Consider the following 288358-nt stretch of genomic DNA (forward strand, 5'->3'; position numbering starts at 1 on the left):
CTGAAAGGCAACATGTAGGCATCTTTACATATTCCTATCATCACACGAGGAACAAAAAAGATCAAAGAAACAGTCTGCTCTTGAAGTGCTACCGCAGACATCCAAAAAGCTTACGAAATTCACCTCACTGTCTACAAATTCTGAAGGTTTTCTATTAGTGAGATATAAGCTATTATTCCTTTACCCCCATGCTTCTGAGTTTCCATTGTAGGCAAGCCAAAAAAACCCCTTTAACAATACTGTCAAATTACTGTCTCCACTGTAACAAACCTTAAATGTTTTGAATGTTCTGGCTGTAATAGTTATTCTTGAAATTTTAATATTTAGACAATGACAACAGAGCACATGTAATTAAAAAGTAATAATGGATTAATACATCTATCCAACATTTATCATAATAGGAAGCATTCTGGGAGAACAATAAACTCAAATAATATTTCAGAAAAGCTACCCTTCAAGGAATGAAGATACTATAGTACAAAGTTATGGCCAAAAATATTGTATTTTTAACCAGCAACATTTTTGAGGGACAGTAACTGTACAATATTAGTTTTTTTCAAAAAACCCCTATTTCTGTCCCTCAAACAACACAGAATACATGCATTTAAATGACACTTTAAGAACAGCAAATATGATCTTTATTTTTAAATACTGCAAGTTTTAAAATGTATCAGATGATCCCCCTCAAAAAGACAAAAAAAAAAAAAAAAAAAGGTCAAATAAGGATTTCCTGCAGCACGGTAAATAAGGAATCCAGCAAGAGACTTCAGCTTAGACTGTATTTCAAGAGAAAAAACCCCAAACCAACAGATTTACAGTAAATTCAATCTGGCTCACTTTGTATTTTTCACACTTATCTTCAAAATCTCCCTCTATTCCTTCCTTCCCTATAGCATGGCTACTGTGAAAAAGCTCAAGTGAAACTTACAGTAAAATCCCCTTAACTAGTGAAATAGTGACCCTCAATGTACTGTTGACTACACAGAAGTGTTCCTGGTTTGACTGACAAAACTTAAAATATTATGGATAGCCAAAAAAAAGACAGTATCAGTAGCTCCTCTTCTCAAACTAAACGTATGGTTTTCCAAAATGTCTACTAAACTAACACACTGGACAGGGACAGATGGCTTTAGTTGTTTAATACATATTAGGTTTCAGAATTTGTGGTTTATGTCGAAAGAGGGACCATATTTACAAAAGTGTGAAATTTCTAAAATACCGTAGTTAATTACCTACACCAGAACATTTTAATTTCCTAACTTATGACAGTCTATCCAAAACATATTTACTTTACTGGTCTCTTAGCTAGAGGTAGGCCTTGTTAATATGCTGTACACACTTCATTAGTTCACTAATGTAATAGCCTGCAGGATAACCATGCACAGAGCTCCAACAACAGCAGCACATATAATAAATTAATTGGCTAAATTTTATTTTTTTCATGTGGGCTAACATGTCTGTTTTCTGCTAATATTTCATTCTTTTGTGAAGAATGTGACAAGGAAAGGATCATGAGGTTGAGTTATCTGAAAGACATCTGCACCTTACAACCAAAGGCTGGGAGTCTAGCAATGTCTTTATATGCAGCCCTTTTCCCCCCATTTAGAGTTTTTGCAAATCATGCAGTCTATTCTGACTGACATCCAGCACAAAAAGTCTCTTCTCCACTTTCAAACTTAAAAAAGTGATTCACAATCATGTGGCAGTATGATTAGAAATTTCAGTCCATACACCTTGACAATCAAAAGAGTCTGAATTATAAAAAGTAAACTGCCCTTATAGCTGCATCATCCTATATATGTAAGGACAGTGCCAGTTAATTTGTGAAAAAGGCAAGTTTAAGGTTTCTGTAAAACATGTATTACAGCTTTCTTGTGCTAGTGAACATCTACATTACACAGGCTCCCAAGACATTTTCCTTCCCTCCTCTCCCATTTACGACATTCAAAGAAATCACATAATTTTGGCAAAGTTAAAAGGGTTTCTGTCTTGATGGTTTTGCCTTCAGCTTCATGTTAGAGGCACAAACTTCTGGACTCAAGCACTATAAGGCATAGTAGAAACCACCAATTAAAACAACAGCAACAACAACAATACCACCATCACCACAACGGAATATACTGCAAGTGGGAACAGCTGTGTCATTTAAAAAGGAAACGTTTTTGTAAACTGTCACACGGCAATGCTGTGTTAGGTGATTCGTGTAAGGCTTGCCTTGGCATGCCAAATATTACTGTTGCTTGGTTTTGTTTTGTTTTTGTTTTTTGGTTTGTTTTTTTTTTTTTTTTTTTTTTTCCAGAACATGGTCACATAATCTGAACATTGCCACAGGTTCAACTTACCAAAAATATACCAGAACTAGCCCAGTGGCACATACTCTTGAAAACTTTTGCAATCACAATGTAACTGTAAATCATGAGTAAACTTTTGCTTCATTTTCATACAAAACTCAGAACCACATTTTCTACTCCCCCACCCAATATCCCATAAGAAAACAAAACAAATTAAAGAAAAAAACAAAGAAACCCCAAACTTCGTTAGACACCACTGTCTGGTTTTTGTTTTTCCTTTTTTTTTTTTTTTTTTTTTTTTTTTTGGCTATGGTTCTACTTACAGCACTGAATCCAGCATGGGCAATGTATTCTCAGGTTAAAAGAAGGAATATTATCAGCAGTTGAGCTGTGAAAACAGAAGCTCTGTTGCATTTATAGATAGTTCAGGACCAATTCTGTTATGCTGTAAGAGTCACTGCTCTGATCCCCTATTCAGAATGTCAGTGTCACTTTTTATAACCTAGATCTACCTGCTTTAGCTTTATTAAATAAAATGCTTTAGCTCCTTAAAATCATTGATAATAGTGACTTTTTGGTTGTTGTTGTTATATCTAAGGTTTCTGCAGTTTCTGAAAGACTGTTTGATTGATCCGATGTTCCACATTTTTTCACGGTATTTTTAGGGCAACAATATATACTCATTAGTACTTATGTACAATGGTTTGAAATATCTCTAAATTTACTTTTCTAATAATGCCTATTAGAAAAGTAAAAGTAATCTAACATGAATTTGCCAAACATAAATTAAATTTATATTAAGTTTCTGTTCCAATCCTAGATATAACAGCGTAAGTTCTTCTTATAAGACTGGTTTCTATACCTGTCTACAGCCCTGACAAGATTTAAGCATTGTTTTGAATGTGAATGGCCTCCATCTGGGTGTTTCCAATTTACTTCTACTTAGGAATGTGCAAATGATTTTATACAGCACAATGCTAGTACCACTCTGTACTATAGTAGGATTTTTGTTTTGTAAATAAAAAACAACAACAAATCCCTAGTCAGAAATAAACTGACAAAATTTACATTCTTCTCTCTTAAAAAAGTAAATAAAATAACATTATTTAAAATGTGAATTAGCTATAAGACATACAATACAATTACATAGATACATATCAATACAGCACATTCAATTTGCCAAAAATTAATGATTACAAAGCCCATATGGATGCTGCCATATATATATATATATAGATGTATGTACAATGATTATAGCATTCATAATTGCACTATACCTACAACCAGTTTTAAATTACAAGGTGTTTTAAGAGGGAGCAAAAAATAGCAACTGTTCTTATTACTGTTGTTTTGGAGTTGGGAGGGTTAAGGATGAAAAACGTCTCATTAGTATTTATTGTTAACTTTGGTAATCGACTAATAAGCCATTCTTTTTTCCACCTCCCATTCGCTGCTATGAGGCAGCAATTTCCGTGTTAAGTGCACTGTAGTGCTACTTGGCATTGCAGATAATCAATCCAATTACATGTTTGAACTCTGAGTTTTCTATAGCTTGCCAGCAATCATGCACCTGGTCAAAAAACACCTTTCATCCTAAGCTGCAGAATAAAGGCTCAACGTGTGCTGTATTTTTGTTGTTAAAAAATTGCACATTTAAATTTCAAGAATTATTTTCTCACTGTTTCATTTACATGAATAAATCTTTCCTAAAGAACATTGAGAGAGGCTATTTTGCACGAAAGCCTGTCAAATGTCCATGAATCAGTTAGTTAGCAAGCAACCTTATCAAGAAAGGCTCCTGAATGTGATCTCTCATCAATAATTTGTTATACAACTGAAGGTGCCTTGCTATTATTACAGAAAACAAACTTATGCCATATTTGACATAAGGAGAGATTTAAACTGTCTTTAAATTAGTAGACCACATGCATGTGCATGGTGCACCTTGTAGTATATTCACTTGTACTGTTGGTTTTGGCATTAGAAAATGGAACACTTTCTAAAAAAAGGAAACATATGAGCTGAAACTGTGTTTATCATTTGGCAGTTGACTCAGTCAGGCCAGTTACCAACCCATCAGTTTGGCATTTCAATCAGTATGTTTCAAGAGCATTGGTTTTATAAAAAGCCAGATTTGGCAACATTAATTTTATACAATAAAAATAATTTTTCTACTGTGGAAAAAGAACACCTAAAAAAAAGCTCTAACTTAGGAAAGAAACCCCACACAACTGAAAACAACCCCACTGTTTCAGGCTGTAGCCACTGGGGAAAATGTAGTGTCTATGACATCTCTATTTGGCATTTGTGAATAAAGGAGAGAAAAAAATGGCACATGGCAATTAAAAAGGGATTCTAACATATTCCATGTACATCCCAGGTTGTGTCTTAATTATTTCGTTACTGTCTTCTGTGCACCTTTCCAAACTGTGAAAATATGGTTAAATTTAATATCCTTAGACAACTGTAATCCTATTTTGCAATCCCAATTTTCTAGTCTCAAAAGTGAAGGCAGAATGAAGACACCCATGTCAAGAATTTAAAAATCACAGTATCAATACTTTTGATCCTTCAGAGAAAGTACATACTGTAAAATTAGAATGACTGATGATTTAAACTCTGATGATAGTATTTTCCTGACTAAATCACTGAACAGAAAATACTCCACCCAAGAATGCAACTGGGAAAGAAAAGGCCATTGTACCTTGTAAAAGATAAGGGGGGGAAGGGAAGGAGGGAGAGAGAAAGGGTCAGGGAAAGAGGAAACTAGCTTGATTTTGCTTCAATAGCAAAAAACTGCTATTCTTTGTAAATGTACGACTGAGAATTTAAAACACATTGAGTCACAAGGTTTTGCCTAAAAAATGAGGAAATGTGCTGTGAATGTACTTCAGCATCTTTTGTTTTTCCTCCATATAGTTTAAATAAAATCATAATATTAACTACAAACTCTGTGGACATTCACAGAGTCCAGGCCAGCAATAAATTAGTATTATGCAAATTGTTTTCACAGATAATACAGTCCCTCTTGTATATCTTCAATCACTCAAAATTGGTTTTGGAGAGCCTCCTAGGCACAGTTAGACCAGGTTGTACTCCTTTAGGTTTAACTGTAGGATTGTGTCCTTGACAGCAGCAAAGACGAAGCGGATATTCTCTGTGTCTGTAGCGCATGTGAAGTGGGAGTAGATAATTTTGTCACTGTCTGGATTCAGGTCTACGAACATCTTCAGGATGAACTCTCGTGCTGCTTGTGCATCCCGCTGTGGTCCTGATAATTAATAAGAGAAAGTCAGTTTTCTTAAAGTCAATTCAATATTTAAACTTCTTTAACAGAAAACGAGAAAGGCTCAATCTATGGTCCTCATGTAAGAGAAGACAGGGAACTTTTTACTAATCAATAGCATCATATACTGGCTACTTTATTCCTGGTAGGAACTATGAAAAATAAAGATGGAAGGCAATTTCAGAAGTTCATCAAGTCAGAGCTATCATGTCACAGCTGCTCTTTTCCTGCTGACTATCCTCTTTCTCTGGTAAGACAATGTTTAAAACACGTTATTTATAACTGCACAGAATGAAAAATGAAAAATTAGTTATACTAATAAATCTTTTAAAATGTTAAAAGAATTGCTGAATGTTCAGTCTACGCCTACTATATTTAAATTATACTTAAGTTCTTTTAACACTGCAACACTTGCTCGTTTTATAAGAACTTTAATAGCATAATGAAATAGTATCTTGAACTGGTCTGACACTGTCACCAACAGAACTTAATTTACTTTAGTGATAGTAAAATACAAATTCCCTCCAGCTGAAGCTGCTTGATTGCAAAAGGCTCATGTTCTAACAAATCACTTGTTATCTAAATTATATATGATAATGATTCTATCAGATCTAAATTAAGGTTTTAACCCTCAGAAGAATAGAGAGTCTATGTAACCAAACCACGTGTTCAGCTTTACAGAAGACAGAAGGTAAAATAATGACTTCCAGCCTGGAACAGTGAGGATTCATTCATGTTCACAGCTAAAAGAGCAGTGCAGAAGCAAGAACATTAGCCACAAGCTGTTGAATCATGTTCCATTACTCCAGTGCTGTTTCTGACAGCTATTATTCCCTTGCTCTTCTCTTTCTGGAACATGGATTTCCACAGAACACGTCTTCTGTGCTGCCTCCTCCTCCTCCTCTTCATTAGTCCTGTTGTTACATGGCAGTATAAATACCAGCACTCAGCTGTTAGATGTACCTGTGTCTTTCAGTAGTTACAAAATCTGTACTTTTGGGGTTAGCACATGCCCACATATTTTTCAAGAATTGGATAATAAACCTTATTTTTAATAACTTCAAGCTTACAAATGCTAACATTCCCAATTTAGGTAACTCTATAAAATTTAGGTAGGGAATACATAGAAGAATAAACATATATTTTTGGTGTGCTGCAAATCCATGTAGAGGAGGAATAAGATTCTGCAACGTATGGGTGTATGCATACGGACATATATGTACGTGCATACACATATACAGATGACATTTTGTGAGATTTAGGGACATGAACAGATCATACGTTCTCTGAAGCAGGACAGAAGACTGTTCAATGTTTCTACAGCTTCTAAAACATAGCAGGCTCTAGCCTTTGGCTTGGTCACCCAGATTACAGAAACAGCAGCAATAGTAAGTCTCACACTACCATGAACAAATTTGCAATATTTGTGAAGAAAACTTGCAAATATAATGATTTCTTCAAAATAAGACACTTATTGTTTTAAACAACTTCCTAGAATTTTACTGAACAGTTTCACAGTAGCTAGACACAGCGCTCTCTCAAAATCTACGGCATTATTCAAAGCCTGTATACAAATTTGCTTACCTAATCACACCTCTACTGACTATCATGTAATTTAAATTTTAGTTTGACTGAAATTCAAGCATGGAAAATTCAGGTTAGAAAAAACATTTATGACCTCAGGAGTTTGGAAAAAAATTGAATGAGTCAACATTAAATTCTGAGTGCAAAGTTGTTATGATCAAAATAATACAAAGACTTGGAAAAAAGCTGTCATATAAATCTTAGGTTTCTTGTCCGCTGCTCCCTAATAAGTAGTTTTCAAAAAATGTCTCTACATGATACATTCAAGATCTATATAAGAAGTACTACATCAATATTTTCACCTTCTTTTCCTCCCAACTATGGCTCCTTTTTGTCTTTTTTTCCTCTCTCCCTATCCCAGCTCTTCATTCCAGTCTGTGAGAGAGTCTTCTAGTACTAGCCATGCAAGGATGTGTTCATGCCATTCAGTGACTCCTGTGCATGCCTCATAAAACACTGATACAATACGCAGTGCAGAGCTTCTTAGCTTAATTTAACCAGTCTAATTTGCCATCCTGGCTAGCAGTTCTCATTCCTATGCTACCTCCTCCCTTGTGCAAATTGATGGGAAAAGTGATCTAGCTGAAAAATACCCATTTCCAATCCCCTTTCTCAGATCTTCCCACCCCCCACATCCCCCGTGCGCTGGGACAGAAGAAGGGACCACACCGTGACCTCTGCAAGCTACAGACCCCACCCTGCCACCAGAAGAAATAAAATAAAGCAAAACCATAACCTTGTCTATGGAGATAAATCCAGCAAGATCTGCAGAATTAAGAGACAAAGACTCTTGAAGACTTTCAGGTCTTGACTCCAACAGCCCTACCAGTCCATAATAATTTTTTTCCCCTCACAAATGGCAAAGGACAGAAGAAACTCTGAGCTGAGTGGTTGGGTTTTGTCTGTTTTTTTCTGGACAAGCATTTAACACAGGCTTTATTGTAACCTGGCTGTTCAAAACAGAGCAGACCATCAAGTCTTCTCACCTTCAGGATGCCATCTAGGAACTTGTCATACAAAATAAACTCAAAAAAATTAGCATATTTCTATTCAACTGCCAGTTCTCTTCTGCATAACGCTATGAAGCTAAACTTACACTGACTCATAAACAGCACAGTCTGATCCTGCAGGCTGTTCACTGTTTCCTTCCCCTTAAACCAGGAAACAAAACGTACATTTTTCCTAGCATTACTTTCTGTGTTTGAACATGAGAGATTTAATCTTTTATTCAGCTTTCAAATCTGCTATTCACTCATCGATGGGACAGAACAGATTTTCTTAAAAAAAAAAAAAAAAAAAAAAAAAAGGGCATTTAGTTCTTGAGACCTCTTATTATACAAGTTTGATTTTTCTCTGTTACCAAGGCCTCCACTCAGTTACCTCAAGATATTTTCTTTCTGAAAAATATTTTATTTTCTGAAAATACAGTTTTAGTAGAAACAAGTGTACAATCCACATTTTTTTTTTTTGTGGACAAGTATATTAAACTGCAGATAACAGAAAATTAAAATAAAGTTAAAAAAAGAGGTACAATAACAGGGTGGGAGAAATGGTACTGTTTTTTCTGAGTTGCACAGAGAGCTTATTACACTTCCCCTCAGATATTCTGCCTTACACAAAATCAAACCTCAAAAAAAATAACATGGGAGACAATGTATAAAAATGAGGCATGTATTTTTATTTAATTTTCAGCTTCTATACTTTAGGTTAAACCCTCACCCCAATATATGAAAAAGGACAGAATGTGGTTCACTGCAAATATGACAATACTCATCTATTGTGTCAACAATTTCCCATGAGAGGTCCTGCCATCCTACCCGCAATTAATTACAGCATAAAATGAAATACTATCAGTCTAAAAAATGCCACAAGAGTTCAATCATATTTTAAAAATTCAGAAGATTGAAAATTGCAAAGCACTTTTTTTTTTTTGTTTTTAAGGACCAAAATGTATCAGAGGGTCTATCTGCCTAGCATTTGGACAAGGCTATTACAATTTGTCATTACTGCAGTGTAGTATATAGAGCATGAGCTCTGATGTAATTATACTTACCGTCGTACTCTGGAAAATAATCAACTAGATGGGAATACATAATTTTCTCCTCTAAGAGATCTTTTTTATTTAAGAACAGAATGACTGAAGAGTTCTGGAACCATGGATATGTGATAATTGTCCTAAAGAGTGCTTTGCTTTCTTCCATTCGATTCTGGAATAAAAAAATGACAGTGAAATTTTGGTGGTGATGAAAATAATGTTTAGATTTTTCTAAAAATATATTAATGTAATTTCAATTTATTTGGCAAATGGATCCATTTCATGTTTTGCACCTTCCTACCAATATGTAAGGCTCCAGTAATAACTTACTATTAATAAGTTAGCAGATAATTAAATATGCAGGCATCTTCCTTTTGCAAATTCAACTGCTCAAGCATAAGTATTCTTTAAAACACAGGTCATGAACATGAAAGCTGTAAAAGGTATATTTGTAAAGTCTGGGCATGCACAGTTATGACCAGCTAACGAACTGTTGGGTATTGAAATGCATGCGATTCATGGCAGGGACAAGTATATCACAAGAAGACATAATAACCAATTCAAGAACATTATTTATTTTATAGGCCTTCCTCGAACTTTAAATGCAGTTAGATAATTCTTAGAAAGAGATCAAATTTAAAATACCTGCAAGTAATTTTGGAGCCTGAGAACATTTTGTCAACACCAAAGGCCTAGGACATAAAATCTTAAAAATCTGTAAACTGCTAAATTTGTTTCTGTTAGCATTGGATTAGCATTTACTTTTTGTTAAGTTAATTGCTTAACAGCTCCTGAAAACCACTCTGCATTATAGCTGAAATGTAAGTGAAGCCTACAGTTCTATTTGTAACACTACTGTAATTGTAAAACTATGTTGTGGTTTGATACAGTTCTGAAGAAGTGTTAGCCTGACATGATGTGGTCAACACAGAGTCAGAACAAATTAAGTTCTAAACAAAGGAACGAACTTACTCTTTTGATTATTATTATTGTTATTTGAAGCTGCAGCCCTCTGAAAAAACCCGTCTAGTCACTAAACAGGGCTCCAGGGAACAACAGCAAAGAGATGAATCCTGCAGATTCTACTGTTGCTGAGCCATACAACAATCTGTCAGATAACTCAGTTTTGCAATAAGTGTAACTTTACTTGCATTAATTTGCATTTTAAAGAGATCGAGGTAAACATGAAGAACAGGAACTTTAAAAACAAACCAAATCAACCAACCAACCAAAAAAATATCAAACAAAAAGAAAAAAAACCCAACCAAACAAACCCTACAAAAAGTCCATTTTGTAGAAGTTGATAGTTTGGTCTTTTATGTCACTACAGAATCTTCAAGCAATTTATAAAACTTTACCGCATGCTGGAGTGATGGGTGAAAATAAATAGCCAAATTTATAGACTGAGATACTAACACAGAGGAGTAAAACCTTTGTTTTCTTGCAGTCAGTTCTTATGACTCACAGTGGTGCCAGGATTACATTCAGAAAGGAGAAAAACGGAAATGTCAACAGAGCTGAGAATAAAACCTAAGTCCTTAGACTGGAATAAGACCATGTTTTATTCTCAACATCTATATAGACTTCCCTAAACAAGGCCTTACAGAAAGACAATGGGAACTACACAGGATACTTTTCACTATTACAGCTTGATGAAAGAGAGAAGTCAGTGTAAACTTACAAACTACTGTTTAAATGATAAATATTTACCTAAACTCAGTAACACTGGGTATCTTCTAGTGTGACACTCAGAAGGTGAAACAGCATCACGACTCAATTAGCAGTGTTCTTTCACAGGAAATTTATAAGCTATTGAAAACTTCTCAGTAAGAAAAGTACACAGAAAACACAAAGAAATTACTTATCTAGAGTGAGCGTTCCTGCTTTTCACAAAAACCTTTCAAGAAGGTCACAGTATTTTAATCTATAATGCTGATTTTTCTTCCATGTACACAACACAGAATTGCAAAGACAAAATAAATAAATCAGCTTGGATAAATTTATGACCCTTTCTCCAGGGAAGCTCAAGAAAACTGTGCTTTGCAAACACTGTTATTAGACCCAGAGTGCATTTTCATTTTCTGTTTGAAAGGGATGCCAAACAAGATGAAGCAGAAAAGGCATGCAGAATAAAGCAACACTGACATCATGCCTAAAACAATTTCTGGCATCCTATCAACTAAAACATTAACTCTGTAAGTGCTGTGTATCATAAAAGTACCAGGACACATACACAATAAAACATAAAGTATTGTGTCTTCAATGTAAGAAGAGTATGCCTTCTATTACATATTAATTATGAATTCTGTATAATATGAACAGCATTTCACAGTCATTTTTTTCCTATTATAAATGTCTCAAGTGTTGATTGAGGCATCTGACTTAAGCCTCTCCTTGATGAGATATTTAGTAAGGATTCCACTCAACAGACAGATCACAAATGAAGCAGGTTTCCATGATTTCAAAGATAGTTCAATTAATTCAAAACCCCTGTAGGATGCCAAAAAAGCACACTACTAAGAAGGAAGTACAAAAAAGCTGCTTCAGAAAAAATAACGTTATATCAAAAGAAATAATTACAGCCTTGAAAAATTTACAGAAGTGTTCAATACGTACAGTCTAACAATTGAAAGAAATGCTCAACTGCTTTACAAAAAATACATAGTTCAGGAAGTCAGTAACTGAAGTCAATAAAATACTACCCAATTATCTCACCCTCATTCACTGTATTCTTTAGTGTAGTCAAAGTTTCATTTCATACAGAAGCCACTTGCCTCAAAAAGTCATCCAGTTAACTCTATTTCCAAGAAGAGCCAGGCTAAATCTGAATCTATGCTTGATTCTGGGAGAATAGGCTTTAAAGAGGCAATAGCAGAAGGCTGCTGCCTCTGCTGATTTTGTATTAAACTATCCAGTCCTAAACAAAATTAACTGGAAGTCAGAGAATTGTGGGAAATCATAAAAAATCCACCTTACATTGCCAGAGTCCATTGAAGTAGAATTATTTCACAGTACAGGATCTTGATCTGTACAGTTGTACCAGATGAGGACATTGGGAAGGTAAGACACTAAAGTGTTGCACACCAAATGGTAGCTCTGAGCAACAGTAACTATCTTGGTATAGGGATTATTTCAGAGTGTACATCACTAGAGAATGGCCCTTACCGCACATCCATCTGCAGAATGAAGCAAATAGCAGGGATTAAGATCCCAGGAAGGCTGCAGACATATTTTCCAAGGAGGTGGCAAAGGATGACAAGCTGTCCAAATCAGTTAATAAGAAGGTCACTCTCCTTAGGATCTATAACTGACAGGTCTATGATTTTCTGTGATCCTTTCTGCCCTCACAACAGAAGCTTGGAAAAAAGACTTGGGGTATCACTGGTTATCTTCTCTGAATGTATGTCATATTGCAGTGCTCCACAGACAAATACTATACACGTCTTTCATGAAGGTGTAAGATGGTACTGCTAGAACTTTAAAAGGTTGGATCAGATAATTCCAGGGATTCAATGCAAATTTCATATCATTTGTATATTTAACAAGTGTCTTGCAAAGCCTCGTAAAGATATTAACTAAGAAAACTCCTTTTCAGTTCATTGCATGGCATATGTAACATTATGCATATATTACTAAATGATGGCTATGGTCAATGATAGTCACTGGAAGAAAACAATCTTAGATGCAATGATGTCATGAAGGAATTGTACATGGGCTTGTCTGTTTTCTCTGATTTTATCAGCTGGTCTAATAAAATTATAGCCTCTTCCTACAGATCTGGCTTACTTTATCATTTGTATTATCCACGGGGATCCTCTGAATGAAACACGTCAGTTCTATCCAACAGCATCATATAGGACAGTTATTGCAGTCATATGTCACACTAACATCATAGTTTTGACATCTAAATATCAAACCAAGGAAATCCAAAATCCATAACTGAATGCTAATTCTGTTTTGGTTGGGTTGGTTTTTCCACATCCCCCCCACCCCCCCTGTTCTTTTATAATTTTATTATGCATAGACCTAATAATAATATCATATATGAAAACTCAAGGGGATTCAGAGGAGGGGAAAAACCCTAGTAAATAGATGTCCTAACTTCATAGTGAGGTTGGGGATTTTTAGTATTTTTTTTCTGCCTTTTCTTAGTGCCATGAATGGCACTTATTGTATGGACAATACAAACAAAGTTTAAGAAAACAAAGTACTTAACACGCCCTAAAAATTGGACAGATACTCACTGTACACTGACCATATCTGCATCTTCTGTTGGTGTGTAGTCATAACATAATAAAACTTAAAGGTTGTCTCTCTTCTGTTTCCCCCCTATAACTCACACCTCCAGATGACTGAGAGCTTCCTTAGCAAGTAAATAGAAATGCTTACCAGTTGCCTGAAGTACAGTAAATCTCACTGGCTTCTTTCCCTTCCCTATCCTTTTCTTTAAATACATACTAAATTCTCAGCACTTTTTAAAAACGGTCGGGAAAGCCAGCAGTGTAAACTTGAAATTAATATGTATTATTGAAAAAAAAAAAAATCAGCCTCTGGTTTCTCCTTCTGAAACTATCCCACATAGTGAATCAAATCATTTGCTTTTCACAGTATCTGTTTTAACAGAGAAGAGTCAGAAAGTTTAAAAGAAAGCAAATATACAAAAAAAGCAGCACAGAGATGAAATGTTATAGCTTCAATACTAATGGAAAGTGATAGACTTTCTAGGAAAACATTGCAATCTCTACTTCAAATTTAAGGACTGTTTTTGTTAAACTTGTCACTGAAGAAATCAGCATAGTTATAATGAAGAACAAGTGCAGTCAACTTATGTGGAGGATGCTGATAAATATCCAGCACAAACTCTGAAGATGAATATTAAGAGAATTATTATGTTATTAACATGCAAAGAAGCTAGATTCAGAAAAGGAAAGTTTAGCACAATTCTAACTATAAATACGCATGCACTTCTGCGAAGCTAGTCCTTTGCTTCTCATTAGGCTTAAGTCAAGATCTTGCTGTTAGATGCTGTGTTAGGAAACCACTAGGAAAATACCATCATATGCTCTTCCAATTCTAAGCAGCTCTTCCCAAGAGGCAACCTTCCATGTTCTCTGCAGTAAGTCAATGGATGCTTATATGTGGAGAAGAATTTTGCCTTTATTTCACCAGAAACTACTCATTATAAAATTAGAAACAGTAATTTACAGTTTAGTTCCAAAATCAGATTCTTCACATAACAATAATACTGCTGCTACCCAATACACTTACAGGGTCTGGCTACCTGGACAGCTTCTGAGTAAGGGCTAAGTCTACCACTGCTAAAAACACTACAATTAGATGACAGCAGTTACTATCATAACCTAAGAGAACATAGGGAACAAGATCATGTACACACCCATCAGCAGGGATGCTGCTGCACTGCTAGTAACATTAAGCACTTTACGATACGAGTTAGTAACCACCCCATCTTTAATGTTTAAATGTAAACAGCTGTCAGTGCTCACAGTGTCTCACACATCTTCCACTGAAACACCACTGAAATGGCAGCAGAATACTGACCCTGAAATGTTGGCTGGAAGGCATCTCTGGTGTTCATGTAGTTTAGTCTTTCATTCTAGTAGGACTGCTGACAACGTGGGAGCATGTCAGTCATGGCTTTGTCTTGACAAGTCTTGAAAGCCTGTACAGATGGAGATTTCGATACCTCTGTTCTTCCTGTACCACTGCTAAACTATCACCCAAGGGAAAAATGTTTCTTAATATACACTCTGAACTTGTGAAGAGACAGTTTGTTGTATTGGCTACCTAAAAAAGTTTGGCTCCGTGGCACACTTGCAACTCATCAAATACTTGTTGGCAAGTATTACTGTCCCCTTCACCAGACTAAACAAGCTCAGGTCCCTCATTCTGTCTTCATAGGATGCAGGCTCTGGGCCCTTCATGCCTTTCCCAACAGTTTATGTGAACATGAAATCGTATTTCATAAACTCTTTGCAATTATTTCAGAGGGAACTGTATTAAAGATGGTGAACAGACATCTTGGTATTTTGTAACTCAGATGTGTACTCTGTAGATGTTTTGCAAGGATCGAAAAATAGCCTCGAGATTTTTAAGTATATTTTATCTGCTTGATCAGATAAAACACTATAGGTCCTGAGTTTACCATAACAGATTAAACATTCTAATATGGCTTCACTATTTCATTTTTAGAATGACTCAAGGATTAATCAAGACATATGAAGCAGTTCAGTTTTTCACTGATCAGCCTTTGATTAACCTGCAGTCTTTCATCTCTCTGTTTATCCAATTTCTAAAAGCAAACCAGCTTTTATGGATGTCATGGCAGACTATTTTTGTTCCAGAAGTAATTTCTCCAACAATACTGCTTATTATTCTCCAAAATTTCTCTTAAACAGGTTTTTTGTTGCTAATGATAGCTCGTTCCATTGTATGCTCACCATTTTCCTTTGCTAAACATATATGCAACATTACTGCCATAATATTTGTAATCAGTTTAGTTAAAGAATGTTTGCCATGATGAAATAGATGAATGACCGTTCTGAAAAACACTGGTCATTAACAGGATGCACTTCTCATGTAAGGAAAAATTTTATGTTACAGTAATTTTACTGGAAATAGAGATAGGATTAGAAGGAGTATAGAAAAAGGTCAGCACTAGCGATCTGACCTTCTGTCAGATGCAATGCAAAGGAAGCCTTGCTGAACCAAGCGAGACAGCGTGGCTCTTCAAAAAGAGGACAGGAACAGTGAGGAACAGGCAGTATTCAGTAGTTTGTTCAAGCACTTGATCTGATTTTATAATTCAGCTCTACCTCACCAAATTGTTTCCAGAAAAATCTTATTTCAGTTTCAATAGAAAAGGCTGCAGAAAGAAACTTGTGAATAGCTACAGTACAGAAATGTGCAGCTGGAGCTGGCTCAAGGCTTTCTCAGTAGCTGACAGACGCTCTCAGCAGTGATGCCAACCTTCACAGCAACCCCCCTGTGACAGCACCAACAGCTCATCGTGGCCTCCCTTGCTCTGCAGGCAGCTGGCACAAGGAAAATGAGCATTGGGATCACTGTTTTCACCATCCCCCAAGATCTGCTGGCCCAGGTAACTTCCCTGCTCTGCCTATATCTGCAGTCAGTCCTGAACTACATAAAGACATCTTGATATCACCAGCCATTACACTCCATTTTTCCTGATATGAGACGGAGATACCAACAGAAAACTCTCTCATCCTTCACACAATCCGACACTGTCACCAGACCAATATAAATATACCATCATGAAACACAGAATAAATAAAACAACAGATAAATTCCACAAGTGAATAGAAATTTGTTAACTATAAGCAGATCATATAATCTTGGGACAAGATTTTTCCAATTTCTTATTAAACACCAAGAAAAAACACTTATTCATGAATCATGGGACTGTCCAGTTTTATGACTAGAAACATGTTTTTATGAAACAAAATTAAAAAAATTTTTCTACCACACACCTCTAAATATATAAAAGATTTTACGCTGATAAGTTTTTGTTATGACAGATAAACATTAGCTCAACTATAACTAGACATACAAACCATGTTTTTTCATTTTTATCCAAATGCAAACTCTTACTCTTCCTCATTTTTAATAATCTAAAAAAGAATACACTTCCTTCTACTTTTTTTTTTTTTTTAAATCCTATACTTTCAGTTTTCATGTTAAAATTATGTATTTCTAGTTTGGATTTATGTATTGAAATTCTCTTTGCTCTTTGTTGCTCTGGAAAAACATGCAATTACAGAAATAATAGAATTGGCATAACTTATAAGCATTTGACTCTAAGAAGTCAAATCCTGAAAAATACCTGAAGAGCACTAAAAGAGCATTTAAAAACTGTATCAGCGGGTACCCACTTAAGGAAAAGTGGCATTTCTCAGCTAACAAACGCAGTGCTTTGACAGAAAAGACCAAGTACAACATTAATCTGAAACAATACAGAAGCAGTAGTGAAGTTTCACCCATTACTGTCTTTAAGATTGTCTAGAGTGGCATCTAGTGGGCATACTGTAATTTAGATATCAAATGAAAAATGTAGCAAATAATTTTTGTCTTAAAAAATGTTATCAATTTAAATAGTGTCTCTTAACAAAACTAGGATTTCACAAATTTTGAGGGACCAAGTTTTGTTGAAATGAGGCAAGAGAAGGTGGTAAAGAGGTAAACAAGATTAATTTTTCAGTCAACAACTTCCACTTATGTAACTATGTTTATACTGGTAACAAAGGTTTAATTGAGTGTGAGGGCATCCAGAGAAAATAATTAAACAGGAGATGCAAGAGAGCTTCAGAAAAAAAAAAAAAACGAAAAACCAGGGGTTAGTATTTCAGAAGTTCTTTAGTATCACAGTAACGGACTCTCTTCTTTCATCTGACAAAATCTTGTGCACGTGAATGATTTTTGTGTGAAAGCCTGTATTAATTAGGAATGTTCTCCATTTTTTGTCCATTGATTTCCAGCAATTATTTAAGTAGAAGCACTGTCTGGCTGCACAGAAAGACCTATGGTGTATTCCTTGGCTAGAAATTTAATAGCACTGCTACATGAAAGTTGGGAAATAACAGAGGAAGTCAGGAAGTGGGAGGTAAGTGCAGAGTCCTCCACTATGTAAAACAGTAAATGCTGTATCAAAACTGGAAGCACTTTGGATTTTTGCCACCAGTATGAAGTATATCTTGCAGCTATAATGCTGTAACTTGCCATTTAAGAAAAAACTGCAATGCTAGTACAGATGTTTTGATGAATAACTCAAATGCAGTTAAGAGACAACTTCAAACACAAAGAAGTAATTCCTTTATTTTCATCACTGGTCTTGAGCCTTTCTGCAAACTAGCCCGAGAAAAAAAAGCTGCTAGTAGACGACTGGGATGACATATGTGTAGATGAGAAATGTATTTTTAAATCACCTGGGAGAAGAACTCTCACCTCTCCAATGACTTAAATTTGCAATAGTGCACTCGCAAATATATGGCAATTTTATGTACCCAGCAGAGGGACAGATGAACCAAATGACAGCTGAAATCCATCAAATCAACATGTTCAACAACCATCAAAGCACAAAAATACTGTTAAAAAAGAAAAATGTTCAAAAACGTGGTCAAGAAACATGGTCCAAACATTGCTGTCAAATATTTTTTAAATTAAAAAAATGGCTGTTGAATTATTTTTGATGAAGTAACACGAATGCCAGAATAATCAGTTTTTCATGAATAAGCCATATTTTTGAGAAAAATGGGTGAAAATATTTTAAAATTAAGTTGTCATTGAAAAAGGCCCTCTTCTGGACAGTGTTGACACTGGTTATTGAAAAAAAATAAGTGGCAGTCCTCTTTGCCAGCAATTGCTGCCAATAGCAACATTTACCAGCAGCATTTCTGGCAGCCTCTGCAATGGGGTTCACAATCATTCAACCTCCCATTTCAATTATGAATCACCCACTTTAACAAGAGAGGCAGGCTCTGGCTCTTCCTTATGCAAATGCTTCCCAGCACTGACGCTTTACATTTGAAAGGTTCTTAATCCATAAACAAAAAGAAAATACATATGCATATGCATGAACAGGTATGAACAGATACAATACATACAACAACAAAGTTTGGCACAGGTGGCCAATGCGTTATTTTCTCTAGCTTCCAAATGAACAATGAGCTCTGGAGATTTTATTTCCCATGGAAATAACATTCTTAAATAACTATGAAGACCATTTGAGGATTTTAGTCCTATCTAGGAGTGCATATTATCCCTCTGTCCTATGCTCAATTGTTCTGGATTGCTGAATGTAGATGAAAAAAACAGACAACTAAAGTACTATGCTTATTCACGATGCAGAAAAAGAGAAGTATTCTCATCTCAACATTGTTTTCTCTCAGCCTTCATGCTAAGCCATGTAGGACTAGCCTGTGAATAAGGAACACAAAGTGCCGAGAGAAGTGGAAGCATGCCCAGATGTGAACAGCAAGATAGTTCTGATGAAAAAATTAAATACGTGCTTTGGATAATTGCCTCCATAAAGAGCGAAAGTATTTTGAACTCTGTGACCTCCTGCCATTTCTTATTTTTGTCCCACATCAAAAGAAAGTGTGATGGGAACATTGTACCAATTTGTCACCCCTTAACAGATCACACTAATGAACAATATAGAAGTTCTATTTAGTCTTTGGATACTTACCTATTTTGCAGATGTATTTTGTCTAGATTCAAAACATGAGCATGTACACCTGCATCTATATACCCGCATATACACACAAATGAGTTCACATTAAAAATACCTCCTATGGATTTCATGTAATTAGTTTAATTTAATTTCAATACATTAGACTTCAACTGGAATATTTTTTAACAAACCAAGAAATATTGACCCCTTCTACTTCAGACAACCTAAAAATAATAAAATTTTCCATCAATCAAAATAACTGACATCCTTGCACAGTGCCTTTATTCAGTACTTGAAGCACAAAACATTGCAGAAAACTACACTACAAAATTCCTTCAGTTTCAATTTGCAGTTGTGGCTGAGGTACTGAAGCCCTAATTTTCTAAATATCCGGGTTTGCCTTCATACAAGTACTATTTCTGATAAAATCACAGGACAGTTCTTCAGTATAAATGAAGTACTGTGATGGCAACTACATTAATTCAGAAATCCATCATCAAATAAAGTAGGGTTCTTCGGGGTTTTAAAGAAGTTATGGCAAAACCTTACTTCAAGACCACAAAGATTCTCCCCAAAGAAACAAACAAACGAATCTTTCACTTGTCAAACTATGATTTTTCTACTTAGAATCACACAAGAATTTATGCTGGAAAGGACCTGTGGAATTCATCTGTCCAGGCTGCTTCCAGCAAGACTAACTTTGTCATTTGATCAGGTTGCTCGTGGCTGTGTCCAGTCAAGCTTTGAACATCTCTCTCCCGGATGGAGATCTTACCCCTCTAAGCAACCAATTCTACTACGTTCACTTACATGTAGGTATCATCTTTCAGCCCTTGTGATGTATGAGCACCAAGCTAAACACAGTTTTACTGAAGGCCACTGTATTTAAAGACTATTAAGTCACTAGACAGTTTTAATGATCCCCTGGTGGCAATGTTTTGGACAAAATGTTCTTAAGAACAACCTTTCTTCCCAGATTATTTAGCTCCACACTGCTTCCAAAAGGGACTCCACCAGTCACACGTCCCTTCTTTCCATCTCTCCTGTTCCACTTCTCTGAGTACCCCCCTGAATACCTGCAACGTTTGTGCAATGGATTTTGGAAACTTGGCTCAAGTCACTTCCAGATCTACTGGGGGACCACAGTTGCACTTTCATCATAAGTAACAGCCACTGCTTTAGAAGTTTATAAACTCATGATAAGACAATGAGATGCTGAACACAGAATGAGATGGCATCACGTTACAGCAGCAGAATTCTCAACAGTGCAAGCAGCAGCCTTCACACAACTCTGTCTGCTACACCACGGCACATCACACAGCGGCGACGGAGTAGGTTTAGGCAGGTCCCTGGGGAACTCCTCCTGTTCAGAATGAGGAGAATGGTAACACGTGCAAACGTAGTTGTTGGAATTTTTTAAAAAAGAATGATCAAGACCGGCAGAAGAAAGAATCAGTCAGGTTATTGTATCAGGTTGGATGATGCAGGTCCTTAAAGGAGACAAACCATTTGGTTCCATGTGGTAAGGAAATGAAAGCCAGTGGACAGATGAACACAAGGCAAAAGCAAGAAGCTAGGAAAATTATCTTTATGGCATCATTTTCGTGGATGTCCACTAAGCAAAATCGCATGTCAAGATCACAGAAAAGATAGATCCTAGGTAACAGTTTAGCATGCATGAAAGGAGGACACACAGGAAGTAATGGCAATATCAGACATAAATTGAAGGCATGGATCTAGTATTTCTTAAGCTGATGAATCAATTTTGGTATTATTTTAAAGACTCAGGATTCTTACGCCATTTCAGCCTGCTTCACTCATTACAACCATTTTCAGCAAGAACTGTGATATAGGATCAAACCTGTAAATATGTGAATTATAAGGAGATGGTACTTTCTGTAAAATTTAAATGCAAAATGGGTAACTCTGATGATGAAAGGGAGGGAAGGAAATACTGATTTGAGAGAAATTCAGTTACACATTATTATGTTTAACAATTTTGGCTGCAGCTGAATCAAGTAATTTAGTAAGACATAGTACAAGCTTTAAAGAAACAAACAAAAGCTTAAAAAAACCCTTTAAAACAAAAGCTTTTTAAAACCAGAGCAATACTCTACTTGACAAGATTCTCCTCCTCTTCTGATTAAAAAGAGCCAATAATGGTTCTTAATAAACCTCTTCAAAGGGTTGCAAATTACCTGTCTGGTTATCGGTTATACAAATGAAATAGACCTTAACAGTAAAAATGGCTGAATTTGCTTTGTTATTTAAGGTCAGTGAAAACCCAGCAAAACCCCCACCTATAAAACACAAGTTTTAAAAGTGATATTACTGTTACTATTTTAACAAAGCAAGAGACACTTCAATGATTCTTTTATACATGGTTTCATTCATCAATAACAAGAAATTGCTTAACCAGTAAAACAATGAAAAAACCCACTGTTTTCCTAAGGTATAGAGATGCATATAAGATATTTGTAAGTATACAGGATACATAGTACATATTTATAATGCTGAGCATTAGTGAAATTCCTTACTCAAAAGTCGAAGTGGAAGGAATACTGGTTGTACGTATTACCAACATTTATGTCCAATCCTGCTGAAAGTTCACATTTTACAACTGTATTTCTTTTTTAAAAACTAAAATATATGAGCTCTGACCAAAATAATCTAAACTGACATTCTCCCCCCAATTTATTTTGTGCAATGGATGTTCAGAATACTCATACTGATTTACTTTTCTCTTTTATCAATGAATATTTTATGCTGTTCAATGCCTTTGTAGCTCTGCAGCCTCTGACGATGCCTCAGGAAAGACAGTATTTGCTTTCTGACAGTTGAGAAAATTTCAAAATTTTGCTTAGCTTACTAATGCATTAATTTAGCTGACCTGAGGAAACTGTATCCTGTCTTTCCTGTTTTTCCTCTGCGAACACAGAAAAAGAAAAATCTCTACCTATAAAAAGCCCACATTTTCATAACCGCCGTAGACCTATACAAGCTATATGAAATCATATACTCCTTAAGACTTTTAGTGCACGAATGCAGAAGAAAAATATGTACAAGCATCATAAACACCATCCTTTATTTTGCCATTTCCAAGTACTTAATGAGCTCTGCAAAGATAATGAAAACCTATTTTTTAGGAAACCAGATTTTACAGGTGATGTCTCTGGTCCTTTCATAATTGCAAGAGGTTACTGGTTCTCTTGTAAAGCTGCAACTTGTTTTTGCATTTACTGCACTAAGACATTGAAATTTTATATGTTTAGAACAGCTACTTGTGGTATCTATTTAAATGCAGCATATCCTGGAATATGGATTAATATATTTTATCTAGAAAAAATCCTTTATTTAATAAAATAAGTTGATTTTAAGAATGGAAAAGTTCTAAACTGTGCTTTTTGTTAAAACTGCGAATTTCTCCAGATCCGCTGGTATAAATCAGATCAAAGGCCCAACCTACAGGACATAATACATCATAAATTAATTTATGGAAGAGATGATTCCTTCATTGTTTATCCTGCCTCTAATTCTGTCAGAATTTTCTGAGGAAGTGAAAAGGTCAAACGTGATAATTTAATGTATAACATGTTCTCCTTCATCATATCAAATCAGATCAAGAGACTATTTATTTAATTTACAGTACTATTAATGTAAATAGTATATTATGTCCTCCAGATCAAATTTTGTCCTCATTTTCACCAACGAATGTAGACAGACTTACTGTTTTAAGTGCAGAATTTGCAACAGTTAGGCATCTCTCCTATTATATGTATTTAAGAACAGAAAAGCATTTCAAAAGTGTACATCATCTGAAATTTTTGAAAGATATGTTTAAATACACTCTCCTGACCAGTTTGTCTCAGTTTGTATTTATGCACCAAAACCAGATGCTTATTTACATACAATCTAGACACATACTTAAGAAAGTAAAGATCACATTGTTTCTGAGTACTGCCCGTTTGAGGAATTATAGTTAAAGCCACAGGTGCTTTGCTGCAGCACTGAAGCCCCCAACTCTTTAGCTGCAGATCTTTGTCAGGGAAGTGCAACTGCATGGATGTCTTGTTTAAAAGTCATCCTACCCAGAACACTGACTGACAGGCCGTCTGAACGCTTGTCTTCTTTAATATGTCGGACGTCCCCTTACAGAGTATTTATAATATATGCCTCAAAACTTTTAATACTTAACTACTCCTAGGGCATGAAGACAGAAACAGTTCCCAGCTCAATCCCACATCTACCCATTGAGTAAAAGCCACTGAGGGACACCAGCAAAGCCTCTCTCTCAACTCAGTATAGCTTCATCTCATTTATAATCCCCATGCATTTCTCCTGAATAAACTAAACAAGGCAAGAAATGGATCTACAACTGGGAGTCTATCAGACACTAAATTGTGAAATACAAATCACGAATCTTAAGGTCTCTAAACCAGTTTCATAATGATGAAGTCACATAAACACACATGCACTGAATGGCAAATGACAGCTCTTAAAGATTTATGTTTACTCATGAAAATGAGATTAATGAAAAAAAAATGTATTAACTAAACAGAATGCCACAGATTATTAAATAGTATAGTTTTCTTTGTAAAAACATACTAAGAGGAAAAAGACCTCAGGCAATAACATGCAGTGGACTAATTAAAAAAAGAAAGTAGGCCATGTTACAAAAATCATACTGTTTAATCAGGCCATGAAAGCAATGCAAAGGGAGCAGCAGAATACTGCAAGTTGTTGAGTCAGAGCTTTTAATTTCAGTAAGGGGCACACAGATCAAAGAAGGATTAGATTCTATCATAGTATGACACTGATGGCATGAATATGAAGAAAGTAGGGCATTTACACACACTCTCTCACTTTGGTGCTAAAATTCTAATACCATTTCACAATTTAAAGGAACTGTGAAAAGCATCTCTTGGCTGATTACCAAGTCTCCAAGTTAAATTACTGTCTTCACTGCTGAGCTTGTCATACTCCATCGAAGAAGAGAAATACTTTTTTTAATAGGTAAATGTCTTAATTCAAGGTGTCAGCTAACACATTTAAAACCTTCTCCCACATTTCTGCCACACTCACATTCAGACAAACTATGCTTTGCTTTATGTGGAATAAATAAATCCATGCTTCTCTCATGACTTCTGGGACCGCAATGTTTAGAGATACTGGGGAGGGAAAAGGAAGGCAAGAAAGCAGTGCTCTGGTATACCAACAAAATCTAGACAGACTGGCCACAGCTTGATGAAAGCCAAAACCCAGCTGCCCAGATGGGTGCTTAGCTCTAAGACAGTTTGGATCCATCCCACAGCTAGAGTAACACAGGCCTAAGGCTGCTGGAAAGCGCTACTAGGGTATGTATGTATGAATTGAAAACAAAAAATGGTTTCAATTAAAGTTATGAACATATTTTAAACTGAAAGACAAAAAGGTTCAGAAGTTTTCCACTGTTGTTATTAAGAAACATAAATAGTTCAGCAGCGAGGTGGAAGAACCATCTGCAAGACAATGAGGAGTTTTACAGCTTTTGTCTCCATGAAGTGTTTCGAAAGTGAAAACTTGAAAAAAATCAAAACAGCTTTATGCATAAAGTGCTCTTTTACATAATAGTTGAAAAGTAGTTATAGAAAAGCTATCACAACTTTAGGCATCACATCAGTTACCGGAGAGCCCAAAACATAAAAGAAATCTTCAGTCAGACGTTCAGTTTGCAACATGTGAATCCTTCTAGCTTATGAGAACAGAGAGCAAGATTGTGTACTCTAAACAATTCAGCCTAGAAAGGTACTGCTCCATCTTCTACAGCAGGGATGGTCTAAGTCATGATCTGAAGTTATCTGACAAACCTGAGCAAAGGTCTGAGCAAGCCACCTAACTAGAATAGGCTACACTTAATAGGGAACCTGAACCTGGTAAACCTCTCCCTGTGAGACAGTTCCTATAAGAACTTTGCTCTGTGAGAAAGACAGTATGAAAACACAGTGATAAATAGCTAACATCAGGAACTATTTTGGATAGTTAGAATTGCATATGAAAATTATCGTAACTGATTTTTCTGTATATGATTTCCAATATATCTTGTTTTGACCTGTATAATTAAAATGTTTAATACTTCTGTGTGGACTTTGTGGCTAAAAACAATAATGCAAACAGAAGACGGAACCAGACATTTCTGGCTTGGCTCGAAATGAGCCAAGTCTGACTGAGTTCTCTTTTTATCTACACATGCCTAGCTTCCACAATTACAAGAGGTTAAGCTGGTGCAGATTACATCATTATTTTTATACATTCAGCATTGAATGATATAGTTGATTATATATATGTGTGTGTGTACACACACACTAATGTAATGATACTTTTCATTTATGGAAAGACTATAAATGTAAAAGATTTCAGAGCTCCCAGACTTTATTAAAAAATGAATCCTGAAGAAAGTTCAGCATACAAACACGAATCTCCAGGGACACCTATTTTACCTTGTTATGCCAACCATTCTCTTAAACAGTGAAATCAACATGTGTGCAGCCATGAATAACATTCAAATGTTTTCTTTTTTTTTTTCACCTAACTTTAAAAATTATGTGTTAGTAACTCACAGAAGTTTGATGAATAATTTAAATCAGTCTTCAGGAAAGAAAAAAATCTAAACATCAATATCTCCCTACTCTGTAAAACTGCATTCAGAATACTGGATACTAGTGTACTTTGTCCCCTCAGCTCATCCACTTTCTTATTTCTGTTATTTTTTTAAATAAAATTGCAATATACACCCTAATCTTTAAGTCAAAGGAATTAAGTTCACTACATTAGGGTCTGTTCTAGCAACGAATCTACACATTTTGTCCTCCTTTCCACCACCTTTTTTGTCGCTTTGCTATGTAACAGTAACTGCACAAATAGCTACACTAAGAACATTTCTTATATTTAGCTGTATTCTCATTCAACACAAAATAGATAGGTTTCTTTGAATCTTCCATGGAGCAGACCAGCTTTGCCATATTTGAAGACTGATCCCTTCCTCCACCCTTGATCCCTAGAGTGCTTCTCGCTCTGCTGGGAGCAGTTGTGGATGACTGCTGGTACACACATTTGGAAAACACCTGTGACCAGGTAAGTGAACTTACCTTTTCTTTAAAACTGGTGGTTTTTTTGCTGATGTTTGCTTACCTCATTGTCCGACTCCACAAGTACTTGATCATATTCACTAAGAGCTACTAGGAACATGATAGATGTGACGTTTTCAAAGCAATGTATCCATTTTCTTCTTTCTGAACGTTGACCTCCTACATCCACCATTCTGCAAAATTAACATCCACATCAACTCCATGAATACCTTAACAGACAAACACATAAGCATACACAAATGACAAAACTCAAGAATTTAGCTGAAAACATAGTTTGGTTTGTTTTTCTAAATGATTTTTTTCATTGATATTTACTGGAATCTGTTTTAAGTAGACAGTTAATTATACTTGCTTTTAAGTCTGATGTGTTTTCTGTATTTTAATTATTGTCAGTCTCAAAATCCTCAGATTTCTGAGATACAGGGGGCTAATATGCCATGATTTGGCAACAGATGCCCTGTGTATTCCACAGGAACAGATGTGAACACAATAGACTTGGTGGTCTGCCTTTCTCCCCCCTAACATTAATCAAGTAAAAATTCCCAACTTGTTAAAGCTGCCCCATTTTAAGAGGACAAATAGAATACAGTATTTATCTACCAAAATTTTTAATAGCCAAAATTAAAACTCCCATTTACTCAGTGTATTCCCACTTCATCCTGTGTCTCAGTGTAACTAAACACAGCTGTCTAACTTGCAATTGCAATTCGATAGTATTTTTTACACAACCGTACTTGCACTCAAGTGGGATAATTTCTCTCTGAAGGAGAGTAACTTCTTTCTAAAAACTGACTACACAAGCGGTAAATTTGTATTGCATAATTTATGTGAATTATGAGGACAAGACTGTATTTTCAGATTATTATTCATTCTGAAAATTTGGTATATGTTACTGAAAAGATGAATTGCAGGTTTTCTATCAGTAATAATTATCTTCAGAAAAAGACAAACCTATTTGTCTTTCATCCTTCTGGCATTTTTAACATCAGCTCCTTATTATTGTGGAAAATTACATGAAAATATAATGACCAAGCTCAAATTTTAAAAACAGAGTACTTGCTTTTTGTTCACTTTCAACCAATATGCTGTACATTGTATTACTAATGTAAAAAGAAACAAAAGGAACAAAAGCAAGTGGGTGTTAGAACTTTTCTTCTACCTGAAAATGACGCTTTGTAAATCAAATGGGTATTCAATAATCCCTGTTGTTGGGACTCGAACTCTGAGCACATCCTGCTGAGTTGGCAGATAGGTGGAATCTGCTATGCGGTCCAAGTCGTTAAGATAGCTACAGACAGGGAAAAACAAAAAGAATGCAACACAGTGACACCATCATCCCACTGAGGAAAACAGAAAGGATGACTTGGGAATGCAAATGGGCTGTGGGGTAGGGAGATATACAACAGAAAGAAGACCATTATCAGTGCCACATCCTCCCTTCCTGTACACTTTCATACCTTCAAGTAAGTTCTACAGAAGGGTAGTATAATTATTCTGGGTTTTTTTCACACAAGTTTACTTGGCTCTCACATGTAAATTCACTGAACATTCAAAGTTTACAATTACTTAATTCTAGGCAATTTAGAGACAAATAATACTATGAAATGTGTGAGAAAGAAAACTGCACAGTTCTGTTTGAATATGTAACATATTTCTTGATATTAATTCTGCAGTGTCTACACAGATACATGGATAGCCAAACATCAATCTCCCAAGGCACAATGAACTGTGATAGACTAGATCACTATCAGTTATAAAATTATAGGAGGGATAATGCTACTGTTTGGAGATTAAATGTAACAAAAAAAATAAAAAAAGAAAACTGCACCCACTGACAAATTAGAAAACTCTCTGGATCTTGTTATTAGAAGGCGCACTGATTATTTGGTAGGATCTCTGGCACCTGCAAGTCCTGCATTCACACTGAAACTTCTGATTAAGTCAATAAGCTTACAGTACATGAAATACACCTCAGTCGGTTAGCAAATAACCTGAAATTGCTAAAAAATTGCTCATTAAAGTTCACTAACAACAACACAAAATTCTTCTGCTATTGCTTAATGGTGGGTTTCAACCATAAATCACCAGTGTACTGGAGGTTTTACTTAATTCTTGCAAAAAGCGATGCTTAAAAAAAAAAAAAAAAGTGTACCAATATGTGTATAACAGCTTGTTTGGGTCCAGGAGCTGGACAACTCACGAAAGCAGTGCACCAGGTATTTTGGGCTCTCCCTCTGACAGATATCTGGGAGAAAGACTGCTGCAGGAAATTAAGTTCTAGGGCATTTGGTTAGTTCCCAGCACAAGAATGACCTAGAGTTAGCCACTGAGAAGTTAAATTAACCTACGGATGCCCTCATTCATTTTAGGGGAGGAGAGCAATGGTCTTGTAATTTATCGAATGATGATGAAGTATGTCCTGGGTTGAGTGAGTGGTGGAGTTTTTTGGTGGCAGGGGAGGGGGCTATCGGGGCGGCCCCCTGTGAGAAGCTTCTCGAAGCTCCTGCAGCTCCAAGCCAGCTCCACTTCTGTTTGGGAAATTGAGCCAATCGGCTGCGCCTCTGCGATAATGTATTTAAGAAGGGACGTGGTGATGGGCAGTCGGACTTGTGAGGAGGAGTTGATGCAGCTGCGTGAACACCAAGGTCAGTGGAGGAACGGAGGAAGAAAGGAGAGGGGAGGCGTTCCGGAGCAGAGACCCCCCCTGTATCCTGTGGTGAGATGGCAGGGCGGCCTCCCCTGCCACCCATGAAGATCTACGGTGGAGCAGACATTGATTTATGGCCTGTGGCTTCTGCTTGCCTGATCAAGGTTCTGTGCCTGAAGAAGGCCGGGGACTCATGGGAAAAGGTAGCCCCGCTGCTGTAATTCAGTGCTGGGAGGATTGCAGCATTGGGGGGTGTCCCACGCCGGAGCAGCTCGGGAAGGGCTGCAGCCGTGGGAGGGAATCCAGTCAGAGAAAGCTAGTGACCCATGACGGAGCAGTGTGGGGAACGCTGCAGCCCGTGGGAGGAATTCACGTCGGAGAAAGTTTGTGGAGGACTGTCTCCTGTGAGAGGGGGACCACGATGGAGCAGGAGGAACAAGTTCCGGACACTCCCCTCACCGAAGATGAAGGAAGTGGCAGCGCTGACTGCACCCCCCATTCCCTGCCCCTGCGCCACTGGGGGAGGAGGTAGAGATATCGGGAGCAGAGCTGAGCTCGGGAAGAAGGGAGGGGTGGGGGGAAGGTGTTCTCAAGATGTGGCAATGCTTCTCACTGTCCTACTCTGTTATGTGTTGTTAGTGTCTGTAATAAATGTATGTTCTATTTTTTCTTCCCCTAACGAGTCTGCCTCTTGCTCATGATCATAAAGGGGATTTTTTCCCCATCCCAGTCCTATCTCCAACCCCAAGCCTGGCTCTCTGTCCCTTCTCATTGCCGGAGGGGAAGGGAGAGAGAGCTGCTGCATTGTGGTTGGCTACCAACCAGGCCTAAACCACGACAAAGTATCACTAAGCTCTGAACATGTTATTTTCCTTGTAGTTATTAGTGAAGGTGCTCTTTTTAAATAATCCCACACAAGAAATTAGACTTACTCTATATGCTCTGAATGATTTCCTAGTGAAATAGTGACAGCAAGTTATCCTGAATAATGACAGAAACAAATCAGTTTGATTTCTACCTGACAGAAATAATATAGCAGGATTAATTTTTTAGGTCTGGGAGGGAGCCAAAAACATTAGGAAATCTCCATCTTTATGATTTTACTCATGAAAGATTAATCTGATAGTAAACATTGATTGTGAGAAAGTTACACAGTTAGAAAGATGTATTGAACCAAGTATCTCAGATAATTCAGAAGGTACTACCCTTGGAAATATTTTCTGAGAACACTGATTAGTTTCTGCCAATCACAAAAGGCTTGAGAGTCTGAGCACTTCATCTGCCCTCAGGTGTTTCACACAGAAAGCAGAATGGACAAGGACATCACAAATTTGTTGGTGGCAAAGTGTAAGTGAACAAAACCCATAACCACCACAATAAGAAACTGACAGATACTCTGAACTAGCTTCTTTTTCTCTCCCTGCCCCTCTTCCCCCCATCCCTTCCCCCTCCCCGAAAACCTCTGTTTTTATTTCATGGCTGTATTTTGGAAGGGTACAAAAAAAAGCACTGTGGGTCATTAAATGCCACAGTGGTATTCACAAGAGCAGGAGAATTTTATCTGAATAAATTAGTAGGTGTCCCATTTACACAACTGTCTCATTGCATTCCTTTGCCAAGCTTTAGCTGTGGTCTCCAGTGTCAGCTTGGTTACCACATCTCTGCACCATCAAAACAGTGGACACACAATCACAGAACCACAGAATGGTTTGGGTTGGAAGGGACCTTGAAAACCATCTACTTCCAACCCCCCTGCCATGGGCAGGGACACCTTCCACCAGCCCAGGTTGCTCAAAGCCCCGTCCAACCTGGCCTTGAACCCTTCCAGGGAGGGGATGTCACCAAGATATGCTGCCATGCTCAACTAGATGATTTTAGAAAGGGCTTAATGTCATTACATTCCAGAAGCAGTAATTTATCTTCAAAAAATACTTATTTTTTCCTTATCTTCATTCATTTCTGCTCCTTCAATTACTAAACAGCAACCTTCTCAGTCATTTCACCTGTAGTACCTCACAGGCACTATACAGTCCACAAAAGAGTCCTTATGCATTCCCATGGAGTCCTATTTCTCTCCCTACATTTCTTCACTTAACAGATCAAAGGATGTTGGGCTCCCTAAGAAGTGTCCTAAATTATACGTTCAAATACAGAATCAAGGAAGCAGTGTCAAAACCAGTAAGAGCACCTCATATGAAATAAAAAAAAATCAGATAGCATGCACAGAATCTTTTAAAAAAGAAAATACTTGTCATACTGACAAATCATAACCAGAATCTATAGTACAAAAGCCATTTAGAATACATCCTGCAATTTTTGTTTTCAAATTACATGTAGCCCCTACCACTTTTCCTTCTTAAAACTTAATAAACAAACATATTACTGTATCCATCTATTTAAATTAAAATGTCTCAGTTCTTTGTTGTACAACTTTACTTCTAAATCTTTTATTACTGCTATTTTCATGCTGCGAGCATACAGCAAATAGTGAATGAAATTCTTTTTAAGTAGAAAATATTTTTAAGTTTTGATTTGCCTTTTTTTTGTTTTTTGTTTTTTGTTTTTTTTTTTTTTTTAAACTGAGACATTTTTGCTGAAGGTTTAGTTGTGCTGGGATTCAGAAGTTTGTGCACTGTTGCTCTGAAGCAAAGGAGAGTATTTTCCACTACTGACTTTAACAGTTCTGCAGATCAGTTTCACTTCCTGTTGCCATATAAGGATACATAACTTCACATTCTGCTATCAATGTCAAGGGGATTAAATACGTTTCTGAAAACCAGACTGAAAGCTTTTCCCAAAGCAGCAACACGACGTTCCCTTCAAGATACTCTACAATCACTAAAAACTCTGTAAACATCTCTTAAAATTCTTGTAATCTCTACAACAAAGTAACACAGTTAAATAAAAAAAAAAAAAAAAAAATCTTTGGGTAAGAACATGGATCACTGTGACTGACATCAGGGTCTTCCTTTTCCACTGTACCCACTACCTTATATCACATCTCAAGACTTCTGATATATTGCAGAAATGAATTGTCTATCTTCAGTCAGGTGTAATCTTCCTAAAATGCCAGTGGGAGCAAATCAACACACTTATACTCAATTACTTTTGTACTAATTTCATAACACTATTGTAGAGTTCATAACTCTATGTTGATAGTACTACAAAAACCAAGACATCTTCTCTTCTGGAAGCACAAGAATAGATTTTTGTATTGCATTAGGAGAGGTGGGGTAACTGTTTTTTCTGAACAACCAATTTGTTGGTTTGACTCACTATTTCAAAATGCTGAGAGGGAATGTGTAAATGAATACAGCTCACTATTTACATAAAAAGAAAAGACAACTGGAATACCATTAACATTTAAAGACATCCTACCAGCACACACAATTTTCACATATTACTATTATATCTGTTCATGTAACACTGAAAACTTAGAATTTAATTTATTTGGTTTATCACAGTTTAATTCACTGCCACAACAAAGACTTATATTTTCAAATCTTCCTCATACCAAAAGGGCTGGGAGATTAACTTTTTTTTTTTCCCACATGAAAGCTGGGGTTTAAAGACATTCTCTGATCACTAGGGGAATGCAGCACTGCATGCACAGGCTTTAAGCATCCTACAGCTTATTAAACTATCAATTTATTTACTTATAAATTAATTTAGCAAGCAGCAACTTTAAATAAAAACATTACAACATGCTAGCTAATGCCAATTCTTTTCTACCTTCAACTGTGCTGGCTCAAGCCCCACTCCAGCTGCACCTCTGCCTATCCCCAGCTGCCAGCTCTTTCGCTTGTGCAATGGCTTGATAACACATTTCTGTAAAAATTATTTGGAATAATGAAGAAACACTATTGAAATTGTTCAAATTAAGCTACTTTATTTGATGGATACTGCCTGGGGTGAGGGAAGTCTGTAAGTTCCAGCAGGAAAGCAGGGTGGAGTTACTTCCTCCACTGGCTTATCTGCAACCAGAAGAGGATTTACGAAGCCAGGGCTATGTGAAATGTCTTGAGTCTCTGAATTCGTATGGGTGAGGAGTGAAAGAAAATGAAGATTATTACTGACTTTTTTGTTTATCTGCTTATTAAAAAAACCAATTCACCATGACTTTAAAGCACTTATCTAATGCAGCCCTAAACAAAGTACTGACAAACATCACTCACGTGAACAAACAAATGCTGTACGTACACAAAAAATTTAAGGATGCAGGAGATATGCACAGAGTATTTTAGGACAAATGCCTAACTCAAAATGTATGCACAAATACTGCATTCATCCTTTGCAATGCAACTAATTCTTCAGCGTATACTAGAAACAGCTACACGTGCGCTCTTGCAAACAAACCACAAGTCTTGTCATAAACATGAACTTCCACAAAAACAGTGTTGCCAACAATTACCCAAACCATACGTCTCCTCAGTTTATTAACTTCAAAATTTAAAATAACAACAATGATAAGGATTTTGGAAATACCCTGGCAGCTGTTCTGAGTGCTAGTCCAAAAGCAGGTAACCACCAGCAACTGTGCAAGCTATGTAGGTCTCAACTATACGGCACTCTTGAATTATTTTAACCACCTCTGAAGAAACGTCTTACTCTGATGAGACACTGTAGCTACATGGCCCCTCACCTGAACAGCACCTACTCAGGTAGGCAGTATACAAAGGAATAAACAAGGAAAATTGCATAAAATTACTTAAAAAAAAAGCCAAACCACATAGGTCTGAGTAAATTTATAGTACAGACCAAGTTTTAAGAGTTAATTACACCTGTAATTAGCTTTGTAAAAGGGAATTTTAGTGGCTGCTGAGGTAATTTTCCAGGGGATTGCCATAGCGACAGGCAGAAGGTGCATTACCAAGGCAATGTGGGTGTCAGGAGCTGCTGGCAGCGGCCCTCCCCTGACGTCGGGACAAACTGCCACGGTCTCGCAGCACGCTTGAGATCTGCATGCTGACCAGAACCGGAGGAAGCCTTTTGTTTCCCAGTCAGCGCCAAGAGAGAAGCACTTATTTTTAATGCACTTTACATCACCCGTGACAAGGGGCCAGCCTGTGGCCCGCTTCGGGGAAGCTGCCAGGCTACGGAGGTGCTAATCATGCCCTCGAAAGAGAACACATTTCAAAGGTACTGTTTGTCCACACCTCAAACTAAACAGCAGGGGTGGGATGATGAGAGTAAACTGACTGGCTCTGTACATTCCTACACACCTTTCCCATACAGAAATCAAGCAAAGAAGTGAAGGCTTCTAAGCTTAAAAAACAGACCAGAGTTGTTTTAACCAACAACCTTCTTCAAGAATTTAAATATAACCCCCATCACCATGGTAGCTCAACATTCAGCCTTAATTAATTTCCCAAAGCTGTATGCCCTAATGAAGATAGACCATCAAAACTTATTTGAATTTACTTTCAGTGAATGAAGCCTTGACGCACTTTGAACACGAAGAAACACAGGTCAGGCACTTCATACAAACACCCTCCTCCAACCATGACCTACTATTTTATAGCGTCTTTGAAGTCAGATTTTTGTTCCAAGTAATCAGGTCATAAAGTAGAATTTTCTCAGAAATATTTCCATAAGATGAATTTCTGTAACTTTAAACTGATTTTAGCATATTGCCTAATTAATCAAGAGAAGACATTAAGGTATGGGTAGAAAAGCTACAGTCTTCATCCATCTGTAACACCTGTTTCACTTTCTGAGGTTAAAAATTAGATGGCTCGATTCAACAGTACTGCCTAGTAACTCTTCCCAAACTCAGCTGGCAAAGCTGATGAAGTCAGATGCTGAATAATATTCACTAGCACAATAATAAACCCCGTGCTTCAAAGGAGTCAGCCTGCAAGACCTTGTGATCACAGGAGAAGTCCCTGGGGAGCAGAGTGCCTCTGAAACACACTGCTGAGAAGGGGCTGTCTGGTGCCACACCAGAAACACTCCAAGAGAAATCTCTAAAACAAAACCAAACATGTTGAGATAGAGGTAATTATTGGCACTGATAAAAGAGTCAGTCTAAAACCAGGATAATTGACTCGTTACCACCCACTCAGCAAACAATGTGACTGTTTCTTAATCTATCTGGGGAGAATGAGAGAACAGGAAGAGGGAAGGGACAAACCTCAAGAAACTTTAAGAAGTTTGTCGAGCCATTTCAGTGTAACCGCAGCTATAGAAGCAAGGCTTACCAGCAACCTTTCATACGCAAATGTTTTCACTGTGTTCAACCACATGCAAGACAGGTATCACATGGCTGACTTTTTCCAGAGATGAAAGTAACCATAAAAATTTACATCTTTTCAACCCTGAAGCTCTCAGGTTTAATGTGAAAAAAAAGAAGTATTTTCCTCAAAGTTAGGATAGTTCATACGTACGTCCCTTTCCAAAATGCTTGCTCTCACATACATCCAGTGGTGGTGCAAGTGAAAATGAAACCCTAACCAAAATGACTAAGGCTAACTAGGCAAACTATTGAATAAGGTTTGCCATATCTCTGTCCTTTGGAGCCTGGCTACTCTGGAATTCGGTGGGGCTGCCCTCAATACCGTTTTTGGGGTTTGGTGTGAGTTTCAGGGGTTGGTGGTTATTTTATTTGTTTGTTTGTTTTGCAGAACCCTGAACTGGCTGATAGGACTACCCTAAAGTAGAACTAATTTTGACCATATGCTGGAAAACAAGCTTTGAGAGGGAAAAGCCTTTTTCTGCATTTCTGAAAATGCATGCCACTTGTCTTTCAACTCCACATATGAAAAATGTTAAAGTCGCCATGGCAGAATTTTTCCTACCTCACAGAGCTGCCAGAGTAACTGACCCAAGTGTCCTCTTTGTTAACATGCAGCAGCACAGTAAATGGAATCAATTTTCAGTGTACAAACATGAACTGTGAACAAAGTTAAGTGTAAACAAGTATTGGCTGCATTTTCAGAATTTCTGCAGAGGTTGCATTTCTGAGCCTCTACACCACTGGTGAAAAGTTAAGGCACATTTAATAGTTTCCAGAACTATCTAATCTTAATCTAAAGTAAACACCGTAAACCTAAAATCTTTGCAGTGAGGTAGGAAGAAGTCTGCACTGTGATCTTTTTCTCCTTATCCTAACCAAATCTTACCTAGCTGTCTCCCCCAATTTCCTACATGGCTAAAAGACAACCTTAGCAAAGCCTAAAAAAAAGGAAGACATCAAATGAAAAAATGCTTTCACAAACTTTTCTTAATAGGAAATGGCATTTAAAAGTTATACCGATATTAAAAACAAGTTCAGTACTGCATGAAAAAAAGGATCCTGAGAGAAATACATACTGTATACTGCTTTATATAACCCTGCTTCCCTTTCTGAATTTCCCTAGTTCTGTTGCATAATCTGCAGATTTTCTATAGGATGCAGTGCTTTGGTATGCAGCATATCTAATGTCCCATCTTTCTTTGAACCTTTATTTTCTATGTAGGGACTATATTTAAGGCATAAGACAGGGTTAGCATGGTTATGCTGCTAGTACTTGATCTTAATCTTCAGGCTTTCATTTCATTTCCTGTTTTTATCTTACTGCAAAGACTGTATAAACTGTGAATACATGCAAGCACAATCTACTATTCTGCAACACAAATTGCCCCTAAGTATAGCTCTAGAACCTTCAAGTCCCTTTTTACAAACTAAAGGAATGAAGAATCAATGAAGAGTATTAAAATGTTTCTTCAATTAGGATGTGCTTTTGTATTTTACAAATTATATGTTTTCTCACCCTCAACAAGTAACTGTTACATGGATATCTCAGACAGTTGTTCATAATTGCTATACTAGTGTCAGCCACATAGCTGGTCTCTATTTAGGACAGTATTAATCCTTCTGAAAAGCTCACACAGATCCATGATTCCCTAAGTATTCCCTACAGCTTTATGAAATAAAAGAATGAATGTTCTGATCGCTACAGGCAATACAAGCAAATGGGTTAAACTGATGTAGTAAAACCAGATTTATACACTGTTCTTTCCCCCTGTGTGCCCCTAAGCACATCCTATTTAGCACACAATAACTCCACTGAAATGCATCAGTTTCAGAAGTGGAACATGGAAACAAAATGTTATTTTTAACAAAGTTGTGAAGGAATTAATTGTTCATCTGAAGTTACAAAAAACTTTGAACTCAGATGGAATACGGTCATACAAAAGTTATTAGGTGACCAAAGCATAACAATTCATGCAATGGTTTCACAAAAGATGAAACATTAACTTTAATGATCAGGCATTATTAGGATTCATCTCTTTCTTTCCTGTTAACCATCAGTGATATTCTCAGGATGTCCTCAGAGTCCCCCCCTAGAGCTCTTATTACACGGCAAAATACTAGAATCTGCATTTCTGTACTAACTGTCCAGCTAGCTCAACTTGCATGCTTACAGGTATATGTGCGGCTGTATAACTGTAGGAACTAAGTTGTTAAAGGTGTTAGCAAATGCAGAAACAAAACCTGAAGGATGCTCATATATGTATGTGAATGTCATGGCATGTATGACTAAGAAAGCATTGCAATAAACAATAACAAAGCGGGGTATTAAATACCGACTAGCATAGCTAACTGAGTGGGATAGGAACTTAAGGGTAAATTATATTTAATTATCTGAAGTGTTAGAAAACACAGCCACAGAAGGGAAACTAAAGAGATATTCTCAGTGCTTGTGTAACAATTAGGAAGTGCTTGGTCGGAGGTACACAATGGCGTAATACTTCCATTTCGTGGGGCCAGAGAAAGACCAAGTTTTTCAGCAAGGCTCCAGGACACTTTCCAGATCCAAATACTTCTTATTTTTTCTTCATGAAGAGAAACCCCTTAGTGTCATACTGGGGGAAAATGGTGAAGATTCGCCACAAATTCTAGTTGCAACCCAAATTCTGTAAGTTGTCACATGAATGTGAAATGTTACTTACGACAACTGTCTCTCTTACTGACAACAGTAAGACTGTTGCCTCTCCGTTCTTTAGGCTTTGAAAAGCCATGATATTATCAGACTGCTGACTGGTAACCTGTTTACATTTGGGTTAAGGTCTTGACACCCTCTACAGTACATATTGAATGACCTTACCTCACACAGCTATTACTTAAGGCAATCCACAGTGTTGTGTTGGTTTACATGTCTCACACTGTAAACAGTACCTTAAAGGGAAGTGGTTTAGTGGTAAAGGGCTAAGAATGATCTCTATTTATCTGGTGTGCTCTTGACTTTACCACAGAGAGTACAGAAATTGCTTCTAAAAACAAGACGAACACTCAACCATTGGAGCATCCAGCGGCAGGGAAAAAGAACGGAATGTATTTGCTGTGCCTCCAATGGATTCAAATCAACTTCCATGATGCAGATAATTTTCCTTCTTAGACCTTACCCCCACCTCTTCTGGTAAACACACGTCTAATGTATTCTTCCAGGGTACTAGCAGTGGGTATAAAAACATCAAAAGTGTAGCTAACAATGACAAAGCAGGTTAAAAGATGGCAGAAAGTATAGAAACATACAAGATAGATTAGAAACCAGAAACAAAATTTAGAAACAATGAAAGAAACAGAAAGGAAGACAATGTGTAATAATGTTGACAAGCAAAAAACAGCAATACAGGGAACAGAACGAAAATACTATTACTGTGAAAACACAGGGGAAAACTACTGAGAAGACGAGAAGCTCATGCAAGAGATGAATGAAGAACATGTGTAAGATGTTGACACAGAGGCTTACAAGGCTTACTGGCACAGATGATTACAAGAGATCTGGTGGACAACAAACCATTTTTATTTACACATAAAGTCAGAAGAAATTACTAAGACTCATCAAGTCAATGGGCATTGGGTGCTTATTTCTGTCTTGCTGCCTTGTGAATCCCAGTAGTAAACTCTAAGAATTTTGTTTTCTTGCATTGTGACATGGATTTAAAGCTAGCAAATTCTCTTTGTGTGTTTTATTGATAAACACATACACTGTATTTTTGAAACAATGTTTCTTTGGCTTTTGCTAATTGCTTTTACTGGTTTTACATGCCTGAAAAAAACACTACTTTCAAGCATAAATATACGAGATGGTCTCCTAAAGACTCATATACAGTGATTCACAATTCTAATTTAAAACAGATTTTGCAGAAATCCATAGTATGGACTATAATAAAGTCACACAATTTGCAAAAACTCATGTTAAATTGCTAAACACCTTGAGCTTGAAAAATAACCAATCAACTAGTACATTTACCTTTTGCAAGGCAATGTACCAGCAATTTGCTTCTATAGATACTTAATGACTTCTTCCCTACTATTTTTAATACTGCTCAAAAGATCCACTATGGTGACAATTTCATTAGAACTAGACCAAAACTATGGTACTTAGCACAATCTGATCTGAATGTAATCCCAGACCTCTCCTGTCTATAGCCCTGTTCCAACGAGCTTAATGGGAGCTTCATGCTGCCTTTCTGTTCTTCTGTGCTTTCCTCAACAAGAGGCTTCCATTCATTTACACCTGACAAATGGAGACTGGAATGATAGCATCAGAATAATTGTCATAACTAATACAAAAATTCATGTGGAGACCATGGAAGCTTTTTCCACAGCTTTAATAACTAACTATGATGTATATTTTAACACTGGTCAACATCAAAAGGTCATCACCCCTTACCATCATCCATTTATTTGACAACAGATGAGAAATTTTATCTGAGCTATATGCTACATTACTCAAGAATAACTGAATTTCATAGAGTCAATCTTCAGGCAGTCCTCAGATTCCAATGTTAAATTTCACATAGCTATTTTATCAGATTCCTTCCCCAATGTCTTGGCTGAAATAGAGTTAATATTCATTTTCAGGGACTAGATGAGTGCTGTGTTTTGGATTTAGCTTTGGGTTTGGTGTGAGAAGAACACTGATAGCACACTGATGTTTGCAGCTGCTACCGAGACTTCAAGGACTCTCCGACTCCCCATGTCCTGCCCGTGCGCAAGGGCACAGGGAGCAGGGAGGGAGCACGGCCAGAGCACCAAACCCAAACTGGCCAGTGAAATATTCCATATCATGGGACATCGTGCTCACTATAGAGAGGAGGGGTGGTCGGGAAGGGGCTCTCTCTGTCTCTCTCTCTCTCTCTCTCTCTCTCTCGATTCCAGGGTTGCGACTGTGGGATCTTGGTATTTCAGGGTCGCTGGCCGGGAATGGGCTGGGGATTGGTCAGCGGGTGGTGAGCAATTACGCTGTACATTGCCTGTTTATATATTTCTTTTTGTTTTCCCCCATCATCGTTATTGTTCTCATTTTATTGCCATTATTAAACTGTTCTTATCTCAGCCTGCAAGTCTCCCTTCACCCCTCTAATCCCCTCCCCCATTCCCAGGTAGGGAGGGGGAAGGTGGGTGACCAGCTGCGGGGGTTGGTTGCCGACCAGGCCCAAACCACGACACCCAAGAAACTAAAGGCCTAACATTTCAGACATAGTTTAGTCATACACATTTTCATTATTGTTGATCTGTAACAAACAGGGTTTAATTTAAAGTCATGCTCTTTAAAGTTTAAGCTTTGTTTCCATAAAAGAAAGGCAGTTAAAAAAAACACAGTCACCCTTGCTTACTACTATTTACCTCACCGCCAGGACTGCAAAAGCAATCTGTGCGGGAAAATTGGAAAACATGAGAAAACAGGAGTTCTGGAGCATTACAATTTTTATGAATTGTATGGAAGCCTACCTTGATTGTTCTTCTCAGTATTCACTACTGTCATAGTACATGAAAGTATTTTTGTTCAGCTTGCATTTGTGAGTATATGTCAGAGGAGAGTAAGGGCTTGAACAGGTATAATAAAATAAACTAAAAATATCAGTGATTAATTGTCCATAGTTGGAATCTTAATTTAAGACTTCAAATGATCACATACTGTCATTCTGTGAAACAAACACAGATATAATCCTAAACTAGAAGTACTCCACTCCTTAAAGTATTCTCTGAATTCAATTTAGTAAGTCTATATTCAGGTGTTTTTGCTGCATATGCATACAAGCATGTACAGACATGAAGTATAAGAAGCTAAAAATTAAAAAGTTACTTTGTTCAAACCAGAAAATTATATTTAGTTGTTTGTAGTCACCATGTACTTACTATTTAGTTGAATCTGATAACTGATACTCCCGTCGTCTATCATAACACTCCTGAATTCCAGGATCATTCCATAGGCTTCTTATTGCATCTACATAGGGGTTCTCAAAAGTTGACACCTTCTCTACATCGACTTCTCGAACTAACTGTGCATGAGCCTAATTAAAAACAAACAAAACAGTAAAATTTACTTTATTTTCTATGCTTATAGATAGTACACATACAGTGAACATGTAAAACAGGAATAATTTTCCATATTGGCCATATCATCAACATGTATACGCCATCTGAAAAATAAAGTACCACCAAGAAGGTTGTGAAGACGGAAAAAGGAGACATCTGTTACAGGGAGTTCCAGAAATGAGGAATAGCAGAAAACAACTTCACTTTTTTTATGGAAAGTATATACATCTCAACATGGATCAGCATATTACCTCCTTTTCATGCTAAGAGACTCTGTTAAACAGAATACCTATCATCCATTCTACCAACTGAACCATTCATTAGCAACTGAACCCGGGACACTTGGATAACAAAGATAGAAAATACAGTAAAACCCCAAAATATTCAGAGATGGTTATTTTACCAAAATCTATATTCATGTGAAGGAACTTAGTGATAGTTTAGGAAGGAGACAGTAATGCTGATTTATTGGTGAAGACCTTAAAATAAACAGCGAATGAATGACAATAAGTAAGGGTACTAAGAAAATTCTGAATGAGTGATGATATGGTGTGTTCAAAGGAAGACAAACAGTGCTAAATATGGTGTTATGACAAAGTGAATTAATAAACATACACATGGGCCCTTTTTTTCAGACTATGCTTACATCAATCCAGTATTATTTAAATGAAATGGAAAGAGCATTCACATTAAAATTTGTATTTAATCAAACTCATTTTAAAGAAAGTTGTCATCTGTAATTTTTCAAGTACAATCTTAGAGTATATAGAACATGCTTTTGAAATGACGGCTAGTTAACCAACTTGACAGATTTAGACTCTGGTATTAGCTGAGAGAAAGGAAAGGAGGGAAGGAATTTGCCTTCCAAAGAGATTGATTTTAAAATTTCTTAATGTTACCACAAACGTAATGGAAGTTACTACTAAAAACAAAAAGCAAGATCATTAGAAATTGTCTCTAATTTCAATTTGTACTACAAATTATGGAGATTCTTAAAAAGTAATGTCTAAAATTTGGAGTTGCTAGTAGGAACTAATCTCTAATAAATCCATCACCATCCTAAATACTTAAAATTTAGTTAAAGTCCATGGAGACAGAACTACCACAGAAATACAGCAGAATGATTTCCCATTTGTCCTGGAAGTATTGTGTGCACATTTCAGTAACAAATACATGAATGTATGTACCTGTGCAGAGATATATACATGTGCAGAGATATATACATATACACACACACACACACACACACAGAAGACAACAGGTGAAAACCTGTTCCAGCAAAAAAACCTGAGGGATTCAGCTCTCATATTTAGTCTGCATCTGAGGTGAGGACACAAATCTCTTTCCATTTTAAATTAGGTGAAGGTATACTGAAAGGCGTGTTCTTGTTATTTAATAAATTCATCCTCTGTTTACACACACACAATCCCCATCCCCCTTTTTAAATAGTCCAGGAGAATGATGCAACTGCTTATTACTTTATGAAATATTATGCCTTCAACTGTTGTTTACTCAAGAGGAAAGAAAAAACATCAAGTTCAATGTGAAAAATGTGCGTCTTGAAGATAAGGAGAACATATGTTCTCCAAATGTCCAAAGTTCTAACAAATTTTCTTCCAGATCATGTCCATGCATCCTCAAAATGTTGGGATAAATCATGAAAGGTCCCTACCTTCTCACAGCAAATAACAAGAAATGGTACTCCACTAAACACAAGCCAACGTTCTTGTGAAACAGCAATTTTTTTTTTTTTTTCAGATTATATTTTACCAATCTCAGTTCTGTATTCTATTGCCCTTGTGTACTTCCAAAAGAATGATGCCCTGAAAGTTTTCCCACAACTTGTGACAAACTGATAAAATAATATATTCAGATATTGATTTATTATTTTTGTACTTATTCCGAACTTAAGTTCTGAAATTATGGCCAATTGATAGCAAACTGCTAACAGAGTTAAAAGGCTAACTTGCTATTCAAAAGCTTTCATTTGAACTCCATCATAACTTAAGTATTTCTCCAACAGATCTCTAAACATTCTCTGACAAGTGCTCAAGTATTCTACATTGGTAGAAAAGAAAATCTTAAAGAGGTAATTGCTTTATTCAGTAACCTATCTAGACATTACTACAAAGTTGTTGAAGATCTTGCACTGTTTTATTTATCAGTTCTGTATGCTCTGCCATACAATTAATATGACTCTGCACTATGTGACAAAACTTACGAGATCAACTATGATATATGCCAAGAAGTTGCATCCATTGAAAAACTGATTCAACTTTTTAAAAAGAAACAGCATTTCCTCAGTGAATACCGCTTCTGCTTCCCTGGGGTCTGCTTGGGCAGACTCACAACAGTTTGCACCTCACTGATACACAATTCTTTGTATCAGTGCTCCTTTTCTTTAAAAAGTAATGCCCCTTCACATAGACTTAAAATCTTTACTAATCTCCAGCTATGCCCCTTGTTCCCAGAGGTACTATACTTTCCTGTAGAAAACAGTTTTTCTTTCATTGTGAGTCTTTGTCAGGCAACATCTTTTGTTGGTGGCAGAGACAGAGATGAAAATACACAATCTCATCTATTGGCTTATTTTCTCTCTCATTTGCACTGGTACAAGTCAAAAGTAATTCTAGTGAAACCTTGTGAGATGGAGAGGCATAAATTTAATGAAGAAGAATAATCAAATCATGCATTATATGTGGTGTAACTGCTGTTAATTACCAGCTTTAGTTTCCTTCCACTAATATAAATAGCAAATTTGGAACAAAACTTCTGATGCTAGCACTCGGGTCTCATCATTAATCCACCTTATGTAACTGTGAACATTACTGAGTACTTCATAGTCTTTATTAATCTTTTCACTTTACCCAGAAATCAATATTATTTGGGGGGACAGAAAGAAAAAAAGTCACGTTTGTTGCCCCTGAGAAAATTGTACCTTCTTAGAGTTCTCTCTTTTGGGACACCAGTAATTGTTATCAGCATTAAACCAAAAACCAACCAGTCAACCAAAAAAACCCCAACCAGAACAGAACCAAAGAAACTCCACCTCAAGATGACAGACAAAACTGAAGGATTCTCTAAGTACCACCAAATTCAAACTGATCATTAAGACTGAACTACTAGTTCAGCTGTCATGTTCCACAAACAAAAATTAGACGATGTAGATGATTTTTCGTCCAATACTTTTGAAATCAGCAGTCAACTTCTTTCATGGACTTCTGGAAATAGAGGAATACTTGTAACAATTTCCACATTATTTGGCAGAAATCTTATAAAGACTCATTCAATTACTTTCAGCAAATCACATCTCCTAAATTTAAGGGCTTCTTTACTGGTTTCGACAAGTATTTAAAAAATGATCCCAGAATAAGGAAACTGGAACTTCTGGGAATATTATTGGATTCTGTAATTAAGAAATCTGAGCCAGAGGACATATCAAAATAGTCATAATTTCTGCTTCTTCCGTCCCCTCAGAAAACTACTGGCAGTGTTAAAAACTAATTCCGAATTTGAATAGGATTATAGTTTTATGCTGGTCTTTCTGGCAATACTCTTTTGACCACAATCCATTAACAACAAGTGTGGTTTTTTTAGTCTATGGGCTTCATCATGTCAGTTATCTACTTATCTTCATGATTTTTTGAAAGCTCTCAGGCTTCTTGGGAACTAATTACGCCAGCCAAGAGATCTGATCTTATATTCTCTCTGTATTTGCATCATTTGGAACCTTACAACAGTGGCTACAATCAATGTAGCAAGGTTCATGTATTTATATAAAGTTTCTTATATAAAAAGGTTCATGTTTTTACATTCCTTTTGATATAGTCTCTGTAATTTTCTCAAATTAGCACTCCAACCCACCAAAATAATTTATATGAGGGAGATAAGGCAGAAATTTCAAAATAAATTCCTCTGGGATCTTAAATCCACAGAAGAAAGCAATATGCTTGAGACGTAGCAGGCAAGGTGTTTTGTATCAATAGTCTCTGTGAACTAGCTGATTTTCAGGTGCCCATTTAAAGAATTCTCTTAATGAGAGGGAACATCTTCTGTTTTGTAAAAGGATTTCCCAAACCAATCAGAAAAAGCCTGTGACTGTAGTGCTACCTAAAGGGTCAGCTGCAGTGATCCTAGTTAGGCCTGGATAGCATAATTTACATTGATTGCAAAGTCAAGAGCAATGGCATGTGATCATGTTCAAGCAGTCCAGGAGCTGAATGGAAGTCATTACAAAGACCATCACCATGACCATGGACTTGTCTCTTTTGTGGGGGTAAAAAAAATTCTTTATAATGCAGCTTAAAAGCAGAAATTATTACTTATGCCACCTCAACATGAGTCATTTACAGATTCAGACTCTAGTGACTTGTAATCTGCAAGTGTGTTTTACACAAATTCCTTGTCTTATAGGCCTGTATAGCAAGATATGATGCTCTGGAGACTTCTTCAAACCTGCAGATATTTGAAACAGGTATAACATTCAAGGAGAGTAATACTAGTCTATTTCATTGTCTTGAAAACTACACAGTTGGGGGATGTGTTCTTTAACATGTCAGAAAGCAGCAACTTCTGACTGGTAATCAGTCTGAGGTAGGAAAGTGTTTTTATACAGCAGCCCACAAAAAAATAGTTTGTAAGAGGACTGCAAAGAGAATGTTGCTTCCCTTGATCAACTTTAAAGCACAGAATAGACTAGGATGAACAGGAAGGAGGTTTCATGGTGTGCTACACCAAAGAACTGTTTTTAAATTAATAAAGTGTGCTGTGAATTGCTGAAACAAGGCTTGGTGCAACACTAATCATCCTTCAGTTGCTGACAAAGGTTAAGAGGATATCAAACTACTTAAATCAGAATTTATCACCCTTTCCTGTTGTGCATTCTAAACTTTGGAAAGACAAAAAAAAAAGTAAGCTCTTTGAAAAATAATTACACAGGCACATAACCGAATCTTAAAAAAAAAAAAAAAAAAAGTTTTCATAAAGAAATTTTTTTTTGTTACTGATTATTGTCTGCAAAAAAACGAGGATAATGGACCCTAACCCATGGCTTACAGGCAATACAATGAAGTGATAAAGATTTAAACAAGTTATCCTGTGACTTAAGTTGGAAATTTAATCCATTTAAAATGTATCGTTAAACACTAGTAGTAATACATTTATATATCTGAACACTAGAATAATGAATGTATACACATATGAGGTTTCTTTTTTTTTTTAGTTTTTCTTTTAGTAGGGCTCAGAGAAAACCTAGGAAGTATCTGAGTAAGAAGTTTATTTGTACATTGCAATCAGAACCCTGAATTTTCTTGTGGTCTTTACTTTTAATCTGTAACAGACATGGAACACAAACACTAAGTCACCATTACAGGGCTGCAACCAGAACATTCAAGCAAGCTTTTATGGAGGATTATACCAAAATTTCTATAAAGCTAACAGAAAAGGCTTCTGAAACTTACATTTGAAAGGTCGTATTATTGCTACAGTCCATGAAAAAAAGCTGTTTTAAAAACACAGCAAGAGAAACATAATGAAACAACTTCTTGCCACCCTAGCAGATTCTCTTGCAAGTGTTAGAGACACATGCCAAAGGAAAAGACAGGGGAAGTTAGGTGTACAATTTAAATACAGAATCCAGATCTTCATAAATGTACTTTGTTACAGTTATCCTACTATTCTATCCTTAAGTTTCCAATCCTCTTTTTATAAACAAAAGGTATTGACTAGCAACAAAGTAAGATTTTTCTGATGTCAGGCAGAAGAGTACAAAGTTATCTTCCTCTCTGATAACTAATTCTTCACTCAGTATGAATAATTGTTAGAAAGTTAGCTGAGTTAGAAAACTAAGTATGTAGAAATACAGTTTCCCTTCATGAAACATGAGATGCCCTCCTATGAAATGGAACATATGTATTGTTTGTTTAGGGAAAGGAGAGCTATAGGACAGGGTAATTACAGCAGCACAGTGTAGATACTGTTCAGTAGTAAATACATTACCTAAGAGCCCAAAGCTAACACAGACTTGTTCTGCTATGGCAAATCACAGAGTGGGGAAACAAAAGGGTGTCATCATTTTTCTACTTACTGTCCAGCTTTCCTATTTTCCATATTTAAACTTTAGGTGGCTTGGCTATCACTGTTAAGCTGTTGTCTAACAAATAAAAGCAACAAAAATATATAAATATCAACACCACTGTTGATGATATGATAGAATCATCTAATTCCACGTAATGGCCTGAATTACCACATTCGTTACTATTCACCCCACTCCTCTTAAAACCCTGTATCGTAATACTTCCATCACCTGAAACAACTTCTCCAGCAAACACTTCTGGCAATCAACCGCTACAGGACAAAGCAGGTTTTCAAAACAAAGGAGAAAACAGAAAAACATGGCGGAAAAGAGATATGAAGCATCCATAAGCCATTCCCTTTCTACCAAAAAGACAAGGAGGCAGATGAAGTAAAATGAATCAGTCTTGCAGTGATCTTACGTAACTTCAGCTGTTAAAGTCTTCACCATATCTTCTTCTATGATGAAAGCTAGGTTTTGGACATTCATCCTAATTTTGTTCATAGTAATTCTAAGCAGAATAATTTACAATAAAATCCTGGTAAAGGGATTGGTAACTCCAGATTTAATACAATAAAAATCTTCCTGACCTCCTATCTCTCAAAAACAAATACTGTCTTTTAGATTTTTGTATTATGTAACATAGTATTTTAACCTAAAGATCTCAAAACACTTCACAAAGGTCATAACATAAATACCACTAAGCACAGTTACATAAAATTGTCACAACACACAGGTCAACAATTTCCAGCAGTAAAAGTGTAATCATCCTAATGTTCAGCTAACAGCAATTACTGCTAAATTATTATTACGTTCAAGACTAACATACACTCCTGTAGGAGAAAGAAATTGTTACCTTCAAATGGTAACAACTCTTCTATAAGTATTTCTAATGAAGTTACTGACAGAATACAAAACCTGATGTGTCTACATCACAAGTCACAGGAGTGTTAAATGGCACACCATACCATGTTACCCAGACACCCATACACAAACACACACTCATGTCTTTACACATCCCCAAGAAAAAAACCCAACACTTCATCTAAACTGTCACTTCCATTTAGTGAAATGTCTCTCTGAATATTTGAAGAAAATACTCCTTCAAGTAACAGGTGTCAGACATTTATCGTAGCTTTCTACAGCCAAATAATTCAGGCCCAGTTCCCTAATGTACAAATTATCCTTAAAAGGGTTTGAAGGAAAGATAAATATTTATTTTATTTCAAGCCTCAGGAAGCTTCCCCTATCGAACCAAAGATGTTGCTTTTCATCCTGCTAACAGTATTTATCTTTTCTTTTTGTTTGTTTTTTACTTTTGGTTCCTCTCTGCTGCACAAAAATTTTAAGTTTTGCTATAATGTGCCATTTAAGTGTACTATTTAAGTGAATTGTTTTAGAACAATGTGCCTCCAGAATGGGAAAGATGGTGATTCTAAGGCAGAATTATATATTCTTATCACTCTCTTTAACCAAAACACAGTAGAATTATACACCTTCCAACAGACAAAGTGAAGGTATGACATAAATTCCATCTAAATGCACCATATATGAAAATTGTGTACTGCCATGTGTTTCTCAAACCTACACTGCTGACATGAGATTACCCAATGAAGCTGCATGACTTTCTCACCCTGATATTGTAAGGGTGAGGAAGGAATGGTTTTAAGACTTAGGGAGAAGTATTTCTTCAATTTATTTTTGCAGTAATAGGAAAATGATGGAATTCACAAAGGTACTTGGAGATACCTGATCCTACACATTCTACTTGAAAAAGTTTTTGTACTTCAGCACTATTATTAAGGGAAGGGCTTATAGTTCCAAGACACTGCTCTCTAGCACATTGATAGCAGTTAAGATTTGCACAAGACTACCCTTCCATCAATGAGTTGACATTACACTACTACAAAGTACTTGGTCTCTTTAGCTATTTTTGTACACTTAAATTAAGCTGGGTTTTACTGAATTACCACAGTGGTTAACTATGGGAACAAAAGCAGTCAGTGATACAAATTCAGGAAAAAAAATCACCTGATGCCAAATATTCATTCCATCTTTATATTTATAGGAGGAACTACATCAGTCATCTTTTTTTCTGTAAAGCAGCATCAGTCTTCAGAATGAAACATTAGCCAGAACTCTGAGCAAAAGCTTCAACAACCAAAAAGGCATGAAGCAGTAATGCTACTTCCTCTCTTCTGTAGCCTTTGTACCAAGCAAGAATGCCCAGAGAGTATCCTAAAATCCTGGAAGTTGGAAGAGTGGCCTGTCATCTTTTCCTGAGCAATTCAGGACTCCATAGAAAATGGAAGGATAAAACAACCAAAAAGCACAGCATGCTTTTCAGTTGCCTGATTCATGACAATCATGCAAAATCAGGGAAGCCACTCCAAACTGTGGATACATTAGGATGTTACAGGAGAAGACACAAACCTTCTTTTCTCTTTATTTTGTTAGCGTATTTATTTACATGTCCCTCTCCTGAGAAGAGCAGGTAGCACCTAGGGAATGGAACAAAGGGAACAAATACCCCAAAAGTCTGATATTGACACAGGCTACTGTTGTCCCATTACTGCACTGAATTATGAGTCAGAAACTTCTATCAAGTCTGAAATTTCTCTCAGAAAAACTCTGCCACAGGATTTCAGACCTAACCGACAGTCAGATAATGAAGAAAGTGGATTAAACAGCAGAATTCCAAGTAGTAAGTCATCTGCTTGCTGTCACATGCCTGCCAACTGTGGCTCTTTTGCGAAGCCCCCAAAAAACTGAACAATTTTAATGGACTGATGGTCAATGAAGGCAAAGTACAGTGAGGAACTACCTTATTGTACTGTCATACTGATATTTAGTTTTATTGCTAAAACCCACTTACTGCCTACCTTTGAGATTAGGTGACAACACCAAGTGGGGAAAAAGAGAACCTTATCAACACACTTAGAATGGAAAAGTACTAAAATAAAACTAGTGATATCACTCTCCTTAAGCAATGCCTTTAACTTCTGGATCATATGATATAACATAAAAAATATGAATGAAAGCTAAATTTTCAACTTCACACATAAAACAAGTTCAATTTTTCTATGGCAGTTATTTTTAAAAAGCTGGGACCTACCTGGACAGCTTATTTAGTAAGTCCATTTCCAAGAACTGTATGTGCAAATGTCGAAAATTGTAACATCCAAAAAATTATGGAAAATCTCAGAATAGAGAATTGAAATGAATCCTGATTCAAAATGCTTATAAATTAACTGGTAGCTGAATGGCTCCCTGCCCATGCAATTTTCTCGTGTTTATATTATTATATTAAAATGCAGATGCAGCTGTGTTTATAAACACAAGCTTTATATGTTCCTGCCTAAAAAAATCACACCACAATTTACATTAAGCATCTCTAATTTAGAATGTTTTGCATTTTGTTAAAACGTACTAAGACATATTTACTTCACCTACATATTCCAAAATCTCAACTACAGAAAGACAGTGTCACAGCAACTTTCAATAATCCCGGCGGCTCCTGGTAGGTTGAACTTAAATGCGTAATTGTAACACTTAAAAAGTGAGAATGCTGCAGCTGTAAGTCAGTATGTGCTATAGTCATTTACACATATGGCAGCCAGAGCCTCACAAAACCTGTTACAGCAGTGCCTTCTTCACCATGGCTCCACTTGCAGCATCAAGATATACATAACTATGCAAGCACAAAGGGAGAAATAAGGGTATACAATAGCATCTCCCATTCTTTCACAGTGAAAGGGTGAAACCTCAGTTGGGTGAACTGAAATCCATTAGAATTTCAGACTAATTCACACAGAGTCATTTCATTGCAAATAAGCATGCACACAGAGAGTTCTAGTCCAGAATATGACAGGCAGTATCATCAATATAACACCAACACACTATAATGTATACTATCAGTAAGTTTTACTGCATTCCTGACATAATATATTCCAACAGTCTTGGCATCTCTCTGCCCAAATGGGGTAACTTGTGAAGTGAACTCTATAATCACCTCAGTAATGTTCTCACTGGGCCGATCAAACATTTGCAATACAACGCAAACCTTCAAATTAAAATGCTGTGTACATGATACACACTATGATTATAATATTACACAACCCTCACTGGCTTCTTGTAACTAAACTGACCTTCAATGATTTGCAACGAATTTGTTAAGAAGCAATACGTTACCAAGAAGTAAGATACAGTAAAAGCAATGGGTATCTCTGCAGGCAAAATTTTCCATGAAGATGGGAAATTGTGTGCAATTTCTGAGGAACCGCTCAAAAACCTTAAAGTTCTAGGTCGCCTAGAAGGGGATGCATAATTGTAGTAAGCTGGAGCATTCTTCTCAGTCATGGAAGTCTTAATTACTGAAGTATCTCCAACGCTTTGCATGAGGCTGGTATACCAGACCATTTACCAGGCATACAGTGCCATTTCAGATATTGTGGCATGTCAGAGACTTCAAACTTGATGAAAATTATAGATATGAACTTGTTTTTCAAAAGCAAAATGAAACTGAAATATATTCTAATATTTTAAATTCTTCAACTACATTTAATTACTAATAGCATAGTGATTTCTAAGTATCTTTTATTCTTTAGGCTCCTGGCCCAAGAAGGAAGAACAGCTAACACCAAAAATATCTTGCCACTGGAAGGGACAATGGGAGCATTTCACTCCCTCTCCTGGTTACACAAGATATAAGCTCCATAGAGATAATTCACTATCTCCACAATTGCCCTATGTTCTCTCTGATAACAGAGGTAAAAGAGAGAAACAGAAATTTCAACTTCAGATTTTAGTTTTTTCATTCTCCCCTTATCTTTTTCTCGAGATCTAGTTGCTTCATTTTTAGATATAAAATAGTATATGCTCTATATAGCATTAGATCTGTTAAGCAAAAATGATAGGCTCTTTTATCCTCTTTTCATACTCCTTTCTCTCAAGGAAGATCCTCAAGATTTGCAGGGTACTTTTGGTTACTTTCTTTCTTAGGTAACATTTTTATGACATCAGATTATTTTAGGCATTACAGCTTTGCTTGTTAATGACTGCGTAGGCTGTTACACTCTTCAAATATTACCATGGGTAGGAAAGCTGGGCTGGAATGTCCAAAAACTGAACAGCAGGTTGCGAAGACCTATTCTGAACCTCATGGTACTTAATATTTACTCTTCAATGTGTCGCATGTTACATTTGCAATGGATTATAAATTAGGTACTTTCACATCTCTTGCGGGTAACAAATGTAGCACCCTAGTTGAAATTTTTTCACAGTGGTCCTGAAATTGTGTAGCTAGTGAATACTTTCCAGAGGGTGCTGTAAAAATGTCATTGTGCTACTGAGGATCCTGGAAACAGAAATCACTTTACTCCCTAGACAACCCTTTTATTTTGCAGAGTTGGGCAAATTTTACTGCTGAGTTTCAGAAACCTCTTTATGGATCAGTCAACTTGCCATGTCCTTTCTAACTGCTTTAGCAATTCACCTCCAAGTAATTGTATCTTTTTCGTAGGCTACATATTCTTCCCCAAGTATCATCAAGATAATCTGCTTAAACATCCTACCTGGTTACATTCACTTCTGCTAAAATCCCTCTTAAAAAAAAAAAAAAAAAAAAAAAAAAAAACAAAAAAACCCAAAACAACAAACCAAAAAAACCCATATATATATGCAATTATATTCTAATTGTGAACAATTGCTTCCACTTCTTTAATTACAGTATACATTTATATATATTTAACCGCTTGATTAGGACTATACTACATTAATTCAGCAAGTTCAGCCTGTTTTCAAGGCTTTGCCTAATTTTACTTTGAAGAAAACAGAGCAACAAGTACAATACAGGCCAAGTCAAGTAAAGAGAGATCCAGAGCATCAGACTGCAAAGTTCCCTTACTACTAGGTTGAAAAATAGAATAGTCCCAGAACATTATGTTTTGACTTGTTTACTAAATGTTACTTTTACTGCCAAATTTTCAAAGGTTTTCAGCAGGTGTCAATTCTGGGATTCACACCTCGGTTCAGATAAATCCTTTAGATTCCCAAGGAAGTAGTGTAAGATACCTACTGAACTGCATAGTGGCTAAAATGCCAAACATGCCAAGTGACTAAAATCTTTTTCTAGTGACAAAACCTATTTTCAAACTTAACTCAAATCTGCAATGACAGAAACTAAGAAAAACATTTCAGATTTGAACCAACATGAGCAAGAACTGGCAACAAGATCTCCCCTCACAACAGCTTTTGTACCTAACATGAATTATTCAAATTATTGCTCTCTCTAAATAAAGCCATTATTATCAATAAATGTTTCCAGAAAAAACATTCAATCATGTATATACAATCATGTTTTCAGAAAAATATCCACGTCCTAGGCTTTTCTTTTTTTTTTTTCCCCTGAAGACCACTTGTAATCTGAGATCTTCAAACAAATATTGTGCAGTAATCCCAGAAATAATTATTGAACACACACATAAGAAAATATACCATTGTTTCTTGAGCTAGCTAAACTTGTTCATATACACACAGCAAATATGTGAACTAATGGACTGCTTCTCAGTGATACTCCATTTGAAAGTCCAGGTAAGTGTCATTAAAACTACTGCATCAATCTTACATGCAGTAAATACAGTGGCAGGAGGAGCTGTACTTGCATCTGATAAACTTTAAGACATCTCTCTATATATTTGGCTGGTATAAACTGGGGCAGACTTAGAGCTGGTTTTAACAGCAGTGAGCAGAGAACAATGCCAAGCCCAGAGTCAGGGACATATTTTCAGTTTCACCACAGTTCCTCACTGTGCACATGGTTCAACAGCATGCACTTGACAAGCTCATCATCAGGAAATGGTATTCAAAGAATTGGACCGCTTAGTAACAAGCCAAAAGTACCCCCTCACAATCTTTCCTTAAAAGCATCTTCCACCATCTTTGCCTACAGAAAACCAATTTTTTAAAAAAGGATCTGGAAACTAGAAGGGGTCAAAAAAAAAAAAAAAATTCAACTGCCAGTCTCTCTACAGTGACTTCCCAAGAAGCTAGAATAAACCACTGAAGTTTTTAACCAGTCCTTCTCCTACTTATCTGCATCACAGGTTTTAAGAGCTTTATAGTAGGCTTCATGTCCTAGTGTCTTTTTCTGAAGAATGGTCCTCAGTAACAGTATTGCAAACAACTGCAATTTCTTCTGCAATAATACTTTTGTACAGTAGTGGTATGGTTGAATTTATGGAAGAGAGTGTTATGCAAACATAGACATGTTGAAAATTCTATTTTCAACCAAAATAACTGGCTGAACTTCACAATCCCGCAGGAATCCACTACCTCAGTCAACCACTGCAAACAACAGTAAGTGCATTAAAAAAAAAAAAAAAAAAAGAGAGAGAAGACAATGTTTCAGTATACAAATTCTCACTTAAGAAGCGAGTGTACAGATATACAGAACTCCTGCCAAGGCTCACTCCTGTACAAAACCTGAAAGAGTCTTGCACTAAAGATGTTTTTAAGGATCAAAGGAGTAACAGCTTTGCTTGGCTTCACAGAGTCAAATAGCTAGAACTGAAAAGACTGTACGACTCTTCACAGAGTAGAGAGGTTGTGGCAGTTCAGAAATTCAGCCACCCCGTCCACTTGCCTATACACAAAAGAACTGCAGAAGTTTCACTGCATTTATGATCTAGAGAAGAACCTATGGTGAACACAGGACAGGTACAAGGAAACAAACGCGAGACTCTTCAAGGGAATCATGTCATCGTATCTCCATTTCCATTCAGAAGAGAAAGTATTACATGAAAAACAATGCTGTACAGAATTCTATCATATCAGATTTCACAATCATAATTAGTAAGTAAAAAAAGGCACTGCAACAAAAAGCATTTTGCCTCCGTATTTTTAAGCCACACTTTCTCTTATTTTTACAGGAGAAGAGTGCCCTCTGCTGACTAACACATAACAGCAAAGGCAATTATTTCAAACTGGTATTTCTAGAAGTACTAGAGGACTGGGAGTGTCCCTTTCAAAATAATGAATTATTCCAGCAGAATTTTCCTTTGCAAAAATCGCAACTAACTTAAATTTGTTGTATTTGAGGGTTGTCCAACCAAGAAGATTATCCTTCTAAACAATTACCTCATTTCTGGGAAGTAAACTCTGAAAATGAGCTTCACACTAGCCCTAGGTATGCAAAGCTACAGGATACCCCATCACCTCCTGCTTTCTGGTGCTTTTGATAACCCCTTTATGCCTAGAGTAATGAACTGGCAGGAGTGAAGTAAAGGGGCAAAATGTTATCTCAGATGAAAAGCTGTTGTTTAGAACAGGGTCACACAAGAATGAATTTAGCCCCAAGATGTTAAAGATAGCAACCCAACATTATTTTCTCTAGAGAAACCACAGACATATTATACCACGATGATTAGCAACTATTTGAAACATGCCTTGAGGGAGAATTAAAAAAAGTTTTATGCCATGTGTGACCTAAAAAAGTGATAGCTTCTTTACAAATTTGGTACAATCTTCTCATTCCTAGAAATACACTACATTTCTGCTGGCTCAAATCAGATGCCAAGAAGAGCTTATTTAAAGGAGGATAGCAGAGCACTGCTGACTCCTCTTTCAAGGCTTCAGGCAAAATACCAGCCTCCTGAAGCATGCTGCCAACTTCTATCATTAGGAAGGAGGAAGAAAAACCAATGAAACATCTTTCCTATACAGAAATCACAGAATCAATTTTTGTACAAATAAGATCTTGAAAAGCTGCTTCCTTTGCTGTCTGGTATGTGTAAAATTGATTCATAGTCTGATAACCGAATTAATATGTATTTTTTAATGATTAATTTTGCTTACTAACCATTCAGTATTTACAGGGAGAGGTCATGGTAGGCTTTTTAACAACCATTTGGGAAGGTTTATTTATCTGCCAAAGCACAAGTGGACTATCCTCCCAAGACATTAGCCAAAATAAGACATGGTCTATACAAATGTTAACATTAGTCACCAAATGAGGCAAAACAGATTTTTGGAAGGTTTTGTTTGTTTCCTTGTAGTATGTTTTTAGTAATCTAAATGGTTTACAAAACCCCTTGTTTTCAGTAAGAGTTAAAGGTGTGTGAAGGAAAGCAAAACTGAGGGCTTTTTTGAATTAATTTTTATTAAATTATATCTGGAAGAAGCTTCTGAGAACTGAGTAAGACAGGCAGAAAAGTTACAACACAGCCTATTGAGACAAATTGTGTATCCTTATTAGTAGTATGGCAAAGTTTCCATACAGTCACCTATTCCTGCTGTGCAATATACTCTGCAGATTCTCCAGGACACAGCAAGAAGATGAAGATATAGGGACAAAGTCAACAGCTGCATACTGATGTATCACATCAAGTGGAGTCAACAGGTTCTAATTAGCCACAAATTTCCAAATCTATCTCAACATTATTTTTTTTTTTTCCCCAGAAATGCTCAAGGCAGTTTCTCAGAAAACCTTCAAGACAAATTTAGCATGTCAATCTAGGGAAGCTGTTCGTGTAGGAAAGGCAGGCTGTTTGTGTTACATCCTGCTATCCAGAAAAAAACACTTATTAACAGGTCTTATCTACCCTGTTCACAAGTACTATCAGAGACAGGCAACTACTTAGAAAATCAGCATGCAGCTAACACATACACAAACATACATTTTGAATTGGAATTACACTATTAACACAAATGCCGGTACTAAGACAGACCTAGATGGTTAACAAAACCAGTCTGTAATAGTCTTTAAATCAGAAGATAACAGTAATTCACCTTAAGAAACAAGAAAGGATTTTGTTGAGAAAGCCAGCAAAGCACTATTTCCCTGATGAAGTATCAACTGATGCTATAATCAAGATTTCTGTTTTCTTCAGTGGGCTTTAAATGTCCTTCAGTAGGAAAATTACCCTAATTCTTTTTTGGACAGGGTAGGTAATTATTTTAATTCAGACTTCTGGCCTAAAACAAGCCACAAATTAGATTAAATGTGAATAATATTTAGGTTCACTGGATAATTATAGTACTTAGATTTCATGTAATCACCCCACCTACTGAACATGTGTTAGACAAGGAACACCTCTGCATGTTTGTAGGTGGGCCAGGACATTATTAATCAAATTAAAGAGAGCACAGCTGGAAGAGAGGATTTAGAAGAAGCTTATGCTGGTTTTGCAGCCGCCCAACAGCTTCTCTGGAAATGCTGATTACTAAATCTTCTGCAAAAGCACTGCAGTCCCAGTCACTCTAATGTGGAATGATGGTTAATGACCTGAAAGCCCTTGCCAGTCAGGGCCGGCCAGTCTGTGCATTCAGGTACATGACCACTGCTGTCCTTCAACAACCCCTGCAGTCTAACATACAAAGCAGTAGCAGACTTGTGTGGGATGACACAGTCTTCCGTAATCAGCATGATCATAAATCCTACTTGGAAGTGTATCAGAAGAGGCTAAAATTTTAAAAGGCTGGGAAGTTGGAGAATATGTGTTAAGGACACAGCTCTGTCACCTCCTTTGTATGTTGGTGCACTTTCCTTCACACTATTATTTTGATGCTATAGCTAGTATATATTTTTCAAATGACTGATTTAAATGACAGATTTAGTTGAAAAGGTCAACGTTGAACAGATAGAGGGGACTCTTAATGATGCATGCTAACTGTGTCGTTAATGGGACGTAGCATGGAATATCCCTTACAATGAATTCTGAATTTTATAATGAAAATACAATCATATATTTGTTCAGACATCAACAAAACTATGTTGGAACACCTCCTGTTCTACTAAAATCCACTGGCTCTGGACTACAATGGCTTTACAGTAGCTGAGTAATTCACTGCACCGGTGTCACACTGGTGAATTATTTTAAACTACATAATAAAATAGTAAAATTCAACTAATGGAAAGCTAGGAAATTCACAGTACAGTTCAAAGAAAATATTAAACTTTCTCTTATTTGTAGCCTGGGACAAGGAACCCCAGAACCCATAATTTCCAGAATATTTCAGTGTCTTCCCCTACATCATCTTCTTTTCAGTAATTTCCTTTTAGAGCACACTAGTTGTTGTAACTATTAAACTGCTGCATATTGAACTGTTTTAAATTTTAGAATATGGCTTCAACAAAAAAAAAGAAAATAAATCTTAGAAAATAGGATATAAAATTCTACTATGAGGTTTTTCCATGCAGTAATCAACCCTGTTCTTCTTTGATCACAAATTGCAAATAGTCTTCCGCATTATTTTTCAAAATTCAGCTTTTACAATAGAGAAAAATGTTCCTTAGTTAGGGGCTCTATGATGGAGAAAGCTACCAGTACATCCAGAGTCCTCAGTAATTCACCACCGGGAGATAGATTTATTTAAAGGCAAATTTGGATCAGCAATCACATTTACCTTTCACAAACCGCTAATCAGAGAGCAGTAAAATCATTCCATTCTGTAAGGCAAAAAAGTAAGATATCAGTTCGAGGTCAGCAAGTCTTTTGCTCTTTGTAGGTCACCCTCTTTTCAATTTAAGCAGCAAAAATCCAGAAATGTTTGCAGTGTTTCCTCCTGGGAGTCAGCATATGACTCAAGTATAATGGAGGAAAAAAACACATAAAGAACAAAACAGTTGGGATAAGAACAGGAGGCTGTGCCTGTGCATACTTCTGTGGCTGCTGCTCTGCGGAAGCCGCCTCAGCCCCCCACACCACAGTGTCACGGGTACCGAACAGTCCTGAGGGTCACAAACACTCCTTCAGCTCTGACAAGCAGGTTATGTGTGTGCCATTTGGAAAACAGGATAATGAGGAACAAAGTTAACTAAGACTGTTAAGATGCAGGCTCTTGAGAGGGAAACAGGAGTTTAATTACAAATCATATTCTGATCCCATAAAGACCAAAGGTTTGACAAGCAGTGTCATGAAATTAAGGCAAGCACACATTTGTGGTTAGTGTCTCAATGCTTTCAGAGATGTCGCTGTTTGTTCTTCTCCCATACAATTTATTATTTTAATGGGAATACACAAAATCTGTCTGTAAGTCTTGATACATCATACATACCATACCTCCCTGTAACTCCACTGCTGTAATTGTAAGCAAAGCCTCTGATCAAGAGATAACAAAAAAAAAAAAAAAAAGTGGTTGATTGTTATCAACCTCAAAATATAACCAATCTTCTTCACCTCTACAACTGACAGGATCAATGGTATTGTCTTTGGTCTGATGCTAATACTTCCATGTCAAGAAAGAAGTGAGGAGAGGAAAAAAAATACAAGAGAGGGAATAAATAAATAAAAAGAATTCTCTAACTTTTAAACTGTTTAGCAGTCGTGTCTCCTCTCTACTGAAATCTAAAGGAGAATAACTCTTGTAGTCTGTACCGAATGAGCACTGCAGAATGAATAAGCACTGCAGAAGTCTATCCCTACATGAACCAGACAAATTAGGTAAACTCCACCAGAGTCTTACAAAGATCTGGAGGTTGTGTTGTTCTCTCCTTGTCCTATCCTGGTGTCAGACCACACTGGAAATCTAACCACCACATATATTTGATGAATGACAGTAACTGGTTTGAAAGCCCATGTTTACAGGTTTCATATGTTAAAAATGACCTGCAGTCCTTCTGTGAGGATTACCATGAATTCAGTGGCCTTAATTTACAACATATCTACTTTTGTTAATATGAAGTACAGCTACTGAGTTGAGTGCATTTTCCTGTTGCATGTGCCACCAAAAAAAAAAAAAAAGAGAAAATGACATCTTTAAAGATGATATCCTGTGGGTAGGAGTGCCATCTCCTACTATCCTAGGATTACAATTATAAGAGGAAGGCTGTATACCCTGAAGTCATGGAAAGTATTAAAAACATTCCTGAAACAGCATTTTAGAAGCATAAACTGATGCTATTATACTGGTCTCCCCACTTCTATCCAGAAATTCAGTGGGTGAGGTAAAGAACTTCTTAATAAAAATAACTAAGAAACACAGCTCTAACCATATGGCTATGAATTTTTTATTATTATTTTCCATGGTAAAGGCACCACCATATTGACTGTTTTCATGTACAACCCTCTCAGCACCTCATTACACATAAGCTCAGTTTCAGTATTAAATGTTCAAGTGATGCACCAACAGTACCCACACCAACACAGAAACTTGACTGCTGAACCTTAAAGACTGACAGGGTGTTCATACCCCTGAAAAAACTGAAGACAGATGGCATAAGTAGCCCTTTTCTCTCCATCAGAGGCCTTGCCAAGATTAATGCTGGTCTTTCCTTCCAACATGAGTAAATAAAGATGTTGGAACAAGCAACAGGCAGAACAAGTACTCTGGGAGAAACCAAATTACTCATGCAAGTGTCATAGTGGCAGCTTGCCATGAGCTCCCAAGCCATACACAAACGGCATCAAACAAAGCAGGAGACAGCTGCCCCTCATAACCTGCGTAACAATGGAGGAGATGCTTAACGGTTTTTAAATAACAGAAGCAGCTAGGCATGCCTAGACATTCTACACTTTCATAATTAAACTGTAAATTGCTTTTGCAGAATACTGGGGATTGAATTTGACTGAGGACTATATTTGGTAATCCCTGAAGTATGTTGTCTGAGTCAGGTTGCAAAAGAAAAGCTGAAACTGAAGAAACTGGTGAGGTTCATAACCACAGAAAAGAAACCAGGAAGCCGGTAGACAGATGAAAAGATAATTTATGAATGAGAAGAAATCTTCCTTGTCCCATTCCTGCTTTCATTGCCTTTAGATCACCTTTCTAAGAAGGCCAAACCAACCCTAGAACAAAAGCAACATCACCATTACAGTTCTCACCTTAACACCTAGAACTTTGACAATGGTACTGCACACATTAAATCTTTATTTTTTTATACTAAACTAACTGGTTTACTTGGTTCTAAATAAAAACCACAAAGCTACTTGCCAAAGAGATGATAAATATTCCGTTCAGCTGATCATCAGGACATAAACATCAGCAATTTGGTTAGACAGTCACATGCTAATGGCACACACAGAAATACGACTAAGTGAGAAACAAGTAATGCAGTATGACCTAAAAGTAATTTCAGAAACATTTGAAATAAAATTACTATAGCAATATATTTTACCGAAAGTTAATTCAGATCTACACCAATTCTAACTAGTCACTGTGTTAGGTATACTACACGTAACAAAACAGTTTTTACCCTCTGTTCAAGCTATAGCATTGTGTACTATTTTCCAAATTTAAAATAGGTTAATCTTTCCGCATTTGTATAAATCTTATTTTTTTTATTTTCAGAAGTCACATGTCACAGAAATCACTTGCTCCAGACACCATTTACCCAAATGAGGCTTGCTAGGTTTTTTGGTACAATCTGTACCACCAGCAAAGTCAGTACTGCACCAGTGACTGGAAAAAAGAACAGGGCTTCGGGAAGTGCTGAACATAGAGGAAGAGAACGGACATAAGGAAAGGCAGAAGAGCAAGAGTTAGCACTGAAAATAAATGCCAGATACAGCGTATGTGTTTCACTACCTTTAAATGGTGTAGCTGGAAATACTTCAAAACTCTTACTTCAAATGAAAACATGGAGCTACATTAGAAAACAGCAAATAGAGGAAATGGTGTGGAAGAGGATCTAAGACACTTATGAAGTACATCATGTCTCAATGTGTCAGTTGAAGAGGATCTAAGACACTTATGAAGTACATCATGTCTCAATGTGTGCACTGGAGTATTTCCAAAAGGCCAAAATGAAGAGAGAAAGCAGCTCCAGTACTTTGAAGCAAGACCTTAAAGTGAACTGTATTTACTGATTTTTCATAAATATGCGTATTTATAGTCTAAAGAAGACTAATAGAGGAAAAAATAATGAAATGCAGAAAAAGAGCCAAGCAAAAACCTTTGAGATAAAAATTGCTTTCCTTGATATCCCATAAAATGGGTGAAAGGACATTCTCCATCTTGTAACTAAAATCTCTGATTTCACTCTTCTGATCTATATATAAAAAAAAAAATCATGTAATTAAAATCTGAAATTATTTATCACACATTCAGAATAGATCACTTTGCCTGCTTCACAGTTACTCTCGAGATTAATGTCTAAGCTATCATTACTACTACTCATCTGGCGAAACAAAGATTTAGCCATGAAAAATTACCAAGAAAACATATGTATTTGTGTTAATGTAATGGTAGGCTGCTGGAGGAAGACAGCCTTATGGCTACTTTGGAGCCAGGCAGAAATCTTCTGAACCAGAGCTATTAAAGAGACAAATAACCAAAACTGAAAACTGTGAAGAAAAATAAAAACATGAACTCATCATTTGTGTACCTTTCACCACTGAATCCTTATCAGTATTGTTCATATTTTTCACCCACACCAAGCTTCTGTTATTTTTCAGGACAACCTTCTATTACTTCTTTTTTTTTTAGTCTACATTAAGCAGTTAAAACCTATCCAGATATACAGAAATAATTGTACACCGATAGGTCTGATTAACACTGCAACTTTTAACTGTTTTGTTTGCTGAAGGCCTTGTGCGTAGGTTGATAAATCTGCCCTCCTTTCAGAGGAAAAAAACCAAACCAAACCAAAACAAAACCAAAAACCCAAACCCAAAACAAAACTAAGCAAAACCCAAAACCCAAACAAACAAAAAAACCAAGCCAGATAAAAACTTCACTGGATACTGCACTGCAAAATTAACAGTTTCACTTTTTGTTGGAAAACAGTTTAAGAGCCAGATATTTAAGCTTTTATTTCCATTCAAGATGTTAAACTGTTCTGGGTTCTCTCAGAAAGCTTGGAAGCCAGCTAGCTCTTACGGTCCTGAACATAGGTTTATCACATTAAAAAGAGGAGAGAAAAAAAAAAAAAAAAAAAAAAAAAAAAGAAAAGAAAAGAGAGAGAGAGAGACTTATATGGGAATAGCTACTTTCTTTTCTGGGCATAAGAAACAGAGATTTAAAATTGAGCTCATTCTTTGGCAGTATGAGAGCTTTTACTGACTCAAACTTTGTTGGATTCCAAAGCTGAATGCTTTTATCATGCAGTTCTTGGGGAACTGGGTTTGAAATAACTGCTCTGAATTTCTCTCTTATACACTATACAGACTGCTTTATATCACAGCTATAGCTCCAGTTAAGTGCTATGCTTGTTGCAGTTATACTCACTGATTAATTTTTATATGAATTTAGAATATTGCTTATGGAACATATTTTATTTTTCTATTAATTTTTTTATTTCTGTGCACACTTTTGCAAACAGTGAGAAATACAATACTGGACCATAATACTTAAAAAAAGATTTATTAAAAATTAACGAAGTCGTTCCTCTATTTTTCTTCCACTTCAAAAAAATGTCTTTCAGTATTGCAGCACATTTTATGTGTCACTCACTATCAAAACCAACCATATGTAAACACATAAACACTCAGGAAAATCAACTGAAGTGTAGACATACTCATTCAGTAAATAGTCCTTCATTCAGATCAGCCTAATTCACTTTGGGAACTGCTCTTAAAACTCACTTAGGTCTGCTCTTAAAAGTTACCAAAAAGGGGAAAAAAAAAAAAAAAAAGGCTGTATTAGAACAGAAACTTGGCCCGTGTCCGGACCTCTGGCCCCCAAGCTCATCTGTGAGCTCTGCCCTAGTTTGAACCCTGGCAGTGGGGCATTTGAGGTGTTCACAGATTACATGTGTTAATGGTGATTGTTGGTTATCATTTTCTCAATTACTTGGCCCAGGAATGAGGTTGGAAAAGCCTTCTGGGTGACTTCTGGCCTCCTGAGAATAAGGTGAACTACTGCAATTTTCAAGGCGCTTAGATTTATTTCTCTAGAGAATCACATTACAACAAATGTTCATGAATTTGCAGCTAAATTAGGTCATTTAGATTTATCACTCATGGGACTATATATACACTCCCGAGTTAGATTCTCCACAAGGACAGTCAACCAGACAGGAGGCCACAGATAGACAGTTTGCAAGTAGAGGGGGCCAACAGCACAAAGCACCCCAAATTGTGTTTCAGTGTGGAAAAAACATAGGAGGAGCAGGTAATCAGGAATATTAGGTGTACTGACAGCCCCCACAGCCATCTCCACTGCAGTAATCCTTGCTCACCCAATGACAGTAGAGTAAGAAAGATACAAAAATGACTGCACAGAACAGTGAAACACTACGAAACTTCTACGGCGTCCATATCCTTCATCTGCTTTTGCTCATGAGATACCTGTTAGAAATGCTGCCTTCAAATGGCAATATAAAAATCCCACAGATTTCTTCCAGAAATGTAGTTGGGCTGCTTATTTTGTAAAATATTTTACATTATTTAAGTACAGACTGAAATGTATTCAAAATGCACAATCTTTAGCTGAATTCCATAGGTGTTCCAATTTCCAACATCTAAACTACAGTAGTATCTGAAGAGATTTACCACACATCCCTTTTTGTGTGCATGATATAAATTATCTTTCTAAAGCTGATCGAGGCTAAAGACTTGCTGTATAAATCAATCCCACTTACTGTACTTGCAATTTTTCAAGTGAGATCCATTGTTATGCCAATATTGCTCTTACTTTACTAAATAAAGAACAGTTATATATTTATTCCACTTCTAAAATCTGAACAATTATTTCTGAAAAACTGGAATCTTTAAATGGAGATTAATTGTGTTTTTTGTATTAGAAGATTACAGCATAAATTATGGTTCAACAGAATGATTTTGGTTAGGAGCAGAATACATTTATTTAAGACAAACTTTTTCCTTCTTTAAATCAGTATAAATCTTAGGAATTCTAAATCTTTCTTACAGAGATTATTTATTAAAGGAAATTAAGTATAAGTATTCATAGCAGTTACTGGGATCTCTTAAAAAATTCTGCAGCTGAAACAGATCCTGCCCCTACATATGCCATAAACACCTTTAAGAATGACGGAGATTGGATATAGAAAGCCACAAATCACTTATTCAGCAGTATTTAGATCTGACCATATATGTGTATCTTACTAAAATACAGTTGAAAAACATCTCCTAAATGTAGACACTGTTTTTTTCTGACATCATTTCACTCCTTTTCTGATAGACCTATTTTGTGAGTTGCAAATATATTAAAAATTATTTTCAAGACAGGGCATACTAACCCCGTAATAAAACTGCAAAATTTAAGTAAAATTAACTCTGGAACTGCCTTCCTAGAAAGCAAGCCTTTGGTAGTAATAGTGATTTCTTTCATCACATTATCAATTACATGAGGCACTTAAGTCACTGTTTCCCAGTTTGGTTGGAATACTGCTATACTGTTTATATGCATTACAACATCTGTTATGTAGGAAACATCATTGGTGCAACATATATTCTGACAATTAAAGCAAAATGCTAAAGTAGAAAGATCCATTTTAAAGTGAACGAGTTTATTTCCATTGAGAAGTTGCAATGATATTTAAATTTCTTTGGGTAACTAAAGGAAAATATTCTCACTTGTGCTGAAGTATAATATTTTAGGAAATAAAAATACATTCCTTCAAAACTTGCTAAAGTAGTAGGTCAGCTTATGAATAGTAGCCTGTAATTGTTGAATGCAGAGTCCAGCTGATATGAATCAGTGTAGATTCACTGAAAGCACTGCGGCTTTGTCAGGAATTTACAACCTTCACCAGCCTCTTACTCCAAACCTTGCATTGCATCATTAAATAAGAACCACCTTTTGATTAATATTACTCCAGGCCAGTAAATAGAAGGCATATGAATGGTCTGAACTCAGAATCTCTTCTGTCAAATGGATTTTAAGTGTTCACAGCCATTCTGGAGGTATGAAAGATCTACTGTGTACCTGAAGCTAAAAGTTAAAGAGAAGTTAATATATACCAAGTAAATCTTTCTATTAAAGGGAATCTACTCTGCTACTGATTTAAATTCTGTTGTGTGTGAAATACATGCCAATAAAGAGACTGGTCTTCAACACAGTTAATATTTATGCTTGGTTTCCTATTAGGTCATCAAAAGGTATAGACAGCAATCCACAAAAATGGATTCTGGGTAACTTTGTAAAAGAATTAAATCAGGGTGTGAGGTAAAGTTATAGGGGAAAACCAGTTTTTAGCCTCTTCTTGGATGGAGTAATAAGAAAAACAAGCACTAAGAAAATACAAAAAGGGTATATTCTTTCAAAATGACTTCAGCAGAATATTGGATCAGAGAGACAAAGCCTTTTAAAAATGTAAAAATGATGGGGTTTTTCCCTAGGGAAAACATGAAATATGTAGAAAACAGTAAAATATATGAAACTAATTCCTTGTTAAGACAGTTGTATTAACTTCTTAAAGATGAAGGAAATTGTTAAGTATAATTTAAATAGTAAACAGATAAAAATATACCTGCTTTGTTATAAAACATGGTATTTCTTTTTAGAGCTAGAAGAGAATAAGCATAGCGTAGAGTGTGGGTTTTGCTTCTTGGCATATATCTAAAGCAAGAGAAAGTAAAACATGTTGACAATAGAAATCACTGCTACTGTTGGATCCATAAATTAAAAGGATAACAGTTACCGGGGTCAGAAATAGCAAATCAACAGACATCAAATGTTATATGAAAATAAGGAGAAAATCATATTGTTAGAAAAAAAATCTGGGAAATGAACGTGCTATGTCCATATATATGTTGACTATAATGTGCTTAGTACAGCTATGAGGACCAGATGTAAATTTAGCATCCAGCTTACTGAAACTGTAAATGCTGAACACTGTTTCAAAACAAAGAAAATTTATTCATATTACACATCAGTTATATTTTGCAGGGCTGCAATACATTAGTAAGAATTTAAAACCACTAAAAAAAATTACGGCTTCACAGATGGCATCATCTTAAGAGAATACTGAACTCAAAGTTTTTCACATATTTCAATGCCTCCCATATCAATTTTCTCTGAACATTATTTGTCTGCAGGTTTGTGGGGCAAGAGTTATTTCTACAACCTCCTATCTTTAGTCATACACAGTTTAAAATCATTAGCAGAGGAAATATATAGTGCTCTGAGATAAGTATATCTAAGCTTCAGTTTTCAGTATCATTAACAGTTGAATTTAAATTAATTGCTGTATTCATTTTACTATGTATTTCAAGTTATTTCACTAGGAGAATAAGAAATAGCATGCATAGGGAGTTCTCTTCATTCTGATCTGTTTCAATTATGTTTTTCCCCCCTCGAAAAAGGGCATACATCCAAAGGCTAACAACTCCCAGAAGTACACATAACTTTCTGTTTAAATGGAAACCAAAAATTAAATAACTTGGGATTACTGTAGTCACTAGTATATAGCAAGGTTTTACAATACCACCTATCCAATGGATTTGGAGAAGTATTAAATATAGGCAGAAAGAAAGAAATGGAAAGGTACCTCATTACTTCAGAAAAAAAAAAGCTGCAAGTGGATAAATAAAAATGTAAAGAACTGAGTTTTCAAACTGCCACTTCTTCATACATAGTATGCAAGGACACATATTCTCAGAGGGAAGCTAAAGGAAATAACATCAATTTGGACTTCCTTACGTAACTCCTTGCATACTTCTCAGTTTATTCTACCAAAATTTTTGTGGTTCTGCATAACTCATCTACTCACCTTGAAGAACTCTTACATAGGAGATGCAATTAAAAAGAGAAATGTAAACAAAACAAAGCAGGTTTGCTGTCCTAGACTATGAACAACATTATGGAGAAGCTCCATTAAAAAGTCCCATCCAAGGAGCTAAACTCTTCCCTATTTTCTCACAACCCAGTAAGAAAAGCTCTGAATTAACTATTTTCTGGTTCTAAGCTAGATAATCGGCAAAATGATCAGAAGGAAAAAAAATAATTTTCAGGTAAGTTGTATTTTATCTTCTGAGTTTGGATGTTCTTGCACACATGTCAAGCCTGGACTTTACACCAAGAACACTTTAAAGTGAGGATACAACAAGTTTGACAAAAGGTTTAAGGGAAGAGAATGCAAAGGGTAAGGAAAAAGCAGAAAAGAGATGGCTTGAAAAGAGCTGCTTGAGAATTTGAGCACAACAACATGCCAGTTCAGGCTAGCATTATATACAATTAGGTGCACTTCCATTTGAACTCCTTTTAGATTAACCTGTGATTGACACAGGTTTTCCCCCCCATCCTCCTTTCAAACTTCTTTGCAAATAACACAAAATAAATTTGCTACTGTGGACAAGGGGCAGAAAAAAACCTCAAACCACAAAACCCAACCAAAATGTCCAGGAAAGGTGTAGAATGGAATTAAATAAAGAACCTGTCAAAGACAGTAATCTCCTTATAATTGAGGCTGAAACAAACTTTCCACTAGCTTCATCAAAACCTATGGAAAGTCAAACAAAATTTCCTTTTAATTTTTTTTTAAAATTGTTATCTGACAGATGGTTCTTTGAGAGATACTCAAGGTTTCAGAAGAAATGATCTAATTACATCAACATTTATTTTCTTGTAAGCATTCCATATTCCACAAACAGTTGATACAATTCAAGAGTTAATGAGTTGTCTTTTGTTCTCCTTTGTCAAAAACATACTCGGCTAGTTTATGCAACTAGAATACAAACCTCATGTGAAAAACAGGAAAAGAAATAACTAAAATTTCCTAGGATTCCCATGGGTTGCCTACTTGCTTCTGCTCACTGAGAAAAACAAATCCATTTCAACTCCTCCAGTCCCTCCTGCCTAAAAGAGTTAAACCCATTCAGGATTGGACACCCCAAGAACTTTCAGGGATAAAACTTAAATGCATTAGGTAAGTAAGATTAGGAAGGGAAGATTTCTTTTCCTGGAATGAAGTTTCCACATAAATTATGATTCCCACAGAGTTCTCAGCAGGTAGGTGTCCTACAGCTGACATTATGTTGCCTAAACAGCCCCAAAGAGGACTTTCTGAATTCCACCCAGGCCCAGCGGGAAAGCTCTGATGGACAAATTGCAATCACATGTGAACCAAAAAAGAAGGGAAAGGGAAAACAAAGCAAAGTGTAACCGTGAAGCATTAGAGACCTGCAGGAAGAAAGGCATCCAGGAAAACATTTAGGACAGGAGCGTAAATGGGACTGATTTGAGAATTACCAGATGACAGTCTCAAATAGGTCTCATGATCCATAAGGGTTGTTAAAGGAAATTTCTTAATAAATTAGGGGAGAGGGGCTTTGAAGCATGCAAGGTCATGGAGCATTTAAAAAAATCTGATTTTCTCCAATATCTGCAAATTCTCTAAAGGAAGGAATGTCTAGGATAAGTGATTTTTCATGAACAACCAAGAACTTGGGAATACAAATGCATTCTATTTGCTAAAAACATACATTTTAAAAGAAGCATTAAAAATATGTTCTAGAAACAGAGTGATAATGAAATAGGATACAGTGCTACCACTGCCCCACATAAAGGCAGCAAACACAAAGCTATCTTCATCCCATCAGGATTCTGAAAGTAGACAAATGATCTGAGCAAAATTAAGTTTGTTAATGGTCTGTAACAGAGTAACATTGCATCAAAGTAATCTGATCCTACCACAAATCACTCCAAACAGACCATCCAACCAGGAAAAGGACAGGTATCTAAATGTTTTCAACCAGCAGTTACCAAAACAGCCAATAGATCCATTTCCCCAAAGCCATGAAGCTGCAGAAGTATTGTTCATGCACTGCAAATCTTTGAAAACAGAATTAACTAGAACTAATAGTACTCAAGAATGTGTACAGCACAATTACAAAAACATGTTCAGCACAGGGTCGCCACTGTATAATTGCATTTTATAACTGCTACAGATGCTGCTACAGAATTAGCTTAATTGCAGGAAAAATGGTGTAAATTTCAAACTTCGTTAGTGATGTTAACTTCTTCAAATGGAAGGGAAAAAAGGGTCTATCATGTAACAACCTGGCTAAAAATTCTGTTTAATGAGAAAGTAAAAAGAAAACTAGCATGCAGTTTCTCTATGGCTTCTCTTTTAAATACTTAAAACTTAACTGAAGCTCAGCAAAACCAGGTATGTGTGCATATGTACAAAAGTTGCAGGATTCACTGGCCCAACTACTGCTACTTTTGGTTTCCTGCATTACATTTCTTGGCTGAACATGCTCTGTTGTTGAAACTGTAAGTGCTTGCTGTTTCTTTACTATTGAATTTAGAGTCCCCAAAAGAGATTAAAGGCTTTTTTTCTATTCTAAACACTGACCATTTAAAGTAACATTTTGTTTCAAATCATCTTCACGCTATTTGATTCAAATACTTCCCTATTTTCAGATTAATGATGAAAATTGCAGGGTTTTGCACTTGGAAATGCATAGCCATTACGAAGCAGTAACTGAAATTAAGTTAAATTTAAGGTAAGCAAAAAAACATAGAAAGCATAACAGAGTATCACTCCTTTGGTGTTCATTGCACTGTATCACAATTTCAGAAATTGGAAAAACGTGCTAAGCATCTTAGTGCTTACCACAGTTACTAAATGTTAATAACAAATATATTAGTCTTTCCACGGAGTAAGCAATTAGACAAATTTCCAGATTGAACAAATAATCTATGAAGAAATCTTATTACAGTTTCAGTTATTTGTTACTTGTTAATCCTACTGAAAGCAGACATTAAACCTGTAGAGCTAAATGTAATAGCACAAAGATAAACTTATTTAGCGTATTAGGTATGATCTTAGCAACTTCCAAAAACAATGTTAAAAAACTGCAACAGTTCTATAGTCCTAATTTAATTTGCCTGAAATGCTGTGGGTTTTTCCCTGAAATTTAATTTTCTGACACACCAGTGGAAGAATAAAACCTGGTAGAAATTACTCATTAGAATAAAATCCTTTGCAGAAGGCCCACAGTGAATCCATGGTTTTGATGAGAAAGAGGTGGGAGAACTAAAAAAAAAAAAAAAAAAAAAAAAAACACAAACAAACAAAAAAAACCCCAAAAAACAACACCAAAAAAAAACCAAACCAAAAAAAAAAAAAAAAAACAAAAAACAACAACAACAAAAAAAAAAAAAACAAACAAAAAACCCACAAACAAAAGAATTCGTTCATGACTTTCACTAATTCAGCAGATGAAAAGAGACAGAGGAACCAGTTAAAAAAAAACCAGTTTGGAATTGACTAATAGTGGAGGCAGGTGCAGAATTATTTTTTTAACAGAATCCCTCTTATAGGGGAAGGGTATCTTCTGGTGGCATGAAAAAAAATGAGAGAAATGTCCTGATTCCTAAACTCCATACAGGCTAACTGTTCTTGCTTTAAAGTATGTGGAGACACAAAGAAATGATATCAACAATAAAGAAACAAAAATGGCAACACCTTGACAGGTGGAAACCAGATCATTAAAGGCCTTGCAGAAGAACTAGGAGACCCTGAATGCTGAAACAACAGCAGTAGCAAAAAAATATTTGAAGGAAAGCTGAGAATTATATTCCATATCTAGTATTTCCTTTATTTTTTTATTATCCTTTTGAGAATACTACTAGGAATAGATGGCTGTTGAACTCTACAACTAACATAAGTGAACTCTACAACTGACATAAATGAACTGTACACAAATATTGATGAAGTTACTGTGATTATCTTTTAGATCTACTTACAAAAAGAAACATTCATAATACAAAAGCCTTTTCAACATAACTGAAGAAAACCCCTAAGTTTTATACAGTAGTTATATATAAAACCTAAGTGTTAATATACTGGATCACATGCTGCTGTAACAAATTGCAGTTATCATATTTTTGCAACATCTACTTTTCCCCTCTATTATTATTCCTTTCTGTTCTTTCACATATTTTCCATTGCTCCAAATACTTCCTCTTGCATTCTTACACTCTGCCCCTGCAGCCTTCCAAGGTCTTTCAAGGTGCTGCCCACACTTCTTGAACAGTTTGTGTTAGTCCTCATACTACCTATAAACATGCCTAGCTTTGAAAGGTGTATGCAGATTAGGCATCGGGGAAACCGAAATCTGCATCATAAATGCATGTGCAACTGACATGAACCTGCTGTGATGTACTGTTACAGCACAAAAACTCTATTTATCACCAAACTTTAAGGAGAAAATTAGAAAGGATAAGAAATTTACCTACATCTGTGGTAAAGATTGTTGTTTATAGTACGTTTTCCAGCCCTTCATCTATTTGAACTTTAGAAATGAGGAGCTTTTAGCACTTCTCTGGGAGATTACAATCCCCTCAGACACAACCCAAGAGAACAACAAAAAAAAATCCTATACTACTAAATTAGCTTTCAAAGACATTAAAAAACTAAATAATTATGATCTTCACATATATTCTAACCCATTCATAGTCAAATTTTATCTAAAATTTGAGTGTACACTTTATGAGAAAGAGCCTTCATACTTGGAACTATGGTTTTCTGTTTCGGGAGGTTTATTAAGGTAGTTTATATATTCAGTAAGACCCTGTTTAGGCAGGCTGACTGTAAATGTGAGGTTTTATAGATATATTAAATATCCTTTATATAATTACTAAATCTAAGTTATCTGAGGGTAATTCTGAATATATTGGAAATTAATGAAACAGTTCAATACATCTATGTTTTAAGTCTACTAAGTGCTGATTTGCGTTTTGTACCATGGTAAAGCCACAGTACAGGAACAAGAAACTTCCTTTCCTTTTAGAGCAGCAGATCATCCACAGAAGCTGCAAATACTGGCAGACTAAGAGATCCCAAATAGAGACCACAGGTCAGGAGGCGACAACTGAGTGGGACAGAGCACTGGATGTGTTTGCTGTTTCTGGTTTTGAAAAAGATTTAATGAAACAGTGCAAGGACAACACCTGCTGCATTTTTCCAAGCGTTCTGCCCCAGACTATTTCCTGTGCATACCAACTAGGAAACACACTTCCACGTAATCAAACAGCACAAGATCAACGACAAGTCAAATGGAAACACTGTTAGGTGTTGTCAAGCTGTATGTTTTCTTTCACCTGTATACATAGTTTGGATCAGTTTGAAATTTGTTATTTGAATAAAAACTGAAGGCTATTTGTAAAAAAAGAAGAACCTTCTTCCCCCTCCCCTTGCTTTCTCACTCCTCCTTTTATTTTTGGCATTATGGAGAATCACAGACAAACTTCATTTTTGCTTTTGTTAGGTATATAGACTCTGGTATTCGGCTGCAAATCACCGTAAGGATAAGATTAGCCCTACTACCCATGCGCATACTGAACAACAATCAAACAATCAGCAAGAGGACAAGATGAATAGATTAGTGTGTATTTCTACTCCACTGTGGGTCGGGGCGGGCAGACAGGGAGACACATAACATGGGGACAGGACATGGGGGCCAACTTCTAGTGATACAACTGTACAAAGTTACAGTGATGTACAGTACAAGCCCACAAGCTCCTATGAGACTTTTAATTATACCCTTCACCCTCTTTTTTTCTCTTCAGTCAGCATTTGAAAACATACAGTAACACACACTACACTTATTTTCACAAGGCTCTGAACATAAGGAGTGAATTTAGTGCATGTGGTTGTTGATTTGTGTAGAAGTTAACAATTTTTGAAATTTTCTCCTGAATTTTATGTCCTAATTTATATGAAATAATGGTATTTTCTCCCCTTACTTCCTTATTTACTCATTAATTTCCTAGGCACTAGTACAAATCATGCATGCTCTAATATATTAAGATTTTGGTATGTAATTTTCCTGCGTAGCTCTACATACACTTTTACATCAACAGGAATTTAGTCCTAACTTTACTTTCACTATTGTCTTTCTCATACAGCATACACTGCTGAAAGCTTCCTCTATGCTTTTAACTGATATCATCCAAGATGTTGGGGTTTTTTATTACAATAGTGACACATCTAGAAACAAGTTAACATAAAATTATTTTAGCACAGATGATTTGGGATTGGCATGGTTTTATCTAGTCTCTTCCAAAATGACTTTAACCACAAATATTTAAAGCAGCGTGGAAAAAAAAACATTCCCACAAAAACGTTTATCAGAAGATACAAAATCATTGATATGTATTTTCAAAATAGCTTCTGAAAATAGCTTGTAACTTTTTATGAAATAACCGCAAACACTGCAGTATCACATTCTCCTTCAAAAACGCACATGAATGTCTATACTAAAGCCAAATATTATAGAACTTCAAGACCACTATTAATCAGTGCTACCAAAACACGATAATCAAGGAACAGTATAGTCCTCCAGACCCACTGAGACAGACCTTACCCTAACGGGTGACCATTATAATCCACCTCAGTCATGGAAACAGCTATGTTATTATAGCCCAATGACCGCTTGGGCACCTGTCTGCAGAGTTTTCTGACGTCTAACTGTTTGCAATGATTGACTATATTGCTGTCGTCAAGCTAAGAAGTAAAAAACTATGGGCTGCTGCAGTGAATCCCTTCGCTGCTGTGTCACACCGAATGCTCACACAGCTCCCTGCCTTCTCCTCCACACTACTGCCTCTCACATCAGCATCGCCAAACCAAAGCGCAGATTCAAAACACTCTGCTTCTGATTTCATAAGGCTCCTAGCTTTCCACTAAAATAAGGAGAGCCTGGCGTCTAAAGGCTTATTTGAACCCAAAATACAGAGCAAGCAGAGCTTATAGAAAGACAAATGAAGTCTGTGGATTAAGGAGGTAACTGATGAAGCACCCTTCTTGATGAAGAATCTTCTGCCTACTGCATTTACAGTGAGTGAAAAGTGGTCAGGTAGCGAAGTTTCATCAACACTAGTTACACATTTGGCAGAGACAGTTGCACTGCCTTGTTCTGTTGTAAAAGCAGTTGAATAAGAGGAACAATGAAAAGGCCCCCTGCCCTTAACTCCTGCATGACTGTATCTAACAGTTTACGTAACAGCACCCATGTATTATGATCAAAACCTGCTTGGTTTATAACAAGGATCAGCCACTTCCATAACTCCCTTGAGCTGATTGTGTTGGTTCAGTTTTCAAGGCTATTCCATGAATAACCTGAGCTTTAAGTGAAGTGCTATTACTCTGACTGACTCCTCCTTTTGTACTTACAGAGATAACAAGCATGACTCATATGCATATTAAAACAGTGCTGTATTCCTGAGTTAATGGCCAGAAAGCTGAGCTGCTTATGCTGCTCTTCATAGCTCTGTCAAACGCCAACAGAAAGAATTAACAAGTTTACAATCAGACTCACCATTTTTTTTTCAGCAGTAATCATACAATTAAAATACTATGCTAATTGTATGCTGCTGCTAATGCTTAAGGGAAGTTATGGAATGCAGAACTATTGTTCTTCTAGACTCGAGTTCTTAAGCAGGAGTAAAACCTAAAATACAACTTGACACAGCCATCAAGAGACACATACACATAGAAGCTTTCAGAAATAAAGGCCCTTCCTCTTCCTACATTAAGCAGGACTGAAAAGACCATCACCTTATAGCTTAATATAAAGGGAAGTCCTAGAAATTCCAGTCTAGCTACCTTTAGGATATATAACAAATAGCTAAAACAATACCACCTTTCCTTCTCAACTAGTTATTCATTGGGTGTTGCCAAGACTTAAAAAAGTACTGCCCATTGTAGTTGTACAGATTAGTTTGGGTTTGTTTTTCTCTTATAATAATTATTTTGTTTAATTCTGACTCATTAAGTTTAGTCTCCCTGTTAAGTGGAATAGGTGTGAAGAGTTTACAAAGACAAGAGTCAAAATGAACTGGCAGTTGAATGTGAGATGGAAGTTACACAGAAAGTGACTGTGCCAGGTAACCAGCAAATCCTTCCCACTTAAACTACTAGCTGCACAGATTCACCGTTTATTTTGAGCCCCACAAGCAACACCAGAAACAACAATTCAATCAAGGTCTACAATAAGTTTTCATTTCACAGTTAGGAGATGAAAAAGTAAGGAATGAAACAGATAAAGAAAGAACACAATTAACTAGACAGTAACTCATCAACAACACAACTATGCATTAAGTGACATTAGTTATTCCTAGTTTCCCTGCATCAAGTATCTGTACCTAAACCCAAGGATGGAAGCATTGCTCCTAAAGCAATGTGTTTCTGGGGAATGGTCCCCATAAAGAGTTGCTGTCTATAGAGACCTTAAAAAAAAAAAGAAAAATAATATCTCATTAATAGCTACTTTAAAAAAAAAAATAAAGGGAAACGGTATTTCAGCAATTACATCCTTGGAAGAAGACTAAAATCAATCAGGTCAGGCAATATTATTTGAGACTCTAGTTTTTCTTCCCCCTCACAGGTAGTAGAAACAAGGAAAAAGAGGGAGTAAGTAGGTAGCACTAGCATAAGGACCATGTCATATGTTTACACGATTAAAGGAAAAAAAAAAAAGCATTAAATATACTAAGTCAAATAAAAGCCACAGAATGTCCCACTGTCAAAAACAACACTAACTGAATTTCAGTTACTTTCTATTGGCAATCTTTCTCTTGATATTTGTTTCCCCCTTGTTTTCCATTTCAGTAAGATACTGAGTAGCATTAACAGTTCTCGGTCCTCACAGGCTTAAAAAAGAAAAGCCTCAGAAATAAGGCAAACAGTGTCTTACAAAAACTGCATTCATGCAGCTCACCAAATGACGTACAGAAGTAGTCTGAAGCCTAATTTATATGGCACCCATATAATCAATGAAGATGATACAATAAACAAATCCACAAGTTTCTAGAACAGAGATTGTGTTACTGACAGCACTCTGCGTATTGCGGATTGAGGCTCAATCTTAACACCAAGCACAGGAAAGATACATTAGTCCCCAAAAGAGAGCTTTAATGAGTCCCATGCTTTCTGAGAGGAAGACAGTCAGCTATAGACCCACCTTTTAAACATTTCAAATATACTGAGCCAAATTATGCAACCTTCATTCATGCTCATGTATTCTTACATGAATCTGGTATTAGTTTGAGCAAGTGCTCATCAATGTGATTAAGAGGACAACCACTGGAATCATCATAATTAATACTGAATCATAAATGCCTTTGGGGAAGAAATATAAAAATAATTATGGGTCAGATGTAGTTCAATTTATACCATAAAGTTTACAGATTTCGTCGAATACCTGTTTAACACAGCTTTTTCAAAAAGTTTTTTACATGAGAACTTCCAATAAACTTGTAAAGCGTGCTTGGAAAGATGCTTGATGTCAAGAGGGAGTTGCCTGTGGAGTGAATAAATGGAAAGAGCACTTATATTTTTGGTCACAAACTCAACTATATCTTTCAGCTTTGTTGAGGAAAATGAGTAAGAAAGCCTTTTACCATCTCTGTCTAATCTGAAAGGCAGGTACTGCGGCTCCTGGATGAATGGCTAAATACTACTTAACTGCCAAGAATAACTCCTACAGTATTCGGTATAAAATCAGAGGCAAAGGAGTTTCCACAAGAGAAAGAGCTCTGAAATAAAATACCCATTCCTGTTAACTGCACACAAACCACGTGGCAGCTGAACCACAGGATGCTGGTCTGGGGCAGCAGCAGGGTGTTGGTTAAAAAGACCCATAAATGGTGAGTAGGTAGCTGCAGATTAAAGACACAGAAAAATGTGTGTTTTGTAAGCCAAGATTTTTTCCTACCAGAAGCAGTTTAGTCTGCTTGCCTTGCGCGCCCCACTCTGTCAGTACATCCAACTTAGCTGACCTACGGGCTACAGGTGGCTCTGTGGAAGCCACGTGCCAGATCGGTACATACTGCGTCCCAACACCGACAAGACAGGAGGGGTGAAGGAAAACACTGGTTAGCTGAGTCAGACTCTTTCTGGAGTGAGGCTGGCAGGGCAATTAGGCGTATCTTCTCAGAAGTCTCACTGCGCTTTCACTGTCCACCTACCAGGAACAAATCCACTTCTGCTAACAGCACTCAATTAGAAGAGCTGGAAGACGAGGCAAATAAGCTCTGCCTTCCCAATTCTTATGTCTGACTTCTCTCCAGTTGCAAAAACCTATCCTTCTGTTTTCATATAATTGAAACAGTCATACTGGAAGGTTAAAAAGCAAGTAAGGGCATTAAAAACAGAGGTAGTAATGCAGGGAAAAAACCAGGATGATGATGGAAAGCATTAGCAACTATTTATCACAAATTGACTATGCCCAATCCCATAATTTCCAAAATTAGGACTCATTTGGTACAACTCACAGAAGACAGATTTGCTAAACCTAAAAAAAAAAAAAAAAAAAAAAACCACAAAAAACAAAAACCAACTCACTGAAAGTGGAATTAGGAGCTCCTTTGTGTGTCCTCTTGTTGAATCCAGGTTTAGGAATAAAAACACTTGACATCAAAAGCCCTTCCCTTCACCTAGAAACTACTAGTACAATTAGCAACCTATTAAAAAAAGCTTTAAAATGCCATCAGACATATTTTAGCAAAGAGTGGAGATTTGCTTTTTACATATTTAAAAGAACTGATGCCAGAAGAGGCAGCATTAATTTCATCACATAAAAGGAAGTTTCCTGCAACTTGTCTTTTGATTTTCCAGAGAAAAACTGCATTTGTTGAAGCTAACATCTCATTATCTGCTTTCTATATAGGCAATATTAAAATACAAGTAATGCTGAAGCAAAATTCTTTATAAATTGCCTTACTTTCAAGTTGAACTGTAGTTAAATGACCACTGTTTCATATCCACAATATGGAATTTCACTTCTTCAAATTACCTTTGCCACCATAAAGCAAAAAAAGCCAACAAAAAACCCCCCAACAATGTGTGAAATTCCTGTTCAGAGACTAGGGAACAGAGAAAACTTCTAGATAGGCAACAGTTTATATCCTCAATCTCAAAATAAAGATGAAAATGTAAATATTTTTTTTATCAGGAAAAAAAAAATTTTCTGCGCTCATTTTGGTGACCACTAGTCTCAACCTCTATAAAGAAAAGAAGTCTTCAACAACCAAATCAGGTCTGAAAGAAATGAGACCTGGTCGCGAAACTTCAGTTGCTTACTTTAGCTTCAGGTAGACCAGTTTTTGATTTAGCTTAGGGAAATAGTTTGTTCCTTGTTTTAAGCAGTGAAAGGCGTATTTAATTACCTGCAATATCTGAGAAGCCAGTGAGTAAGTGTAAATTAAAAATTATCCCCCAAGAGAGACTGATATTGACTTACTGACATTTTCTAGGATGTTTTATTGTTGCATGTGAGGTCTTAATAAAGCATGGGGAGGAGGTAGGGGGGGCTGAGGAGGAAGGCTGGGGCGTGCAGGACAGAGGAAAACCAAAACAAAACAAAAAGAAAGGGAGGAGTTAACCGTAATGTAGTGATATATCATCTTCATACCCTTCTGACTGTTGAAGCTTCTAGCTTCAGGCACTACTCCAAGTTAAGCTAGAACATCCTCCCAGCTGACCTAACCTTCATCAGCTGCTAATGAATCTGGTGGAGGCTGTTCTGTTTTCCCTACTTCATCAAAGCCCATGGTGGTCTAATCACATCTCTGTACACTCACAACATGAATACTGCACGGGACTGGAAGTAAGCTTGGAGATCCCAAGGGTGGGCAAGGGTAGCATATATCCAAAAACCCTGCAGCTGATTATCTGAACCAGCTCCCATGTATGCAGAGCATATTTCTGTATGCCTACGCAGTGGCGCAACGCACTAAGCCACAAACACATGATTCCAGTATTCACTTCTGCAATCATACAGGTTTTAAAGCAACCCCAAACTAGTATGATTAACACTTTGGTACAATGATGTTATAAAGGGAGGAAACAGTTTTGTTTCCTACAGAGGTCAAAAGGAGGGAACAAAAAAGAAAGACAGACAATCACCATACGCCATTTGCTTAAAGTTTTCTATCTTTAACACAAATAACATTAACGTTAATTTAAACACTGTGGGATCCCATCCAAGATCCATATTTAAGTTCTTAGATATGCTGCTCCAATTTACTTATTGGCAGCTGTGCTAGCAATTAAAATTAAGTAAATTAAGCAAGTAAAACAAATTAAGGCATCACTATAGGATATTTAGATCAAATTACCCAGATTTAGCAAGGATATTCAACACTTCTGGCATAACAGACCTCCTCGGGACCGCACGAGCCAGTGAAAGCAAGAGGAATTGAGGACAGGATCCCTACAGCCCACCGCAGCTCAGTCACACGGGGGAGAGCACCTGGCTCAAAGGGACTGCATAGCTCACAGTGACAGACGGCAGCACGGGCTGGGCATGCCAACCCTGTCCCCATCCATGGCTCTGTGCTGTGAATCGGATGCGGGGTCATCCTGGGGCGGCTCATGATGAGCGTGTGTCGTGGTTTGAGCCTGGTTGGCAACCAACCCCCGCAGCTGGTCACCCACCTTCCCCCTCCCCACCTGAGGACGGGGGAGGGGATTAGAGGGGTGAAGGGAGACTTGCAGGCTGAGATAGGAACAGTTTAATAATGGCAATGAAACGAGAACAATGATAGAAAAAAAAAGAAATATATAAACAGGCAATGCACAATGCAGCTGCTCACCACCCGCTGACCAATCCCCAGCCCGTTCCCGGCCAGCGACCCCGAGATACCAAGATCCCACAATCTCAATCCCGGAAGCGAGAGAGAGAGAGCTCCTTCCCAACCACCCCTCCTCTATGTAGTGAGAATGACGTCCCATGATATGGAATATTTCACTGGCCAGTTTGGGTTTGGTGCTCTGGCCGTGCTCCCTCCCTGCTCCCTGTGCCCTGGCACACGGGCAGGACATGGGGAGTCGGGGAGGCCTTCAAGTCTCGGCAGCAGCTGCAAACATCAGTGTGCTATCAGCATTCTTCTCACACCAAACCCAAAGCTAAATCCAAAACACAGCACTCATCTAGTCCCTGAAAAGGAATATTAACTCTGTTTCAGCCAAACCAAGACAGCGTGCTACTGCAAGCGGGGAAGGGGCACAGGGCCTGGGGCACTGGGTAGAGTCACAGTCCAGCAGACTGAAAAGCAGGGTGGAAGAGCTCTGCCTTTGAACAGTCTCCCAACAACAGCTTTGAGTACTCTTCCAGCACTGTTCTTCATTTTAAGGTCTAGTTATTAGTATTTCAAACCTCCCCACTGGGCTCTAACAACACAGGTCTCTGCACAGCAAGATGTAACAAGATGAAAGACAGCACAGACTAACACTCCTAATGGCAAGATTCCCTCAAACCAGATTTTAAAGGGTGCGAACCTTTCTCTCATTCCATAATTGGTTGTGTTGAGGAAGAAAAATTTCTATGAAGTGCAGAGGAAAATGCTTTGCTCAGTTACTGATTTTTATTTTTAAACTGTAACAGTGCTGGAACCAATAATATACCATAACAATGAAGTTTTATCATTGTTACCTTCATTACATTCATCGGCTGATGCAGTGAGGCATAATTAGGAGACAGAGGAATACAGATGTCTGAATTTTGGGTGTGGTAGGGTTCTGGTTAAGCACATTTTTATTCAGCCTTTCAAAGTATCTATGAACTCCAGTTCCTAAGACAAAACTACTTCATAATAAAAGCATGCATTACATTTTTGCTCACTGTAAGAAAGAGATAGTTACTGTCCCTTCTTTCCATGTAGCTTATAGAAGGGATGTTTTGTATTTTGTGCAGTGCTGCCAACTGCAGACACAAAATTATGACATTGTTTTCTGTTTGGTTCCTCAGCCACTTGGAAATACTTATTTTTAACAAGCACTGTAGTAAAATTCCCTCGAACTCTGCAGCTGGTATAATCCTGTCTCTGCAAAGTGGGTGCTGGAAAAAGACAACTGAATCAGGAATTCTGTACTTCACAGCCATTTTAACCACTTTTTCTTCAGCCGTATGAAGTGGTGTCAAATAATGATCTCTCCTGATTAATTCCGTGATCCATACTGCTGGAGAAAACTAAGATTCTCCTGAGAAACTCACTACATTTCAAAAAGTCCAGAAGTTCCGAAGGAATATGGGAATCAGGTAAAAACCCCAGCAGTATAACAGTTCTTGTTTATTATCCTCCTCTTACACTCTTCAGCAGAATACAATTGCACAAGATCTAATAGAGAGAATACCCAAGGTGAAAGAAAAAAAGAGAAACATAAACCTTAACACAAAGAAAGAAATCTAATCTCCAAATCTAGAATGGAAAAAAAAAAAAAACAACCAACACAACAGTGTTTAAGGAAAAAGCTTATTTGGTAGCCTATTGAGAAATAACTGTGTCATGTTGAAAGAATAGTGACTTAATGAGACTATCTGAACACTGGAGAAGCATTACTAGACAAAACTATCTTCAGGGATTAACCCTTACTTTAAAAGTAGGCTACCAACAACTCAGCCTACATTTCAACTGCATCAATCCCTTCACACACATTTCTGCCAAACCCCCTCTCCAAGGCATATTTATTTAAATTTCCTCTCATTGTGGTAGCTTATATGAGAAATCTAATTTTCATTGCTTTCCCAAGAGGAAAGAATTCGTAAAATCTAATTCCTATGTAGTGTGGACCAATAATGCAGGACACGATGAAAAATTACATTAAAATGTTGAACAGCCAGAATTTGATTGCATTTTATGTTGGCAAGGTTTCTGTAGATGGTGTCTGTTTCAGTACACCCAGATGGTTATAACATCTGCTTGGGATGCATTCATAAAAGGTTGTTTTCTACTGCATATCATAGTCAGTAGATGATAAATCAAAAAAGACCTACTAGATCACAGAAATTAATCCCAACGTGAATTAATAAAGTAACTCTGAATAGTACTGACTTCAATGAAGAAAAATACTGTTGTTGCAGGTTTCTTATTTGTTAGACGGACAAAACATCACCCACATTGCTGATTCATATGGTATCATCAGACAGCAGTGCACAGGAAGCTCTACAGGAAGACCACAAAAGATGACGAGTGTCCAAAAAGGGAAAGATAGGCAGAAACATACCAGTAAGAGCATACACACCCCACTGGAATCAGGAAATGACGGAGCTAGAGAGCAAGAGAACTACAGCTTCTCTCAATCATTAATATTAGATCCTCAAAAATCTACTTCTTTAAAATGTACATGTGTTTTTCTGAAAGCGAGATGAGGAAAAATTATGTAATTTTTCACAGGAGGGAGCTGCTGTTTAAAACATTTTGCAATACAGTGAATGAATACTCCTCTACAGCAAGGGCAGCCAGTGCAAGTCATTGCTTATCACACAAGAAGGACATGAGCTACAAGGCTGTACTGCCATGCCCCTCTCTGATTAGGTTGGTTTTATTTATAAATATTGCCCTGCAGAATGACTTTTTGTCTGAAATGAGACTTTTCACAATAAGTCTAATAATGAGGCCACACAACTTGTTTTCGGGGTCAGCAGCACCAGAAGTACACACAGGTGAAATTTTTAAAATTCCAAGACTCAGTTTGGGAAAATGCCAACAGGTGTTTAGAATCCTCCCTAAGAGCAGGAGAACTTGGGCTGCAAGCAGTAAATAAACTATATACAACACAGTATCATTACACAAATTCCAACAGAACGTGATTCTAAAAACTAACAAACCTACACAAATAGACATACCCCCTCTAAATCGCAACGGGTCCTTAGAAACTTCCCGACCATACTTCAGAAGCCACCTGCATGTTCTGTGCTCTCCCTTGAAGAAACACCTTACTTATTCTCAGTGTGCAGGTTCCTTTGCGAACTCTGAGATCTGTCCATTCACGCATTTCTCAATTTCCTCATATATATCCTTAAACACCTTCCTTATGAGTAAGCTTGAATCACACAAGTAATTCCAACTTTCTTTAATAAAAATCCATTCTATACTGCACACACAACAGTACATACATGCACTAGTCGAACAGTCTTCATGTCTTTTAGTGATGTCTCAAATCCAACCCTGATGGCTCCTCCATCACCATCATCAAAGAACTACTTTTTCTGCAGAACAGTTTTCAAAAGCTGCTTACAAAGTGGCAAGTGGGTAAAAAAACTCCAGCTTTTTCAAAAAAGAGAGTGAGTATTGAAGTTAATTTATTTTCCAAATTGTTACATCTAATTAAAAAAATCTATAAAATACTCTTGAAAAATGTCAACACATTTCATTCCATCCCATGCCCCTCTTTTTATTTGCAGACTACTAGCTGCAAGAGAATTTATAATATCCGGTTATGTTTTTCATGGCTTTATTTTCAATCCTTCATTTTCACTCTTTCAACTTTTCAAAGGTCAAGGCACTATTTAAAAGTTCGAGTGACAGAGAAAGCAAAAGAAAGAAAAGGAGAAGATAACTGAAGGAAATCCACACAGCTCTAGTTTATGAGAAGAAGTAATTAAAGCTTTACGGCAAAAGATTTCTGCTTTCAAGAAATTCTCTTTTTAACCCAGAGTTTGAATGGAAGCAGCTTTAAAAAATGCATAGGGGGTCAAAGGACTCATAAATATGTACATTAAAAGTTTATCAAAAATGTTCTGTCCCAGAAATCACAGTTTTATCTGATTATATGGGTTTATGAGTGAGGGTGTAAAAAAACCCAACCAACCGACCGAAAAACACAAACCAAACATTACCCTCTAAGAGCTTAAAATTGCACAAGATTCTTCTTATTTGGTTGTGACGAGTGCCTTTAAGAAGTGACTTCAGCTTTCAGAGGCTGGTACAATGAACTAATCTGGCCTTAGTTTTATTCTCAAATGATTTTTGTACATATGCTGTTATGGCTTAAGACACAGAAATATACTTTTTCATGGGATATCATCTTGATTGGTACCCTTAACTAAAAATAAACAAACAGTTAAAAACAAAAACAAAAACCCCCCAACCTTCTTCCAATTTAAGCTACGTATTATTTTCTGCTACTGAAAAGATGGACTGGTAACTGATACTACCTTTGCATCTACAATCAGTTCAAAAACAGTTTTTTAGTAAGTTGCAGAAAAGTGCCATATCAGATCTCTTAAAGTTCTTCCATGGGCCACAAACCCTGTTTCTGTACAGCTACAAGTTGCCAGTGTAGTCTGAGAGAATACTTAGTGAATACTGTGGGTTTAAAAACTACTGAGTGCGGGTTTCGTATTCAACAGAAATCTGCTTTAAATGATCCTTGATGGAGCCTTGAGTAATGGATGCTGCCATGTATCTCCAATTCCAAGCACCGAGTTGAGCAGAACCAGCAGTAAAAAGAAACCACTGGTCTATCTCAAAAATAATCATAATTGACTAAACAGGCACTAATACAAGGATATACATAAAAATCTAATTTTCACTTTATTCTAGAACTCTTCACAAATGCAGTATGACATAGGATGGCCCTACAAATGGTACTCAGAAAAACAAGTCTGCAGTCAAACTTTCCAAAGTCAAGATGATGATCTTCTCCTACAACATACAGAGTAAAATCTTTGTAGATTACCAATAAATACAGTCTAGATGATGATTCAACATTAAACCCCATCCCTGTGTTTTTTTATTCCCTGGATAAACAGAAGCAAACATCAAAATAGGCATGAAGTGGTGTAATTAACCCAGAATGCCAGGACAGGATTTACGAGGCTTACACAACAACGATGTCAGTAGCTCCTTCTCCATGGCACATCCCCACTGTTCCTCCATACAGCCCATGGCTGTGCTGGAGTCCAGCATGGAAGCAGGTGTGCCCAAAGGCTTTTTTATGCTCCAGTGATAGGCAGTTACCTTTTCATCCAACCTGTATAACTGGCAGCATTTTGTTTACAGTTGCAAAAAGCAGCTGGATGAAGACCAGAGACCAGATGCAAAGAGTGTCTTCACACATCATGAGCACTCACCTACCTGCATGTACAGCCAACAAAACGTACAAACAGCTTAAGTCTTCAAGCCAGCAGTCACAGTTTACCAAACAAAAACCACCTAAAAATAGAGAGCATCTCCAAACACAAACAACTTGGGACACAATTTGCATTTTGGAAATTCTCAAGTCACACTCCAGACTAGCAAAACATGTACATGCAACCTATTACTATGCTGTATCTACAAACTGGCTTAGACTGTTAACAACTAAACAGTAAACCAAGTTTTAACTCTGGCTGATAAGTCAGATTAAGAAAAATAGAAAGTCATCATCATGAAAAAACCTTAACTAACAAGAAAAAACCTTAACCATAACAGCTTTTCCACAGTGTCACTTGCCTCAGTCATGTGCCCACAAACTCATATATGATGGGGACAAAGGAAATGGAGAGACACGTGAGAGAGAAATGTTAGGAAGGGTGAAAAGCAACACTTGGAGTTACTACCCCTTCAACCCAGTATTAAGCTCTCTCTTGTCACGCTTGAGACTGTTCTCAGACGTGACTTGCTCACAAGTGATCTGCCTTCCTACTCAGCATCTTATGTCCACCATAACATTAAACAATCTCCAGTCAAGATCTGTACACTTCTTTTACCAGAGCTGAAGCACACAACCACAGCCTTGTGTTTGATTCTTATAAAAGCTATTAGAAAAAAATTAGAACGTGATTAATGCCATGCTTAGATTTCCCTTTGCCAACCTCCTCCTTCCAGAATCAAAACACCGGACTCCTTTCATGCCTCACCTCTACACAATCATCCGAAAGGAATACAAAGTCTAAGTGTGGAGCTACGTGGGCTCACAGACTGAAAACAGGTAGGAATGTGACTGCACTGATGAAGTGTGAATATGTAAACAACTTTTCATGTGCAGACTTTATACCTACTTCAACAAGGGGGAAAAAAATGAGCAAAACAATGTCTCAGAAAGTAGAGAATCAAAGGAATGATGTGAATACCTCTATTGGACAATATATCTCACAACACAAAATAAATTATACTTAAGAAAAAAAGGGGGAGGGTTGTGTTTTGCTTTGTTGGCTTGTTTGTTTGTTTGATTTTTTTTAAAACACAACTCTTTTCTTAACATTAGCCTATTTTTAAAGTAGAAGCTGCATTTTATTATTAGTCAAACCCTTCTCCCATCTCAGATGTAACTTTTACCACTCAGGAAGTGCAAATTGAACAACAGAGTGACAAAACCTGCAGAAGAATACAGACCATTTTAGTTCAAGATTTCTTAATGCATTCCAGTAAACCCTGTTTCAAGCAACTTGTTTGTGCTACTAGACATGAACAATGCGGTACTGAGATGAGACAAGACATAAGATTTCAAGAATATTTCATCATTCTACATAATATAAGTAGAACATAACTGGATCTGAGTTCCCCAGAGAAGTTTACTGTAGGAAGGAAATATTTTCATAGTTTGAGAAAACGTGACAAAAATATTTCAGTCTGAATTACTTCAGAAATAAATGTTGGATAACCTTAGCATGTCTTCTGTAGAAATGAATGAAATAATTAGGAAGCTATTACTGTTAAATATTTTCCTCTAGGAAATACTTATATATGGTTATATTAATATATTTTCTGTATAAAATTATATTGTATAAGTACCTCTATTTGCATAATTGTTCTTAATTATGGAGAAAGTCAGAACCATTCCAAGAGTATGAAGCCTTGTTACCTTAAAATAAACACCAAAATCCTACTACATACAAAAGTTGCCCTGAGTATATGTCACATTTTCATTGTCAGAGAGCACACTCCCATGAGTATTTCCTTTCAGACACACAATATGCTCTGCAAGCAAAATACCTAAGTGACAAATATATCTGAAGTAAAATAGTCATAAAGAAAGGAAACACAAAGAAGCAGAAGACTTTCTTCCTGTTTTTTTGGTCCTTTACACAGTGTATGAGCAATCCCAAAATCTACAAGAATCTGCCAGCACTATTACCAGCCATTTGTTCTCCGTGCTGGCAGAAACAGTAAAATGGTGGCACTGGAAAGATAAAACACGGACATCATGCCCCACAAAAGTATTTTTGTATATGACTTACCACTTCCCAATAGAAAAAGACAGTTAATCACTTAAAATGTATTTTAAAAAATAGTGGGCTTCACTTAAAGAGAAATATGAAAGGAAGAAGGAAGAAATATTGCTCTGCAAAAAGAGTAACTAAAATATAGTTCAAATTTATGTTGAACTGGAGACTAAGACAGCTTCCTCATTTCACACTGGTGAAATTACCTATTATTTTACTGGAGAAAGGAAGGGTGTTCATTTATCAGTACATTTATTTTAAATAGGGATATTCTTAGCTCTTCATGGGAGCATTCAACCCTGCTTGTCTAGCTTACTTCTGATACACAAGCATTTTTTCCCCACACTTGGAAAAATATCTAAAAATCACAATTCTGCTGGGGTAAAGTATGAAAAGTTAAGCAGAATATAACAGAGGAAACACGCAGCTTACAAATCCATTGCAGCAATACAGACAAATGCAAGAGACCTCTGCTCTAAACAGAGAGCAAGCAAATGACTGAAATGGTAGAAAGAGGACAAGATGTGAATTACTACATGTATGGCAGTTTGGGGTTTTTAAAAACATTTTATTCAAATAAAAAGGAGGAGAAAGAAAACAGCAGAGAGTAGGGCAAAATCGTAAGGCCACAGTTATGTAGATAAAGAGCTGCTGAGGTCAAAAGTACATCAGACTGGAGAGGTGCCAGAGAGAAAGGCAGGGCATGAGAGGAGTAAATGAGTGACAAAAAGAGACTGATAAAAATACGAGAAAGGTAGCTGGGGAGAGGCTGGGATCTAGTTAGGATTGTCAAAGTCCTCATGAAGGATCCTCTGTGAGGTGCTCAGGAAGAAATTGTTCATGGCTATACTGGAGCCCCTAAGCTCACTGATCAAGGAGGATCCTCACAGGAGGAAACACAGCTATCAGAGACAGGTTTTACCTCACATTATGGCTCCTGAATAAAAAGCTACCTTCAGTTCCTGTATCTGAACACATGTTGCTAAAAGACCAAGTAAATCTAACTATACTCTCCTCCATTTTGGCTGGCTCTGCAGCAATCTATTTCTTGCCAAAATAATGTATCTGGAGCTTTCTGGTATTAGAAGCATTTAACTCTCCTGCAAACTTCCTATTTATTAGGCAATTTTTCTTTGGTTTTGAGAGCCAGGAGAAAAACTTCTGAGTACTCAAATACTAACTGAGCACTCTGATACATTAAATAGTAACTAACACTGTTAGTATAAATCTCTTTTTCTTGTAACCTGCTTTAAGCCCTGTGTTCCAGGTTTGAGATGCTGCAGAATAGTGTTTGTGCAGATGTCACCATTTGGGTTTCTCCATCTGCTTGAAGAACCCCTTGACTATCCCTGTTCCAAACCAATAAACATTTAATTTCACCATCCCAAGAACATCATTCTTTCTTTAAAAAACAAAACAAAAAAAAAAAAAAAACAAAAAAAAAAAACAAACCAAACCAAACCCAAGCAAACCAAACAACAAAACCCAAAACCACAGCCCCCAAAAGGCCAGAAATCCCTCGCATTCTGTATCATCAGTCAAGAACCCTCACAGTGTTTGCAGACTGGCTGTGGGTTCAGTCCTTCATACTCTTGTATATCAGATGAGGTGTCTGCAGGAGGCCCTTTCCTCCAACCTAGGTTTGTTCAATATCAAATTTCACTAGAGAGATCTAGAACACTTAACATCCCAAACTGCTTACCCAAGATAAAAATTTTTGCAATCTGACTCCATACCCACTCCTGTTGTCATACTTCTGTATTTTTATTTGTTTGCTCCCATGGATTTGTCTCACTCGGAAGAAATGGGCTAACAAGGTAAACATGGACTTGAAGATAATGCCAGTAAGAGTCTGGACTTTGAAAGCATTTCCTATATCTGCTTATTTTTACTGCAAAACATTCCCCAAGGGAAAAAGGCATAAATACAGCAAAAATTTCAGCAGAAAGCACTCTTAGAAACATAACAGCAAATGTCTAGGTTTACAGTAAAACTTGCTTTTATGTTTTCAGCCTCTTTAAAAACTTTCTTGTAGCCTGTCCTGTTAGCATTACTCATATTAGTTATCTTGCTATGAATATTTAAGTCTCACAGGAAATTATGGGCATGGGATTCAAGTAAGATTTCCTGCCTGTTAATCACCACAGAGTGACACCTTCCTGATACTGCCTGCTAGAGCAGAGAGGCAAATAGTCTTCTGGAAGTTACACTGAAAGGGAATAGTACTGAGTAACAGTGGTAGTTGGTGTTTAGTATGGCAATAGATATGGTAGAACTTCTTAATAACAAGAGCGAAAAAAAGTAAAATGACACTCATGTATACTCCCCACCTTCAGACATACTAGCATGTTTTAAAAAAAAAAAAAAAAGGACAGAAAAGGAGAAATGGACACTACATTATCTGAAGAAAAGCCTTCTAAGCCATCAGAAGAACACGGGGAATGTGAGAATTTAGAAAATTAAAATGAATGGTGGTCTTATTTCAGTATTTGAAAGGAATGACAGAAGCATGGATACACAGGTCAGCTCTCTAAAATAACAAATTATGAAAAACATAAACAACTATTTTAGTTTTTAAAAGATTTGCATTTGAACATCTGTGGTTGCACCTAAATTAGCACTGTATACTTACAAAATTTTGCAAACACAGGCAATTTGGAGATTTATGAACATTTCTATAAAAGACTAAGGCTCTACCATATTTCATAAAACAATTCTTACTCTAAAATTCAGGAGCCATATGCAAACTTCACAACTTCTAGTTAAAAAATGAATAACGGAAGCACAGTAACATTTACCGAAAAGGAAACTAAAAACCAGTCCATAAGCCACCATTTCCTATGATAGACAAATTCCTAAGAGAAGAGATCACCCTCACTCATTATCTTAAACCTCAGTAGAGCTTATGTTCTGAAGTTTAACATGAAAAAGAAACATCTTTCATTTTATAATACTCTACCACCAGTTCTAAGACACTACATCCAAAACACTAATAGCTCCATTTCTCCACTGACTTTCATTACTCTGATAATAAATCTTTCAAAAAGGCCTAGATTATAACACAAGACAATACATTTCAGTCTCTGACTCTTTATTTTAGTGACTATGAATCCAACACAACTCCACAAGAACCAACTTGCTAAATGTAAAACTTTCCTCTTGCTACACTGATTATATTAAAATAATCCAACCTAAATGTTGTTGTGATATTGCACACCACAAAAAGATTGCAACTGCCTACCTAACTAGCTTTCTGATACAAGAGCCCTTCAAATTCCAGCAGCATCCACAGATCTGAAACACTCCAATTTTAATAATTCCCAGTTAAAGGTAAGAATATTGGTCAGGTAAGACTATGGTAGCCCCAGTCTACCGCAGAACATGAAGAATTTGACCAGAAAAGGGTCACTTTTCTTTAGGCTCAACCACATCAATACCAGCTTGAGCTGCAGTTTTTAAAAGTATTGTGCAAAACAACTACTGTGCTAAAAATATGTTGTTACTCAAACTTAAGATCTTCTCTCCAGAGATAGGACTTCCTGATAGGAGATTCAAATTAATAGGAAGTGCCCTTCCTGTGTTTTCTAGAATGCTAGGCTAATGAGTTTGTTTTCAATCACCTTTAAAGAAAATTAGAAGATTAACCAACTGATTGGTGTCTACTGATTTAAAGTGAAGTGACCTTGTATACAAATTGTAAGTGTAATAGAATGCAATCTTCTCTATTCTGGCACAATGCTGTAGTAAGTTTAGTTTCCGCTGTGCTTCTGAAGGAATTTGTACAAGAATTGTCTTGAGACACTGTTCGTGACTTCTACTCTGTATGTAGCCCTATTAGAAACTGATGGGAATGCCTGTGAAGGAGCTGAGCACAGAGACAGACTCCCACTTTCAGCAAAGTTGTTTTTATACAGAGAAAGTGAACAGCTCTGGCCATGTGTATACAGCTATGATAAACCTAACCAACTCACTCCAGCTATATAAAAGCGCTATATAAATTCACCACTCTTAACTTTAACTACAGAAGACATACTCTGTAGTATAATACAAGGAAAAAAAATCCCTATTTACAATTAGGACTTCCAGAAACTAAGGCAAAGGGACAATCAATACCAATTTTGTAGAAAAAAAACTACTGCACTTTAAAATCAACTAAATTGTCAGGTCAGTACACTCTATGCTTTACTCACAGCAAAAACATGGAGTCAAAAGGCAGTTTTCTTTTTAATACTTACACATTTGATTTTGATTCATAGGGATGAGGCGAAACTAGACAGATTCAGCATGCAGTCAGACTAGGAGGTTCAACAGTCTCTTTTACCAATTAGGATAAGTTTTCCAATCTTTTTAATGTGCACAAAACCCCACCACCACCATTAAAGAAGGTTAACAATATGGATTTTCACAGACAGGATTCTCTTGACTTCCCACTGCATAAACCCAGGCTCCTGCAAGACTCTGGTTATTGCAATATTACATCAAAGTGATGACCATCTGCAATGTCTCTGGCAGATACAAATGGAGAAACAAAGCTTCTTTAACCTGGTAATAAGCTTTATCTTTCCTACTGCTAATTTAGATGCCTTAAAAAACATACAGCAGCTCAATTATAATAATTAAACTTCATATATGTAGACACAGAAGATTTTAATCTTAACACAAGTTTATTTCATCCTGTCTTCCCCAGTTAACAGAAGCTTACTACTTTACCATAAACGTCCCTGCTCTTTGATAGTTTCTGATATTTTAAAAAATATTAGAATAAAAGAACTTTTGAGTAATTAATTAGACAAAGTAATATTTTCACCCAGGATTGCCAAATAATCATTACTCTTCCACAAGACTGAGAGAAAGGTGATTCCTCCACTTGTGAGAGATCTTAAACTCTTCGCCTGACAAAGTTGCTAATAATGGCTCAACAGTAAAAATCAGAACAAGTTCTCAGGAACTGTCATCAAATAAAGTTGTACCACTCCTGTGACAAGGAAGGGGAGATACAGCCATATAATCCTGTGCCTTACCATGTATTCAAGTAAATATTAAGCATTTCATTCTCCTTCATGGAATGCATAAATTACTTATTTTTCTTTTAAAATGTAAATATATTTTAAAATAATGGAAAGAAGTCAGGCTAGTGGGAGATGAACGTTCCAAACATTTAAAACGTATTTTGCCCTTTTAAATTTCAAAACCAGTATCAATCTCAAAAGAATCTTACTATTTTAAGGTCTTTGACCGAAAATTTTATTTCACAGTATGTTCACACACAAACAGGTATCCCCACCTATTTTTCTAATACTTCCCCCCCCACCCATGTAATGGCAAAGGCAAACCTTAAGCAGTAAGTTTCTGCTACAGATAAGAAGAATGGCTTAACTGTGCTCTGGCCAGAATATAGCCTGGGAGGAAAAGAGAAAGGGTAACTGAAGTCACAATCAGACAGCAGCTTGCCATCAAACCTTTTCCCTGAGACAAACTGCCCAAGCATCTTAAGAGCAGTTCTCCTGTTGAAAGCAGCACCTTTGTGTTGAAAGCAGCAAAAAGGGCATAGAGCTAAAGGCAAGACTGGAAAAAGCCCTAAAGCCCTCTTCTTCTGAGCTTTGAGTATAATTTGTGTGATGTAATTTTTTTTTTTTTTTGAGAATTCCAGTGTATTTCCTAAAATAAAAAGAGGAAAAGCTTCAACTACAGAAATAAAACAAAAATCTCACCTTGTTATGTTCATACTTGTATGGGATTTTGAGGGTATCCATGGCTCTGATCATGGCCTGCATTGCTGTAAATATATTCTGGTACACCAGTTTTGTAAAGCCCCTTTTGTCTTCATCAGAGTAACCTGATCCATGAATGATTCTCATCTGCTTGATAAACGTACTTTTGCCACTCTCTCCTGTGCCTGCAAGACAAATAAAAAGGATATGCTTTAGCCACTGGATGCAAACACAGCTTTTTTTGCACAATGCTGATAGTAGGCGTTTAGTGCAGGGCTGAACAGTGTCAAGTGGTGCTTGCAAAGTAACTACAAGGACCAGTTCAGTGTCAAACAGTAGCATCAGTAGCAACTGAAGTACTACTGAATTAAAACTTGTATTTTGATTAAACTAATGAGTAAAACGAGACTCCAAAATGTACATGTAATATATGACTGCATATTTAAAAATCTTCTATTCTTTAAGATATAACTGTCCAAAACAGCTAACTTCAGGTAACTGCTACGAGACGTTTTATTGCAAAAATTCAGAAAGTAAAGAAAAAGTTTAACCTTCCTTGGCCAACCTTCAGGACGTTATGGTAGGCAGTATACAACCAATAGATATGTTTGTGTTTTGGTTTTGGTTTAGGTTTTTTGTTTTGGTTTGTTTTTTTGTTTGTTTTTGTTGTTGTTGTTGTTTTTTGTTGTGTTTGTTTTTTGTTTTGTTTTGGGTTTTTTGTTTGTTTTTGTTTGTGCTTTTTTTGTTTTGTTTTGTTTTTCCAAATGCACACAGTGTAACAATGACAGTCCCACAAACTTTAACCTCAAAAACATGCCTTATCAGTTAATTAAAATTTAGCTCATATTTGTTAATGGGCAGTCATTCTTTCCCTCCTTTAAATTTCTTCGCATCTTTGTACAAAGAATAGTTTCTTAATGAACATTTCTGACTATTTGTCAATTTAAAGTTAAGACCTGCCTACTGGAAATTTCACACAGGATGCATCACACAGCATTTTTCCTTTGCTCCAATTCAGTGAGCTCATCCTCTGTGACTATAAGAGCTTATCTACATCATTCCTGTGTTTGCTTAAGAGGAGGAGTTGAAATTTAAAATGAGCAGTTGCACAGCCACATAAACTGTGTTCACCCAGCTACTCAGCCCTGCAGGAAACAAAATGCATGCACCAGGGTGCATTGCTTAGTGCTGTGCTTTTCAGCCTGGGTTTTATTTTAGTAATTCCTGCAAAGTTTTCATGCCTCATACCATAATACTTGTGTCCCAGGACAGAGGCAGCCTTATGCCCCTTAGATAGTATTTTAGGTGCCTTGTCTGAGAAGCATGTTTCATAGCAGTGCGGTGCAACTTTAAAGGAGCAACCCTTAAGCATTTCTGAGACAGCACACACTGCAGAAATCTAAGCTGGAAGCCTCTAAAAGCTTTTGACTTTACCATGAGCATCATTCTGAAACCTTCAGTCCCATTTCCTGCACACATAAACCCAACTTCTAACACAAGTCTTCCTTACACACACATTCTCAGAAAACCAAGCACGCTGTTACACACTGACCAATTTTACTTCCTCCCGGGAGAAAGGGGTTATTATTGCGACGCAGAAGAGTGTGTTCTGAAGCTGGACAGGCAGCCCAAGCCTGCTCCCACCCTCTGCCTTCAAGAGGATGCTCAGCCCGCGCTGCGGCCAGGAGCGCGGCCCTGCATGCCGGCCACCCGGCAGGACTCGCCCCGCACAGCCCGAGCGAGGGCTGCGTGCTGACCAGGCACGGGTCCCTGTGGAAAGCGCGAGGGTCGGTGACACCTGCCCGTCCCCCAGTTCGTCAGGACCAGGGGCGAGGTCCTTACACTCCTGCAATCTACCAGCGGGGAGAAAACGCTGCTTTCCTCAAGACTGAACAGACGTACAAGCCTAGCCAATACAGAACTATTACACGGCAAAAAATATTTTAGGCTACCCTTAAGACCCCCGCAGTTTTTCTCTCTTTCTGAAACCTATGAAACAGTCATGTCCTGACACACAAGGTCAAATAAAGTGCCATACCACCCATTTTTAGTAATTCTGTAATACTGTCCAGCTTTCCTGCAAGATATGTCACACAATTAGTACAAAAATCTGTTCAATGTGACCCTGCAAATCACAAAATAGTATGAGAGATACCTTTTTGACATGACTAAAGTTTCTGCTTTAACTAACACATAAGAAAATAATTTCCACCAAACACCTCTGATTCAGTGGAATACAAAGTGACTTCCAGGTTTGGTCCTGACACTTCCCTACATGGGAATCCAGACCCCTTCAAAATCCTGAAATATAAATTTGGCATAGAGATAGGAAGAACATCCTTGTGTTATCTACTCTGACTTAAAACCTGAGGCTTCTAATTATTTTAATTCTTTATTGGGAGCATAGGTAGCAATCGATATCACATATGATAATCACACATACAAAAACACGGTGGTAAAGCAATCTGCACCATGTTAAAGAAGACAGTGTTTCAGATTATTTACATCTTGAAAGTGAGTCTACAAAAACCACAATATGTAGGAAAACAAAATTAAAGTCCAAAAAAGAATCTAAAACCTAAGTCTGCAGCTTATTCATCTTAGTAGTTCTGTAATTGGGTGTCTCTGGACTAAGACTGTGTCAGACAAAGACCAGTAACAAATTATACTCGGAGATCTAAAGACACAGATACACACACACATGCTATATGTATTTTTTGTTTTTTTTCATATACATATGTATATGAAATATATGTAGTGTATACTCTTTTTGATATACACATGTATATGAAAAATATATATTGTGTATACACATAAAATATGTGCAACTACCCATACATACATGAAAATGGTATCTCTCTCTCTGCTTTTGAAGACCATCTCAAAGTTTCCTCAAGTCTGTCCCTCCACAGATTAATGCTTAAAACTACCTTCCTGTGCCTGCCCACGAACAAATTTTCTGGTTAAGCCAGCAGCAAGGATGAGAACATTTATAGTCCTCCTTAGCTGCTTGGAGTGTCACATGTGTAAGGGCAAAGTGTGAGAAGTATCCTGGTAAGAAAGGAATAATGGAAAATTTCCACCATGGAATGCATGAAAATGGGATAAAGGAATATGAATCATAGGCAATAATAAAATCTACAGGATTGCCTAAAAATTACTAAGAAGTAAAAAATGTTCATTTTCAGCACAATATACAGGAACTCAAAAAACTTCACATTGGTAGTTCCTCTTGGATTGTTACAACCAAAGGCAGAAAGTAAGTATTTTTATATTGTTCCTGACAAGAAAAGAAACCAAAGAAAATTTAAAGTATGGCTTTTTTCTTTTAAACAGTGGCATCAAATCCTTCTGTAAAAAAAAGTCCTGTTTATGGGAAAACTACTTAATAGTGATAGGATAGGACACCATTTACAAGAATGTCACTAGAGATTTTCTCAGGTACTTCTCCCTCAACAAAAATAATTGGAAAGAAAATAAGCAATGTTATTTACTGTCAGAGAAACGTGAAAAAATTGGCATAATGAATTAGCAGGGTTAGCTAAACAAAGCTGCAATCATCACAGCATTATTCCTGGTGGGGAGTGGGACTCTAAACTACCACTGTTACAGTACTGAGTCAAACTTAGATTTGATTATTTTTACGTATTTTTAGCTTTCAAAATCACATGACTGGCATTATAAGGAGATTAAGACAATGACTGATACAACACCAGCTGTACTTTCTACAGCCTCATCCACTACAGAGCAAGTTAAGAAATACAACTTGGCAATACCTGCCTGAAATCTTACCCATCACCATAATAAACAAAACCAACACTGGATAACAGGCTAAACAGGACTCTTGAGTGGGCCTGTTTCACCTGGTGCAAAGACGAAAACTTGAAAATGGATAAAATAAAACCTACATGTCCTGAGAGGATCTGAATGCCTTACAGCTTCTGCTAACCACTGCTTTTACCACCATCATCTCAGGGATATCTCTAGTTGACACCAGGAGAAAGCAAAGGTGAAATAACAATGGAGCGGATCAGCAAAAAGGACCAAGACAGGATAAAACTATACCGAGATCAATTTTCTGCTGGTTGCTGTTGCACATTTAAATTAGTCAAAACTTGCATCAGTTCTCTGAAGCCAGATGAGTAGTGTATTCTCATCTGTCAGAAGACAGTTGAAGGCCACACAACGTAACTGAATCTTAATAATAATACCACCCTCCCTCTGTATCTTTCAAAAACAGTGACTATTTTTTTTTTTTTTAAATCATGATCCTAATATAACCCATGGGTGGTAATTCAGAGAGAAGTCAATGGTGTGACTGAAAAAAAACAAAAACAAAAAACACTTCCTGATTCAAAAACACAGTATAGTTCGTCATTTGACGACTTAAAAATTTCTTTCCAGATAAAAAAAAAAAAAAATCCAACTTATGAGTGAGAAGAATTTGCGAGACCTTACAGTGGCCTTCTAGCACCTAAAGAGGGTCTACAGGAAAGACAGGGAGGGACTCTTTATCAAGAAGTGTAGTGATAAGACGGGGGGTAACAGTTTTAAACCGAAAGAGTGTAGATTTAAATTAGGTATTAGGAAGAAATTCTTTCCTGTGAGGGTGGTGAGACACTGGACCAGGTTACCCAGAGCAGCTGTGGCTGCCCCCTCCCTGGAAGGGTTCAAGGCCAAGTTGGACAGGGCTTTGAGCAACCTGGGCTGGTAGAAGGTGTCCCTGCCCGTGGCAGGGGGGTTGGAACTAGGTGATCTTTAAGGTCCATTCCAACACAAACCATTCTGTGGCTCTATGAATTAACTAACTGTCTTCTAAAAGCAGTAAAGAAATGTCTCAAAGAATGATGCATTTTCATTCAAGTGTGGTATAGAGGATTATTAGAACCTGTATGTAAGACCTTAGCATCTTAGAACCTGACAAATTGCTGAAGACTTCGCCAAAATTTTCTTCTTCAAATGGCAATAGCAACAAATACTACCGCACCATCAAGAATTTTACAACCAGAGATCTGAAATTTCCGGCAGCAGTATTACCTCCAAAAGCAGAAGCAGAAAGGAAGTCAGGTTGCTTAAGTGCAGCAGTAATCCCTTCCGTGCATGCTTGCACATGTTGTACATATATATCATGCACAATTTATTACATTACTACTATTACTCCTGCGGCACGTCCTGCAAAAATGAAACTACAAAATGTTGAAACACAACATTCTTTGCCCTGTGAAACTTACGGAAAAACTTAAAACATAATTAATTTTAAAGAGGTATCAATGCAGCTACTGGCAGAGTGACTTCAAAACTCATGTTGTGGCTGACAAGGAAGGCAGAAGAGACTAATTTAAAAATAATACAACACTAGAAGTCTAGGCTGACAAACTTTTCCTTCACATTGGTGTGCAATGCATACCTGTAGTTGTTTTCACACTTCTGTGCATTGTAACTTAAATAAATCTGAAGTATAATAGCTTCAGTGATAAAATACAAGGCTGTTTTTAAACAACAAAGAAGCCATTCTCTAAACAAAATCCACAGTGGCATCTATTAAGAAAAGAAATGCTGCTAAACTATACCTTTCTCTATTCCTAAGTTTGACCTATGAAAAGGCAATGAAAAAAAGGCTATATTTTATTGTTTGAAATGATGTCTTAGATAGGAAAGGACATTCTTAGTATGTAAGGAAAAAAAAAAAAAAGTCATCGAAATCCACTATCCTGTTAGTCATGATCCACATACATTTACTAAAAACTGTTAAATCAACGGTGTGTGTATTTGCAGAAGACAGGCTTTTAACTTGGAGCTCAGTGGCAGAATGAAGCCCAGAGGTACCTGGAAAGTGAAGACTCGCGGGTCAGAGTGGAGTCAACACTCTGCGCAGATTGGGCACAGCCTGACACTTCTATCTGTTGACCATTCTTCTACTTGCACTGTTACTGTATCTACACTGTTCCACCAAACATTTACCCAGAAAAAGCAATCTGATGTGCACGGCCTCACAGATTTAAAGAAAAGCGCAGAAATCAACCTCATCAAATATTAAGTACTAGAGTAACTCCTATGAAGAGTAAGAGCTAAAACAGTATTAGAGAGGTGACACACAAGATGAAAAATATTTGATTTCAACTATAAAGTTGTATTTCACTTGGAAGAGAGTTTTAGATCCTCTCTGCTACTACTGATTCAGCTACAGAGAAAACAAAAAATATGGTTTCTTTTTCTTTTGTTTCTGTTCCAGTGATGGAATGCAGCAGGATCACATTTCTGCTGAAACTGAGTATGGCCCTATATGAAAACATAAAAACTGTGCAGAATTCAGGCCATGGACTGGTCTGCCTTTGTAGGTGCCAAAATATCCATAACATACTGCAGAATGCATGAGGTCATCCTGGGAGCTGAAGCAAAGGAGTCAGTCTGTCCTACCACTTGGAGCAGCAGATTTCAAGACTTGCTGTTGAAGACCACTGCAGGGAGGGACATAGGGCTGGTACAGTCTACAGCAAAACTCTCTGAGGTGGATACAAAGCTCCCAAGCTCACCCCATAACACCTCCGTGCAAGTTCTGGAGCAGAACTAAGAGTACCTCCTTGCCATCAACAGAAGGCATCGAGGCTAGTGAAACAAGCAGGCTCCTAAACAGCTTTGTCCATCTGATGTGGCTGAGCAGACAGGTTCCTCACCTTGAGGCCCTAACAAATGGATCCTTACCTCTACAGCCTTGACCACTGTTTCTGTCAACAGTGGCCACAACTTGACAGTTGTCCATCAGCTTCAAACTGGTACAGGGACCACCTAGTGCTCCTTTCTGAGGACTCCTAGTATTCTATGCAACTTTTTCTCCATTGCTTGAAAATCATTGTCTCCATGACATATTGTATCTCTGTATCATACCTCTTGAAAGATTCTTAAGTTCCAACCTATAGCTCCAAACATTTTATACAATTATAAATTAATTTTTTGAATTGACTGTCTTCGTCTTGGGGTCATAAAAGCTGAGGTATAACACAGAAGACTTTAAATGACAACTCATGCAGAAACATGAGTCAAATTTCTATGAGGAAATACTATAAGCCCTGATGATGAATATAGTAGGCATATTTATATTTTCCATACGATGAACAGTAGTACTGTAGTATCTTCCTCCTGTGATTACCAAACTCCTTAATTAACATTAACAGATTACACCTCACAATAGCCATTTCATGTTAGGAACCATTTTTCACAGTGTTTCAGTTAGACTAATGGAAAAGATTATGGAACAGGAAAATATTTGAAGTTCCAAGCAAGGCAACAAAACAAGCCACAAAGGTAGTTAAGGTCTCCTGATATCTGTTCCTACACCAATAGCACACACACCACTTTGTATTTACGTTAAAAACCAAATGGAAAAACTACAAAAAGTGAAGTTAAGAGAGAACTCAAGTGATGACCTTTAAGATTTAACAAACCACAGGTTTAACTTAAGAGCCATTAATAAAAACGGTGGGAGAGGGGTACACACTGTCCAATTGCCAAGTGTTTGCTCCACTGACAGAATTTAAAATCATTACATAATCACCTCCTTAATTATTTTGTCCACAGTCCACATCTGCATATTTCACTTGCTTTCAAAAAAAGCATATAATCATTTTGCCATTCACTAAATTACATCCTCTTTATCATTTTAGTAATTTATAAACATTTCGTTAAAATGACTATCAATATTCTATGAAAGTAAACAAAATATCATCTCATGAATGACCCATGTAACAACAAAGAAGAGCCTGGCAAGTAAAGATTCCTTCCAAAGAAAGGATGGTAGAATTTTATGAATATAGCTCAGGAAGTGGAGAATTACATCGAATAAATAATGTGAATCATCTACATCAATCTACAGTGAATTGTTTCAAGAATAGTCTCGAATGTCTATGAATGTTTATGAAAAACTAAACAAATGTTATCCATTACAAAATATTACTAAAGCTGTTGCATCTTTTCCTTACCTAGGCTACACAAACTGTAAGAATTTTTTTTCCTCTCAATTATTATATACATATATATATATCATATTGTATTACGAACTTCTCCACAGCAGAAGTATGGAGCTGAATACTCTCACTTACTTAAAAAAGGGAAGGAAAAACTCCCATTATGTAAACAGTCTGAATGCTTTCTAAAGCAGATAAATCCTCTTATGAATTTAATCTGGTCATGTTTGAGCAGACAATAAACTTTGCTTGTCACTCCAGTGCAGTCACTAAACTCAAAGAAATAAAACTAATACTCATGATCATTGTACCAGTGTAACAATTAAAACAGTCCAAGTGACTACTACAGTAAAGCCTAAGTAAGACACTGAATTGCAATTGGGAAGATAGAATTAAAATTTAAAGTTCAGCTGACATTCTGCAGCTTTTAAAATTAATTCAAGATTTTTACTGAAACAGAATATCTCAAACTCCTTTATAAGAAATCCAGTTAATTAAATATAGTTTTATGCCATATAATCAAAACAATGCTGTACTACTATGTAGCCAGGCACAGCCCATTACTGGAAGTCAGCGTCTTCCTCTCGCCACATTCAATTCTGAAAAAAAAAAAAAACAAAAAACAAAAACCAAAAAACAAAACCCCACAAAAATCAAAACCAAAACCAAACCAAAAACATCCCCTTCCCCCACCCCAAACAAAAACAAAAACCATTAACCCACCCAACAAGGCAGAACCACCTCCTTATCTTTTCAAACTATAATCTGATAATTTTCAAAATTCTAAATCTAACTTCTTATGATCTGGATATAATTCAGAGGCAAGAAAGTGAGAGAAGATACAAACTGCCTTCACAGAGGAAAAGTAACTCCTTGAGATTTCACAGAGCTTTGTAAATGGGCTCAGAGGAGGACAGGACCCCACCCTGTGTGACCTTCTCCTCCCTCCTCTTGAAAGGATCCCTCGGAAAACTAGGGACTCCCTGAAGAGAAACAACTCTTCACAGTCTGTGCTTAGCTTTCCATTTTACATGGTCTGGAACAGCTTCAACAAATTCTGCCTAAAGAGCTCATCCGTGCAGAAAAAGTGCCACAAATGAAGTTTCACTCTCAAAAATATTTTTTTTTAATGCTACTCACAACTCTACCTGATAGTAAACTGTTGAAAATCAGTCTGTAGCATGCTGTTCTTCCATGGAAGAAGTGTGAACAAAACCAGAAGCGAGCACCAGCATTAATGAAAGACAGTACAATGTAAATTCTTACCTTCCTTGCACAGAGGAGAGGTCAAATCTGTCTTTAGAAGCTTGTGCATAATTAATTTCAAACGGGTTTTTATACCCACATCTGAGGGCAGAATATAGCATTGGAAAACAAACTCAGTTAAGTAGGCTCCAAAAGTGTCAGAGTTTACCACTGTTCCCAAAGGTGCTTGGTTTTCACTCAAGTGACAAGCCTGATATAAAAATTCAAGTAGACAAGCCAATATCCTCTTCACCCAACCTTTTATTTTCTCTTATTTTAGTATATATCTTCTTTGAGGAGATCAGCATCATGTATAACTACCTGTAAGCCAACACGTATGGTTTTGGCAAGCTATTTATTAATATAAAATGGTAGTAATATGCTGACCACCACCTGATTTCCTGTGAAAACAAACTATTATTTGGATAAAGACTGGGATTGAGGCTAAACCTCTTAACTTTCTTTTATATTCCACCTATAGTCCTTCAACTGTGCACTAAGTTGAACTGAAAATGCTGGGGTCTGCAATGAACCATATAACCTTACATGTCATGCAAGTCTTCAGGAGCTGAATTTCAGTATGAGACCTTAGCTTCCTACGTAGCAGTGTAAGGCTTGAGTTAGCTCTAAACTTGATTAAGGAAGATAGTTACATAAAATGTAGGAGAAAAGGAAGTGCTCTTGGCATTGAGTGAGTTTATGTAACAACAGGTTTTAAAATAAAGTTGGGAAAAACATGCAACTATGTTTAAAAAAGAAGTTTACCAGTTGGCTGATACTCAATATCTCAAATAAGATTTTCGTAAAGGTGGAAGGGAAAAAGAGTTTACCATATGATTGTCTTAAGGCTTATTACAAAACAGTGTTATCAAATCATCAAGATGGTTTGATGGTAAATAATTTATATATTATTGGTATATTTTAAAAATCTGTAGTTACATATTTTAATAGTATTGCATTTTCTATTGTTACATACATTTGTAAAATGAAGTAATAGCATCTACTCTTCAAGTTGATGTTTCAGAAAGCTTTGAGTACTTCATATGAGGAAGTTCATTGTTTAAATTCCTTTCAAGTCTCTTTCATTTTCTGTTACTCAGGGATTATGGACAGACAGGCATAATTCCTATTTACCAAGTCAGAGACACCATTTCAGGGACAGTATAAACCACTTTTCTTCAATTAATCAAAAGCAAGGACAAGTATTGTTAGCATGCAAAGTCATAATAATTTTTCCTTTATTTTTATCATGGGAGGGAATAAAATACCTTTACCACTTTAAAAAATACCCTAAATCTTTAGAAAAAGTGATCTTCTAAGATACAGCAACAGAGTTTTTTAATGGTTCCACCCCACCATGGGCTAACATGCTTCTACTTGAATGAAACTGTCATCATTGTAACAGGAAAAGGAGAATCTGGATCTCTTAACATTTTCTACTATCAAACATAATTATAATCTACAAGAACATATCTACAAAAGAATAGCTGTATTTACCATGTACACAAAGACTTATACTTTGTACGTTCTGCTTTCATGAGGTGTAGTTGGAATTCTTGTGATCTATTTTCTAATTTATGAAGTACTGTAATACCCGTAGAGCATACCTGACGTGCATTTGTGTCCATCAGAGATGCTGATAAAAAAATGTATGTTATGTAATTTGTTAGTTTTTAACAATATGTTAACAACAACCAAGTGCAAAAGCATGAAAACACACTTATCAAAGTGCATATGTGTGCGCACGCACGTGTATGTGTGTGTGTGTGTGTATTAAATATTTAGCTTATTTTATGTTTGTGGGCTCTATTTTGAAAGCCTGACAAGCTTTTGACTTACCACTCATTACAGAAGGGCTCCACCCAGGACCTAGGAGGATACAGTAGAGCATTTTGTCTCTTGAGTTATTTTCACATTCTAAAACTAATTGTTTTGCTATACCAAAACTAGTATAAATGTATCTTTACTGAAAACAAAAGTCATAGAAATAGTAGCATTCTTTTACAATGCAATATTTATGTCAGGCGGCAGCATTTCTGATATTACTAAATATAATTGTCTTACATTAGAAACTAAGAACAGCAAGTGCTTCGTAGTGTTCTGGTAGACTTTTTCCTCAAAAATGGTTGGTCCCTCCTTCCAGAAAAGATAATTCACTCAAAATCTGGGCTTAAACTAGACAGCATGGAGCACTCCTTCCAGGAGTAAAAAAAAAAAAAAAAAAAAAAAAAAGGAACAGAACACCCTTTGTTTTCAGCCTCCTTTTATGTCCTTCATTCATGCCAAAGAAATAACATTTTCATATGGATTTAGATGATTAAAAAATAAAATCATATTGTGCTGGTTCATTCTAACAGGTTTAGGAGTTAAGAGTATTTCTTCCATGAAGCTATCCGAGGTCTCACTGTGTTAGGTTATGTACTCCTGATGAAGACACTCAAGCTGCCCCCTCGGTCTCTCCTGCTTGTGCTTTTTGTTCACACTTCAGAGTGCTTTACGTCCTCTGTACTAATAAGATAACATGACAGCTGTTGCTGAACACATAATTAGACAAGATTCAACTTACTAGTATCACTGTCAAACTTGCATTAGAAACATAAAGGAACTGTGTATCAAATGTCGGCATGCAGATACTTGTTGGACAGTTTCCTTCGTCCATTCACTCAGCCAGCACTAGACCCAGGACAGAAGGATGCTTTCAAGCCTCAAACATACCCATAGCACTAAGATGATAAAACTGATTTTTGTTTCAGTCCAACTACAAGCAAACAAGCACAAACAGTCTAGGGTCATGCAAGTAGAGCTCGGTGATAAATGCAGTGGAGGAATCTGCCTGGGTAATGCATGATTTTAAAATAAGATACCTTACAACGTGTATTACACTATTACACATTGTGTACCTTCCCTGGTTTAAAAAAAAAAAAAAAAAAAAAAAACAAAACACAAACCCCCTATCTTGAGAGCACCATAAAGGCAATACTGTTTGAATGGTGTAAGCTAAACATGAAGTCTTACAGTAAAGATTTTTGTCTCACGCCAGAGTGAAGGGGATACCTCCACACTCCTCACCCCTTCCCGGGGAGACTGAAGAGGTGGTGGTGATCCAAACTCACACCCACCCGGCTCCAGGCCCGCTCATACCCGCTCCTTGGAAGAGCACCCATCTCACTCCCACGTACCACCCCCCAGCTCTCCCGCCTGGGGCTGGCCCCAATGTCATTACAGCTGATCACAGCATTAAACTTGATGGGGGGGCGGGGATGGCGGTGGTTCAGGCATTTTATAAGCAACAAAGAAGAAACATCCTACCAGAAAACAGAGCAGGGACTTCAGCAGACGTAATCACCTCTGGGGGAGCCAAAAAGGAGGCGAGCTGGGTAGGCTGGAGGGCAAGGCCAACAAATCAGCGGCCATGAGAAGGCTTGGGTAGTGCTTTCCCCTTCCCCTACAGAGGCAGCCCCTGCCCGGCCTTCCCCCCACGGCCACGGGCCATGGCCACGCAGGGCTGAACACAGCCTGGGGCTGTTCCTCCTGACAGCTGCCTTAAGCGTGAAATCTCAGAGAATTCAGTAATGCTGTGAGAGCTTCTGTCCCTGAAAGACCTGTCCCTTACAAGAAGCAGTGCTCCTTCATCCCTTCTCTCCCAGGACACACGCAGAGCCCAGCCGAGCTGACAGCCCACGATAAGGAGCTCTAGCACTGCAGCAATACAATACAAACACACCACTCCATTTTTATTTTCATCCCTCAACTAATTTGAGAGGTTCAAGTGTTGGATTTGTGTTCTGCTCCTACATTTCCAGTGTCCCTCACATCTTCATGTGCTTCTCAGCACACACAGAGGCACGGGTGTGCACACACACACATGCATTCATGCACACGCAGCAAAACCTAGGCTGGCTCCAAAGCTGAGAGCGTTATAAATCCACCCAGAGGGAAGCACAGTTCCAGATATTGTGGCACATTTCCTGCAATTTATGGCAGCTCGTCCTTAACTTGAGAGTGCTTTTTAACTGCTACTTCCCCTGGCGAGAGTCACTAGATATTTATTTTTTGCTGTCCTCTTGCAATTTTTGTCTTCTCAGCCACTGCAAAGAGACATACACTAATTAAGCAGCTCCTCCAAAATCAAGCTAGCCCCCCTGCACACCTTTTGACCCTGCAAGGAAAGGGGACCAAAGCCAGCCATCTTGTTAGCTAGATGGAATATTATCATACAACTGCTATATTATCTTATCTCAGGAAAGACAGCCCACATCTAATTTCAACCATTTCAACTCTAGTAAGATTTGAAAAACATTAAGAAAGATTGAACAAATTTTGCTTAATGTTGCTTATTTTAATGTAAATATACATATATGCATACTTTCATGTGCACACACACACAGAGTGATGAAGCCTCTACAGACACAAATACACCACTGGCACTCTCTGAGTTTAAGAAATCAGGTCAAGGGTAATAGTGCCAAAGAACATTTTTATAATTAAAAAAATTATAATTAGATTCTCCACGAAAAAAAGAATCCCTGGTTTTTATTAAGAAAAAAATAGAAAGTAAATTGAATAGCTAAGTTCCAAGAGGACATCCTTGCTAGCCTTACACACTACACCATACAGGTATTTTCACAGTGAGTACACAACCACAGAAATGCAACATTCTCTTCAGATGCAGAATTTGCTCACAAAAATGACTGAAAAGTTGAAACACCTTAAGCTTGGGGGAAGTGAGGGATGAAAGCTACTACTGGGTCACTAAGAACATGACATGAGAAGATATCAGGGATAAGTAGGCAGATTTTACTGGTCCAAGCATCCAGTCACATCATTTTTTATCTGCATTTCTAACAGCACAGTATACCAACGTGCTGTGCCACTTAAAGCATTGCTTTCCTATGGCTGAAGACAGTAGTATTTTAAAATTCTGCTTATCCATCAGAGAAGAAGCCAGGAGGCAGCACTGTGGAGCACCCCACTGTTGCAGGGATGGCACACACCGCTCCTGCTCTGTCAGGCTGACCAGCTTGAGCCCAGCTCCAACGCCACTGACCTGCTCAGCTGAGCTACTTCAGCAACTCAAAGAAAAACAGTTTCCAGCCACATCTCAGACAAGTCAAACCTGACAGCTCCAGGACTCTTGGGTTCTCTTCTGGTTGCTCCTTTTTATAATTACCTTGTTATAGGCTGAAGGTACATATTTATTTAGATCTGATTATGTAACCTTGTATATAACAGATTATTACCTCCTCTGAAAGTTTTTATTATTTTTTTGTATTTTTTACTTTACACACACACACATATACAAAATATCAACCAAGAATGGCTAGATTAACCATATAACTGCTTTCTATTTATAAAAGTAATAAAAACCACAAGATAACATCAATCAGAACACAATGTAAATTGTGGATAAGCAATGTGACTTGCTGCCTCTCAGAAAAAGTATCCATTTGCTGGATACTTTTACAGTATTAGAAGAAATAAGAAGAAATCTATTCATCTATTTCATGAGGTTTGAATTACAGCTACTGTTTTATTCAAACAACATTACCTCTAGCCAATAACATGTACTACCAAGATGTGGCACTGTACCTTAGAAAAAGCTACCTCCTTTCTCTCCTAGAGTCTCTTCATAGCTCTGACCTCTCCTGAAATGACATGTGGCCTCCTGTTTAATGAAAGTCCACACGCTGTTCACTGGCACACAAGTTACTGGCATTGTAAATCCCAGTTCACTTCTGCATCCGAGAGAAAGTTATACATTCACTTATGTCCCTGGGTAATTAAGTTTTCTACAGTGCTGGGTTTTTGTTCTATGGGCATTCATTTAATTCTGCTTTTCCCTAGTTATCTTACATCTAGCTTCACAGAGATTACGTTGAACATACTTCTAGCCATTTTCAATGCTATGCAGCAAGATACTCAAGAACGTGCTTACACTAAGAATGTGTTCCTATTCTGATTTTGTACACAAGTTTCTAGCTTCTGTTAGTTTTTGGTTTTTCTTTTTTTTTTTTCTTTCTAGAGTAAACTTCACTTCCAGGAAGTAAATATTTATTTTACACATTATTCCTTTGCACAACAGTCAAATGAAAAGTGTTCCAGCCCAAATTTTTAGTTTATGTTTTAGGCTATTAAAATGTTATCCATACAAGTCAACATTCTTTATAATTTTTTGTATTATAATTTCAGCTGAGCTATAAAAAACAGCCAAACAACCAAGCGCACATCCAGCTGTCAGCAGAAACCACAGTTAACCAAAGCTAAACAAGGATTTACTTCCAACAACCACAATGGTACAATGCTGAAAGGTGATTATATTTGGCACCTCTGTATTTACTTCTACATTTGCATCGTTCTTTTTATATTCTTGAAGTAAAAACACAGTAACAAAGGAAAAAAATAACTTATGTAGAGTTATACCAAGCTTGCAACTGTAAGAAGGGCCTCACGCGTGAACATGTGGAAGAAACATCTGATCTGAAATTGTCAATTTTCAAGTTAAAAATTAAGACCTTTTTGATAAGATGTAGTCTCTAATTCAGTTTCATATAGGATTGGACTGTCTGAAACAGTATCAGGAAATGCAACAGAAGTTATTTTTAAAATTTTTTTTTCATTCTCAGGCTTGCTCTAGAAGAAGAGAAGGAAAGGAAGGAAGGAATTACAGATAATAGCTCACAGTGATTAAAAAATAGCTGAGACCTTTTAGATGTATAAAAAAAAACAGCATAACACCACTATTGCCCTAAGGGACTTTAATCTTTTATTTAAAGTTCATTTTATGGAGAGTACAAATGCTGAAAATGCTAACATTTTTCAAAACAAGGAAAAGTACTGAGATAAACAACACCATTTCCTCCACTAACTTCACCTAATTTCTGACCAGCAGACCCCTCCATACAGCTTTTGATATCATTCTGCAAATTTGCAAGATCACCAAAGGCAGAGGTGTCGCCGCTGGTGACTGTGCATGCCCTTTGGACAGGACTTCTCATGAACCCACCAACTACTGTCCAACCTCTCACTGCAGGTCTCTGAACCATGCAAGCTGGGAGAGGAGAGCTGAATGTGGAAGAAACCACCTCCACTGGAGATATCATGGTGCAAAGCTGCCAGCCAGCTCCCCCTGGCCCAGGCATAGCTTGGCCCTTGGTCAGGAAGTATGAGGAAGGAGCCCATCTTCCACTCACAGACCAGAAGCAGGTAAGACAATTCCCTATGAAGCTCATGGTGCTGAATTTAAGCTCTCTCCCAAGCCTTCAAGCATAAGCAACAGAGAGCCATTTTGCTGTTGTCAATGCTGGTGAGCAAGAGGAGACTGAAAAAGAAGTAGCATGTCACTAAACAGCAGCAGTGGTCAACCCTATTCCATGCTTCACAACATCTTTGTTTTCAAGAGGGATGGGAAGCAGAAGACAATGTGATAGCCAGGTAGTTCTAAACTATCCTCCTTTTTCATCTGGTCAGCCGCCAGTTTTCCGGACACTATGCTGACCTCAGGTGTCTCACCTGTCATATAAGAAATGAAAGATAAAGCCCAGTTCCTCCCACACCGTTGCCCTACAGACCCAAACACCGCTGGAAGCCTTCGTGCATTAGTAAAAAATTAACCACTACACCCTCCCAGGTAAGTACACACAAGCTGCTGAATCATGTGTGCACATCCAGTATAATAAACATCTCATGCTAATTAGCAGTTACCTCCTCGAAAATGTTTGCCATGAAGAAGCCGTAGTTGATTTTATCTTTTAACATGATCTACAGAAAGGTGTAAGCATTCTGACATCTATGGCCAGAGGCTGGTCATCTAATCCCCGGCTCAAGGGAACAGTCCCATAAAAGACAACTGAAGTGTTTTGAGGATGGTCTTCAATTTATAGCTGTCCAGGAAAATGTTATCTGGTAATCAGTAGGTCTGTCAACTCTAGTAAAGCAACTTAGCTGACCAAACCATGCAGTTAAAGACTACTTTCTCACTGTGGCAGACAAACAATAAAACTGTAGAAATGTGTTAAAAGACGACAATACATGAGTGAATCCCAGGTGCCTCATGTTACTCCCTGATATAAAATTTAAATTCAATATTTCTATTCAGCTAAATATCAATCCTTTTTGATTGTTATCTGAGATTAGCTTTAAAATCTGATGATCCAGTTTTTTCTTGCCATCCTCCATAGCTTTCTGTATTTCAGTTTCGTTTTCTAAAAATGAAGAAAAAACATATTTTAAAGGCTTCTGCACAAATTTTCAGACTACCACTTTTGTCAAGCATCATATAGCTTTATTTCAACCTGCAGAGTACTTTTTTCTTCCCAACAAAGTCACTTGGAAAGTCAGAAAGTAGGAGTGAGTTTCCTACACTACCAGGGTTTTAACCCCAGCCAGCAACTAAGCACTACACAGCTGCTCACCCCTCCACCCCCCGCCGTGGGATGGGGGAGAAAATCAGAGGGGTGAAACTAAGAAAACTCATAGGGTGAGACAGACAGTTTAATAAGTGAAGCAGAAGGCACATGCACAAGCAAAGCAAAGCAAAACAAGGAATTCATTCACCGCTCCCCACCGGCACGCAGGGGCTCAGCCGTCCCCTGGGAAGCAGGGCTCCATCACGTGTAACGGTGACTTGGGAAGACAAACACCACAACCATCAACATCCCCCTTCCTCCTCCTTCTCCCCTGCTTTTATTGCTGAGCCTGATGTCATATGGTACGGAATAACCCCCTGGTCTGCTGTGGTCAGCTGTCCCGACTGTGTCCCCCCTGTAACTCCCCGTGCACCCCCAGGCTCCTCACTGGCCGGGTGTGAGGAGCAGAAAAGGCCCTGGCTCTGTGCAAACCCAGGAGTAAGGGAAACATCCCTCTGTTATCAACACTGTTTCCAGTACAAATCCAAACCACAGCCCCATATCAGCTACTGTGAAGAAAATTAACTCTATCCCAGCCAAAACCAGCACATACACTTTAATAAGAAACTTCCACAATGTGAAAATCCTGGAAAGAAAAATTTCTGAGTCTTGAGCGCAAAGTTATTTCTACAATCTGAGTTTTCAAGAGAAAACTCACACTGTCCTTGCATAAAAATATGGATTTTTACACTATGCATCTTATGGTCAAAATACTGGAGTTCCACTACCAGAACTGCAATAAATTGTAAACGTTGTTGCAGCTAAGCAGACCCAATGTATGTTCAGCCCATTTTCAGGATCAACAAAAAAGAGAAAAAACCGCAACCAAACAACCAAAACAAACTCAAACCCCTAAAAAAAAAAAATCTACACACACAAAAAACAGCAACAAAACAAACAAAAAACCCAACACACTCCACAACTTTGTAATTGTTATCTCCTTCTATAATGATTCCACTGATATCAGTAGTAAAGAAAAGACAGTCACGCTTCAAAAAAATTAAGTTACAGAATAGCTTGGAAAATGAAAGTGATAATGACCTCAGGAAAGGTTAATCATAAACCCCTTTTTTCTGTGATCCTTATTACGGATTTTATTCTGCCATCCTTACTCTTTTAAGTAGTCCCAATAGATTACTGCAAACTATGTCCTTATTAATATGCATGAGGGTAGAAAACTGAATAGACATAAAGAGAGCACACTGCAATGTGTATTTTAATCATTTTAGAGGCATTCCTGAAAAATGAGTAAGGACCGTCAGTTACTGTCTAAAGTTCCCTGCCCACCATTTTATCACTCAAGCACCTAAGTAGTTTTTAACATGAGAAAGAGGAATCTAAGACCAGTATGAGCAGTTATCACACATCAGCTGCTCCAAAGTGTTTTTTGCATGGGTGGCTTCAGTTATGTGCAAATGTCAAGCCTTATCAAACTAACTTATTAGTCCTTTTATTTCAGTAAATCCTGATGGACTAACTAGTTAATGCGAAGATTAAACATGTTAAAACACCGTCCTAAAAAGTGACTTAATCTATGTTATAACATACTAACAAATGAAGATAAATTTATTTAAAGAGTTGTCCCCGTTTAGACCCAGAGGGCAACTGAACACCACGCAGCCGCTCGCTCACTTCCCCCCAGCCCCTGCCATTGCAGAGGTGAGGGGGTAGAATATAGGAACAGGAATGGCTCAAGGAATCCGTCTAAGGACTGGGAGGAGTCACTCACCCATTATGGTTACAGGCAGAAGGCAGACTCATCAGGGGAAGAAAAGAAACATCTCTAATTCAAATGCTAACAAAACCAACACTTAACAGACAAGGTGGGGACAATGAAAAGTGCCACCACATCCAAAACCACCTCTCCCCCACCCCTCCCTTACTCCATGGCTCAGCTGTGCTCCCAATGTCTCCACGTCCTCCCCCAGCAGCACAAGGGGCAGGGGATGGGGGTTACAGTCAGGTGGCTGCTCGTTCCTCCTTGGGAGGTGAAGTGAACGCAGCAAATTCCTTCCCTGCTCCACGTGGCCCCCCTCTCACTGCAGACAGTCCTCCATGAACCTTTTCTGGTGTGATTCCTCCCCATGGGATGCAGCCATTCCCATGCTGCTCCAGCGTGGGTCACCCCAAGTGTTGCAGTCCTCCTATTCCTGAACCACAACAGCAGAGCTGCTTCTCCCTTGAGGGTCCCGGCCTCCTTTAAGTGCAGATGCTTGCTCCAGTGTGGGCTCCTCCACAGGCTTCAGGTTGGCTTCCACTCCACTGTGGACCTCCATGGGCGGCAGGGTGGGCGGCCCTGCTGTCTCACCACAGGATGCAGGGGGTCTCTGCTCCGGCACGCCTCCCCCACATCCTTCTCTTTCCTTCCACTGACCTGGGTGTTTGTCCTTCTCACAAGACCCCTCACAAGTCCAAACCCCCTCTCAGGTTCCCCTTCTTAAATATGTTATCGCAGAAGCGCAGATGATTGACTCGGCCCTGGCCAGAGGTGGGTCTGACTTGGAGCAGGGGGAGCTTCAAGAAGCTTCTCATATGGGGCACTGCTGTAGCCCCCTCTCCTGCTACCAAAAAAAAAAAGATAACAATACCACAGAAACCCAGCACAAGAGTTCACTCTAATTTTCTAGTAACCGCTATATTTTTAAACTAAACTCTCGAATGAAAGCAGCAAAACACTTAATTTTCCACTAATTCCCTATATTTACTGTAGTGCAGCTCTATTGTTACAAGTTTGTTATTAATCTGTTCTAAGGCTTTTAAACTTCTATTTCAGAAGCAATTCTTCGCAAGGTATTTCACTGCATCCCCAAACTAGGTGTACAGGTCATGACCTCACTCCTTCTCAAGGCAGAGGTGAAATATACATTTACCTGAACAAGAACAGAGTTGAGCTCAGTGTGGTTACACCTATTGTATGTGACTTACCAATCCTCAGAACAGTTCCTCACCGATGTGTTTGTTACTGTTAATTTTCATTACACAAATCTTTTTACTTATTTCTAAACAATCAAAAAGAATAGGTATCAATGACATTTTCCTGAATTACTTTTAAGGGCTACTGGTACTTAACCAGTAAGTATCAGTTAGAAAATGTTACCTACATCATTGCTTTGCATCTTTATGATTTTTTTAAAAACATAAGTCAGTATCAAGAATTGTCTCCAGGCAGACAGGCTACTCCATTCAAATTACATCTTCACACAGTCCCATTTGGATTTATTTAAATCTCTGATTACTGGTGCTCCATGGCCATATATACTCCTTTTTGACCATATACCCTCCACTAGAAGGTGCATTAGCTGTCTTTGGTAAAACACAGCTGCTGTGACAACAGTCTGGGACAAAATAAGTGCAGATGCAGGGAATTGTACTCTATACTATACACCTGCTTCCAACTACACAACCACTGTCTCTCAAACAATAGATGACTGCAGGCAACCTGGTATTTGGTTAACTCTGGAAGGTATGTGAAATTTAAAGAATGTTCTACATTTTTATAGTCCTAAATACTGTGGTTTAAAGCCTAAGTGTCTTAGAGTCTTCTCTTTCCTTGTACAGGTATTTCCTGAATTAACAAGATTGAAATGCAACCATCCCTCTTTCTGTAGACAAACAGAAGATGGACTTTATGTTGGAAGGCCATCTACATTATCTGGTGGTACAGGGTTGCTGGCCATGGCACCTCCCTGCTGCACGGAAGGACCTATGGCAAATAAGTAGTAAAAGCAGATTTTTCCAAAGGCTGTCATTTACTGTGTCTGTGTACAGCCCACATGCCTGACAAGTTTGTAAAATCACTGGGCTTACTTCACAACCACAATGCAACTGCACTGCTGGCATGCAGGCATTCCCAGAAAGCACTGGCTTTACTAAGCATGTGTACAGTGACTACAGTATGTGTGTACACTACTTTTACTCTGAGCATGTGAGCAGGCCCTGTAAGACATTTATAGGCTGCAGCCACTTGCACAGCAATTAACAGGTCCACTCATTATTCCTGGACTGCCTCTGCAAGAGTCCAGATTAATATGCCCTAACATGCTAAAGTACCTACACTTTGCAAAGGTCAAAAACTGTATTCAGCACACACTGAACTGTCCTAAGCTATGTTCGCTTTGGGCTATTCCAGGCAGAACTATTATGAATTACCAATGAGAAAATAGTTGGTTTCTTTGTGGCACTGGCCTTCACCCAAGGGCCTTTTACAGACATAATCCTGGGTTGAATCATACCACTGCTGAAATGTGGTCATATTCTGAATAAGCTTAATAGAAGAGTACAAACATCAATTGCTACTGAAGCTCTACAGGTTAAAGCAAGCAGAAGGGACAGTGACTTCCTGAATCTTTGCTTGTGGACTACTAAACAGTAAAGTGGCTCTCATGCTGGGAAATGCCATCTAGATCAAGTATGTAGTGAAGGAGATGCTGTGGAGCTTTGTTGTAGTCATGGATTGTGCAACTTGGAGCTAGGACAATGTACCAAGCTTGCAATTCACTAACTAGCCATAAATTATTTTCTTTGATTTGTGAACCACAACGGCGTGCTGGAAAAGGAATGGGACTGGGATCCAGGTAATACGTTCTACTTCTGGCACCTTTTTTGACTTGTTAAGTAGGTTTTGGCAAATACAATCTTTGTTTCGGTTTCCCATCTTTATTTATTGCACTACTTTAGGCAATAAATAATCTTGTGTGAAGTGTTTTAAAACCTAACAACCCAGCGCTCTGCAGAAGAGCAAATGGTTTAACCATCCCAGCTGGCATGGCATTAGAATCTCAGCATCAATGAGCCTGAGTGCATAACACACTGACACATTGTAATGAGCTCATTTTTATGTCAAATCCCAGAGAACCTGACTGAAGCACCTACAGAACTGGGTGCTTTCATACTGCAACAGCAGTTCATTACTGACAGCTACTAAATCACCAACATGACCTACTAGGGCAATGAAGCAATTCCTTTATGTCAACTACTGGTGCGGGGCAATTGGTTCACATGCATCCTACTAGCAATACTGCAATACGATTTGACTTCAGACAGCACAATCACAAAACAGACTGTTATTAACCAAAAATGTTGTCTTGGCTTTTGCACAGAAGGTTGTGAACATAATGGTGCATGAACAGGTGTGTGTTTTTATGCATTTTACGAGTAATCTTAGTTAGAAGCTAATGCATCTTATAATTACACTACCATTTGTTGACTTGAACTGGTCACCTTTCTAATCAAATTTATGAGATACTTATTATGTGTATCTCTGCAAGGCCATGACAGACAGCCTGTGATTCTCTTTGTCTGTGAATGTGGATGATGAAGTTGATGTCTTATACTTCCACGTCCAGTGAACTCAGCTAGCAGACTATCTATCTCCAAATCCAATCCAGTCTCAAAACTTTTTGTATGTTTTGCTTCCTCATTTTCATCTTACTTAAAAAACAACTATTTTTCTTCTCATCAAAAATAATAAAAGTTCCACAGTAATGAACTATAGCCTAGATAGGATCGGGAGCTTTTTGCTTTCAGTATCACGTAAGATCACAATTTGAGCAGTATTTGACACCTGTAACATTATACTATAATAGTCCCTTACAAACTCAGTTGATGGATTAAGATTAATTTTTTGCTCCTAGTTAGTGTAGGATAATTTCTGAGACATACTTCTTCAGTGCTTTAAATGTACTCTATCAACCACCTGATCAAAAGCTTCTAATTTCTCTATTAAATTACAATTTTCTTTTGCACTTGTATTGGTGGCCAAAAACCTTCTGAGAAATTTGTAAAAGATAATTGTACATCAAGTTTAGGGCATCAGGCTCACTTAAGCATGAAAAAATTCAAGTTGGGGTCATTATGGTAGACACAGAACTGACACTTGGGAAAGCCAGCATCAAACCTCTCATTCTAACAACACTGCTGTGCAGCTACACACTGCAGAGGTCAAAGTTACTTTAAAGGCTGCATGAATATACTTTCATAAGCGAAGAGAGGCAGAAGGAGAGATATCTTTCATTCCTTCATGACAAAAGGACTGCCTCAAGGTTGTCTGTATCTTTATCAGCTCAATTCCTTACTTTTAAGATCAGAAACATCTATTATCATTATCTCCTGTTTTTCTGATGTTTTTGTTGAAGAAGACTGATATGAATTGACAGTAAATGTAACTTAATTGAAAGAAAAAGTCAAATCAAACAAAAAAGACTAGTAATTTAGGTGTTAACAAAGACCAAGAATAACCAAAGAGCTTTGACAATGCCTAATGAAAGAATAAACACTTCTCTAATTATTATGTTGTAATATAAACTTTCTGCAGGGTCCAACACACAAAGCAAAGGACAAGTGAAGTATCATTAATGGTTCAGACAATTTAAAATAAAAAAATACCATAAAGAGGACAATATATTCAAAGTTTTTTCATATAATGGACTAATAACTTTAAATTACTACTGGAACTGACACGCAGAAAAAGAGTAAGTAGCTCATGTTCTTCATGAAAATGAGACTTAATTAAAAGATGCTTCTAAACTTAAATCAACCTATTTCAAAGGATTAATATTTCATTATGTCTCAGCAATAACAGGGAGGAAAAATTCTTGAGGTGAAATGCCTGTTTCACCACTTTCATGCAAAGCAGTAGCCAAACACCATTTTTTTGTTCCATGTATATAAAATGCTATTTAGAGATGCCCTGCAAACATAAGCCTTTTTCCAGTTCATCAGCGCTTAGCAGCTCTGAAAATTACAGAATCATGTAGATTGGAAAACACCTCTAAGATCATTGAGTCCAACCATTACCCTAGCACTGCCCAGTCCACCACTAAACCATGTCCCTTAGCACCATATCTACGTGTCTTTTAAGTACCTCCAGGGACTGTGACTCAACCACTTCCCTGGGCAGCTGGTTCCAATGCTCACCAATGCTTTCAATGAAGAAATTGTCCCTAATATTCCAGCTAAACCTCCCCTGGGGCAATCTGAGGCCATTTCCTCTCATCCTACCGCTTGTTACCTGGGAGAAGAGACCATCACCCACCTCGATATACCCTCCGTTCAGGTGGTTGTAGACAGTGATAAGGTCTCCCCTCAGACTCCTTTTCTCCAGGCTAAACAACTAATCTGCAGGCATGGCAAAACTCCCACCTGAAACCACCAGTCACAGTATCCCTCTGGGCAGGTACACACTAGTCTAAGCTAGGTTAAGGAGAACACTCTCAGAATGAACCTTCTCATCTCCTTTGCTCACTGTGAATGCTCTCCATTATCATCAAAATGTCTCCAAGTACAAAGCTGGATTCCTTCAGAATAAAATCAGTAAAAATGGAAATTAAGGACCACACCTAATGCATTCTAGCCACAACCAGGTGTTTAGTCTCTGGGATCTGACTAGATCTGGTTCAAACCAAAAAAAAACCCAAACCCTAGAATATGGACAGTAGGTTCTCAGCACCTACTGCTTTGCCCTACAGACCCGCTCTCCCTTGCCAACTCACCCTTTGCCTTCACTCCCCCACCTATGATCACAAGGACAGTAATAATTAACTACTTCCTCCCTCATGGAGGTGACAGAGTGATTGATTAGCTAGTGGGTATGCAGCACTCTAAAAATGTACAGTGCTACCAAACTATTCTCTCTTATTACAAATACTCTTGTGCTGTTATCATCCAAAAAGAGAGCAGCTTGAAAACAAGAATCAATCTGAAATATCCTCAGTTTGTCCACAGTAAAACTTTGCTCCAGTTGATTAAGCCACTTTGATCATAGCAGCTTTATTTCATAGAAGTTAATAATAATAAATCTATCCTGTCCACTCAAAGTACATGCATTAATTTTAGTTAGGAGGCTGTTAAGTAGAAGTCTGCCCTTTTATATAGTAAAAGCTTTTCTGGGCCTTAAAAGGTTATTCAATATTTATCAATCAGGATCAAAAAAAAAAAACGATGAAAAATTAACTGACTCCTCAATGTCACTGCTACACACAAAAGAAGCAACAAGTATCTGCCACTGGTTTTGTGCATCTTCTACTTATTTATTCTTGCTTAAGAGAAGCAAGGATAATGTAAGGGATTTATGGATATTTACCTTTGAGACAGCCATGTTATTGATTACTATCTTTAATGTATCTTTTTGGCACTGTATTAAAGCTTCCAGAGCTCCTTACCTGTCAGGTTTGGCAGTACAGCAATAATCTACTGTGACTGTGAATTTGTAGACTCTTGAAGCTGAGGAAGATGATGACAGGGCAATGCACATGCTATTACAAAAGCTCATCCGTTAGGTACATGATGAAAACATACTTCCTACCTGGAAATCAGGGTGCTGAACTACAGCTTTGAATCAGGCTACCGACATGTACTCCACTGCTCTTTGTGGGAATTGCACTGATCGTACTCAGCAGGGCTTCCGTAAATGACTGTGAGACATGTTCCCATCACATCGACAAACGAAAGTAACTTGGAATTTAGGCCAAACTCCACAACTGCAAAGATCTTACACCTGTGCTCTGCTGCTCTGTATTTCTACAGAGAAAACCTGTACTCCCTCAGTTTTTGACATTTCAGTTCCCCAGCTATTTAGGATTTTGCTTCTGACTTACTCAAAAGCACCCTGCTGCTGGCAAAACCAAGGACTTGTTGCCTAAGTTTATAAGTGTCAAAGGAATCTGTAAACTAAACACCTCCTTATCCCCCTGTCGTGGTTTAACCCCAGCCAGCAACTAAGCACTACACAACTGCTCACCCCCCCACCCCCCACTGTGGGATGGGGGAGAAAATCAGAGGGGTGAAACTAAGAAAACTCATAGGGTGAGACAGTTTAATAAGTGAAGCAGAAGGCACATGCACAAGCAAAGCAAAGCAAAACAAGGAATTCATTCACCGCTCTCCACCGGCAGGCAGGGGCTCAGCCGTCCCCTGGGAAGCAGGGCTCCATCACGTGTAACGGTGACTTGGGAAGACAAACACCCACCTTCCTCCTCTCCTGCTTTTATTGCTGAGCGTGATGTCGTATGGTACGGAATAACCCCCTGGTCTGCTGTGGTCAGCTGTCCTGACTGTGTCCCCCCTGTAACTCCCCGTGCACCCCCAGGCTCCTCACTGGCCGGGTGTGAGGAGCAGAAAAGGCCCTGGCTCTGTGCAAACCCAGGAGTAAGGGAAACATCCCTCTGTTATCAACACTGTTTCCAGTACAAATCCAAACCACAGCCCCATATCAGCTACTATGAAGAAAATTAACTCTATCCCAGCCAAAACCAGCATACTCCTGTAGGGGCTCATCTGACCAGTTAAGTCTACCAAAGCAAGCCTGGCATAAAGCAAGAGGCCATTTCCTCTGCTTCAAAATACAATCAGAGGGAATAACCCCTTCTACTTAGAACAGATTACTGTTTAGCAAAGTCATGCTGGACACAGAAAAACTTTATTTCTCTTTTTTGGCCAAATCAGTTCAAACTCACAACTTCAACCTCTCAAGAAAGATAACTCACTGCCAGACTACACTGCTGTGCATCTTCCATCCATGCACTGAAAAGCAGGAAGCATCATCAATCAAACAGAACAAAAACAATCACATTCTTACCCTCAGTCAAAAGGTAGTCTCAGCGTCCGATCTTGCCAGTTCTGCCTATTCACACACACACTTACTCGCTCACCCTGTTCTGCCTGGGCTTCTAAATCGGGTCAATGGACAGGTAAGTTAGGCACTGAGGTGCTCACTGAAGGAGGACCCAGTTCACTCCGGGAACCCTGCATTCTCTACGAACAGATTCTGCATCTACACAGTGTGGCACGATGAGGAAAAACGTGTGCAGTCTGGTGGGCAAGTCTGCTGAGAGCTGCAGTGTGCGAAGCCAGTAACTAAAGAAGTTAGATGTACTTCAAATAAATTACTGGATTTCAGTACCTTTAAATAGATATTTAGAAGGAAGAGTGACAGGATCTTTCATATACACATTCAAAACTATTAGTCAAAATTACTTCCAAATACCAGTATGACTGCATAGTTTAGACCAAATGTAACAGCGCATTTAAATACCTCTCACAGTAAGGTTTTGGGGAACAAATTAAGTACTGACACCGCCAAAAATATAAGTGCCTGACTGTATGTGATAAAAAACTAAAAGGAATTTCTATAAATAGTCACTTCTTATGGAAGTGTAACAAGAAGATGTTCCCAAGATACTTAAATGTGAAGCTTAGTTCAGCCATCTAACGGAGTACTGGATAAGACATGAAAATCTTACTACTCCTAAGCAAGCATTTCCAGTCCAATGTATACTAAAACCTGTCTCTTTGGTAGCTTTGGTACCTCAGTCTCTTTTCCATCTCAGTCTATAAACTGGGTGACGTGCTAGAGGGGGAACAGCATTATCTACAAGAGTAACATCTCCTTCCTCTCTGCTTTCCCTACTTGAAAATTTAGTTTCAGTACAACACTTTTTCAAATATATTGTGTGGAGGCAAGATCCATGAAGTTCTCAGTTGAAGGCAAACTCCTTATCGTTTAGAAACAGAATCATGCAGCAGGACCCAAACTGTAATGATTATTTTAAATCAGCCTGGATCATCATTTTGTTTGAGAAATGATGGTGAGTGTAGATTCATTACCTGACCCAGGAATAAAGCCTGATGTCGTTTCCAGCATTCTTCGGAAATGTAACTCACAGAACTATAATTACAATGAGACTACCAGGAAGAGAAGGTGGCTCACAATACTTACTGTTACAGAGAAACTATTAGCTTAAAAAGAAGAGGAAATACTCCTAGGTGACATATATGTCAACACAAAACTGCAATAATCTGCATTATCACAAAACCAATCTACCTTGCTTGCTGATAGATTTACAGGGCTGTCTGAAATTCAGAAAAGGATTACTATGAAAGCATTAAACTTTGAAATTTGCATTATCAATTGGTCCAGGAGGTCTGCTTCAAAAAGACTTGGGGAAACAATCATTTTCCTCCTCTATGAAAAAGGATTCATTAGTAGAGCAACTGAATCAGAGACAGAATGGCAGGAAGGTAAAACCTTCATTTACAACTGCAAACCTAAATATAAAAATCCATTTCTAGATGTCCTTATTACAGTATTCTCAATGAAGGAAACCTGAGGTATTCAAAGGTACTTCATCACAGAACAAGATACACTGGAAAACTAACAAGGTCACTATATTTGACTGCAGAAAGAGTGCACACCAAAAGCTCTTAAGCTTTTCTCCACTTCTATTCTATAATATGGAAAGGATTTTGTTTGTTTTATTTTCTGGGGTTTGGGGATTTTTTTTTTTTTACAGATACCTTATTCTGCCAGGAGAGGAGTAAGACAGAAAGACAAATCTTTGTAGGAAGCAAAAGCCTTAGTATGTTTAAAGCAGGCTACTAAGAAAGGACAGACAAGAAGATTAATTCAGCATTCAAATGACTTTTGCCTTCCTTTCATTTACTGGTTTTCACAAAGAAAGGAAAGAAAATAGTAAAGCCCCAAACAGCTGACTCAACTAGTAGCCGTTACTGGAATCGTCTAAGGAGAGCCCGGGAAACAACTTGCCATCATTTGCATTTTCAGGTCAGGATGCAAAGAAACTGTATAGGTTGAGGCCTCAGAAAATTACTTAAAAAAACAAAAGACCACACAGGGTTATGAAAAAAAGGAAAAAACAAGTCCATTTTTAGAAAATAACAGCAAAGAGTCAAGCAGGACTACCTCATGGCTCTCACTTGCCGAGGTCCAGCCCTCTTCCAGGATTTCACTGCCTAGCTACCACAGGAGCACTGGGCAGTAGTTTTACATTAAAAGAGCGATGTACCTACGGGCCAAGGCACATATGCTAGTGCAGCCTGATAAATGCCCCATCTCTCCCAAACTGAACCACATGAGATGTTTTACTCTAAGACCACACCAATACCTTCATTCTTCCCTGCAGCATAGCAAAAGCAGGCAGAGCTATGGTATGCACCACGTGACAGCTTCACGCTTCACTCTCCCACACTTCAAAGTCATCAGTGGACACCAAGGCAAGAGATGCTTTCAGGTACTGGAGATGAGACACTGCAGACATGGTGCACCACACCAGCAAGCTACAGGGTACAGGTTTACTTTCAAACACTAGCTAGGAGTGGAGTTCCTGAAGAAAGCAATAAAGCAGTGAGAACAGTACTACCTGTTGCTTTGGCAGCGGGTGCTGTTTGCTCCTGAGCTTGTGTCCTTCCTCACCATTCCTACAAGTCCTCTAAGAAAAACCACCAGCCCCTCTAGCAGGCATCTGCTTGCCGCTGAGTAAGGTCCTGCCAGCTTTGGTCTCTCCCGGGATCCAAGGCAGGAGCTGGCTGCTCTGCCACTTCAGCATTTGGCCTGAGCATGGCATGGCTACAGACTGGCAGTCTACACTTGTTCCTCACCCACCACCCTTTTCACCTGACCTCTGAGTAACCCTGACTGGATAGACTTGCTGTTTTAAGAAATTACTTGTATGTATTTTTCAACACACCTATTTGGTGCACAGTACCTTCGTAGAGAGCTATCAGTCTTTCAGATCTCTTTGTCATGGATGTACACAGCAAGGATTAGCCCTCATCTTTGCAAATGATCCCCCTGATTTTGCCACACAATTCTGTTAGTGATGAGTGTTGAGAAAGAAAGAGAAGAGAGTATTATTTTCCTCCTGTTACTTTTTTTTTTTTCAGTTAGAAAGTCCTGTGCAAAAGGAATTTGCAGATGCTAGACAGGGCACCTCCGAGCACTGGCCAAAACAACCTGTTTATGACCACACCCAAATGTCACTTATCAAGATGTTTTGGTACTGGTCTGGCCTTACATCCACAGCTAGCATCATGCATGTACATCATACACGGTGTGTACACAAGTTGGAGAGTTTCAATCCTGCCGTGTCTACTCAGTTGAGAATGATTTGCCAAACCCCTGAAACCACAGCTGTTCTACTTCGTATAGTGATGCCGACACCGCTGAGGGTACTGACACTGGATCAGGCCTGGAGGGCCCTTAGCCTACACTCAGCTTCTTGAAGCTACAGCTGCAAAGGCAGCTACTCCCCAAAAAGCATGCTGGCACACTGGCACTGGAACACCTCTGAACCGCAGAACTGAGATTTTCATTGATTTCCCTTCAAGTACCTGGTCACAGTGGCTTGGGAGTGTCTAGAAACTGATTCTTTGTACACCCATAAGCAACTGGTAGGTGAATGGCAGTGTTGTGAAATGTGAATCCCATGGGATTCTCCACACACTGATTAAAGGTCTGGGTAAGCTGGTGACGCAGCTGATCTGTATCTGCAAGATGATGCTGCAGCACAATCACTATATATCACGGAACGGCTGAGGTTGGAAGGGACCTCTGGAGGTCATCTGGTACAACGCCTTGCCCAAGCAAGGCCACCTACAAGCTGCCCAGCACTGTGTCTAGATGGGTTTTTAATCTCTCTTAAAGAGGGAGATTCTACAACCTCTCTGGGCCATCTGTGCCAGTGCTCAGTCACCCTCAAAGTGAAAATGTGTTTCCTGATGTTCAGAGGGAACCTCCTGTGTTTCAGCTCATGCCCACTGTCTTTCGCCGTGTCACTGGGCACCAACGAAGAGAGCCTGGCTCTGTCCTCTTTGCACCCTCTCTTCAGGTATTAATATAAAATGGTAAGATTCCTCCCCGAGCCTTCCCTTCTCCAGGCTGAACAGTCCCAGATCTCTCAGCCTTTCCTCATAGGAGAGATATTCAAAGTCACTTCATCACCTTAGGCACCTGTTGCTGGTCTCTCTCCAGAAGCTCCATACCTCCATCTCTTGCACTGGGAAGCCTAACCTCAAACTCACTGCCCACCAGACAAAATGAATAAAGGTCTAAGTGCTACACTAGATGAAGAAACTTTTTTCCAGGTCAGACAGGATCTCAGGCTGCATCTGTGTCAGTGTAAAGTCCCAACCATGCTTCCATTGTGTTAGTGCACATCTGAAAATTATGCAAAAACCTACTGGTCTCCTCAGTTACACAAGACAATGCAGTCCCGCAAGTAAGCAGTAGTCCTATGGGCCCCAAATCCTCATCCTGGTAAGATTAAGTCTGTCCATACAAGTCTGAAAGCCAGATGATGATATGTGGGAGAAGGTATTCTGTAAGCATCCAAGACTCGTCGAACTGCAGTTAAGTCCTTGAACATCCACCTCCTCCTCGATAACAAAGAGCACTCTGCTTCTAAGGCTAGATCCAGATTCTCTGCAGAAGATGCCAAACTCCTTACAGCAGGTCTCTAAAGCCAGTGTTTCCCAAGGTGCAACCCAAAGCTATTTTCCTATTTCACAGGAGTGCTAAGCAGCTGCTGCCAGCATTCACCAAGCATTGACCCTTACACAAAAGCACTGGCGTACAGTCTTACAGTGCTCATAGCCATGACCGCTGTGCGTGCAGCGCACAGGAGAAGCCTGCAGGTACCCTGAGGTCTAAGCACAGACAGCTGGGATAGCTATTCCATTAGAGTACACTCTATTTGCATGCAAGCAAGTCCCTGAAAATAGATCAAGAGGCTTGCTCAACTGTATTTAACAGAAATAATGACAGCAAAATTGTAAGTGTGCCTAAAGCACACTCCATGAGACAAATTACTCTGAATCTTGCAAATTATAATTTGCAATACCTAAACACCCCACATTTTCTATCTTGACACCCAGTTTGAACAACATTTATGTTCCGTGCCAGAAGAAAACAGAACAACCCAAAGGTGGACTCCTGGACAGGTAAAGAACATATGATAAGAGTCTCATTCTGAGGACTAGTCACTGGATTTCTGTGGCAGATAGAGTTGCAGAGTTTAGACAGTTTTCACTGTTAGAAAAGGAGGAGAAACATTCAGAAAGGCAGGCTGGCCAGAGAGGTCAGAATATTGTTGCACTACTAAAAGTGAAGGGGGAGGAGGAAAGTGCACTTATTTAGCAGAAAAATCCAAATTAGATCAAAAATAAATAAATAATCAAATTAAATGGAGAAATTAAACTGTACAAGCATTCTAGATGCCTAGGTGGTAAGCACAAAGAATTACTAATATACAGATGCAGATTTGAAGAGGGAAGTATAACTGAAGCAAAGATTTACACAAGTGAAAGTTTAGCAATTAGCTCTTTTTTAATACTTCAGTATTGGCTTGCAGCCAATGATCTTTAATATCTTCAGTTTAAATACTAACAGAGAAAAATTGACACAAAAGCTGGTGCCATGGCAAATGACTGAGTCACAGCTAATGTGACAGACAACTGAGTGGGGCTCCTTAAATACTTTAATGAAAAGGGAAGGAGGTATAATCTCCCAGGGCCATATAACTGATGCTAAAGGTCTCGAGAAAATTACCTATATATTTCTGCAAGTTTACACAGTGTCATTTCGAAGCCAGAAGAGCACCACGCAGAAATACTTCTGAAGAAAAAGAACACGTAGCAGAACTACAGACAAAAGTAACTGCTGGAGCATGTGATTAAAGCTCTCTATCATGTGCTATGTGTGAACAAAAGGAGCCCAAGATCAGTAGTAGAGGTATGTTATAGGTACATTGTGATTCATGAGAGCTACTTTAGCAAAAGCTGACAGAATTGCAAGTGGAAATAACTGGATTTAGATTTAAAATAGGAGCAACTGGCAGTCATATCAGAACATTTTATGAAATAGCCTAGATAGCCCCAATTCTACACAACGAAGAAAAATGAAAAATAATAAAAGCAGCCTGGATAAGAAGGGATGTAAAAGGCAAAAACTGGGTGGAATAGGTAAGCCAAAAATTTAGGAAATTTCATAAATTGTTAATAGAAAGAGTCAAATGAAGAACTCTAGGGCTCCACGCAAGACTTCAGTTTAGTTTGTTTGGGTTTTTTTTTAAATCACAAAACACTTAAAACTATGTTAGTGCCTCACTTAAGTGCTGCTGTAGAACACTTAATATTTATTAACACAGAAAAAACGTATGTAATTTCCAAATAATATTCCTGTTTTGTTTTTAGGGAAACACAGACCACATTTGCAATGACAATGACAGAGTTTCCACTTCAGCATTCATTGAAGATAAACGTTACAGAGGATTTACTAAAGTTAGAACATTGTCACCCCAGCAGGTCCAGATAACCCTTATCTAAGAGTTTTACAAGGACTGGCTAGGAAGTCATTCTGCCTCCTAACTCTTCACATATCACCCAAAACCCCCCTAAGGATGGGAAGAAGGTGAGGGAAAAAGAGCTATGCAGTTACAACAGTTCAGATTGTTTGCTGTACAAAGCCAGTGGTTTTGAGGAACTAGGCATCTGCTAAGCAACCAATCATACAACAAATCAACATAGCATGCATTAAATAACAGTTGTTTAAACAGTAACTATTAAATTACATAGGCGAAAGTCCTCAACAGACAGTTGTCTTCCAAACAGGATTGCAGCAATACTAAGACTGGGGTAAGAAACTTAAACATCTTCATCCACAAGATAGAATAAAAACGTAAAATTATTACTGACAGTTCTTGCAGGTGACACAAAAGCTGTGGACTGCTAAATTATGAAGAGGATAAGATGCTGAGAAGTAATTAGAATAACCTGTAAGCCAGAAACAGGCAAAAACTGTACATCTGAAGACTATTAAATGTAAGTTTGTCAAACAATTAATGAACCCACCCTGAAAAGCAGTTATTTAGAAGAGTACTTGAGTTACAGCAGATAGACTTCTAAACATGACTAGTTTAATGTCATGGCTCACAAGGCTGTTGCACTTCTTAAACACATCTCAACAGCAGTACCCCAGCAGAAGAGAAATTTTACTCCTGTACTTGTAATAAAAAGTACATACACATCAGCATGCAGTTATCATCTGTACTTCAGTAATGATGTTGAAGAACTGGAAAGGACTTGAATAAGAGCTACAAGAATGATTAAAGGATTACAAAATCCACCCTACAGTTACAGTTGGGTCTGAACTATGAACAATCCAGACTGAGCCACAAACAGTGGATACTAGAGTATCTCCTTTTTGTCCTTTAAATTGTTAATAAATGTAATGTTCAAGAAGATGAATTTAAACCATGAGTAATGTAGTTATTTTATTTCTTATATTTAATCTAATATCAGAAAATAAATTCCACAATAACCTGTTTATTTATCAGACCGGTTGTTAGTATTTTGGGGAACGGCCATGTATTTTGGTTAAAAAAACACTCACCTTCAAAAAAGAGACACTGCTCCCACCCCCACCCCCCACCCCAAAAAAAAAAAAAAAAACAAAACAACAAAACCCTAACACAGAAGCAAAAGCAAGACTGAGAGCTACTAAGCACAGTGATAGACACAATGTCACTATATCCAAATTACAGTCTAGGTTGGTAGGTTTAAACGTTGTTGAAAAAAAAAAAAAAACAGATATACTAAATCAACAAATGAATATTTGTTTTGCTTGAGGCCCTGTTCTGACCACTTCCCAGAGTTTTGGCTCTCTGTGCAAATAAAAAGCCTTGCAAAAAAATTGGAAGGTATTAGAGAATTGCATGTCACTATGCAGAAGTAGCTTGGTATCATGTAAACAAGACAAATAAAACACACAGGCATGGAAGGTGATGACCTGTTTCTCCAGCTATGGATTATTCCAGAAAGCATCACTCCTTGGAGATACAAACAACTAAAATATAAAACAAATGCATTACAAAGTACTGTCATGGTGGGTTTTTTCCTTTTTTAAAACTATTCTAACATAAGAACATGCCTGAACAGCTTGACAAGTCATATATATACAGTAACTCTGCATAATTACCAATTAAAAAAAACACCTTATTTTGCCATTTTAAAAAATAAAAGCCATATATCTACTCCTGCTTTACTAGTTTTATATTATTTAATGGGAAAACTCCACAGACAAAAAATATGCAGTGTAAAAATTTAAATACTATGCTCCTCACTTTATTACATTAAATTGTAGACCAATTAAGTCTGTAAATCAAAAGATTCAGCCAAAGTATTTTCTGAGAATAACCAAATCAAAATGGAACCAGTAAAACGGACATGGTTATAAATTAAAAAAAAAAAAAAAAAAACAAAAAAAAAACAAAGGCATAAGAATGACATTACCCAGAGAATGCTTGTGATGCTTGTGGCAGAAATTTCTCCAAGGGAAGCAACTTAAAGGCGTGCATATTATCTTCAATGTCAGAGGTTTGAATTTGTCATTGGGAGTACAGCCACAATTAAGCTATTAGCAAATTCTGTTCACGTTGTTTATCTAGTTTTGGTTCAAAGGCTAAAATCTTTAGAGATTATCATAAGTTTAGTTCTTAACTCTAACTAGATTTAATAATTAATAGTAGTGTATTACTCTGTTGTACAGCCAAACACAGAACAAAACCACAGTGAAGCAGAATTCATTACTATCATGTCTTGCAAATAAGACACAAGAATGAATGGAATTAAGCAAATAAACCCCAAGAGAACAAACATCACTCTGGACAAAGAATGTTTCTAGATTCCTATGATCACAGATGGTATTAAAAGACAAGCTTAAATGATTACAAGCCAAGCCATCTTTAAAAGTAAAACATTACTGATGGTAACATCGGAACTAGATCAAACATGTTATTAGTCAATTTACTCAAATTCAGTAATTCCAATTAGCCTCTTCTGTTTGTAGAAAAATACTCGATTTTACATTTTGATGAAAGCAAATTTACTCCTAAATTGTCCATTCTGCCCTTCTATGAAATCAGCTGCTAAACCAGGAGAAAGTCATTTAAGTGAAATCCGTCTTTTCATGGATCAGAGTAAACGTTTATTATCTCCTTTAGTTTATTTACCATTTCAGTGCTGAGATAAACAGAGACCATGAGGGAACTGAACACAGTACAAAAAAAAATCTCACACAATTTCTTCTCAACATTCTCTTCTCACAAGAAAAAACAAAGTATGTTAGGTGCATTTTCAGAAGAAAAAAAAAATAAATAAAGCATTGTTCCATCCAGCAATCAGGTTGCGAAGAGGTATAACATCTTTAATTCCAGGAAATTACTTTTTACCAAAGCACTCTAATCATAAAATAACAGAATATTTTGGGCTGGAAGAGACCTTCAAAGATCATCTAGTTCCAAGCCCCCTGCCATGGTCATCCTTCACTAGATCACGTTACCCAAGCCCCGTCCAACCTGGCCTTGAACACTTCCAGGGAGGGGGCAGCCACAGATTCTCTGGGCAACCTGTGCCAGTGTCTCAGCACCCTCACAGGAAATAATTTCTTCATTTTATCTAGTCTAAATCTACCCTCTTTCAGTTTAAAACCTCTGACCCTTGCCCTGTCCCTACAGACCTGGTAAAAAATCTGTCTCTGTCTTTCTTATGCACTCCCTTTGTACATTGAAAGGCTGCTATAAGGTCTCCCCAGAGCCTTCTCTCCTCCAGGCTGAGCAACTCCAACTCTCTCAGCCTTTCTTCATAGGAGAGGTGTTCTACCCCTCTGACCATTCTCATGGCTCCCCTCTGGACCTGCTCCAACATGTCCACGTCTTTCTCGTACTGGGAACCCTAGAGCTGAACACTGTACTCTAGGTGGGACCTTTTGAGAGCGGAGTAGAGGGGGAGAACCACCTCTCTCGACCTGGTGGCCACACTTCTCTTGATGCCGTCCAGGATACTGTCAGCTTTCTGGGCTGCAAGTGCACACTGTGGGCTCATGTCCAATATTTCAACCACCAGTACACCAAAGCCCTGTTTCACAGGGCTGCTCTCGATCCATTCATCCCCCAGTCTGTACTGACATCAGGGCTTGTCCCAGTCCAGGGGCAATGCACCCAGGACCTTGCACTTGGCCTTGTTGAACTTCACGAGGTTCGCATGGGCCCACTCCTCAAGCCTGTCAAGGTCCCTCTGGATAACACCCCTTCCATCAAGCATACCAACTGCATCACTCAGTTTGGTGTCATCTGGAAATTTCCTGAGGGTCCAACTCAATCCCACTATGTCATAATGAAGATCTTAAACAATATGGACCCCTGAGGGGCACCACTCATTACTGTTTCCACCTGGACACTGAGCCACTGACCATAACTCTTTGGGTGCAGCCATCAATCCAATTACTTATCCATTTAACAGTCCATCCATCAAACCCACATCTCTCCAACTTAGCAGCAAGAACGTTGTGGGGGACTGTATCAAAAGTCTTACAGAAGCCTAGGTAGATGACATCTGTAGCTCCTCCCTTGTCCACTGCTGCAGTTCCTCCATTGTGGAAGGCCACTACATTAGTCAGGCACAGAACTGGCCCTTTGTGAAGCTGTATTGGGTGTCTCTAATCGCATCCCTGTCTTCCATACATTTCAACACATCTTCCAAGTGCATCTGTTCCATGATCTTAAGGCTAAATTATAGACTGAGTTTTGACCTCAGTTTCAGCATTACCAAAGGTATTTCCCATCTCAGGGCATTAAAAAAAGTTTCACACATCAGAAATGTTTCTCATGGGGGATTTACACTAAATCCTTTTGGCTTGACATGCAACACCTACAACTTCCCAGACGAAAACCCCCAAAAAAATTCACTTAAAACAAGACTTGATGGATTAGGGAAATGGTAATTAGATAAAGGGACTTTGATCTCTAACTCTCTCTTTCAGTAATTGGCCAGGTCAGCAGTGTTCAGAAGTCAGACAGCTGCTTGGTGGCCTGCATTCTGAGATAAGCTACTGATCTCATCATTGTTAATGATGCCAGGCGCATACATCATAACCATCCCTAATAAAACCTGGCAGCCTCAGGACAGGAGAGGTTAAATTGGCATTAAGATTGTCACCCTCTTTGCAAATACTTCTGTCAGTTCCATCAACACAGCAACATTAAATGAAAAGGAGCAAAAGAGAATTTAACCAGAGCTTTTCAAATATATGTGTAAGACCGTGCTTCATTCTTCGTGCTTTTTTTCCCCAGCACAACTGTACAGTGTCTCAGTTTGCAGGCTTCTTTTATTTCTTTTTTAAAAATAAACAAACAAAAAAACCCCAAGTGAGAAGTATTGTAAGAATCATTACTTGCTCTCCTAAAAGACCATCTGAGTTAAAGCAAATTATGCTTGTAACAAAGGAGTATTTTGGGGGTTTTGTTTTTGAGGGGGTTCTTTGAGGTGTTTTGTTTGGGTTTTTTGTTGTTGGGTTTTTTTTGTTTGTTTTGTTTTTTGTTTTGTGTTTTTTTTTTTTTAAAGTTGTCCCTTTTTGCAAAACACCTTTGAAAGGTTTTCACTGTCAAATAAATGTTGATTTCAACGCCCTGTAGATAATACAGTCCATAAGGGCAAACATCAAACCATCTGAGTACCTGGATGACTATATTAGAACCCGCTGAAGACACACAAACAATGCCTTTAGTTTTCAGCATTTAATTTCCATTGCATTTACTGCTCTGGTCTATGAGACAAAATGGCACACATAGTGCTTAGTAAATCCAGCATCTGGGTAAAATGAATGTTCCATACTTGATCCTTACTTTCCCAAGCCTCATCAGTTCCTAAAAGCACAAGGAATTATGGCATTATTCCCAACTTCTATGCATTTGAGGTTTTCTGGCCTTCTAAGTTAGCAGCTGCTGCTACAAAAACCTTCTGTTTGACTTTCTGGATGACTCTCTTCACCAAGAAACGTGGGCTGGAATAGCTTTCATAATTCTTTTCTAATGTTCCCTAATATGTGCAAGATAATTAACACTGAAGACTTAAGAGTTAAAAACTCCTGTGATGGATTTATAGAACAAGTAGAGAAAATCAACCTTTGTTAATTTACAGAAATGTTCTCACTCAGTACAAGGATTCTTGCCAAAGATTAGCTTGTTTATTTTGAGTTTGCAGCTCATAGAGCAATGAACTAGCCAAGGACCAAGAAGCTGTATGCTAGCAGTCAGTGAGCATACAGCTCAGGTACAGTGACAGACATACTAACAAGATTAGGCAGTTAGGTATATTCTGTGCCATATGAGCAACTACTGTCAAAACTAAAATATTTTTTTCTAATGGAGAATGTACCCAAGACATTTATTTCATAGTACCTCTGTTTATAAAGCTATGATCAAAAAGGGGTTTCTTTTAGTTGATATCATGGCTATACCATAACTAAAGCAGTAATTTCTAAACTCTAGACCTCTGTTTACTGAAAGACTCTCCAACAGGTTGGGTTTCCATTGCATCCAGTTACACCGTCAAAATATACCTATAGAATAGTAAACCTGAGCTCTTACCTTGAATTTAACTGGAAGGCAGCCATCCTCATCTGGAAAAAAACCCTTCTGATCCATGTTTGGTGACCCTTACCAAGATTAGAGCTGTATTTTCAGTTAACTTCCAAGGAGCTAAGGACCCAACTGTATTGATCTCTTCAGAGAAGAGAAAATTTTAGCGGCGGGAGCGGGGGGAAGGAATAGAACATATTTCAAATGTTCACTGCCCCTTTCACAAATTCCCTTGGGGAAAACAAGTCCTTCAACAGACTTTTGATAGCTGGGGCTGGGTCCCAAAGCATTCTGACAAGGATCACCATGTCTAAATACAGAACAAAACACATAGATAATCAGTGAGGACAGGACCTTGGGTAGACAGTTAATCCTTCTATTTGCTCTGAAACAAAACCAGACCCAGGCACTAGACAAAACTGTCTAGTCCCATTCCTAACAGATGCTTCTTCCACATACAGAGCAGGTCAACCTAACTTACAAACAACGTAGCTCTGAGATGGTGGTGTCAATTACACAGCTCAGCTGTGCTGAAGCAACAGTGATTACATCCTCTATCTTTTCAATTTACTGAATCACTAGGGGGTTTCACTTTCAGAAACTTTTTGATGTTCTGTTGCCTCATTCAAGCTATGCACATACTAAACACCACATCCTCGTCAAAGAAAGATGAGCTGAACCACCATGGTGGGGCTCGCCTAAGCCGTATTGCTCATATCAGTATGCTAGATTATTCTGCCTGCACAGAACAACAAGGAGGAATCTTTTTTGGTGGGTTTTATTTTTGTTTCTGGAATAGCCACAGCAACTTCTCAAATGCAGAATGAAATCAACAACGGCACTTTTCTGTTGGCAACTGCATCTACACAGGGGTTTTGGGATAAAACTCTACAGTACAGTTAAACACCAGGTATAGTGTGCAAATTAAGTAGTTTGATTATTCCATGTCATTTGTCCTTTGAAAAGCAACAAAGCACAAAAATCTGTAGACAATCATCGTTCAGTTTAGTCTCTGTATCAACATTACTTATTGGGGGAACAATGTGCTTTCAGAACATTTAAGATTTAATCTTTAATTTAGCTTGAAAAAATGTTTGTGCTATTCCTGGAACTCTCCCAGTAACTTTGAAAACTTTTAACTTCTAAAACTGTAGTATCTCTTAGACTCATGCCCTCCAGTATTAATACATTTAACTTCTTCACACAGAACTAACAATACCTAAAGCCTACTCTATGATTCCTTCTTTGATGCTAAGAACTCTGTATATGTCTCCCTAGTATTTCCCATGTTCTAATTTTTCCTTACTTTTATACTGCTTTCCTGCTCTGTGTTCTTGCCAGCCAGAGGTTTTATGATTTAATAAAAGGTGAATGCTGAAAAACTTCCATCATTTTATTAATAGCTGCTCATACACAGTAGCATTTGAGTGCAAGAGCAGATTTTTCCGAAGTCTTACACCATTCATCAGGGCAAGAAAAAATGCTTGATGTTTATAACATTCTATCACTGCAACAAAGCCGGTTAGCATTAAACACACATCAACCTTATAATGTTATTTCACACCTTCCTGGGATTAAATTTGCAGAGATTATCATATTATTTCAAAAGAAATTATTTCCCTTGTGAAACTGCCATTATACACGAACAAAAATAATATGAAGCAGCTAAAAAAGCAGAACTATTATTTCTTTGCTGCATACACTCAAATGTCCATTCTCAAGAGATTCTTCTGCTCAGCATATCCTTTTCCCTCCTGCACTAATTCAATATTGTTCACAGTATTTGTGAGATACAAATCTGGAGTCACTTGGCTCTTTGACATATAAAATATATATAAAATTAAACCAGTTAGATTTCTTTGACTATTCATGCCCTCAGCTAGTTCCTATTAACTTCAGCAAGTGCAGATTACTTCTAAACCCTTTTTAATGACTGTAAACAAAATACCCCTTCATGAGGCACTAAAAATAAATAGAAGTGTTCTTAAATATTTTCTAAATATATGTTCTTCATATGTTATCACACTGATATGCAGATTTGTGTTTTAAGAAAAAAAAAGAGATGTTTTTATATACAGACATATATGTCTATATAAGGCTGTATCAAGGTGTTTTGCATCCAGAATGAAATTATAGTTACTTAGAAACACCTTCTGCCAAGTATGAGATATTTACCCATCTAGTTACAACACATATCAAAGTGTACATTAATTATTTGTTCATTTTACAATTGCAAATATGTACTATGGTAACTACCTAAAACTATTCTAAAGTGTTCAGTGTGAGTAAAACAGACTGACACAAATACAAGTTACAGAAAAATAAGGAACCTTACTTGTTTCTCTAGCTGAAGAAAAGTGTTGCATAAAACCAGTGTACTCTGTTGTTGGCTTAATGGATCCACTTCCTCTTCAACTACCCCCAGAAAGTCTAACTCTTTGCTAATTCACCAAGTCCTGCATGTAAACCTTTAATGTGGGTGACACAGGTATAAGAAAATAAATGCATCTATATCCTGCATGCTTGCTGGATATTCACCTTATGATCAAAAAGATATTTCCACATAAAACTGGTTGCCATTCATGCTAATTCAAATGGCTTACCTTCTGCCTGTTTCCTTTGGTAACGCATAGATAAAAGGACAGTCATATCAGGCAACTCTCTTCACTGACACAGCTGCTATCTCAAACATAGGAAACACCTACCTCTTCAAAAAAACATGTTTTGCACACAACACAATACATGCAAATATGCCACAAAATAGCAAATAGTCACATACCTCCAGTACTTAATTTGGACAAGGTTTATAGATATGTAGGCACAGCTAGTCAGCTAGCATGATACTACCAGATTACTTTTTTACTCAAGGCATTTCCCACTGAGAAAATAGAGTATAATATATAGAGTGTAGAGGCAAAGGATGTCCAGGATTGAAGGTTTAGGGCTACAACCTATTACGCAGGCTCAAATTCTGCTTACTAAGACTATGTAAAATCACCATGGACAACGAGCAAAATCGTACACATAAGAACTAGAGCACATCACTCTTATGAGTTAACAATATGTATGCACATACATGCTTAAAATACAATCATGGAGAATACTGTACATTTTGTTTGGCATATACCAATATAAAACATTAAGACACCTCTTTTTTTTTTTTTTTTTTAATTATAAAAACAATGTAAGTGTTTTTACAGCTAACAGCAAACAATGGATGGATATTAACAACTGTAAGCTCTGGAGAACAATCATAGGGTTTTACAAAGTGTTCAGCAGTAATGAAATCCAGAAGAATTTGGAAAATACATGAGATTAAAACCAAATTCAGTGGAAGACTGAATTTGTTCCGAAGTGCCTTAAAACATTACAGCCAAGTTGTGCTAGTCAAACTACTATACTCTAATATGCTTCAGTGCGTATTTCTGATTTCTGGCTTTTCAGAATTACAATAGCAAAAACCAACTACTTTGTCCTGTTCTAATCTGTTCTGAAAAGTTAAGCAATGATGTACAATAAAGTACCTCAAAGTGGAATTTTAATGTTTAATCACAGAGAGCGTTTATTTTAAAACAAATACTTAAAAATAATCTTAGCATGCAGTAAAAGCTTTCCATAAATGACTTAACATTTTAAACTCTTTGATGCCACGCAAAGTAAAAAGATATCATCATCAATATACAAAAAGGGTGTACCAAGCACAGTGTATATGTATGCGTGTGTTCCTGTTACACAGTAACAGTTAGGAGGAAACTAACTCACTTTGCAAGGAAGCACTGTATCCTGAACAAGCTGAGGGGGAAAAACGTTCTCTTCTGATCAAAAAATGTTAATTTTTTCCTTATATTTGCTACATATGTGTATTTGTATGTATGTAGATCTAAATTTTGAACAAGTATAAGAAAACAATCTAGCATAGATATGCTTACTTGTGTCTTAAAACCTTATGAGTTAGTAATACCTTCTACTTTATACTTCTAACAAGTCTGAGGAACATGCATGGTCAATTAACATGGCTCAACTGAAACTACACTAGTACTTTTCTTAAGGGCCAAATGATATGCCTCAGTTGCCTATTCGAATGCCTTCAACCCACTTAGGCATTTAAGTCACACAATACTTTAAAAAGTGCAACTGAGAAGTAGGCACTTTTGAAAAAATGAAAAAAACAAAACACCGAAACAAACATATCTGCCTACATTTACATAAAATAAAATTAAGGAACAGAAGTAATTTAAGTTTTGATGGGAGACACATGTAATGGGACAGTAAGGGTCTCTTCAATTTAAAAACAAAACAAAACAAAAAACCTCAAAGATGACCTTATGCAATTTCAGGTGGTTTTCATGATACCAGCCTCACCATTTCTAATGACTACTTTTCAATTCTAAAATGGTTTTGTCTGTCTCACAGCCATGTGAATGATCCACACAGACAATCCAAACTTAATAACTAAGCAACTGCCTATGCTGGGGAAGCAGTGAGAGTGACTGAAAAAAAAAAAAGTGCTGTCAGATACCTAAAATAAACCCACTAATGAAGTAGTTTTCCTCAAAATTTGTTTATAAATTGAAACTTGAATCTCTACCCAATCCCACGACTCAAACAGTGGTTCACCACTATACTGCATTTTACAAGATGAGATCATTAAGTGTTAAACCAAACAGCTGCACATGCACACACACTTTCAGTCAAACATATGACAGAGGCTGACAAATCAAAAGACGAAAAACGTGTGCACAGTTAACAATTTCTGCACTGGTTTTATTACCCAAGTATACAGATACGCTGTGAAGTACGAGCACCTGAACATTCACCCCTCTTGGTCTCTAGCACATCATGCTTCTGCCTTCACAAACGTGTCAAAACTCTCGGTTTGCACTGTTGACGATGAATGCAAAAACCTTTCATGCAAGCACTCAAGAGAGTTTTCCCCAGCACTTCCTAGGGGTCAGTTTCTCCTGTTCTCCCTTAGGTCACCACGTACCCTTTGGTCCAAAGCAACGCCACAAGAGGACCCCAGTCTACCACCACCCACCCCTACACACTTCATGTTACCAGTGGGAGGACCTTGAGAAGCAGTACAAGCTAGGCATTACTGATTGCAGAAGTGGATCTCTTAATTCCTTCTCTGTGTAATATATACTCTTCTCATATAGTAAATTTCATACATTTTGAAAACTTTGGAGAAGCCTCTAGCACTACTGCAAAAAAAATCAGGAAAATACAGAAACAATTTGGACTTGAGTAACAAGTCAAATATGCCAGCTGCCTCTCCTGAGGCAAATGTATATCATCAAGTGATCATACTTAAACATCTGTATAATCAAGCAAAGGCAAGCTATCTACCCCCTATTTTATCTTCTTTTTGAACCTTGGAACTGTCACAGCATGCACTTCCACAAACCAAAATTAGGCCAAAATGAGACAGAACGTTATTACTGGGAGTGCTGAAACCGTCTCCAGCACTACCTTCCCACACCAGTTAAGGATCCCAACATCTTTCTCCATATCCAGAAGACAAGCTGCAGGGAATAGCATATTCATATGGAGGCACTAAAACGTATTCTGACTTTTTCTTTCAACTCTCCTTACCTCATTGAAAAGGCAGTTTACTCCCCCAGTATAAATCACTACTTCCATATACAAGGCCCAAGACAAAAATCTTCAGCATAAACATCCCGCATCCACTTGGAACATCCTCACCCATCCACACACCAGACAGTGGTGCAGACATATTTCAAGGCCTGCAAGTCACAGGCAGAAGCCGTACTACCATGGGAGCTACACGACACAGTAGAGCACACTGGATACGGACAGTTGTTATTTTAATTCAAAAGGCGTACTTTAACACAAGCCAAATTTATATTAGATAAACACCGCCTCTGCCTACTTGTGGCTCTAAAATAACCACTTCTGTTTTAATTAAAGAGAAATGACACAATAGGTTTTATTTCCTGATCAGTGGGTGGATTCCGAAGGTATCAAAGATCCTGTCGTTCTCCTGCATACTTCAGGTTACTCCACAGCTTCCCCCGTGCATCTGGGGCTTTAGAGTTCCTGTTTCCTTCTAAAAACGGGTCTACAATCTGGGTGTAAGCCCCTTACCCCAGTTTACCTCATCAAATAAAAATCACAATTAAAAGGAAAACAAAACAAAACAAAAAAAACCGCAACCAGCCAGCCGACAACCTTCCTGAGGCACACAGAACAATGCAGATACTAAACCCGCCACCATCGATCCGCACAGCAACTCCCTCTGCGAGTCCCCTCGTTCATCTGCCGCCTTCCCACCGTTCTCCCACACATACCGCCGCCGCCCGACCCCCGCCCCGCTTCCCCGCTCTACCCTCCAGCCCCCCCCGCCCCGCACCAAGCCCACCCGCAGCGGCCGCGGCCGATCGCCCCGCCGCCGCCGCCGCCGCCGGCGATACCCGCGGCCGGGCACACGCGCCCCGCCGCGGCGGGGGCTCGGCCTGCGGCTCCCCGCGCCGGAGGCGGCGAAGCGCCCGGGGCCAGCCCAGCCGGCCCCGCCGCCGCCGCCCCGGCCCCGCCGCCGCCCGCCTCGGCCCCGCTATGTAACGCGGCGGCGGCGGGGGGGAGCCCGGGGCGGCGGCGGGGCCGGTGGGTGCCCGGGCTGCAGAGCCCCGAGGCGAGGCGGCCGGGCCGAACCGGGCGGCGGCAGCCCCAGCCCGCACTCACCCAGCAGCAGCAGCTTCAGCTCCCGGCGGGCGTCCCGCTTGTCCCGGCGCAGCTGCCGCTCGATCTCGTCGTTGATCCGCCGGGCTTCCTTGGCTTCCTCGCTCAGGCAGCACGCCATGATGGACTCCAGAGTCATTCTTCCTAACTGGTTCAGACACAACCCCCACCCCCCCCCTAAAATCGCACGCACACTCACACACACACACGCACCCCGCCGCCGCACCGGCCCCGGGGGGCACAGGCGTTCTCTGCCCGGGAGCCCCCGCCGGGCGCCGCAGGGCAAGCGCAGGCAGCCGCCTCGATGCCACACAGGAGCGAGGAGAAAGAGGCCGGGCCGCGGGCGGCGCGGATCCCCGCTCTGCCGCCGACACCCGCCGCTGCCAACTCCTCCTCTCCTCTAAATCATGCACCAAACAACATGGAAACATCCACCGCGGCGGCGGCAGCAGCAGCAGCGCTACCCAGCCGAGCCGAACCGAGCCGAGCCGCTCGCCACCGCCGCCCCTCGCCCTGCCGCTCGCCTTCCCCCGCCGCCGCCCGCAGCCAACGCGGTCCCCGAGTGTCCCTGGCGGGCGACACCCCCGCCGCCGCCGCCGACCACCCCACCCCCCCCTCCCACCCCCCCCCCGCGGAAACGCTAACGCCCGCTAATCCCTCCGCCCCTCCGCGCACACATTTCCCGGCCGCTCCCCGTGCCCTGGAGCGGCAGCCCGGCTCCTGCGGGGTGGGCGAGCCCGACCGCTGCCCGGCGACCGCGGCGCACGCCCGGCGGGAAGCGCTTCCTCACGGCACAGCCCTCCTTCCCGGCGCGGCGGCCGCCGGTCCCTCTGCCGCTGGCGGGGGGGGGGGGGGGGGGCGCGGGGAGCCGCTGCCGCAGAGCCGCCGCCGCCGCTCGCCCCGTCCCGGCCAGTGAGGCGGAGAGAGGGGGAGGGCGAGCAGGGAGCCGCCGGAGAGGAACAGGCGGCAAGAAAGGCAGGCAGGGGCCGGGCGAGCCCGGCTTTTCAATCGTTCGGCTCCGCGGGCGTGGTGAGGCAGAAATATGGCGGACCGTCTCTCCCGCTCTCCCCCCGCGCCGCCGCACGCCGGGGGCGAGCGGCCGGGGGAACCGGGCCCCCCCCCCCCCCTCCTCTCGGGATGCTGCCCCCGCCCCCAGCCGGGCCCGGCGCCCCAAGGCCGCCCCCGCCCGCCCCGCGGCGATGGCGGAGGGCAGGGGAGGGGAGAGGAGGGGAGATGGGGGGGAGAGTGGAGCGAGCGGTTGCTCGCACCAAATGGCCGCGCGGAACGCAGCCTGCTCCGGTTCGTCCTGCGCCGGGCGCTGTGTTCGCTTTCGCCGCCTTTGTTTTTAGCCGGGGGTGTGGGGGACGACGACGACGACGACACGCTTTTATTCCCTGCCCGTCCTAGAAGGGACGGCTTGGATTGCGGGGCTGGGGGTGGGGAAGGTGGCGGCTGGGAGTGCCTCCTGCCCCTTCGGCCGGCACGGACCCACGCACGGCAGAGCGGGACCCACGCACGGCAGCACCGGGCGCTCGTGGGCTTTCCCGCCCGCAGTCCGGACGCCCTGCCCGAGGGCTTCTGTCACACGCCGGGGGAAGCAAAGGCCGTCCGCCACGAAGGCGGCGGGACAGTTGCGCGCCCCGCGGGACGGCGGCGGTACGCGGCGGCTCATGCCCCGCGGCTCGGCCAGCGCTGCCGGCTGCCAGCCCTCGCCACAGCCACAGCCCCACTCGCGTCCAGCCCCCGCCCCGAGAAAGCTGTCCCCACGCAGACCCCAGCAGCCCCCAGGGTGACGGAACACAGTCAGAGGGGATGCGTTGACGCGGCTTCTAGCTTTTGTGGATTCATAACCCCCTCGCAAAATTCCCACACCTGCCCTTCCCTTTGCCCACCTGCACGTTAAACTATCGGTATCCGGGATCGTTGCAAGATCTGCTGGGGAACTCGTACCAGCCTATGTAGAGGGTAGTGGGGTAGAGGGGCACAACACTCCCTTTCTTCTAGTTTAGGGTTTGATGTCCTTTCCAGCACCTGTTGACATCAGTTTTGGCACTGACACACTCTTTCCTAAAACTCTTCGTAGGTACTTACAATATGAATTAAGTAACGTCTGCCATAGAGAGTAAGACTAGGAATAAATTAAAAAAATAATAAAATAATCAGGAAAATAATACATTCAATCAATTCTTAGAGCACAAAAAAAAACCCCTTAATTACTTTCAAAAAGTATGTGATTTCCACCGAGATCTATATTGTATCAGTATGTATAAAAAAGGTTAATACAACTTGGAATCTTTTTTATAATTACGTTTCTTTATTCCAGAAAATTAATACAAGGGTGGTGGTCAAAATTGTGTAATTTGGTTATTAATAATAAGTTGTATTTCATTCAAAGCATCTTCTCTATTTTAAAACCTATAGGTACATAGGTATATCTATGTATTTATCTATCTCGTAGTCCCAGATCAATGCATTAATACTAAATCAAATCAAGATTTCTAAAGATTGAATTACAGAGATGGCTTATGTAAAAATGTGAATAAGTAACAAAAGGGGGGGGGGGGCAGAATTTCTTCATGAAATTAATTCTCAACATACCAGAGAATGTTTTCTTCTAAAAGCTGGGGCCTAAAAGGGTGAAGATGGACGCATGGTACAGGTCACAAGAGCTACTCAATGGATATTTTGTGTCTGGAACTCGGGTACAGGGAGTGCAAGCCCGCAGCAACCATCTTCTGGCATCCCATCTAAAGAGAGGATATGAAAGGGTCAATGAATTTGCAACCTTTGGGTGAACTGTATCAAAAGCCCCCCCAAAATTAAGGGCATAGCCGTTCTATTAAAAAGTACATGCCTCAGACAATACTGTAGCATTCCTCAGTAGATGAAGTCTGACTCAACTTTTTTAACCAACTCTTTTATATGCTCAGTATAGAAGGCATGAACGCAGTGTGTACCTCAAATACAGAACTGTCATTTAATTTTGCATTTTTAACGAGAAAAGACACTCCAGGGACCATAAATTTAAACCGTATGTACCACTCCAATTGACATCATTGGATTTTAAATCTCCACTGAATAAATATCTTCAGATTTTTAATGGATGAGCCATCTAGTCCTGAATCTGGCATCAGCAGATAGCCATTACACAGTTTTACCCATTTGCTTTGTGACTTAGTGGAAGTTAGAACAAGCCCATTAGGGACAATTACATGCTAATAAACCTATGAGGAAATTTCTTTCCAGCCCTCAACTCCATAATGGTTGGCTTTTGTTTTGAAACACGAAACATCCTTTATAAATATTTTATCCTAATATGAACTATCAGTAAATGACAGACACCATTATTGCCCATACAGATAATTATTATCCACAGATACTATCCATACTGTTACCTAATCCTGGACAGATACTTCCTGATAAACCGCTACCGTAGTATTAATAATCTCATATTCCTCTATCCAAATAGTCACCAGTGCACGGCTCATAGCAACTCGTTGCCTGTGAGATGTTTTAATGTTGCTTACTGCCACAGGAAATTAAAAGTGAGACTGTCAGAGGGAGCAAAGAATGATACTAAACACCCTGCATCTTCAGTATTCTCGCTCAGAAGCCAGCAAAGACTGGGGAACGGAACCACCACTCTGTTTTATCTTCTCCTTATCATTCTTTGCACTAATCTATCCCAGTTTTTAATTTCTTCCTTCCATATGCCTGAAGATATTTATCGTCACTCTCCTCTGTCTCTTCTGCTTGAGATAGGTTTTCTGTGATGTTTTGACAGATTTCAAACAGTATCTGAACTCGGTACTCGCATGAATGTAAAACAGCCGATCATGTGTAGCAACATCACAGGATTTTTGTAGCTAGTCAGCATCCCACCATAAGCAATGGAATATTTTGCAAGTGCTTTTTCATTGCCATTGTGCATCAGGAAGATGTTTTCACAGTGCCATGCACAATACATCTCAGTCATATTCGTGAGCACTTACAGTTAATTTAGAGGCCATCAGTATGTCTGAGTAGAGCAAATTATCCTTCCAGTACGCCATCTGAATCAGTTTTTGTTTTGGTTTTTTTTTTTGTTTTTTTTTTTCTTTTTAGAACATCAAATTGTATCTGCTGATTCTCTACTGTTAAATGAATACCATCCAGTATTTGCAGCTTCCTTCAACTGATATAAACAGTTTGTTCCAGTATGTGGTGGGGGTTTTTTTTGCTTTTTTTTTTTTTTTTTTTTTTTGACAAATGGCATTCTGAAAGTTTCCCAGTGTTATTTATTTAAAAGTAAAAGCTGTCTGCCAAGGTCCTTCAGTACAGACGAATGACTAGGGAAGGGTTAAACTCCCTACTTGTTCTTTTGATTCATATGAAATTTTTAAAATTTATTTCCTTTTACCTATTTGCACGTCGAGGTTCTTACTGACGACTTATGTCGGAAAAAGGACGGGAATTGTTTGGTATTCTTTTTCTCTTGAAGTGCTCTCTTGATCCTACTGTTTTTTCCTGCGGGGAGATGTTCGGCAGAGAAGTGCGGTGCGTGCAGCATCACCTCCGCGCACACCCTGCGCGCTATAGCACGCTATACAGAGCCCCAGCACACTTTCATCCTTTCCTCCGCGGCCTCGAGTACCAGATACTCCTTTCTCTTTACGAGGCGCCTTTATCAACACTTTTCAGTTTCAAGGTGTTCGCCGCAGCCTACAAAACTCCGGTGGGCGCCCCGCCACAGCCCCAGTGGGTAGCGCCACAGCATCCTCTCCCGCCGTGGCAAGGCGAGGCGGGGAGCGCGATGAAGCGGGCGAGAGGGAGGCTGCCGGGCAGGCGCCGCTCGCCCCGCACGGCCTCCTGCGCGGTGCGCAGCGCCAGACCCCACGCAGCACGGCGGTGCCGGGCCCTGCGAGGAAAGCAGGGCCGGCGCGCCGAGGTCTTGCGTGGATCCCGGCGGGAGAATTCGCTTCCTGAGGAACGCTGAGCGCCTGCCGCCACAGCGCACCCCCCACACACACACACACCCCGCGTGAACGCAGAGACGCGGCCACAGCTGCCGCGGGGACCGCGCGGGCGCTACGGCACGGCGCGCGCGCCACCCACGCCGCGCGCCCCGCGCCCGGGGCCGCGTGGGGGGTCCGCCCGCTCGCGGCGCGGCGGCGCCCCCTGCCGGCCGGAAGAGGCCGCTCCCCGGCTGCCGGCGGGCCGGCGCAGCCGCGGCCCCGGGGGCGCGGGGGGCCGGGGGGCAGCGGGGCGGGTGGCGCTGCCCGTTTCCTTCGCCCCCGGCGCTGCGGGGCGGGAACGGTGGCATCTCCCCACCGTCTCCTCGGCCGGGGTACTCCGGTGAGGTCGGCACCGCTGCGCGCCGGCGCCTGTCGGCGGCGCGGCGAGGGGCCGCCGCGCGCTGCCGTTGCGCGGGGCGCGGCCGCCCCTCGGGCTGCGCGGGCTCCGCCGCAGCGCCGGGGTCTGCCCCGCCGCAGAACGGGGCGCGCCGGACAGCCGCCGCCAGAAGGCACCCACCCACCCTTCGGGGACGGGAGAACGTTCTCCGTCAAGTCACACCTCGCGGCCTGCCATTTCTCTCCAGATGTGTGTGCTGACGAGTGGTAGGTTGAGCGCGGGGCTGGCTGAGGGCTTGTTCAGCGCTTATTCTTGCGCCGGCTCCAGAGGACAGGCGGCGGCTGAAGGGGGGGGAAGGTGTCGTGGCATCTGCAGGGACGAGCGTGACACCGAGGCCCCCTGCTAGGCGCTGTGGGTGAGGTGGCTCCAGTCTGCGGCACACTGTCGGTGAGATGGCCGCCGTGGGCAGCAGGCCTCGGGGTGAGAGGACCACCCGTGGGCTGCAGGCCCTGGTGCTCATGATGCGGGCAAGTGGGACAGAAGAAGCAGAGGGAGACTTCTGCCCTCGATCACCTAGCCGTTCCCTCCCTTGCGCTGCACCTTCTCATCCTCAGTCTGCTCTTCTGGCAGCCCTGGCCCTCACCGGCGCATTTAACATCTTAACTCTGCATGGAACTGCTCCTGTTTTATTGGAGTTTTTTTTTTTTTTTTTTTTTCCTGAGTCAGTTTGCTGTTAGTTTAAGGAGTTATGTTGGCTTCCCAAACTTGGTTCGGGTGACTCTTTCGAGGCTGCTCAGGGGGAGCGGCCAGTAGTCACAGGGAGGTCCAGATCACCCTTTCTGTGGCAATTAGCTGATAGGTTGGCTGCATCGGCTGGCTGTTCGCATATGGTCTGCACAGGTCTGATGAAACAGTATCATATGCTCCAGCAGTGAAAAAACCCACGCTTGACATAGCCATATGACACGTTACGTTATTAGCTTGGTAGAGTATGAGTTGATATCGCAGTACTACAGCAGCAGCTCAGTAGAGAGATGCTGAAGTGTTCAATATTAGCACCTGTTGTCTGTGTGATTACTTTTGTCCTACTGTTTACTGTTTTTACCATTAAATGGATGCCAATTATGTATCCAGGCTATCATAGTTGTATTTTTCTTACTTGTTAACTATATAGATTAGAATCTCTTCCCAAAAGTTTCAGCGAAGTCTCTGATAAAGTATTCCTTCCAGGATCTTGTCTGTGGGATACTAGTCCTCCACCTCTGTGGCTAAATTATCAATCTGTATTTTGGCAGCATAGGAATACTGCTGTTTCTGTCAAGATACCTTTTATGCCTATTTCTTATGTTCTTCACATTCAAGCACATTTTTATTTCAGCTTCTTGATTTAGCATTATTTTTTACAGGGCAGCCTTTATCCTTTACAGGGTCTAAAATTTTGTGCAAGTCTGAAATAAGTTACTCTTGTCTATTTCATCCTTCGTACTTACTAACCTGTAGAGATTTTGTATAACATCTAATTCATTTGCAGCCGGTAGGACCTCTCATGCTTTGCTGGGTTATAAGTTTTAATGACATTAGATGTTTGGATTGTTTATCTGAGACTTCAAGCATTCTTCTCGTATTCTAACTTTCACTCGCCTCCTACAGTCTGCTCTTGTATATATCACCTAATTCTGATTTCATTCAAGTTTTATAGTATTGTAACTCCATCATCCTCAATGGAATTTTGCTGTTTTTCATCATTATGCACAGCAGTAATCAGACCCTGATCTCCCTTTAAGGCGTTTAACATACACACTGTAATGGTGTGAATCCTCCAGTTTGTCCAGTGACTATTTCGTCGTACACCCTCAGAAACAGTCTAACCGTTAGAATAATCTGGTAGTCATTCATTCATTCCCACCTTCTTTCTGTGCCCCAAGACAGGGAGACAAGAGTTACACAGCACCCAGACAGAGGCTGTTCTTTTAGTATTTAATTGGAAAGTATTACTCCTAGTTTACTCCATCAGCCAGAGTGTATCAGCTCAGGTTATTTTTCTGCAATCCACAATATGTCACTAGAAGAACTATGGGTAACTATCCCATTGGCCATAATTTTATAATGGAAGACAAATCCAAAATCAAAGCACCCCACCATACTTTTCACAACTTTGCAACCAAGTTTAGTGTATGAAGTGAAAAATTATCACCTTGCATTATATCGTTTCCTCACTTAAAATACCTGAACAACACCTACTCAAAAGAGGAGTATGCAGTAAGGTTTGGGTTTTTCAAAATAATTTTGTATTTCAGTGCAAGCAGAGTATTCCAGCTGGGTTCAAGCACTTATAACGCAGAATGCATTTTATACTGTAAATATAAAGCGATCACCACTACAGCAACACTGGAAGTAAAAACATTTCTGTATTGTTGTGCCTGAATAATTCCGTAGCAGAGTAAGTAATTGGATACTCTTGGTGCAATTCCAGTAGACACCACACACTATCACTACAGATTCAGCTGTCATTCAACACCATAAATCAAAGGGAGTCTGTCATTAGCAAAAGATTTAAAGGGACAATGCATTTTAATTCCCTCACATTTATATATGTAATTTTACCTGTTGGTCCTATAGAAACAAACAAATATAAATGGAGAAAATTCAGTGTAAAAATTAATTTGTATGTGAATGCAAACTGGTAGTTCAGAGCTAGGAAACTGCAAATAACCTCTTTCCACGGAACTTCCGTATATAGTGTTAGACTATGTAAAATCATGAGCCAATGTGATATTTTTTCCAGTGAATTTGAACAGAAAATAAATACTCCCTTTAGTGCAATAGTACTTCTTAAAATTGCCTTTTCAATATGCAATTCAAACACAAATTCACTGCAAGAATTTGGAAGCTTCAGTAATGAATTCTATACTTTGTAGATGCTTTATATCTTGAATTAATAGGAGCATCAATATCTTTTGTACATTACTAATCTCTTAATGAAAAACAAAAGGAAATGTTTGAGTGATAAGTGACATAAGGATAAAAATTATGACCTGGTCAATTGCATTTTCAGATGGGCAATTAAATGATTTTTGTTGCTATTTATAACTTTATAAAATGATAACAGAAGTCCATCAGGAGCCCATCTCCAGTCCATATTGTTTTAAAGTCAGTGCAGAGAAGGACCTTAAGATAACTAATCAATGTCTTCCTTTAAGTGGAAGTACAGTAACAATGGAGGTATCTTTCTATCTTCATGTGAGAATCCATTAGAATAACTTGTAGTACTGGGAAAAAATGGTCCTCTTTAAGTCTTATGTAAAGCCATCACAAATGCTCGAGGAAAGTAGGATTCCTGCAAATGTATTTAAAATAGCGGAAAAAAACAGAGTTAGAAGATAGCAAATAATTGGCATCCATTTGATATTTCTGCAGGAGTAGAGGCACTCAGTTACATACGGAAGTAAAAATGTGGGTTGTATTGTAAGCCTCAGTTTATAACTGTAGTTATATAACTGTAGTTATATAACTTTGGTTATGACTGTAACTTCAGTTTATAAGACAGCTGGATAGTGTGTTGCCTAAGCCATAATATGGGATGGTTTGTGAACCTGAACTTAGACAGAAATGGAAAAAATTCTCATGCCTGAGATGCAGAGTTAATGGTAGTAGTACAGTGATTGCTGTATATTGGTGAAATTCCCCTTCATTTAACATTGCATTTAGATAGTGCTCTATTATCTTAGAGAAGATTGGTGAATCTGTAATAGTATTTGAGGGAATTATGGAAATTCATCAGTAGGGAAAAGGATAACCGGTTTCATTTGTCTAAAGAGACAGAGAAAAGAGACTTTCCAACAGTTACAAAGTGCCGCTTTAGACATATATAGAGAGTTACATAGAGTGCTAAGATGGTTTAAATACATATTTGTATAAAGCCCATTTACTACCTTGGTGTGGGTATAATAATGAAGCAGGCTGTGAGGGTGCTATATTTCTATTAGCTTGTTTCCTGATCTGGCTATATTTTGAATTGTGGCTTTGCATTACCTTACATAGAATCTAAATAAAAATGCTATGAAATTTTGTTTTTGTTTCAGTTTAAAGAGATTGTAAGAAGTTAATTTTTCACTCCAAAGTAAAGAATATTTAATGGATCTACAACCTTAAAGTGACTGGGGAATTTTCAGAAGACTGAGTTGTTAAGTTTTAGATTGGATACCGACAACAATTCTAACTATATTTTGAATTACATTGCATATTCAAACCTTCTTTAATTATGGGGGAAAACTTTGGCCATTAATATCTACTTATGCAAAGAAACTAGTTGTGATTCTATGAGCTTTATCAAGAAAAGAGCATTGAGCTCCCCCTACTGTTCCACTGCATACAAATGACTGGAAAACCTGAATTTTGTTCTGATAGATAAAACGCCAGTCAGGTAAAAGTAAAATTTTACACAATAAAGAACTACCATCTTTCAGTTTCTGGTAACAGTGGAGAGAACTAAAGTGTTTAATTTGTTTTCCAAGTATTGAGTATTTTCAGGTTTTTTGGTGTTTATAGCATAATGTGCATGAGTGTGTACACTTTGACATTTAACAGTTTTCCAAGTTCCCTGTGCAAAGATAGAATTTAATGTTTGTACAGGCATACAGTCAGTCTTGTTCCATTTAGATGTCCACAAAGAGAGATGCTAAAGAAAAAAGGTACATTTTCTTATGACAATTTCTTTTCACTTTATGGAGTTATTCTAAGAATTAATGACATGTTAATAATTGTAAATTCAGAAGTTTATGATAATCTCTGGTTTGCAGTGATAATTTCACAACATGTATGTGCACATGGATGCCTGAATGACACTGATTACTTTATAAGCCAGTAATGCTGTTCTCTCTGCAGTTCCCTTGGATGGAAATTGAATGAATTAGATTGAGCCATTGGGTTCAGCTAGGTTTATTCCTCCAAAATGAATGCTTAGCTATATCACACAGCTAAACAGACAACAGGAAATTAACATGGGTATATTTTTGGCATTGCAAGGTGGAAAATTGGGGAAAGAAAAAATAAATTTAAATAAAAACCACTTATAGATATTTCCTTTGTGTTCAGGCGAGCCAGTATTTCTCTCTCTCAATGCATCACTGATATCTTTTTTCACAGATACCTGGAAGAGCCAAAAAAAGACATACAAATAAGAAAAGAGAAGGTGCTGCTGAATTGTGTGCCTGGGAGTATACATGTTGGACTGGACGGAGCAGAAGCCTTGTCACACCAGTCCTGTACTACAGGGGTACCATGAGTTCATCTGAAGAAAATCTTAACAGTGTGAGTTGCATTTCCGTAGAATTGCTTATCTACATAAATATTTTCAGAAGTAGTTTATGCTTTGGCATTAACGGGCATTGGCAAAAATATGTCTTTTTTAATGTGAGTCCTGATTAGCTGTTAGCCTCAGACAGAGTTCCAGGTAGGACATTTTCCCAAGACTTTTTAATTTTTTGACATTATTTAAATTCTAGTTTTATTAGCTATATCTCTTAAATTTCTCAAAGACTTCTTGGTTCTCCCTCTCTCCTCCCCGTCCCCACCACACACCCCAGCTTTTGTGTTGACAGTTTTTTACCAAAGTAAGGGTTCAATACCCAGTCTTAGTGGTGAAAGGAGACTATGACTGGAGGCAGAAGTTTGTCATGTTTCAGAATGGTTGGAAACCCAGGCCAGGAGTCAAATGTAGTGTTGAAATAAAGAAGCTGGTAATTCAATGCTGGAGAGTTAAATGCATTTTATTTGGTTGTAATGCAGTTGCACATTGTAAAGGGTACACTAAAATGTTGTCATACCACTGTTCATATGACAGGCCCTTCAAATTCAGGACCCATAGGAATAAATCACAACAAATACATGCACACAGGTATCAGAAGAAAGCTGATGACTTTATGTAAGTAATACTGTTGTTTCTACGTGTATTGTGGGAAAAAAGACAACCAGAATGAGTCTTCAGGTTCCATTCAGGGTAAAATACAGTTTATTCCTCCAAAAGCTCTAGGAAGGAACTGAGGCAGATGTTGTCTTTGAACATCTGTTTGCTTAGCAAATGAACAAAATGTTACATGAATCCATCTACCATCTTTTGCTATGTACAAAGCCATACTTTCTTTTCTCGGCTGTTTGGTGACTACTACACTTCTCAAGTATTTACACAGGGCTCATTTTTAACCTAGAATACAAATAATCATCTAAAACTGGTGGAAGAGAAGCCCTGTGGATATACTGAAAACCAGAATTGGGCTCCTTATTTAGTTTCTTGCACTCTATACCAAGAAGCAGTGTTTTTCATGGGAAAAATATCCCTTAGGAACGTGGAAATCTAAATGCATCAGACCAGTGGCCTTTAAAGTTGCCTTTTTAAGGCTTAGTTCAAAAGTGCATTGCACAGGATTTGTGTTGTAGTTTTGTAGTTTGCTTGAAAAAAGCTTAAGACATACTCTAAGAATTAATTCAGTGCCCATAAGAAACATAATTTCTATTTACAGAAAAGTGTCACTGTTATCCTGTTTCAGGTAATTATAAATGGCTATCCTCCCCCTTCATTTCCTGATGTTCTTGAGTCAAATACATATTCTATTTTTAATGACCTCAGATGAGCTGGAACATGGAAAAAAGGCCTAAGCATGAGTCAAAATTATCCTAAATGTGTTCTAGCATGCATACCAGTGGTACCAATATCAATTCAAGATCTTATGCATCACAATTAGGTTTTAGGGTGGGTTTTTTTTGTTAGAATTAACCAAACAATGGGTGGAGAAACATGAAAACAAATGTATCATCTTACCAAAACCTAATGCAAGTTGAATTTAAGTTTAGAATTTTTAAATGGGGAAAAAGACCCGATATAGCACTGTATAGCATTATTCCCTTAAGACCCTGACTTTTTCTATGCAATTTTCTTTGTTTTACTAATTTCTTTACTGTTTATCTTTTCATTATTTAACATTAATAACATAATTATGGTGCAGTATTACAGAATATTGCAAAGATAAAAACCAGAAGCTTAAGATTTAGTTAGGGACTTCCCTTTACAATGTGTGAGTTCACTTCTGTGATGTGCTAGAGAGGTGGAGAGATCTACCCACTAGTCAGCTCTTTGTGTCTAACCCAGCAATGAAGAAATTATATTGTAGAATCAAACAGGGAGTCAGAGGTAGAAAACATTTTACGCAATTAGAGCTTTTTTAGGAGGTTGAAAAAATTTCCTTTTATTTGAGGCAACAAATGTTAGCGTGCAAATTGTGAGTGGTTTTTGTAGCACTTGGTACAATAATTTTTCAGCTTAAATGAGAACAGATTTTCATCAGTCCTTAGAATCAGTTCTCTGGAAATAATTTAAATGTTGGTCTGAAATTTGTGGATCACAGAAATCAGTAAATATTGGTGCATTCATACAAGTGATTAATTGAATTTACTTTCCTAAGTAGCTTTCAAAAAAACATGTTTTATTATTTTTTCAGACAAGTGATTGGGGAACTATCACATACTGCAATTTCTAATAAACTGACTATTCACAAATCTACTTTTTGAGGTCCTTTACGTTATTGTCAGGGCAAGTAACAGAGAGTACTCTAAGAATTAGAAGTCTGATCCATATGCTCATTCACATTACAAATACATTTCACTGAATCAAACTTTTTAATCTCATCATGCCCAGGCTTGTTTATAATGTCATTTCTGAGTTCAAGATCATCAACAGCACTCATGATCAAAGCAATTCTGTCTGTTTATTAGCATGCTCTTTCTAAGTAATGCTTAATTTTTCCAGAAAAAAAAGTTAGCCTATCTTTGCACATAGGCTGAGCTTTGCTTGGGGTTCTGTGCTTTCATTATTTTAACAGCTGCAAAATACTGATGTGCTGGTTATCTGAAGCACTGTTGTTACACCCATTCTCATAAAGTTTTTGCTAGACTGTTCATAGATGACCTTAAGGTGGTAGTGTTGTACAGAAAAAAAAAAAAAAAAAAGGTAAAATTCTCTAGTATATCATATATAATAGGTACTTATGCTTAAGTTTCTTTGTGGAGTTCAAAATTGTTTTAAAGAAATCACCTTTCTTTTTTACCATTCCGACTTTTGAAAAATAGTTCAACAGACGCCTATTTCTGTGGCCTTATAACACCAAATACCATTTGTTCTGCACTGAGGTGTGGGGTGAGGTGAGAGCGAGCTGGTGCAGGGATCTTTCTGGATCTCAGTGAGAAAGGCCGAGCAACAAATGGCTTAATAAGATAACTGCTTCAAAAAGACTGAGTAAAGAAAGGAATATAGATAGTGAGTAGCATCTTATGTCCCTTCAGGTGCTACGGACCTCGTGTTCAAGCAGCACCGGGTGGAGACCTCATGGATTTTCCCAGAGTGCACTAGACCAGATCCTGTCCATGAGGAGAAACACTCTGTTTTGGTTGGTTGAGGCCATGAACAATTTCAATACAACAATTTACAATAAAACAACGCGATTTCTAAAGGATGTTCTCCTAGGAACTCCATGTCTCACTGTCAGATAAGGGCAAGGCCGCGCAGAAGGTGTAATCGCGGTGCTGAGCAGGAGCTGCCTGCAGGCTCCTGCTGTACCAGGCACGGGCTGGGTCTGTCCCGCAGATGAGGGAGGCGTGTGGCACAGCACGGCACGGCACGGCACAGCTGGAGAGTCACACTGGCCATACAGTGCCTGCCTGCCCAGGTTAGCTGCAGTGTACTGTGGTCTCCCAGTCAGCATCAATACATTCCACCCCTTGATCTACATACAGTTTATCTTTCCCAAATATATATTATAATTTTCAGGTTATATTAATAACATATGAGCTTCTCAAGTACAGGTTCAAATAGATCAGACATGGCCTGTTCAAAATCACCAACTCCTCAAGTTTAATGTCTTCTACAAGGCTCCAAATAGAGCATCTTCTTGCAATCTTTTCAAAGTGATCATGTGTCCTGGGTTGAGTGAGTGGTGGGGTTTTTTGGTAGCAGGGCAGGGGGCTATAGGGGCAGCCCCCTGTGAGAAGCTTCTCGAAGCTCCCCCAGCTCCACGTCAGCTCCACCTCTGCACCAAAACTGAGCCAATCAGCTGTGCCTCTGTGATAATGTATTTAAGAAGGGACGTGGTGACGTGCAGTGGGACTTGTGAGGAGGAGCTGTGGCAGCTACATGAACACCAAGGTCAGTGGAGGAACGGAGGAAGAAAGGAGGGGGGAGGTGTGCTGGAGCAGAGACCCCCCTGTATCCTGTGGTGAGACGGCAGGGCGGCCCCCCCTGCCACCCATGGAGATCTACGGTGGAGCAGACACTGATTTATGGCCTGTGGCTTTCACCTGGATGGTCAAGGTGTTGTGCCCGAAGACGGCTGGGGTCTTGTGGGAAAAGGTAGCTCTGCTGTAGTAGTTCAGTGCTGGGAGGATTGCAGCATGCGGGGGTGTCCCACACCGGAGCAGCTCAGGAAGGGCTGCAGCCGTGGGAGGGAATCCAGTTGGAGAAATTCGGTAACCCACGATGGAACAGTGTGGGGAACACTGTGGCCCATGGGAGGGACTCACATTGAAGAAAGTTTGTGGAGGACTGTCTGCTGTGAGAGGGGGACCACGATGGAGCAGGGGGAAGAAGTTCTAGAAGCTTCCCTCACCAAAGATGGAAGAAATGGCAGCACTGACTGCACCCCCCATTCCCTGCCCCTGTGCCGCTGGGGGAGGAGGTAGAGATATCGGGAGCAGAGCTGAGCCTGGGAAGAAGGGAGGGGTGGGGGGAAGGTGTTCTCAAGATGTGACAATGTTTCTCACCATCCTGCTCTGTTAAGTATTGTTAGTGTCTGTAATAAATGCGTGTTCTTTTTTTCTTCCCCTAACGAGTCTGCCTCTTGCTCATGCCCATAAAGGGTGATTTTTTTCCCATCCCAGTCCTATCTCGAACCCCAAGCCTGGCTCTCTGTCCCTTCTTATTGCCGGAAGAGAAGAGAGAGAGTGGCTGCATAGTGGTTGGCTGCTGACCAGGCTCAAACCACAACACTGTGTTGCTCATTTAGGCATTTGCAATAGTTAATGAAAAAATACACTAAAATACAGCTAAACTGAAATGGTTGATTTTTACTCCCACTTTGTGGTCTCGTTAGAGAGATAGTTCTCCAAGATACATAAAGACATTTGTTTTTAACATCAGATCATTCACAGTTTTTCTGTCCACGTAAAGTACAATTTAATTGCAGTTTTAATTCTTTTTTCCTGTTGTTAAAGTACCCAGTTAATCTTTTTCTTTCACCTCTACAATTGCTATCCCATTCTTCCTTTTATGAATGGAAAAAAAACAGCTCCACTGTCTCCACAAAAGCTTTATCAAGTCCTTCTTTACATCTGATATAATACTTAAACAGATGACCATGCTGAGAACAGCCAGTTCTAGCATTGAACTGAGAGTACTGTTTGTTACTAGAATTCTGTGTAATAAACTGTAGAGCCCAGTTACTACCGTTTGCTTAATCTCTGTTAGATTCCATTTTTGTCTCCTTTGCCCTATTTGACCACTTGGTTCATGTGGCATCTTTTCATGCATTAGTACCAGATCTACTTTGTACCACATGTGGCTTGGCACCAATTGACAGTTTAGGAGTGTATTTCCTTTTTTCTGTAATTCTATTTAGTGTCTAAAACATTGGTATTCCAGTCATAATTGATAGTAGTGGTAAGATAAATACATATGCAAAGTGTATTTCAACAGTACAGGTTCTCTCAACGGGTATGTTCCCTTCTCCCTGCCGTGACAAAGCCCTCTCTGTATTCATGTGTGCCACATTGCCAGGAGTAGAACTGAATTCAGAGAAACCTTCAGCCACACTGCAGATAAGCACAGAGTAACTCATTTAGCAGTTCCATGTATCACTATGAGTAAAACACTAGGATCAGTTAGCAGCTCCCTAATTACTAAGCAAATACAATGTGTTTGACTGAGGACATTGTTTCCTTGGTTAGCGTTTAGGATGTGTTTTGCTTCTGGCTGTCTATTTTCGGATTTCCTTTTATCAGCTACCACCCTCTCAACCTCTTAACAAGCTCTCTCCTTTGAAAGAGCTTATTCAGTAGACACATTCTGTGTAATATTCTCCATGATGACCAGTTTTTAGAAACATTTCTAGAGACTTAATTTGAGTTTGTTATTCAAGTATTACAATAAAAATCACATACAGACTTGTGGCCCCATGCCAACAGATTAATTTTAATGAATTTTGACTAGTCATTGTGATACTTAGATGTAAAATTCAGTAAAATTACAAGGGCATTCAAGTGCGCTGAATTACCTTGTGATTAAAGCCTCACACAGACTTGTAGAGGTTTTGTTTCATGAGACATTTTAAATCAAGGTTTACCTTTGCAATAAAAACATTATTTTGTTTATATCTTGTTACCTGTATTAGCATGAACAGTTTCATATTTCAGGGTTTAAGAAGCGTTCATAACATGTTCTCTACCCCCAAAAATGGAGCCTTTAATTGATGAGCTATGTTAATGCAGGCCAAAAAGTAAATGTGTTTTTTCTCCCACTGAGACAAAAATCTAATCAGTATCTGTTTAGAAATCTTGACTACCTACTCCTTAAGTAGCAATAAATAATGAATAACAGTACAGACTTGTGCTGGGTGTGTGTGGCAGGGTTTTTGGTAGTGGGGGAGGGGGCTACAGTGGTGGCTCCTATGAGAAGCTTCCTGAAGCTCCCCCAGCTCCAAGTCGGACCCACATCTGGCCAAGGCCGAGCCAATTAGCAATGGTGGCTGCGCCTTTGTGACAACATATTTAAGAAGGGGAACCTGGGAGGAGAAGTGTGAGTTGTGAGAATTATTTGGGAGGGGGACACCTATGTGAACACCTAGGTCAGTGGAAATGATGAGAAAGAGGGGGAGAGGTGTGCCGGTGCAGAGACCCCTCTGTATCCTGTGATGAGTTGGCAGGGCTGCCGCTCCTGTGACCCATGGGGCTCACTGGTGGAGCAGATGCCAGCTTGCGTCCTGTGGAGGAGCCCACATTGAAGCATACACCTGTGCTTGGAGGAGGCTGGGACTCTGTGGGGAGAAGCGGCCCCTGCTGTTGTAGTTCAGTGCTGGGAGGACTGCAACATGCAGAGGGGACCCATGCTGGAGCAGCACAGGAATGGCAGCATCCTGTGGGAAGGACTCATGCCAGAGAAGGTTCATGGAGAACTGTCTCCTGTGAGAGGGGAGCCACCTGGAGCAGGGGAAGAATGTGAGGAAACCTTCCCCTGAGGAGGAAGGAGTGATGGACTGACCATAACCCCCATTCTGTGCCCCTTGTACCGCTCGGGGCTTGTACCGCTCGGGGGGAGGGAGGTAGAGATATCCAGAGCAAAGCTGAGCCTGGGGAGAAGGGAGGGGTGGGAGTAAGGTGTTTTCAAGATGTGGTAATGCTTCTCACAGTCCTACTCTTGTCTGTTAAGTGTTGTTCTTGTCAGTGTCTGAATGAAAGTGATCTTCTTTTTTTTCTTCCCCTAACAAGTCAGTCTTTGCTGGTGACCATAATGGATGAGTCACCCCACCCTGTCCTTATCTGGATTCCTGAGCCTTTTACTTTATTTTCCTCTTACAATTCCTGAGGAGGAAGGGGTGAGTTAGCTGCTGTGTGGTGCTCAGTTGCCCTCTGGGCTCAAATCACGATACTTGTTTTCAAATATTAATATGTAAATATGTGTGATATTAATACAGTTTAAAATTGTATTTTATTGCATATGATACAGCAACAAAAGTGCTAGTTTTAATCTCACTGAAGTTTTTGTGTCTCTTCTTGATAAAAGCAAGAAGTATCAGCTATAATGTGAAAATTGCAAAGCACTTAGCTACAGACTCCACTTGGCTCAAACAGATTTACATACATGAATAACAATTAAATTATTTTTTAAGTTTTTTGCTAAATAAGTACAGGCTGCAAAGCTAAAAGCTGAAGGAAAAGGCCTTGTCTTCCTAAGAGTTCATCTCATGTGTAGATATTGGAGAACCGAAATACCCGACTGTTGGTCTTAAAACTAGTTGTACTGTGGGAAAAAAAAAAAAAGTCTACACATAGAAAATGCCAGTCGGATAGTTTAAAATGCAGACAGTCAAGCTTCATCAGAAGATACCTTTCTTTCCTTAGGATAATTCTGAATATAAAGAAAGAGAGGAAGTGATATGTCACAGGAGAAAAGTCAGTGATCACACAGATCTGGTCTAATAGTTTATTGAGTTCTGGTCAGTAAATTTAGGTATGTAAAATATTTAATGCTAATTAACAGATGGATTGGTGGTCAACACGATACACTAAAAGTTCGTATGGGATAGAAAGATTATTGCAGAAGCTTACTATATGTATCTTAAATGTTACATGCATACAAAAAATGTCACTTGCCAACCCATTGATGCCTGGTGTGAGGTAAGGGATCTCTCAGCGTCGAGGGGTAACCTTGACAGTCGTCCTGCTCCAGGGGAGATCACTGCTGCGTAGCCAGCTCCTGCGGAGGGACAGCTCAACAGGCCCTGACGGCTGCAGATATTTATAGTGGTTGATTTGTAGTCCGATTTTCTGCTGTCTTCATGCACTTTTGGCTGCTTATCAGTCCAGACTCCAGCCAAACGTTTTTTCTGGGGGTTGGTGCTGAGTTCTCACTGTTAGCCTCACACAACAGAATTAACTTCGGTTAGGCCTGCTTCCAGAGCATCTGCTTGGACCAAGGTTCAGTTAGCCCAAACAGGAGTGCATTTGTCACACAATGTAAATTTGGGTTATTTCGCAGGATCATGACTCACTGGATCACAGTGTAGTCTCCTACTGGTGTTGGGGATTCAGTGTAACCCCTTCCACAAATACACGGAGCTCCAGTTCGTATGAAGTCATTTTTGCCTCCACTGCTGGAAGCAGATTCCAGTATTCGGCTGCTTAAATAGTCAGGGGCTTCCTTTGAGGTTCCAGCCTAAATCTGCTTATTCATGGGCTGCTTATTCACCACATAGGGGATACAAGAATTCATCATGACTCTCTGCTCCAAGGTCCTTCTCCAAAACCTGCTTTTAGATCCATTTCTAAGGTACTTTCTCATAGCTTTTAATTTGTATTTATTTTCTTCTAATATATTTTTTCAATTGAAAGGTAGGTATTTGGATGAATAGAATTAGCTATTCATCCAATATTGGACATATTTTGACTAAGTCTTCGATTCTGCAGCTTTCTGCTGTTCACAAAAATGTGTGAACACACTGATTTCAATAGCACTTGTGTTCTTTTCTTGGTAGTACAGGAAGACATAATTTTTTATACTAAATCACAGTAGCAGCATTGAAATGAACAGTAACTTCAATCATTTGAGTCAAAAAAATTAATGTCTCTCATTACCAGGCCTTGAGAAAAAAAAAAGTTGAAAAGTTGAACAGTTGCTATCACCTGCCTGATGAATAAGCATCATCCTGCAAGTTAAAGCTGTTGATTTCCCACAAAATTAAATGCTAGTCTCTCAATTAACTTGATTAGTAAAACCAAAAGTTAGAAAGAAAAACTTAACAGTAAAGAAAGACTAAAATATGATTGAATAATATTATATTGAGTAAATACAGCTCCAAACAGCCATCTCACTCAAACCACTTTTTGGGTGCTTTGACTCATTCCTGACTTAATACTCTCCCACTCTTCTCTGGATTGTAGCTGTCTCTACGTGTGGCTTCCCAGCTTTGCTTTCTCCCTTTTATTTGTATTTTTATTTATTTTTTTTTTTAATGAAACCATCACTTGAGAAACCTCTAGCTTCTCTTTAGTTCTCGGTGCAGGGTATTCTCATCTTGTACTCTTCAGAGTATGCACTGAGTCATTAGCAGTACAATCTCTTACAACTCTGATGACAACTGTATGTACCTTTTTTTCAATAATACTTTATAAAAAAAAATCAGGTTGTTACTGCTATTTACTTTGTGTATTGTTCATCCATTGTATTTATAAGTTTGCTTTGCCTTTCTGACCCGGCTAGAAATAGAATGAGTAGTTGCTGTTTTCTCAGTTAGCTTGTTCCTTTCAGAGAGAATTACATTTTCATTACTGATTGCTGTATATTGTCTCTGGGAACACAGTTCCAGCAGGCATCCATTTGCCTTTGTTATTCAGATAATAACAGTTATGTTTAAAAATATATGACCAGTAAAAATAATAGATGTTTGAACTTGTGCTTCATTTTCAGAAACTCTAAAAACCTTTCAAGATTGAGAAGCATGTGTCCCTTACATTATCCCAATAATCTTTATAATTTTTTCCTTTTGTACGCCACTTTGTTTCCTGAGGCACGGGCTGTGATGTGTTGTACGGGGTGCAGCACCCCGGCAGTGGCAGCGGGGGGCTGCGGGGCGGCCCCAGTGAGGAGCGGCCGGACGCGGCCGGTTCCAGCCGGCTCCAGCCGACCCACCGCAGGGCACAGCCGGGCCCCTCGGCCGAGATGGCGGCACCTCTGGGAAAGCGTACCTAGGACAGGGGGAAAAACACTGCACAGCGCAGAGGAGTGAGGAAAGATGTCTGGGAAACAGCCCTGCGGACACCAAGGCTGGTGGAGAAGGAGGGGAGGAGGGGGTCCAGGCACTGGAGCAGAGATTCCCCTGCAGCCGGTGGGGAAGACCGTGGTGAGGCAGGCCGTGCCCCTGAAGCCTGTGGAGGTTCATGGTGGAGCAGATGCCCACCTGCAGCCTGCGGAAGACCCCACGCCACAGTAGGTGAACGTGCCCTGAAGGAAGCTGCAGCCCATACAGAGCCCACGCAGGATCAGGCCCCTGGCAGGATCTGTGGCCTGTGGGGGACCCACACTGGAGCAGTCTGTTCCTGAGGGACTGAACGCCATGGGAAGGAGCCGTGATGGAGCAGTTTTTGAAGGACTGTATCTGATAGGAGGGGGAGCAGCCCGAGCAGGAAAACAGCACAAGGAGGAAGGATTGGCAGAGAGGAGCAGTTACGGACTGACCACAACCCCTCATTCCTCATTCCCCTGTGCTGCTCGGGCAGGATGAGGTAGAAATGTTGGGAATGAAGGAGTGAAGTTGAGTTTGGAACGAAAGGAGAGTGGGTAGGTGTCCGATTCTCACCATTGTACTGCATTGTCAGCAAATTCATTGTCCCCAAGTTGAGTCCATTTTGCCCATGATGGTCATTGGTAAGTGATCACCCTGTCTTTATCTCAACCTGTGAGCTTTTCCATCTTACTTTGTTTTCCCTTGTGCTGCTGAGGAGTGAAAGACCAGCTGGGTGGGTGCCTGGGAGCCAGCCAAGGTCAGCCCACCACGTACAACAGAGTGCATTAGGCCACATCCCACAGTAAAACTTATGACTGTATTAGACTTTTCAGGTGATAATGTAAGATGAGCAGGCACTATATGCTACAACTAAATAATTAAAGTTTCCTGTGTCACTGTGTTATTATACCTTCAAGCTGCATCAGAAACAGTGTCAGCATGATTTGTATCTACAGTGTTCCTTGTGGGTAGGGGGTTTGAATTTGCAGAATATCAGTTGGCACTCAATAATGTAAACAAAGTGATCTATTAATAAAGTAGCAGAAGAGACACTAAAGCGTATATTTTCGTATAGCAAATTTATATTCAGCAGTTAACGCACGTTGGGGAACACAGAGAAATACCATTCCTGTTTGATTCTTTTCTCAGCCAGTACAACGATTTATTTATGACTTCTCTAGAGAAAATGGAAATAGGGCATTGGAGCTGCAAGCAGGAGAAAAGGGCTTGAAATCATGGTCAGAAGAACAGTGGCAAAATCTGTGAGAAAAGAACAGTCTACTTACAGATTGAGACGTTGTTGTCAGTGAAGTCCATGGAAAAAAAATATTTACTTGTTGATATTTGAATAGGCATTTCTTAGGTACCATCAAACACATACCAGCTCAGAACCAGGACAGTATATTCTATACTGCTACTCCTATACTTCTATACTCCTAGACAATTATTTCTGTACTCCCACTCCTTCATCCCATCCCCCTCCTACTTCTGCATGCACTGAGTGTGATGGTGGACTTTGTCCTTTGACATTTTTCAAACAACGAGCCTAAGATTTGCTGACTGCCAGACTACTTCTTTTTCTGAGCCAGGCAAATGTTACTGTGACTTTATATGTCACTGTTGTGAAAATGTGTTTGTCCTTGGCTGCAATTCTGAAAAATATTACTGTTTGGGGAAAATTGGATGTTTCTCTTGGTGTTTACTAAATGCCATTGACTATATATACACTGCAGGTAATTACTAAACTCCCAGTCTTCCAACTTCCTATATGACTATCATCTTGAGAAAGTTCAGGAAGTATTGCAAAATCTTTAGTGAGTCATGTGAGTTTTCTTGCTGTAACAGATGAAGACTCCTTATGTATGTTGTGTTCAGTTTTTTAATTTGGATTGTATAGAATACGGGTGAAGTACTAATAATGCCAGCTTTTGTTTCTGAAAAACTTTACTTCTCTGAGACTCTTGAACAATAGTAATATTAAAATTCTTCCTTAATTTTCTATTTCATCCCAACCACTTTATCTAGCCAAGTGGATCCAAAACTGTGTTGTTTCAGGCTCTTTTAAATAGTTACACGTATTAGCTGCATGTCCTAAGTAGTACTGTATGACCTCTGAAGCAGCATCCAGCATAATGTCAAAGATTCGTGGTAAATGAAAAGAAGGTAAATCTTCCTTCGGGGAGAGGTAGTAATGGGAAAATTAATTTTCATATGAAGAAAATTGATTTTATAATATATTAAAAAGCTTTCCTGATGTCTTTTTGTCTTTTTTCCTTCTGAAAAACCACTGAAGTCACAGAAATGGCTTTCCATGAACACTACCACAGAAGTGGTATTTCCTGCTTTAAAATCAGTACTCATGGAGTTTTATTCTTTTTGACTGAGGAAGCATAGGAAAATTCATCACCAAAACCATGATTCTACTCAGAATGAGAGATACACTAAGCACACAATTATAATTTTATAATGCTTAATTCAAACATTCAATTCAGGAGGGAGTTCTGTGAGTCTTTGCTGATACCTCTTTGAAGTCCTTGGCCCAGTGTGCATTAGCAGTTGAAAATACAACAGGATGTTGGCAATTACCAAAAGGGTGCTGAAAACAGGTCAGAGGCGTCTCCTTGTGGTCTAAACCTCACTGAGCCCATGGGCTGTGGGGACCATGTCCAGTTCTGTTTTCTGCATCTCAAGAAGTATGTAGTGGAGTTAGAGAAAGTTCAGAAAAGGGCAACTAAAACAGCCATGCAGTGGAACAGCTGCTTTGCAAGAACAAGTTAGAAGGACCAGGACTCTAGTTTGGAGAAGATAAGCCTGAATGAGGATATGATTGTGGTTTACAAAATCATGAAGGTGATTGATGAAGTGCATAAATCCCAGATTTGAAGAACTAAAGGGCATTTTATGACACAACCTAGAGATTTTGTGTAAAAAATAAGAAGTGCTTATATATCAGATGTTGAACTTACCAAACTTGCTGCCCAGAAACTTCTAGAGGCAGACAAAATAAGCCACTTCATAAAATGTATTACACAAAGTAGTGGGTGACAGGTCATTCATTAATCGACAGTAAAAAGGAGAAGGTGTGAATGTCTTCCTCAACATGCCTAGTAAAATAGCTGTGGATGCTGGGAGAGTGCAAGGGGAGTGGACCACAGAAAAGGGCTGTGCTTTTGTGCCTACACAGTATTTTCATTAGCCACTGTAGGAGAATATATATTGGGCTAGAGGGATGACTGGTCTGAACAAGGACATTTATCATCTTGGTCTGAGAGAGGAACATTTGTTGGCTCTTAGTAATTTCTGAATAAAATTATTCTTTAATTTATAAGCAATAAAATATTTTATCTCTGACAGTTCAGAAAACTCAGATGAAGATTTTAGGAGTTCAGGTAGACTGTCTGAAATAGAGTTAGGTTTTGCTTTATATGTGCCTCACTATTCTTGAAATTCTATTCTTGAAATGTTACCTTTCCATTATTTATCCAACCTTACCTAGTTCTGACAATGGCGCTTAATTTCATGAAAATTGAATCTAGTTCAAAGTCAGATAGCCTTGCTATGATTTGTTGGCAAAAAATACTGGGTTTGACAGCAGTAATGCTTTTGACTCTTTTAAATTGGTCTCAAGTGTATTGAAATTTAGTGGTATCATAGTTCTTATTTTTGTTGCAAAAAAGTCCTTGTTGTAAAGCCTGAAATATTTTCATGTGCAACAATTTTGCATTGTTCTGTAAGTGCTTTTCAACAGAGAATCAAACTTCACATCACACTATAAAAATGTAGTTGTATGAACTTCTTCCTTTATGATGAACTAAAATTAAACATATTTCAAGTGCACTGTCTTTTTAGTAAAGGCAAATGATGAATTAGAATATCACAGCTTTCCAATTAATTTATATCATTACACAAAAAACCAATTAACGTTTCCTAATATTGCTTAGTGTTATGATCCTTATACATGTCACTTTCTTCCTCAAAATACTCTCTTACACAGTACAGTCATTCTTGAGGTCTACTTTTTTCAAAGACAGGTGTTAAAAAGTCATTTTTCCTGTGGTGTCCTGTCATGAAATGAAATGAATTTTGCATTCTAAAGATTTGAGTATTCTCTGAGTAACATATTTGGAAGTAGTACTGTCCTTGTCATTAAAGTACAGTCTGTAATTTATTAAGTCTGGGTTAAAAGTATGCAAGTTCATTTTTTTATTGCTTGTATGTCTTTTGTGTTGTAAAAGTTAAACTATTTTTATATTGAGAAATAATACTCACTTTGTAAAACAGGAAAAGTTCTTTGATATACTTATTTGGAATTACAAATTTGCCAAGTGTTCTTTCCTTCTCCTTTTATAGTTTCATAACTTTTAGGAAGTTAACAATTTTTTATTGGCGTTTTTTAAAACTCAGTGCCCAATTCAGTGCTTTGGCTGGATGTTTATGAAGCTGAGTGAATTTCTGTGTTTTTGGTGGTTAGGACCTGCATATATTGGGAGACTTGCTATATTTTGGGAGCCATTAGCATGTATAAACTTAGAATCATAGAATGATTTGTGTTGGAAGGGACCTTAAAGACCATCTAGTTCACACTCCCTGCCACGGGCAGGGCCCCCTTCCCCCAGCCCAGGTTGCTCACAGCCCCATCCAGCCTGGCCTTGAACCCTTCCAGGGAGGGGGCAGCCACAGCTGCTCTGGGCAACTTATTCCAGTGCTTCACCACCCTCACAGTGAAGAACTTCCTTATATCTATCTAAATCTACCCTCTTTCAATTTACATCCATTACCCCTCATCCTATCACTATATGCCCTTCTAAAAAGTCCCTCCCCATCTTTCCTGTAGGCCCCTTTTAAATACTGGAAGGCTGCTATAAGGTCTCCCTGGAGCCTTCTCTTCTCCAGGCCGAACAACCCCAACTCCCTCAGCCTGTCTTTACAAATGAACTAACAAAGCATTTTTCTTACATGACAGGTGCAAAAGGTGTTTTAGGAAGATCCTGAAAAGAACGTTAAAAATAAAATATAGGTTACTTAAGATCTTAATGGATAATTTAAAAGCCCTGTAAAAACAGCACAAATATTTATCTTTGATTTAAAAGAATGATTTACCTTGAGGGTTTACTTGCTTGTGGAAATTGGGGAGCTTCACCTAGAAGAGCAGTTTAAAAGAAATTTCTAACTTAGGGCAATTTTAATGCTTTTGAGAAAGCGTAGAATTCAATTTAAACAAGAAAAACGTGTTCCTTCCCTTGGACTGAATTTGATAAAATGTTTTCAAAAAATGGCCTCCAATTCAGCTGAACTATTTGCAAAGAAAATGTAAAAGCACACAAACAGAAGAAAATAACACAAATTGCCTGCTAAAACAATATGACGTCTAGTGTAATGGGAGTATGTAGTGGAACACTGTTGCAAAAATAGATCGTAACCCAGATTTCACAGTGGGTTGTCACCCCAAAAGGTCCTGAATTAAAGCTTCAAATGCATATCTGCCTGAACTTTCAAAATTTAGATGCAAATCTAGATGGGTATGTAGAAAACTGCACAGAAACTTACCAAGATGAAATTTTAATTAATCCTTGGGAAATTATAAATTATCTGGTGAAATATGCAGATAATATTACCTTAATAATAATTACAAAATAATAAAAGAATCTTTCTAACAGTTTTCATTAAGTTTCAAAAGACGAGGCAGTATTTTCTAAAGAAGTTCTGAATTTCTATGGTTTTTGTTATGAACTTTTACTAAAAAGACTTTGTGGGAAAATCTTGCAAAAATAAATGTATCAGCCCTTTATATTTTAGTAAAATATACTTTCAAACTTTACTTCAGGTCAAAAATAAGAATACATTTATCCAGTTTCAAAAATATTTGTTGATTTTTTACTTCTCTTTTTTTGATAGGAACTTGTATCTAGAAGTATAAAATGGTCTGTGGATTACCCTGATAGAAAAATCTATCAAATTCAAAGACACACGAAGAACTACATCAGTATGCAAAAATTCCAAGTCTGAGCAAGCTTCATCTAATGTCACATGGGGACTTGTTATTAACAGAAAATAAGAATTCATTATATATTGAGTAAAATGTCAGCAGTGATTAAACTAGTAATGATGGAAAGCTGAACAGAAGACATACATTTATTATTGTAATTATGCACTAAATATTTGATGAATTAATTCAATTTCATTGACTTAATCCAATGATATTTAGCTCTCTTACCCTGTATAGCTAAGTACAGGTCTGATAATGAAAGCTGTGTAAGACCCATATTCTGCTTCTTCCTGTGTGCTGCCAGCTGCCTCTGCCTGATCATCTTAAGGCCAAGTTCCACAGGCATTCGGAGGGAGTATCTGACTGCTCAGCAGCAGTGGCAAGGGAGGCAGCTGCCTGGGTCTTGGTTCCTGTCTGTGCCTCTTGGGAGATGTTTTGTCTGGAAAATTCTGTGTTTGTCAGGCATCAGGATCCCCTTGCAATACTATCTGATGCATTAGCATTACAAAGCTGGAATGACGCTAGAAAATATTCCTCCTTTCAACCACTTAATTTTATGTGATTAAGTCTGTTGTAATCCATACATTTCACCAGCAGATACAAAGTGTATCTGAAAGCTACCCTAATGAAAAAGACAGGTTTTCCAACCTTCTTCAGCATTGATATTCAAAACTACCATATATTTCAAAATTAGTATTTAATAATTAATACTGCTACTATAACTTCCTCTGGCAGCTCAGCTGTTTAGGTCTGTGTAGTGAATCAAACAGCATGACTAACTCTATGCAGTGAAGCCTAGGAAATGGTTCCCAAGCTAGGAGAGCAATTATGGTCCAGAATGGTTAGCTAAAAGTGCATTATTTTCTAATACATTCACTACATCATAAATTTTTCCTACTTAATTATCTGTTTCAGCAGAAAAAAAAGTTGTTTTTTGGCATATACTATTTTACATATTTATATTCTTATATATACAATTCTATATACATAAGTTATATATCCTGTATGCAATAGATATATATGATATCTCATTTAATATATATATATCAACACACTAAATGATGTTGCTGCTTTTGTTCATACTTTCTTTCTATAACCTACACACTCATTATTTAGTAATTTCCTAACTTTGGGGGTTTTAATTTTTTGGATTATTTTTATATTGTGGCTTCTTGTTAAAGTTATAACAATATATAATTTCCAAAATTTATCCTAGATAGTTTTCAGTACAGTTTGGGGGTGAATAATAATTTATTTTCAAAGACTTTTATACCTAGGTGGTTGATTTTGTTAAGCAGCAATTTTGAAAAATATAAAATAAATTAAAAAAATAAAAAAGGGAGATAATGAATAAGAAGACAAAAAGAGAGAAAATGTTTTTTTTGTACATATTTGACACTGAGACAGAAAGAAACAACAGAATTATACTGCAGTCTAGAAACCTAGCTTTTGAGAACAAATGCAAGCCAGTGGTAGAGAAAAGGAAAAAAATTCCATTTCCAGTGAACAACTTCTGCTTTTCATTCAGGCTTCATTACATGGACTTGGAGCAAGCAAGTCAACTAAAGTGAGTACTAATCCATGGAATGGTTGGCATGGCTGGTTATTGCAGGGAGAAAGGAATTGAATCTACTTGGCCTATACCCAACTCAAGATTTCTGAAACAAAGAATATTTACGCTTGAACTCTCACCATTTAGTTGTTTGTTTTTTGTTTTTTTGTTTTTTTTTTTTTTCTTTCTCCTTAGTCCATTAAGTATTTTATACTTCCATCTTGGCCACCTTTCTTCTTTGCTTTCAGGCTGTCCAATGCATACCTCCTTACCACTGCTTCAGTCTTTAGTGCCTACTCCATGTTACAAGATGTTTTGTGCAATTGCTTATTATCAGAACTTCTTTCTCCATACCAAGTTTCATATCTCTTTGGATCTCTCAGTGTGCCTTACTGTGAAAATTAATAATGACTTTTTATTTTTTTTAACCTGACCTGCCTTTGGACTGTGCTGAGTTAGACATTGAGATTTTGTGGTTTGTTTTGTGTGTTAAAGTGGCATGTCCTGTTACAGAATAATACAAACAGTAAATAACACTGTGCACTTGTCATTATGCAATCATGAGCTTCCAAGAAAAATATGATAAAGCTGTCTAAGGATGACACAATGAAGTAATTTCCTGCTTGCTTTAAGCAAAAGGTTTACAGGCTCTACCAATACGTCTTTGCTTGAGGAACATTGCGACCTAGCAACAAAGTATCTATCCTCTCAGGCTTCTGGACAAAAGCTACACAGAACTGCCCTAGCAGCAGCTCTTAAAACTTTTTCAAATAGTTTTAGAATTTTTTTTTTTGTCTTTCTGCCACTTAGTATTCAATGCCAGCTGGCATTCTGCAGAACAGATAAAAATTGCTAGCTGCTTAATTCTTGGAAGAAAACTTTAAAAGGCTAGATACAGAAGGTTTTTTTCTGTTGTTTAAAAAGTTGTTCATTTAACATACACTATGCAGTAAGGCATGCTGTAGAAGATCACCAGTCAAGGAGAATACCTTACAGTCATCTTCATAAAGCTAAAAGAAATTATCTGCTGCCTACCCACTGACCGGGTAAGGTGCACAGTCCTTTTTTTTCCTCCCTGATGCCTGTAAGAAAGCTAACATTTGCTATGGTGTGAGACTGACTAGTGTTAAATCAGATTAAAAATTAGAATTAGTATACATTAAACAAAAAAAAAATCCAAAGAACATATGGCCTGGAAAGGTACAGGAAGAAAAGAGTGAGAACAAGGATTAGTTCAACAAATTCAGCAAAATGACGACTGGCAAAGAAGACATCATTTGCCAAATAGACATAATTAGGTCTGTTTTGGGACTATTCTCTAGAGCAGAAACATCTGGTATCTCACCAAATCATTTTGTATTTTTGAAGATCTAAAACAGTAATGGGAACTGTGACTGAAAAAGCAAGTAGTGGTTATAGTCACAATTACAACATATAGGACATTTTACATAAAAATGAGAAATTTTCCTGGAAATCTAGAACAATTCTTGAATTTCTATCTCTTATTAAATTTTTTAGCAACTGATCAATGATCCAAACCTTTATGCTATTTTCAAAGCACATGGTGGCCATAAAAGAGTATTACTTCAGTTCGTAGGCTGTGAAAACCTTAAAGACTGGGATGCAGAATGAGACATCAACTGTAGATTCATCATTACACATATCACAGCTGTCTACTGCATAAAGCCTGCATTTAGAGCCTACATACACAATTCATATACATACAACACTTTTTTGACACTTCCTCAGTACCCGGCCCTTTTGGTGGGTCTGTGTCATGTACTAAACTTTGATTTTAAAAAAATGTAGAAAAACCTAATCTTAAACTTTAGAGGAGTAAATAGAATGCAAAGCAAAACCAATGTATCAAATGCCAATGAAAGGAACGCTCAGCATTATTTTTTAAAGAAAACCAAATTTGGTAGGGATCAACCTGGAGCAGGTTCTCTGCAATATTATGAATTTCAGCTTTGGTGATATCTATTTACTGATAACACAAATTCCATTTCAGAGATCGTGTGTTTGTTTCAAGGCTACATCCAATAAAGAACATGGATAATAGTTTTGACATGCCACAAAATAGCAAGAGTTATATTAACAGTCTAATCACTCTTAATCTTTCTTTTATTGCAGGCTTATTCTCGGTGCACAGCACATGACTAATCATTGCATACAGATAATCTTCTTGCTTCATTTACATGGCAGTGACACTGCTCCTGTGATGGACAATTCATCTTGAAATCCCAGGCTCTACAGTCGACAGCATAATTGACATTGAAAGTGACAACAAAAAGCAAGGCTGGAGCGTCTCCAGTATACAATATCTGCAAACACCAGGTCTGTCCCTCACAATCTTCACAGGTGATTTCTATTTTCCATAGCTTAAAATGCATGGAATTCCGAGTTACTACTTCCGAAATACTGTATCAAGCACGTTAGATTAATTTTTGAAAGAAAATAGGGACATGCCTAAAAATTCCACCCCTACATAATTTTAGAAGATGTGGTGTTCATCTTACACCTTTGATTTGTAGATAAAAGATGGTTTGCAGATGTCACCCTATACAAGACCAAAATCCTGACTGAGTGAAAAGACTGCACAGAGAAATAAGACCAGAAAAAGATTTTTTTTTTAAAAGTGCAAAAGTGATTATGAACATATAAAAAATTTCAAATGCATGTGCTCTACCAGTGAAGTAGTCCCTACCCATTAACTCCATACCTGTTAAAAAGTGATTTAACTAAGTAGCACAAACAGCAGATCTTTGAAAGTAAAGTTTCTTGAGAGTATGTACATTTTATTTTGCTTGAATTTAGTCAGTGGCATCCAGAGGTATGACAAGCACCAGAAATATTTTGTCATACAGTCACAAAAACTGCTGTTGCCATTTGGCTGATTATTGCCCTGTGTCCCTGGTCTTTTATGTTCAATTTACAAAATGTCATGGTGAAACAACTTGTACAGATGGTGACCTCAGACTTACCGAAATAATTCTTGTTCTGGCACACTTGATTATAGCACTCGGCTACTTCAGTTGCTTCTGATGTCAGTTAAAAGACGGTGTGTAATATTACATCTGTATGGACATACAGTGTTCTCACAATGTTCTAGGGGATTTTACCTGTTTAATTTATCAGGAGTTTGCTTACCTTTAGGGTTTAAATTCTGCTACCTACAAGCAGACTATGAGCGTCACTTTTTAGATAACCAAATCACTCTTGGTTATCATTTTACAGTAATCATTTTCTTAAGTAGTTGCTGTCCCTATTCATGAGTGAACTGCAAATCCTAGGACCAGTGCATGGGCTACATTTGAGTCATTTTGCTGTGAATGGCGCACCTTGTATTGCTTTGCACTGAATGTTAATGAGAACTCTGATCTGAATTGAAGTCATATCTATGTAAACTAACCTAGCAAACTAAGGAGAAATGTAGCTGTGAAAGAGGAAATAGTTTACTTTCTCTCAGAGGGCTCAGACCAGCTGACTGCTGCTACTGCTGTAACTCAAAATGTTTTGGTATCTATACAGCTCCGTACGCTTATGCTTTGCTGACAGTAAAGCTACACAGCATGTATAAAGACATAATAAAGGACAGTCTGTTTGCTTTCTTGTAGCACTGCATCTAAAGCTTCTACTTTTTTTTTAGGAAAGGGAAACTGGTTTCAAATAGTTTTCGAAATTTTGTTTTTGTCCATTTGCCACTTAGTATTCAATACCAGCTGGCTTTCTGCAGAACAAAGGAAAATTGCTAGCTACTTAGCTCCTGGAACCAAACAGTAGTTTTCCTTGAGCTGTAAAATTTGCCTAAAAGCAATCCTGTTCTTAGATTCCCCCCCTGCTTAGCTCTGGTCTAAAGACGGACGACACGCAACGCTCATGTGGGGATGGGGGAGAAAGGAACGTGCTGAACTTTCCCTGCCCTCAGCGGGCACATTAATACGGCACTAATGACCGCAACAGCTCCCGGTGCCCCGCCGGTTCCTCCTCGGGCGCCGGTCAGCCTCGGCCGGGAGCCAGGCACGCCACCCACCCGCAGGTGCACGGTGGGGTCTGGGAGCTGCTGGGGCTGAGGCAGAGCGGGGCCGCGCGCGGTGCCCGGGAGGAAGGGGCGGAGGCGGTGGCGCGCCCGGCCCAGCAGCGGCGGGCCCGCAGGGCCCCAGGGAGAGGGGGCGGGCCGGCCAGCCTCCCCCCCCACCGCCCGGCGAGGCGGCAGCCGGCACAGTCCGCCGCGGCCAATCAGCTCGCGCCGCCCCGGTCGCGACGGTTACGGCGTCGAGGAGCGAACACCCACCCCGCTCCGCCTCGTCTCGCCGGCCCGTCCCTTGGGCGCGGCCATTTTGAATGTGGGAAGGCAGGAGGGTGGAGGGGAGGCAGCCAATGGCGGCGGGGGGAGTGGGCTCGCGCGCCACGTGGCGGCGGGAGGGCCGGCGGCAGTTGGGCTGCCGGGGCAACGGCTGCGCGCGCGGCGCCCGTAACGGCTTCGCGGGGGCCGGCGGGCTCGGGAGTGAGCGGCGAGGTGACCGCCGGGGCCGGGGCCGGGGCCGGGGCCGGGACAAGGGGGGTAGAAGGCCGGTAACGTCTGCGTCGCCGCGTCCGCGCCACGATGGAGAAGCGGGCGGGGTGGGGGCTGGCGGCTCAGCTGGGAGTCCGCAGGAGTGGCTGGCTGGGGTTGCTCCCGGGACGATGGGACCGTCCGGGGCGGGGCGGGGGGAGGGAGGGAGAGGCTGTTGCTCCCTCTGTCATAGCCCTGTGGCTGATGGCGAACAGCGCAGTCCCCCGTTCATCCTGGCTTCATGGTGTACTTTGTTGGGGAAGCGGGGCGGCTGAAGTAGTGCCCTGAGTGGGGCGTACTGGTGGCAGCGTGCAGTGGGTGAAACATAAAAAACCTATGTCGCTCCAATTATAACCAGTTATTTGTGTATATTAGGTGGATGCTGTATTATATACTTAAATACAGTGGTCCAGTAGGTCAAAGAAAACGTGTTTAGCTCCAGCAGAATACCAGGCCATGCCTAATAAGGTGTGTAAATAGAGAGGAAGGATGTAGTTAAGCTTCCTGTCTGTATCTTGCAGTTCTGGATATAGGGCATGGTCAGCGTTTCTGGGGTCAGTAGTCTTGTATGGAATTTTTCTGCCACCCTATAAATTTGCCCAGCTGTTTTTTGAATCGGTGTAAACATACCTTCCTAAAAACTTAGCATAGGACTGAGTTTCTTGGTTTTACTATGCGCGTTGTTTCTTTTTGTTTTTTGTTAATTTGTCACCAGCTGATATAACACGATGTCCTTTTGCTTCTGTATTGAAAGAGATAGTAAATAATTGTCCCTTGTGTATGTTCTTGGAGCCAGTCAGGATATTCTAGGGTTCTGTCAGATGCACTAATTTCCATGCAGAAGACTTCTAGTTTACAGATTTGTTTCTCACCTGGAAGTTATTGTGGGTCTGACTATCTTGGCTCTTCTCCTCTCTACCTGCAAGTGGGTTGAGCTTAAATGCTAGGGCCAGGAGCTCCTTTTTTTACTTCAGTTAAAGTTGTCGTGGTCAGGTGCTGCAGCAAAAGTCACCATGAAAGAATATTACTTAAGTTCTGGAGATAAAAGGCTAGTATGTTGCGCATTAATACATCCCCTGAAGCCAGTGGTGCTTTACAGTTGATGGTCACTTTCTGAAGCTGGAGTGTTGGATTGCAATTTAGTAGTTTCTGTTCCTGTGGCTACAGTGTGGTCGTTATCTAATGCTGGCAAATCTTAGATGAAATAAAAGGGTGTAGAGGAACTATTATGGGTATTTCTGGTGTTGTAATTACAGCTTCTGTCATCTAAATGCTAATAATATGATTATTTTTTTCTAAATTATGTTCTTACAAATGGCTTTCCTCACATGCTTGTCCATATCAGTAATTCTTGTCCCAAGTTGACATGCAGAGTGTTTCATAAGATTGGCTAAAGCTTTATAGTTTTTAACAATATGAAAAAATGTTTGCAATATGAACAATGTTTGATATCCTGTGTGGGATACCTAATGCTATCTTGAGTAATAAGTAAATAAACAAGTAAATAAATGAGTCCTTTAAATATGCTCCTACTGAGACCGTGGAATCACTTACTCTTAAAAGCTGTGCCATGCAACATTCAGAGATTCTACGTGGAAGTTAGTACTGTTTTGCTACATGGGTACTAATGTGTAACAAAAACTTAGGCCTGAAAAGTCCTTTCCTAAATTTACTAGGATAAGTATATAACGTATGCTATAGAAAAAATATTTAGGAAAACACACATTTCATTCTGTATTATCAGAATTAGACTTTTGACTGAAGTAGCAGAGAAGCTCACAACTAGTTCTCTATGTGTCCTTTGACATTGGATTAGGAAGTGTCCAAAGCTTTCGGGAATCTGCAGACCCTGACACTACAAAATTAAATCTTAAGAAGAAGACAAGAACTTTACAGCAGTTGGTGCTTGAACTTTAGGTCTTTTGTGTTTTGGGTATAACTATTTGGTGTGGGAGAATAAAAATGCTGGTTTGTTGGTATTTTTTTTTCACCCCCTTATTCATTCAGCTGTACTTAACGGGTGGTGAGCATCACAAGACATCAGTGTTTTAGCTGCCTTATCAGAGATGTGTAAATGCTGTACAATATGCATGAACATATTCTTATGTTGGGTATGTATGTTGAATTGAGACTATATTGCAAAATCAATTATACATTGCAAAAAGTTGATTTTTTTTTTCCCACCCTTATTTTAGAGGGGCATTTATTACATAGAAGAAATGATTGAGTCAGTGAAACTAAGAAGACAGTGCATGCTGGATTTTTACTCACATTATGAACACCTTTGCACTCTTCAAGGCTCTGTCCCACTGAAATCTGTGAAGGCTAATCTCAATCAGGATGCTCTTGATCTAATTGTAGATCGCGTCAAAGCTGCTGACTGGGCACCACTTCTGAATGCTATCAGGCACAATAAGACTCTAACTTCTATTGCAATAAGAAGTTTTCATCAACAGAGTCTTGGAGAATCAGGTTTGTAGTGATGACTATGAAAGAGAAATATGTTGATGTGTGCGTGTTAGAATTGGTTGCATAAAACTTCTTTGTGATTGACTACATGGGGGGAAGGATTGTAATACCTAATGAATTCTAGTTCAGGAAAGCAGCAAAAAAGCAAGATGTGATTATGATTGCTTTTAAGTCAATAGGGACTGGATTTTACTGATGTGCAATTTTTGCTTTTTACAGGTGTTGAAAGATATAAAACTTACTTTAGAAGGAGAATTCCAGCAATTCGATCAAAAGACTTGACTGGCCAACTGAGCAAAGCTCTCAAAGGCTGTCTCAGTATATCAGATGTACTAAAAAATTTAGAACTGCAGGGTTTGCTTCTGAGGGAAAGAGATCTGATACTTTTAACAAAGGTGAGAACATATTAGTATACAAATAAATGGAAAAATGCTTGGAATGTAGAGAAGTATCAACTGAATTTTATAAATATTTGTCACAGATGAGGATGTTCCTCTTCTAAGATAAATTTGTGTTATCCATTGTATGAATGAATCTGCTGAGACATTTAGTATAACCTAGTCTTGCTGAACCTGTCAAAATTGCATAACCTTCCCTGGCCTTGATTCATCAAGGCTTAGTAGAATGTTCTTGGCAACATCTCTGCCATGTGTTTGAGGTGTATAACTTATACTTGTGGCTGAAACTACTGTGCATGTACATGACAGAAGGAAAGCTGTGGGACACCAAGGAGACAAAGCAAGATGTGTTACTGGAACACTCTCCAGTGTGCTCATGAGTGGCTTCTAGGAAAGGAGGTTGCTGCTTGTTATACATAGGCCTCCTGTGCTAAAGAAATGAACCAACTTAAACTGAGCTTTCAGGTTCTCTTGTTTTGACCTTCCTCTGAACACCCTAGAATTTCTTGTAGGGAGCACAAAGAGTTTTGAGCAGTTTGGGTGACTTGATCTTTTCTCTGTTTGTATTTTTTGCCTTTTCAAGCCAGTTAACAAACACTGTTTTTATTCTGCAGGGCTTGGCCACAGCTTCATCTCTGGAGAGTGTCTCTTTAGCCCACTGTCCAATTGGAGATGGAGGATTAGAAAGTAAGTTCAACATCAGAAAAGTGGTAAATATACTTCTCACTTTTTTTCAGTCCTTCAAATAGATAAGTAAGTTTTTTCAGTATTTCCGTTCCTGTTTTAAATTGGTCTATAGTGATTAAAGTAACAATCTTCACTGTATTTTACATGACTTAGCAAAATTTAAAGATGTGAATTTCTTCATTTGATGCTAGTAAATAGCCGTACTACATTATAATGATGACTTATTCATGTTTACATAAGTAAATTGAAATAAAATATATTCTAGCTTATTCAGATAGTTTTTGCTAAACACTTGCACTAGAAATTTATAATCTTAGAACACTTTAAATGTATTTAAAATATAAAGTATATTTCAACACTAGTTCTTTGTCAAAGCTTTTGCTTCTTAAAGCTGATGCAGCTTCTCTTAATATGGCAGTGAAAAAGTGTGTTCTGATAATCTGACTGCAGTGTGTGTAGGTAACATGCATGCTTTTGTTTTCTTCAGTAATCTGCCAGAGTGTAAAGAATTCAGCTACCATCAGATGTGTAAACTTCACAGGATGTAGCCTCACATGGCGAGGGGCAGAACATATATCAAATGTATTAAAGGTAATTTAATCACCTTTCTTAAAACCAAATGTTCATGAGAGCTTAAATGCATTTGATTTTTTTTTTTTTTTTTTTTTTTTTACTTTCTAGCTCTAAATGCATCGAAGTGCTTTGTGAACAACATATGTGAATACTGGAGTTAAGTATGTGAATAGTCTTTCTGAAATTTGTGACTTTGTATGCCAAAAGTAGCTTAGTTTACTCATGTGGGATTTAAATATGGTATTTTTTTTAGTAAGTATCAGTTAAACGAATAACAGTTCAGACTGATGTATTTTCTTTCAATGAGGATTAGGGCTGCAAATGTCTGAGACTTGTTTTGGGGAGCCCTTCTTTCACTGTCACAAATTTTGAAAAATGTCTGAAGTGTTCATAAGCATTGGGTAAGAATAATTGAGTTTACAGGTCAGAAGCTGCGAACTAATTAGTAAGCTTGTAACTAGTACAATAACGGATGTTAACAATGGTTTGCATGAAGGCATATGATTTCCTTGTGTGTTTCATATTCAAGGTGTGTTGAAAGTGTCTGTCTGCCAAAAGAAGCTAATAAGTTGTTTTGTAGCCATATTTAATAATTAACATTACAAATTGAATAATCAGAACAAACATGACTTAACTGTAGTGTTTAAAAATTACTTGTATTTCTTGAACTCAGCAATGGTATAACTGTGTTTCTAAGCTCAGCACTCAAGCCACTAAACATCTGTTACAAGCAAAGATAACTTGTGATCTTGTTGTCAATAATGGCTTTGCCTTTGCACTTGGTAACAGCTTCTTTGTTTGCAAAGCACCAGGCAATGAAGAGACATGGTGAAGCTTGGGCTGAAAGCCTACGTTATAGGAGACCTGAGCTTGACTGTATGACTGGCTTGAGGCGGATTACTTTCAACTGCAACATGCTTGTCGGAGATAGAGGAGCAAGTGCCTTTGCAGACTGTCTAGGAGAGGACCTTTGGCTAAAAGGTACTGTGAAATACTGACTCTTAAGATACAGTAGTGGCAGACAGAAAACTTAAGATTGTCACTTGCGGCACATGTAGCCAGAAGAGTAACTTATTATTTAGCTAGGAAAGATTAATCTTTTTTTCAAAATAAATTTATTTTCCTCTTTTGAGTCCTTAATGTATCCACATGCTATTGTGCCATGTAGTATTGTCCTCTAGTATTTTGGAAAAGTCATTTGTTCTACAGTATATCTGTACAAAATGACTGATGATGGTGGTGTAAGTCATAGCATTCTATACATGGAATCAAATACTTCCATGTTGAAATTGTTTTGTAGTCTGAGCCAGGTGTACAGATTACATACAGACAGATGGAAGAGGATCAGATTAGAGAATACTTAAGAAAACTGGACATACAGGAGTCCATAGGCCCTGATGGGCTGCATCCACAAGTGCTGAGGGAGCTCGCTGATGTCACTTTGAGGTCACTCTCAATAATCTTTGAAGGATCGTGGTGACTGGGAGGGGTGCCTGAGGACTGGAGGATAGCAGATGTCACTCCTGTCTTCAAAAAGGCTGGAAAGAAGGACCTGGGGATCTACAGGCCAGTCAGCCTTACTTGGATTCCTGGATCTCTGCAGCCATCCAGAGGGACCATGACAGGCTGGAGAAATGGGCTTGATGGGAACCTCATGAAGTTTAACAAAAGGAAGTTCTGCACCTGGGCAGGAATAATCCCATGCACCAGAACGTGCTGAGGGCTATGTGGCTGGAAAGCACCTTTGCAGAAAGGGTCCTGGAGGTCCTGGTGGACAATAAGATGACCATGAGCCCTCAAAGTGCCTGTGTGACAGAGGAGGTTAATGGTATCCTGGGCCGCCATAGGTGGAGACTTGCAAGCAGGTTGAGGGAGGTGAATTTTCTTCTCTGCTTGACACTGGTGAAGCCAGACCTGGCCTCCCCTCTACATGAAAGAGCTGGAGCTACTGGAGAGAGTCCAGTGAAGGGCCAGAAGGATGATGAAGGGACTAGAGCAACTTTCATCTCAGGAAAGGTTGGGGCAGCTGGGACTGTTCAGCCTGTAGGAGAGAGGGCTCAATATGGGTCTCATTAAAGCATACAAATATCTGACAGGAAGCTGTAAATAAGGTGAAGCCAGCCTGTTTCCAGTGATGCCTGGTGACAGGGCAAGAGGAAGTGGGCACAGACAGAAACACTGGAGGTTCCTCCTGAACATCAGGAAACACTTTCTTACTGTAAGGGTGAGCGAACACTGGCACAGGTTGTCCACAGTGATTGTAGAGTCTTCATCCTTGGAGGTCTTTGAGAGCTGTCTGCACATGTTGCAGGGCAACTGGCTTTAAGTGAGCCTGCTTGAGCCCCAGGGGGTTTGGCAAGATGACCTCCAGAGGTTTCTTCCAACCTTAACCCTTCTGTGATACTGTGCAAGCACAACATGAAATAAATGCCAAAGCCATGATAGTGCTATTTCATGGCAACCGCGTAACTTATTGATGTGTGCTGTGTGTAAGCAATGAACCTGTAGAATCACTGGCTCAGACTTTAGATGTAAATTGTGTATTTGCACATGTGATGTTACCTTGGGCAGTTGAATTAATTGGTGCCTGGGAGTATTATATCTACTAGGAATTGTCAAGAACAGTGACTGAACTGTGATTTTTATATTTCTTCTTTTGCATTTGTTTAGCAGTCGTTTCTTAACGTTGATCTAGAATATTTATATAAATGTCTAGTTTTCTTCTCTGAAAGTAATATTCTTGTTTTTACACATGGCTAATTTTTTTTTTAATTTTTTTTTTTTTTTAACCTCCTTAAACATTTTAGCTCTTGATTTGCAGCAGTGTGGAATATCCAATGAAGGAGCAAGGTCATTATTAGATGCTCTTCAAACTAATACAACATTAGTGGTACTTGACATAAGAAAAAATCCATTGATTGGTATGTATCTGTAGCTACCTTTGTCCTCTTTGTGGTTGGGTTTGTTTATTTATTTTTTTTTCCAGTAAATCTGGTGGGGAAAGTAAACAGCTTATAAGGAAAAAACCTGCAGCAATATTTTGCTAAATGCTTTTAAAATAGGGGAAGGAGGCAGGCTAGGAGATGTGTACTGCTTATTCAATGATATGTTTGTTTTCATAAATACTTGTCTTATGGAGAAAATTCTTAATGAGATATTTTAATTTATTCTAGATCACGTTATGATGACAACTATTATTGAAAGAGTTCTTATGAATGGAAGTAGTGCTAATTTGGAGGTACGTGTTAGGCATTTTAGAGTGAGTTTGGGGCTTTCTTTGTGTTGCCATTGCATTTTCCTTTTTTTTTTTTAAAAAAGAACAACTTTGTTAAGAATGACTCTAAAACAGCTGTTCTAATTATGAACAGGAGTCTGACTCAAGCATTTTAAAAAACAAACAAAACACTATGAAGGGAAAAACTAACAACACTAACAGCAACATGATATTGTGTTGGGCATTTTGTATGGTTTCTTATGTAATTTAAGATGTAATAAAATCAGGGTATCCATTTAATATAAAAAAAAAAGAAAAGAAAATGTGTGTCTGTACTTGGGTGTTACCATAGGATGTTAAGTAAATATTGCTGTGGGACTGCTGGAAGGCTTTCTACTGCATGTGTCAGTCTTGTTAAAATAATAATAACTTTTCATTAAAAATTAAGGGAAATCACAGTTTAAAATTTAAAACTTAATTTATTTTGAACCTTATTTTTTCCAGTAATTTACATAGTTAGGATTTTTTTAAGTTACTCAAGACTATCCTATCCAATGCTAACCATCTAAGAAACAAGAGTTTAGTTGAAGCACAGTGCTCCTTGCCATCTTTATCTAATAGTCCATAGAGAGTTTATGGTAGTGTGCATAAACTGAGTATCTGGACCATTTATGATTAGATATATGGTTTAAATACTGAGTCTTTTGTTTATAACACAGAAATCGGATTCAGCTCCCAAAGGAGACAGCAAATGAAGGAGTGTGCTCTTGTTCTGTTTTCAGAGCTGCAACAGTCCCAGTTATTGTTCTGAACTTACTGCTTTTTTGGTTTTGAAAAGGCTCAAAAGTCAGAGCTGTGGATCTATAGGGAGCATCTAATAAATGGGGAAGTTTGTGTGTAGAATTCCTTGAGGGTTAATGCAGTTCCCCACTTCAATCTCTTAAAGACTTTTTTTTGGAGAACTGAGGTTTGCTGTGAAGGAGTACTCTTTCTCCTTGGCAGATGCAGTCAACACTTGCAAAATGTTGCAGGAATCACATGAAAATAGCATCTGCTTGGAGATGCTCACGATGATTGGAAAGTTGAACCATGAAAAGAAGCAAGCTGTCTGGGGAATCTCCTATATACTAATAGATCACTCAACTCAAGACATTTATTTTGTATTCATCCAGATAGTGCAGTATCTTAAATCTTATTGATGATGCTAGTAATTCTTCATACCTCATTAACAATATGAATGAAGACGGACTGACCATCAGCTTTCTGAGTAACTTTGCTTCTCCAGAAATAAAAACAGCCTAGATCCTTTACTTTGTAAGCTGTGTGAGTAGGCTATTGTAAATAACATTTACTGTTTCTCATGGTGCAGACATTTGAAAAGGGATAATCTACCCGCTTAACAAGATGAACGCAAACATTTGATCTTGAGGTCGCTGCTCTTTTGAAATTGGAACATTTACTACCGTAATCTAGGGTTTACACTTGGTTTTGAGCTCAGTTGCAAAAGCCTGCATATTTTGAAGAGAAAAACAGTTGAGTTTCTTTGAGGTAGTGTCTTAATGTGCTCTATATTGAAAGTCAGCAATGTGTGGTTTTGTTTCGTGTGTTGGTGGTGTGTTGTTTTGTGTGTTTTTTTGTTGTTTTTTTTTCTTTAAGGAGTCAAAACTCAGGGAATAAATTAGTAAATGGTGGTGTTAATGAAGACAAACATTTGGTCATTAAGCTCTGTTGCAGAAAGAACTGCAATAACTGTCTCTTCATTGTGTCAATAGTAAAAATTCAGCTGTACGATTTAAAAAAACAATATACAAGTAAAACCAATTTAAGAGTGTATTTGTGAGAGTCCTAGTGTCATATTCTGAATTCTGTATGTAACTAACACTCTGGTTCTTTGTTTTTAACAAGTTTTAGCATAGTACAAAATTTTCAGTTATTTTTCAGATTTTCCACTATTTTTTTAATGGAGAATTTATTATAGACTTAAGTTTACAAATTTAAAGCAATGTTTGTTTCTTGTAGCTTAAGCTTGTCAGACAGAATACAGTCAGTTAGCATCTACATTGCTTCCTTCTATCATCTGCCTCCAAACCTGTGAGGTTTTAAAAGGATGTGCTTGTCCACTTTTTGTAGTGGAGATAACATGGATATCTATCTCTGAAATTATTTAACTTAGTAGTTTTTTTTTTTCTTTTACTCAGTTGCTAGAGATCTGGATTTTATATTGGTAGAAAATGAAGAATCAATTGGACTAAACCTAGTTTATGCATAGAGACTTCTTGAACACAAGGTGTAAGATGTATGAATCTGTTGCTTACTTTTGCAGCAAGTGGCCTAGCTCATACTAAAACTCACCCACAGATAACTCAAGTTGCACGGATCATCATACCTAGTACTGCCTTCAGTTTTATATACCTCTAGTGTCAGCTTTTTATCTGGCCAAAGCCTGACTGTCAAAATTCTCATGAGTAAAACTCAGTCAAGTGTTGAATTTGTTTATATCTGAGAAGTTGCAGAGCTGCATTCTGTACCATCTCATCATGGCACTTATTGTGTCAACTCCATGGTTTTGTTTACACAGAAAATATATTGAAGTGCTGCTGTGTTGCTTTACAAAGAGGTGTTTGGTGGGCTCTTGAATGGCCTTATAATAATAAGCCATCATAACAGCAGAAGATCAGGTATTGGCTGCCACAAGTAGCCTGTAATGTACTGTCACCGCTTGCTTCCTGGATACCAGTCACAGCAGCCCCTCCATCCTGTTCTGCATAAAAACTAGTTGTTTCTCTTTGCTTTTCAATAGCATGTATGTGCTTGCTTTGGGTTGGGTTTTCAAGTTTGCAAGAAGAGATGCCGACTGCTAATTGATGCCTTTAAATTTAGTGGGCAGCTAAACTGGAGTACAGTTGTATTACCCTAGAAGCACTCTGTGGCTGTTATAGTGGGTTGTATTCATAGATATGATAGGGTGTAATAGGTAGTGAAAGTTTGTGTAGATTCTGAGAGAAACTGATTAACTTAAAGGAGAAATCTGCTGGGGATGTCCATAAACCCAGTTGCTTTCATAGTCTGAGCTCAAGGACTTAGTAATTTTTCAACACTGTCTTAATATGTTTGCTGTCTTTATATTTAGACATGGTACAACAGCAGCAGACACCTGGACAAAGGAGAGGCTACTGGGCTAGATGAACTTTAGGTTTAACTTAGTATGGCTGCTCTTTTATGTTTGCAGCAAAACAATATTAAGATAGTCTTGCTCTTAGAAATTTTCAATTTAATTTTACTCTTTCTGTCTGTTTTTAGTTTAGAATGAACACTTGTCTCAGGAGCTAGATCCAGCTGTAGACCCAGCAAAATTTATACAAGGATTATTTGAGTTCAGAGTTCTTCTTGCCAATAAACTTGGATTAAACTTGGTTAGTTAGAACACAGTAATGACAGTTTAATCTTCTTTGTGCATTAGGTGGGAATAACTTTGGCATACTGTTTCTGCTATGATGTGGGGTTTAGTACTGTTTGAGATAAGCTTTGTGCTAATATGAACTGCATTTCCTTTGATGGCTGCTTCAGAGCTAGACTTTTATACTAAGTATAGCTTGATGCACACTGAAAAATAAGTGACAGTCTAACTTAATATCTATCTGGAATAATAAAACTTTTATTGGGGAAAGGGGAACCTTTAAGAATAGAGCTGTTGCTATAAGGAAATTAAGTTTGAAGTACAGCAATTGCCTTTGATTATTGCTATGTCTTAATTTTAGTTTGGAGGCTTTTACTGTGTAAGGATGAATTTTCATTACAGGTAGTGAAAATTAAACATCATATTTTTCAAAATACTAACTTTTTGGGTAATACAAAATCATGTTAGGGAAGTTTTTATTACTCTGGAGAACTTTGGCCTGAGCCAGTCATTCCTAGCAAGCCGGCTTTCTGAGAATGAAATGCAAAAGCCAGAGTTTCCTTTTTATAGGGTTGATGCCATTTTTTTTTACTATAAAAGGAGAAGTGTTTTGCACAGAAGAAAGGAAAATAATGGATGGGATATTGTAGTGGTGCTCTGGGAACACTTTCTGATAATGTAGCACTCAGACTTGCATGAAATCTGTATTTTAATTGGGGCTTTGTGGAATTTTTGTTTTTCCTGAATTTTACAGTTTATTATTAAGTTTTCTGTAACTAGCAGTGTTCTCCATATGTCTGACAAACTCCTCTAATCTTAAATGAGCACCTCTTTAAATAATAGTTACTAAAGCAAATTGTATGTCTTTCTTAAAAAAATTTCCAGTATAAGTGGCTGACGTCTCCATCTTCCAAGGATGCTTCGAAAACTAGAACAAAGAAAAGAACTATTGTCCTAGGAAGTGGTCGAAAAGGGAAAGCGACTATTCGTATTGGTAATACTGTCTATATTTTCTCTGACTGCGGTAAATTTTGTCTACAAAATAATCTTTTGATGCTTAAGAGCTCTAAATAGAAAATTTATGATGTGTCTAAATGACAGTGTTTTGGAGAATACTTGTCTTCAAAAAAAATCCATTTATTCTTAATTCAGTAATATGTCTTCTAACATCAGTAGTTTCTGTAGGAAACTTGCTCTTGTTTTTAGTGCTACCAGATAAGTTGTTGGAAAAATTGTGGGATAGGCTGACTGAAATATGTGAAAGCATTGCATGTATTTATTCTGAGTGCATCCTCTCCACAAGCTTTCACTTCTAGGAAGCTTAGTGGTAGTAAGTTGCCTAGTTCTTCTGATGTTGTAACCTTTCTGTAGCGCACTGTCCTCTGCCAGAACAAGCAAGCATGCATTTTTTTAACTGATGTACAAAATGTTCTAAGATTTATTTATTTTTTTAACTTCACATAAGCCTATTATAAATAGTATGTTTAAAGTAACATAGGTATCTCAAATATTTATAATTAAGTACTGATAGCTGTGATAGACTAAATATTTTTCTACTAAGTTACTAAAAACTTCATTGTAATATATTTGGCTGTCTTTCATCTTTGCTCTAGTTATCTGGAAGCAGAGAGGTAAGCATAAATGAAATTGAAGTCCTTGAACAAATAAACTGTGGTGATCAGGGTGATGGAAGAAGAAAATGCCTGACTTAAATATAGTTGGGGTGTGGCTTTTGTTTTGTTTTGCTTTGTTTTTTCTTAAAAAAAAAAAGAGATGGAGAGTCAGAAAGTAAAAACTACTCTATCCTTTTTACTTGTTGAGAGTGAACTGAAATGTGGAATCCCATTACCACAGTCACGCATTTCTATACCATTACCAAATTAGTTGCTTTATTGATCTCAGAGAAACAATAACCTGAGTTCTCCCTAGTTTAACTGTATGAATTACTAGGTGAACAGTTTTCTGGGATTGTTAGTTTCTGAAACACAACCTGGGGTAGAGCAATCATCCACAATAGGTATTTATTCTGCATCTACTTTGAGTGATAGTCTATGATTTAAACAACAACAAAAGACTGGACTAGTGAACATGACTTTTCATTATTATTCCTCTTTAAGTGAAAACATTGCTGGTGTTCTGTAGAAGCAATCAACATGAGTACCAGCTTTAGCTTTAACCATTTTGCTCGTTATAAACCCAACGTTCTTCCGGCGAAAGCCACTGGAGGGCAGTGTAAAGCACATGTATAGCCTTGCTGTCTAGGTGGGCCGTCGAAGCTCCCACGTGAGACGGTAAAGTTGGGTATCTGAAATTAGTGGTGTGAATATACCTCTTTAGATACAAAACTTTTATTTCTTTTTTTGAATAAGAGCGTGTCTTTCTTACATCAAGCTAACGTAGCAGTTAAGTATACCATCTTATAATTGCAATCAGATAAGCTGTCCACCCCTCTTTTTGAGAAGCAAACCAAAAGCTTTTGAACACTTCAGCAAAATTAGTCTGAAAGGTATATTTCCTACAATCCCTTTTATTACATAGGAAATTTTACGTATGTACAGTAAGCTGTGAATTTATATGCAAATAACTAGGTATAATGAATTATCTTTTCTGCTATTCTTCCTGTTCAATATAGGATTACCGCCTAAAAAGTCTGTAAGTCCTGGGAAAAAAAGTACATCTGTGAAAGATAGTTACTCACCAAAACCACTACCACCAGGCACAAAAGGCTTCATTCCTTGGAGGACTGCAGAGCGTGCAAAGAGGTGCAGGTGAGGTTTTCATAGTACAAGGAAAAATTTTTAAAGCATAGAACCTGTATGATAAATGCAGTAGAGAGCAGTGTTAGTTTTTTCAAATACATATTTGAAAGTTACACACAGAATTTCATATGCATCTGTAATTTTTTCTGTTTATATGAATTTTAAGGATATTACATAAATTTAATTCTGGTAAGTTTTTGAAACACACAAAAATATATGATTTGATGGCTATGGGAATGTTTAGGTGTAGCAAAAAATCTTCCACAACCAAACCCACCTTGCTTGTTCTCTTGTTACTAATGATTTATCAGACTTCCCGTAGCTGAAGATGCCATTTAGCTTTCTAAGTTTATAGTATAGTTGATTTGGCATCCAGTTTGAGGCTCCTAAGTATTTTTTTCCACCTCTTCTTTCTGCTTCATCTCCTCCAATGCCAACATAAATTATTGTGATCCTCTAAGTCCTGTGAAGTAAAATTAAAAAAAAAAAATGTTATACATAGAAGCCATAGTATTGTTGTTATGCTTCTTTTTGAAACAGTTGTTCTTTTTCTTTTAAATGTATTCCCTAGACCTTGGCTTCTCAAAACGGACTCTATGTAAATGTTTAAGCAAGAAATTACTTGATGCTCTATCATAACTATTTTTATTAGACTTGTTTTTCAAAATGCTGAACACTAAACTCTCCTGTTGACTTTAGTTCATAATGATCAACTAAGCAAGATGCATACTGAAGGTATTGATGTTAGCATCCAGTAGTATTGCTCTTATTCATGATGAAGTAGGAGTACTAATAGAACGAAATGAGGATGTAATGAGTGTTAAAGGGATATAGCGCAGTGTCTGACATTGTTTTTACTCTTACTGCTTCACCTGTCCTAGAATCCTGTTTGGAAATGGAAGTAGAAATGGTGACATTATAAACTTACTTTTCTTAAAAGTGTTTTTTTTTCCTAACTTTAGAGGGGGTACAGTGGATAGTCCTGAGGAATTGCCAGTGAAGATTCAGGTACTCTCTCTTATACGATGGTTTATTTAGTAGATGAATAGATGAAAAAAGATGAAAGTTTTCTCAACAGAATCTTATTGTCTAAAAGTTATGACTGGAACATACTTTTAAAATTTGTCTCTCATAGAAGTGCAAAATAATAGTTTACATCAGCATTTGGTTGAAACTTCTTTGATACTTAGTCTACTGCCACTTCTGTATCACTGTCTTTTGGTTTCTTAGCCTTATGAGCAAGCTGGGTTGGAGTATGGGCACAACCCCTCCAAAGGCAATATGGGGAATTAACAGCGTTTTTCTCTGAATGTTTTTGCTCCCCCTTCCTCTCTTTCCTCATTTTGCTTTTTGACTACATATTTGTGTTAGCACTGATCTGTGAAACAATGTAGTAAACATACCAGAAGGGAAAACAAATCTTCTTTCTCCTTTGCATCTCATTTCCATCTCCCCTCACTGACCTAACATACCAGAGAAAAGTTGAAGTGTGCTAGTGTGCACTAATTAATAAAATCGGCTGACAGAAGGGTCTGATGGGTGCTGAAGCCAGCACACTTATCCCCTCCTCTGGCGTGGGCTTCCCACAGGCTGCAGTCCTTCAGGAAAACACGCTCCAGCAGAGGCTGTCCACAGGCCGTGGCTCCTTCAGCCCATCTCTCTGATCTGGCATGGGGTCTTCCCTGTGCTGAGGTATGGGTGTCAGCTCCTCCATGGAGCTGCTTCTCCTCCTCCTCATCTGGTGTTCCCTCTTCTCTTTCTCATTCTTTTTGTTCCCGCATCTTCTTGCCTGTCTGGCATTTTTTTGCCCTTTCTTAAATATGCTTTCCCAGAGGTGCCGCCATCTCAGCTGAGGGGCCCGGCTGTGTCCTGCGGTGGGTCGGCTGGAATTGGCCGTGTCTGGCAGCCCCGGCCACTCCTTACTGGGGCTGCCCTTGCTGCTAAATCCTTGCCACATTATCCCAATGTGTGCACACATATGACTTTTTTTAATACTGTTTTATGCAAAGTTATTTCAAAATTACATAGTTGAGCAATGTATATGCACTCTAAGGGACTCTGGGAAACAATTGTATTTAAATTAAACTTTTTAATTTTGGTGCGCTGTGAGTGGGTGTGTTTTTCTTTTCTGATGTAATTAGACAGGTATTCCTGTGAAACTGACAGTAGAAGGCGCTTCTACATCTGAAACCGAAGACACAGAAGATTTAGATGATGTTATCCATCATCCTGATTTGACAAAATCATTAGATAAGATTAGTGTAACAAAGTATCAACAATTGCAGGTAAGAAGTGTGTTCTGTGCCTAAAACTCCGTAAAGGGAAATTATATCAATTAAACTATGTTTAATTCAGAAAACTATGGTTAAGCTAATAACCGGTCATGGAGCAGGATTTCTGAATAATTTTTAATCATCCTGCATTATGTCACACAGGCTTCTGTTTCAAAAGATGTATGTCAAATAGGCACTGGATTTCCAATCTGAATAGTTTTAATGAAAATGTGTATGCTATAAGCATATTGTCAAATCAGGGCCATAATAACAAAGAGCTTCACTCAATATGCACAGCTGCAATATGCGTAATTTCTCTGTTCCAGTCTAGAATCATGATTTACAAACCTTTTGATCAGTGTTATTGCCTGTAGTATTTCCTTCCAAGTATTTCCTTTACAATGTTATTTCTAAGGGCTAAAATATTGTAATGATTGTTGTATAAAAATAATTTGAAAAAAAGATGTGTTAAAGTTCCATTTTATAATTGAGTTAGGTAGCAAACATTTCATTTCCTTTTTATTATTCCCTCTACTTCTTTGATAGTTCTAAAAAACTAGAAGTAGCAAGACTGGCTATTGCTGGAAATGTTTTGACAGGAAATGATCTTATAAAAGGAAGGAAAAGCAAAGGGTGTATTTCAGTGGCTCAGTAACACTGCTGAGGTAATCTGTCACTATTAGAAAGTAACACCCTCAAGCTTAATAATGATTGTTTCTGAAGTGTGAGGATTTTAATTTTGTTTGGAGAATCTGCACTGCCTCCAAATGAATATTGATAAAAATAAGACCTATAGTCAGTCTGGTTTTTGTGGTGGTCGTCACAGAGCACCACACTGGGTGAATAAATTGTTCACGTGTATAAATATTAAGACCGTGTAGCTGTCTTTAAACACAGCGAAGTTGAAACTTAACTTGTTGCAGATATGTATGTAATAGGAGAGTTAAGGTAGCTTAGAGTCACTGGGGAAAGCAAAAGGACTGTACAGGTAACGCATAAATAATTACCTGACTTTGTTTTCCGCTGATGCATACTGTTTCTTTAGGCCCAATCTTTTTCTCTCTAGAAAGTTTGTTCAGGAAGATATTTCAAGGTTTTCTCATGTTGCTGGGAGTTAGTTGTATAGTGGCTTTCTTTTTTTGTCAGGTGATTTCATATTACTGTTCATGTGCAATATGTTGACATTGTGCTGTGCAGTGTCTTCAACACTCTCATCAAGATCGTTATGTCTGGAATCATGGAATTTCCGTGTCACATGCACATTGCGCCAAAAACTATGCAACAAGTATGGTGCTTCCAGGAAAAACTTAATGTATTTATATTTGGTGTTTGGAGAGGGGGGATTATTGCTTTCAGAACACACTGCAGAGGCAGATATTGTTTTTTGCTTTGGGGAGAGGTGGTCATATTGACCTGTGTTGTCAGTGTTACCTGTAATATTACATACAAAGCAACTGCAAGAAAGGGATAATTTGTAATTAATCAGATCTTCCTGGGAGGTAAAAATACAGATTTTTAAGAACCTACCCCAACATTGGTTCTGAGTTATCTGTGCTTGTGAAGTCCAGATTTTCCTGATTTTCTGAATTTGAAAACCAAAATAGGTTTTTAGGCTCTGGTTGCATATCTGGTAGTACTGTTTAAGCAGTCTCAAACTGTTTCTGTGCCTTACTGTACTTCTTGTTACATTGATGCAAAGCACAGTTTCACAATATGGCAGAACCGAACTAACAACTTGTCACCACTGAATTGTGAGGTCTATTTCCCCTTCGTCCCTTTGTGATTTTCCATTTCTTGCTGCAGCCTTTTTTCTCTTTTGTGTCTCCTTTTCATGTTTATCTGATCATAGGGTAAGTTGATTCAACTTGTTGATGTGGAAAAAACTCGTGTAGTTCAACAAGAAGTACAGAGTCCTGCTCCTGGGGAAGAGTAAGCCCATGCACCAGTATGCTGAGAGCAGACCATCTGGAAAGCAATGTTGCAGTAAAAGGCCCTGGGGGTCCTGGTGGACCTCAGGTTGAACATGAGTCGACAGTGTGCCCTTGTGGCGAAGAAAGTGAATGGCATCTTGGTCTGCATTAGGAGGAATGTTACCAGCAGGCTGAGGGAGGTTATCTATCTTTCCCTTGTATTCAGGGCTGATGAGGTCACACCTGGAGTAACCATGTCCAGTTCTGGGGATTCCGGTACAGGAGGGACATGGGCATGCTGGAGAGAGTCCAGTGAAGACCCATGGGGGTGGCTAAGCGACTGGAACATCTCTCCTATGAGGAAAGGCTGAGAGAGCTGGGACTGTTCAGCCCCGAGAAGAGAAGGCTTGGAGAGGATCATACTAATGTATATAAATACCTGAAGGGAGGGTGCAAAGAGAACAGAGCCAGGGTCTTTTCTCTGGTGCCCAGTGACAGGATGAGAGGCAGTGGGCGCAAACTGAAACACGGTAGATTCCCTCTGAATATCAGGATAAACTTTTACTGTGAGGGTGACTGTGCACTGGCAAAGATGTGGAATCTCCATCCTTGGAGATAATAAAAACCCATCTAGACACGGTCCTGGGCAGCTTGCGTGGGTGGCCCTGCTTGAGCAGGGGGTTTTGAGCAAGATTACCTCCAGAGATCCCTTCTCAACCATTCTGTCATATTTTTCCAGGGTAGTTTTCAGCCATCTTAATGACTCACATTGGCTTCTGTGGTTGGGTGTGTTCCAGAATTGGAGCATAGTCAGTGGCAGAAGTCTATGGCTGATACTGTGTGAGAGAGGGAGTGGAAGACCCTTTTTATCTGTGATAATTGGGCTTGCATACTGTCATTAAACAGCTGTTACTGCAGAGCTGCTTGAGGGGAGAGCTGACTTGAGGAACTGATATAGCTGAAAAGTAACCCAGTGTATTTGGCTGTAGCAAGCCTTGGCACAGCCTTTCAGCACAGTGGGACAACCAGCTGTGCTAGAACAATGATGGGATTACAGAGTGGGAATAAACTGTAAGAGATGGGAACTCTTTAAACTGCTGCTGTGCTAGAAAAGCTCTCCAAAGATTCCTTGATGTGACTACATGACCAGACTTTCACTTTAGTATGCAAGTCCGTGACAACTCTGTGGGGCTTTAAGCATACTACTTGGTGAAGCAATATTAGTTGTGCTTCGATTTAAAAAAAAAAATCCCTTGGCTAGTGAAAAGCTTAATTTCCTTATATGAAATATAAGAACTGATAAATATCCTTTCTTTCCACTAGAGGGAATCTGACACATCAGAATTGCCTCTGATAAAGAATGTAGTTGAGGAAACTCCCAGATTCTGAAATTTTAACTAAGGATGTAAATGTTGAACTTCACCCTTAATATAGTTAGCAGGGTAACTCTTTCTACACATTAATACTATGTGAATTACATATAAATAGAGATTGCACTACAACTCTTTAAAATTAAGGACAACAATGTAATCAAGTAGAAAAACATGGCTAATTAGTTACTAAAGATTTTTTTATATTTTTAGTTTTTAAACTTCAGTTTTATCCCTCTGCCTAGTGTTGATTAGTCATATTGCATACAGTAATTCTGAGGGCTACAGAAATATTTGCTATTCAACATCATCTTAAAGGCTGCCAGTGCTGTCTTTCTGGATTACACTACTAGAAGGCTCAGTCTTACAGCTTGGATGTACATTTATCTTTCTCTGATGTATTTTAATAAATTTTTTTCTGCATAAAGGGTAGAGGAATGTGTAAAGTAGTGGATCTCTCAAAAACAAATCAAAGAATAAAGCATACGTATACTTGTAATTTAATGGTGACAGATATGTTTGCACAGATGCAAGTCATCTTCCTTTAAATGTAGGCTTCTGATACTGCTTATGTGGAAGTGTAGCTGCAATGTTTGCCAATTTTTTTTTGTGAAGTCAAGCCATAATCATCAAATATTGTGTACATCTGCAGTGTGATAAGTCAAGTTTAAACAAAACTACAAAACCTCCAAATTTCTATTTAAAAAAATCTTGATAATTTCACTATTTTCTAAGCCTTTGCCCTTTGAAAATACAAACTGTCAATTTGAAGAAAAAGGTTAGTGCTGTCACTTTTAGAATTGTCTAAAATCCATCCTCAATAAAAATACTGTAGAACTAAGGTTTCTAGAGTTGTGTGACAAAAAACCCTATACACCCTAGAAACTTTAAAATACATACATACATATGTCCGCACACTCTATAAATGGAACTGTAAGAATTCTTCAAGTCTGGGGTATCTGTGACAGATCTTCTAAGGTGGGTTACAGGATTCCAGCTTATATGTCAAGTTGTGAATGTAGAACATAAAGGTTGCTACTTTCTGTGCTGTGCTGCTGTCTGAAAAGATTTCTAGCTCCTGTTATTTCTACACATTATGAGGTAGATTGTAGTAAGATTGTGGTATTTATTGAGGGTTCTTCTTAGAGATTTCCCCCACACCACATGCCTGGAGGTGATTTTGTTACATCATGGCAGTTAGATACTGTTAAATCTCTTCCCAAATACTGTCTTTGAAATGTGGTTTTCCTATACCTTCTGACCCCAGAGAGTTTTTCTCATGTGTTCAGATGATAAAGATATGACTAGCTTTCTAGTTCCAGGGTTAGCTTGATTGATGCTAGTCTAGGGATCTTAGGAGCGGGCTTTACTGGGCAGTAGCAACAGACCCATTATCTTCACTCTGAGTGGTTGTGACTGGGAGGGCTATATATATAGAATATTTTACAACCTGCATCTTTGAATTAGATGCAGAAGTCCTTTGCATCCTACAAGGCCTGTGAGGTAGTCTGCATTTGTAGAAGGATTATTTTTGCTATGCATTCTGTTGCACACCAGTCTTCTCAGTTGACTGCTTGTATGCAGTTTAATAGTATGCTCTTGAATAAACTTTAGATAGTAAACGAAGGATTTCAGTGCTATTTGGATCTTTGCTCTTCTGTAGCATTGATAAGGTGTGTACAAAAAGCGTCCTATGTTACATTTATTTGCCTGTATACAAGGTGTATAGAGAAGCTTTTTATACTGTTAATTCATATAGGTTACTCTCTGAAAAACAGCAGCTTGGTAATTTTACCTGTTTTCACTTTGGAGCCAGAAGACTGTGTTAAGGCATGCAAGAACAAAAAATTCTATTTGTTCGTCCACTTCTCATGCTGTAATTAAAGATGATAATGATCTGCTGTGATTTGAGAAAAATGTGGTATTGCTTGTCAAATCCTGACTACTATTCACTGAAACTGAAAGATTCACTACTTAAAACTAAAAGTTAATATACAAGTGTAGGCATCTCATGAATAAGACTAGAATATATTTATTAGATGTTTAGGTTTGTTTCTGTTAACACTAAACTGCTTAGCTCACTCAGCTTGGTATTGTGAAAAACTTGGTTTGTCTGGTGAAGAACTAAATGAAACCAATTGGAGAGAGTACAGTTCTTACAGTTCAGAATTTAGTATTCCTACTGCTATAATAAGGAATAAAATCCTGGATGAAAAATACATTCTGAAAAAATCCAGGTATGGCTACTAAGGATTTTTTTTTCTAGAGCCAAATTTGAGTTTTTGATGAGGTAGATGTATTTAGTTAAAAATTAGGTTTGAAAAGGTGAACGGGAAGAAGAGGAAGTGGAGAGGAACATACCTTCCTGATGGTAATGTCATAGGCCTAAGAGACTTGTGCTATAATGTCGTCTTATTGCTATATTGCAAATCTGTTAAGTGAATCACACTTATTTCCCCTTTTCTGTGTTAATTTTTTGTATCCTGGAGTTATGTACTGGTAGACCTCTGTCATGTATTTTTGTAGAAGATATGCTATTGCTCTGAATGCCTTGAGCTAGGTGTCAGTTAGACACGTTGAGGTTTTTTATAATGCTGCATGCTGATCTGACATTTTGAGATACATTTCATGATAGTTTATCTGTGTTACAATAGTTGGAGCTGGAAGAATGCATGGAAAAATTAAAGGAAGAACAAAGAGCCATAGTAAAGGCTGAGGAACGGATAATGGAGGTAATGATACTTAACTGTCAATCATCTATACTTTTAAAGGAGCCACCAATCAAACTATCCACTTGCTTATTTAGTAGTAATTATCAATGACCTCTCATGTGGTAGTTTCCAGAGTTTCAGATCAAAGTCACATGGATCATTTACTAGCCTGAGGGCAATGATGAAATCTGCATTTAGTAATGTGTGTTTGTTCTCCTGATTGTATTCTAAAGCCTTGAACTCTGGGTCAAGCTACTCTTTCAATGCATTTAATTCATTTGGTGTATTACTTATGATCTGAGGCATCATGATGTTTGTTTTTCTTGAGAAAGTGATTAAATCTGTTTGCAATTTGCAGATGATGGGTAGTTCTTTGATGTCTCATACCTTCTTAATCATGACGTGCTGAAAATCTGTTTGTTGTAAATGTTATTTAATTTGGCTTATTCTGTCCCTTTGATTTTTAAGTTTTGTTTCTACAGGCAATAAAAATGTCGGATGGTTTTCTGCATATCAGGTTGGCCGCAGCTGTCTATTGTGAAACACAGTTTTGCATTATGACAGAACTGAACTATCATCACAGTTAAATCTTGAGGTCTATTTCCCCTCTATCCATTGTTGCTCACCTAAAAAGATCCTTTTGCATCAATAAGCAGAATTTCTTGTAACAGACTTGAGTGTAAGACTGTGTAAAGGAATGGATTTTGTTCTTAGATGTGATCTGGAGTGGAATGAAAGTGGTGGTACCCTTTGGAACTTGAGCAACAAGTGGTACCCCACAGTACAGGGAGCAGATATCCACAAAGGACTCTGCATAGGTTCATCATAGTCCTCTGGTGTGGCCATCCCCATCCTCCTGTAATGTGAAGTGCACCAGTGGGCTCTGTTGGATATCTGTTGGAATACTTGAATGCTTTTTAGGCTAAATACCCACTGCAAGAAACCTTCCTCTGTCACGCTAGGCTGCTTGGACCTAGCACCTTGTCTCAGGAAAACGGCTAAGATATGTAGCAGTAATCAGTAAAATTGTTCATTTTGATGCTAGTTTAACAGCTACAGTGTACTACAGAGATCTATATTTTTTTGTCCTGTCATAAAAGATGAAAGAAGGAAAGCTTGTGGTAGCAGTGATTGCGTAGCTGTAGTCTTAAATGAGTGTCTTGAGTTAATGTTTCCCTCAAACACTAAACACTGTATATCTTGCAGTTATCATTCAACTTTCAGTTTATCATTGATTTGATTAATGTTCAATGTGGAGAAAAATTGGATCATCTTAATCTTCCAATTTTGGGATGCACTGTGCAGTAGAGAGGTACAGCAGCATGCATTCCCTCTGATACAGAGGGGTGAATATAAGGAGAGCATTGGCCTTCGTTAAAGTTTTTTTTAGTAAAATAATTTTTTTGATGTTAATGTGTCATATAATACACGGGAAATAACATCATATGAAAGCTATTTTTTTTGCTTGTGCTTGCTCTGCAACATTCTGTACATACTGATGACAATACTGAGCCAGCAGTTTTGAGTGCCTGCAAAAGTTTCACTGTGGTAGCATAGAATGACAGCTGGGGCTAAGCAAACTTACACAGAGCTCAATGTAACAGTGCCGTGAATATTTCTGGCTCTACCAGTTACTTTAGGTATTTCTCTTTGTGATACTGTTCTATAGGTTTGCAGATTGTTTTTTTTCAACTGTCAATGATAGAATGGACTTTCACCTTTTTCCTTTTTTTTTTTTTTTTTTTTTTTTCCTCCCCCCCCCCATAGCTGGAAATTGAAAATGCAAGATTAAGGAATTTAAATATCTCCCTGTCTGAGGTTCTTCATGCACAGTCAGTAACCAACATGATTTTGGAAGATGAAGGTGTTCTAGGCAGCATTGAGAACTCTTTCCAAAAGTTTCATGCTTTTTTAGACCTCCTTAAAGACGCTGGGTAGGTTGTCACTTTACTTAAGTCTTACTATTTCTGCTGAGATCTTTTTCCAGAATTACTCGCCCAATGAAGTATGCTGCCTTGTCCGCCCCGGATCGCTAGGACTGTAAATGTAAAGAGCAAAGGAAGAAAAATTAACTACATAACTACTGTTTACTTGTTTCTCAGTGGGGGAAATATGACCCAAGCAATGTCCCACAGAATTCATGTATCTGTCCTTGGGAGAGGCTTTCAAGAAGCCCATTGCAAAAGGGAAAGCAGCTTCTATTAAAGCAAGCTTCCAAGTCTTTATTGGATCACCTGTAGCTCTTAGTATTCCCATGATACAAAAGGCTCAAAATGCAGCTGAATCAGCTTCAGAAAGTGTCCTGTTGCCCTGGGCCCCCTTTTACTAATCGTAGTACAGAAATCTAGATGGTTGAATCTGGCCTCTATAGTTAAATTCTGGATTATTTATTATTAATTGAAATATTTTAGAGTGTATTAAAGTTTGTGTTAAGGCTCTCCCACTGTACCTGCAGTTTCTCAGGGGATGGCTCATCCTTCCCATTTGTCAGAGAATTTCAGTTTAAGTTCTCAAAGCTGTTCTGTAAAGTTCATGTAGTCACAAATGGCAATCTCATCCGGGAGAATGACGGAATGATACGAAGATACATTGTAGTCTACTCTGCATGTTCAGAGAAGACTACAAAAGATTTTATTTGCCCCTCTTCCTACCATCCACATCCAACTTGTAATAATGTAACTTAATGTTAAGTTCACCCTGAGGCTGTGCTCTAATTTTGTGAGAATCAATTGGTAGAGTTGCCATTACTTTAAGAATGAATTTCAAACTGTGGAGGAAGGAAAAAATGCTTTTGCACTACATAAAAAAAATTTTTTTCAGGTGGGCCTTATGCCTTTTCATGATAATAGGAAGTTGCTCAGAAAGTTACAGAATCACAGTCACAAAGACTGCTCTTCTTCATGAGCTTCAGTATATAATATGCTGTGCTATCAATTGATGGCTGCAACTTCTCACCTCTTATTGAGGCTTAAAACACCCAAGTGATAGGTTTGGCCAATTTGTAAGCTGACAGGTGAAACAACATGACTGTATTTGTGAAGCATGTAATTGGATTTGACTGTTAGAGATTATGCTAGTTTGGGAGATGTGCACCAATCTTCTGCTTGAATGCTAAGAGTTTTAATCTTTGTTCAGCTTGACAGGGAATCTGCTTGCCAGCATTCTACTCCGAGATCAGTGTTAACTGGGAGAACTTAATTCTTAGCCTCAACACTGAGTAAAGACCGACAGTTTTGAACCTTCAGCCTAACTTATTCAAATATAGGAAAATACCTTTAGCTACATGTTTTCATGTTTATTAAGCTATTTTGGGCTTCTCAGAAACTAACGAAAAAATTATCTTCAAAGCTTCAAACAGATTCTGTTGTTTCTTCTGATTTTGAATGTTTAGGTCTTCACAGGATAAGAATTTTTTGTGTCATATTATATTAAACTTTATTTTACAGACTTGGACAACTTGCTGTATTAGCGGGTATAGACCAGTCAGATTTTGGTCTTTTGGGGCATCCACAAATGAATTCTACTCTCAGTAAGCCTGCTAACATGCTAAGGGAGAAGTCTTTTGAAGAAGAAAGACAAGAACATACCCAGAATAGCAAAGTAAGTCAATAGAGGAAATGCTAGTGGCAATGTACTTGACGCTATTTAATGTACTTTTCAGCTGTTACTGCCTTTCTGACTAAAAGTTATGATTACCAAATGACCATGAAGTTATTACTGCAGTATTTTGCTGTAGCTGTATTTATACAGATCATAACAACTCAGTGATTAATATAAGCTTTTTAAGTGATTACTTTTGGAACAGAAACCATAGTATTTTGTGATGTACTAAAGAAATTGTTGGTGGTAATTATGTTGTTTCTTACTCTGAAATATGAAGTTCCAGTAGTAATATGCATTCATTAAAAATGGAAAATACTATGACTAGGTTTTTTGGAAACATTTAATAATGACGCATAGTGTTTTTTAAAAACGTAGTCTGATGCTAGAGTGTGGTACAATATTGAGAAGCATGAATTTTCTTTTAAATAATTGGAATGTGTATGTCCAGTTGTGTTAAATTTCTGCATGGGCCATGCCACGAATTTCAGGCAACTACAAATTTGCAGTATTAACAACATAAGGTTTTGGTTTCTACTCTGAAGTCAGTAAATAGAAAACCTTCTGGATTTTTCAAGGGAGATATTACAGTTCCCTTAAAAAAACAAACCAAACCAAAAAAAAAAAAAAGGCAAACAAACAAAGACCCAAAACAAACAAACAAAAATAACCTGAAACAAAACTAAAAACCCAACCAAACAAAAACTGCCCCCAAAACAACAAAAAAACACCAAGCTTAATTTTTTAAAGCAATTAAAAATTAAGATACTAGCAGCCTACAACCTTGTCCAAGTTGGATACAACTGTCACACTAAGAATCATTCTGCATTCCAGTAAGTTTCTTATACCCAGTGTCTTCCTCATGAAGTGTTCCAAATTTCTCAGGAACATCATGAGCTTCTAAAACATGATGGTAAGATGTGTTGGGTTTTTTTAATGGTGTAGAAAGCAATTTCCAGTTTTGCAGTGTGAATCTGCTAAAATTATTTGGACTAATAGAGCAATTCTCATTATAGATTCTTTGACATTTATTATAGTTTGGCTTGCCACAGTGTTTTCAGCTGATGGACTCTTGCACTGTGACATTAACTTGTTTATGCAGCTCATTTGAATCATTGTTTTTTTTCACTCAGATACATTTACAAGCTTGATCTTAAAGTGTTCTTTAAGTATACGTGGCAAAGAATGATTACAAAAAGCTTCAGCTAATGTGTACACTATTCTTGTATTTATCTCCTAGATTGGTCCGTTTGGATTCTTGTAGCAGCTAGGTATTGGGGGATAGACTATTAGGACCATACTACTGTGAGCTGTGAGCAAATGTAGTGAATTGCAGGCATTTCAGAATGATAGACATGATTAGGCTTTGGCTGCTTCAGTGTAACTGACACATTTCTGTAGTATAAATTTCAAGTTAGATGTGAAACTAATATGCATACTCTGTGTCATTGCTACACTAGCAATCTTCTGAAACTTGCTTGCTTTGGAAGGTAATAAAGGTTGTGTGATTGCTGTTACCTCTGAATCTTTTCTATATTATGTAAAGACTTTATTTTGAGATGCAGATTTTAGTATATGACAGTTGCAGTACTGGATATTTTTTCTTTAGTTGCATCAGTATCTTCATTGGACTCTCTTATTTCAGAACAGAGCTGGGGACATCCAAGTTTCTCTTCCTGGCACATTTCAATCACAGACAGTTGTGAATAATGCCTTCTCTGCTCTTAAAGAAATACAAGAACTTCAGACTGCTGGGCAACAGTACCAGCCAGGCTCATGGAATGAAAATGAAGCTGAAACAATTAACCAAAATAAAGAGGATAAGCCTCGAAATAGTCCTCTAACATTCCCTGAGAGGAGAGTCAAACAAAATGAACAAGCAAAAGGACATCACTCAGCAAGGCAATTGGTTACCAGTCTGCATTCATCTTCTGATTCCAGTGTACATATCAAAAGTAATAGTAGCAGAATATCCAGTGGTGCTTCTGGTGAGAAAAGCAAAAATTGTTCCTCAAAGAAATACATCCCTAGAGCAAATGAAAAGGCAATTCCAAATGATGGAGCAAGAGGAGACCAAAGTAGACTGCAGACAGTAAATGCCTCTGGAACTGATACTGTAGGATCTGGCTCTGAAATACAAGAAAGTATCCAAAGTGCTACCAGTATTTGAAATGCTTCTAAAATGTTTGGACTGTTCTTTACACTTGCAAGATTAAAAAAAAAAAATTGACTGCCTCAGTATAGTTTGTGAATTTTTTGTAAAGTAATGTAGACTTTGTAACCTTTTAAAGCATTGCATGCCTTTTAGTGCTCCTGTGTCATGTTTGCATCACTTGTCACTAGATTTTTATTTTTGGAAACGTGATACACTGGTAGAATGGTACCTTTTAGTTTATACTACCTACAAAGGATTCCTGGAATATGGATTTTCGTGTGTATCACAGATCTCGTTGTAGAGTGTAAACTGTTTTGAGCTAATAAAATTGAGTACAAACTTTTTCCAGTATTTATTTCCAATATATTGCAATGGAAGTTGAAAAAAGTAGATTTAGGGCAAGCATCAAGTCATGCATAATGGTGTGTGGGTATGATATTCCCAAAGGTAGTGGAAGCTTCAGATTTGAAAATGAGCCCAGAAACATCTCTAGAATAAATATTTAAATACAGCCATTCTTCCTTATTGCTGTGACTGCAGATCATAGAATAATACAAGTTGGAAGGCACCTCTAGAGGACATCTAGTCCAACTCAATTAGGTCACACTCAGGGCCTAGAGAAATGTGAGAACATGAAAGGATATCATTGTTTTAAAACTCCTGGGCTTTGCCCCCCAGCTTCTTGTTCCTGTCCTTTTGCACAGGCGGCTGATTTGCAGCATGTGAATTATGGAACAGTGTAACACAGATTTTGGTTTGCCTCATGTGGCACCGAAACTACTTTTGTTTTGCACCAGGAATAATAAGAAGATGCACTTTAGCATGGCCCTGAAAAAATAAAGCAGTATCTTTCTTTATATATGTACACTTGCCTGAGTGCCATGAGAAGGCAATCAGTCAGGAACCCGATACAGTAGTCATGTTTCCTTCACTAAGTACTGTTTTGTATATAAATGGGAGTTCTGTAAAATGAAATTTGTTAGGAAAGGTTGTAGGGATTAGGAAGATGTTAAACGTTTCTGCAAATTTCAGGAAAATTTTATGTTTTTAAGCAACATAAAATTTGCACTTGGAAGAATGAAACAACCTAAACCATTTTAGTCAATTTAATTTCTTTAAAATAACTTCTTTCTATTGCTTTTTTCACATGCGCTTACTTGTGTCAGTCCTGATTTATAAGAAATTTCTGAAATTGCAGTAGCGAACTCGGGGAGACTGGGTAGTAGAATCTGACATACGTTTGTCTTCATGAGAAGTTAAAATGTTGAAAACTCATCACATTGTGCAGTGGTCTTGAAAACTGCCTTTTAAAATAACATACCAAATGTAAGTATTTTGCCTTTATTTCACTATTTACAGTGTTAGCTGAGATTTTGAATTATCAGAATATTTTAATCTTTCTTGTCAATGTGTAATCCACTTGCAGAGGGGGGACAGAGGGTGATGGAGCAACAGAATGTATATTCTTACATACAGGAATTAGTCAAGATGATTTGGGCTGAACTGAGGGCAGGGAAAAGTACTGTGTAACTTTCTTTATACTCTGTCATTTGTCATGAGAGTTCTGGAACACAGAAGATCTGTAGAAATTCCTGACTCCAATTGCTTGATAATTATGAAGAAACTCATGAATCCTCAAACGGACATTTTCTGATGAGCAAATAGCATGAGATTACCTTAGCTATTGCAATATTGCACAAGTAATTGCACAATAAAAGTACATTATTCATACAGACTTTGTCACTTCAGAATAATAGCAGGTAATATATTAAACTATGCAATTTTTTAGGTATTCTCCCAAACTTTTGAGGTCTACTGCTTCAGTCATGATTCTTTGCTTGTGATTTTGGTTTAACAATCACACGCAATCAGTTTCTTCAGCATTGAAATGCTACATGTTCTCTCCTTAAACTCCAAGGCTAATCACGGTGAAATGGTGGATAAAATTAGAAATTCAAAAATAAAAATTCAAAAAAACAATCTGTTGTTTGTCCCTAAATATACCATGAAGAACTTAAAGTGGTGTATGTATTGTACACCTGTAAGCAGGTGGCATAGATACCTTTTATGCTAAATGCTACTAGTATTTGCTTTTCAAGTATGAATTATGTCAAAAATCATAATTTAAAGCAGAATTGGCCACGCAGTATATAACTTAGGCATTTTTTTTTTCAGTGGGATTAGTCCTTGACCATTTTTTATTTTCAAAATCAGAAACATGAAGGATTCTCCATCTCATCACTGGTGTTGTTGTATAGTACTCTGAGAATCTGGAGTGCATACATCATATATAGTTGAACGTTGAAGTGGTAGAGATAACAGATATGAGTTACATGGGAAGAAGTATTTTTTAAGGCTATTATGAATATTTCAGAAGTTTCAAGGCTTTTACTAATGATTTAAAAGTGCACTTCAAAACAGTATAAGTAAAAATTATTTTGTATCTATATTTAAGAATAAAGTATTTTAATAAAAAGTAAAAACCTATTTTTGTTTGTATAAAAACATAAATTTTAAATGATTATGAAACCATTTTACCCTGAGTTTGGATATAAACTGTTTCAACCTCTTGGTATTAGTTAATGTTTTACATATTTGTCTCTGTTTTTGTTTGACATAAAAGCCTAAAATCAATAGGGCAGGTATTTGCTAGAGAACATGTTACTGTTTACTTATAAAACTCACGCTTTTTTTCTCTCTTCATTTGGGCTTCCCCAGAATTACTTTTCACACTTCATAATTGCAATATTTGGAGCCAGATCTCTGAAAAACAAAATTACCACAAACCCAACCCTTATCTGAACTACCTGCATCTTGTTTTAAGTCCCACCACAATTTGCTAGTCCCACTGGCTGGCTGGACCAGGGATCCCAGCTGCCAGGTTGCTATGTAGTCAGCATTATTTGTCTTTTAACAATGACGTCAGTTTGTTGGTTATTGTACCAGACAGAAAACTCGTGTGCGCTCGCTCTCCTTGAATGAGCTGATTCTTTTCCAGCAGTAGTCGATGAAGGTTTTTCTGTGCAGAATAACATGAAGCCATGATGAACCCAATAAAAGTTCACTGAAAATTCTCAAACTTTATTTAAATATTATACTTTTTTTTTTTTTTTTTTTTTTTTTTTTTCCCCCAGTTATGCATCACCGTAAATACAGCACTCTGCTTTTGTGTTAATTATGCAAATTCACGTTTATCTGCAGGGATTTGTGTCACTTGAAGGGTCAGGTTCTCTGAAATGCTAGAAGCCAGAAACATTCCTGGAATTCATGGTTTTGAAAGGTTGTATTTTATTTAGGGTGACTATGAATATTGATATAATGCATTTATGGTTTTTGATGTAATAAAAATACTAAATCATAGCTGCTGGTAGCAAAATATAGGAGAAATTTTAACTCAATTGAAACAAAACTCTGACATGACCTTTACTATTCCTCTTCATTCTCTCCAAGTGGAAAAGCATAATATTCCCTTACATGTAGCAAAAATGGATTATTCTGTGTTCAGGAAACTTTCTGGTTTATACATCCTTATCAATTTTACTTACTCACCATCATTGCACAATGAGAAATAGATTTGCTACAGCTCTGGGTGGCAAGGCTTCCAGCACAGTTGTCCTCTGATCTAATGGGAGCTGCTATTTTTGAGCCTTCTGGTCAGGATGGGGCTTTCCTGAACTGAAAGACTGCAATACCTGGTATTTACTCCCTGTGCTCTGAGCCGATACCAGCACCAGCTTCCCTAGCTTCTATTTTCATGTCTTTGTGCCAGAAGTGTGAATTACACTAATTCCAAAGTTTTAATTTACCTTGTGGTTTGTGCCACACAATTAGGATTCAAGACTGATGCTGCTTGGATGTTGAAGCACTTCCAGCAGTAGTGGCCAGAATTCCTGTTCTGAATAACCAACCTAAACTATTTCTGATTGCTTCCACTACCCCTTCATACCTAGGATACCTTTTCCCCAACAGGTTGGTGTTCAAAGCTGCCTCTGGGAAAAGCCCGTATCTCTTAAGCCTGTTTCTATTTAAGACTAGTAAAAATCATTATATTGTAGTCACACCTATTTTGTTATTGAAAATTTCAGTAGAGCTTTGTGTTTAATTAGAGCTAATTTTAATAATTAGATGTAATGTAGTTGTTCTGGGTCTTGTGGTCTAAGACTTACTTTAAAAATACCTTAGTGTTTTGAAGAGAAGGTATCCAGGTTGCAATGTCCATGAAGTTTGCTATTATGTCTTTAGAACTGAAGAGGATTCTGGTGTCTGAAAGCAAGTTTGGTAGGTTTTTCTTAAGTTATAGCTATTATTGAAATTAAGGTTATCTTTGCTCGAAAAACACCATCTCAGTTTACAATCTTTTAAACAAAATAACTTGCATAAGATGAAAATCTGTTAACTAAATACCAAATCAGGCTGCAATCTGTAAATTATTTTCATCATTCTAGGTATGACCTGCCTTGACAGGGAAAGGAACAAATTAAAGTAGCCACTGTTTCTTCAGTGAAATAATTTCTGATGAAAAATTATATTTTATATAAATCTCAGTGTTCAAAAAATAACAGACATTAACACTTTCATTTCTGAAAATACAGATTTGGTATACAGGTGATTAATGTTGGTGATAAACTTGGTGAACATGCACAGGACTAAAGTAGTACTGAACCACGGGTGATACTGGGCAGACTAAGGTGTTCCAGAGCTGTGCTTTATACCGCTGCATATGAGAATCATGAATCTTGTTCAAGATATTTAAAAATTATGGGACCTGGTAAATGTTTTCAATCATACTTAACAGCTGGTTTCGTGAAAACTCAGTGACTGCTACTGCCTTTAAAATAACATCTGAAAATTGTAAGGCAGTGTGTCTCTCACTAAAACAAATAGAAGAAATTGGGTGAGCAGAAGTCTTTCCTTCGGTTATGACAGTTTAGTTGCAGTAACTCTATGTTTTCAATGAACTTACACCAAGCTACCTGTGGAGAGAATGGTTTACTCTTTAGGGACATTAGCCTAGGATTTGGCAGTCTTAAAGGCAAGTCCCAGTTCTGCTATCCATTATATTAAATTAATTAAGTTTCACAGCGCTCTTGTTTTTACTCCCTTTTCATGAAATCCAAATAGCAGTTTACCTGCAGTGGGCTGTTTGGGGAAACAGCGCACGACACGCAGGTACTTCTTATGTTAGAGGAGGATCCACCTCCCCTACGAGGCAGGAGTTCCATGTAAAATATGGAGACATTTGGGCACTGTGAAACCCCTTCCCTCCAGATGAAATACCATCTGAAATGCATAGTAACTGTGGGTTGCTACGTGTAATTTCTCATGCATTCGCACAGATTACTTTTGGAACGCAGCACGGGGTAAAACCACGGTTACAGTTACTGTCGGGCGTGCGTTCATCACCCCTCCCTGTCCGGGCGGTCAAACGCCGGCGAGCTTCCCTGAGGTTTTCGACAGGCAAGGCGCGTTCAAATCCCTTCCGTCGCTTCGCGCCCTGACCCGGGACCCGCCACCTCGGGCGGTTGAGGGGTGATGGCGGCCGCCGCTGCCGCCGCCTGGGCGAGGGGGTGGGGTGGGGGACGCGCCCCCGCGCGCCGGGTCACGCCGACGCCTCGTGGCCGCGCTGCCAGTAGGCGGGCCGAGGCGCTGCCTAGGGGGCCAATGGGCGGGCCGGGCAAGGCCGTAGCCCCGCCCCCTGGGTGTGTGTGGCAGGAGCCAATCGGCGGGCCGGCGGCGGGGGGTTTATATCGGCGGGGGCCGCCGGGGCGGTGGCGGTTGGCGGCGTCACCAGCAGCACTGTCAGTACCATTATCGTGATGGAGTGCGGGCGGCAGGTGGCGAACTTCGGGGCCGGGCCGGCCAAGCTGCCGCGCTCCGTGAGTAGGGGCCGGGGTCCCTTCCCGGCGCGGGACGGGGCGGTGCGGGGGGAGCGGTGCTGGCGGCGGGGGCCCTGCCGGCGCCCTGAGGGAAGGGGCTCTCGCCGGGGCTGGGGCGGTTCGGGCAGCGGCGCCTTCTGCCTCCCCCCACGCCCGTCCCCCCGCCCCCCGGGGGCTTCCGCGGGCGCCGGCGGCAAAGCCGGGGCTGAGGGAGCTTGAGGGGGCGGCGATAAAAAGTTACCCGCGTAGCGGCGAAACTTCACGTCTTCTCTCCTCCCCTCCCAGGCAGGCGCCCTGGTAAATTCGGGTTGTTGGGAACGCACTGTAATGTGGTTTTGGGGTCGGTATCCCGCAGTGGTTTTTACTCTGTGTGTGTGGTGTTTTTTTTTTTTTTTTTTTTTTTTCTTTTTTCTTTTTTCTTTTTTCTTTTTTTCTTTTCTGAATCTGATCGTATGGTCGTTCATCAAGGGCTACATCAGTTTGAGGATGGAAGGTAGGACCTCAGATGCGCAAGGCTAGCCACACTGAGTATGTTATCTGTCAGCTGATAAACAACGTGGTGATTCCCTGAGAAGGCTTTATTTAAAAAATGGTGATGAGCGTAGTGTAGACTCAACCCTCTGGAAAGTTGCATCAGCAGCCATAGTTTATCCACTTATACACGGAGAGGGGGTGGCTTCTGTCAGACTGTAAGCGTCTCAATTTCAATTTAAGAGTTGTGTATTGTGGAAGCTTTTTGTTCTCATAGTTTTCTTCATTATTTTATGTGTTATTTCTTTAACAGTTTGTTTAGGTAAATAAATTGGCCATGCAGCACATTTAGTTATTTAATTATTCTCTCTTCTCATGGAAATGCCCTTTGTAGATTGTGCTGCAAAGCAAACTGTTGTTCCGTCCTCAGCCCTTGGTTCTGAAAGGGGCTCTTACTAGAACGGCTGCAGTATCCAGCTCTCCAACAGAGAGTACTGAAAACTCAGTTTAGGGTTTGAGAAGAGCATAGCTGAACTCCATACTACTAATGTGTTTTCCCCTTCTGAAAATGCAGTTCTCTTATATGGACTACTGTATCACCTCAACTGTTTCACTTTGATTGCGGGCTGATGCCGCATATGAAGTGCTTGGACTCGCTGAAGCAAGAAGATGACCGGAGCTCTTTGTGGCTATGATAAAGCATATCATAAGTGTCTGTTGTAAAGCACGTGCAGATTTTCAGATAAAGAATGTTACTAACAGAGTGGGATTTTTAACAAGCACTTTCTAATAGTCTGTGTGTTCCAGTTTGACTCTTTCCCCCCGCTCCCCCTTTTGGCACAGATAAGTTTGCACATGAAGCACAGGGGTTAAAACTTCACAATCTCGAACATCAAAAGCACCAAGGATCGTTTCTGGTTGACCTCTTGGTGACCAGCTGTTACAGTTGACAGGCCATGCAGATACCTTGTCAGCAAGGTAGATTTCTTGTTCCTGCAACTGTCCCGAACATGTGCTTACTTGGCAGATCCTAGGGTGCACACATAGAGCATTTGTTTTGGCAGGTTTTCTGCTGGGACTCCTTCTCCTCCGGCATCCTGCAGGAGGAACTAAAAATGTTCTGGCTCTTACACAAGAATTTACTGAATTCGGAGGATGCAGGTCCAGTGGTTAGAATCTAGTTCCACTTTGTCAGTATTTGAGAGTGATGAGAGAGAAAAGAAAAACTGAAGACTGAAGCAGCAGATTACCTGGCTGGGGATCCTAGGACTTACCTGTGTTTTCTTTGATTGTCTCAATATTTTGCTTCATTTCTTTCTTAACTTTCAACAACATAGTGAAGGCTCATCTTCAAAAAGTTCAGGACTTCATTCTCTCAAACCAGGCCTTGTCCTGTTGGGCAGTTTGAGGTATCCAATTCCTGAGGTATCCAGGCTGATTTTTTTTCTTTGTTTTCCTCAATACCTTGGTTGCTGTATTTTCACAAGTCAAGTGAAAGAACATAGGGTGGAGGGATGCGGGGTGGGTATTTGAGATGTTCGACTAGAAAGAGTATACATGCCAACACTAAGTGTTCTGTAAAAGGTTGTGAATTCCATCCAACTCATAAAAATCATTCTGAAATCTGGAAATATAACTGTTGAAATAATAACTTAAAACATGGCCTCCACAACAAGCATATGATTTAATGATGCTGTTTTATGAAAAGCCTTCAGCTACTAGATACAATGAAATTATGTTGGTGACTGTACTTCTGATAATCTCACTTGACAACTGTCAGGTTATTGCAATCCGGAGCAGCTGGCATACATGTGATGCATCAATGACTCCAGATAGTGGAAAATTTCCTTAATTTATTTGTGGATTTTTTTCTTTTGTTAGGTATTATTAGAAGCACAGAAAGAATTGGTGGACTACAAAGGACTTGGTATAAGTGTTCTTGGTAAGACTTTAAAAATTGTATATTTTTCAGAACATAAATATTTAACCAAATTGTTTAATAAGAGTTTTTAATCTCAGTATTTCAGCTCCATTTATTTTCCAATACCTTATTCTGGTAACATATAAGTCCAGAGAATACTTTTTCATACTACTTCCCTACCATTCATCGGATACATAGCCAGATATTTTGTAGTCCAAAACAAAAGCCTAGAGACAAAAAAACCCCCAAACTAATCACATGTAAAACTTTAGTACTTTTAGATCTTTGGGCAGGGATGTCTATGGGTGTATATATATAGGCAATATATTAAAAAATTTTTATATATATCTATAAAATACGATATATTTATACACATACTACACATGTGTGTATATGTATGTATATAGATACCATATATAGTGTCTTACATACTATGTGGCAAAATGCTTTAGATGTATTTGATGTATAGCATCCCTCTCATTAGGAAGGCAATGTTGTCCTGCCATAAGGTGGAGGTGTCGTTTTTGCCATATGGGCAGCTGACTGACTTTTCAGCCCCAGTTACACAAAATTTTATGCAAGAAGATGGTCGACATTTTACTAGTCCTGTGAAACTGTTTGGTTGCTAAAAGTAGAATGTGCAGCAGTCTCTGTAGGATTGGGATTCATGTTTAAACGTGGATTGTTTAAACATTAAAGATGGAGGAGAGCGTGTGGATTTCATAAAAGGAATTAGTATTGTGTCCTTAACAGTCAATTAGGATTACTGGATGAAGAAGCCTTGTTAAAAGAACAGAGCAGACCCCTCTATCTTACTCTGTACTTGCTACAGCACTAGTAGCAGAGAAGATTCTTAGAGTAATGAAAACTTACACTTTTCTAGGGAGTACTTTTTCATGCAAATGTAGTTGTTCCTGGGGGGTAGTAAGGTCATGTGGATGCCAAATGTGAATGGCCTGGACTTGTCTGGATCTGGATGAGATGGGAGGTGTAAGTCTTGTATGAGTATTTAGGAAGGCTCAGCAAAAAAAATAGGAGTTGGAACTGGGAGTGGGAGCCTTCAGGCATTTTGGGTCTGTGGTGTAAAAGGTTTAAAGCTTAACACAACTGTAAAATCGCATTCACGTATTACCGTTTTGTTTCATGTTACTTCTTTCCTTCCCACCAAAGAAATGAGCCATCGGACCTCTGATTTCACGAAAATTTTAAATACAGCTGAAAATCTCATGCGTGAGTTGCTGTGAGTTACTTCCTGCTTATTTTAATTTTGTGCTTATGCTGGTTGCACCAATAATGCCTAATGTGGAGACCCTTCCTTGAAAGCACCTGTTTATGTGTTTTTTTATTTAGGTACTATGTCTGATAGAGTAATAATCTTGGAGAGGATATTGGTCTTCTATTTTATATGATGCTATTTTTTTATATGTGACAATGGGCTTTTATTAGGTTAAGATGCTTTTTATGTATCTACACTGACTAGTTGACTTTCTGAAATTTTATTTTTTGTCACCTTCATAGAATTCATGAAAGACATCAACCTTATTCAAGAAGTAAGCAGAAACAGTAGAAGTCAGTTCTCTAGTAGCACAGAGGTGATCTGTACATTACTCATCAGTCTGATTTTACTAACATAAGCTCTATGATTGTGTATTAGAATTAATGTTCTTGTATTAGTTAATACTGTTGATCATCTCATATAAAAGTTTGACTCTCAGTCACAGCAGGATTTATTGACAGAGGGCTTTTAATGAATAATTTGAAAAAGTAAGTTTTGTGACTGTATGAACAACTCCTTATGGCACTTCCTCTGTATGTACAATTTACTGTACCTTTGCACTTTCAAATTGAAGGGTTTCAAAGCTGAATGCTACTGCGAGCACTTCTGTGTGAAGCTCTTAGCCTGACAGAAAAGCTATGAAGCTAGAAATAGATAAGATTACAAGTGAGCATTAATTCTGCTGGAGTATCTTTCAAGTTTGTATGTACTGTGAGAGTAAAGCTACTCAGGAACGAATTTGTTTAATGCTAGCCGAGGGGAAAAACAAACAAACAAACAAACAACTTGTTTTCAGCAAATTTTTCAGTGAGATGTATAGCATTACTCTTAATAGTTAAGTTGTTACTCAAGACCAGTAAGTTAATGGGATTTGGTCTAAACTCTTGGCAAAGAATCTTCTAAAATGAGTGTTCTTCCTCAGTTGCTGTTAAATGCATAATATCAACTAGTATGCATCTTGTGTCTTATGGAAATAATGTAAGTGGTCATTTCTTGCATGCAGAAATATACCGGAAAACTACAAAGTTATTTTCCTCCAAGGAGGTGGATCTGGTCAGTTCAGTGCAGTGCCACTTAATCTTATTGGTTTAAAGGAGGGAAGACATGCTGATTATGTGGTTACTGGAGCTTGGTCAGCAAAAGCAGCTAAAGAAGCAGAGAAGTATGCCAAAGTGAATATCGTTCATCCAAAACTAGGAACATATACGAGTAAGTTGATGATTACATCCATCCATGTGAATGCTTAGCTTTTTGAATCACTCTAAAAATTGGTCCAACTCAGCTAATGGGTTATTGAATGTTATCTAGTTATAACTGACTGCCTAGCACTCAGAAGACTGCTGGCCACATCACTCCATCACTGGGAGATCTTTTAGGTGGCTTAAGTCTCCACCAGAAAAGAATTGACACTAATCTGAGAAGATTCCAGAAAATACGTGGCAAGAAGCAAATGTGTATCAGTAGGGAAATTATCAGATATTTTTGTTGTTTTTTGTTTATTTATCTGAGTTTTTAAGCTATTTGCAGGGATATTGTAAGATATTTCAGTTTCAGGTACACTCAGTAATGAGATTTCTCTGAAATTTAGAAACATATTTGGGAACTTAACCCTGTTGTCCCAGGAGATGGGAGACCTGCATTCTGTTACCTACTTTCAAGTGTTCCCAAATACTTATCTTTCCCAGCCACATGTCATAACAGGTAGTTGGCTCTGGAATAGAAGAGGCATTTTCAACTCTTCATCCTGAAGCTTGTTACTGGACGTAACATAATGCAGATGACCACAGTGTAGAAAGAAGAAAAAGGCTAACTCTAATGGAGGCATTGGCAGTTCTTATGAAAGAATCTGTTTCAAGAGCATTTTTAAGTGTACAGTTTGCTGGATATACATAAATCTTGGAGCAGGGACACCATATTTCTGGTTTCTACTTCTGCTAGTCATGCTTACTTTTCTTTCCTTTCCTCTGGTCCAAATTACACCATTTGAACTGGGAAGAGTGGCAACAGGAAAGACAAAGAATATCCCTGTATGAGTTAGTGCATTAAATTAACTGGTGATTAGGGCACTAACTTGAAAGATAAGTTGATATTCTCTGAGGCACAGGAAGGAATTGAACCTACAGTTTCCCAGTCTAGGGGAGTATATTCACCATTTGGTGGTAGATAAAGGGAGAAGCAGTAGATAATGGTGGAGGCAATAGCAACACTTATTCCCCCTCATGCTTTGCAGGAGAGAAGAAGGGAAGAGCAACCATTTTGTTCTATGCAAAACTTTTTTCTGTGCTGTCAGGGCATGCCTGTATATTGCATGTTGACAGAGGAAATCTTAGTTTTGTGTATCAGTCGCAATGCTTAAATGGGAGGGAGGTGGGTAACCTCGTGTTCAGCTAGGGCAAGATGAAATGCTTCTGGGGATACACAGCTTTAGAGAACTTTGCCAGTGAGAATTTGGATGCTTCAGTGATTCCAAAGACACTGGGAAGATTCTTGGATCCAGTGCCTCAAATCCTTTGAAATGCTGTTTTGAACCCCTAGGGCAGTAATTTGTAGTCCAGGGTTGCAAACCTGATGAAAATCCCTTGAGGCGTATGGGCTAAAAGCCAGAATGGTGTTTTGCAAGCTTAATGATGGCTCACTACAGAATACTGGGAATGCACTGGTGTATTTGCTTCGCATATGAATTATATCTTCCTGGCAACATGATAATTAATACTTTATGCTGCAAAATCATTCTGGGTTTGCACTTAAGTTCTGTGTTCAAGTGAAATTGCATGCCATTAAAATTAGTTATCTCCAGTGACCTTTGGTTTTCTTTTTTTGCCTGTCTCAGACATTCCTGACCCAAGCACTTGGAATCTTAATCCAGATGCATCTTACGTCTATTACTGTGCTAATGAGACTGTTCATGGTGTGGAGTTTGACTTTGTACCTGATGTCAAAGGAACAGTCTTGGTTTGCGATATGTCATCAAACTTCCTGTCCAGACCTGTGGATGTTTCCAAGGTACAGCGTTGGACACAGTGGCTGCACAAAGTATTTTCAAAGCAGGATGCGTATAATTAGGCACTAGAAAATGTCTGGATGGCCAGAGATGCTGGGCAGTGAAATTAAGGAAACCATATTTTGTTAATTGAGTATCTGATGGTGAACACAAATGTTGAAATTTAAAGTTTGAGATTTCAATGTCCTATCTATTGTCCTTTTTTAAGTAAAAACATATTGAACTCTACTGAAATTGTCGATGTTAATAGCTGTCAAAGACTGTCTTCTGTGTGGTCTTCACTGATGCTGTAGCTGAAAGAAATATCTTCTGAATTGTATTTAGTCTGCAGATAGCATATATGGCTATAGTAGGGTACCTTAAATTTGAATTTTTGATCCTGCTTCTTTTGTGGAAAATCTGTAACCCCTTTTAAACTGCTGACACTTCCCATGCCTCACAATTACTGTGTCTGTTTCATAGATAATACAGGGGCAGAATATAGTACTTGCTTATGTTTGTAAAGCGTGTTAGGAGTGGGAAGTGTTACTGACTAGTGAAGTAGTGTGTTTCACTTTTTTTTATCTGTGTATAGCAAAAAGAAGGGACAACTGTTAGTGCGTTCATCTTGACCTTTCCTGATCTGCCTTTTTGAATGAGTGAATTATATGATGCCTGTTCTGAAGAACCAGATTGGTTGAAAATACTGTGATCTGTGTATGAATTATTCTTAGTAGATCTGCTTGGAGTAGTGTGAAATTGGGACAGGCTGCCTTGAAAATTATTTGTGGTTACTAAATAAGCTTTTAGCAAATAATTGGGAAGCTTGTGATGAGCTTCCTCAGTTGAATGAAGATACGTGGTTCTGATAAGACATACGTGGGATAACAACTGTATCTGTAAGTGCACTTTGAAATCAGAACTTCTAACTCTTCTTTGACCTACAACTTGCTCATTGTCAACACATTCTCCAAGCTGTTCAGCTGAGTTGTATGCCTGTTGGATACTGGTGTATTAGTTATAAGATCTGCTGGTGAATGAATGTAAAAAGTACTTCTTTTCTTCCTGCTAAAGTTTGGCGTGATTTTTGCTGGTGCTCAGAAGAATATTGGCTGTGCTGGAGTTACTGTTGTAATAGTACGTGAGGACTTGCTGGGATTTGCACTGAAAGAATGCCCTGTAGTACTGGATTACAAAACACAAGCAACAAATGGCTCTTTGTATAACACTCCACCATGCTACAGGTAATTTACCTTGCTGTTTAATATCTCTTATTCATAAAGATACTGCACTGCCATCTGCTGCTCTTTCTGAGAAAAGTTTCAGATGTTGAGTGTTTGCCTTCAAGTCACTGAGATGTTGGAGTGTTTCACATGATTCTTGTAGAAACATGGGAAGTGTCCAGCCATGTGACTGTAGTAGGCTTTAAGGTTGCCTAGACAGACTCAGCCATAAAGGACATAGTATTTTTAGAAGTAAATATTATACGTCATAATTCCACTGTAGAAGTTTCAGGATCCAATTCTGACTTACATGAACACAAGTCTAGTCAATTCAGTGGTGATGCTTCTATCATTTCAAGTAACTAACTCAGCACTTATTTTTGCATCTTGAACACTCAGTACAAATTTAGTTTAATTTCTTCCAGAGGTTGTTCTTGGCATTTGAACCTCCAGATTCCTATCATTTTTCTTTTCTGGAAAATAGTAAACGTTACTATTAAAGGTTTTAATAATATTAAATATTACAAGATTATGTATTCTTTTAATTTTAAAAAAATACTTATTATTCTAGCTACATCATTCACTATTGTTGGTTTTGAAATAATAATGTAAAAGAATTTTTTTTTAAATGGCATTTTAGTCATTGCTTTGCTTTATTCTCTAGCACAGCTTTCCATATTTCTTTGACTAACACTTCAGTGTTTGACTTGGCATCCGAAAATGAAATTAGTCTAGCTTAATAATCATTGCTAGCAATCAAGATCATAAAATTGGCACATACCTGATGACTTCATGTGTGCAAGAAGCAGAACAGACTACAGCTTGTTCTTTCATAATTACTGTCTCTTAGCTTCTGATAGCTATTGAAATGATGCTTTGCTACTGGAATGTTTAGGTGTTGACCCAGTAGTATCTGTCCATTCTTAATCTGGAGCATTTTTGTACCAGTGTCCACTAAAATGATTATTTTAAAAGCAAATCTTCAAACCAGTCATTCTTTTTTTTCCCAGAAGATTGCAAATTACTTTGAAAAAAATGATTTCTGCTTTTAAAGATAAGATTTCCTTTGATACAGATAATTTGATAATGCAATGTTATATTAATGCTTAATCTCTGGCATGAACAAAAAAGCTGCAAGAACTGAATTTGCAAAGTTAAGTTGCCTAATGATGTCCAACAGATATTAAATGCACTGTATAGGTATAGAGTACAGTGATTTCTGCATATAAAGCCTACCTTAGTGCCACTGCTTACTTAAATTAAGTAGAATTTTAAGTGATACTAACTGCATCTCTCAATCTGCTGATTGTCACCATGAGGTGTACTATTGCAGTGACGTAGAGGCAGTTAATTTATCAAAAAAACAGTAAATCTTGTGGGCATATGTTTATTCCAGATTTTTACAACACACAACTAGTTTTTACAAGGAGTATGTATACTGTAGAGTATGCGGTGCTGTAATGATGTATTCTTGATGTCAGCCTGTCTGACCTATCAACTGGGTACACCCAGTATCCTTAGGGCTGCTATTAAGATCAGAATCAGCCTTACCGTGCTTCCAGATTTTTGTCTTCTTTCTGGATATAGCTTTGTAACATGGGCAGTATGTGCGTCTCTTTTTTTTTTTTTTCCAATGATTGATAAAACCTTTATTTCATAATGAATTTTTTTCCTGACTGCCAAGTCACACATACTGTTTTGGACACTGTGTACTTGCACATGCCAGGCTCTAAATCCAGCCATTCATGTTTTCCAAGTACAAAGCTATTTCCATTTGAAAAACCAAAGTTCTTCTTAATCTCAGCACTCGAACACAGTGTTGCTCCTCTGATTTTAAAAGCAAAACAAATGAAATTCTGCAGCTTTATTTTTGCCACTGCAGAAAACTTCTAAGAAAGTGCTGCTTTAGCTGTAACCCAGTGTTTGTCAGTAACATTAACAGGGTAATTGGAGATTAAGGGAGCTGGAAATAAAGTTGAGCTAACAGTCTTTCCCCCTTCTGATCACTGTTTTGCCAGATTTCACTTCATGCTACAGACCCACACTGGAGTACACTCCAGAATCCAGAATGTAACACAGACTGAAATGTTGGCAGGGCACACATCTGGCTTGGCTCTAAATGCTTGCTCCAGTTTTTGTAAGAAACTGGCACAGCAGCTTAGTTCTCTTTCTCTCTACTCTTTTCCTTGCACTCAACTGGTTTGCTGGCAAACAGGCAGGAAATACTAACTAAATTTGCAAAAGCTACTGCAGCAGGATGTTAAATTAGGTTAAGGTGATGCTAATGGCTTTAACCTCTTGGTGCTACAGAACTTGACTCTTTGACACTAATCTGCTTTGCTAAAATTAACAATGAATTTGCTATAAAAAAATCTCATTTCCAAGCTCCAGAATGCATGTTGTATTTCAAATTGCTCCAGAAACATTATTTTGACTGACATGAAGGATAAAATATTTCAGCTGGCTTGGTTTTGTGGATGACTGACTTTGAACTTGTCCAGGAAGTCTCCTACAAGGAAGTGAGGGCAAGAGGTGAATGGGTCCCTGTATATTTGGCAAGGGCATAGGCTGTACTTCACTTAAATACTTTACACTGGGATAGTTGACAGTGTGCTGTCATAAATGTGGCAAGTGTGGTCTCAAAGCTATAAGGTGTTTTGTATAAAAGGCAGTCTGTAACCTTGTTTTTTCTGAAGTCTTTCTGCAGTGTTCAAAGACTTGATGCTGTCATCCTCTGAGAAATTAAAACTAACAAAGTTTAAAACAGCCTCCTGCTAGAGTTGTGTTAGGGAAACTTGTAGGGTGGTGTTCTCTGAGCACTCCCTTAGAATATGTAATGAAGGGATTCATAAAAGCAAACTTGTTGGAAATATGCCATAAAAGCTTGTAGACAGTTTTTTTATGTAAAGTGTTGTAGTCGTGGGAAATGCCTGAACTTGAACAAGCAGAGTTTTGTAGCAAAAGCACAAAGACAAAAGGCCTCAGGGAATTTTTTCATGTGGCACTTAGTAACTAGGATTTAAATACTTGTTCCTGAGGCATGAGATGCCAGTAGGCTTCCAGATCTCCACTTAGAACTTGAATGGTAAAGCATAATTAAGTGTGATACATCATTATTTGTTTCACCTAATTTAGCTGTCATGTGGTCAAAAGGTCTTTTAAGGCAAAAATAGGATTATAGTTTTTAACATTTGTGAAAATGTGATTAATGTACATACATTTGAGATTCAGCCCTGTATTTTTGCTAGAGCAGCTGCACAAGGTGGTTGCTACTACCTTTTGTGCTAACTCTGGCCCTTTCTAGGACTTGACAACCAGCTGTGTGGTCAATGAACTGGTGGTCCATGGGGCATGTCTGGGGATGTCCTTGGGAACCCTGCAGGGCTGCAGGAAACCTGCAGAATTTGCCCTTATGTGGTACAAAGGATTAAGTTTGGTTCAACAGATTTGTGTAGCTTTTGAATTTCAGGATACTTCATTTGTGTCTAAAAAAACATTGCCTGCTTAGAATTGTCAAATTGTAAAATAGTTCAGATTCTGAGTTATCTTACACACCCTAGCACCAAGCATAATGCTTTGTTGCTAAAACATTTTGTGAACTATTAAACAGGACTGTTTTTTCTGGGGGGTGTTTTGTTTTTGTTTTTAAAATAATCTGACTGAAAAATGTTCTTTCCTCTTGTAGTATTTATATCATGGGATTGGTACTGGAATGGATAAAGAATAATGGCGGAGCTGCAGCTATGGATAAACTTAGTTTAATCAAATCACGAATGATTTATGATATTATAGACAAATCTAATGGATTCTATGTGTAAGTTGCTGTGCTTTTTCCCTTTCATTTCAGTATTTACTTCAGGGCCAAACATACTCATAACTTTTTAAAGAGTCTGATTGCAGCGTGTTTTTAAAGTTACCTTTTCATTATATGGAAGTGTTGAGGAGTTCTACAAGAATTATTTGTTCAGATCATTCACTTGATGATAACTATCCAAGGATGAGTCTCATTCCAGCAGGAAGTTATTTCAAGTTATCTTGTATAGATCAGTTGTGAATCATATTAATAACGTGTGTTCTAAACTTAATAAATTGCAGGAGCCTAGGAGAAGAGTATATAAAAAAAAGATACTCAGATTCTGGTTTGTATGCTGTTGAATCTCTTGGGGAAATACAGGCCAAAACAGAGAAAGTGGCTTATAAGAAATAGTAGAGACCACTTTTGCATCACGTTCTTCTTACCATTTGTCTCGGTAGAAAAAGATTCTGCTTTTTCTCTGTCAAGTAGAGCATTTTTATTAGCTAATTGTGCTAAGTTCTGAAACACTTTCTGAAATAGAAAGAAGATCAGACCTAGATGTAGTCAAAACGTAATACATTTTCTTTATGCACAGTTTTTCTTCAGTTATATTTTATGACTTTCCAAAGCAGATTTAATCTGATGATTTTTACATATTGTTGCAAGGTATTTTTAAGCTCACAAGACCCAAAATATATATTGTTAAAAGATGTTGTAATTCTATATAATTCTAATTCTTGCCAAGTTCAAAAACTGGTAATTGGCTATGAAATTGCAAAATATTTTCCTTCATCTTCAATATAAAATATACGGTTTTGGGACCTAATTAATTTTATAGTCAAAGTTAGGATAGGGCAAATTAAATTTAGATTTTAAATTAAAGCTGGCTGCAACCTTAATTGGCAGGGATATAGTTTCATCATAATATTTAATACATTCTGCTTATCCATTTAGTTAATGAGAACAGCTTTGCCTTTAGCATTGTCATCATCAGGATTGTGATCCTACTCTACTGAAATCCTGAGGGTTTTTCATAAACCTCAGTAAGCAAATGAAGCCTTGAAAAAACATTTTGTGACAAACAGAAATCTGTTTCTGGCAAGCTGGTCTGTAAGGCTGTGAGTGGGAAATACAATGCAGATGGGATGGTAAATAGTCAATTAGGAAGGCAAAGCAAGCTTCACTAAGTGAGCTGTATGTATCTTACTAAGCAATAGAGTTAAGACTGGGTTTTTTTTTTATTGTATCTATAACTAAAAGGAAGACTTATCTGAAGCTGCTTTCCCAGCTGTAGTGTGCCGCCTAATCTGTGGCATGCTTCACTGGGTAAGCAGTGTGACAAGCCATTTAACAAATGGAGACTTTCTTCCACAAAGTGCTGTGTGCCATATGCAGTTTGCTTTCCAAAGTCTGTGCACTGAGTTACATCAGATTGCCTAATAGTGACTGGATCTTCTAAAAAATATAGTGTAGCTACAGTTGTTCAAACAGGGGAATGCTTACCAGCTTAGGCCTGGTTGCATCTAAAGGAGAAAATTTGCATAGGCAGGTATTATGATGGATCTTTTATTTTTGTGCTCTTCATAATGGAGCCATCTGTACAGATAAACAAGGGAGGAACTAAAAAAGAATGATACCCGTTCTTTGTCAAATAGAATAATAATAGGTATGAAATTTACATGTAGTTTATGACAAATTATTCCTAATGAATCCCTGTGAGAGTCTACATCACAGCCTTAGGAAAGAATAAATTTGGAGGCTTCATATCTCCTTTGTAACTAGAAGCATTAAAGAAAAATATTCAAATATTTTATTTTTTTACCCTTGTTCTTACTTTCACAAAATAATTAAATTTTGCTTTAAATGTGTCTTGAATTTTCTACTTTAGTCTTCTAATATTCCCATTAATCTAAAGAGCTGTGATGCACCTCATGTATGTTGTCGCCATGTCTGCAATGCAAAATTTGTTCTAGAGATACCTCTTCTCTACTTGAGATTTTTATGTTTCTGAATAATATTAATGTAGAAGGTGGACTGAAACCACTAACAGAAGTCTATGATGTCCATGGAAATTTCGTTATGCTATGTCCTTATACTTTGTTTAGCTCTGTTTAGCTGAGTCAGACTCAATTCTGGTAGCACTTGTGACCTAGCTGAGTAAAAACAAGTGTGTCAGTCTTTGAAGATAAAGAGAAGAAACTGCTTGAGACTTAGTCAAAGTTCACTGTAACTAACTTCATTTACCCTAGGAAATGCAACTGGGACTGTTGTGGGTGGGGTAGTGAGTTTTTGTTGTGGTGTTGTTTGTTTTTTTTTTTTTTTTTTTAATGGGATCTGTTTGCAAGCCTCTTGTGCATTCCTCTGGGGCAATTTTGAGTTATGTCAGGAAGGGTTAATAAGCCCTCCACTTGAAAAAGGAAGGTTGCTTTCTTTCACAGAAAGTAATGACCTTTTCAATTATGGAGGAATTAGTTTGGAGCTAAGCAAATGCAGTTACTCATTTTCTGAAAGTATATATAGCTGAAAATGTAAACTTAGCACAAAATGGGTTAATCATTACATTCTGCAACTGTTCTAGATGTCCAGTGGAGAAAAAGAGCCGAAGCAGAATGAATGTCCCTTTCCGTATTGGCAGTATCAAGGGTGATGAAGCGCTAGAAAAGAAATTTCTAGAGAAAGCTGTGGAACTTAACATGATATCCCTAAAAGGGCATCGGTAAGTATTAGTCAGATGAATCCCTTTCCTGTGCAGAATAAATTGTTACTACAGTGATACAGCATCAGACATTGTGTATTGACTTACAAGTCTTTCTCACTCACAGGCTGTTCCTCATACAGGTTTGGCATCATTTGGGAGTAGCAGTCTAGAGACAGTAATCAGAGACTGCTGGTGGCTCAACTACTGCTTGGGTGTGGTGGGGTTCAGAGTGCTTTCTGCTTAATTTTGTTTTCTTTTCCAATTTGATAACTCTGGCTCTGTGCAAATGCCAAAGGAGGTGACTCTTGGGGTCAGTTTCTGTCATTGTATAAAGCCTTTCATTACATGGCTTGTCTACCTGGTTGCAAGAGTTTCTTCCGATGTTCAGTGGTGTTTGTGGAATTAAAAAGACAGCTTTTTGATATCTAGGGCTATAGCGTTTGGGCTGTGAATACTGAGTTTCTCTAGGTTGCAAGCTTGCCTTAAAGAATTAAATGTTCCTTCTCATTCACATAAAATGTCAATTTTATCCCTTTGGAGTATGGGTAGGTTTAAATGTCTGAATGTTATTAATGTCTCTCTTAGAATATGCAAAACCTTTCTATTTTTTCTCCCCTCCTCAATTCAGATCTGTGGGAGGAATCCGTGCCTCTCTATATAACGCGGTGACTGTAGAAGATGTTCAGAAGCTTGCAACGTTCATGAGAAGCTTCATGCAGATGCATCAGTCATAAATGCCCACGGGCTAGACCCATGCTGCACATCAATGAAATAAAAGCTAAAGTGTTTGGAAGTTACTGTGGTACTGCACTGCTATAGCGCACAAGTTGTATTTTCTTATAGTTCCTGTAGCTGTTAGTTAACTGCATGGGATTGAGGCCTAATCTTGCAATGACTTGGCAGCCTTGACTTCACTGAAGGTGAGGATCCCCGTGCTGATCAAGATTGGTTCCAAAATTTGCAAACCGATATTCTTAATGTGTAGTTAAAACATGAGTAGCATTGTAAGGTGCTATGGATCTGAGCTTGTTTCTTGCTTCTAGTCACAAATTACTTCTGAAATGCCTTGTTTTCAGTAAACTTCAGGAGGCAAAATTTGTCATAAACTTTCTTCAATGCTTTACAAATATGCTGGCTGTACAGTGAAGCTAGAACTAATGTTAAGTGTTGTCTATCTAGTTGGTTTATCAGATATATTCCAATAGTATAGCACCAGCAATATTTAGGAGTTAGTATCTGTGTTCCTAACTGGAGGACCTTGCCTTCAGACTTCTGCTCCCATGCTTGATGTACTATCATAACAATTCCATGTAGCAATACCCATTGTGATTAAAGTCTGTAGGACTGGGCCTTTTTTGTATTATCATTTATTGGTTTAAAGCTAAGATGAACAAGTCTGTAATTAAATCAATTCATAAGATGTTGTTCATTTCTCTGTTTTGTATATTAAACTTCAATAGGTTATTAATTTTAGTTATTAATTTTATATTCTTATTTTGGAGTGTGCATATTTGCTTCTGCCAAAAACTTGTTTTTAATTTGTTAACCTTGTGCCAAACTGGATTTCTGTATTCCACTGAACGGATCTGTGACTTTGTACTGACTTCCTAGCCCAAAGTGCAGCAGATGTTCTTGTCTAGTACTTCTTAAATGTCTTCCCTCTCTAATTGCTCCAGTATTTTCTCTCTCTTTTCATGGCTTCAGTTCTGTAGCCTTCTGTATGCGAGGCTTTGCCCAGCTGCAACCAGTACAAATCTTGAATTCTCTGCCTTTTCCTGACAGTACGTTACACTTCTGGTCGAACTTTCTCACTTGAACCTTCTGACTTATTCTAGACTTTGATACTCTGGGCTAGAGAAGGAGCTGTGATTATGCAAAGATCTTCAGAAGGTCATCTATTATAGTACCCTTGAGTCACTTTTCCTTCTCAGCTTATGGATTTACTGCTAATGACTATATATTTACATTAGTCTCCTATTTTAACTCAGAAGCTATCTGCTAGTATCAATTTTAGTGTTTAGCATTACTGCAGCTAGTTTCAGACTGTAAGCTCTTTGGTACAGGATTGGAATTTTTTGATTTTTATGTAATACCAGTACAGTGGTAACAATTTAATAATAGTAATGATGGACTTTTCCTTTCGTGGTGGAATCTCACAGCAAGTCAGTGGAGTTGTGCTAGGGCTGAGTTACATTCCTATCCGAAAAGTCATTACTTTCTGACTACTGTTTAGAGATTTTTTTTGTCAACTAAATGTAACTCAAAGTAATTAAATCGGGTGAAGAAAATAAAACTTAATCATAGCATGCCATGAAGTATCAGTGTGTCTGAAGCTTTTGTCACTTTCAGAAGGATGTCATGCATAATGTGTGTTAGAATGTTAGATTCCAGTATCATCCTTTTCCTAAAAATTAAGCTTCCCTCATTTATGTGTTACTTCTTTCTGAAAATAGTTTTTCCTACCTACAACTAATATGGAAACAAGGGTATTACTATGAGAAGGCTCCAAGAATGCTTTTTGCCCTGCCAATCTTGAAGGTCTAACTCATGTTACATAGTATGCTTTTTAACTTTCTGAAATTCTACTTCCTCTGAATTTTGTGTACTTGTTTTCAACAGGAGCTGTGGCTTATCTCTTTCCAAGAGGTAGTAAAGCTTTCTGTTTTATAATAGCCTTGCATTCCTCTTAGCAGGCATGCTTTTATGTGTGATTACAAAAAAAGCTCACACTGCTGTATGCAGCTGATTCATGAACCCAACAGGGAATCTCTTTGTTTCTGAATTGTGCCTAGCAACTTGTCAATTAAAGTTTTTGTTTTTTTTTTTTTTTTTTTTCCCAGAAAGACAAATTCATGTAAAAGCAAAATGCACAGTGAAGACTACTGTAGCAGGCAGTGATTGATTGAATGTCATGTGAGAAGGGATGCAGGAGTGCTGGGAAGACTGGAGCATGTACTGGGTGAATTAGTTGAGATTTGTTTCAGACTCATTCATGCAACAGTTCTACCCTTCCAAGCTGCATCCCTGAGAGGTGTAATCAGGATACTGAGCTATGGTGGACAGAGAAATCTGATTTCAATCTTATTTCCCCTCATCCCAATAGGAGGAGGAATTTCATCAAGGCATTGCTGAGAGTGCTAGTCAGTTTCTCTCATGTCAACACTTCCAGGCGGGGTCAATAATTGCAGTGTTTGGAAGTAGTTGTTTCTTGGTGTCATATGAACACTCCTGAGGCATTCAAAGGTGTTGAAAAATAGAAGTAAAATACTGGTTTCATCTGAGTTTGTGCATGTAGAGAGGGAATTGTAAGATGGGTTGTTTCAATGGACAGTGTTTTCAGTTCCTGTTCTAGTGAGTTGTTTCTATTAAATCTCATGTCTTTTGTTTGATTTCACAAAGCAGTTGCTAGCACTCTCTTTAATTTGTAGTTTAAAAGTCCCTGGCCACACTCTTTCCCAGGCCTGGCCTAAAAAGAGAAAGATGCTGGGGAGGTTGTGCACTCCCTCTGTTTCTGCTCTGCACAGTGAGGAGTGCTTTAGCCCAGGTGAGAAGGTCAGGAAGGTACCCAGTCCCAGGGGACTCGTGTCAGTTGTCAACAGTAGGGTCTTTCTGTGGCAGTTGTGGTACCATTGCTAAGCCTGTCACGAAAGAATTAAATAAGAATTAGAAGTCTGGATTTGCCACATCCTTATTTAGTTAATAATTCTCCTGGAGGTAAAAGTTTCATATGGACAGCAATGTCAACAGCACTGCCCCTGTGTCAGCTGACACTCTGTATTTTCATATCTTTTTCCTGTTATTTAAATGAATCCTGTTTTTCATTTCAACTTGTAACTGGCTTAATATTTTTAGATATATCCAGAGATGTTTGGATGTAAAAAGTTTAAGCCTATTCTTGAATTTCAAGTAAATGTTTGGAATGAAACAGGAATAAAAGACATCATACACTGATGGATTAGAAGTTGTCAAAGTATGCTGAAAGCGTTATTAGGTCTGGGACTGTATTGGTGTATGATTAATGTTCACTGCATTTAATTCTCTGGGTAGAAAATAAAATGAGGGTGAACCACTTTGTATTTGATAAGGATGTACCTAATTAAAAAGTGAAATGTTACAAGGTTTTACATGAAATCAGTCACTTTAATTGGAAAGAGGTATCCCCATTCCTGTCGGTAATTGGACTCTTGATAATTTAAAACCTGGATTCATGACAGTCTGTGATAAATGGGTCGCTTTTAGGCTAAAGAAGCTAAGAAGTTATAATTACTGATGGATTAGTGAATCATTGGAGGAATGTGATCAAAGAGATGCGAGGAGATATATATATATGGAAGAGTCAGTAGCTTGTGAAGATATATTTATTTTTTTAAGTAGCTGAGGAATAAATTTGTATTTGATATGACAAAAACAAAAACTGTACAGTTTCTGAAACACCAGAAAATTTTAATTCTATCTCCTACCTTTACACTATGCATAAAACCCCAAAATTTGAGTATTTTGGTAAATTGGTTAATTTAAAAAAAAAATACGAAGAAATCATCTGAGACAGGTTGATATTTGCTAAACTATTATAAGAGAAATTACCATTAAACTGCTTAGAATATGATATAATGGACAAGGTATGATTCTTTTAGTTCTGTGATGTAAACTGAAGACATTTGAGACATTATTAAAAATAGGGATGGTAGTAATAAACACTTCTTACTGTATAACTGGATAAATATTCTTCTGTAGTGTGAGCTGTAGTTCTTGGACTTGAAACAAACTATAGGAAACTCTCAGATTCTGGTGCTAGGTTTTGTAGCTGGGCAAACCAAAACTAAGGAATTGTGAAAGCTGGAAAACAGTTCTGAGCTGGCACTGCCCTTGCAGTGTAGGGTCACACTGGCTTGTGGCTTTTCTTCCCTGCCAGGACAGCCCCAGTCATGCTGCTCTTGGACACGTTTTTATTGTGAAAACAGACCTCCTGCCATAGCGCTAGGCAGGGCTTAGCGCTTGTCTCAGTTGTGATTGTGCTTGTACCTGATGTCCCAGTACTCTGAGTTGTGTGTCAGGTCTGGTCCCTCTATCAGGGCTGAAAGTAGAGGTTTTGGCAGTGGAGATATTTCAGTCAGCCACCTAAACTGTAACTCCTCCTTTTTGGTATGGCGTGGAAGCTTGACTTCAATTCCCTAAATCTGGATGATGATGTGAGGTAGCTTGCAAAGGGTCTTATGGAATGGAAAGAGAAAGGGTGACAGATTGATGGCAGAACTCTGTGCTCTGTGACTTCTGTAGGAAGCAGTGGACCAAGTTAGTGGTGAAGTGTGTGCAAGGTAAATGCTGGGTGACAGCTGGTGAATAGGATATGCTGCAATGTTTTGGAATTAAGTTGTGTAAAACTAAAGGAGAGAACTACAAACAGAAGAAAAATGTTAAGAGGGTAATATAAGAGAGAGTTGTTTCAGAGTAGCCATTTTATCTATTGGCTTGTCAGTTAGAATCATGTTAAGAGGTAGCCCTCTGCCTTAGTTTCCCTGCCCTCATCCAGGAGGAGTTCTTATTTTGTGGCTCTATGACTACTAATGTCACTGTAAGGGATGTAGCAAAAAAGTGGCTAGAGCAGGAAGTGTGGCAGAAGACACCTGTGTATGTTGGTGAGGGTAGAACTACACTCTCACTTTGCATGCACAGCCAAACAATACACTCCCCATGTGTAACTTACTTGATCCATATTGTAGTGATAACTGCAGATAACAAAATTCTCTCTTCAGTTACTTCTCTACATCTCTGTTAGAATCGTAGAAGCAGTCCCATTGTGTTCAAAATGCCCTCTAGCACTAGTTTTAATTACAGCATTACTTTGAAAGGCGATTGCTTGACAGCACTAGCCAGAATCTTTAATTAGCACTTGAGTGTAGATTTCAGGAAGTGAAAAATAATCCACTGTATTACCACCAAACCTTCAGCCTTTTCATGCAAAATACACAAATTTATGTGCATACAGTAAGCCAGAATAGTATTTCTATCCTGGCCACATTTGGCACAGAGAAGGAAACCACATGTCTGGGATTCTGACACTAGCTCTCCACCAAGTTTTTTTTCGTTTGGTCTCTCAGTACTGGCTGGTAGATGATCTGAACCACACCTGGATGAAAACAAACTAACAAACCAAACCAAACTATTTTCTATGCATGTGAGGGAATGGATCACAAAAGTCAGCCACAGAGCCTTCAAGTTTTGAAAGACAGGATGTATGGGTGAATATTGGGTACCCTTGTTTTTGTGAAGTTTTAGGTTGTGTTCTGATCATGCTGATTGCCATGATTTTACATACACACTGAAATATGACTGACTTATCCAATATGGAAACAGTTCTACAGTTTTTCCATGGATATTGCTTTCAAGATACTAAACTCTGACACAAAAATAAATAAATCTCTGTGTTGATTGTGTATGAAGTGATGATCTGGTGAGACCCCACCTGGAGTACTGCTTCCAGCTCTGGGCTCCCCAGTACAAGAAAGACGCAGACCTGTTGGAGCAGGTCCAGAGGAGGGCCGCAGAAATGACCAGGGAACGGGAACACCTCACCTATGAAGAAAGGCCGAGAGAGTTGTGATTTCTCACAAAAGGAGGAGAGAGGGCTCCAGGGAGACCTTATAGTGGTCTTCCAGTATACAAAGGGAGCTTATAAGAAAGATGGAGACACCCTTTTTATCAGGACCTATGGTGACAGGACAAGGGGCAACTGTTTTAAGCTGAAAAGAGTAGGTTTAGATTGGATGTAAGGACAAATTTTTTTATGAAGAGGGTGGTGAAACCCTGGCACAGGCTGCCCAGAGCAGCTGTGGCTGCCCCCTCCCTGGCAGGGTTCAAGGCCAGGCTGGACAGTTTTGAGCAACCTGGGCTGGGGGAAGGTGTCCCTGCCCATGGCAGGGGGGTTGGAAGTAGATGGTCTTTGAAGGTCCCTTCCAAATCCAACGGAACAATTTTTTCTGGAGTAAGGCTGGTATAAATCTAGAGTTCAAGGTTTGTACCACCAATGCATCAGTTCTGCATATTGCAAAATGTTAGAAGTTTAGCATGATTGCCAATCCATGCTGAGAAGGGGATAAATGAGTAACAGGTGTATTTCACAGATCAGAATAGACCTGGTTTAATGATACTGAAATAGCATCTGCAGATCTGGAGCCAAAATGCTGCTGAGCATTGTTAAATCCTACTGAAGCAAAATGGACAACATCAGAAGACTGTTGGGCCCAGCATATTTCCTTATGGTTCTTACTTTCATAAAAATTGGGTTATTTAGACAATTTATTTAAGATTTTCATTTCTGATTGTAGAAAATGTGGCACTTATTAAGAGTGCTCATGCAGCATGAAAGACATTGAGGATTTTGCTTAAAGGGTCAGATGTCTGGGGATGTGATACAAAGCAGCACACACTTTGTGTGGCTCTCCCATTACCTGCGAAAGGGAGGACATTTTACATAAAGGCAACTCGTTAAGCGTTTTAATTCTGGAATAAGGCTGTCAAAAGTACACAGGAAGCATATGTCTTTGCAGAAGAATAGAACTATATTTTTTTATAGAGTTATATAGATGTTTATAGAGGAGGAAGATGCTCCAAAGAGAGCATAAACAATCTGGAGTGCTAATACCCATTATCTTCTGTGTTAACCCCTAGAGAATGTGAAAGGCTCCTTGTTATGTCTTACACACAAAGAATAACCTTGTATTTCAGTCAGATGTCTTTTATTTCAGATTAAGCCAAACAAACAGGCTAGCCTTTTAGAAAATGGGAAGTTCTCTGCACCTCAGGAGATATTGATGGGAAAGATTCACAAGGGCAGAAGGCGATCAGCAGTTCCCAGTATTGTGCTTCTCTTCACACTGTGCTGAAGTGTCTCAGCGCTTGCTGTCACCCTGTGTGCGCAAAAGACATTGGGACAGGGACCTATTCAGCTTAAAAGCAAGTAATCGATGCTTAGGTGTGAGTAAATCTGGAAAGTTCAACTCCAGACAGAGATCATAAAAGGTCAGTAAGTGCATTAGCGTCATACAAGGCTTAACAAACTTTCACTTCTCAAGGCAAATTGTAGTTCAGGACAGGAAAAAATCTATTCTGTGGACTGTTAATAGCTTGGCATGATTCAGCTCCATGTAGAGATGAGTTCCAAGACTGCAAAACAGAAACAGTTCGTAAGTTGCACAAGAATGATAAGCCAGATAAGTAGCATTTTGCTTGAACCAGGGCATCATCAGTGATGGCTGCAGCTATGATGTGACTTGGAAGGCCTAAATCTCCTGCCTCAGCTCTCCATTCTGGCTAACAAGCAGGAAAGTTTCCAGCCCCCACAGACAATCAGGGACAAGTTGCAGTACACCTCTGAGGAATCATGAGTTTCTGATACTGCAACATGGAACCGTAAAAGAGGAATTGATTTCATTTAAGGATTTAAAGAGCCGTGAATAGGCTGTTACATGTCTGACTGACTATGTTCAGAGTATCTTTAGGCTGTTTTACAGATTATATACATCATGCATCTCACCTGAAATACTTGTGATCTAAGGGAGTATATGGGATGAAACGTCCCAGGTTCCTGAGTGCAAGCCTGCTTTGAGTTTACTCTTAAAGTGATGCTTGCCTTCTGGTTTTTTTTTTTTTTTTTTTTTTTGGTTTGTTTTTTTTTTTTTTTTAATCTATAAGGGGTATTCTGGTAATCTAATATGAATTCTCAAAAATTCCAGTTCCTAGATTAAAATTTTGCAATAGTTTTAGAAGCTCAGTTCTAGAAAGTAGTGATTATTCTCTGAAAAGAGTATAATTACTGTTAAAATGTAGGCTAAAGGGGAATTTTGTGACCCTCATTCCATAACTGCTGCTCATTTAAATGATTGGGATTACTTCTCTTTTACACTGATATTAAGGAGAACTAATGTCAGATTTTTGGTTATAGGAACAAGATGGAAAGTTATAGTAGTTAAACTGGAGACCTCATTGGCAGTGGGCCTTGGTAGGTACTATTCCAGGCGTATTTTGAGTCATGTCACTTCTTGGATCTCTTTCCCGAATCAAACCTTCAGTCAGCCAGATTAGGTGCAGGTGTTGTGCTACCGGTGACAGTGTGTTGCAGGTTACTTTACAGTTTATCACAGAGATGACGATGCTCCCAGAAACCGAGTGGCTGCTCTTAAAGCTGCTGAAGCCATTGTTGTTTTGTCTATTGTGGGATACATAAGGATTAACGAAGGAAGAGCAACTCAGTCAGAACTTGTCTGTTCACCTGATGTGTTCCACGCTAGCGTAAAGAAGAAGGAAAAGTAATTTCTGTTAGTTGAGGGACAATTAATATGAAGCACACTATAAATTCCAGCTGTGCTGCTTATGACAAAATATGGTGCATTGGTTTATCATCCTATTACAAAAATACTATTCAGTAAGAGATACTGAAGAGATAGTCTGCATTCACACTGAGACAATATTCTGGTTGCGGAAAGTTCAGGAATTCAGAGATGGAGCTGGGAAGAGTAACAGAGGCAAGGGAAATGCAAGAATAAAAAGTGTCTGTGTTTTCAATCATTGCCTTTTAGTTGGCCGAGGTTGGGCATGTTAGAAAATGTGAATGCCCAGGTCCTGGCAGGAAGAACACTGTGCAACAAGTAGCAGATGTTATACTCCATTTGCAATGTCATTTAATGGCCACACAAACTCCCTTTGCTGTGAAGAGCCCAAGCAAACAGGTGATTCCAGTAGTGGGTGCCTGCTTTTGTAACCCACTTAGAAAGTGATCCTTGTAGAGAAAACGTCCCATGGATGGGATGGTTCTACTGTCCATGTATATCTACTGCTAAATAATGAAACCATTCACAAGGAAACACATTTTTTAAAGCTCATCTGAAGTTGTTCCCACCACCCCACAAAACAGCAGTGATTACAACTGAATTTGTTACAGCACCAGTGTCAAGCTTGCCTGAAATTTCCAGTTTTAAGAGCTCATGTTCACTAGCATTGTACTTTTGCTAAAATTTGTAGGCATTTACCTTCCCAAATACCTGACTCAAACTGATCTTCCAGGAAAATAAATCCACCGAAATAGTTCAGCCATTTCTAAAGAAGGTAGATGTATTAGCAACAAGGAAGAAGGGATGACCAGAGTTACTTAACTGGTGAGTTCCCATATTCTGGAGCAGGAGTTTGAAAAGTTCTTGCAATAAAGTGCTTGAGCTCCCTACCCGAACTTGGCTGTGCTATAAATCTTTCCAAAATCACACCTGCACATGTTTAGGCAGTTGGTTTTGATGGCTTAGGTCCCCAGAGAGCCTGCCCTTTGAGGGAGATAGATCAAAACGGTGTGGGAAGTTGAAGGCTAGGTGGCTGTGGTGTGGGAACATAGAGACTGATGGAGAAGTGCAAGGGAGAAGGGATAAGTGGGAGAAATCAGGGCATGGGCACCAATGTCAACAAATGCCATTGCTGTTGCTGACTAGTGGGCTGGGTGCCCACAAACTGAATGCTGATGAGCAGGCTGAGGTGGCGAGGCTGTGTGTTAAAGGACCAAAATTTAAGTATCTGTCTTAGCAGAGCTGCATTAAGGTGGCAGGTGTCTCCCCTCAGTCAGGAGGCTCCAGCCATGGTGCTTCCCACCACCCCTTCACTGGCTGAGGGCCCCCCTGACCAGAAACCTGATCTGCAGAAGTCTGTAGCCCCAAAGCCTTAGTGGTGGGACTTTTGACAAGAGATGCAGAGCAAATTACCTGGTTATTCTTTTGATTTTAAAAGGGACTGAGGAATGCATTTTTCCTTTCGCTTTCCTCTTTCCTTCCTGATCGGTGACAATTAGAGGTAAGCTAGCCAAAGGCCAGTTAGCTCAGCTTGCCACCTGAGGGCCTTTTATGGCTGAAGCTGCCATTGTTTTGTGGAGCGGTAAGGTGGATGAGTCTCCATGTCCTACATCTAAACTGTGATGCCCACCTTGTGCCCTTCCACTTGGGCAATATTTGACTATATACCTTGGAATCACCCAAACTCTCAAAACTAAGCATATGGGCATAGGTGTGTGTAATACCCATAATTATTTCAGAGAAGCAACTTTGGAAAAGGCAATGCCTTTTATGGCACTCACTGGAAGTTACTTCAGCTCCTTCTTTATAGTAGATGGCCCACTCAGCAGCCCGCACTGTGGTGACCCTGCGACCCACAGCTGCTCCATATCTGTAATTTGCTTTAAGGGGAATGTTTAATTCTCCAGATCTGTTTTTCCTGGGGTGGTGTTGAGTACTGCTTGAAGTGTAACTCAGTGAACGGCTGTGGACTTTACTGTCTTGTTGTCACTACTGGCATGGATCTTTCTGCTGCACAGTGTTCTCCAATATGCTGCAAGATAACAACTAAGTTTTCTAAAAAAAATATGGTTTAAAAGCTTAACTTTATCAGCAAACAAGCTGGTTCAGGGGATTCTTTAATTGGTCATTAATACTGTGCATAGTGATAGAAAGTAAAGGCTGTCTGCCACACAGTTATACTATGCCTCTGTTAATAGCTCATTAAAGCATACTTTGTAATATTTTTTAAACTGTACATGTCCTTTTGATTGGGGAATAAGAGGTTATAAATTTACTTTATCTGGCTCTTGGAACTCAAACCCAGTTATCTCCTCATCCAGCACATGGTACCTGTGAGGCTGAGGGATCAGATTAACCTGTTTTGAACTTGTTTTACTTAAAAAATAAAGGTCCCATTAGCAAGTATGTGTAAAGTAATTGTACAAAGTAGAGCTTTTGGCATATAGTCTGCCTTTCTAAAATCTATGAGCAGAGCTACAGGCTACTGAATTTACAATAATGCCAGTCTGTTGGGTCCCAGACTGGAGTAGGGAGCTGAGGTGCCAGAGCAGGTACTGAGGCATTGGGCTGCTTGAGGAGATGTCTCCTTTTAAGTCGAGGTGAGCCCCCTAACCTCAGGCTAGCCTTCTCCTGTTTCTCAGACTTCCATCATGAGGGAATTTTCAGATGCCTGCCTTGCAGGTGTATGGAGAGCCAGTATATTTTTTTGGGAGCAAGAGAGTCATAAGACGGGGCTGACTGAGTGAGTGTTATGCTCAAACAGTGGGATCCGAAAAATCAGGGTGCAGTTTTGTCCTAAGGGGTGCTCTGCGGGTGCCCACTTTGTACCAAGCTCCTTCCCAAGTTAAACTCTGGTTTCCAAGTCATCCTATCATCTACCTGTCACTTGCATCAGGCACTCAGGATTTAGTCAGGTTGAAATAAAGACTGAAGGTCCTAAAATGACATGTTGGAGTAGGAATGCTGAAGAAGTGGTTCTGTCACTGTTATGAGGCTGTGGTTTGGGTTCAGAGTCCCTTTTTTCTTTCACACTGCTCTAATTGTTGAAATAAGCAACTGCTGCAGACAACAACCCAGCCCTCAATTTTACTTCATGTACTACTCAAGGGATGTCTGTTTGATTTTCTTTAAAGAGGCTACTAATTCTTTCTCTGCTGTCAATGTGAAATGATGGCACTTGATTGCTGAAGACACAGTGCCATAAATTTAATGTCTGATGGCTTTTATTAAAAGGAGAGCTCCCTTGAAAGTGATGCTGCTCAACAGGGCTAATTTAAAGTGCTTTTTCTCTGACAAATTGATGTAACTGTTGTAGGGTGTTTGGGGTGCAGCTGTTGCTGATGTTGTGGAAGTGCTTCTGATTCCCAGGCAGAAATCAGGGATTGGGGTGGCTCTTCTGGAGAATCTGTGCATATACTATGGTCCCTAAAGACTGTGGTACCTGACTTGGGAAATCACCTGTTGTATATCACAGTAATAACATGAAATAAAAATGTTAAGGGATTTGTCATCAGCTGCAGTCTTTTGCATTATTATTCTATACCTCACCCTGCAAGAAATGCATTTCTGAGCCGGAGAATACTGACACAGTAAGGAAAGAATTAAGCAAGGCTGAAACTGGACTTAAACAAAACTCTGTACTTCAAAGTACTCTATGCCTTTTAGAAATATTATATCTATTTTTAACATCTCTACTCATCATAATTGCTAAAAATAAACAACCATTGGAGACTCATCTTCTCTGATTATACCAATCTCTGTCACTTGTTACTGTCAGTTTCTAATTCACTCCTGCAGCATGCTGTAGCCAATGATATTGAAATGGTCTATAAATATTAATTAAGCATTCTAATAAATCGTCCTGATGGTTCGCAATGTTTTTATTGTGCCTATTGCAACTCCCTTTTATAAAGACATGGATACGTATGTATTTGTATGCTGCTGTATGAATCGTTAAACATAACCAAACTAGAGATTATCTCTCCACCAAATATTTTTATTTCTTACCCCAAATCCAAATGCTGTTTAGAAGTGTCATTATGTTCAAGGAACAATTAAAAGATGCAACAGACCCCTAGCTATTTCTATTTAGAGTATAAGGGTATTAACACGAAATGTAAAAGTCATAATGCAGCAATAGTAAATGTTTTCAGAATTGCAATACTCATGATTATACTACACTCCTAAACTTAAAAGACAACCAGTCTGAATTATTGAGTACAGCATCAAGGAAGTGGCCTGACAGAACTGGAAGTATTTAGATGCTACAGAAGCTTAGAAAATCGGTGGTACATTTAAAAACAACCACTGCTTTTTCCCACTTCTAGTGAATTTGACATTATTTTCTGCATATCCTGGCATTTTAAAATAATGCAAAATTTTGGAGACTTGTGAAATACAAAGGCAATAATGGCATTTGGAATTCGTGGTGAGACTTGGTTGTATTCCAACCCTATAATCTTGATGGAGTTTTGTTGCTGCTGACTGTCTATGACAATATAACTTACTGGTTGAGTTTTTACAGTGTTGGAATTGATTCCCTTGTCCTGGTAAGAATTTTGCTTTTGCATTTCTTGACACTGTATTTCACTCTGAACTAGTGTCTGCTTCATATCTCTCTGTACAGAAAATCTGTTACCTAAGTGTGAAGCATAATAACAAAAAAGTTCTGAAGGATGTCATCCCAAAAATCTTCTTTTCTGAAATCTCTCCTTCAAAGAAACCCAATTTAAATTTTTTGTTTTGTATAACACTTCTCTTGTTTCTGAAGTGCTAAATAGGGAAAATCCATCTTAAAACTTTTCTAAGTCCCCATGTGTCCCAACTATAATACCAGCTACATCTGGTCATTACATTAGACTTCTTTGTTAGCACAATAAAGCAGGGATTTTAGTCTTTTTGCAGCAAATCTCTACATGCATTTATGATGTCATAGTAGAAATGATTATCACATGTACAGAACTGTATTCATTTTTTAACCTTAAAAAATTTGCAAGTATATGCATATATAATTATATTTTTTATATGCATGCCTTAATGATAACACGTAGACATTACAGTGAGAGGAACAACTCGAGGGCAGAGAAAGAACTAGTTTATTTTGTTTGTGTGAAATAGGTTTTGCTACACAATGAAGAATCACCTTTGCTGAGAATCACTTTGACTGGTGCCATGAAGTTAATAAATACACATATCACAATGCACTTAAGACTTATTTGCAGCAATATATGTGAATACTATTAAAAAAAGCACATTAAATTTTTAAATATCAGAGAACTGTCTTTATGAACCAGAAAATAAGTCAGAAAATCACCAAAATGCCAGAAGGACAATCTGAACAGAGAAGGCTGGTTAGGAACTGGATTGTAATTTGGGCAATAAACCCTGTTTATGATAGTCTCCCAGTCATTAACTGTCTCTGCTGCCAGAGGAAACTGGGACTATTAACTTCCTCTGACTGAACCAGAGGGGGAAAGCAATAATTTCTTTTACAAGCAGAAGGAAAGGTTCTGCTCAATAAAGAACAATTAAACATTTCTTATAAAAAAAAGAATGCCCAGGAGCTCATGCCACTGTCAATAGACATCTGGCTATCAAAATCTTTCCTTTGGCTCTTTGAATGATATTCCATGCTTTCTGTGTATTTACTACATCTCTGCAATCACAAACTTGACAGAAGCCAAATTGTGTTAGGGTGAATGGTTTCACTGGATGACTAGTGATCTAATGAATTTCGGTTTCATCCCAAGCAGGTAATCTTTAATGTGTTTTCAGAGATTAGGGCTAATGATGTTCTCTCGTTCTATGCTAATCTGGCCTCATATAACTAAGGATGACTTTTCAGTTATTCAGGTACTCTCTTTCTGCCTCTTTAATTAATTTAGATTTTTTTTTTTTCTCAGTAAGACATTTGTTGCATTACTATCTTGGATCAGTGACCTGTTTAGGAAATGATACTGTGTCATTACATGTTGTATAAAGAAATGTTTCCTTTCAATTTCCTTAGGTTAAAATAAAATATGTTGGTGCTATTATTTCTGTTAGAAGATTTAAATCTTGCAATCTTTGTCTGGATCATAGTGTTCTGTGTGCCACAAAAAGAAGAGAAAGAGCAGTCCTTTTCCCATGGAGATCAGAATTGGACAGCAGTGCAAGATGCAAGAAGAGCAGACATATCTTCTAGCTGTAAGAAGAATGGTCTGGGAAGAGAATGACTTCATTTTTATAATATACTGGTAGCATTTAGCCACGTGAGTAATTTTCTTTCAAGGAAAAGGGTAATAAATTATTGCCAATTACTCCTTCAATTTATCATTATCAACATATAATAGTCATATCACTTTAGCAGTTTGTGAAAATGTGGTATTTCACAGGGTTTTATTAATATCTGGTTTGCTGTACAAAACAGCTTTCAGAAGAGGGAGGCTGCATCATTTCACTGCTTCCCATCCATCACCAGCTGGCTATCAAAGAATACAGGAGTAAAACAAACAATGAAAATTACTGCCCACATGCTGGTCCTCTTTCCACTATAGTGTCTGTGGTAATTGAAAGCTTGGCTTGTCTAACTGCAACTGAGTTCATGCAGCATCTAATGCCAACCAAAGCACCAGTATTACTGCCATTTCTAAACTCATTTTCAGCAATGTTCCTACTGGAGACTATTGAGTGGTGGGCTAAGTATTTCAACGCTTAAGAAAAATCCTCACTGAAGGTCAAGGAGAATTTTGTTTGACTCTACATTTTGGCCCAAGTTCATTCTATCACACTGTATTAGAAAAGGTATGTGACAAAACTGTGGGAGCTCCTCCTCATCTCACAGACAGATCACCCCATCAGTATCTGTCTTCTTGTGACCTACCTATTGTTCAACCCCCTCAGGATGGGTTACAAATCCCACTGACATCCCGTTGTGGTTGCATTTGCTGTCTGAGTAAAAGAAGATGGAGAAGGAGGAAAGCAAAGAGTTAGGGAGACAGAAAATATTCAAATGCAAGTATGGCAAAGAGGATAGCTGCTGAAGAAGCTGCGTGAAGCAACTTAATTCTAGCTCTAGTATACTACCTTTCTTTTTTGGTAGGTAAGAAAATATTATTATGAGAAATACTTAAATGTTCTTTCTATCCCCCTGTTGGAGGGATTTTCAAAGCCATGAAACTAACAATGCTATTTATTTTCTCCTTTAAATAGCAATGGTGAGAAGGGAACAGGGTGGTGGGTTACAACTTCAGAGAGCTCTGTGCCATCCTGGTGAAGGCAATGGAGGTAGAGGTTTATGGAAAATCAGATCACAGACTGCTGATTAAGAGAGACTTCCTGTAACAGAAAGCATGGAAGAGTTTGAGAACTGCTAATATTTTCTATTAGAGCAACTGAGAGTTAGAAAACAAAGACAAATTTTGACCACTCCATTGGGTCAAAAACTTAAAAAGTTGGTAGCAATTTAGGGTATAGTCTTCAAAAAGTTCATAACGATTTAATGTCCTCCAAGTCACTCACAATAATAATAAGAGTGTGTAAATTGTTTTAGATAATTATTAGCTATGTAATACCAGATTATTTGCAGGCTGATGGCTAAATTAAAAGATTATATTCCTACAGATTCTGTTCAATTCCTACTTATTTTATCAAAACAAAGCAAGAATTAGCTGGAAGATTCTTGTGACCTTTCGGTGAGGCAGGAAATCGGAACAGAAATGATAGCACTATATCCAAACTCTACAAAAAGCTACAAAAGACATTCCTTTCATTAAAAAATGGTATTTTTTTTATGCTTTAAATACATCTAGGATTGGATCATCTGCCTCAGTTTTATTGAAAGGAATCTACCAGGCCTGACTTCGAGGTGTATGTGGCTAAAGCATATATGAGAAAAGGATTTGGCCTAAGGTCTTCCTTCTCCTTTGGGAAAAGGTACAGATAGCTAACAGCAAAGAGAAATGGAAGATTACAAGCCATTGCTGATGGGGTGGGCTTATAGCAAGTAAGAGACATGTAATTTAGCAGCTGAAATGTGGGTTTATTTCAGACTTCCATGTGATTAAAATGATGGCCATTCCTTCCCACTCCCCCACAGCCCCCAGCCAAATGAATGCATCGTAACTGTCTGTTTGTTGTGGTTTTTGTTGGAAATATTAGGAACGTTCTACAAATTTCTGAGTTCATACAAAAAGGTATATATTCTTTGGAAACCCTTTTTCTCCTATCCTGGAGGCTCAAATATTTATGTGTGCCTTCCAGGGAATGTGACTTGATTTCCCTTGTAAGGGAAATTTGTTCCCTTATAGAGAAAGAGCAAGGCTCTGCTCTACAGATTCACTTAAAAAGGGAAACACACTCAGCAGTAGAAAATTTAAAAATATAACAACAAACTGCATATTAGGCATTTCACAAAGACAGTTGTCTTAGTCATTGCAAATATAAGGAAAATACATTAAAAATAAAAGGGTAGATTTTAAATTATGTGTTTGAGGGTCGTTCCCGTGTCTTTCTTTTAAAGGAGTCTCATGCTTCTTAATGAGTTGAGGCATATATGTGTATGTGAATCAAAAATGTATGATATATCCACCTTAGCTCCATATGTTCCCTTTGGAAATAAAAACAGGCAACTTTATTAAGATATAGCAGAATTTAGTAATTGATGAGTTTAAGATTTAATGGTATGTTTCATTTATGCATTAGTCATTTCTCCCCCTTCTGAGGTTATTGCTTTTGAAAGTCATTGCTTGATAAGATCATGTAAATTCTGCTGTCTGTCTGTTAAAAGAAAGGTTTAGAGATCTTGGATAAGTTTTTGCAAAATACTATATTGCAGATTACCAAGAAATGTTAGATGCAGTATTTTAGCGGGGGGGTGGGGTGGGGGGTGGAAATCAATCATGAATCACAAAGGGACTGCACTGATTTTGTTCAGTCTAGTTTGCAATTTTTTTTCTGATCTGCTTTTATCAAATGTGAGCTACCTTGTACCTAGGAAGTTTTTAATTTATTTGAGAAATACTGATGTTGCTTTGCATATGAAAAAAGTGTTTGAAAAAGTGCCTGTAAATATTTGAAAGAGATCTTCATTCACATTTCTTTCAAATTCATGTTAACTATAGTCTGTCAACACAAGAGGGAGACAAAGACTTGGTTAATGTGACAGAGTCTGATGCGGAGGGCTGTTTAAACACTAAGCTTCAGAAAAGAAATGCAAAGAATGAATATAGCTGGTGATTTACAAGTATTACGTATGATTAAAAAAAATGTTTTCATCACAAGCCATATTGCTTTCTAAATTGTTACCTAGCATTACTCTGTGAGAAACAGTTCCTCCTTTTTCTTTTTCCTTTACTAATTGCTGCTAGTGCAGTGATTTCTTACCCTGTTTCTGGAAGTGGTGTTATGGAGAGTGTTCCCTTCCTGCCTGTGCCTATAGATGACATTGAGGTATTTTTGCCAGTAGCAAAATTGTATTAAATCATACAAAAGTTATGTTGTCTTTTATTACAGATTGCACCACTGATGTCTGGAGGAAGGTGCACTTACTTTTAATTCTCTTGGTTTTTAAATATAACACCATCTGGCATATGCTCATAGTATTTTGCCATGCTTTCTCTCATTTGAGAACTCTTAGCAAACAGACATGATGGAGATTGATTTTTAAAACTTTTCTTCCAAAATTTCTTGGCATAAAAAATTATGAAATCATGACTGCGCCATCTTTATGGTCTTTTGTAGTTTCCAGTGAAAGCAGAACTGCAAAAATCTGCTGGCTGGTTGATAGCTGGGAGACTGAAGCCCTCTTTCTCTATAGCAGAAGGACAACAGCGTGTTTGGCCTTGCCAGTGTGAGTCAACCACAGCTCTGAAGAAGCCTTTCCAGAATACTTTTTCCTTGTAGAGTTGGTGTCTGTCTGCTGAGATTGAAAATCTGCTCATTCTTCTGATTGCTGGTATGATTTGCTCCTTTCTGAGAGGCGAACTGAGGCTGCTTACAATGGCCACCAAAGAGTCAGAGGATGGACTGTGTGTTGCAGCAACATAGTGAAGAAAACTGATCGAAAATGCTCGCTATCATCTGAATTAAAGATGGTGGAAAAGAGCTGGATAAGATAAGGCAACAAAGTGATAATGAGGAGGAACTTCTGAGCAGTAGGAGTAGTTAGCCATGTGGGTTTTACCAAGTTGGCTACCCTGTCATTGTAACACTGCTTTTTGTGCTTTATACCTGCTTACAACATTTTGAAATGAAAACACAGATTAAGCCTTTGATTTTGGTAGACCAAATATGTGCAAAGGTAACTCCATGTGATTAGGAATTAATACTTTAAAGGGCAATTAATTTCAAGGAATGATGAGTTGAGTAGATTGAACAGTACTACTCTATACTCTAGGTATCATACTAATTCTGGATTGATATCTAGAAGTGGATGGTTTCATATTCTTCTCTCAGACCCAGAAACACCCAGCCTTCTTCATGTTGTTATGAACTGTAAGAGCTGTCTTACTTCCACATGTAATTCATAGTAACAAGAAATATACAGAAATAAAATAAAAGAATACCATACTAGACTTTCAAAACCTCATGAAACATGGCTAATGTCTATGCAATTAAAAAGAACATGCAAAGCAGATGTTCAAAGGAAGTATGTGTTTAGACTACACAGATGCAGCATCTGTGTGACTTTTAGACTGGCAAATTACTGAAAGTAATTTCTTGTAGTGTAGAGAAACTGATTGTATTCTAACAGCATCAGGAATTGTTCCTTAAATAAGAACAATTTTGACTGTAAATTGAAAGGCACAAATCAAGTGGGCCTGTTGAGCTATTTAGTAACTATCATTGCTGGAAGAGTGCGTAGCCAGAGCTTTAAAACAGATACTAAAAGGAGCTCTCAGGCAGTCTAGGCTGTGTGGCAGAGGCAGTGCCCTCCCCTCTACCGTCCCTTTTGTAAAATGGTGTGACTGCCATGCCGGCTCTGCAGTAGATCTTTGTTGGTAATAGTGATTGTCACTGCACAAGCTGCTGGAGTTTTAGTCAATTGTGTAGTTCTGAGCAGCTCAAAAAAACTGGCCATTGACAAGCAGGCAGAGCTACAAGAAGACCATTGCACCAGTGGGAAATTTTAAGAAAATGTAATTGTCAACACAGCTAGTGGCTCTTGGTGGGCTCTTCAACTCACCTAACTATGACAATGTGGCTGTGTTTTGTCCTAGCTGTGCTTATGTAGCCTCTAATTCCATAGCCCTGAAGCAAAAAAGAAAGTTTTACTAAAATTGACTAAATTTGCTTCAGGAGTATGTACTACTCAGAGAATGGGAGAGGAATGCACTGAGGTTCATTTTTACGTTCTGTGTCCTGGGTGTATGATGTGCCTTAGAAGTCTGCAGAGTGGAAGGTAATCCTTCTTTCAGAAGGAAAAAGAGAATTCTGCCCGTAAACTCATTTTAATTTGTTCTAAAACTCAGTTAAGTACATGCATTTGTAATTTATTTTTTGAATGGGGAGTCTAGGAATGGAGTGCAGCAGCTTATTTACTGACAGTAACTTTGAAACATAGCTTAAAAACTTGGCATCAAAATGGTATTTGTGCTCTCAGGCTGAGACAGTCTTCAGACATGAGGCTACTAGCCTGATTTATTATAACTTCTTGTTCAGGAACTGTGTGTATGGAATAGTTCATCATCTCTGGAAGCTGGCAAGGATGGCCTCAGACTCTTTCTGTTTTTTCTTCAAGCAGTTGTCAAGACAGTCATGGGGATTCCAGCTGCATAAGTCTCTTAAGAATTTCATCCTATTTCCACACCCAAGGAAATGAATGGTATTCAAAGACTGAGATGGCAGAAGTGAAGCATTAAATGAAGATCACTGCTGTTGGAGGAGATGGTGGGACTAGATGGCTCAGAAGACGGATAAGAGGACGCAGGATTCTTTACTCCTGGTTTATTAGTCCAGTGCCTGTCGCTCCTCTCCTGGTTAGCATCCACTGCCTTCTCATGCTCTTTGCTGTACAGGAGGGCTGTTTCACAGGGGTCAGTGTCAGAACCACTCCCAAAAGACAACCATACTTCTCCCAGAGGATCAGACCTGAGACAGAAAGAAATTTCTTTCACTAGATGCAACAGCTCTGAGCTGTAGCTGAGACACAGCACCTGAGAAATGTTAGGAAAACTCACTTTAGGTAGTGCTAGCACTTCAGTTTACAGCGTTCACTCCTCTTATTGATGCTTAAGTCTCTGTTTCTCATCCCTACCAGTACCTCCGGGTGCCCTGTGGAGGCACGCTCGCCCTGCCCTACTGGGGTACCCTGGCTGCCTGCAGTCTGTCTGGGCGACGGAGGATTTCAGTGTGTGCTGGAGGTATCCACCTGGACTGAATTATTGCCTCATAAAAAAGGGAATGAAAGGAAAAGTCCGTGAATGGATTTCACACTGAGGATGTGTGTTAATGATTGTCAAGATCACTGTCACTATTCAGAGTGAATTAAGATTTTGTTTTAGGGCGGCACGACTAATCATGTAGAGTGAAGAGGGGATCAAGAATAACGCTTTCTGCATCACAGCAGGCATACTTCATAATAATAAGCAGAGGGACATCAAGGCTGTCACATCAATATCAATGATTCCATCATATAAACCCTGTCAGCAATATCACATTATTTAAAAAACTACAATACTCCACACAGAGAATGCAACACTAAATACACTCGAGAAATTAATAAAAACAAATGCACAGAGAGATAAAGAAGAAAAACAGATCACATGTGTTAGCACTGATTCAGTAGTTTTTAGGTTTCAGCTTCCCAGGAAATGAACAAAAATTTACTTGTGTAAAACTTCATATAGAGAGACTTAAAGAGAAAAGACATGCAAGCATGACATCTTTCAAGAAGAAATGAAAATTGGGACTGTTCTGGGAAAATTACAGGAAAAGCTGAGTCTCATTTATGGTCTGTAGTTGGCGAAATTGTGTGGGTATAGATCTGCTTGTTCATTTGGGCCTGATCTCATTCCCAGTTATGATAAAGGCTGAACTTCTCTGGACTGTAAGGGAGCTGCTCACAGCCCTTGATTCTGGAGTATTCGGTGGACAAAACAATGCAAACGATGACAGAAAGGTCAGGTCTCTCAGAAGGGCAGGAATATCAGAGTCGGATAGTTCTTCTCCCTGTGGTGTAAGTGCTGAGGGAGAGATGGTATTCATTTATCTTATTTCATTACTACATTGCTCATGTTTTTTTTGTATCACCTTCTGCATATATTCTCCTGTTCAGTGTCAACAGAAGAAGGAAGGCAAAATTAAACGAAGGAAAGGAAGCTGTGCACCTGCTTTTTAAAAAGGAGATTTGTGTGCTTGTGCACAGAGAAAGAAGCAATTTTGCAAGTACTGAATGTTACCTGATATTCCTTAGAAGTACTCATTTTCCTCTGCATGTGGCAGAGTTGCACCATGAGCCCATTTTAACAGACTGACACATCTTTAACACACAGAGTGGAAATTTATTTAAAACTTGAAGTTATTTATTATTGATGTGCTGGAATTACCCATATAACACAACAGCCTATACAGTACTTTGTAAGTGGACGGCTTGTATTACACTTCTACAGATATAACTTTTACAATACTTACAATTAAAAAGTTTTGAAATAGTAATTAGTTTCTGTATGAATTACAATTATTATTTCATAAGCTTGCTAGCCATATTTTTTAATTTTAACCCTTTATACCTTGGGTTTCCTTTAGACTAAAAATGACTTAAATAAAGAGATAGAATGCAAGAAAAAGATCAACTTGGTAGAACTGCTTTGAAAGAGATAAAAAGGGAAAAAAGGAGTTCTGCAATTACAATTGGCTATTTGGTTTAATATCCAGTGAAAGAAGAATGAAATTCTAGAGCAGCTGCATTAATTAATATGGCAAAACAAACCATGGTTTATTATCATTTTCAGTATGTCTCAGGACTTAAGGAGGCCTGAGGATGTAGAGTTCAACTTCTCTCCACAAAAAAAAAAGTGCTGATATCTATAATTAATCTTGGGTGTCAAGATATAAAATATATGACACATCTTATCCAAAACATAAATACGATATATTTTATCTCGTATGTATTATATATCTCCTTGTATGAATACATTACATCTCTCTCTGTATATATAGAATACATAGATATATAGATTGCTGTTATTACAGAATGCAGGCTAAAAATAAAGGGGAAAAAAATCCCAATCTCTAATATGATCAGAAGTAAAACAACCTGAGGAAGGAAACCAGTAAGTGGTCTTCAGGAAGTGAGTGAAATAAATTATGTGACCCAGTTTACTTTTACTGGAAATCTGCTGTTGCCTGGGGTGTTATAAAAATCAATAAGACAGGTGAAAATAGAAAGTGAACGACCACTGGTTGGTTTAACAAATTTGTAAAAGTTTCATAGAAAACCTGGAGACCCTGAAAATGGTTCTGAATAAGTTCACACTCCAACTGCAAAAAGACACATGGATCACATCCTAGAAAATTATAGTTGTGTAAGTTACCCTTACATACATGAGTAGACCAACAGACTCTTTTAAAAATCCCCTGCAGCCCTGGATGTTCAGGGGAAGAGTTCTCACTGCAGTGCAGTGCCATGAGGAATGGCAAAAAAGACACAGATTAGTCATATTCTGTAGATGTGAAGAACTCACTCGTCACTGTGGAAATTATGTATGGTGAAGTTTTGTTAGATACAGGGCGAAATTTCTTCCCTGATTAGAGGTAGAAAAAAGTGGTTGGTCTTGCTCTATCTATAGGATTTGATCTGAATGACTGATGAAGGATTACCAGTATGCAGATGCCCAGTCAGTTGGCATAAATTTCTGTTGACTGATGAGCAAGGAAAGCAGAAGGGTCAGAAAGAGCATGACAGAGGTTTGAGAAGGATGAAGTTGTTGACGTGGTGGGAATTCTGTCAGTGGCCGTCTGGGAAGAACGCACACTGCAAAAGCCTTGAGGCAAACCCACAGGCAGCGTTTGCCTGTGTACACAGACCTGGGCACAAGGGACGATTTTGTTCCTGCTGTCCAAACTGGGCACTGTCCAATATTGTGTTGTGTTGGACAGTGAACTGTAGATCTGCTTGGATTTTAGATGCATTTGGGAGCAGGTGGTTCATGAGCACTCAGGTGAGGGCTAAGTCCCAAAGGAGAGTGAACAGAAGGAGAAGGGCAGTCCCTACTGCTTTGGAAATATGCTCCTTGACAGAAGGTGTAAAGGTGAGGACAGAGTGGACCTGTGGCAAGGTAAATTCAGGTAAACTGATAAGTGACAGTGAGAAAACCTTTCATCAAAATGTAGGCAAAATTGTTCAAGGACCACTATTTCAACCACTCACTTTTTGTAAGACCAACCTAAAAACAGACTTGAAAAGAAAATACACAATCTGGGCAGCATGAAGTAAAGTATAATAGCAGCCACAGACAGATGATGTGAGCAAAACTGGCAAAAACATGTATTTCCTTTCAGACCAATAAAAAAAAGTTCACTGGTGATTACTAATAGAGATAGGAACCTGTATGAAATGTTGACGTTTATCAAATATTCTGCAATAGAAAATTAGTTTAGCTTGACAAGTATCATGTTCTAGGCCTGAAACCATATGAAATGAGTAGAGACACAGAGACAGTTCTTATATTGTGAGAAAAAAATTGTACTGAACAGTGAAGAAGATAATCAGTCAAAGCAATCAAGGAAAGTACAGAGAAAACAGTATCAAGTTATACTTAGGATCTAGTGAGTAAAAACCAGCTAGAATCAGAAGCAATATTATAATGGAAGACCTAAATAATAATCCTGATGATATATATGAGATAAATTACAAAGCAAACCTTAATTGCTCCATGTTTGTGACTGTTTCTTAACACGATAGTGAAAGAAGTTGTTTACTGTCTTATTAGGCTAACCCAATGTCATTTTGTTGTAAAGTACTACACTAGGTCCAGTCCTGATGTCATGAAAATTAGTGGCAGAGCTGTGAGAGAAGGTTATTTAGAGATAAGTTTGAATTTCTGAAAGGAAGCACTAAATCTCAGAGAACCACCCCAACCTGGACGCTTCCACAGGCAATAAATAAGCAAAAAATTGTATCTGAAAGAGAGGCAAATTTAAACAACATTTCAGTCATTACACTGTAATAGGGAAACAGAAATAGTATATCTGTACTGCATAATAGGAATTGTGTTCTCTATAATGAAGTTACATTCAACAAGTAATCTACATATTCGGTTCTAGCTTGATGTGCATCACTCAGCATATATGAAAAAACACTTTCAAATTCAAGGAAAACAACATACTGAAAATTCTGCTTCAAATTTAGAAACTCAGTATAGAACTATATGCACTTGCACATTTTAAGCATTTTACACTTTTAATTCTTCTCAAAATAAATGTGCCTACATATGCAGTGTAAAACACATGTGAAGATGGCAGTACAGATTTTTTTTGGATATTAAATACTAAAAATGCCAAATGTTCACAGATATTGTCAGAATACTTTATTGTATTGGTGCTTACCAATAGAAAACAATTTAAAATAATCTTTGAGGTCAAATTTTCTTGAATAAGATTGGAATAGCTGCTCCACAAGTCAACAATTCCAGTGTTACTTTTTTCACTGTCTAGTTTCTCACTTAAGGAAGTCTTGTTGAACACACACTCTTCCCTAAGAGAGACTGTAAAGATAACACTATCACACTCCTTTCTAAAGCAGTCTGAGAATCCTACATGTTTACAACTCTGACAGGGGTGAATGAACAACAAGGTGATTACTTGAATGCCTGGTTTTGTCTACTGCAACCTTAACTCCTTTTTAATATTTTATATTGTTTAAAATTGATAATTAACATTATGAGCAGCAACAATAAAAATATGTGTGTACTTTCTTATTTAAAACACAAATGTATGCTGTGATCTCTAGCTTCTTATGGTGCCAGTGTGTTTGAAAAGTTATTTGCCTTATGAAATACTTTGTCTCTTGATCTGCTTAATACTTTGTTAATAGAATCCAATATACCTGTGTCTTTGTGCAGTTTATCTTCTACATGGAGTTCACCCAGGAAATTATTCCCACATACATTTCTCAAAATATTAAGTAAGTAACCAGTGACCAGAAAAGGAGAATACCTTATTATAAGTTTGTGGTTTAAATATCATGTCAGACTGTAAGCAGTACAGTACCACGGGCCAAGTTTAGACAAATTTCTGAATGGTTGTAATTGCTCTCTACATATGCCTTATTTAAATATTTTTATAGAGGTATTTACTTACAATTCCAACTGTATCTTTTTCTAGCCCAGAACAGATTGGTTAGATTCCTCTATTTAGATTTTCCTGAAAAATATGACTGAAAAACTGATGGTTATAAAATCCTAGTATGCATTGGCATGGAGGAACTTGACAAATAAATACATCTACTCTTAATGGATAGCTGCTTCAAATTCAGCGCAGTTTCAAAATTGCCACTAGAAAGTAGTCACGTGTCACAAAGCACACAATATGGAACAAACAGTGGGTTTGATTATCTGTATCTGTCCCATTCTCTCCTGTGCAGGTTTCAGGAATTTATGCAATTTATACACATAGAATATATTGCTGATTTGCCACAATACAGAAAAGCTAAGACTTTAGTCAGGTATCACTTGTTTTTAAAGTAAAACTTGCCAGTGAAGACTTGTCAACCCACATCAGAAGCCATCCAACACCTCAACAATGAAGAATGTGGTATATAGCTTACATGTGGTCTTTGGTGTTGGGAAGTTTTTGAAGACCTTCATATTCCAGAATGCTCTAGGAGCACCTTGGAATCAAGAGAAATTATAGCTATGCCAATATGATCACTAGGAACTGACACATCACCAAATCCATGCAGTTGAAGTTGTGTCTGAAACTTCATGTGTGTCAAAAATTGAAATAAAACAAAGAAGATATGGAGGTGGTCTGTTATGCCTGGCTTCCATCTTCCTACATTGAAAATTGTTAGACTTCTGTCTGAAATGTGGGGATAAGATGAAGTATACCCAATGGGCCAAATTCCCAGTACGCCTGAGATAATATGAACAGAGAAAAGCAGAATGAACTGAAAGTCATTAGAAAACTTACTTTATTACTTTAATACCGTTTTATGTTCTACAGTCTTAAAGTCTTAGATCTCCAGCTGCCTGTCACAGGCAGTCGCAGATATAGCAGAAGCAGCTTATATTCCCTATCATTCATTCTTCCTCTAAATGTAGAAATCTAGCAGCTGTGAGCATCTAAGATGTTTGCCCTAGTACTTCCTTTTTTTCAATGCATATAACTGAGCGAGACTTCATAATCTGGGGCTCTGGGATTTGTTCTCCCCCACAGAAATTGGGTTCTAGTTTTGCTCACCTGTAGGTGACAGTTAAGTTTATAGGGTCTTAGGCTTTCAGCAGTGAAAGAGGTGGTGACTATTTTGTGTGGGGGGGTGGAATTTTAAAGGTTCAACCAATATGTTTAGATAACAGTTGGATTGTGAAACCTTTGGCAAGAGTTCTGATCATGGCAGCTGGGCACAAAAAGATCTGTACTACTGACTGAATGTAGCACATATTGGGCTTATTTGAGTAGCAGTATACAAATTGATGTATGATCACTAATCTGTTCCAATACGTCACAAACATTTTCATCTTAACATAAGGCCCAGGGAAAAAAAGTCACTGCTTTCCAAAAATCAAAATTAGTATCAGACGAGATTGATTTTCTTTGCTTTGATTAAGCAAGTTAATGCATCATCTGAATTAAAACCCCAGCCTCTCCACAGGAAAATACCTATATTAAAGATTTTGTCTAAAGGATTTAATGAACTCATTTTAGTAGGTATTCTTTCAGGGAGAAGGGGAATGTTTACTATGGGTGAAAGAAGAACTTTGTAATAAGAAAATTCTGTCAGACACTATTAATTAATGAAGGCTTTCAGAAATTTCAGCAGAGGACATGAGACCAATCTGTACAGGAGAAAGGTTCCTCTCCAACACAGTGCCTCTTCACTATCTTCCATTACCATCCAAATTTTGAACAACAAGGATTTTTAAAGCCACTCCTCATGTAAACTGCATTAAATTATTCAGATTGTTTTCTAAACCTCTTTAGATAATTCATAGGACACCCCACAATTTCTGGCCACCCACCTCACCACCCCCCCATTAGAGGGCAGAAATGTGCTAGAGGTGATAGGAGGCTCGTCTGCGTGCAAACACTTGTCTTCAATAATTAACAAGTAATAGGAAAAAAATCATTGCAGATGTATAAATGGCAAACCGACTCATGCCTCAGCAATATGCTTCTTCGCTATGATTAAGCATGGAAGTTCATTTTTAAAGCAGTAATTTGAATGGTGTAAAGGGAGATCTGTTTGTTTGCTTCCTCCCCTCTTCCCCACCCCCTCCCCTCCCTTCCCTCCAAGACAGAGCATTAGTTAAAAAAACAAATGAAGGAAAATTCCCCAAAGAACCTTAGCAGGGAACAAGAAAAACATCCATTGTAAACAGCGGGTGGGTCTTCTGACAGGCTTTGTTTGCAAATGATAACAATTACAGGTAATTTTTCATTTCAATTGGAAGAACAGGTATATAAAAAAAAAAAAAAAAAGGAGAGCAAGAGAAACAGAGAGCAAGTGAGATTTCCCAAGTGTCTTATTCCCTCCCAGGTCTACAACCTAACAGGAGTGTAGAGAGCTCAGTAGTTTCTTCTCATTCCATTAAGTGAGATCTAATTGTGTCTCTTCTGTCTGTTGGCAGATGCGGTTTCTACATAACAACAGCCCAGAGACAGAGCTGCCTGATTAATGCCTCCAGCTGTCATATGCCCCATTATCTGTGCATTTGCATAACTTAATGGTTTAGGACAGGGGAGAGAGGATGCTTAATTTAATGTTTAGCAGGCCCTTGATAGCTGAATAATTTAAGAACTGTCAAGGGAGGTCAGTCCTACAGCGATTCAGCAAGACAGCTATGATTTCTGAATATCATTAAAATCCTTACTTAGGATAATTTGAAAAAAAAAAGAAGGGAGGGCGCACAGAATAACAACAATGCCTGAAAGGAGGCCCCGATTTTCTGTTAACCATTCCTTCCCTGAGGACTAGGAGAAAGACTTGGGGGAAAAAACATCAATTCATAACATAGCCAAGAGAGAAACAGTTAACCGTATGCTTTTTCTCCCCCATCCCCCAGTCTTCTTCTCATAGCTAAAGGGTGGAAATACAGAATTTACTTAAATTCAACTAACAGCCCAACATGCTTTGAACAGGAAACACTCTCGGTTTCATTAGATGTTAATGAATATTATTAAGCTAATCTGCCATTTGTTTTCTAATTATGTGTCAGAAAGCACCACAGTGGCAGCTGAGGCAACTGCCAGGGTGCATTTATTTATCTTCCAATCCTGTGTTTACTGACCAAGTATAGCACAGAGTGATTAGTATAAAATAAAAAGGGATTTTAAAAAAAATTTTTTTGTATGTTGATTACTACTGTTCTTTTCCAAGTTCATCAACTTCTACATGACATTTGACTGTTTTTAAGAACAGATAAAATGGAGTTATTTGGGATTCCCTGTGAGGCATTCTGTCATAGTACAAAAATGGATGAAAGAAATATTTTGTGGCTGGGCTGACCCTCTGTATTGGGTCTGGCTGAGGTGAAGATGATTTTCCCCTAGCAGCCCTCATAGTGCTGTGCTCTGTGTCGGCAGCTAGAAGGGTGTTGCTCACACACCAGTGTTCCAGCTGCAGCTGAGCAGTGCTCGCACAGCATCGAGGCTGTTGTCCCTCCAACATCCCCCCTCACCAGTCAGCTGGGGGTGGGCAAGATCTTGGGAGGGGACACAGCTGGGACATCCCCAAACTGACCAAAGGGATGTGCCACACCATGTGGTGTCTGCTCTGCAATAAAAGGGAAGGAGGTGGGTGGGGTGATGGGAGGATGAGGGGTTTGGGCATTCATTATTACAACATTTATTTTCTGGAGCAACTGCTATGCATACTGAAGTCTCACTTCCCAGGAAGTGGCTGGACATCACCTGCTGGTGGGAAGCAGAGAATAAATCTTGTGTTTTCATTTGCTTCCATGCATGGACTTTGCTTTTGCTTTATTAAACTGCCTTTTTCTTGACCTATGAGCTTTTTTCCATGTTATTTTCTCCCTGCCCTGTCTTACTGAGGAGGAGAGTGATAGAGCAGCTTGGTGGGCAGCTGATGTCAAGTCAAGGTTAACCCATCACACCCTACCTATTTGGTAGCCAAATTAAGATCTTGCTCAATGAGCCATGGAGCCATGCTCCACTATTTCTGTTGAGTTCATTGCATTTGTCTGGCTCTGTCCTCCACACTCCCAAAACAGAGCTCTGTGTTTCCTGATCTGGCACTTTGAAGACTGTATGGTCAAGATTTAAACAACCTCAAAAAGGATTAATGTTTTTGCTAAGAGCAGTAGTTGGTAGGTTTGGTGTTCCTCAGTGGAATTATATTATTTACATGGAAAGCATGTGAAGTTATTTCACTTGATGAGGCAAATCTGCTTCTGTGCTTATGGTAAGCAGGCTAACTTTCTAGGCAGTGCTTTGCCCCTAAAGACTTCTTGCATATGTTCCTGTGCGACCAGTTCTTTTCTGGCTTTATTCTCTTTCTTCAATTACTGCCTGTACTGCTTTGCCCATCTTCAGTTCATCTGGCTAACAGAAATGCCCATCATTTTTCTGGGTTCATTGTGTGGGCCTTCCTTGCAGCTGGCTTTTAGGCAAGGATTTCTGTTGTTTTAGCTATCCAATTCTATAAAAGATCTGAACACCTTATGTCATTTTTTATTTAATTTCTGTTGTGTATGGACGATTGCAAAATGTGCTAATGATAAAGAAGTAATCTGTGAAACTACCAGTAACTTGTATACATTATGTCAACGTGCGCATATACACAGTCCATAGATACCTGTACACACAACTGGGTGAGTTAGCTCTTTGTGTGTGTGTGTGTGTGTGTGTGTGTGTGTGCTCTAGAACAATGGTTTAGAAAATCTGACATTTAAGAACCTTATTTTCCTCTGAGATTCAGAAAAAAGGTGGAGGGAAATTTGAGTCAGGGGATTATACTGAGTTGAAGGAGAGCTATTGCTATGGCTGGTTGGAAGTTGCCCGAGATTTTATAAGGGATTGAGTACATCCTGTCTTTGTGCTGTTGAAATCTTTTAAGCCATTTTTTCCTTTACATTTTATAAATATGAAAACTCAACCACTGTCAGCTGAATTAATTATTCAACTGGTTCAATCTGTAAATAATGACCTGTATTCTCACCTTGCAGCTCTTACACTTGACAAAGACATTTGATGTGGTGAGGTAGTAGAGCTGTAACAGCATGGAAAGGAAAAAGAAATCTGCTCCTCTGTTACTGGGCTGTTTTGTACATTTTATGATCTTTCTCTGGACTACGCAGTACTCACCAGAACAGGATGTAGGACTCAATGGCATGTTTGTCAGATGCTGTATACTGATTTTTATACACAGGACTGGTGCATGGTAGCAAAGTCATGGGTAGCTCTGGTTTGTATTCCTGGGGAAATAAGAGATGATGTCTTCTTTTTGTTTAGCTACATTACTGTTTCTTGCTTGCAGAAAGCAAGATTTTTTACTCACTGATATATTTTTTTATGTTTGTTGAATTTTATTTTCAGCTGCTTTGTTTTAAAAGGGGAAATTGAGAAACTAACATGCATTGTGAAGCTCAGTTTCTGAGAGGTAGATTTCCACCAGGTTCATTTTTGGCCATTGCTTTTTTGTTGCTTCCTAGCAGGAAATTGATTAGAAGCAGTGTGAAGCCAAAGTAGAAACTGGGATCTTTTATTTGGTGGAAACATGTAGTTCCAGGTTAGAGACCTCACTTTTCAACATGTATTCCAGCACTGTTGGCCTCAGAATAATTTTGCTCAGTTTTTTTCAGAGACAAATTTAGTATTAATGCTGGAAACCTGTAATGACAAGGTTGTCCATTCTTAGGCTTCTACTAACAGAACAAGAATGAAAAACAAAATGGGAAGGGAAAAAAATCCTTATGTGTGCTAACATAAATCATCACAGTTGTTCCAATCAGCACATATGGTATGGTAACATTGCCCACTGCTTTGAGACCCTCTAATGGAAGACCATATGGGCTGCTGCTGCATCAAAACACAATAGGCCTGTGTTTAGGACTCCGCAGTGACCTGGATTCAGAACTTCCTTGCTTTTATTGGTTTGTGTGTCTGCATCAACATTTTTTCTTCCAAATTAGTGTTTTTTTATTTTTCTATTTTTTTGTGTGTTTTTTTTTTTTTTCTTTTTCTGATTCCTTTGTTCAGTGATAGATTCCTATGGCTATAGCAAGACAAATGTGTGCCTGTGGTTTTTGTATTTCATGTGATTGCCTTTGGATGTTTTGGAATATTTCCAGATTTCAGAAATAGTAAGACAAAATTACAACTGGATCACTTTGTCAAAATAAACTCGTAGAAAGAAAAATTATTTTCCTTTCTCTGGTGTGTATTTTTTGAATAATAAAACCAGTTCATTCAGAATCATGGAAATTAGGGTGCCATTTTGAGAGTTCCCAGTGGTTCACAGTCAGTGCCTTGTGAAAGTCATGCTGTCCTACAGCTACACGGAAAGAGGTGCAATTCAAACTGTTGTTAAAATTGTGGTACTAGGATGTTATAAATTTTATTTACTGAATTTATTTACAATTTTAATTCACTTATTATTTATTTATAATTATACACCATTACTGAAACGGGCACAATGAGTACCCCTGAATCTAAACGCTCCAGCACGCTGATCCTTGGTACCAAGGATATTTGCTATAGGTAGAATATACTTCCTTGCTTTTTCCACACTCACTGATCCCTAAAAATAATCAGTCACGACCTCTCTTTTTCAGGGAAAACATGCAAATTCTCCATGGATTCCACACCATTTTCCTTCAAAAGATTCTCTTTGTCTTCAGTCATGTGCTTTGGCCAGCTCTTCTTGCTATTTTACCATACTTCCTTGGGTGAGTTAAGGGTCTCTGAAATCAATTCAACTGACATCCCTCCATCAAGTTATGGCTCTTCAGCCCAGCCCTCAGATGGGAGGGGGTGGGTGAGACCCGCCATTTCCTGCTCACTCCTCAAAACAGAACAGCAGGAGATAGGTGGTGGCCTCTCCTGGACCATACTGTGGTGTGCAGTTGACCAGTGGCTTTGTGTAATGACACTGTTCCTTCTCCTCCTCTTAAATGATTTTATGCATTGATCAAGGATAAGGTTCTTGATCTACTCAGCTTTTGAAGTACAACAAAAGTCTAGTCACCAAGGGCTATGCATTCACCAAGGACCTTCCAAGCCCAGTGTAAGACAGAAGACAGCAGATGGATATGGAGGACAGATGGGTATGTGGTTATTAACACAATGATAGAGAGCGGTTGGCTGCAGAATGGTTTCACTTTCTGTTCCCAAAGTGGACAGGTTTTCTCTGGCAGCTGGGTCTAGCTGGTGGGAATGAGTATAGGCAGAGGAGGGCAGATGTCTTCCCATTGCTGAACGGGGAAATAGGGCATAAAGCTCCCTTCCAGTGATAGCTCTTCTGCCTCCGGGATGGGTTTAAATTGATTTTCTCCTTGTAGACAGGGGTTTTGAGAAGTACCAGGCTTAAATGGCAGTGGATGTATATGGAAGCATAAGGGGCTTAAGTGGATTGTTAAAGGGCTCAGACCACAGCAGAAGGATGCATGGGTGCAGTGAAGTCAGATATAACTTGTCAACAATATAAGCATATTTCTGTCAGTTTTTTATAACTAATATCACTGAGCAAGGATACAAGTTTAACACTCTAGCTATGCAATAAAACCATCATCGTTTCAGCATGAGGTATCTGTTTATTTTGTAACTGCTTCTTCTGCCAGTACTATTGTTTTGATGCCCCATGCAGCATGAATTCAAAATGGATTGTATTACTTGATACTACTTTACAGTACAATAAGTAGCAAGTTAAGCACCCAACATAGTCCTGAGCTCTTGGTTATTTTAAGTAGAAAAAAGGCAGGGGTAAGAATTTTTGGTAAATACCTTTAATTGCTCCAGGTTTCTGCCCTATTCAACAATTTATATATATTTTTTTTAACTTTCCTTTTTATATCTTTCTTCAATGCTCTGTTGCACTTACTAAGTTTCCCTATCTGTATCTGGTTTTTAAGCTTTGACCCAATTCAGATAAATCCCATAACTAGCTGAAATTCTTGATTCTGAAACATGTGCCTGAAAAGTCTGTGAAAACTGGAAAAATTGAAAGCAATTACTAATATAGACCAATTCAGGAGCAGAAAGGAACAGGGAAGTTTCTTGTTTCTTCTCTATCCTTCTGAAGTACACAGGATTCTTCCAAATCTCAAAATTAGGTTTGGTTTTAGGGGAAGGTTCCAGTCAGCGCTTGTTCTTCTAAATCAATTTCAAAACATAAGTCCTGCGATAAACGGCTAATCTCCTACATACAGATTCAAAACCACTATTCCAATTCTGTCTTTTTCTGTCACACATAAAACACTGAGAAGTCTCATATTCATATTCTCCCACTCACACATTTAGAGGAAAACAATGCAGATGTTCTTCTGCTACACTAGATGTCACCTAGATGAAAATTTAAAAATAAAATATCTTCTTCCCACTGTTTCCAGAGGCGATTAGGATGACAAGTTAATCAATACTTCATCTAAGCCCTGCATTTTTCTATTCATCATATCACAGCTCTTCTAATGTAGCTGTCCAGTCCACTGAAAGCAGGCTTTTTAAAAGGACCAGCTATGTTGCAGATTTACTTTGCTGAACAATCCCTTAGCCTTTTCCTTAACTAGCCATATGCGAAGCAAAACCCAGAAAGTCTGCAGGTGTCCCAGAGAGGTGGCTGTTAGGAGGATAGCTGGAATGACCTCAGTGCCCTGAACTGAAACCTAAGGAGACCCAGAGAGAGTTCTTGGCAGAGTGTCACGCTTCCCCGTGACCTGGGGAAATCATTTATGCTCCCTTCTGCACAAGGGTCCTCATTTGCAAAAGAAGAAGAATTTCTCTTTGCTTTAAGGGTTCTGCACCACTAATGACAGTGAGTGTTCAGCTTCTGAGCTGATGAAAGGCAGTCAGATATATGCTGGTCGTATTTAACCTGCTTTGTGCCTTCTGGGGTCCAATGTGTAAAGAATACAATTTTCCTATACCACCTACCATGCTACATATAATTTACAGGAACTAAATAAGTATCTGGAGAATCATATCACGTGATGGGGCTGACAGTCACAAAGAACAGAGGTGGTTAAAGACAGTCTTTCAAGAGGTAGAACAATTGGGTTCAAAGCCCTTGGTATTTGAAAGCTACCCATGACTTCAGAAGAGAGGCCAGCTGCAGTCTCCTGCTGCCTTGGTCGTATCCTGGGCTGCCCTGCAGTCTGAATGTGGGAAGGGAATGGTATTTTGTATGTATTAAACTGTTGTTTTTCTTTTGTTACCATCTTCTGTAGCTGGTATATAATAAAAGGACATCTATTTAAAAGTGTTGTTTCCTTTCTGAGGTTTTCATGAGAAATGCACAGATTACAGCAAATTTTCTACTGTCTGTAATATGACATTTTACTTTTAAATGGACTCTAATGTTAATAAAGTATAGCAGTATAACAATGATAGAGCTTGTCTTTTTACTCAGCCATCAAAATAAAGAAAATGTGTCCAAAATAATTTTTCCTAAGTAACACTAGCAGAAATCTCTTACAAATGTTACATGAAAGGGATGCTGTGAAAACTGGGCTAAAATAAGTGCTGCTCAGCTCAGACTGAGGTGGAAGTTTTTCTGGTCAAGTAACTGTTTCTCTGTCTTTGGTTTTGTGAGTTAAAACCCATCAGGAATAAAATGATGCCTTAAATCTTCTGATCTGTGTCATGAGGAATAGATTTTCAGTTCTCAAGGGATCAGAATAACTGAATATATTAAGATTTAACTAAACTTTTGGTACCTATTTTTATTATTGAATTCAGAGTTTCTTTTGAGTGGTATATGTGGGAATCTAAGAGAACAGAAATGGAAACCAAGAAAATCCATGTGTGGACTAAAGGTCCAGCTGTGAAGTGGCCTGATTTCTGTGTTCTGGTCAACAGCCTATGAGAAGAGGTCTTAAAAGAAAAAAATTCTGAGTTTTTGTCTTTACACAGATACATATTGTGATGAAACTCTGTGAGCTGTGAAGGGTCCACATACTTGTTTTTACTGACCATGTACAAAGCTAGTTACATATGTGCATTTCTGCACTGACAGGTTCTGATATCTTTTAGTAAAGGTACAAATGATTTCTTCAGCTGTTTCTATTTGAACACTAATACATTTGATGTCTAATGTGAAATGAGCTAGCAAACATGAGGCAGTACTGCTCTCCACAGAAATGACACTGTCAGAAAAGAGAATAGTTGACAACATGACCATGGGATCAACAGAACAGGCAATGTGTGAATAAGCATGGAGACTGAATATTAGTTAGCCCCTAGAGCTGGTCTCACTTTGCCAAGCTGATGCAGGGGGCCAGTAGACAGTTTGAGCACAGATGTATTTTTGTTTTGTTTTGTTTCTTGTCTGATCAGAGGTTAAAAAAATGCTATAGACTCTTGACCTATGTCAAGCCAGCAATTTTCACCAGCACTACTAGACATGAAAGAAAAACTAGTGCTGAATGTCACCTGTAATATTTCAGTTGTCTCCTGAGAAGAATGTGTTAGGTGCTAATTGTCCTGGAAACCTGGTGATCTATTTTTCATTGTGAATGTTTGTTTATCATTTGTGCCCTTACTGAATTTTTGAGACACAGTTCAGTAAAAAATGAAATTGTTGCCCTGTCACCTCTGTCAACGCACCACTCTGTCAAGTATTGAAGTTCAGCCTAGGATCCCACTTTGAAGACATTAAAAAGTATTACTGCAGGCAGAGCTCCTTTGTTCAGTCGAAAAAAATATCCTTCCATTTACCTGCCCTCAAAATTGGGACTATGAATGCACTTCTGACAGGGGGTGGAAAAATTCTTGGCTTATGCTAACAAGTCTGAATGAAAAGTGCTGGGGTTAAGGAATTCAATGTGGTACAGAAATTAAGGCCTTGCAAGTAATTGTATGGTACCAAATTGAGGCCAAGAGTGAAGCCAAATTCTTTCATTGTGGGGATGCTTTACAGCTTCCCCCTAATATGTAGTTTTCTAAAGCACATGAGATGAAAAAGCATTGCCATTTTGCTTTGTCTGCAGACTAAGAGGGTCTTGAGTGATATACATGTAGGTCTAACTGCAAGAAAAGGGTCAGACTGAAAATGCTCCTGGCACAAGGGAGCATACGGCTTTATGCTTTCCTATACTGTGCTGCTTATTCCCATTTGTATTTGGCCAGCAGAATCAAAATCTGTTTCATGTGAAGATATGTAGTGATCAGCAAATATGCGGTAGAGAGGACCATAAGGACATACTTGTCCTTTTCTTACTCCTCCCTGACTATGCTTATAGTCACCCCTGGAAACAGGACACTAGGCCAGATTGGTTTAAACCAGTGTTCACTTCTCTACAGGCATGTGTATCTATTAAAAGGATGAAAAAACACTGAGACTAGTGAATACATTCAGTGTTCCATTTACGTTTTTCTGTGGCATATATGTCAACTACTAATTAACACCGATTAGTGTTAACTCCCCTCAACCTCCTTCTAACAAAGCACTGTGCATGCATCAGCTCTGCTTTTTGTTTGTAAATAGCTTGTCTGAAACAAAGTAATTTAAAATCTCCTCCTTGCTTTTGTGAATAGAAAAGATATGTGCTCTTATTCATTTTATCAGCAGGTCAAGTACTGCTGTTTCAGAGCCTGATCTGAAGTCCATGGAAAGACTCCTGCTGGGTTAAACGTGTTTTAGATCAAACTCTTAACAAAGGCAGCACTTCAATAAATCACAGCCTTGCAACCTCTTTGTCAGGCTGCATACCTTTGTGGTTCTCTATGGCCTGCTAGCATTAGGGCTTTCTTTGTCTTTTTAAGGGCTTTATTCTACCCAAGCAACCCTGACATATTCTGTACAGACCCACTGTAAATAGAGTTTTACAGACTGTAAGTCAGAACTGACTCTGATTCTCTAATGTTGTCTTTTTCTGATCCAAGGTTCACTGTCATGCTAGCTTGTCTCTTCCCCCATCTTCCTTCAAAACTTAATTTCTTTCTTATTTTTGCGTTTCCAGAGCTCTGGCCCCATCACTCAGCTGCTAAATCTCTGTGTCTCTCTATTGGGCTTCCTTCTTCCTCTCAACTGCCAGATCTTTCCTTGCTTCCAGCAATCATCTTTCCCTCTTCAAGTGCCATAATGTATTTTCTCCTATTTAATGAGATGCCCAGGATGGGTGAACTGACACTCTCATTCTGTTTCCCAGAATCCTTAAATGGATAGCATGATAAATACAAGCCAAAACAACATTTTCTGCTGAGGAATCTGAAACTCCTAATAGACATGCCTTCTCAATTCTCCAAGACAGGGCCATGTCCTCTGACAGCAACTTGACAAAACTCTATTGACTTCAGCAAAGTTACTTTGACTTATGGCAACTTAAGATTTACCCCATAGTATAAATGGAGCTTGTCTTTCACATAAATCACAAGAAAGTAGTTAGATGTATGGCAAATTAAATTAAACATCTGATGTCAAATTACTGCAAGGTCCTGAATTAGTGCTGCTTAATATCAAATCTTAAATTTGTGTCTGAGGTCAAATTACAATTTCCATTATCTAATGGAAATAGCTCTGTACTATATCTTCAGTGACAGTCATGAGTTTAATAAACTAACAAACCACTGGATGTCTCTACTGTGCCATACAAGTCCAGTTAAAATATATATATCTGGCACAAAAGCTTACTTTAAAAAGAAGGCAATTTGAACATGGAAATATTTGAAATGATGGGACAGATTTAAGGTGGATCTCTCACTGGATATGCTATGAACTGTAGACATTACCTACACAGTACAGTAAAATGCAATTAATTCTTTCAAATAAGGAAGTTCTTTTTTTTTTTTTTTAAATTATTTATATGGTACATGTTCTTCACAGGTGTGGGAAAGTACAGATCTCCAGTTGAGTGAATTTTGTTTGCTTTTATTTCTTTAACTCAGCTGAATGATATTCAGATTTAAATTTTAATCTTCCTGCTTTGAACACCCTCTTAATACTCTATTCTTTTGTCATCCCTCTTCCTGGACCAGGGATAATGGAAATACTCCTCTGGAAACTCTGAATGCTAATTAAGTAACAAAGGCCTACATGAGGACCGAGGCAATTTATAACAGGAAGGATAAAATCACAAGGACAGGAATACCTTGGGGTGTCAAGTGTATTACATGGGCTATGTGCTTATATATGTAGGAGAAAGGGGATGAGCCTTCTGATAGATATCACCTGGATTTAGTCACCATAGCTACACAAGATTTGTCCTGACTGTTCCTTCAAACTGTTTCTCCAGTGAGAAGGACTGCAGGGCGGTGAAGTTTCTGCAGGGTGAGCATCACACCTCTCTTGGGATGTGCTTGCAGCAACATGTCCAGGCTGATGAGGAGGCTACAGACATTTCCTCGCTGAGCTGCCTCACTGGGTGCAGGAAGGGCTGTGCTTGAAAATAAGGCTGGTTTTGTTTGCTTGGCATCCTGTGCCACCACCTTTTCCTTTGAGGGTCCGTTTGTACTCTGTATCAGGGTGTATTAGTTTGTTAAAGGATTATGAAAGTGCTTTGTGACTTGTATTGTGAAGAGTGTCTAATCTGTACATTTCCCCAAATTTTATATCTACTGTATGACCCAACTTGTTCCTTCCATTTGTATTTTGATTTGAAGTTAAAAAACGGAGAAACAAAATTAAAAATAAACAAAAACACCTCACAATATTTGATTTATCACAAAACAACCTGTCTGTCAGAGTAGTTATAAGTCATTACCAGTATGGATGCTTTTGCTTGTTTGCAGTCTCTCACACAGTCACTTCCAGTTCTGAAGAGGGATCGGGATGTGAAAAATGGATGTCTGGTTTGAGAACTGGGAGTTATGACTCAGCCAAATGCTCCTTTGTTGTGCCAGTAATGACAATTCACTGGCATCTCTAGTATGGCTGCTGGGTGTTCATGCAGAAGAGATACCATGTGTGATGCTAGAAGGCGGTGACAGTAAATTATTGTGTTAGTCTAGCAAAGTGGAAATTCAGAGTGCCATCAAATACTCAAAAATTACTCTAATCTGGGAAAATATAATAAATGGGAGCTAGATACTCTTACCTCAGTCTTAATGGCTTTGAGTGTATTTGGTACTTGTTTTTTTTTTTGTTTGTTTGTTTGTTTTTTTGTTTTGTTTTGTTTTGTTTTGTTTTGTTTTGTTTTGTTTTGTTTTGTTTTGTTTTGTTTTGTTTTGTTTTTAACTCCATATAAAACCTTGAAATGGAAAAAGCTAATGTCTCTAATGACAGTGGATTCAATTTTACTTCATCCAAGAACTTTGGTTTGAGCAGAGCCATTGAGTTTTAAAAAGACTGCTCTATTCTCCTGTATCTATAATAAATTCCTGCCTAGCAAAGTTTAAATATGCAGCTTCAGGGAACAAAGGAGGCTGCTAAAAGGTAGATAAATCATCAGCTTTTATTCAAAGGAACCTTTTCACCTATTCAGTGGCATGAATCTTGCAAGACAAAAACAATATTTTGAATTTTATAGTGCCTTTCATCCAAAGCACTTTGCAAAAAAAATGAATAAATTAGTTTCCCCTCATGGTATGGTGTTTGTAAATGTTGACATTTCAGTTTCAAGGTGGAGTAGGTCAAGACAAAATGAGGAAAAGTGGTTTCTCCAAAGTCTGACATAGGTAACCTATGCTAAGAGTCGGGAATAGTACCTGGATTATCATGAGACAAATGTCGTCTTTACCGGATTTGGGAAACTAAATCATGCAGAGGACAAATCTGTGAAGAACCCAGTCTACTGGTCATGGTAGAGGATGAAACATCAGCAGCTGACTGCAGATCTTTCTGCATTGAGAGTAGAATAAAAGTAAACAGATGTTAACTTTATTGGTAAACACACTCCTCTGCTCATGGCTTGAGCTAGGTCAGGTTTGTAACTATGAGCATGGCAATGTCAGATCTCATTGGAAATTTAGTTCTTAGTCTCTGTGTTTGTTTGAGACCCATCAAATGGGAATAAATGTGTCCTCTTACCTTGCAGAGCTCCTGCAAGGATGAATATATGGATGTTAATGGGTTTCAGGTGCTTACTTGAATCTGCAGCAGTAAGCACTGTATATATTTTGCCAGAGTATTTTACCTACTTTGTCCATTTTCCTGTGTACCTTGACTCATATCATGCATAACAGACACAAAGATTTACTGCTTCCTCCCACCTGTGGTGTCTCCCTAATGTACATTTCTTAGTCTTACATCTATACAAGTTTTAATTTTCCAGAATAATCAAGTTTGCAGTTTCACTTGAGGAGACTCTTTGCTACCTCAGTAAATTTTCTGACACTTTGACTGCATGTCTTCTTGAATCTGTTTCCACACATGTCATTATACCTTTTACATTGCACCGAATAGCTCCTTGTATTGCCTTTGTTTTTCTACCCTTCAAGTATTTGACATTTCCTATTATGTCTCCTCACTGTGCACTGCTTTGTCACTTAGCCAAGCTATCATGTAGAATTAGCCCCCATAATCTTGAGTCATTATCCACCTGTGGACACCTAACTTTTTTTGGGATCTAGTATAAACTACCCCTCTGTTTGTCCATATCTTTTGGGCTGTGGATTGAATGCAACAATGTACAAGGGTTGAACAAGGGAAGCACAAGTCCATTCCAGCTTCCTCATGTGACACCCAAATCCAAATGCTTTGCTTCTTTTTGCTGCTTTATAATGTCACAAACTCTGCACTGTCACCTTCTACCTCCTTCTCCATCCTGCTCAACAAACTCTGAGCATTTCAGCCTGGAAATTGTATCTCCCACCACCCTAATGAATGCCTGTCCTGGGTTTGTGTGAGAGGTGGGGTTGTTTTTTGGTAGCAGGGGAGGGGACTATAGGGATGGCCCCTGTAAGAAGCTTCTCAAAGCTCCTCCAGCTCCAAGCCAGCTCCACCTCTGCACCATAACTGAGCCAATCAGCTGTGCCTCTGCGATAACGTATTTAAAAAGGGACGTGGTGAGGAGGAGTCGGATTTGTGAGGAGGAGTTAAGGCAGCTGTGTGAACACCAAGGTCAGTGGAGGAACGGAGGAACAAAGGAGGGGAGAGGTGTGCCGGAGCAGAGACCCCCCTGTATCCTGTGGTGAGACAGCAGGGTGGGCACGCCCTGCCACCCATTAAGGTCTACAGTAGAGCAGAGATTGGTTTATGGCCTGTGAGGTGTTTTGCATGGATGATCAAGTTGTCTGTCCCTGAAGAAGGCCGACATCCTGTGGGAAGAAGCAGCCCCCGCTGCTGCAATTCAGCGCTGGGAGGATTGCAGCATGCAGGGGTGTCCCACGCCGGAGCAGCTCGGGAAGGGCTGCAGCCGTGGGAGGGACTCCAGTTGGAGAAAGTTGGTGTTGCACGCTAGAGCAGTGTAAGGAAATGATGCAGCCCGTGGGAGGGACTCACACTGGACAAAGTTTGTGGAGGACTATCTCCTGTGAGAGGGGGACCATGCTGGAGCATGGGGAATAAGTTCCAGAAGGAAGCTCCCCCCCCCACTGGAGATGGAAGAAGCAGCAGCACTGACTGCACCCCCCCATTCCCTGCCCCTGCACCGCTGAGGGGAGGAGGTAGAGATATCGGGAGCAGAGCTGAGCCTGGGAAGAAGGGAGGGGTGGGGGGAAGGTGTTCTCAAGATGTGACAATGCTTCTCACTGTCCTACTCTGTTAAGTGTTTTTGTTGTTAGTGTCTGTAATAAATCTGTGTTCTTTTTTTCTTCCCCTAACGAGTCTGCCTTTTGTTCCTGACCATAATGGGTGATTTTCCCCTCCTGGTCCTATCTCAAATCCAAAGCCTGTTTTGTTTGTCCCTTCTCATCGCTGGGAGGGAAGGGAGGAGTGAGCGGCTGTGTAGTGCTCAGTTGCCCTCTGACCTCAAACCCTGACAATGCCCTTTTCTCTTTATGCATTCGCCAAGACCACTGAAATATTCTCAGTGAATTACTAAAGAAACCTTTCCCACCACCCTCTGGTTGCTGAGTGGTTGTCCAGCCTGCAATTCCCCTGCACAGACCTGTGGGCTGGATGCCTCAGTTTAAGGTTTGTCACAGGCACTTATGATCATGAGAGTCTTCCTGGACTCAAACTGGACTAGTAATATTTTCAGTGCCTTGAAAGAAGGAGGGGGCGAAGGAGAGGAGCTGCCTGTGAGATTGGGGGCTGCAGAAGGACCATGATCTCTACAACTCTTCCAAAAGGCTTTTAATGGTCTACTTCATGGCATCTTTAAGCAAACAATGTCACAAGCTTTAAAAAAAGCCCTCTGCAATTCTTGTACTGGGCTGGTAATATATGTCACAACAGATATATATAGAAAAGCAAAGGAGCACAGAAATGTGCCATATGGTTGGACCCCAAAGGAAAGAGCTAGAACATTTCTTCTTTCACCCTCTACTCTGAATCCTTGCAATAATTAGCCAAAGTAAAATGAATATTAGCTTATGCTTAACTGCCTTTCCAGCATGTTACTCTGCATTGACCCAGTAGTGCTAAACCAATTATTTTTTGAACTTTATGGCTTTAAATAATCCTCTGCTCTAAAACTCCCTCTACCCCTCAGCTACTTAACCACAGGCCCGACTGCCCTAAATCCTTTTCTTATACTTTGTAGCTTTTTAAGCAAGCCCCCTCTTTAAGTAGACATAATCCCTTCTCTGTAGAAAACATGAAAGACCTTGAACAAATCAAGATTTCTCCATGGAGAATTCAGCTAATCCTGTGCTTAGCTCCTAACAAGGAAATCCATCTCGCCACCAAGCACCCTATTACTAGAACTAATGCCTGACTTGAATAACAAGCACATTATTGTGCTTTAATTTTAGCACTGCTCTGTCACATGGAGAAGTTGGAGAGGAACGTGACTCGTGACTTGGCTCCTCCAGGAAAGACAGGTCACGCCTTTTTGTTGTTGTTCAGGTTGCTGTGATTTAAAAGCCAACTAAATTAACTATTAATATGGACTGCACATGCTTCAGATTAGATGAAACAGCTGCACTGTAGCTCTGTAGTACACTTTATTATAAAACAAGTGCTGTTATACTGGATTACTATTCTCCTTTACATTGTCTTTTGACTGTTGTGAAATTCATATGCTGGGGCTTGAAGGGGTATAATCGTGCCCTTGGGGGGAGGGAGGCATCAGCCATTTGGTCATAGAAAATGATGTTAGTGTTGGATCAAAGTAAAACCAAACTAATCCACAGTGTGGATGCATGGTCAGCACTTTTTCCCAGAAGGGCTCCCCACAGCATGAGCTGGTTACTGCCATGATGGTAGAAGGGAGAAAAAACATTTTGTGGGAAAATAACTGTATGCATCAAGGAGAAATAGAAGGTGCTGTTCTGGCTCTGGGGTAGTGGTGTTAGCACTGATGTAAGCTGTGCACTGCGTATCATCACAAAATGGAAATGGGAAGAAGACGCCTGGTACAGATCCCGGGTATGAGCGGGTACACTGACCTGATGGGCCAATGGCATTGGGATAGTCATTGCAATTGCTCCTTGGGTCCCCGGTGGCCACATCTAAATTGTGATGGAGCAGAACTGTGAGCAACAGATGGTGTGCACCTCGCTGTGTGGGCCTAAGGAGCACTCTCGAGGGGTGCGTGGCCCTTTCCCCAGCTTGTACGGGCTTGGTGAGAGGTGCCCATCACGTTCAGTCAGTGGCTGCAGAGGCAGATACGGAGCCAGAAGTCCGTGTGTGAGGAGTGAGCCATGAATAAGAAATCTCCTGACTGATGTGCTCATGTAAAGCCATGCTGCCTCTGTTTAGTCTCTTAATCACCTCCATGGCATGGAATTACTGTGTGCTCCTTCTGCTGATTCAGAGAGCCTTGTGAAGCTCCCCTGGATGCCCTGATGTAGTGTGGGACTACAGGTGATTCCCCACGTTTTTCTGAATTAAGAAGAAGAAATTAATTTGGGAGATGTCTGGAAGAACTCTTGGATTAAGCAAGAAAAGATTTTTTGATGCTGTTTGGCAGTGGAGAGAATTAACTGTAAGGACTGTAACTCATTTCTATGCTTGAGAAAAGCATATGTGAATTACTAGACAAGAGTGATTGTAACAAGACAAGAGGAAATGCTGTCTATTCCACTGTGATGAGAAATTAGGATGAAATACCCTTTTTATTCAGACATGGTTTATCGTACTGTATGGCGAGCATAGGTTATGTGTTTATTCTCTTGGTTTATAATATGCTTTCCCATGTAAGACTTTTTTCTCTCTGTATAATACAACTTAGCTGTGGCTGCTGCTGCAGTCATGTCTCTGGATCCTGAAAAATAACACTGAGGGATGGGTGGGATGGGGGAGACAAGCAGCAGTATTACATGGATTTAATGTGACATTAGGCAAATATTAAGCAATATTTTAATTACAGCGGTTATGGCAAATTTTCCTGCTCTGGGAGATTTCAAAAATCCTCCTATATTTAGTGACCTGAATACAAGAACTTCATTGCCTACTCTCTCCATCTCAGGCTGCACGTAAAGTGCAGACTAGGAGAGTTAATGGCTTGTAGTTTAAGGGGAGTTCCACTAGATGATGGTATAAATCTTCATAATGAGCAAGACCAAAACGGGCAGATTAAACAGGAGTACAGGAAAAGCAAAATGCCACACAACCAGAGGCAGTGATAGCCCCTAATCTTCCCCTTGCTGATTTACAATGAAGCTCCTGACAATTGCACTGACCACACAAACACCAGCCATGTCCAGCAGCATCACAGAAAACTGAATGGAGGGGTTGTTTTACTTAATTTAAAATCAAGTAACAATTTATTTAATTTATTTTGCAAATTAGACTGGACTAACATAAATTCATTTTTAAACGATACTATAAATGACAGTAATTGTGTAATTAGCAGCAAATTAATTACAGTGCAGAAGATCCATTTACATGAATCTGAAATAAAAAATTAAAGCTGGTTCTTACATTCTCCCAGCTGACAGATGTCAGGATGCTATTGGGGCACAAGTCTCAGTCTGTCTGCCCCAAGAGGAGAAAATAAACAGCTTTTTGTGCTGCTAGATAGCATCTTCTGTAGCTCGCTCAGATTGGCATGGAAGGCCTCAAATGGGAGTTTCATGGAGACCTTCTTAGGCAGGAGGAATATTCCCTGATGAGATATCAATTAGGAAAAAGGGCATATGGGGAAGACAATGTTATCAAGAAAATCTACTGGATAGAACAACCTTTGAAATGTATCAGCAATGGAGAAATGCTTGCTTTAGTCTCTGGGGAGACTAAAAAAGAACATGCCACTTCTGGATGTCAGTGAGAAGAATAATACCACCAAGGTTCCCTACTTTTGCCTGGGGGGCTGGTGTATCTCTCCCAGAACGTGACTGCACCATTCAGCAGTGTAAAACCCAGCTTCCATTTTCGTTTCCGTTTCATTGCACTGGCTCAGGCTGGGATGGAGTTCTTTTTCTTCAGAGCAGCCCCTGAAGTGCTGCGGTTTGCATTTGTGTCGAAACCAGTCCTGGTAACCCACCAGTGTTTTGGCTGTTGGTGAGCGATGCTTGCGCGGCGCCAAGGCTTCCTCTGCTTCTTACAGCCCCCCGCCCCCCGCGTCGGGAGGCTGGGGGTGGGCAAGAGGCTGGGACGGGGCACAGCCCAAACCACGACGTGACCCCGGCTGGACAGAGAGATACCCCGTGCCAGACGACACTGTGCTCAGCACGAAAAGCTCAAGGGCAGGAGCAGGAGGGCGTCCGGGGTTCTGCTGTTTGTCTTCCCAAGCCGGCACTGGGTGTGCTGAGGTGCTGCTTTGCGGGGAGTGGCTGTCCATCTGCCTGCCCCGGGGAAGCGGTGCCTCAATTCCTCGCTTTGCTTCACCCGCAAGGGCAGCTTTTGCTTCACACGATGAACTGTCTGTGTCCTCATTCGTGAGTCTTCTTGCCTTCGTTTGTATTTTGTTCCCACCTCGCAGGCGAGGGGAGTGAAGGAGCAGTTGTGGGGGTGCTTGGCTGCTGGCCAGAGCCCACCCACCACACATGTACTGTTTCTTTTCAATGGAGATTCCTAATAAATACAGAAATCTCCTAGAACAAATCAAATATTATCATTATGGTTCCAATATATTATTTTACATCTCTTTTAACACCTCTTTGTATGTAGTGGAACTGTGAACACATATCTTTTGCTCACAGTCAAAAACACTTCCTGCAGACTGCTTAATTGGACCCTTTTTTCTTATTTTTTTTTTTTTTTTAATTCAAATATCTTAGTATGGTTGAATTGTTGCCGAGCAAAGTTGTTAATAAGGCAAGTTAAGTTCTTGGCACTGGACACAGGAAAAGGAAAGGCTGGGCAAGTTTTCCCACATTTCATCTTTATATCCATGTCCTGGAACAGCTCACATAAAATGTGGAGAAAGTACCATGGTTAATTATTTAGTTTATTCCAGTTTCTAACATAAGGGAAGGCATACCAGACATCCTATAAAAGGAACTTACCAAAAGTGCTGCTGTTCTGCTTCTACATCCATGTAATCTGCAGCTTTTGCACTGATCGTATGAACATATTTTGTAACATGGCTTCTACATCTAATCATGTTTATTTGACATAAAATTGCTTTCTTTGTTACTGTCAGATTCACCCCATCCAGATAATAGTATTTAACGATAATTAAACTGTTAGTACTGTAAGCAATAGAATGCAGATAGTTTAAAAGGGATTTGAGTTGTTACTCCCAAGTGGGGGTGTCACTACATAAGCAGTTACTGTACAGCAAGGGTGGGCTGCTGTGTCTCAGCTGGTCAGCATGAAGATCTCTGTGACAGTTTCAGAGAGGATAGAACGGTAGTTGATACAGAATAAAGTTCTTCTTGCTGCTATGGGCAGTTGCCTAAGGAATTAGCCAGAAAAAGTCCTAAAGCAGCTAAAAGATGGCAAATAAGATTAATAGTTGTGCCTGCTTGACTGCTGGCATCTTCCCACATAGCAAACCTTTGAGTTACCTTATGCTATTAACTTTTCAGTCCTTCAAATCTTCTGACCTGAGAGGGTGCTTCCCAGGTGCCCTATTCAAAGAACCTCACAAGATTTCTGCTGCTCTGGTTTCATCAGGTGATTCATTTAATTTGGCTGGAGGGCAATCTCACCTAGGGCTAATTCCTTCTGTTATCTCAAAGAGCCTTAACCTGAAAACTGCTGACAGAGTGCCCACAGCTGTGGTATCTTGGCAATCATTCCTTTTCAGCATATTTACAGTATGAAGATTTTGTATAGTACTATACAACAACTATGTTGGAATCTGTGTTAACCTAATCTCTGTGGTTTTATTTAATATTCAAGTTAATTTTGTAATTGCACTCAGTAACAGGTGATTTTATGATCATATACTATAAAACAATTAGAAAACATATAAAAATAATACTGTTGATACTTTTTACTCATAGCTAAAGACTCATAAGTATCTATGTCTCATTGTATTATGTTACAAGCTTAAATATTTCAGTGTTCCCAGTCAGACACCTGAATCCAAAAAATTGCTGTAATTTAATTATGCCTATTAATAAAATTCTCTAGACTTCCATTGGCCTGGAGCTTTATGGTGAACTTCTGAATGTCAAAACTCCTTCCACACAGCTGAATCTCATTCAGAATCTAGCCTTGATGAAACTCATTTCAGTAAATTAGGCTGAGATAAGCTATGCAAATTTTAGATCATTAAAGGAAGGAAGAGTCTTGTGAAATAAAGTAATTGCTACACCACTAAATGTTAGCATAAAGAATTCCTAGCATGAATTATGTAAACTTACTTCTGAAATAAACAGTTATATAAAAAGACCACAATGTCCAAGTGAACTTAATATTTGCTGGCATCCTAGATATTTGAGGCTCTGTACAATCTTAGTATAGTAAAATAAGTGGTTGAAAAATTCCAGTTTGTCTTTTGTGTTTGTGAAATCATATCTTTTCTGTCTTCCAAAAACAAGAAAGAAGAAAAGCTAATAATAATGCACACACACACATAAACATACACCTCCTACTTCAAAACAGAGATATATGCCAGTATTACCTTCATATCTGTACAGGGTATTCAATTTTCTACCAATTTTAAGATACAAGATAGGAAAAAGCTTCCTAACAAACATGAGTATATCTTTTACAAAAAGAAGATAGGAGAGTTCTGCTCTTTTTCATAGTAATAGATCACATATTTCCAAACCCTTATGCTGCTTATATTGTTTTGAAGCTGTATATTACAGACAGCAACAAACTTCACTTTCCTCCTGTGTTTATACTCTTATGCATATGCAATTCATAAAATATTTACATGTGTTTCCTCTCTTTTTGTTTTGGTAAGCAAAAGATACACCATGCTTTCCTTTCTTTTGAAAGACATGTGTATGCATGAACACATTTGTGAGGCGGAGTAATTAATTTACCTTGTATCACCTTGTTGGTAAGTTAAGGGACCCTCTCATCACACCTTGGTTATGTCTGCAATTTCCTGATACCAAATGTCACTTCCATCACCTTCCCACTGCTTCTCTCCTCTGCTTCTCTTTTTGTCTCTCTCTCTCTCTCCTTTGCTTTGTAACAGCTTACAACCATTTCCCGTTGTGTACTGGCTGAGAAAGCTCTCTCAAGTCCCAACTGCAAATCAATAAGTTATAGTGATTCATAAAAATAAGACTGCCATCATTATCGTTCAATTATTGCTGGGCCTATGGAAAGATTCTTCAAGAGGTGGAGATTTCTTCACTAATATGTATAATCTGCACTGAATGGTACAAATGAATGAGTAGCTGTACATTAGGCTGAAATGCGGTGGTATTTGATTTATACTAAGTCCAGGTCTGATTGTTAATGTTAAATCCATTAAAATGTCTCTTAGATCTGCCTTAATATACTTCCCTGCACACAATAGAGCTAAAACTTTCCCGTTTACTTAGCTTTTCATTATTGTTTGAATATTTGTCTCTATTATATCATCCTATGATAAACTGGACTTGCAATACTTTAAAAAATAGCACTTTATTAAAAATTCACTTGTCAGAAGCCAATATCTTAAAAATTATCACAATGGTTGGTAAAAAATAACCAGCTAATGTTAAAAATGTAAGAAATTAAAAATATTCAGACCTAGTTCATAGAAACAAGATGCTTGAGGAAGAAATCCACATTTCATCTTGGTGAAAAGAAATTCTCAGTTTTCATTTAGAAGAATAAAAGATACTATGTTTACCTAAGATGTCACCTTCTGAGTGTCTCTAAGGAGGGAATTCTTTTCTCTACCTCAAAATTGCTTTCTCCTGAAAAAAAAAAGCCATTAGACAGAAGTGTAAATAGGAAAAAAAGGGAAGGGAGAACATGCAAGAAATCATCAACTTCCAGCTCAGGTCAGACATTTCACAGCAATTCTGCAAAGGCCATTGAGTATTAAATACACAGGCTGACTACACCATTTCTTCTCATCTACAAGTTTTCCATTCACAGTACATACAAAGCTAGCCCAGGACTGCCAAGTCAGCCCGGGGTGTATTTCTGATGCTGACTCCATGCAATACTTCTTTTTTTCTTACCTGAATGTTTCTGTTGTTGACTAGAATCAGAGAGAGTTCCTTTGTCACTATTGATCTATTATTTTCAGCCCCTTTTGCTGAAGGAGTAAGCCAAAATCAGAGCCTTGTGGGCTTGATTTTATCTTAAGAGGAGTGGTTGGTAATTTGATAGAATGCAGCTCATTTACAAGTAAAAAGTCCTTCTTTTCTGGTGCAGGAGACATTAAACAACACAGCTGCTTTCCTCACATTCCCACGGTTCTTCTAGCCAAATATGTAACTCCCAAAATTTCTCTGAAGCCAGCAGCCCCATCCTTGTTCACTGTTCTGAAGCACTCTTGGGGACTGATATTCTAGCCCTCTTCTCTCACCCCTGCATTTTCTTGCCTAAACTGATATTCAACAGAGCTTCTCCAGCCAAATACCAAATAGTAGTGTACAGGCTTTTGTTTGTTTAGGAATACGTTATTAGCTCCCTGACACACACATTAAATGAAAATCAACAGCTGAATTTAGCAGCTTCAGTACTGCCACTGCTGTGCAGAATACATTAGAGTCAGATTCAGAGCTGTGCCTTTCCAGCAATGCAAAATCACCAGAAGCACACCTTTATCAGCTCCCTGAGGGTTTCTTCTTGCTAAGGGTGTACAAATGCCACATGATATATAGAACAATATAACTATAAGGCATCAATCTCTGAGAATAGGGTTTGGCCTGGAACCATGCACCTGACCAACCCTGGCCAAATGTCAAAGAGCAACTCCTGTGCCTCGGAGAGGACAACTCTCACAGCTGCCCGCAAAGAACTGTACAAGCCACAGTGCTTCCTAGCCTGCTTAACTCTCTTAAGCAGCTTTTGCATTGTGCCTCACTCAGCCCTCCGTATGGAATTACAGTGTAGATCCAAGTGTACAATTTGCTGTAAATTATTCCAACATATTTGGAGAAGATTTACAAAAGTTCCAACAACAAACATCCCTTTTTATTACATCTGTTATATAATAATCTAAGTGATCACTCAGATTGTCACTTTTTGTATTAGGTTTTCGAAATTCTCCTTGTTATTAATTCTTACATTCTGATCTCTCTGGGGTCTAAGAACTGAACGCAGTTTTTCACAAATGGTCCTGCCAACACCGGCAGCCCGGGTCTTTGTGTCTGTGTCACTTGCAACCTTGGAAGTACGTCAGTTTGGACTGGTAAAAGCCTTTGGGTAGATTTGAGCCCAGTTCTTCCCAAGGTTAACAGAGAGTTTCCTTTAAATCAGCACCTTAAAGTTGCTTGTCATGTAAAGGGCAGTGAAATTATTTTGTCTTTCTTGCTATACAGAGATTTTCCATCCTTTTAGTATTTTTCTCTCCCCAGGGCTGACAAAATGTAGCCTTCTCCGAAGAGGGCACTTGCTTTCTCAAGATGGGACCAGCTTTGCTGACTCTCAGAACATGCAGGCAAAAAGAATTAGTAAGTGTTGCAGGCTCACTACTGCAAGCTGAAGAGACTACCTGCAGATGGATGTTGGTTCCTGATAATACCATGGATCCTGCTGCAATCTGTTTCCCAGATAAGACTCCAAATCATGCAAAATGTTGCAGTCTCCCCTTAGTGGCAATTTAGCAACTAGACAGCATTGATAAGAAGTGAATGTAGATCACTGAAGATCAGTTTTGGCCACCCAAAGGGTATGTGTTAGTGTCTGAAAATGTCAGAAAATCCCATTAAAACATCACACTCTCTTAAATAATAACCCTGAGAGCTGCTGGTATATTTTTCTTTTGATTCACTTCCTTGATAGAGGTTACAGAAATATTTGTTACATAAACCAAATAATACAGGTGGCTAGGAGAACATGTATAAAAATCTGCAAACACATTGTGGTATTTTCTTTCTGGTTGTTTCTAATTTTACCTTAGCATTTTCTGACTTTGAGACAAAACATCAAGAACAAAATAAAAAAAAAGTTAAAAAAATACTTCATCTCTTACTGTGTTCCAGGACAGGTATTTATTGATTGATTAATTGATTGATTGATTGTTACAAGAAATGGTATTTTCTGAACTCATTCCAGTTAGGAGGGTGGAAAGAAGAGATATATATTGTCCATGTTACACAAAAGTCCCAGTAAATGCTGACATCCTTAAATACAGTCTTAGCAGAGGAACCCAAAGAGAATGGACTTTTGGGAACAAAAGCACTTTCTCCCTGCCAGGTTGCTTTTCAGTAGTTAGCACAGAAACTTTGTGCCTGGAAATTTTGATGTTTCTGAGGTATATTTGCGCCCCATTGACCCTGCCCCCAAAGCGAGATCAACCCTAGAGTAATTGAGAAGCCATTAAGTTTCATTGTCAGCCCAGCCTGCCCAAACTTCCCAGATTAACCATCAGAGAGCGTATACCTAGGAAATCATCTGCTAACCAGACCCCTGGATTTCAGAGTTTCCACCATCCCATCCTAATTCCCAACCCTAAGATTATTAGTTTGCCCATTAAAAACTAGAGGTGTCTGTATATATCTTCTTTCAGACAAACCAGTAGCCAGTGCCTGGTATGAGAAATTCAGGTATGTCTTGTAACAAGATTGGTGATAGTGCTTCCTAAACAAATAATACCTTTATGAAATTAATTTCTTCTTATTACTAACAATAATTCAGATCTGTTTGCAGTAATGTGAATGGAGAAAAGCCAAAGCACAGATGACAAAATATAAAATCTCAGCCAAAGTACGATATAAAACCTGAACTATTCTCTCACCCTCATAGAAAATCCCTCTAAGGGAATGCCAAGGTTCATTAATAAGGCAGTGGAGGAAACTTGCTGTGACAAGTTACTTTGCCCACAATTAACTTGCACAGGGAGCAGTGTTTGGCTTTGGCTGTGCTATTTCGCAGTTATCAATCTGCTGCTTCCACCTAGTGTGCTTCTAGAAGGTCCTTCAGTGTCATGAGCATAAATACAGTGGTGCTTCTGCATCTGGGAGGTTTTTAAAAAAGAGAAGTAGCCTTCTGTTAGGTATACACTCTCTAGCTGAACACATACTTGCCCTCTTATGACTCGATCCGGTTTCCAGTGAAGATAACAGTCTTTCCATTTATCTCAGTGGTTGGCGGACCAGAATTTTTATTATCTTTCTATGTTAAAGAAAACACCTGGGGCTAATGACTAATAGGGATACTTCCTACTTCTGTGTGTCCTAGAACTCCTGCTATAGTAAATCATCACCATTTGTGTTCCCCCATGGTAAAAGCAGAGTAGGTTTCTTTGCTTGATGCCACTGTGCACCTTAAGGGTCTGGACACAACCGAGAGGTAAGGACATTATTAAAACAGTACTACAGATAAGAAACAATAAGCCAGCCAATTATCCTATTTAAAGAGCTATGCTAGATTCTGGAAGCCCAGACTTCACAAATAACTATGCTTATTTTAGTTGAATATTTAGAATTCATCATTTTGCTAACAGGAAGGAATGGTTAATTTGCAGAAAAGTTTCATTTCTCAGTCTGGGCAGGAAAAAAAATTGGTGATTCATTTATTAAAAAGCAAAATCAAACTCAGAGGACAAATCAGACTTAGAGAAATAAATGGTCTGTGACAGTATGTATTATTTATCAAGTTTAAAAAGAAGCACATCTTCTGGAAAAAAACATTAATATCCTTCTCCTAGTTATATATTTCTATACTGCAGCATGCTTTAAAGACAAAAATGGAGCCCTCAGAAATATATCCTTTCTCACCAGATACCACATAGTGATAAAAGTTTAAAAATTGTCCTGATGGAAGGAACGGCTGGCAAAGAATAACTGCTTTAATGGGGAATGCTGTTCTACAGAGACTTCTCAAGAAAGAAAAGCAGGACTTGACCCAACATTTCCTCTTATGTGGTTGCAAGTAAATCAGCAAGTTCCTGAAAGGCTGGTTTTCTTTTGCTGAATTCAATCCTACAGGTCCAACAGCTTTCAAGGAAAGCTCAATCCTAAACATGCAAAGGGACAAACCTCCTCATGTAGACTGTGAATAGTCCCATGAAGTCAATGGGACCAGTAAAAGTATGCAAAGATATACATCATTAAGTCTCTCACACTAGGGCCTTACATAGTATTGTTTATTTTTCATTGTATACCTTGAGTTTTATGGTCATTAGCTATGTCACTTTATAAGAAAAACAGGTAGTTAGTCACTAAATGTAATTTATAGTTTTATACATAATCGTTTTGCTTGCAGCAGTGTTTTATCTGTATTGTACAACTGTCCTTATTCACTGCTTTAATAATTTAGTGTGTTGTCCATTAGATTGGAAAAATATTCATTAAAAGCGCCTACAAATATTATATCCAAATGTGAAAAATACATCTGAATTTACATTCCCTGTGTGTTATTTCTTGTATATCATCTAGCAAATAGACTTAGCTCTATTCTCCATTATATTTTATCTTGGTGTAAATCAGCCAATTTAATTAGTTAATGTAATATCTGTTCATATATGTATAGTGTTAAACATTAATTTTTCCTCAGAAATACAGAATGAGTTTGGACAAGAGACCAGGCTCACTGAAACAGTAAGCCCATAGGGACATACACAACGATACCTGCAGCTCCTACCAGGTCCCTAGATCCCAGCATTTTCAGTTAAAGTTGGATATTTAAACACTTTTATGTTTTGGGGCCACATCAGCTGCAAGAACATGCAAACTTACACTACTGTCAATTAATCTGTTTTAGCCCACTGCCTGTAAAACCTGGTCCAAAAACTGTTTTTAAATATGCATGATGAAATAAACTTTTTGCACATGCGTACTTGCATACGTGCAAAGACCTTTGTGTGTGTAAACATATATGTGTATGTGTATGGATATATACATACTCACATGTGTCTAAATATGGATTGATGTGCCTGCCTCATTCTACTACTTTTCAGAATCATGGCCTGTGATATGCAGTATGCATGTGAGACGCAGGACTGATATGAACAGATTTAATTTAAAAAAAGTTTCACCTGTGGTTAATATTGCATCCAAAATGATAAAATTTTGAATGGTTCATCTGTCTAGTGAAGTTATCAGCAGGACTATTCCCAGAACAGTGTATTTTAGGAAAATAATGCAGTGAGCTTGCAGTGAGCTGACGCCAAACTTTCAGAGAAAGCCTTGTTCCTAGTCATCCTCCCAGCCATATCACCATTTTTCACAGTATGCCACTGATACTGAAGGTGCTTTGAATACATCCTGTGTTAACAACAACAACAACAAAAGAGAACAGCTGTCATTAACTTACATTTGACCATGAATTTGAAGCAAAATGTTGGAACCATAAGATACTTCTGGATGTCTGTAGTATATGACAGAAGAAGTTTGACAGGCAACCCCTGCAACTGTCAGGCCCCCAAAGCAACGAAGCAGAAAATAAAAGTGCTCCCAAACACGTTTAAAATGATTCACCTCACTGTTTTGCTTTAAAACGAGGAACAAAAATGGAAGCATTCCTATTCCCTATTGAAAGTAATCACAGTTTTATACCCCACAGTATTTACATAGAGCGAGCTGTTTATTTAGAATCCTTGGTGATAAGGACATGGTAAGCTCATAACTTATTATATATTCCCTTTTCATTTTTTCTTTTTTGGGGTGAGAATTATGTATATTTTATGATAACCCAAAATGACTTATACATAAAAAATACAGACTTTAAAGATAAAAAGGATTAGTAGCAGGTAATGCATTTTCCATGAGTGGCTATAGGGCTCTCAGTTCCAGAATGTACAGGCTGCATACAAATGAATTGATAAAAGTCTGAGGCTGCGGATGGGTAGAAAGGCTCATGCTTTGCTGGAGATGATTCTTAAAGTTACAATAAATCAGACAGACAGTGTCGGCCTTTGAGGATAAACCTGTGATGGCTTGTTGTGCCTCTTTGAATCGCCTCAGAGGCCCAGGGACTAAAAAGTGCCTAGATGTCACATTAAATCTACCGGGAGGATGGAGCACTTCAAAGAGAAACGCAATCAGATCTGATGGAAAATACATTTTCTGAAAGCTACTGACAAAAAAGTAATCTTTGATGTGGATGTTGAATAACAATTGATATTGTCTTTCCTGACATTTTTCATTATTGCTGTCTTATACAGCCTACTTCACGTATTAAAGCAATATTAACTGTTTGACAGGGACAAATCCTCAAACTATCACATAAGCAATTGTTTCTGAATTGTCTTAGCCCACTGCCTGTAAAACCTGTCCCAATAACTGCTTTTAAATATGATGGTATACTCTTTTCCTTGACTAGCTAGACAGTGTCTGAGCCTTGGCATAATACAATAGAGTCTAGGGGATATTAAAAATGGTTAGGTGGTTATGAGGTGTCATTTGATTATAAGCATGGTACAGCAGTGTTTTCTGAAGGTGACTTTTAATGAGAGAGGTCTATAAAAAGTTAGTCTGTATTATTCCCAATCTACAATACACATTTATAGCAAGTATATCTACCCAGAAATTTTGAATCTCCTGTAATCCTTGCAGCTTAAAAGATGAAAAACAAAATGTACAGGAGATCTTTGTTATTTATGCAAAGAAATGAAACAATCTGTAGCTGTACAAAATGCTATAAAATGTACTGTAGATAAATTCCCCCAGTTGTTACTGGAGAGAAATTCAAGCAGATCTAGAAGCTACATGTCATTTCACAGGACTGAATCCCTCCTAAGGTTTGATGTCTTAACCCCCCTACTATAACAATATGCTGCTTTACCAAAGATCTTTACAAATCCAAAGCCCCTGATTCCCAGATGACTTTGAGTTACCAAGTGTGTAGGTGGAAAGGCAGCTGTAGCTCTGATCAGGCTGGTATATATGGGTTAACTGCACTAGCACCAGGGAAAGGCACATGTATAGAAACACCAAGCCTGAGAGTAAATTACAACAGTGAGATAATCTACTGCTCTCAGACTCTCACAGGTTACTGCCATTTCTGTTGCACTATAAAACAGTGAAGCTGCGGCTGTCCCTTTTCCTTGTCAGCCTTCAGTTGTCCAATTTCCTTGAGAGCCTTCAGTTTTTCACACTCCTGGAAGATGGTTTAACCAGCTTTTTCTTCCTTATCTTGACTACCACTACCAGAGCCACCACCAGGAGCCTTCTGCAATCACTTGTTTCAGACGATTGCTCCTTTTTATGGAAGAGTCCCTTGGTAAGGTTTTCTGTAGAGTCCCTCTCCAGTGGGAATATTTAATACAGTTAACCTGTTATATAGCATGAACTTAGAATAGTTCACTTAAGAGGCTCCATATAGTAATTGAGAGAGTATCTCTATCAGGAAAGACTAGGCAGCGTTGCTCTCTGACTGCACAGTGTGCAGCTGTAATGCCTTAGATATTTTCATTAACAAGCAGAAGAGTTTGAAAGAGAGCATTCGGCCACACCTCTCTCTGTTACACAGAAACACACTTCTGTTGCCCTCCAACAGGGAGGAAAAGCTGTTATTTGCCACTCTTCTGCATCACCCTTTTCCCTGCTCTGGAAGACAGTCATCCCCAGGAGGATGAGGGTAAGTCACATCACCACTAGCATTTCTGCCAAACCCAGCCCATGTGTGGCTAGTGCTGAGTTGTCAGATTCCCTATTGGACCAGGCATCCAGACATGCTTTGTTTCTGCCCAGAAGGCAGTTGCTGTCTTCTCATGAAGCAGAGAAAATGAAACCTTCCTCTCTTGGATGATTTGCAATTGATAAATTACTCTACCCCTGCCCTCCAAAAAAAAAAAAAAACAACCCCCAAAAAAACCAAAGAAAAACCTAGGGAAAAAAAAAAAAAAAAAGACATTGGCAACATTCTCAGCAGCTTCAAAGGTTATTCTTTCTTATCTCCCAACACTGACTGTTGCTTTATTGTTTCAGAGTTGGCTGAGGCCAAATACATCCTGTATATACTTCAGTCTGAAGTTCACACTGGTCCCTTAAGGACTCCCGCTCCTTGACACTTCAACTCCAGTTCCACCAGGAGGGATTTAATTTCTTTCATGCTCTCCATTGCTCTATCTCTGGTGGGAACACATTCACTCCCAGGTTTCCTAACACCTTCCTTCTGAGTTATTGAAATGAGGCTGCTTGGCCAGCTGAAACTTCTTTGAAGTCTGGGACTATTTCAGATGTCAAGTAATGAGATTTCCTCTCTTTTTATTTTAGACTGCTGCCTGTGCTTGTAAAAATCTATGAAGTACTAAGCATTAAAACCTCATACACAGTGAACGTCTGGCACTGATTTTGCAATCCTACAGTAAATGGAGGAAGGGAAAACCACAGAAATTACCATAATGCATCCTCTGTGGAAATATTAGAAGGATTATTGTTGTTGGGGGATGGGGAAATAAAGATCCATTAGTTGGCGAAAGATGTGTAAAAAGCTTTTAGTTCTGTTTTTATGCCACTGAGGTCAAACTAACGATCCTCTCTCTGCACAGGTCACGGTTTGACAACAGAAGTCTAGCTAGCTCTGCATCAGACCCATTGCAGCCAGATGATGCAAAGTAGCCAACCAGGATGAACTCCTGCCACTGCTTTGTCCAAAGTTTTCTGATGCATTAAAATTGTGCATGAAGGCTTTATGACAGACCTGCTGTTGCTCGTCTTCCTACAGCCGGCAAACATTTAATCCCGTGCCCTCTGACTCTGGCAGCAGTGCTAGCATGTGCCCTCACGTGGCTTGTGCTGCTGCTTGGTCCAGTGTGGGTCTGGCAGTGCATGGTCCTGACATTAAATGCAGGGCAGCTAATACTTCCTTCACTGGTTTGGGGCTTAATGATATAAAGCACGGAGACAGAGCATGAGATTGCTAAACTCAACAAATCAAAGCTAGAAACAATCAGCAGGTCAGTGCATAAAAGATATGCAGCCTTGCATTAATGAGAACAAAGCAGTTGTGAGGCAGCTGGTTTTCAAGAGGAGCAGCCAGAGTGATTGCCCAGGGCTCCAGGCTCATGGTGACCCTCTCAAAGCCGAAGTCTGGTAGAAGTGAAGGGTTATCACTTGGTATGCAGGGGCAAGGAGGAAAAGGGGAAGGGGCCAAGCTCTGACTCCTTCCTGTGGTTCTCACAAGTACAAACTTGTTGCAGAAAGAGCCAAGTTTTTCTTACCAGGTAGCTGAGGTCCACTACAGCATTAGTAGAGAAACTGCTATGATTCAGCCCAGCTCCCTCTGGAAACCACAGTCCTCTACTACAGCTGACCGTATGCACAAAGCAAAGGAGGGCCATGACATTTTACAGGCTTTGAATCCCTGCTGCCAGAAAGGAGGAGCCCAAATTTAGCACTTAATTTTGCTCATGCCTCTTTATAGACTCTGTGCACACCTCTGCACATTGAGCTGGGCTTACAGATTCACTGCTTTCCTGAGCAGATCTGTGAAAGGATGCAAATTGCTCCATAATTACTCAGATGCCTTACAGAGGCCTGTGCTACTCAATGTCCAATTTATAACCAATCAGCCCTGTACAACAAGCAGCTCCACGTACAATAACAGCTGATTCTGGCTGGCTCTTGGCTCCTAGAAGTTACATCCCTGCAGGATGTAACAAGACAGTTTTATAAAGCTGTGCGGGTAAAAAGAATCATCAAGGTCACCGTTTTCAAAAGCACCTAGAGCTGAAATGAAAGGCTAAGCAGATGGCGTGTGGCACAGAGTCAAACCATTCTTAACTACGGTCCTTTTTTTCCCAGCCCCTCTGACAAAAGCATGAGTGAGAGTTGTCTACATAAAGTCAGATCTGATTTTAAATATTTTGCCTTAAGATCATTAAACCAGTTTCTATTAGTACTGTGATGTTTTCAGTGATCATCTTATGAGCATGTAATTCTACCTTTGAACAGGTAGAGGTTTATAGGTATATAGAATTTTTATGGGAGCAAGCACTTCAGGTCCTTGCATTCAAAATTCTGCATTTCCCATTTCTTTTTGAAATATACTGACTTGTAGAGCAGAACCACTACAGGAACAGAGAGTATCTGCTTCATACTGGTTAGACCAGGACATTGTGGATCAGTATTTTTGATCTGTTTCCTTTTTCATCCTTAACTTACTCTTTGTCACCTTTGTGGTTTTGTATTTGTGCTTTTTATTCATAATGTAAATATAAGTACTTGTGTATTTAGCAGTTAACTAATTACAGGGTAATAAATCCACTACATGAATGTGGTGGGTGGGCTCTGGCCAGCAGCCAAGCACCCCCACAACTGCTCCTTCACTCCCCTCGCCTGCGAGGTGGGAACAAAATACAAACGAAGGCAAGAAGACTCACGAATGAGGACACAGACAGTTCATCGTGTGAAGCAAAAGCTGCCCTTGCGGGTGAAGCAAAGCGAGGAATTGAGGCACCGCTTCCCCGGGGCAGGCAGATGGACAGCCACTCCCCGCAAAGCAGCACCTCAGCACACCCAGTGCCGGCTTGGGAAGACAAACAGCAGAACCCCGGACGCCCTCCTGCTCCTGCCCTTGAGCTTTTCGTGCTGAGCACAGTGTCGTCTGGCACGGGGTATCTCTCTGTCCAGCCGGGGTCACGTCGTGGTTTGGGCTGTGCCCCGTCCCAGCCTCTTGCCCACCCCCAGCCTCCCGACGCGGGGGGCGGGGGGCTGTAAGAAGCAGAGGAAGCCTTGGCGCCGCGCAAGCATCGCTTACCAACAGCCAAAACACTGGTGGGTTACCAGGACTGGTTTCGACACAAATGCAAACCGCAGCACTTCAGGGGCTGCTCTGAAGAAAAAGAACTCCATCCCAGCCTGAGCCAGTGCAATGAAACGGAAACGAAAATGGAAGCTGGGTTTTACACTGCTGAATGGTGCAGTCACATTCTGGGAGAGATACACCAGCCCCCAGGCAAAAGTAGGGAACCTTGGTGGTATTATTCTTCTCACTGACATCCAGAAGTGGCATGTTTTTTTTAAAGAATGTTTTTTAAGTGGCTGGCTCTTTTTTGCAGTGCATTTGTGATCCAACCAGTTTGGAGTTAGGAATAAGAAGCTGATGTCATCAGATGCACTCATCTGTCTTTATCAGTGGCTCACAACACTCTGTTAGGAGGCTAGCATATATTACTTCAGTTAACAGACAGTGTATTGCACTGTACTATCATTACTGCAGTTTTCAACTGCTTCAATCAACAGTAGTGTCTAAAGTTGCAAAAACAAAATAGCAAGAGGTATAATTCTGTCTGCAAACCATGATAGGCAGGAGACAGTTGTTGATCAAGGAGCTCTATTATACTACTGGCGTTACTCATTAAGGCTGTACAATCAATAATTAAATTTTGTATTGATTACAGGCAGTTAAAAATCATGATAACATGAAAACTGATCACTGCTCAATGATAGGGAGGTTGTTGCCTTTGAGAGTAAAAATCAGAAGTCATTTCTGAATCTGAGGTGCAGTAGAGAGACATTCTCAACCACTGGCTAGCAGAGATGAAAAAGATATATGGCTCAGAGAACAAGCCGGCCAGTATGAAACATGATATGTTGAAGCTCTCCTAGAGACCAGGCACTCTGTAGCACCTCAGTGTTAAATAAGGATCAGAAGTATACTGATTATTTCAAATTGATACACAGACAGAAAAATTTAGTACATTGGTTTCAGTCACATTCTGTTCTCAGCCACATATGCACATGTCCCAGGGCTTTAAAAGGTTTTCATTACATGATCCTAAGGACTAGACATAACCTTGATTATTTTTTTCCTCCAAATAAAAAGGAATATTATACTCTAGAAGAAGGCTGAAAATTATCAAAATTGAGGGGGTCAGTGGAAAATTATGCTTTTTCTGTTGGATAGGTATGATGAATGAGAGATGACTCAAAAATGTGAATGACAATTCATTAAGCTGATGGAACAAAATACCTACTAAAAGAAGTAAAAAGAAATTATGCTAACGGGATCCTACACTTCTGGAGCTACTGACTCACTGCTCATCAGACTTTCCTCTGAAAATCAAGGGCTTCCTGTGAATAAATAGAATGAATAGATGTAAGATGGTAGTTTAATTCTAATTTTCTTTTCTTTCATTGTAAGTTAGGACTAGCCATTAGGTTGAGGTCACAACTTGCTATGTAATGGTAGGATTGCTCTCTTCAGATCTGTTCTGGAAGACCACACATATATAGAGCTCCAGTAGGAAAAAACCTTCAAGTCTTTGGGATGTTTGGCTCTGCATTTTGGTTCGTACTTGTTGCTGTTAGAAGTGCCCTGTACTACTATGTTTAGCGTTATCCTGAAAATGTTTTACTCCAGGTGATTTTGTGGAAAAGGACACTATTTTTAGTTTGCATGCTTACATTTTAAGCTTTTAGAAAAGCAACAACTGGCAAAGAAACCTTCCACTCATTTATCTAATATACAGTATTTCAGTTGCCAAATATGTTTATTAAAATAAGCAGAAAGAGGCTTATTTTTTGTTCAATGACATTTTGGTATTTCGTGGAAGATAAAGCTTCAAAAGCTCTCTTATTTCTGAAGTCTGCAGAAAAGAGGATGGCATGGGCAAAAGCAAAATAAACCTGTGCCATCCTACTGGCATTGTTTCTATCATGGGAGTTGTGGTCAGGAACATGTGGAGACTTTGAATTCTTTCCCGGAAATGCTAGAATGTATGCCAATTAGAACCAATTTTCCTATGCTGTTTTTTTTTGGATTAAGAACACTAACTGTTTCCATACAGGAGCCATAAAGAAAAAGGATAACATTTGGTCGTTGCTGGCCTAGGACTAAAGATACGGAAATCCTCTCTTATAATAAACTGTCACTGAGTGATACACTTTCCTGGATACTTACAGATTAATTGCATTAAAGGCTGCTTTTTTAACACATTAATTAATTTAAACTCAAGTCCATTTAAACTAATTTTTATTATTGATGGTATAAAGATATAAAGTAACATTTAATTTACTCTGGATGGTGCTAAAACCCTTTTTATGGGTAAGTTTTATTTGCAGAGCTCATAAAAAATGCTTTTTGGTAAAATAACATGCTACCTGTCTTAATCTTATCCTACTTTTTCCCTACGTCGACAAAGCCACTGGGCCAAAGCATCATATTCCAGGTGTTTTGTACTATGCTGATAACGTATAGCAGCTGTAACTTCCGTTTTGCATAGGTATTTAACCTGTGGGAAAGCTGCTTTGTGTCATGGCAGGAATGTGAAGCAGCCAGACATATCTGGACTAATTATGCTTTCCAAAGTGTACATTATTTCCAGTAAGTGCTTTCAATATATCCTGATCAAACATGCCTGGTAAGCTGAATGTTTTCATTTGAGTAGGAAAAAAACCCTGTATCTCTCCATCACCTAGTCCTTTAGTGGCAAATAGTACAGGGAGTAAACTCATTTCCTTGGTATTTTAGGGTAGACAGCGACTAGAATGGAAACTTTCTATAATTCAAATCAAAAGGAGACAAGAAATGGTGTTTGTTTTTAGCCATATCACTCTCTCCCCCTTTGGAGTACAACTCACTAAGATTCAGGTCAGGGAGTATTCTGCAGGAGCTCTCTTTCAAAGCACTGTCAGAGCTCAGTTGCCTGTGGGCTTCATGTTTAGGATGTAGGCTCATGAATGAAGGTGAAGAAAGCCAAATTTAATCTTAAGCAGTTTTTCTGCTAGGTTTGACTGGTTGTGCCAGGTGTGCCATGAGCAGAGGTGTCTGCTGGAACAGGTGCTGACTGCTAAATTCGATTGGGCACTTTCCTTTGGAAACTCACTTGCCCTGCTCATGAGCTTGATTTCTGGGAATATCCAGAACATAACCTCAAAGTGGGAGGACATGTTTTTTCCCCATGCCCCCATGCCCCCCCTACCCTGTTTCTTTCTTCTTTTTTTTTTTTTTTTTTTTTTTTCCTGTTTTTTTTTTTTTTTTTGGTCTCTTCTGATGTAGGTTTGCAGGGAGTATTGGAAATTTATTTTCTTTGCCCCTTTTACCGTGAGACTGCCGACAGCAAGCTGAGCCCCTGCCAGCTTTTTCGCCTTTGCACCTGCAGCCTAGCCTGTCTGCCTTTGCGTGTCTCTCTCTCCACGTGTGTGCATGCGTGCACGTGTTTGAGCGTGTGTATGCGCCTTCCTGCCTACATCCAGCTCCCCTATCAGAGGCTACTGTCCTTGAACTGAACAAAACCCTCACAAGCTGTGCCATGAGTTGAGTCACTTACCTCTGCCTCTGAAGGAGTTTATCTCCCTTGACAAGGTTTTGTCTGGTTTTAGTGGCACGGCTGGTGACAGGCCATGCATGCAACAGCAAGTGACCCCGGCTTCTTGCATCCACACGGGCAGTCGTCAGAGCTGTCACACAGTCGGAACAAGTTAATTCAACGTGCAGAGAGAGAGGTGTGGGCTGTAATAATATCAGGCCTCTGGAGAGGGTGCTGTCAGACAGCATGTACTGGCGGCTGCCCCGGCTGCTACCTGCGAGGTTGCAAGCTGACAGGCGGCGGGTTCATTCGCCTAGAGCTGGTCGGGGAGCACACATGTTAATTTTCTGTCTGTGCAGCGGAGCTGGTAATATTGCTTGCTGTAGTGCTGGAGAAGCCACTTCGTGCCTCTCACTTTGGTAGACTGTCTGAGGCAGCTGGATGCGTTTGCCGGGGTGTTCGAGAGATGGCGGCAGGTTGGGATGTCCTCCTGCTGCAGTTCTTGGGCTGGTCCTCCTCCAAGTTTTCTTACTGTTCTCTTCTTCATTCACACACCTTATTCTGAACCTGCATTTTTGTCTCCCCTTTTGACAGAAGGTTGGTGCTTTTGGCGGCTAGCTACCTTTAAAATTTTTTCCAGCTATTGACTCAGTTTACTTGTGTCTGTGCATATGTGTGTATATTGCAGCTATACAGTGTATATACATATGTACTCACAGAGAGTTTCTTGAAGGTTTTTCAGTTCTGGATGAAGCAGAGTAAGGCAGACTCTCTGCCTGTAAAATGTGTGTAATGATGTAATAAAAAAATAATAAAAGTAATAGTAATCATAATAATAGTAATAATAATAATTAATAATAATAATAATTTGTGCCAGGCAAGTGAAATTTCACTAACAGACATGAGAGACTCCAGAACTGCCTCGTCAAGGAGTCTAAACAAAACAGCAAGAATAGGTAACACTTGGTTTAGAGACCAAAATTAGCCTGAAAAATGGTGGGATAAAATACAAAGGAGAAAGAAAAATCCCCATGTTTTTATTTCTTCTTACTGTCTTGCCTAAAATACATTTAATCAAGGAATTCTGCCAGAAAACTATGACTGCTGCCAAGAAAGTAGTAAAAATGCTACCAGACTAACAGGTTTCTGCCTGGTGGGAGTGGCAAGTCTGCTGGAGATTTTATATGTGTAGATGCAGACAGAGCTCTGGCTATTAGTTGGGTTGTGAAATAGGGAAAACTCTGATCCTTGACTGCAACTGTGCTGGCTTCTCCTGTTCTGTTATGCCTTGCATAAACTAAACCAGAAAAGCCCTCTAATGAGATAAATAACCTCTTGTCTACATAGCCAAATAATACCTCTTCTGTCATAAGCTGTTCTGCAGTTGGTTGACTTGATTTAGGAGAAAAATCACTTTCATTTTACTTCTTATTTTTGGACTGAGTGACGCTGTGGAAAGGAATAAGTAGGAATAAAATCCATGGGAAAAATCACTGTCTTAAGTCCTTTGGTCTTTCTTGTAGCAGTGCTTAAGTGCTAAGAACAGAGAGGGACAGAGAAATTTCTTTTAATCTCTTGACTACCGTGATTGAATTTGGATTAATTGGATTTGAGAGCCACATGTCTGAGGCTGATTCTAGAATTATATATTTAGAAATTGAGACAAACCCCAGTGTTTTAGGAAATGCAGATTGAGAGTTGACTCATTACAGCTGAATCCTCCTGTGGGCTAGGAACAAAGGGAAGGAAATACTTTTTCATACCACGTTAATTACAACTGCGAACTCTTTGCTATAAAG

At 38.7% G+C, this 288358-nt stretch overlaps 3 protein-coding genes across 12 annotated transcripts; 2 read left to right on the forward strand and 1 right to left on the reverse strand.

Moving 5' to 3' along the window:
- Window positions 1-294: 294 nt before the first annotated feature.
- Window positions 295-141170, reverse strand: LOC104365447 (guanine nucleotide-binding protein G(q) subunit alpha). The gene is made up of 7 exons (XM_032981821.2): window positions 140568-141170; window positions 94050-94234; window positions 41305-41459; window positions 27687-27815; window positions 26571-26700; window positions 9215-9368; window positions 295-5562 (listed from the first exon to the last, which is right to left on the reverse strand). The coding sequence occupies exons 1-7, from the start codon at window positions 140701-140703 to the stop codon at window positions 5372-5374; spliced, it is 1080 nt and encodes a 359-aa protein (XP_032837712.2). The 5' UTR covers window positions 140704-141170; the 3' UTR covers window positions 295-5371.
- Window positions 141171-145950: 4780 nt separating this feature from the next.
- CEP78 (centrosomal protein 78) lies at window positions 145951-201386 on the forward strand. 10 transcript variants are annotated; one of them, XM_042787904.1, is made up of 21 exons: window positions 145951-146161; window positions 151041-151205; window positions 151738-151818; window positions 168949-168987; window positions 171106-171309; window positions 175723-175999; window positions 176216-176391; window positions 177009-177081; window positions 177569-177672; window positions 178461-178635; window positions 180462-180575; window positions 180828-180892; window positions 185151-185259; window positions 185879-185896; window positions 186898-187033; window positions 187987-188032; window positions 189166-189309; window positions 195232-195309; window positions 197056-197222; window positions 198735-198888; window positions 200534-201386. In XM_042787904.1, exons 6-21 carry the CDS (start codon window positions 175747-175749, stop codon window positions 201056-201058), a joined length of 2337 nt encoding a protein of 778 aa, XP_042643838.1. In that variant the 5' UTR covers window positions 145951-146161; window positions 151041-151205; window positions 151738-151818; window positions 168949-168987; window positions 171106-171309; window positions 175723-175746; the 3' UTR covers window positions 201059-201386. The 10 variants fall into 10 exon arrangements, with proteins under 10 accessions (XP_042643838.1, XP_042643848.1, XP_042643847.1 ...); XM_042787914.1 differs by lacking the exon at window positions 195232-195309; XM_042787913.1 differs by lacking the exon at window positions 185879-185896.
- A 5416-nt stretch (window positions 201387-206802) lies between these two features.
- Window positions 206803-223599, forward strand: PSAT1 (phosphoserine aminotransferase 1). The gene is made up of 9 exons (XM_042788024.1): window positions 206803-206919; window positions 209272-209332; window positions 210482-210551; window positions 211591-211796; window positions 213418-213590; window positions 214642-214811; window positions 218476-218604; window positions 221165-221302; window positions 221913-223599. The coding sequence occupies exons 1-9, from the start codon at window positions 206860-206862 to the stop codon at window positions 222016-222018; spliced, it is 1113 nt and encodes a 370-aa protein (XP_042643958.1). The 5' UTR covers window positions 206803-206859; the 3' UTR covers window positions 222019-223599.
- Window positions 223600-288358: the final 64759 nt, after the last annotated feature.

The sequence above is a fragment of the Tyto alba genome, unplaced genomic scaffold (genome assembly GCF_018691265.1).
Source record: "Tyto alba isolate M040663 unplaced genomic scaffold, T.alba_DEE_v4.0 Super-Scaffold_13, whole genome shotgun sequence".
NCBI classification, from domain to species: Eukaryota; Metazoa; Chordata; class Aves; order Strigiformes; family Tytonidae; genus Tyto; species Tyto alba.

Excerpts from the sequence above, each read along its gene's own strand:
- LOC104365447 (XM_032981821.2), bottom strand. The coding sequence starts at position 140,703 with ATGACTCTGGAGTCCATCATGGCGTGCTGCCTGAGCGAGGAAGCCAAG. Across the intron at positions 94,235-140,567 it reads GCTGAAGCTGCTGCTGCTGG|GCACAGGAGAGAGTGGCAAA; the intron begins GTGAGTGCGGGC and ends TTTGTCTTGCAG. Across the intron at positions 26,701-27,686 it reads TTACAAAGCGTCATTTTCAG|AATGGTGGATGTAGGAGGTC; the intron begins GTAGAAGAAAAG and ends TTAATTTTGCAG.
- CEP78 (XM_042787904.1), top strand. The coding sequence starts at position 175,747 with ATGATTGAGTCAGTGAAACTAAGAAGACAGTGCATGCTGGATTTTTAC. Across the intron at positions 176,392-177,008 it reads ATCTGATACTTTTAACAAAG|GGCTTGGCCACAGCTTCATC; the intron begins GTGAGAACATAT and ends TTTATTCTGCAG. Across the intron at positions 180,893-185,150 it reads GAAGTAGTGCTAATTTGGAG|TATAAGTGGCTGACGTCTCC; the intron begins GTACGTGTTAGG and ends AAAAATTTCCAG.
- PSAT1 (XM_042788024.1), top strand. The coding sequence starts at position 206,860 with ATGGAGTGCGGGCGGCAGGTGGCGAACTTCGGGGCCGGGCCGGCCAAG. Across the intron at positions 210,552-211,590 it reads AATCTCATGCGTGAGTTGCT|AAATATACCGGAAAACTACA; the intron begins GTGAGTTACTTC and ends TCTTGCATGCAG. Across the intron at positions 211,797-213,417 it reads AAAACTAGGAACATATACGA|ACATTCCTGACCCAAGCACT; the intron begins GTAAGTTGATGA and ends TGCCTGTCTCAG.